A 288358-nucleotide genomic window follows, 5' to 3' on the forward strand; every position below is an offset into this window, starting at 1 on the left:
TTTACCATATGTGACATTCCGTCTTTGCTCAGGCTGTCCCCACTGCCCAGAACCTTTTCTCCCCACACCTTTGAGAACTCAAACACTGTCTCCTACATAGGTCTTTTTCAGACCTCATCTCAAAATTGCTTCGTATTTACTTTGTATATATAAGCATTCCCTCAGACATCTTGCCCCCAATGTGCATTGGCATTGATGTGGTGGGTCCCCAGAGGGGCAGCAGCTACATTAGGTCCTAGGAATTAGTAACCCTGTGGATGACTATTCCTAACACTCAAGAGTCCAAACAACAGTGTGCTTCTTATGAATAATCAGCTGGTAAACTCAATTAGCTAGCAGGAAAGACATTACCCAAATAGACTAGCAAACACGATAGTTACAAAGCATTTCCTCAAAAGTCTGTAGAGAGAAAGGTGGGCACAAAGTATGGCATTAGCAAGGCACATGTGTAGGGAACATGTGGCCAGATTCTGGGTGCAGTGCCTCTTCTTTCCCTGGAGAGTCCTTATGGAGTTTAATTCTGGGCGTGCTGGTCTGGCTCCTCACAAGGTGCAGTATCTGTGCTAAAACAGTTGTTTGCTGACCTCTCTGGGCTCTTTCCTCAATGGACAGCAGCAATCTCTGCCACCTCAGGATTGTGCTTTTTTTCCCCCAGCTGGGTCTTATGGAATTCTTTTTAACTGTAGCGCTGCCATACTCTTTCAAGAAGGGCAGACAATGGGCACCCTGAGCCTAGAGTGGGCAGCAGCCTTTCAGCTCCCAGTGGGCCACAGCTCTGAGATTTGGAACCTGGAGAAAGGACTGATAGTTATTTGTTGTTGCTCAGTCATTTCAGTCATGTTCAACTTTTCACTGTCTTGGCAGTGTTGTAATGAGATCTATAATTTCCATATTAATGGATATGATGTGTGTAATGATTATACTATTTAGATTTGTTGGAACTTCCCTACTTTCCAGGGGACCCTGACTTGGAATCTGAGATTGCTACTGACATGCTGCAGCCGAAAGTGATCAATCAAATCGCCTGACGTGCTAACAATCCCCACACTTGTAACCACCAAATGAATGGAATCAGGTGCCTCTTTCCTGTTCCCACCAAACTGTTTTACTAACCCAGCTAGCAGCTCCTGTGGGGGCGTAAGATCCCCCCCACAGCCAGCACCCAGGAGGCTGCCGGGACGCCGGGAAAACACAGGTTCTTTTTATCTGCTTAAACAAGGAAAGCACGGTGAAGGGGTTGACCAGCTTACTTTAATCCAGCATTCAGTTAGCATACAGACAACATTCATTTAGTTCAGGGGAAAAACGCCAGCATTCAGTTAGCATTCAGTTAGTTCAGGGAAGCAAAGAGACAAGCATCAAGAGATATACCAAATACAGATTCATTCACGTACTTCAGGGGAAAAAAACAGCACCCTGAGGTTCAGAACATTCATTTAGTTCGGGGGAAAACAAACCAGCACCCCGAACCTCAAAACCAAAATACATACAAATTACAAATATCAACAGACAAACCCAACACAATTCATAGTTACCAACATCTGGGCTCGGCCCGAGAGCAAGGGCTGGCCCAGAGTCACACTCCCCACTGCTCCCACACCAACCAGAAAAGGAAAGAGAGCTCTTCAAGCTGTCCTCTCCCCTCTTATAGAGTTTTTGACATCACCAAGTGCCGCCTGAATGACCAGGGCCAATTGGTTGATTGAATTGATTGAATTGGCCCCTCCCCCTAGCATAGCCTAGGTTAACACCCAACAGGGCTCTGGAGTTAACACCTCCTGTCAGCCAGCCCCATGACTCATCACACAGGAAGTTCTCTGTTCCCAGGTATGGCCCAGTGAGGCTCAATGAGGTAAGCTGAGTCACTCAAAGAAAACAAAGGCCATTCTGGTTACACAAACTAACTCTGGTTCTGTACCCCACTGAACAATTGCAAGGCTCAACAACCGTAATGACTTGGAGACTGTTCACACAAGACCCAAGAATTGCATTGTGGTGCAGCCATTTGCGGTTTTCATGCTTAAAAACCCTACCCCTGCCATGAGCAGGTGAGCTTCCCTTCTTAGAAAGGTGGACTTTACTTGCAAGTTGTTTCCCTCCCTTTGAAATTAAATTTCTGTTTGATTCCTGACTCTCCTGTCTCCAGCCTGCTCTGTTCAACTCCAGCTATCCACAGGTTAGAGGTTAGTTTGGTCCAGTTAACAGCAGAGATATTGGAGTAGTTTGCCATTTCCTTCTCCAGCTCATTTTACAGAAAAAGAAACTGAGGCAAACAGAGTGAAGTGACTTGCCCAGGGCACATAGCTAATAAGTATCTGAGGCCAGATTTAAACTCAGGAAGACATCTTCCTGATTGTAGGCCCACCACTCTATCCACTGCACCACCTTGCTGTCCATAGAGTTATAATTTCTCTTGTTTAAGAGTCCTTCCTGGTTCAGAGTTGAATTCCTTCAGTGAGGGATCTCATTCTAATTTATGGTGACCATACTTGTACATTTCTCAGCTTCCTGTCTGAGCTTGTGCAAATAAGAGCCTGCAGACAAAGTAATAAGGCAATCTATGCCTTTTCATGTTCAGTTGAGGTACTCCAAGCCTCAAAACACCTTCCAAGATGCTGTAAAATTGAAAATTGATTTTAATTATATTTTCAAGACTTAGTCAAGCTGGCATGGGTTTAATACTCTCCACACCATGTGAGGACTGCTAGGAGGTGCTATGGTGCACAGAGTGCTGGGCTTGCAGTGGAGAAGACTCATCTTCATGAGTTCAAATCTGGCCTCAGATACTAGCTGGGTGATCCTGGGCAAGTCACTTCACCTTGTTTGCCTCAGTTTCCTCATCTGAAAAATGAGCTGAAAAAGAAAATGGCAAACCACTACAGTATCTTTGCCAAGAAAACCCCAAGTGGGCCAGGAATAGTCAGACAAGACTGAAAAAAAACTACTAAACAACAAAGCCATGTGAGCCTAAACTCCTTACTCACATAACTCCACCCTTCCTCTACATTCCAGAGCACTTTTCCTAAAGGTCAAGCTTTTGTCCTGTAATTACCTCTAGCCTGTAGTCAGGTAGCCTCCAGCAGTTTGAGTCTCAATGCTATTTAGTGTGTATCTCCACTTTGGTTTTGTCCACCTTTGGAACCTCACCCACCACCCACAGGTCAAATTCAAGTTGATTCCATCAAAGCAGATTATAACTGGGGTGCAGACTAATCCTATCACCAGAGGATCACTCTCACGTCCCAAGGAGGAAATAATAAGGAGGAGCTGAGGTAACTTATAGCCCACCTCCTCCTCATTAAAATGGGGGAGGTCCAAATGATATACCCTCAGCCTCATCAGAAGGAAGACATACTCTTAAACAGACACACCAGTCTTCACTGGGGTCATTGAGAGGCAAAAGACCCAATTTGTTGGTCACTGCTAACCCAGCTAATAGACTGATCATACTTGGACCATTGTCTCTCAGTTCACCTTAATTTTCAAACATGACAATGTGGAATAATCACAACCATAACAGTGACAGCATTTATTTAGCACTTAGTGTACCAGGCATGTTACAATTATCATCTTATTTGATCCTCACAAAGTGAATGCAAAGACAGTGACTTGACCAAGGTCACACAGCTAGTGTGTGAAGCCCCATTAAAACTCAGGTCTTCCTAATTCTCCTTTGGCTGTACTTCATTTACATCTGAAAGGGTCTCACCTCTTTTTTTTTTTTTACCCTTTGAGACCTTCTTTACTCAAGCCTTACATATAAACCATACCTTTGCATATGTATTTCCACATTCACCTATCTGTGGTCTCCCCCCAGAGCAAGGATGTGCCTTTACATCCAGCCCAACAATTAGTAGGAGATTAATAAATCCTCGTTAAGTTAAATCTTTGAAGAAATGGTGCCACCAAGGAGGTGAAGCAGAATTGGAGAGATGCGAGTGCATTTCTATTCCAGAAAGGGTAGGGCGAATTCTTTAGGCTCCTGGCTGCTGAGCTCAATGTCGATCCCTGACAAAAATCTCAAATTAAAGAGGTAGTTTGTTGGTAGCCCTTAGAACAGGGAGAGTTGGTTGCTGTGAGCCAGCAGGAGCTCATTAAGAACAAGCCATGCCAGACTAACCTCGTTTCCCTTTTTGCTTTTTTGACAGGATTAATAGACAGATAGATTAGGGGGAGAGGGAGAGCAAGAGCAGAAATGCTATGAAACTCAGTGCCTGGATTTCAGCAAGACTTAGAAAAAGTCTCTTGTATTGTATCCGGTGACACCAGCCTCCCAGCTGTCCCACCAACAAGACCCTCCATCTCTGGGCTCTGGCCATTCTCTCTGGCCATCTCCCATGCCAGGGACACCCTCCCTCCTCCGCTCTGACCACTGAGCTCCCTGGCTTCCTTTAAAATCCCACCTTCAACAGGAAGCCTTCCCTGGCCTCTCTTTAGTCCAATGCCTTCCTGCTGTTAATTATCTCCTACTTATCCTGCATATGGCTTCTCTTTGTTGTTTAGTAATTTTTCAGTCATGTCCAACTCTTTATGACCCCTTTTGGGGTTTTCTTGGCAAAGATATTGGGGTAGTTCACCTTTTCCTTCTCCAGCTCTCTTGTTTTGCAGAGAAGGAAACTGAGGCCCCAAGTGGCAAAGCTAGGTTCAGAACCCAGAGCCTCCAAATCCAGGCTCCTTCCAGTATACTCATACTGGATGTCACTCGGGGATGAGGCACGGGCAGTGTTGTGTCCCCAGGATCTTTGAGCCCTTGGCTCACCCAGCATCGAGCCAGGCTTCCAAAAGCAGCTTGAAACAGGTCGTGGCATTTGCTACAGATGGACGTTTTCAGCAAAATCAGTCCTTAGTTTGAAAAAACACCAAGAAGGATCTTGTCATTGAGTAAAAGCAGCAGCCGGGGGGAAATGGAAAGACCACTGGACTTGGAGGAAGGAGAGAGCTATCCAAGCTTACACTCTGCCCTCCCAAGACCCTGAGCAAGTAGTTAATAACCCCTGACCCTAGTAAGTGGCTGAGTATTGAAGTTGGTAGAGCATTGGTCCTGGAGGCAGGAAAACCTGGGTTCAAATCCAGCATCAGACATTTACTATCTGTGTGACCTTGGACAAGTCATTTAACTGCTGCCTGCCTCAGTTTCCATGTCTGTAAGATGGGGATGATAATGGTAAAGTACCTATCTCCCAGGGTTGTTGTGAGGATCAAGTAAAATAATATTTGTGATCCCTTTTAGGGGTTTTCTTGGCAAAGATCCTGGGGTGGTTTTGCCATTTCTTTTTCCAGCTCATTTTACAGATGAGAAAACTGAGGCAAAAGAGATGAAGTGACTTGCCCAGGATCACACAGCAGCTAAGTGTCTGAGGCTGGATTTGAATTTCAGTCTTCCTTACTCCAGGACCAGTGCTCTATCCACTGTGCCACCTAGCTGTCCCACACCCAGCACACAGTAGGCATTTTAAAAATGATTGTTTCATTCCTTCTAGCAAACAAGCACTGTGAGGGTGGGGGCTGCTTCATTTTAATCCTTGTATCCCCAGGGTCTCTGGGATCTGGGCAGTTGATTGTTTTTTATACATATATGTATATGTATACACACACACACATATATAACAGAACTTCACTGGTGTCAGAATCTCCTTGCCTGGGACCCTGAGAGGTTGGTGCCCAGTGCAGGTCACTCAGTTAGGACATGTCTGAGGTGGAATTGGAATCCAGGTTTCTGGGCAAGTGATGATGTTTTTGTAGCTTTGCCATCTTAATTAATGCCTTTGCTAAGAGCCAATATGTACTCTGGCTGAATGTTGACAGGAAACACACTGATGGGGACCCATGAGTAATAGGAGTAGAATCCCAGATGGGGTCACCCTCTGAAGGCACAACTTACAAATACCAGTGCAGATTTGGGGAGCAGCAAAGAGGGGGTGCTATGCACATAAGGAGTGACCTATTTTAGGTACTCTTTGCAGAATACAGTGCTCTGAAAGCAGACCCTGGGGACCTGAATAATCAATGTCTATGGACTGTGAGAACCAATCTTGTTACAGCCTTCCCTCATCACCAAAGGCTCTAGATATGGAGACCTCTGAGGCATCCTAGTTCACCCACCCTCATTTTACCGAGGAGAAAAGTGATGACCAGGGTGGTCACAAAGGTAGTAAGCCTGACTAGATCATATCTGGCTCCAGGGTTCTGCCCGCTGTACCAGACTGCCCCCTCTCCTTGTCGTTTCTATGTCCATCAACCTCCCCTCCCCCCAACTGAGGACATTCTGCTTGCCACTTGCCCTGGGGGTGGTTTTTGGCATTTGTCCCAGGTCCTGAAGAACCCAGTAGTTAACTGCTCCTATTAGAAGTCCTATTACTTCTGGCCATCTGTTTCTTTTCAACACCACTTCTCTCTTTGTAATTTCCCTCCAAAATGGTGTCCAGTGGGTTTGACTGAGGAAGAGATAGACTATGAGTATGTGTGTGTGTAAACATGTGAGTGTGTATGTGTGAGTATGAAAGCATGTGTGCACACATGAGTGTGTGTGAGGGTGGCCAGCCCCTCCTCCCTTGGCTGTGCCCTGCTTTACTGTGTTTCTGCCTTGACAGGGAAGCATGATTTTTGTTCTGAGGATATCAGGGTGGTACTGGTTTCGTTCCAGTTCAATGTTTTTGAAAATTGGACAGACTCAGATCTGGCTTAAATGCAGCTGCTCGTTTGGGGCTAGGGTTCCCAGTGACTTTGTGGGTGCATCTCTGGCAGCATCAGAGAAGTGTCTGCCGATGAGGCCACTTCTTTTGTGTACCCCAGAAAAAGAAGTTGCAGATTTCCCTAGATTCAAGGGCTGACAAAGCATTTCCTTCATAGCTGCCTTGAGAGGTGGGTCCTCCAAACCCCCATTCCACAGAGGAACAGACTGAGACTCCAAGGGTTGAAGTGCTTTGCCCTAGGTCAAGGAATGAGCCAGTGACAGCAGCCTGGCACCGTGGAGCCAAGGCTGGAGCTGGGGCCAGAGTGGGCCTGGCTTCAAACTTCCTGACGATGGATCCGGTTGCTTCAAAGTGGATCCAACAATCTTGGGAGGCATCCTCCTCACTGGAGGCCCCTCCGGACTCAGAGCAGAGCTCTAAATCAGGGAGTGGGGTTGAGATTTTGGCTCCAGGTGCTGACATGTGGGGGTCATCTTCCTTTTGAGGGGCACTTGCTTTCTCTCTCCACAGTGCTCCAGAGCCCACTGTCCCCAGGCCTCACAATCTGCGTTGTGGAGTGTCTTAGTTCATGGTCCAGTCCACTCTCCAGAGTCCTACCATCATGGTGTCCCTCTCCCAGGGATGCCTTTCTCCCTGTCTGGGCCATTAGGTGGAGCAGAGGTTTGCACACTGGGCCAGGCATTAGGAAGACCCAAGTTCAAACTCAGCCTCAAACACTTACTAGCTGTATGACCCTGGGCAAGTCACTTAACCTCTGCTAGTCTCAGCTTCCTGGTCTGTAAAACAGGGATAAAAACAGCCCTTTCCTCCAGGGGTTGCTTCGAGTCTCAAATGAGATACTATTCGTGAAGTGCTTGGCACAGTGCCTGGGGCACAGTAGATGCTGTATAAATGCTGATTCCCTCCCTTTCTTCCTTCCCCAAAGGGGTACAGACCACCCTGCCTGGGAGATGCCTCACCTCTTCTGGCACGACTGTACGCACCATCAGATGCAGAAGGGTTAAGTGACTTGCCCAACGTCTCATAAGTAGAATGAAAATAAAGTGAAAATAAATACGTTAGAGGCAGAATTTAAACAGAGGGCTTGTCTCTCTCCTGCCCCTCCCCCACAGCCATCCCATCTATTTTTAAACGACAGGATTATCTCTTCTTCAAAGTTAGATAATTCATCCAGTGCTTATAAAATCAGGGGACTGGATGATAACTAATTTCCAAAATGCTTTACAAATATTACCTCATTTTTTTTAACCCTCACAACAACCCTCAGGGGTAGGAACTATCATTGTCCCCTAGAACACTGAGGCTAGCAGAGATTAAGTGACTTGCCCAGGGTCATGCAGCCAGTAAATGCCTGAGGTCTAATCTGAACGCAGGGCTCTTCCAGTTCTAATTACTACCTGTCAGACCTAGGGCAAGTCCCTTAAACTCTAAGCCTCCCGATATTCTTATCTCTAAAATGAGAACATTGGGTTCAGAGGCAGAAAACCTGGGGCCAACACCTCCCCCCACCCCCACCTCATCCCCCACTTACTTCCCCTCATGACCTGAGACAAAGCAGTTCCATCTCAGGCCTCTGATCTCCGGCTCCAAAACCGACACTCTTGTCAGGCCCAGACTAGTTTGAAGCCCAGCTCCTGCCCTTGACGCTTCTGGGATGTTTTCTCAGAAGGATGTTTAGAAGAGACTTTGAAGCTGGCCTCCCCAGAATCAGTAACTGAACAGTTCCTCTGGCACTGGAGGGTCTGGGGGCACTGTCCTGACCAACAGGGGAACAGTCAGGGTTAAGGGCTTGAAGAGAGGAAATAAAAACTGCACCTTCCTCCCAGGACTCTAGAGAATCCTGTCCTCAAATGAGATGATCTATGTAGAAAACACAGTAGGCACTCAATAAATGCTTCCTTCCTTCAAAGTCTGAGTGAGGGAGGGAGGAGGGAATCATGTAAATTTAGAGCTGGAAACAGCCTTAGAATCTGCTGAGTCCACACCCCCTTGAGGCCCAGAGAAAAGGGGAGAACAGGCTGTTGAGTCTGATCAATTGAGTTCCCCCAAATCAACCTCCCTTTGGGGAAACTTTGGGCAAGTCCTTTTCTTTCCCTGAGCCTCAGTTTCTCTTTTTGTTAGAAGGTCACCCTTGGTTCACTATGTGGAAAATATTATACTATTTTATATCATTTTTAATTTCAACCAGACCCAGAGCCTGAATTAATGAGTAACTGGATGAAGATCCACGACCTGGGCTTCTTTGTTCTCTAAAAGTTTGCTCAGGAAATACCCTTACCACTGTCAACAAGGCCAGATTAGACTGACCTAAGGACATTCTTTCCTCTGTTAGCCATTAAAGGATGAGACCCTAACCCCAAGAGAGATTACCTTGCTTAATATTCTACAGGTATATACTATGTTATGGAATGTAATGAAACACAGAGACGCTGGGCTGTAGTTTCAACTGACTTTTGTCAACATCCTTTACAACTCTATTCCATTAAGGAAAATCCTCTTCTTGTATCATGGTTAAACATACATGGGGGTCATAAAAATGAGGTCATACAGGCTTGCTAGCTCTGCTAAAATAACGTATATAAGTTTTCTCATTCCTTTGTTCAGGCAGCCAGAGTTTATACTCTGACTCCTTGTATGTACAAGTAAGCTAGCTCCGCTATGCTTTATGGGAAAATAATAAACAACATGGATTTTTCTATCACCTAGCTCTGTTGTTTCCTTCAACCAAATTTTCAGGTTTAACAATAGTAAGTCCCTGAGAATGGCTTTGAATTTTGAAATTTGAATTCAGGTCTTCATGACTCCAGGTCCAGTGTTTTATCCACTCCACCACCTAGCTGCTCAACTATTAGAATGGATACTCCTTGTCATTTTATTATATTGGCTCAACCTGCCCATGAACAATGAATATTTCTCCACTGATTTAGGTATGTTTATTTCTGTAAAGAGTGTTTTGTAGTTCTATGCACATAATTGCTATGTAGGGCTTGGTGGGTGGATTATAAAATATTTTATATGCTTTGTAGTTATTTTGAATGGAATTTATCTTTCTATCTCTTCCTATGGATTTTGTTGGTAATATACAGAAATCCTAATGATTTAGGTGGATCTATTTTATTTTCCCTAACTTTGCTAAGGTTATTGTTTCAATTAATTCCTAGTTGATCCTCTAAGGTTCTCCAAGTAAACTATTACATCACCCACAAACATCTATTATTTTGATTTCTCTTTGCATATGCTTATCTCCTCAATTTCTTTTTCTTTTTTTAACTTCTTTATCTATCATCATCAGACCTAAATCAATTAGTGATAGTGATCGTAAATAAATAAATAAGCAGTGGATAAATACTGGTGATAATTGTCTTGGAAGATAGTAACAGCTAACTTGTACATAGCTCTTTACATTGAATATCTCATTGGATCTTCATAATAATGCCTCAGGCTGATGCTTTTTTTGTCCCCATTTTACGGAGGAGGAAGCTGAGGTTACCCTGTGTCACAAAGATAGGAAGTGTCCGAGGAAGGCTGAATTTAAGTCTTCTTGACGCTTTGCTTTATCTCAGTCTTATTGGAAAGGCTTCTAATCTAACCCCATTATATAGAATCCTGACTCTTGCTTTTAGGTAGCTACTATTTGTCACATTAAGGAAAGGTCCATTGCTTCACTTCTATCTACTGTTTTTGACAAAGCTGGGCATTGAATTTTGTCAGAAGCCTTCTCTGAATCTATGAATCTAATTAAGTGATTTTTTACTGTTCATGTTAGTAAGGTGTTCTATTATATTTATAGTTTTCCTGTTATTGAAACAACCCTGCTAATAAAAACCCAACCTGGTAATAATGTGTAATCTTTTTCTTTGTTGCTGTAGACTCTTTGCTAATAATACATAAGTTAATTTATTTATTCAATGCTAGACCAATCAAATTATCAGAAGGTTAATATACAGAGCCATAAAAAATAATAATGAAATTTATCTGGGATAGTAAGAGGTCAAGAATCTCAAGGGAAATGGAGGAAAAGTGAGAAGGGAGGAACGGGGCCTAGGGGGACTAGGTCTCAAACAAAACCACAAAGCAGTAATCATCAAAATGATTTCGTATTGGTTAGAAAAAAAAAGGGAAGCTGATTAGTGGAACAGATTATGTAATAACATATGGAAGTCAACGAACCGAGCAGGTCGGAGATCGCTAACACCAACGACCATTTAATACTGACAGTAGTTACTTTGTGTTTAGAAAGAAAATCAAGCTCTGTAGAATATAGAGATTCACCATTGTATGTTCACTCCCCTCCTGTCCTACATTGCATTTGAAAATACTCAATTATTAATACTCATTTACATATTTCTATACACACACATACAAACACACAAAGGTACATAAACATGCACATGCGCACACACCCACACACCCCTCTGCAAAGCAACGAGAGGAAGTATCTTCCACCTCTTCTTGGAGCCAGCCTTGCTGTTTGTAATTTTACAACCTTTTTCAATTTTTTTTCTCCAGTTGTGGTTCCTTCTCTTCCGATGGCTGTAATTATTGTCAAACAAGTAATGAGAGGATACGATCACCGCAGGTTGAAAAGGTGTTTTCCATTGCTCGTGTTCTGCCTGTAGACAGCAATGTTTCCTGTGGGAAAGACAATTTCTCATAGTTCTTCAGGGTAGAAACATCTTAATTTATTCATAGGCCTTCTCAGTTTTGATTAAGCTCTAGAAGTACAACGAAATAAGAACTAGAATGTTTACACACACACACACACACACACACACTTTGCTACTTCCCATCAAGCCAATTGAGAAAATTATTGAAGGCAATAAAACAATGCTGGCAAGGTGGTCGAGAAACTGGTGTGTTCATACATTGTTGGTGAAATTGCAAACTGGTAGAATCTTTTTTGAAAGAAATGTGGCAGTACTTGGCAACAGAAAAAGTAATCACATCCTTTGGTGTGCTAATTCCATAGCTGGGAATATACTCTGAAAGGTTTTATCAAAAGAGGGTTATCAAAAAAGAAAAAAATACTCTTCAAAGATAGCTTAATATTATCTGGATTTGCAAAATAAAAACAATCTAAATGTCTAACAACAGGGGAATGATTAAATTAATTGTGGATAGTCAATGTGATGAAATGTTATCAAGCAATTATGACTCATACGTATGAGAAATAAAAGGACATTGGAAAAGCTCTGTTATCAAGAAATGAAAATGAAACAAAACAAAACAGGAGACCAGAAGGACTGACTGTGCACTGCAACCTTTGAAGATCTTTAAGCAAAGCCTTTCAGTTTCAGGGACAAGGGCATTTTGTAGAGAGCCTCCTTTTCAGGTTCTGAGTTAGACTGACATCCCTTGTATGATCTGTCTGTCCAAAGAAGAGAATGTAGGGTAAAAACAGGAAAGTTTAGTTACTGGATAATGGTCCTTCAGTGCAAGCACCACAGACTGAGTTCAGTTCTGGCTGTTTAAGGTATATCCCGTGTGACCTTGGACAAGTCTCTCTGTCTCTCTCTCTCTGTCTTCTCTCTGTCTCTGTCTGTCTCTCACTATCTCTCTCTCTGTCTCTGTCTCTTGCTGTCTCTCTCTCTCTGTCTTCATCTCTGTCTCTCTCAGTCTCTCTCTCTCGCTCTTTCTCTCTCTCTCTCTCTCTCCCCCCCCTCTCTCTCTGTCTCTCTCCTTCTCTCTCCCTCTTCCTTCCTTTCTCTAGGTCTCAGGTCATCTATTTGTATAACTAGGGCATTGGACAATTTGAACTCTGAGGTCCCTCCCAGCTCCAAAGCTATTATCTATGAGCTCCCTGGCCTCAGTTTCCTTCTCTGTAAAAGGAGGGGGTTTGGTCTAGATGGTCTCTAAGGTCCATTTGATCTATGACCCTGTGACATACGAAAGGCACCACTGATCCTAGAAGTCCAAGGAGTTTGATCCATTAGAGGAGTATCTGCTCCTTGTATCCTGGTAATAGCTAAATATGTAAATAATATTTTAAATAAATAAATATAAAGAAGCCCCCCACCCAAAGTCCCCCCTCCATCCTGCACTTCTCTAGTAGAGCCAGGAGTGGTTATAGCATTCATTGGCCTGGCCAGAGGTTAGAGTTGGTTGATGCTCCAGAATCTGAGAGCCAGGAGGCACCTCCAAGGCTGTCTAGATCGATGTCTACAAAGTGGAAGATGACAGAGGGCAAAGCGTGCTAGGTTTTGGAGCCAGACAATTCCCTAGGTGTCAAGGGATGGGACCTCGGAGGCCATATTGTCTGACCCCTTCATTTTACAGAGAAGGAAACAGGCCCAAGGAGCTCACTGGACCATGACTTTAAGGGTGGCAGATTCCTCTACAGACCCTCCCAGCCTTAGGCTCATGTGGTCCTAAAGGTCCCTTCCAGCTTGGGCCTTCTGCCCTCTAGGGCTGAGAAGAACAAGTCTGCTCTTCCTTCTTTGTGTCTAGTACTTGAAGAGGCCATCACATGTCCCTCCTCACTTCCCCAGTCTTCCGCTCCTGGGACTTCACCAGCCCTGGTGGAAAGTCCGGACCTTCTCAGAAATGCAGGATCTCAGGCAGAGTGGATGGTAGGAAACTGGGCCACTCTCCTAACTCCGGGACAGCCCAGTCCATCCACCAGTCACATGATGGCAGCTTGTTCAGCTTCAGGGGATTTCTACAGCAAATATTTTCCCCAAAGGATTTAAAACAAGAGCCTTGGCAGATCTCCAGCTGTTAGCTGAGGGGGAGGGGCTGAAGAGCCTCTTATTAATCCAGGGATTGTTATAATCTTTTATCTTTATCTCTCATGGCTATAAGCACATAGTAATAGCTCACATCTCCATAATGTTTTCATGTTTGTTTTTAAAAAAAGTTTTCTGAGCTCCTTGTGCTTTTACATCACAGTCATTTCTGGAAACATTGGGTGGGGGGAGTCATGGAGAATGAAGTTGATGCAGAGAAAGAAAAGGAAGAAAAGAGCATGAATGAAATGTTAAAAATAGAAGAGAAGATAAGGAAATTCAGAAGAGGGCACAGAGAAGTGGGAACATTTTGTTACTACCTTGCTAAATTTAATACATTCTTCAAAAGACAAGCTGTACAGAACAGAAGCGCACAGGTTCCTACACAATCCTCTGAATTAAGGGAATTGAGTGAACCCCACTGACTCAATTCTGGATCTAGCGCAGCTCCCTTCTATTCATTTATGGGTCTAGTCCAATTTCTGTCTTGTGAGAAAACTTTATTGCATTCTTTAAATCTAGCCCTACATGGCTGGGAAGCCGGACCACCTGTACCTGTTGCTTAGAGACCCTTAACTAAGGATGCAGGTTATGTTGACCAGAAACCCAGTCAGATCTAAAGATTGATGCAAGTTTTCTCACAATTATATATCTTAAGCAACAAGTCTTATGTGAAAACTGGCCCCATACTGGTCAATTACTATTTCTTTGTTCTTTTGATTGAATACAGACACCTGAGGTAGAATGGGACATCTATTTTTGAATTGCATCTGTTCACTCCCTTCCTCCCAACTTGAAAAGTCCCTAGTTTTTCCTCCAATTAGAAATCAGAAATTTTGTATCCTGGTTTATTTTCTGTTAATTGTTTTCTTTTAATGCATAAAACTCTGTCGTTCCCCACCCCCACCCCCATCTCCACCCTGCCCTGCATTTGGGGTCCAGTGCCAAGCTGAGGAGGCCAGGTCCTGATTTGTTATGCAATTGGCATGCATTGCTTCATAAATTGATATGCTCGGGAACTTTAACCTTTGTTTCCTCAGTCATTTCAGGTTTCACCCATCATAGTACAACTCTTCTATGTATCCTGAAATGCTCATGCTTGTTGGTGTCTATTAAGTTTCTGATAATTTTTTTTATATTTTGCTTGTTTAATAATATAACTTTTAAAATTCTAAACTCAACACCAAAAGAAGCATTTCCATATACAAAGAAAACCCCCAAAAGATCTTTGTTCACTGTAACAACAATGTGGCTAGCAACTGCTGTGGGAGTATAAGACCCAACAAGACCAGCACACAGAGGGCTGATAGCACAGATTCTTTTGATCTGCTTTACTAAGGAAAGTAGCTGTAAGGGGTTAACAATCTCACTTTAATCACACATAGAGATATAACTCGCTTAGTTCAGGAGGAAAAGCCAGCAACCTGAACTTCAGAACAAATACAAATAGAAATTACAAACATCAACAGACAGACCTTGTCTGATTCAACTCACAATTCATAGTTACCAGGAAAGCATCATCATTTGGATTTACAAGCCAGGGGGTTCTTAACAATGGCTGCCCAGAGTCTCTTCAAGTCACATGCCACTCTTCCAATGAGGGAGAGCCTCAAGGCAAAACAACAACCTCTGAGTTTATATATCCTGTGCAGGGTCAAAGTGTGTCACAACATGAGATTCAAACCCACATGACCTAAAAGCATCACAAACATGTGCCTCAAACCCATGTAAACTAGACTTTCCCTTGAGGCAAGCAAGCCATCAAAGACTCCTGATCTAATCAAAGAAACAAAGGCCAGACTCATCAAGGGCACTTGATTGAATAAGTGCTAAAAGAGAAAACAGTAAAAGAAAGTCCCACCTTAATTACTGATACAATCACATAGTTTGGTTTTTTTTAAAGGTACATAGTAAATTCTACATGTTATTTTCAAAACTGTTCTACTTGTCTGTGTTCCCTTCTGAACATCTGACTCCTTTTCTGTGCATATTCTTTTAAATGCTTCAATGACCTCTTTCTTTTTGGCCGTTATTGCTAGCCTCCCTAGAACTTTTTAAAAATGTTATCAATTTCCATTTATATGCTACAAAATGCCCCTCCCAAATTAAGCTCATCACCTCTAACCTCATGGCCATGGCTAACTCTAGCCTGGACTGAGACCACTTCCCTCAGCCTCGTTTTCACTCTGATTGGAGGGCTGGAGTGTAGACTACCCCCTAATGCCTTCCTTAAGAGAAAGCAGAAGCTGGACTCTCAGATCACCCCACCCTGCCTCTGCTGTCCTCCCTGGTCTCAATACCCCACCCCCATACCAAGGCCCCCCATGTTCCACCCCCCTCTTTGCCACCACTTTTTGTGTATTGTCTCCCCCTTTGGATTGTAAGATCCTTGAGGGCAAGAACTGCCTTTCCTTTTGATTCCTCGTATCCCCAGCATTTAGCGCAGAGCCTGGCATATTTGCTGTTGTTCAGTCATATCCAACTCCATGTGACCCCAGGGTCCATGGGTCTTCTTGGCAAAGATACTGGATACTGGAGTGGTTCGCCAATTCCCTCTCCAGTGCGTCCCCACTTTACAGATGAGGAACTGAGGCAAATAGGGGTTAAGTGACTTGGCCAGCCAGTGTCTGAGGCCAGATTTGAACTCAGATCTTCCTGACATAGAGTAGTTGTTGTTGTTCATTTGTTTCAGTCATGTTTGACTCTTCACAACCCCTTTTGTGGTCATCTTGGTAAAGACACTAGAGGGGTTTGCCATTTCCTTCTCCAGCCCATTTTACAGATGAAGAAACTGAGGCAAACAGGGTCAAATGACTTGCCCAGGGTCACACTGCTAGAGTGTCTGAGGCCAGATTTAAACACAGGAAAGTGAGTCTTGCTGACTCCAGTCACTGGGCAAGTCACTTCACTCTGCCTCAGTTTCCTCATCTGTCAAATGAGCTGGAGAAGGAAATGGCAAACCCCTCCAGTGTCTCTGCCAAGAAAACCCCACACAGGGTCACAAAGAGTCAGACCTGACTGAACATGTCCATTCTCCCCATCCTATAGATGAGGAAGCTGAGGCCCAGGGGGTGAAGAGCCTTGCTCAAAGTCCCATGAGCAGAAAGCATCAGAGGCAGAATTTGAACCCAGGTCCCTTGTGTTCAGGGTCTCCCTAGGGGCAGAAGTGTTTTCTTCAGTTGCTCAGAATTCCAGCTTCCCTAGCCAGCAGCAGCCATTGCTTAGTTTGCTTCTTTCCCGAGGTACCAGCCCAGACAAGTCTTCCCACATTTCTTGGGATTCCTCCTAGTCGACATTTCTAATGTCACGGGAGCGTTCCCTCCATACAGCCCGTGTGATTGAAGCTTTATAAGGCGCTCCCTCCCCTCCCTGTAACGACCCTATAAAGGTTGACAATGCAACTAGCATCATTCCCGTTTTACAGGGAAGGAAACTGAGGTTTCTCAGAGACTTTAAGCAATTTGTCCAAGATCGCAAAGGTCGCCAGGAGCAGAATGAGAACGAGAGCCCAGTCAGATCATCTGGCCGCCAAAACAAGCACTCTTTCTTCCCGCGCCTCGTCTTTCAAGGAAGGTGTCATTGGCCAAGCCAAAGGAGATGGAACCCTCCGCCATTCTAGTCCCGACTCCTACGTTCCAGTTCAAGAGCCGGGCTGACACTGAACTCGGCTCGAAAACTGTGGTTCCACCACTCTCCCCAACTCCACTGTCTCTCCAGCTCATAATATGAAGTAGGCCAGCCGGCTTTTAGGTGTGGCCAGGGATTCCAGTGAAATAGAGAACGCATTTGTCCCTTGGGTTAGTTTGTTCTGAACAGCCTGGTGAATGCATTAACAACCCGCCATCCTGGGATGCAGCAGCTGTCCTAGCAGACCACTGTAGCTGCACAGACTTGTTGGTGCTTTTTTTAGTCTAACCAAAACACGTGCTTTCAAAACAAGAGAAGCCCACCCTCCCCACCGGATGGGGTTCCTTCAGGTCAGCTCACATCATTTCTGGACGCTGGGGATAGAAAAGCAACAGCGAGATAACCCCTGACCTCAAATACACCCAGATGTTGGGGGATGCAGCAATACATAGACAAGCCTGTGGCACCCCCTCGGAAGCCTAGGGCACCAGGGACAAAGGTGTTTGTGATGAGGAGGGAGGGGTGCTCAGCCAGTGGAAAGGACCACATCGGAGGGTTGTGAGCGGCTGTGAGGTCTGCTGGGAGACTTTTTAAAGCTCTTCTTGGTATCTTTTGACATTACCTTCATTCCCACATACACAGCTTCTCCTTCCCTCCCCAGTGAGCCATCCTGGTAACTGACTGTAAAAACGATTTAAAAAGAGGAAGAAAAAATAGTTCAGCAAAACCGACAACAGATCAACCCCATTTGAGGCACGAGCAGTTTGCCACACTCATCGTCCCTCACTTCTGCAAAGGAGGGCAGGAGCATTTTCCTGAGCTCTTCTCCGGGGCCAGCCTCGGTCCCCAAAATTAAACCGCCTACAGTGCCCCTTTTCTGTTGCTGCTTTTGGCCATTTATATTGTTGGAGGCATGGTAAACACCACTGTCCTGTTTCTGTCTCCTTCACTTCGGTTCATTTCATCTGTCTTCTTCCCACCTTTCTCTGAATTCTCCAGACTCATCATTTCCACCACACCACCGTTAGTCATTTTCAGTGGGGTCCCACTCTTCGTGACCCCAAATGGGGTCTGAAGCTGAGAAGAGCTAAGTCATTCACAGTTCTTCGTGGAGCAGCGTTGGGGTTACCGCATACAACATTCCTCTGGTTCTATTCACTTCACTCAGCATCACTTCATGGAAGTCTTTCCAGGTTTTTTGGCAAAGATATTGGAGTGGTTTTCTATTTCCTTCTCCAGCTCATTTTATAGATAACGAAACTGACTTTCCCAGGGTCACACAGCTAGTTCGTGTCTGAGGCTAGCGTTGAACTTAGGAAAATGAGTCTTCCTCGCTCACTCCACCATTCTATCCATTGCATCACCTCCTGTACCACAATTGGTTTGTTGGTGGGAATTTTAAAAGGGGAGAGATGGGAAGAAATGGTTGTGGTATAAGAAAACAAAAGACATTAATGAAACTTAAAAAAAAGATTTTTTAAAAGGGCCCAAACAGCTCTCACTCCTCCACTGTGCAGAAGAGGTCAGAGATCTCTCATTACAAGGATCAGATCATGGTGGCAACTCAGTCATTTTACTGAGGGCCCATTTTACAGATGAGGAAACTGAGGCAGACAGGGATTGAGTGACTTGCCCAGGGCCACACAGCTAGCAAGTGTCTGAAGCCTGATTTGATCTCAGATCTTTCTGCCTCCAGCCCTGGCACTCTGGGCACTGGGCAATATTGAGTTGCCCTAAGGCAATTGCTTGAAAGCATTCACTCCACCAAGTTCATTTATTGGAGCAGAGCCAACAGATGAAGTTTCTTCCTTGTTTGCAGAAAATCAGTAGCTGCTTGGTCAAGCAGGTCTCTTCATCCCTGGGCTTAACTGTTGTCAACCCCTGGCATGGACCTCTGGTCCTCCAACCTTTCAAGTGCCCCAGGGCTGTTCTCTCTCTCAATACTCCTTCACCTGCCAGAAGCCAAGATCTTGGAGCCATCTACTCATTGCTTCCTGCCATCCCAGGTCAGGAGGGTAGTTGTGTAACTGTAGAAGTGCCACATACTTCATAGTGGCTCTGGGTGAAAGAAGCCCTCCCCAGAGGCCTATAGCAGCCCCTCCTCCTCACTCTCCACCATGGAAGGAAAGAGACTGAGTTGCCCCACGGACATTTATCATATGTGATCTGAATTCCAGTTCTGCAGCCAACCCATAGGCATTCCAGAAATGGACCAGAAACAGCCACAGAATACCAGCATATGCCCTGAACTGGGGGCAGGGTTGTTCCAGTACATGTTTCATGCATTTTCCCCCAATTTTTAAAAACATTTTTATTTAAAGTTTTGAGCTCCAAATACTATCCCTCCCTCCCTCCCTCCCCTCCCCTCTCCCTGAGATGGTAAGCAATCAGATATAGTTTATACATGTGCAATTATATAAAACATTTCCATATTAGTCATTTTGTACAAGAATCCTCAAATAAAAGAAAAAAAAGAAAGTGAAAAATAGCCTGCTTCAGTCCACATTCAGTGAGTTCTTTCTTTGGAGGTGGAGAGTGAGCTTCATCTTAGTTCTTTGGGAGGGATTGTCTTGGGTCATTGTATTGCTGAGAATAGCTAAGTCATTCACAGTTCTTCATGGAGCAGTGTCGCTGTTCCCATGCACAACGTTCTCCTGCTTCTATTCACCTCACTCAGCATCGCTTCATGGAAGCCTTTCCAGGTTTTTCTGAAATCGTCCTGTTTGTCATTTCTTATAGCACAAGAATATTCTGTTACAATCATATACCACAGCTTGTTTATCCATTCACCCAGTTGATGGGCATCCCTTTGATTTCCAATTCTTAGCCACCACAAAAAGAGATGCTACAAATATTTTTGTATAAATAGGTCCTTTTCCCTTTTTTTGGATGTCTTTGGGATACAGACCTAGCCGTGGAATTGCTGGATCAAAAGGCATGTAGTTTTATAACTCTTTGGGTATAATTCCAAATTGCTCTCCAGAATGGTTGGATCAGTTCACAACTCCACTAACAATGTTGTCAAGCATTTTTAGAAGCAGGGTCCCCAGTGGGGGGGGGGGGCAGCAGGTGGGGCATATAACCCATGTTCTGAGGACGGGGCTCCTTTTGGCCAGTCCCCACTATTTACGGTGATATCCCACACCCATAGTCCTTTACCTCTGTCATCTCTTCTCCAGGGCCAAGATTGGTCATTCCAGTCACACACTACCCACCTTCCTTTGCATAACAATGCTGTCATTATAGTGTGCTGTTCTTCTGGCCCTGCTTCCCTTTGCCCTGCACCCATCCATACTGGTCTTCTTGTGATTCCTTGACTCCTCCACATACATCGTTTCTTATGGCACAATTCTATATCACTGCATGTAGGTACCACGATGTGTTTAATCACGCCCCAACCAGTGGACACCCACTTTATTTCCAGTTCTTGGCTATCACAAAAAGTGCTGCTGTGAACATTTTGGTTTATATTATACCTTTGTTTCTGTGTTTGAAGAGGGGGAGGGGAAGGAACAAGCATTTATTAAGCCTCTACTATGTCCCCAGCACCATGCTAAGCGCTTTACAAATATTATCTCATTTGTTCTCCTTTGTTTGACTTCCTCCAGGCATATACATGTAGCAGAGAGATCTCGGGGTCAAAGGGTTTGACAATCTAAATGCTCTTCTCACATAATTCCGAACTGATTTCTACAAGGTTTAGATCAATTCTCAGCTCCACTTACAGTGCATTAGGGAGCGTGTGGCCGGCAAGCTTTTGCGGATCATTTTCTAGGGCAGGCCCCATCTTTGCAGTCATATAACTGACTGAGAATAGAATATCCTACTGGGCTGGTGCCGGTCAACTGTTTAAGAAGCATTTGACTCAAGAGAATAAAATACAGCTATCACCCTTGTCATAGGAAAAGCAGCAGGGACACTTCTGAGGCATTTTTCACTACCTTGGCAGAGGCCCCCACCTAGGAAACAGGATTCTGAGGTCAACTCGACCCCTCACAATATTATAGCAGGGAGTTTCATTAAAACAAGGAAGAAAAGAAAGTGGAAATCCTTGAGAGAACAACCACTGATGAGTGGGAAGAATTCAGAGAAGACTTGTATGAACTGATGCACAGTAAGTGGAAACAGGAGAAATTGTAGGGACTACAGTATTGTGAATAGAAAGAAAACTCCAGACTGAAGATTGAGTAATTATAATGAACATATTTGGCCCTAAAAAAGAAAGGAGAAAGTGCATCTTTCTCTCTTCTTTACAGAGGTGGGGGCCTGTGGTTGTGGAACACTGAATATACTGTCAAATGAACTGTTTCCTTCTCCTACCCCCCTTTCTTTTTTATTCTTTGTTACCAGAGACAGCTCACTGGGTAACAGGAGAGGGACCATCCAACCATTAGGCCTGAAGATGGCGGATGTGGCATGGAGTACAACACTTGTGGCTAATCCTGGCTCCACCCCTCAGCAGCTGTGGGATCTAGGGCAAGACAGAGACTCTTCTGGCTTTAATTTCTCTTCTGTAAAGGTCCCTTCTGGCTCCAGATCCATGACCTACGGTCCCTATCTTATACAACACCATAGCTGAATAATGAGGAGTAGGTCTTCTTGATGAGGCCTCCCCCTCAGTCTTAGCTTCTGCCCCTTAAAGAAGGGTAGGTTGAGTGGCATCTCTCTCTCCTCCTCTCTTCTTTCCTTCTCTCCCTTTGTCTTTCCCTCTTCCCTTCTCTCCTCCTTTTTTCTTTCCCCCTTCTCTCTCTCTCTTTACTCTCTCTCCCCTTCTCTCCCTCTCCCCTTCCCTCCCTCCTTTCCCTACCCTGTTTCTGTCACCCCCCCCCCCCACCCCCCATATTGCTCTATGGCAAATCCAGGATAAGCTTCTAAAACTCTACCATCTTTTTTTTTAAACATTTATTTTTTAAAAGGTACCTTTTGTTTCAACATTCACTTCATTTCCAAATATATTCCTCCCTCCAATGTGGCATTGAGGTGACTCTGGTTCTCCAAATCTGAGCAGAGTGTAAGCTCTGAAAGGTCCTACCCAGGGGGAGACCCAGTGATGTCTGTGAACCAAGGCCTTGCTGAAGTTGGAGGCTCATGGACAGCTGGGCCCCAGGGAATGACTCTGGAAGAAGCTCTGGCACTCCTGTCAGTGGAGAGAGGAATCCCACTGGCCCAGTCACAGACTCTCAAAGAATGCTTGGTTACATAAGGTGGGCGAGCTCCCACACTGACCCCCATGAGATTACAGGGCCCTGCCTTTGTTTAGAACAACTGGAATTGTGGCTGTTTTTCTGTTATGTCCAACTCTTCATGGCCCCACTTGGGGCCTTCATGGCAGAGTGGTTTGCCATGTTCTTCTCCAGCTCATTGGACAGATGAGTTCTGCCCTTTGGGACTGCATAGGAAACACAGGAAAATTACCTCGAGCCCATGCACTTCTGTTATTTGTAATTATGGCAACAGGCCCATTCTTCAGGTTCTGCTTAAGGAATGCATCACAACTCAGAACCCAGTGGTAGCAAAGTGGAGTCTGAAGCTGAGAATTAGGAAAGATGTCCAGGGTGCCCTGTCCCTCCTGCAGATGGCCATGGGAGGTATCTGTCACCTCAGCTCAGCATTCCTTCAGCAAACACTTATTGGGTGCTTACTGTGTGCAAGGCACTCCAATGAGGCTCTAAAGAAAGTTTTTGAACCCTTTGGTCCTTGTTTTTCTGTCCCTTTTGGCAGTCTGGTGAAGTCTGAGGCCTTCTCAGAATCATGTTTCTAAATGCATAACCAGTCAATCAATCAATAAACATTAAGTGCCTACTATGTGTCAGGCAATGTGCTAAGTGCTGGGGATACAAAAAAGAGGTAAAGGAACAGACACACAGGATTTCAAAGGAAACCAATGATATCGGAATACAGGAATCATGGTCGGGCTTTTGTTTTGTATTGTTTTTTAAAGTTCAAGGACCCCAGGTCAAGCTCCTCTGCTCTGAAAGATCCCAGTATTGATAAGGCAGAGTTGCTGCCCTTGGTATAATCAATACTACAAAAAGATCCCTCGGGGATCTTCATGGTGGGGGGTGGGATGGGGGGGGAGGGGCAGGGCATGATGGGAACCAAGTGGAGAGTCAGAGCCCAACAGGAAAATCTGAGATGGGAAATGGGCAAGATCAAAGTGTCAGAGCCAGAAAGGGCCTAGAAGCAATTTACTCCAAGCCCTTTAGTTTACAGGAAAGGAAACTGAAACCCAGAGAGGGTGAGTGGCTCATCTCGTCACTCAGGTAGTAAGGAACAAAGTCAAGAATCAAATCGACAGCCTCTGCCTTCAGATGGGATGCCCATCACACAGGACCACACTTTCACCTGGTGGGGAGGAACGAAGATGATGGGTGATAGAATGGGGGGTGGGTCGGGGGTGAGTCTTTGCTGAAGCAGTCAGCTAGTGTTTCCAAATGCTTTCTTGATGCTTCTAGAATATTATCAGGTGAGGTGGTAATATCTGTAAAAGCGCTTAGCACACTGCATGACACACAGTGGGTGCTTAATAAATGTAATTTATTAAGTAATTTTGGGAACCCAACCCCAGTCATAGGAGAAGAGAGGAGAATGTGAGGGGGAGTGGAAAGGGGCACAAGTGGTTTTTCCTAAGTCCCCTCCAATCAGGGATGGACCCCAACTCCCTGCCTGAGCACTGAGGAGGGGCAAAAATTGGGTGATAGGCTCACCTTGTTTGATAGTAAGAAAAGTCAAGTGACTCACACAAGGTCACCTGGCTAGTACCTAAGGCAAGATTAATGGATGGGTCTTCTTGACTCCACCTCCAGAACTCTACCAGTTACACAACAGACAGTGCCTCTAACAGTGGGTCTGATTCTAGGTAGAGAAGGATAAAGGCACAGGGGAGATAGAGGCAAAGTATTTTCTACTCCTCACCTTCTGGCCAGAATTCTGTTTAGTGGGTAACTCAGGGAAGCTAGGGGAAGCAGTTTTTTTTAAAAAAGCAATTTTTTAATCATTTTTTTTTTGGTTTTCTATCATCTAAATTTCTCTCAGTATTCTTCCCCTTCTCCCTCCCAGAGAGCCATACCAATAAAACAAAGAATATTCTTTTAGAGAAAAAAAGGAAAAAGGCAGAGAAGAGGGAAAAAAAAAAACATGCTGTGCCATAGGGGAAGTAATTTTGATGAGAATTGACCAGGTCAGGCAGGGTACGGGGAAGTTGGCAGCAGAAAGCCACCTGGGCTCTCCAGGCCCTCGCCACCTGGCACCACAAAGTCAGAGCCTTGCCATTTTCTTCACATCTCTTCCTGGCTCCCCCTGTCATCACGGCATAAACCAAAGGTCAGACAGCCAAGTGTGGAGTGGACCAAATTGTGCTGTGCCCAGGGATAGTTTTTTCCCAAGGGTGAGAGAGAAATAACCCAGAGAGACTTTTGCTTTGCCCGTGTGGACTTTGGACCTGAATGTTTTACCATCCGAGGCTCAAAAGACCTCACAGTAATGTTAATTTGAATAATAATTAATATCCATGTGGCACTTCACAGCATGCAAAGCACTTCCCATCTATTACTTCATTTGCTCCTGATAATGGGCTTCGGAAGCTCTGGGTCTCATTTTATAGTGACTCACCCAGGGCCACACATCTTCCTCACTCGGTGTTCTGTCCAATGGGTCACCTCACTGCCTCCCTGAGTGAGGAGCAGCCTGGATTGATGTATTATGAAGGCAGAATTTATGATTTCAAAGAGGATCTCATATATGTCTGAAAGGTTCGGAACCACAGGATATAAGGAATTCTCTAGGCAGAAGGCAGAAGGACTAAAGCATGTATTTACACTCCACAGGAACAGACCCACAAACCAGCGTCCCCATTTGGATATTTTGATCAAAAGCTTCCAGGCCCAATATGTCCGCCTCACAAGAGTAACCAGGAGGCCACAGAGAAGCATGATGGTATAAAGCAAAATCGTGTACATGCTTCCCCTCTATGGTAAGAAGATTACCCACTGGCCTCAAGTCCTTGCTCAGCACTCCTCACTCCACACGTAGGTCAGCTCTGCTACTGGCAGCTCCTGTGTCAGCTTCAGCTGTAGGTGTCTTTTCCCCTCTTATAGAGTTTTTAACATCATCAAGCGCCACTTGAATGACCAGGGCTGATTGGTTCTTGAGTTGGCCCCTTCCCCTAGGTTAACACCCAATAGGGCATGGCTCTGGGGTCAACACCTCCCCTCAGCCAGCCCCATGACTCATCACACAGGAAGTTCTCTGCTCCCAGGCATGGCCCAGCAAGGCTCAATGAGATAAACTGAGTCACTCAAAAAAAACAAAGGCCACTCTGGCCACAACTGACCATCATCCAAATCCAGATATTATTGAGTTACTTCTCAAAGTGTGGCCTTTGAATCCCCGGAGGACTTGAGACTCTTCCAGCAGGTTCTCAAGGTCAAAGCTACTTTCCTAATATTCCTCAATGTCATTTGCCTATTATTATACTCCCCCCCTTTCCCCAACTGCCCCCTGTATGATTCTTGTCACAGAACTGCAGATAGAGAGCTGGGGGAGGCACCAGAGGCCATCCAGTCCATTTCTTGGAGCAAGACACTGAGGTTCTGGGACCAGAAGTATTATAAGGTCACAGGGACAATAAGACAGAGGTCCTCTGATTCCTTCCATGGTACCATGGCAATTTCCTTTGGTTTATCTGTTTTTCTTCATCATGAGGGGGGCTCCTCCACACCTGGGTGAGAGTCTAGAAATGACAGGGATGTAGGATGTAATGGAAAGCAAAGTGGGACTCTTTGCTGTTTTTTCTTTTGGAGTGCTTCTCAGCTCTAAGGCAATCAAATCCCTTTGATTGAAAGTTCCCTTTGTTTGAATCAAGAATCTTTTGAATCACGAGTCATTGATGACCTGCTTAAGTCACAAGAAAGCCTAAGTCACATGAGTTTGAGTCACATGGTTGTGATGCCCCCTGACCCTGAAGAAGCGTGTATATATACTCTGGGGTTAGCATTTTGCTTTGGGGGTTCACTCATTGAAAGAGCGTTTACGTGATTTGGCCAGACGAGATTCTGGGTAGCCATTAAGTAACTGCCGGCTTTGAAAACCCAGATGTTGGTGTTTCTTTCTCTGGTAACTATGTATGTATGTATTGCTATGGACAGACAGATTTGTGTTATTTGCTGTGTTTATATAATTTCTGCTTATAATTCCTGTTTATGTTTTCTCTGAAGTTCAGGGTGCTGACTTTTTCCCCTGAACTAAGTGAATGATGTATGTATGTATGTTTAAAGTGAGATTGTAAACCCTTTAAAGTTGCTTTCCTTAGAAAAGCGGATCAAGGATCCTGTGCTAGCAGCCCTCCTGGGTTCTGGTGTTATTGGCCTTACACAGCCACAGTAGCCGCTAGCAACATTGTTGTTACCCAGGGGAAAAAAATCCAACAGTAAAATGTATCCGGCCAACAACAGTTGCTTCCATGATCTTAGGGCAGGTGTGCTAGTGCAAATTGCGACCGTCTGCACATTCTCGTCCTGTTCCTTTCTTGTCCCCTTCTTCCGGTAAATCCACCACAGCAGATCTATACCTCCTGATGGGATTTTCCTGCGCACAAGGACAGCCCTTGAGCCGGCCATCTGTCATCCTTACGTCCTCTCTGGCCATTCATATTCACTGGACTCCTTTCCTTATTGTCTCTCCTCTCAACAAATCATCCTCTTCGCAGCCAGAATCTTGGCTCCAGGGCACTTCCCAGGCTCCAAAGCATTCAATGGCTCCCTCCTGCCCCACGACTACGACCTCCTCAGTGGGACACTGAAGGCCCTGCAATGTCTGGCTTCCACCTTCCTTTCCAGGCTTATTTCGTATTTTGGCCCAGCTGGCCCACCAGCTCTTACCTCCATCCCTTCATGAAGTCTGTTCCTCATGAACGCCTTGATGCATGCAATGCCCTCCATGGTCACTTCTGCCTCTTATTATCCCTAAGCTTCTTCAAGGCTCAGATCTGGCCCCAACACCCACCAGGAGCTTTGGTTAATCCCAAAGCTTGTCAGTGCTGCTTCCTCCTCAAATTATCTTCTATTTACTCATCTGTGTAGACATTCCTTCATTCATTCATTTTATTTTTATAGATGCACTCTAATTTGAAAAAATATTAACAACAAATATGAACACATTTCCTAAAATAAACAGAAAAAGGGGCTTGTGTATGACACCATGGATTTCATACAGCTTGGCTTTTGGAAGTATTTAATACCACCATTCCAACACCAGAGTGCTTGTCTCTGTCCCCTTTTGAATCTCCTTTTGCTTGTTTTGTTTCACGGTTGTTTTTCTCTTTCTTTTTGTTATCACTTTCACCATCCCCACCTCCATAATAAACATGTAGCTTTCTTAGATTCCTGAAATTTTTATTTTTTTGGAGATGACACATTACAAGTATACTTGTGTTAAATTGGATGGAGAACAGTCCAGGGGAAAGAGGGCATGATTTGGAATTGAAGGTCCTGGGCTCAAACCCCGTTCTTCCACTTTATCTGGGTGATGTTGGATAAGGTGGTCCCTTTTCATGGGCTGCCTCAGCTTCTTCCCCTGTAAAATGAGGGGAGCGAACAGCTCTAAACCAATGATTCTATGAAAAATGTGGGCTTTTTCAACAGACCCAGGAAGGCCATCCAGTCTCCAGTGAGGAGGAGCCCACTTTCTCCCATTGGGAAGCCCATTCTCTTTAGGACAGCAACCATAATTAACGAGTTCTTCCTTACAAATCTGACTTTTTGGCTTCCTACAATCTTCCATGTCATCATCCAACCCTCTGGGGCCGGTACCTCTTTCCTGTGACAGTTCTATAAATGCTTGAGGAGAGCTAGCACACTCCACCTACAGCTTCTCCAGGCCCCTGACACTCACGCTTGACCTTCTCTGGGTTAGGCCCAGAGACTTAGCAAACCCAGAGATGAAAGCTTTGTTGGAGGCACACAAGGAGCCATCTGGAAAATCTTAAAGCAGGAGGGATGCTACAGAATGCTTTCTGAGACATCTAAAGTCATGATGAATTAGGGCCCTGCTCTGCTCTCTCCCAGCCCCAAGGAAGACAGTACCTGCCAACAAGAAGTGAATGGGCCTTGTAGTTCAGCATGCAGGTCACTAATGAAGCACCATCAGTTCTCACACGGATGTTCACTAAACCTCGCCAGGACACCCCTTCAGACAGAGTTGTTGTGATTAAGGGAGATTGCAGACATGAAGTGCTTTGTAGGTTGCAAAGCACCTTAAAATATTATCAGTTTATACGGTGACTTCAAATTTGCACAGTTCTTTATATATACCATCTTCTTTATATATACCATCTTCAAAGAGCCCAGTAAATTTGAATGGAGATCAAACCCTGACTCTGACACATCCTAGCACATGACTAGACCTCATCTGGGAACATTCTCAGGGATTTGTAGACTCTGTTCTGATCAGATTCCAACTAGAGCAGGGTTGGGGAACCTGTGGCCTCATGGCCACATGTGGCCTTCTAGGTTCTCAGGTGTAAAACTTGGATTCAGTCAAAGGCCATACTTGAGGAGCTAAAGGGTCACACCTGATCTGGAAGCCAAAGGTTCCCCACCCCTAAAGTTCAGTTCTGGGGTCATCATCAGGGAAGGGCAGTGATAGGCTGGCTGGCATCCATACAATCCTTTCAAGGTTACCCTGGTTGTCTGTTTCCTTCTCAGCTTCCTTTTGCTTGCTTGGTGTATTTCTAAAAATACTTTGATGGCTTTTTTGTTTTTTGCATCACCACTGCTAACTCCACCCCTCTCTTCCTTAGACCTTCACCAAGTTCAATAAAAAAGAGAGAAAAAATACTCTTGTAGTAAGTAAGCACAGTTTAGCCAAACAAATCCCCCCCAACAGCAGGTCCAAAGCGTCCGTCACCTAAGTCAGGATGCTGGGCTAACAACCGCACTGCATCCCAGGAAGACACCGGGGGTCATTGCTTTCAGCGGCTTTGCTTTACAATGTTGCTGTCATCATACAACGTTTTCCTGGTTCATTCTACATCAGTTCCTGCTTCCCAAAAACATCTTAAATCTTCTCTTTCACGATGTCTTAAGGCTCAATAATATTCCATTATGTGCACGTACCACAATCTGCTCAGCCGTTGCCCAGTTGATGGACACCCTCTCCTTAGCTTCCAGTTCTTAGACATTTCTTTTCTTCTCTCCTCTCCATTCTCCCTTCAGGATCAGGAAGTTTTAAACAGCATTTCATTATCCCTCTTAATTTCCCTTTCCCTCCCTAACCCCATTTGTTTTCCTGTTGATGGTGATGTATTTCAGCATGAAACCATTTGTGTTCAGCCTTCCTTTGCCTGTTTCAAATAAGCATAAAGTCCACCCGGATTTCAGAAAAACTTGGACTTATGTGAGCTGATGGTGAGAGAAGTGAGCAGAATCAGGAGAACGCTGTCCGCAGTAACAGCAACACTGTGCGACGATCAACTTTAACAGACCTAGCTCTTCTCAGCGATGCAATGACCTTAGACAATGTCACAAGCCTCACGATGGAAAACGCTAACCACATCTGAAGGAAGAACTATGGAGTCTCAATGCAGACAGAAGCAGACTATCTTCACTTTGCTTATTCTTCCTCATGGGTTTTCTCTTTTGTTCTGATTCTTCTTTTACAACGTGGCTAATATGGAAATATATTTAATATGATTGTACAGGTATAGCCTATACCAGATTGTTTTCCATCTTGGGGAGGGGGGAGGGAAGGAAGGGAGAAAAAAATTTGGAATTCAAAATCTAATGATTAGAGAAGTGCAAATTAAAACAATTCTGAGGTACTACATCATACCTATCAGATTGGCTAACATGACAAAATAGGAAAATGATAAATGTGGAAGATGTGGGAAAATTGGAACACTAATGCATTGTTGGTGGAGTTGTGAACTGACCCAACCATTCTGGAGAGCAATTTGGAATTATGCCCAAAGGGCTATAAAACTGTGCATATCCTTTGACTCAGCAATATCACTTGTAGGTCTTTATCCCAAAGAGATCATAAAAATGGGAAAAGAACCCACATGTACAAAAATATTTACAGCAACTCTTTTTGTGGTGGCCAAGAATTAGAAATTGAGGGGGATGTCCAACAACTAGAAAATGGCTGAGCAAGTTGTGGTATATGAATGTAATGGAATCTTATTGTTTACATATTCCTTACTTCATGACTAATGTGAAAATGTGTTTAAAATGAATGTACAAGTAGAGACTATATCATATTGCACGCAGTCTCGGGGAAAGGGAGGGGAGGGGGAGAAAAATTCAAAATATTGTGGAAGTGAATGTTGAAAAATAAAAATAAATTAATTATTTTTTTTAAAAAAAGATAAGAAGCCAGAGATCAGAAGAATGAGAAGACAGTAGTCACCTGAAGAGAAAATCAATCAATAAACATTAAGCAAAAAAAAAATTAAATGACCTCAGAACTTGAAAAAAAAGTGAATGCTGAAAATCATCTTTATATGTAATTAGAAAAAATAAAGTACTATTAAGTAGAAAAAAAAGAACAAAGTCCATCTGATGTTTTCCTATTCCCACCCCACCCCTCATGTTTGCACGACATTCTTGCATGTTCCAATTATGAGAAATTACAAGGTCTCCCCCATCAACTTTCTCATTTCTGCACTCAGTGGGTGCTCCTCCTTTCCCCCTCCCTTCTCTCTCCACTCTTCAGACCCTCAGAACAGAACCAATTCACCCCTTCCCTCCCAGGACCTCTGTTGCTCTTACTTAACTCCCCAAGTACCCCTGTCTCTCTATCAGAACGTTAGCACATCATCATCACAGAATCCCTTTTAACTGCTTGAATACATTTTACCTTTCTAGGTTTCTCTTGATTTTTGTGTTTGCATGTCAGCTTTCCTACCCAGCTCTGGTCTTCTCATGAGGAATTCTTGAAAGTCTCTCTGTTCCATTAAATGTGAACAAAATAAATACAAAGCTCTATGAGCACGGGGGGGGGGGGGGGGGGGGGGGGAGAAAGGAACTAACAACAGGGAGATTTGGGAAAGGGCTACACTGGGGAGTCTGGGAGGAGCTCTGGAGGAAGTTATGGAGTCTAAGACTCGGAGGGGAGGAGGAGGAGGAGGAGGAATTCCAGGCACAGGCAATGGGCAGTGCATAGGCACTGGGGAGGGATGGAATGGGGTTCCACTGGCTGGTATGGAGAGTCTGGTGGTGGTGGTGGGGGCAACATGAAGTAAGGCTGGGAAGGACTGCCTGGGGCCATAGTGTGAAGGCCTTTAAATGCCCAATGAGCATGTATTTCATCCTGGAGGCACTGGGAGCCACTGGAGCTTTTCACCACCATCAAGCCAGAAGCTCAGTCACTACTAGGATTCAGACTTGGCTCTTCCTCCATGTCCAGTGCTCCCAGCCCTGCCCTTCCCAATGTGTAGCCTGTTACCAATGAGCATGTGGCAAGCAAGTTAGCCTATGTGTGACATCATCAAGGAGGGCTGTGGCTGGCCAGAGGGCTGAAATTAGAGCCAGGGGAAGGTCTCAGGGTGTCAGCTTGATCCTCCCAAAGGGCTGGTGTGGGGACAGGCATGAAGGCCACTCAAAATGAGAAGGCATGGGTGAGTTGTAATCTTAGCAGTAGAAGGAGTAAAAATAAAACCACCACCCCCTTACAGGGCACTTTAGTGTCTGCAAAACAGGTGGATTCTTAAAATAATGCTGCAAGGTAAATGTTGCTCCAATCCCCATTTTATAGACAAAGAGCAGTAAAGTGACTTGCCTTTGGTGAACACATAGCTAAAGAGGGTCACAGCCTGGATCTGAATCCAGGCCTCCCACCTCCGTGGCCCCCCAGTGTTCTCTCAACTGGGAGGGTATGGGCTTTGGCATTTTTTTGGAGGGGCGAAAGGCAAGGCAAAAGTGACTTGCCCAAGGTCACACAGTGTGTCAAGCGTCTGAGGTCGGATTTGAACTCAGGTTCTCCTGACTCTAGGGCCGGGGCTCTACTTACTCACTGTGCCTCCTAGCTGCCCCAAGGCTATGGGTTTTTTAAATAATGTCCTGGCACCAAGTTGCTTGCCTACTTTCTGCTCTTTTCCTTAATCCTGCCTGTCTCCATAAAAAGAATCTATTGTCCTCAGTTTTTTTGTGTTCTTCTTCATGTTGGATTGCCTTTTGCTGGCGTTAGAACGAATTTCTATCTGTGAGTCTCAGGGCTTTCTGTCCCAGCTTTCTTATTCTGGGGGTTGTGAGTCTAAAATTATAACCTTCAGTTTCCTGAGGTGTGGGGGAGGGGTCTGGCTCCCTGGCGTCTCACTCCCTATGGGTGCTCTCCAGCACTTGCTTTTCAGCAATGGTCTCAGCTGTTTGTTGTTTGAGCTGATGACTGGCGCTTCCCCTGGGGGAGCAAGGTTACGTCTGGGCTCCTGGCTTGGCCCCCTGCCGACTCTTCCCCTCTGGGACTAATGAGCTTCTAGTATTTGTCCTGTGAAGCCCCGCTACTCTCTCCTCTGTTTCAGTTTTTTTTTTTTTTTTTCCCGAGGAATTCTCTGGGTGAGGGGGGGAGGGGTTAGAGCCGCTTACCTAGCCATTGAGTCTTCCGGAAGTTCAAGAGGCCGAGATCCTGGGTTTTGCAAGCGTCAGAACTGAGTGTTTTCGCGGCTGTTGGCGTTGCGCTGCCTCTCGTCGCTCCCAGAGACTGCCGTCCTGTGTTGGGAGGCCTGGGGATCTCTGCCGGTTTCGGGCGCCCAGCTTTCTCCCAGCCCGTCTCCCACGTGGATTTCCCAGCCGGCCGCTTCCGCCTTGGTCTGGAGCAGCCCCGCACTGAGCACTCTCCGCGCCTGCAGGTTCGTTCCTCTGGCCTTTCAGACTCTCCCGGCTCGGAAATTTGCCCCACGCAGACTGCTCGCGGTTTCTGACTCTCTCAAATCTGCTCAAATTCACTTTTTTATGGGAATCTGACAGACCTTGTGAGAGAGCTCCGGTAAGAGGCTGCCTTCATGCGGCCATCTTGGCTCCGCCCCCCTGCTCTTTTCCTTAAAACTGGAATATGGGAGGAGAAAATGAAACCACATTAATCTGGGCTTTGCCAGCACTGGGCGCTGCTGCCCTTTGTGAACAGGCCTCTTCTTTCCCTGGATTCCTGATACTGCTTGGCGTCCTGGAGAATGTAATGGAGATGGCCAGAATGTGCCCCAAATTTATTCACTCAGTAACCACTTACAATGTGCCTACTGTGTGTAGCTCATGTTCTGTTAAGGGGGAAACACTGACACTGACTCATCTAAGCCATGGAACAGGTCCGTCTACCACCTGCTCAAACTGGGCTGACCTTCAAGGCTCCCTTGTCCATGAGGAGGAGGTCACCCTGTGGAATTGCAGAAATGGGAGGCCACTCATTTTTACAGATGAGGAAACTGAGTCCCAGTAAGGTGAAGTTATGTGCTTGAGGTCATACAGCTGGTAAGTAACTGAGCCAGGATTCGAACCCATGTCCTTGGATTCCAAATCCAGTCCTCTATCCACTGTACCATCCTGTCTCCTCAAAGCCTTGTCCAGAATGTTGCAGTAAGGATTCATGCTTCAGTTAAAGGGTAATTGCCCGGCCACCAAGGACTGCCTGCAGCTTAATATTTTCTGATCAGTGGGTCAGGCCTGGCATGAGGTGAAGCTGGGCCTGGATTCTCAGTTGAAGACCAAGGGAAGGCAGGTTTGGGAAGTGGCAAACCCAGTTTTTCAGGCCCCACCCCTGCCAATGCTAGAGTATTTAAAGGGTCACTTAGGGGGTTCATTAGGACTCCATCAATTAAAAAGCCTTTAAACATTTATTAAGCACCTGCTACATATCAGGCAGGATACCTGGTGCTGAAGACCCAAAGACAAAGGCAGAATAGTGCTCACCCTCAAGGAGCTGAAGGGTGGATACAAAGTACACACAGTGCCAGCAGGAGGCCATTCTGAGGAGGCACAAGCAGCTGTGGAATCAGGAAAGGCCTCCCTGAGGAGGGAGCCCCTGGAGCTCAGCCTGGGCAGCAAGCCTTTCTAAGAGATGGGGAGGAAACAGACTGAAGGCCCAGAAGGAGATGGGGCATCGTGGACAGGAAAAGCAAGTTAGTGACTGTGGCTGGTCCATGGAGGGTGTGAAGGGGAGTGATGTGCAGTCCTTCCGGGTAAGGGAGTGATATGGTCAGAAGGTAGCTTCCAGAAAATCAATCTGACAGCCCAAGGCAACACAGACTGGAGAGGGGAGGGAGCCCGGGGCAGCCCTTGGGATGAGGAGCCAGTGGAAGGACGGGGAGGGATGGAAGGCCTCCAGTGGAGGCAGAACCCACAGGGCTTGATACCTGCTGGAATGTCTGGGGTGAAGGTGAGTCAGGATCCCGAGAGGGCCAAGCTCTTTTAGTAACAAGGGGGTAATTCTGGAACATCCTGTGTCAAAGCATACTTGTTCTCACCCTAGAATCATGTGAAGGATGATGATTTCTTCAAAGTCCACACTCACAAGGTCAGAAAAATGAAGCAACTCAGCCTGAGTCATGAGGGAGAGCTGGGGCCAGAGCCCAGACACTTAGCCCCAAGACCAGGCAGACTTCCCACCAGGTACAGCTCCTCTCCTCCTGGACTCCTGTCTCAGACCCCACCCTAAGGTATCTCCCCCTTGGGCAACTCCTCTCCCTCTCATCCAGATCAGGCACAGGGAAAGAGCATCTAAGGGTGGCCCTGGGGGCACTGGCCTCACCCGTTCCTGCCTGGAGGCACTGGCCTCATCCGTTTCTGCCTAGTTCCCCCGGGGCCCAGATTCCATCTGAGCTCTGCTGCCAGCAGCACAAGGGGATGTGATCCCAGATGATAAAAGTGAGTCACAAGAAAGGACCTCACAAACATGGCTCTCCATCTTCCTAACATACTGCCCAGGGCCAGAAGGCCTCCAAAGGACTCCATCATCTCCCCTCCTCTTGCCTCCAACCCAGGAGGCTCCCTTACTACTGAATCTCAAATGACAGAAGGATGACAGCTTCTTAAAAGGCCACAATGGAAGCCCGCATCACACCTTTTTGCATTCTGAGTCTTCAAAGGATGAACTAAATTTTTGTCAGGTTAGATAGAACCTGGTCTTTGGATTCAAAAAGTTTTACTTATGAGAAAAGAGAAAGGCTCTCTCTCTCTCTCTCCTAATAATAGAGTGCCTGCAAAGGACCTGGCAGTTTTACCCAGAAGATGTAAAAGCTCATCTCGCCGGGCATGTGATGAAGAACAGATTGATTCAGAGAACTACAAAACTGAGCTGAAAGAAACCTTGGAGAGCCTCTCGCTCAACTCCTCTCATTAAGGAAACTGAGGACTCGATAAGGACTTGGCTAAGTTAATAGAGACAGCAAGAGCCACAGCCTAGCACCATGGAGAGCAAACGCCTGCTGGGCCACTTTAGAACCTGGTGAGCAGCAGCCGTTTTTGGCTTCTGGGGTGGGGGGTGTCAGTGCCCTCACGCACAAAATGTGGGAGTAGAACAAGGTCAGTCAGGAAGGATTTATTAAGAAACTACTGTGTTCTAGGAATCATGCAAGGTACTAGACATGCAAAGACAAAAAAAGAGTCCTGGGTGTCTGAGAAGTTTACATTCTCAACACACGTGCATTAAGCACCTGGGGCAGTCCCTCATCACCTCACCCCTGGACTAGCTGCTGGGGGGGAGGGGTCCTCCTGCCTCGTTTACCCCCACTGCAGTCCATCCTCTATTCAGCCACCAAAGTGAGTTTCCTAAAAAAAAAAAAAAAAAAAGACTGACTGTGTCAACCCCTACTCAGTTCCAGTGGTCCCCTAGGGCCTCCAGGATCAAATACAAAATGCTCTTTTTGGCATTCAAAGCCCTTCAGAACACAGCCCTCCTCCTTTTGCGAAGCCCTACCATGTACTTGGATCCAGTGACACTGGCCTCCTGGCTGCTCCAGGAACAAGTCCTCCCCCTTCTGCCCCCCCCAACCTCCCCAGCCCCCTGCTCCACCCCCACCTCTCAGCTCCTGCCATTCTCTCTGGCTGTCTGCCTCGTCTGCTACACTCTCTCTTCTCATTTCTGCCTCCTGGCCTCCTCAGCTTCAAGTCCCAGCTTTTACCTCTGGAGCACCTTCCTTCCTTTTAATTACTTATTTACCCTGTATATAGAGTATACATATTTATTTGTTGTCTCCATTAGACTGAAGTCCCTCTTGAGAAAAGAGACTGTCTTCTTCCTCTCTTTCTTTGTATCCCCAGAATTTAGCATAATAACTAGTCCAGGGATGGGGAACCTGCGGCCTCCAGGCCACATGTGGCCCTCTAGGTCCTCAAGTCTGGCCCTCTGGCCGAATACAAACTTTACAGAACAAATCTCCTTAATAAAAGAATTTGTTCTGTAAAACTTGGACTCAGTCAAAAGGCCAAACCTGAGGACCTAGAGGGCCACATGTGGCCTGGAGGTTGCAGGTTCCCCATCCCTGGCCTAGCAAGTGGTAGGTACTTAATGTTTACTGTTTGAACTAACTAGTTCAGTTTGTCTGGAGCACAGAGTATGGAAAGGGAAGCCATACAGAACTAGGCTGGAAAGGTAGTTTGGATGGAGCCAGACTGTGGAGGGTTTTCATTCTAGAGTCATCAGGAAGATTTTTGAGGGGGTAAGCAACATCATTAGACCTGAGCGCTGAAAAGATGACTTTTGGTGGTTGTGTGGAGCCTGTATTAAAGAGGAGAAAGGGGGCAGCTAGGTGGTGCAGTGAGTAGAGCACCGGCACTGGAGTCAGGAGGATCTGAGTTCAAATCCGACCTCAGACACTTGACACACTAGCTGTGTGACCATGGGCAAGTCACTTAACCCCAATTGCCCTGCCTTCCCCCCTGCAATCAAAGAAAGGGGGAAAGGACCCATATGTACAAAAATATTTATAGCAGCTCTTTTTGTGGAAACATAGGTGTGTCCAGCAATTGGTGTCCATTCAACAAACTATGAATACAATGGAATATTATACCATAAGAAACAATGAAAGGAACGGTTTCAGAGAAAACTTGTACGGAATGATAACAGAGTGAAGTGAATGGAACCAGGGGAGAAACTTCCACAACAACTCTGAAAGACTTAAAATCTCTGACCAGAGCAATGACCAAACTAGACTCCAGAGTACTGGCCATGAAGCCTGCTACCATCATCTGACTGAGAAGGGAGGGACTCAAGATGCAAAACAAGAGGTACATTCCTAGACAGAGTCAATGCAAGAACACCTTTTGCTCGGTGATACATATTCATTACAAAGATTTCGTTTTTCTCTTCAATAAGGGAGGAGTGGATGAGGGAGAAAAAATAAATTCCTACTAAGTGAAAAATTAAAAAATAATAAAACAAGTATTTCCACAGTTTTTCTTTCTTAAACTTCATCTAATTTGAACATTTAAACTAGACTTACCTACTTGGCTAATCTGTTTCTCAAACTAGTCTCAACTTAATACTAAAAGTGACCTCAACAAGGCACTTCGGTAGAGCAAATTACTGGCTTAGCGGCTATCAAGTGGGCATGTCTTGCAGATGACCACCAATGGCAACACCAAGCTTTAAAAGGTGGCGACGGTGGTGAAAAGACTGTTGACTCTGGGTGATGTCAGGCGGGTCACTAGTCTTTTTGAGGCCTATAGAAAGAGGGAGTTGAAAACTAATGGGTCTCTAAGTGCCCCCCCCCCCCCCGCCAAATGTTCCACAACTTGAAGGCCTGGAAGAAACCCTAGCCTATGATCATAATACCTTCATAATCTAATATGTAAAAGATCTGGGGAACTTCAAATGTCCTAAGACAAACCCTCTCAGCTTCTTCGCATCCACACCAGCCTAGGTGTCAATAGCTGACAGGCAGCTGACTAGGTATTCAAGGAAACTGAATCCATACTAGTTGAGCAAAGCATTACCAGGAATTATTTTCCAGAGGTCAGGGTTTGGGGGCAGTAAGTTCTCATGACACAGTAAAAATAAATTTAAAGCAATCATTTAGCTACTTGTCATTTGGGGATCGGCCACCTCTGCAGCTTCCCCCTGGAAAATTGAAAGTAGCCTGCACACCTCAAAATCACCATGAAAACCTGCCTGGGATCACTGGTAGCCTTTAGTGCTTTGTTATGTGACTCTTCTCCCCTCAAAGCACAGGGCAAAGTTCTAATCTGCACCAATGAAGGGGAGTGAAATAAAACCAAGGCAAACCCAAAGTCAGGTGTGACCAGTTCCACAACCAATACTCCAGCTTGTCATTAGGAAAGCATCGGATTCTGCATTTCAGGTAATCAAATGGAATCATTTTTAAAAGTTTCCGATGAGCTCTATCATGCTACAAGTATATTATTAATAGTTATGTCTGAGGGCTAACTATTGCTTCATAGTAGAAGCTATATCCTATCGTGTTCACAGACTGAAAGAACAAGAGCAAAAAATGAAAACAAAAGGCCAGCCTCCAGAAAATATCTTACATAGTGGAAAATTCTCATCTGAGCCGCAAACCTCCTCAGTGCAGAAGGGAATCTTGTTCAAGCATAAATAGGCCCAAACCTGTGGAGAGAAACAGTAAGTTAACCCAAAAACCAATTTCCAAACATGTCTCATGTAAGAGATAAATTATCTATGAGATGGATAGAAGGTATCAAGGCCTGAACAATGAGGCTATTTTTAATTATACTTATCCTGATTGAGTCAGTACAGCTAGCCTCACATGCTCTTCAAATCAGTTTGTTTATATTTAAAGAAGATAACTCAGTAAAAGTGTTGTGTAAAAATCAAAGAAGCAGAAGCTGGGAAAGTCCTTAGATATCATTAAAATCTGACATTTAAGAGGTCAAGATACTATTAGGAGACACCCTGTTTTCCAGAGCTAAGGCCCAGCAAGCAAGCTGTGTCCCGGGTTTGGCATAACCTTTGTGCTCACTTCTGAACCAGATGGTCCCTGAGCTCTGGCAAGCACCAACAGGCCCAGACCTGAAGCCCTACTACAAAGAGACTTTGTCACTAGACAACCTTGTCTCACTACTGCTACTGTTGCTACGCCACCCTGTTTGACTCTTTGTCTAGCCACAAATAAAGGTTCAGCCCCACTAAAGTGGGTCCCCCAGTAGGGGCAGGGCTCTGCCACTTGTTTTATCCTCCTCTTTCCTTGCAAGCCACTTCTCTCCCTTTGAGAATAAACTTCTATTCAATTCCTGACTCTGCTGTCTCTAGCCTGTTGTTTGGCTCCGGCCATCTAGATTAGAGGCTGGTTTGGTCCAGTTGACAAAGATGACAGATGTGGCAAGTGAAGAAAACCCGAGCCCTCTGACTCAGGACCATGGTTCTTTGCACTGGGCCACATTTCCTCAACATGAAAGTATTTGAATTTCAGGAGCTCAAAGCACAGGAGGGCATGAACATGCTACTATGACTAGGCTTCTATCTTCAACGTAAGGTTGCCAGTTGCCAAGAGGCCGAGCCCCTTCTCTCAGAGGCGGCTTGGTATTCTGTCTAAGATGACAAGCTTGTGCTAGATGATTTCTCAGGTCCCTTCCAAGTCTAAGGACTAGATTTGTTAAACGACAACCTAGCTGTACCCCAATGCCAGGCAATGGAGTAGCACCTACCTACTCCAACCCAACTTTTAGGCCTTCCACTCTTCACAGGTAAGTCAGCATCATGACGACTTGCTGTGGTCGGGTCATTTTTGGAGAAACAAGAGATGAGAAAGTGCATTGAGCTTCTCGGAAGACACTTTGTAAACACAAGTCCTTGGCCTTGAGATGAAGAGCCTTTTTGTAGAAGTGGTGTGCCCCTTTCCCTTCTCTCCACTTCCTCTTGTGCATTCACCCAGAAAGTCTGCCTGCTTGTCTTCCTTGGGGATGCAGAAGAATGGCCCGGGCACCAATGGGTTTCTCATAGCCCCATCCAGAGTTCTTTTTGGCACTTCGGAATTCATTTTCATTTTTGTTTTCCTATAGCAAGATTCCTTCATTTCTAACAAGGCCTTTATTCTCAGGAGACTCAGAATTAAAAAGGACCTTAGAGATAACCTAGGCTGAGCCCGTCATGTCACACAGTAAATAATGGGGCCAAGGTTTGAACTGCTGGCACCTTTCCTGCTAGGTCACACTGGCCACCTCAGGTGAAAGCTCTGCACATATTTTGAAATGTCAACCATGATGCATTGTAGTCTTCCAAAAGGACATTATTAATAAGCATAAAAATGCCTATATCGGACACACAAGAGTGAGAAACAGATGACAATAGGTAGCAAAGAAGCATGCAGTGAAAATTAGCATTCTGTGTCTGTGAAACTCTGCTTTGAAATAGTTTGTCTCATTTCAGATGTGAACATTGGCTGTTTTTGTTACAGAAGATGGTATTTGCATATCACTTAATGAAAGTCAGTCACATTCATGAATCAGTATCTAAAAACACACTACAAAAACACACAATTTTGTTTCTTCAAAATTTTATTTCAATTTAAATTACAGGGCCAGCCAGATTTTCCAATATAAATGCATTTTCCTTGGGCAAAATGAAATGCTTTTATATGCAGTAGTTACAATTGTATACATCTCTACTTTTTTTTAAGGGTAAAAGTCCCATGAAATAACTGCTTTAGTCTATGCGAGCCTTCCTAACACTTGAGAAGAAACCACTTTCAGTACAAGTTTTCCATACTACAAACATGTCAAATGATCAGAACTCTAAAACACAACTTTTTCTCAACGTTCAATGTTTTCACATTCTGTTGTTTAAAAAAAAACAAAACCAAACAAACCCAAATAAAGAAAAAATACCACAGCAACTGCCGCCAGAACCTAATGGGATAGTCCCCAGCCCAGGCTCCATTTCACACACTCCCCGCTTCCCTTTTTGCTGCTCTATGGACAGAAAGCTTTAGTGCTAGGACACACTGCCAAAGTGGAAGCTTTGATGTTCTGAGAAGTATCTTGGCAAACAAACTCTGTTCCATTCAACTGTGATCAGGGTATCTGCACTAAAATCACAGATCATACAGTGCCAGGCAACACAAACAGTAATACTTACAATTCTTGTGGCCACTTGTGCCTTTCTAAAAAGAATGAAACTTTCCTTTTCCAGAAGTTAAGTCACTTCTCCTATTTCCAATAGGAAATGTGAATTATTTCGCACAGAGTAGTTTAAGATTGCTTTAAAAAGACCAATTATAATATTGAGCATCATTTCCATTAAAGAGAACCAAATGGACTCCCTTTTCTTAAGGGTCATGCTCTTATCTGGCTTCCTTTCATGAAGGCTTTAAAAATGAACAAAAATACAAATCAAGAGTCTCATTCTACCAGCAGAGAGTTAATTTAATTAGGAAGAGAGGCTCTGAAGGATGGATAATTCTACAAAGTCCTGAATCAGCTGCAGCCAGGTGGCATTTGAACTTTCAGAATCTGATCCAAAAGTTGTCAAGTTGTGATCCTGGCAACCCTGTTCCTGGCCACTTTGCTCAACTACATTCCAGTGGGAGTTGTTTCGTTGTGGTCACAGTAACAAAGTGATACAACATCAGTTCTCTGTAAATACTGGTAATCTGCAATATCTAGGGAGAGGAAATGAGGTGGGAGCCAGGGCGAGAGGGGGTGGGGGACCTTTCCTGCATGATGTCTATGACCAAGAACTTGTCACGGTCTACAAGAAGCCAGGGCTTCCATTCTTCAGTCCCCACCCCTCACCCAAAGAATCAGCAGGAATGGAGCATCATCTTTACCATTTATTTATAGATCTGGCCAATATTATATAGGAAGAATACAGTTTACTGGCTCCAGTTTCTAGTGAGCCTATTCTAATGGATGGCACCCAGTTAGAGAAGGGAATACAAAGAATTTGGTTGTTCTTCCCTTTAATGCTGCAGAAAGTACTCAGGAAAGTGTGAAATCAGCATTTCCACGGGATTGGAGAGATTCAATTACATAGGAGCATTCATTTTTGCAAAAACTCAATATTAGGTAATAGTTACAGACTAATACAATAACATTCTTCTGCTGTACAAATTAAATCATTTTCAAGAAATGAGTAGTCTAGTAGTTATATACAAAAGAAACCTGTAAGCACTGTTGAAATGAAATGTCACTGCTAGTTCTACTGTCTTAAAATACCTTCAAAAAAAGTAAAATGAACAAAAACCCTTGAACATCTCCAAGTTGACAAGTCTCAAGAAAATCAAATCAAATGTCAAAAAAAAATTTTTTTCTAGAAAGCACTGAAAAGCATATATACATTTTTCCTTATGAACTTTCTCAGGCTCCATTCACACTTTGGAAAAACTGCTAAGTTGCAATATCTATCAGCTTATTAGCATGACAACTATCCCCCAGAATGCACCTCTTTGATACATTTCCCCTCTGATTACAGATAAAGCACTGAACATTTTTGTTTTCTTTTTTTAAATCAAGGCATACAATTGGATACTAATGGGGCCAAGTGTGCACAGGTCATATTGTGCTCAGATCTCAAACAAATAAGTGCAAATGTATTGGACTGAATCAGAATGGCAAGCATGCAACCTGTCACTTAACCAAACTATAATCTCTATGTTGGCTTTTAGAAACCTCGCATTCCTAGGACCCCCCAAACAAGCAGTGTCTTTGAATTCTGAAATGACATAAAGATCAAGAAAAAGTCCACACGGTGCTCTAATGTGCAAGAAAGCAGCAGCTATGTTTTTCAACTTGGACTAAAAGAAAAAAAATGAAAAAAGGAAAATGAAAAACCGTTCACTGAACAGCAGATTAGCAGTAATGTTCCTCATGAATCGATACGAGTGCCTGATGCTGAATATCTAACAGCAAATGCTGACTTGGGGTTTAATATTTTAGATGTTTATTTATTGGAGATTAAGCTTCTTGCTGTGCTGGTCTCTTCAAATCCCTGATCTGTTTAACTAAATAGGTCTTCTCATCATTAAATTGTTCATCCTCGGTCCTGTCATTCTGAAACTTGCTGAGAAACTCAATCAGTTTCGTTTGGTTCTTGAGAAGGATGTCTAGGATTGGCTGTGTTTTGTTAGGGTTGGCTACAAACACCTGCAGGAAAGAAGAAGCAGAGATGTTAGCTTACTCTTGACTACGACAGGCCTGGGCTAGCTCAAACGCCGTGCTCTGAAACGCGATCATTTCAATCAGATTCCTGTTTTTTTCAGAGAATGTTTGGTGATAAGGGTCCACAACATGACGTTAATGGGAAGCCTAGCAGCTCTTTAAAAGCAATATGAGGAACTTCTCACTCCAGTGATTTTCTCTTTATTTTATTTCACCAAATTCAACCTGCTAAAGGATGAAATAAAATCAAGCCAATAGGAAACACACCCAGAAAACTAAAACCCATCCAAAAAATAAGCTGACATTAAGAGTACCCACATATAGATGCCCACCCCGAAATCCAAGTCAGATTAACTCCAAAAGGCAGTCCAGATTGCTGTGGTATGTGAGATATGGACCAGGGGAAAGAAATCTCTAAGATCTGTCCTAGCTCTTAATGTGTTTTTTTTAAGTTTCAGATAGAATCAAAAATTGCAACTAGGCTTACAAAAGCATTGACTAGAAAAGGCCCTGCTTTAATGACTATTTTTAAAAAGATTTGCAATTGGAATATCAAAGCAAACACTAGCTTGATTTAGCACCTGGAATTCAGTCATATAGAAATGGCTGCTCTTAAAACACCACTGAATCCTAGGGAGAGAATCTGTCCCTCTTGGGCTTTCTTCTCCATGAAGGGCAGAGGAGAAGTCACAGAATGTAGATAAGAGGTAGGGACGGGGCTAGCACTTAAGAATGGCCTGCAAGACTTCAGGAAGAAGGTGAGGAGGCAGCTGCTGTCAGCGTGGGAGGGGGCCATGAAGACTCGGGCTAAGGCACTGGCTGTTACTCAATAGGTAAGTGGGGTCCACGTGACTGGTATATACAGACTCTTGCCCTGTTTTCACAATGGAGATTCTTGGCCCAGGAGTATGAGTTCGGATTCTTAAAACCAGCAGCATTAAAAATAGGTATCACACATTTCGTGGTAACAAAGCGACTCCCAATAGCAAGGGGGTCTGTCGAGTTACTATTATAGAGGAGAAAAAGGTAAACTTTCTTCAGAGTGCAAACAATCACAGTCTCAGTCCTCCCGTCCTTCTGTTCTCTAGTATCAGAATTTTAATTGGGTCCACACCACATCTTGGTCTCACACACTGTACACAGGAGGAGAGGCTGCTGTGGGGCTGTGCCCAAGGCCCAGCTCTGACTGCTAGCAGCTGCCAATCCCCTTCCCTCTGATTCCCAGCTTAAAGTGAAGTTACTGAGAATGCTCGAGGCAGAGAGCCCTGGGCACAATGCCAAGAACCCAATGGTCCTACTGACTCATTTTACAGGTCCTCAGAGCAGCCCTCGAGAGCTGGCTGGCCCCTTGCCACCCCATTTTGCAGGTCAGGGAACTGAGGCCCACAAATGTAAACTGTTACTATTTTTATCAGAACCCAATGATCAGTCCTATTAACAGAAGCCCCAGGAAACAGTTTCGGCAGATACCTTAAAGACGTGAAAGGCTTCAAACTGTATGTTGCGGCTCTTGTCTCGCAGAAGGTTCATCATCAGTTTGAGGTTTTCAGGTTTACTGATGTATTTTGTCATAATTGTGAAGTTATGTCTGTCTAACAGGAGTTCCCCGAGAAGCTGAGAAGAGATGTTTAACAAGCGCTGTTAGGTTAGGGGCGAAGAGGCCGGAGCAGCAGGGAAAATCAGTTACAAGAACACTTCACTTAATTGGATTTGTTTGAAAACGAGGGGTGCCACCTAAATGCATTTCCTAGGAAACAGCTAGCCTTTCAAGAGCCCAAACGTGGGGGCTATTTTCATCACTTGGGATGGTGGAAACCTTTCCAAAGCTGATCTCATACTCTGCAGCCTTCTGCTCAGAGCACACCAAATGTCATTTCCTCTTTTCTCAATGACTCAGGATCATCACCACAAACATAATCTCAGTGCTTAACAAATGCCTGGTGAACGTTCAGACCCTAGAGATCCCAGAGGCATCCAGGGCCAGCCCCCTCCTCTCCAGAGGAGAGACTGCCTCTTCCATGACCCTGATGGCTGCTTAATTTCTGCTTGAATACCTCAAAAGGCGGCTCCTTCTCCTACTGGACATCTTGAATGGTGACAAAGCTTTTCCTGCCCTTGGCCTCCCTCCAGCCTCCCCGATTCCAGTTCTTGACTTTGACATTTCCACATGCCACCTTCAAATCGCTGAAAAAGGTTCAAGTCTGCTCCCCAGCTAGCCCTCCTCTGCCCTCCCCTCACAGACCCTCACTACCTGGGGGAGTAGTGACCCTGATGACTCAGAGCAGAACAGCCACTGGAGACTTCTTCAATAGGCCCACCACTAACACTGATGACAACCCCTTTGCCACTTCGAAGACAACCTTCAGGAACTGCTGATGCTGAAAAATGTGGCCGGTGGCCAACGTGAAGACTAGCTGGCCTTCTGGTGACAGATCTCAAGCCCTGGGGTGACCTCCTGAGTCCCACTGAGCAGGATGGGCCAGAGCCTGCTCTCGTGGTCCCCTCCAAGCCAGGCAGAGGCAGGAACCAGAATGGGATTCTGCGTTCTACACTACCTTCTTAAAAACATTTCCACATTAGTCATGTTGTGAAAGAAGACATAGAGCCAAAGGGGTAAAAAAAAAAAAAAAAGCCATGAAAAAAAATACAGAAAGCGAAAACTAGTCGACTTCCATGCGCACTCAGACTCCACCAGTTCTTTGTAGGCAGATGACACTTTTCATCACGAGTCCTTGGAATTATTTTAGATCCTTTTACACTACTACTAATGCCACCTGGCACTGCTCTGTACATACAGGTCACAATGAGTAGGGACCCCCCAACTTTTTTCCCAAATAAAATGCTAAAGCAGATCCTTCCCTTCTTCTTTCTTATACACATGCTTGATTTCTTTTAAACCTAATGCAGGACTTTATATTTCACCCAGAAACTTAATCTTGTCAGATAAAACTTGAGTTTTACTGTCTGTCTTTTGTATTTTCAGTGCCCAAGCACATAGTAGGTGCTTCATAAATGCTTGTTAACTGATTAAGGAGGCTCATGGCTCCACACCAATTCTACTTTGCTGTTTTTAAAGTTCAGGGCAAGGGTCTCAGGAGCACTGTATAAGTAGAGGGACTCTGTGATCTCAGCTTTGGCTGCTCAGAACTTTTCTATTTCCTATTTCTTCCTAGTTCTCCTTCTAGATTATGAAGGTTGCCACCAGGCAATCATTAAAGAAATGAGAGCCTGCCACAATTAAATTCAAGTGACTTTTGACATTTTCATTGGAATATAGGCCTCCTCTGTAGGGGTTCTGAAGGAGAACCTCAGCGTCTACTGATGCCTCCCCAAAAGCTTTTACGTGAGTTGCACTCACAAAGCCTCAAGTTTTCCACGGTAAGCAATGAGCAGTCTCCACTCAGGACCAGGCAGAAGCTTGTCCCCTCTTGAGGGCATCCTGGAGAACACAGCAGACACAGCAGGAGTCCCTGGAGCATGCCTCCTGCCCAGGTTTATGAGGCCTGAGGCTCCTGCCCTGCAAAAGGCCAGCTGCTTCTTGCTTGTCTTCATGAGCACAGTGAAAAGGCCTATGTCCTCAACCATCACATTCTACCCATGCCACTCTCCTCTCCCCACAATTCAACGGAGAAATAAAATAAGCCAATGACCATACCTTGAGCGACTGTCTTTTTGTCACATAATTTTCTGAATGAAGTAACTTTTCATATTCACTGAAGAACTAAGAAGAGAAGAAAACAAACACTGATGGGTTTCCCCCCAAATACTAGGCATGAACTAAGATTAATGCCACATAAAAATGAATAATGGCTACATATGCCCCTTTTCCAGCCCAGGTTTTGGCCTTCCAAGTCTCTCTTCCCCCAAGGGTTCCCAAACCCTCCTGGGGCTGGCCTCCACCTTCTGGCTTCCCTCATTAGAAATGCACTGCCTCCCCCCTGCCCCCCCCCCCCCCCCCCCCCCGTGGCTACTCTGAAATCCAATCTGGACACCAAGTCTTTCATCAGTCCTTTCGAAGGTTTCCTCCAGTCACCCTCATTCCTCTCCACTCTCAGGCCATGTCTTCATGAGACCTCCAGGTGATGACAATAACCACTCCCTGGCTAGCTTCAGCCCTCAGTTCACTCTCCCTTAATCTACTCAATGTCTAGTTTCCAAAAATAGAGATTTCATTATATTACTGCCCCTGTTTAAACCTCTATGATGATTCATTGTTACTTATAAATTCCAAACCTACTGTCTGGCCACCTTGTGCGTCCTAACCGAGACATCCACCCTCCAGGCAATGGGCAGGATACTGACACCACCACCCCTAAACCCCCGGCCACCTCCCCCTGTGAGATGGGTCTCCAGGGTCTCACCTCTAGCACCTTCCACCAGCCATGGGGTCTGATCTCTTCCCATCCACTCTGGACTCATTCCTCAATGGTTAGCACACCATCATCACCTTTTACTCTAATCATTACGGTGACACTGAACTCCCAGGTGCCCAAGAACAAGCCCCTTCTCTGATCCCTCTTCCCCATCGACCTCTTCCTGAGCCCCACAACATCCCACCCCAGATCTCCTTCCAGTGGACACCTGCCCTCATCTTAACTTTACCATTCTCACTCCCTAAGAACTGGCTTCCCCCTGACAACACCATTTCCCTGGCTGCCCTTTCCACCATCATGGACACCTTCTCTCCTACCCCACCAGCTCACTGGATGACCGACCTGCTTACCCGCTGCCATTCCAGATTCTCCCTACCATCACTCAGCAACAATTTCCTCTTTCGGAGCTCACGCTAACCAAATTCACCCCCCAATCCAGATCCTGGTACCAGGACGTTCTCTTTCCTTCCAGGTATGTGCCTGGATCAGTGTCCCTCCCTAAGCTTGGCCCTGTGCCAGGCACACAGAACACCCTTCATAAATGCTTTCTCTACCCATCTATCAACCCATGCCTGTTATCTGGAGGACTTCAACATATATACCAATGTCCCCCAATTTCCCAATTCCTCAATTTGTTCAATCCCCATAACTTCTCGCCTCTGGCTCAGCTGCAGATAGGATCAGTCATCTCCTTGATCTTGCTACCACTCACAAATGTGCCACTTCTATGTTCATGAACAATGGGATTCCTTTATCTGCTCATTGTCTTTGGCCATTTCATCTCTCCTGCCTTATGACTTCTGACCTTATTCTCCACCCTCCCCAGGCCATCATCTTGCCCTGGCCACATCTTCTCCCTCACCAATTCTAAGCCTGTGGTGAGACTTGCCAATGACTCCCAGATCTCTCCCAGTCCTCCATTAATCACCAACTGCCTACTTGACATTTGATCTCGATGTCCTAAAGAGAGCTCATTACCACCCCTCACAAACTCCTCTTCCAAACTTACCTATCTCTGTTGAAGGCACCACCATTCTTCTGGTCTCCCAGGTCCATAACCTCAAGGTTGTCCTCAATTCCTTACTCACCCTCACCCTGTAGATCTGATCAATTGCCAAATCTTGTCCTTTCTACCTGTACAACTTCTCTCATGTACAGCCCCTCCTTGCTGGGCACTCAGACCTCATCACCAGGACTATGACTGTTCCCTTCTAACTGACCTCCCTGCCCCAAAGCTCTCTCTGCTCCACTCCATCTTCCACAGAGTTAAAAATCATTTTCCTAAAGGGCAGGTCTGACCATGTCAGGCGCCTCATCGCCTCCACAATGACTCCACGGTCCTCAACAGCCTGGATCCTTTCTTACACTTCACTCTCCATCTCGATATATTGCTCCACCTGCCATCTCTCATACATAATACTCTATTTCCAGTCTCCATAACCTTGTACAGGGTGCTGTCCCCCATGCCTGGAATGCTGTCAATCCTCACTCCTGCCTCCTTCGTGTCCCTGGTTGCCTTCAAGACTTGGTGCCAGCACCCCTTTCCGGAGGCCTTTTCTGGTTCCTTCCCCTCCTAGGTGACTTCCCTACTATTTTTTATGGCTCTCCCAAGCACTTAGTGATGTATACATTGCCTCCTCCATTAGGCCATAAGCTCCTGGAGGGCAGGGACTCTTTTGGGTTTTGTTCTTTTTTTTTGTTTTTTGCCTTTCTTTGTATCCCCAGTCCTTAGTTCAGTATGTGGCACACAGCTCTTAATAAAAACAACGCTTGTTTCACTGGTTTATCAAGGGCCTAGATAACCTAACCCCGTGGTACCACGTCACCTTTATTTCCCAACGTTACCCACTAAAATCTAAAGAGTCCCTTGTCTCAATGTTCATCACACGAGATTTGTTCTCTCCTCCCTGTACACTTTTACTCCTTCTGTTTCCCACTTCTCCACTAACCCTCTCCAAACCCAACAAGCCTTAAACACCCATCACACAGCACTGGCCCAGACGCTGAATGAACTGGATCCTGATGCCAAGTCTTGATCAGCAACCTTCGGCTTCGGTTGGGAGCTCTAGATCTCACACTGAACGCTGACATTATTAATTTGTGGTTTAATACACAAACATTCAATACAAGGCAGTCTTCCTTAAGTAGATCCCAAAATGGGGAAAGCCCTCCCTCTGGTGGAAGCATTTGTCATTACACCAAAGCAACAAATTCTAATCTTTAGGATTGGGACAGAATCAAAGAGTAAGCATTGGAGCTGGAAGGGACCCCGGACAACACTAGTCCAACCCATTCATTTAACAAATGAAGAAACTGAGACCTAGGGAGTTCAAGTGACCCGCCTAAAGTCAAAGAGGCAGCCCCAGAGGCAGCATTTAAGCTGCCTCAAATACACTCTGCATTTTATAAATAAAGCAAAGTGATGACACCCTTTGGATGGCTGCTCTTCAAAGGACACAAAGGGTTTCTAGCACTGGTGTTTCAGACTACCTACACAGACAGCTTCTGGTGTATAAGGCATTGGTGAGGAGTGTGAGGGGACCCAGGCCTCACGAAACTGACATCCTACAGGGAGCTTACAACATGTACCCCACTAAATTCAACACCAGGAAAGAAAGCACTTGTAAGTGAAGGAATCAGGGAGGGCCCCAAAGAAGGCGGTGCCGGAAGGCTCATTCCAGGAATGAAGTGTGTGTACAGGGAAGAAATGGGAAACATCAGACAAGGTGCCTGTACTGGACAATTTAGCAGCAATAGGTAATCACCACCCGAGGGTTTTGAGAAGGGGAGAAACATGGCTAGACTAGGGCCTTACCGAAATCGTTCTGGCAGCCATGTAAAGCATGGCTTAGAGAAGATGAATGAGGAGACAATACTGTACTACAACAGTCCAGGCGAGGGCCCCTGGCGAACTCATACAGCATCCCTTGCACAAAGATATGCTGATTAACAACAAAAAGAAGGGGGCTTCCCCTAATTATCTCCCCCTTTCAAAAAGGGAGAGCGCTTCAGGTAAATCCATTTTATCTATGGTTTAATAGGGAGATGAAAATGATTTCTGGGCATGGTTTTTCCTCTGGTGTAGAAGTCAGGGGAGCGTCATACCCTGTGGGCCTCAGCTTCTTCATCTAAAAGAGAGGGTGTTACAGAGAGGAATAAAACAGTCCCAAATCTTAAGCACTTTTAAGGTTCCTTCCAATTCCAATTCTCTGATTCTATGCAGTATCGAATTTTAATATTTAATTCTTCCTTTCTAGTAGCTAGAAGAAATTAAGACTTATAATGCAGTTTTATAATCTTATATAGACTCACTCTATCATAATGCTGTTCCAAAAATTCGGCACTCAGCAACTTGTGTCTTGTAAGTAAATCCTAGAAAAGAAATGAGAATTACAGCTTTTCTCAGATATTTAAGGATTCTAAAGTTCTAGCACATTCTTCAACCAATGAAGAATTCTGATATGTTAAAAATGCCTCAGTTAAGGGGAAATTTAACTGAAAATGCAATGGTTTGACATGATCATCAGCAACATGAAATGGCCCATAATTTGAAAGAAGTTCCCCCCAAAAGACAACATGATGGTGATTCTTGACCCCACAAAGGTCCCACTGAAACATTAAAGCGAGCACGACCAAAAAAGGGGATATGGTTAGGTATGGGGTGGGGAAAAGGACAGAGGAAGAGCACATACAGTAAATGTAAGACTGGGAAGACTTAAAACAAGGTCAGGTATTGAGAGCTCAAGGCCACAAAAGCCCTCACTTTATCTCAAACAAACCATAAGCCACCAGTGGCTTTAGCTAATGGCACTAGCCACCAAACCAAACTACTAAAATGTACCTTAAAGTCCCCTGGAGCAAGTGAAGTGACTTTGTCTAAAGGGAATCTCTGGGAAGCATCTAACAGCTCAAAGGAGCTGAAAAGAAGAAAAGGAAGGAACTTCCAGGGAGAGAGACACATTATCAAAGAGAATGGAGGAATAGGGGAGACCCATGAAGAAGCCCCTAAAAGAGACAAGGAAAGGGCTCCAGCACAGGCCCAAGCTATAAACACAGGAAGCTTGGTCAGGCCGGGGTTTACTGGTACAGAAAGAAACAACCCGTGGTCTCAACGAGTTTGGAAAAATGTGTTATTTTTTCCATTTAATTCCAATTATATGTATCACAATGAAACTTACATTTCATTTCAGAAGTACAATCTCTTTTTTTAAAATCTCACTAACATCACATATCAAGAAAATGAGCTGGCAAGCTAACAGTGACAAGAGCCAGAAACGTGGGATGAAGGATTCCCTCGTCTGACCTGTGGCTTCAGACGCCTGCCTCACAGTCTCCTTCAGGGGAACCCAGGCTGCTCTTTGGGACCCAGTGGGGCTGTGACCTCAGGCATCCTGTTACATTTCATCTTGTGTAGAAGATAAGGGGAATTAGTTCCAATTAACAAATCTTTTCACCTGAAAATGGAGAGTTTGGCCTACTGCCCATTACCCAGGAACCCACAAGTGTCCCCTGAACTTCTAGGCATGGCCAGTGGCTTACACAGAAGCCTTTCTTATAAACTTTGTCTCTTTACCTCTCAGAGCCCTCTTTCAAGGTGCCTTTGCATGCGTCTATTTAAGAGATTTCACCATGAAACTTTTCCAAATCTACTTTCCTCTGTAGATTCAGGGGTTTTACTCAGTGTTAAAAGTTTTGGAAGTTGGAAGGGAGAAAGGAAATAAGCTGAGTCTTCAGGTCCTTTTTGGGGATGAGAGTGTTAAAGCAAGGTTCAAATTGTCTTCACATGTAATTGGGAAAAATAAAGTACTATTTACATTTTTTAAAAAAGCCAGGTTCCTTCTTCTCTGAACCAGATGCTTCAGTAGGAAGCTTTGCATTCCTTTGAAGCTACAGACTTTATCTAAAAACTACTTCTATCTGGTATGCCCATTTTCCCCAGCTCTTCAAAGACTAATAGCTTATACAAGAAACGTAATAGTCATTTTTAACTAGAGTAAAATAAAGCTAAACATTAACAGTAAAGATTTTTGTTCCCTATTGTAGCCAGAATGGACTTTGTTTTCTTTGAATGACTCAGTTTGCCTCGTTGAGCTTCCCTGGACGCTGGGGCTTGCTCTTCCGGGGCAGGACCAGAGCTTCCTGTGTGATGAGTCGTGGCGCTGGCTGAGGGGAGGTGTGTTAACGTGGTCTACGCTGGGGGAGGGGCCAAGTCAAGAACCAATCGGCCCTGGTCGTTCAGGTGGCGCTTGATGATGTCAAAAACTCTATAAGAGGGGAGAGGACAGCTTGAAGATCCTCCTTTCCTTTTCCGGTTGGAGCCAGAGACACCTACAGCCGAAGCTGAGCTGCCGGTAGCAGAGCTAACTAGAGGCTAGTGGGTAATCTTCTTACCGTAGAGGGGAAGCATGTATACGATTTTGCCTTATACCATCTCGCTTCTCTGTGGCCTCCTGGTTACCCTTATAAAGCGGACTTATTGGGCCTGGAAGCTTTTGATGAAAATATCAAAATGGGGACGCTGGTTTGTGGGCTTGTTATTGTGGAGTGTAAATACATGCTTTAGTTCTCCTGCCTTCTGCCTAGAGAATTCCTTATATCTTGCGGTTCTGGACCTTTTAGGCACATATGAGATTCTCTTTGAAATCATAAATTCTGCCTTCCTAATATACCTATACACTAATTTACATATGGGGAAAAAAAATACAAGCTCCAAAATTTCACCTATATATCTTGTGAGACTCAGATACATGAACTGAATTAATTTTTTTCAAATCTAACAATAAGGATTAAATAAAATAAATGAAAAAATGATGCAAATACTTAACTATCCAGCCAGCCCATCCCTCCAACTTGTCTCACTGGCTCAGACATCCCAACAGATATTGATAAGAAGGCATCTGGGTACAGGACAGCCCACAGGGAAACAAAGGCCATGGGCCTAGGCAATCACCTCAGGTGAATCCTTGCAAGATCCACGCGCACACGTGTGTGTGCGTGTGTGCATGTGCATGTGTGTGTGTGTGTGATCAGTTCCCTCATTTATACATTACCTTGAATGTGGCAAATGCATCTGAAGCTATGTCAAATGTCGACATTTCAACATATCTGAAGAAATCATAAAACTGCTCTGACCACAAAATGATTTTGGCAAGAGGTTCATGTCTGATGCACTCTCTTAGCATTATTCCACAATTAAGAGCAATTTCTGGAGATTCGTACCTGTAGAGAGAACATACATACAAATACTTTTTAAAACCCCCAACACTGCTGCAGTGTGGTCACATTCTGGACAGATCACCTTCTGAAATTGCTACTGACTTCACAAAAACAGAGAGGTCAGTCCAATGTTGTATCTTACCCACTGACCCCAGCCCTATCAATATTATTTCAGATGAGGAAACTGAGTCCTAGAGAGGCTCAATGACTTAGCTGAGGTCACAAAGGTAGGAACTAACCTAATGCAACTGATACCTTTATAAGTTAGAACACCTAACCAGGTAGTTTTTGCTGTTGTTAATTTCTTTTTTTTTTTATTAGATTTTTTTATTTTTAGTTTACAACACTCAGTTCTACATGTTAAGTTTCAAATTTTGTTCCCTTCCCTCTCCCCTCCCCTTAAGACGGCATGTAGTCTGATATACATTCTACGTAAACCTTTGCATTAAACTTATTTACACAACAGTAAAGTTGTAAAAAATAATTATGACCAATGGAATTAGTCATGAGAGAGAAGAAACAAAACCAAAAAAGACATCCAACAGTTTGCCTCAATCTGCATTCAGACTACACAGTTCTTTCTCTGGATATAGATAGCTTTTTCCATCATGAGTCCTTTGGAGCTGTCTTTGAGTCTTGTATTGCTGAGAAGAGCCAAGTCTTTTGAAGTTAAAGAGCCAAGTCTATCAAAGTTAATCATCACAGAATCAGTATGTCTGTGGTTGTGTACAATGTTTTCCTGGTTCTGCTCTGCTCACTCAGCATTACATTGTGTAGTTATTATGAAGTCCATATCTTCCCCATTTCTTACAGCACAGTAGTATTCCATTACATTCATATACCACAACTTGTTCAGTCATTCCCCAATTGATGTACATCGCCTTGATTTCCAATTCTTTGCCACCACAAAAAGAGCAGCTATAAATATTTTTGTACATACAGGTCCATTTTCCACTTGTGTGATCTCTTTGGGATATAGCCCTAGGAGTGATATTGCTGGGTCAAAGGGTATGTACATTTTTATAGCCCTTTGAGCTTAGTTCCAAATTGACGTCCAAAATGGCTGGATCTGTTCATAACTTCACCAACAATGTATTAATATTCCAATTTTCCCACATCCTCTCCAGCATTTATGATTTTCCTCTTTTGTCATGTTAGCCAATCTGACAGGAGAGATGTGGTACCTAAGAGTCGTTTTGATTTGCATTTCTCTAATCAATAGTGATTTAGAGCATTTTTTTCATATGCCTATAGATATCTTTAATTTATTCCTCTGAAAACTGCCTGTTCACATCCTTTGACCATTTCTCAATTGTGGAATGGCTTTTATTCCTATAAATTTGGTTCAGTTCCCTGTATATTTTAGCTAAGAGACCTTTATCAGAGACACTGATTGTAAAGATTTTCTCCCAATTTTCTGCTTCCCTCCTAAAATTTGTTGCATTGGCTTTGTTTATACAAAAACTTTTCAGTTTAACATAGTCAAAATTAGCCATTTTGCATTTTGTAAAGCTCTCCATCTCTTGTTAGGTCATGAACTCTTCCCTTTCCCATAGATCTAATAGGTAAACGATTCCATGCTCTCCCAAAATGTTTGTAGTATCAGCCTTTATTTCTAAATCAGGAACCCATTTTAACTTTGTTTTGGTATATGGTATAAGATATTGGTCTATGCCCAGTTTCTGCCATACCATTTTCCAATTTTCCCAGCAGTTTTTGTGGAATAGTGAATTCTTAGCCCAGAAGCTGGATTCTTTATCAAAGAATAGACTGCTATAGTTGTTGACTTCTGCGTCTTGTGTACCTAACCTATTCCACTGATTGACCACTCTGTTTCTTAGCCAGTACAAGGTAGTTTTGATGACTGCTGCTTTATAGTACAGTTTGATATCTGGTATGGCTAGGCCACCTTCCCTGGTGTTTCTTTTCATAAATTCCCCTGATATTCTGGACCTTTTGTTCTTTCAGATGAATTTTGTTATTATTTTATCCAGCTCTGTAAAATAATTTTTTAGTAGTTTGGTATGGCACTGAATAAGTATATTAATTTAGGTAAAATTGTCATTTTTATTGTATTAGCTCAGCCTAACCATAGCAACTAATGTTTTTCCTTTTATTTAGATCTGATTTTAATTGTGTGAGAAGCGTTTCTTAATTGTGTTCATATAGGCCCTAGGTTTGTCTTGGCAGGTAGACTCCCAAATATTTTAAAGTGTCTACAGTAACTTTGAATGGAATTTCTCTTTCTATCTCTTGCTGTTGGGCCTTGTTAGTAATGTATAGGAATGCTGAAGATTTATGTGGGTTTATTTTATATCCTGCAACTTTACTAAAGTTGTTTATTATTTCAAGTAGTTTTTTACTTGGTTCTCTAGGATTCTCTAAGTAAATCATCATATCATCTGCAAAGTGATAATTTAGCTTCTTCTTTGCCTATTCTAATTCCTTCAATTTCTTTTTCTTCTCTTATTGCTACAGCTAACATTTCTAGTACCAAATTGAATAGTAGGGGTGATAATGGACAACCCTGTTTCACCCCGGGTCTTACTGGGAATGCATCTAGCTTATTCCCATTACATATGATGCTTGCTGATGGTTTTAGGTAGATGCTATTTGTAATTTTAAGGAAGACTCTGTTTATTCCTATGTTTTCTAGTGTTTTTAATAGGAATGGGTATTGTATTTTGTCAAAAGCCTTTTCTGCATCTATCGAGATAAACATATGGTTTCTGCTATTTTTGTTACTGATATGATCAATTATGCTGATAGTTTTCCTAATATTGAACCAGCCTTGCATTCCTGGAATAAATCCTACCTGGTCATAGTGTATTATTCTCGTGATAAGTTGCTGCAACCTTTTTGCTAATATTTTATTTTAAATTTTTGCATCAATATTCATTAAGGAAATTGGTCTATAGTTTTCTTTCTCTGTTTTGACTGTTCCTGATTTAGGTATTAGTACCATATTTGTGTCATAAAAAGAATTTGATAGGACTCCTTCACCTATTTTCCCAAATAGTCTATAAAGTATGGGAATGAATTGTTCTTCAAATGTTTGATAGAAAACCATCTGGCTCTGGAGATTCTTTCCTGGGGAGTTCACTGATGACTTGCTCAATTTCTTTTTTCTGAGATGGGGTTATTTAGGTAATTTACTTCCTCTTCTGTTAACCTGGGCAATTTGTATTTTTGTAAATATTCATCCATTTCTCTAAGGTTATCAAATTTATAGGCACACAATTGGGCAAAATAATTACTAATTATTGTTTTAATTTCCTCTTCATTGGAGGTGAATTCACCCTTTTCATTTTTGATACTGGTAATTTGGTTTTCTTTTTTTTAATCAAACTGACCAAGAATTTATCAATTTTATTGGTTTTTTCCATAAAACCAGCTCTTGGTTTTATTTATTAATTCAATAGTTTTCTTCATTTCAATTTCATTAATCTCTCCTTTGATTTTCAGTATTTCTAATTTGGTATCTAATTGGGGATTTTCAATTTGTTCTTTTTCTAGCTTTTTCAGTTGCATGCCCATTTCATTGATCTCCTTTTTATCTATTTTATTCATGTAAGCATTTAGAGATATAAAACTTCCCCTAGGAACTGCTTTTGCTGTGTCTCGTAAGTTTTGGTATGTTGTCTCATTATTGTCATTCTCTTGAATGAAGTTATTAATTGTTTCTACGTTTTGTTCTTTGGCCCATTCATTCTTTAGGATTAGATCATTTGGTTCCCAATTAATTTTTAGTTTATCTTTCCATGGTCCTTTATTACAAATAATTTTTATTGCATCATGATCTGAGGAGGATGCATTGACTATTTCTGCCTTTCTGCACTGGATTGTGAGGTTTTTATGCCCAAGTACATGGTCAATTTTTTGAGTATGTGCCATGTACCACTGAGAAAAAAGTATATTCCTTTTTATCTCCATTCAGTTTTCTCCAGAGGTTTATCATATCTGTCTTTTCTAAAATTCTATTCACCTCTTTAACTTATTTCTTGTTTATTTTGAGGTTAGATTTATCAAGTTCAGAGTGGGGGAGGTTGCAGTCCCCAGCTAGTATGATTTTGCCATCTATTTCTTCCTGGAACTCCCTTAACTTCTCCTCTAAAAATCTGGATCCTATACCACTCGGTGCATATATGTTAAGTAATGATATTGCTTCATTGTCTATGGTGCCTTTTAGCAGGATATAGTGTCCTTTCTCATCTCTTTTAATTAGATCTATCTTTGCTTTTGCTTTGTCTGAGATTAGGATTGCTACTCCTGCTTTTTTTACTTTAGCTGAAGCTCAATATATTCTACTCCAGCCTTTTACTTTTACCCTGTGTGTATCCCCCTATTTCAAATGTGTTTCTTGTAAACAATATATTGTAGGATTATGGTTTTTAATCCATTCTGCTACCTGCCTCCTTTTTATGGGAGAGTTCATCCCATTCATATTCACAGTTATGATTACTATCTGTGTCCTTTTCTCCATCCTATCCCCCCCCCCATTTATGCTTTTATTTCTCCCTTCTCCCTTCTACTCCTCAAAAGAGTTTTGCTTTTGACCACTGCCTTCCTCAGTTTACCCTCCCTCTTGATTCCCCTACTTTATCTTACCCTTCCCTTCTGATCACCCTCCTTTTTCTTTTCCCTTTCCCCTCCCACTGCCTGTAGGACAAGTTTGATTCCTACACATATCAGAGTATGCTATTCTCTTCTTGAATCAAATCCGGTAAGAGCAGAGGTCATATACTACTCTTCTCTCTCCCTCCTTTCCCTCTACTATAATATGTTTTTGTGCCTTTTCATGTGATGTAATTTACCCTTTTCTACTACCTCCTTAGCTCTTCTCCCAGAACCATCCCTTTATATCTCTTAATTATGCTTTTTATCATTATACCAGTTATTTTATACTGACACCCACAGTCTGTGTGTATCCCTTTCCCTTGTCATAACTGTACTATTCTTAAGATTCACATATGTATATAACATGTATAAAACAATATAATCCTACATAAGGATGTAAACAATATGCCCTTATTAACAAGGTTTGTGGGGTTTTTCCCCCCCACAGATGACATCATTGTAATTGGGAGGGGGTGGGGGAAGGGGTATTCAGTTGTGTCCAACTCTCCATGACCACATTTGGGGTTTTCTTAGCACAAACACCGGAGTGGTTTGCCATTTCCTCCTCCAGCTCATTTTACAGATGAGGAAACTGAGGTACACAGAATTAGGTGACTTGCCCAGGGTCACACAGCTAGTGAATGTGTGAGGCTGGATTTGAAGTCAGGAAGATGAGTCTTCTTGTCTCCAGGCCCTACACTTTGTGTACACTATGGTGCCCCCTAGTGGCCCTGTGATAGTGATGCATGGCTCATCAAAGAAGATTTGTACAGAAGCATTTCCTATCAAACCATCACAGAACTGTGATTAGTTTTACATTTGGGGCTCTCAGCTTTTCAGATAAGGCCCCAAACTGAACCAAGAACTCTGTTTTGAAGTTGTTGAGAATAATCCTACTATGTGTGCAAACATTCTAGTCCAGGCCCTGTGCCTAGTCTCCTTGTGTCCAGTCTGTCCCTCACAGAAGTGGACAAATTAAACAGGTCTGCCGCATCAATGCCTGCTTAAAGAGCTGCAATGGCTTCCTACTGTCTCAAGGATGAAACAGAGACTTCCTAGCTTTCGCTCAAGCCGGCTCTCACCTACTTTGCCAGCCCCATTCCATCTTCCTCCTCCACTCCACATTCCAACCAAACTGGCCCCAAACTCCACGTCACATCCCATCTTTGTCTTGCCACACCAGCTATCCCTGTAACTGAAGTGTTCTCCCTAATTCCCTAAGAAATCATCCTTCCCATCTTCCTCAGTTCTCCTCCCTTTTCAAATTACCCTAAACTTATTTTTCCATGTATGTATATCACAAACCTCTCGGTCTGGTATCAGAAGTCTTTGACTCTCCAGCTCCAGGGTGACTCCCCATTACTTGCCCTCACCCCCTCCAGGCCTCAGGCAAACTGGCTTCACTCTGTCCCCGTGCAGAGGCTGCTCTCCACCCCCCGCCTTGCATTCATGTTGTCCATGCAATGCCCTGGCTCATCGGTGAACGAGTCAGATCCTCCTCCCAGTAGAATGGAAGGCCCTCAAGTGCAAGAACTGTCTCACTTTTTAATCTAGCCACTAGCATGATGTCAGCAACTCAGTATTCTACACCTGCTTGTTGACTGATTCTCCAAAATCTTGTGTCAAGAGAATTTACAATCCATGGACACCCCAACCAGGTCAAACAACCAGCATTCCCTCCGTCTTAGCACCTGCAAGAGGGATTTCCTCAGGCTTTCACTGTTGATGACCTCTGAAAGGAGGGAACCTTTACTGCTTCCCTTTCTCCCTGAGCAGTATAAGGGGAAAACTATAGAAAAAACTTTAAGTATTATGTGCACGTTTGCTAAGGAGTACTTAGCATCACATCCACAGAGCCCATTCTTACATGACCCAAGAGGCTTCGAGGGAAGAGAGCTCTTCTGCCGAGGCTGACGATGAGCCACTGGCTCTCATCTCTCTCACCTTCTGACCAAGCGTCCTGGGAGGAAGCAAAGCAGAGGAGTGAGAATCGGGAGACTCGGACCCCTCCCAGCCTCTGCCATGACCTGAGGCCTGTGACTGTTACCCAGGATGACCAATATTTGACAAACCAATCTTTAATTTCTTCCCTCTGACAGATTAGAAAAGCTTTCACCTTTCTGTCACTGCTTTCATGAATGGCCTACAAAGATTCTTCTATCTCCTCAAAGCTTCCTTCTTACCCTCTTACAATCTGAATTCCACCTCCTCACCTGCTACTCAAACAACACAAGCCTCACCTGGGTCCTTCTCATCTATTTTTGTTTTTAACATCTCAGATGCTCTTTGACTTTTCCTCCCATCCAACTCCCTCCGCAGTTTAATTCTATGATATGACTAGCCAAGTTCTCCTTCTGTTTCTTTTTTTTTTTTGGGGGGGGGGGAGGCAATCAGGGTTAAGTTTCTTGCCCAGGGTCACACAGCTAGTATGTGTCTGAGGCCAAATTTGAACTTAGGCCCGGCACTTTATCCACTGCATCACCTAGCTATTGTTCCTGCTTCACCAGCCATGGATTTCACAAAATTTCCACAAGAGCGAGGGGGGGGGGGGGAGGCAGAAGGCAATCTCCAAGAAGGAATCAAGTAATCAATAAGCATAAAGGTATTTTATTAAACAGGCCCCATGTTCAATCCTGGGCATACAAGGGCAAAGACGCATATGGACAATAAACACACAGGCATGAGAACCAGTGATAAAGCCCATGACCTAGACAACAGAGGCCTGGGTTACTAGAAATCCTTAGGTGAGGGGGCCAGTGAGACTTCCAAAGTAACACAAACTCAGTGGGATGAGCCTATGGCTCTGGAAAAGTCAACATGACTCAAAAGGAAGAGAAGAGTCTAAACAGACGTGGGGGAGAGGTGTGAAAAAGATCTACTTCCGTAAGGAGACAGAGGGATCCAAGAGGAGAGGTTGCTGGAGATCTCTGGAGACTGTGGAAATGCAGATCACAAGTCCAGCCCAGAGGCTTCAATTCTTCAGACATCTGCTGGAGCGCTTTAGGCCAAGAGCAGAGCCACTCAATACTTTACTAACTTGCTTTAAAGATAATTTCATCCTTTAAAAGGTGGAGCAACCAATAAGGGGAATTGTCCTTCTAGGTCTGATCCTAACAAACAAGGAAGAGCAGGCTAGGAACCCTGGGGAGCTAGGAAGAGAGGGCTGAGGCCAGCTTACAATCAGGATAAACATGGGAAGCTCTTCCAGAAGAAAAATATGAAGATCCAAAGCTAAAGAATCCTAACGAGGAGGGAAAGGGAGCACTTTCTAAAACCAGCACAAGGGATGGAGGAGGCAAGGTCTAATGGAGGAGGGGAGGTCCAAGCTGGGCACTGAAGAAAGCCTGGCCTCCTAGAAGCAGAGGCAAGGGAGGAAAGCAGCACAAAGCCTTGGAGAGGGAAGATGGATGCTGGCAGGAAGCATAAGAAGGCTAGTGTGGCTGGAAGGTAAAGCTGGTGTGGAGGAGCCATAGATACTTAGTGCACACAGAAAACTCACCACCAAAAAGTTTTGTAGATGTGGACAGAAGATGGATACAAAGGCAGGTAAGTGAAAGCATAGCACAATCCTTTAAGAATCCTATCAGGAATGTTCAATCTCAAAAGCAGTTAAATTTGGTGAAGATGGCTAAGGAATGAGGAAGACAAACATCTATTAAGCACCTACCGGATGCCAGGCACTGTGCTAAGCAATTTGTAAATATTATCTCATTTGCTCCCCACAACAACCCTGTGAGATAGGTATTATTAACTCCAATTTACAGTTAGAGAAATTGAGGAAGACTGAGGTTTAGTGAACCAACCAGGGTCAGATAGCTAGTGAGTGTCTGAGGCTGGATCTGGACTCGGGTATTCTTGACTGTAGGCCCACAGCTCTATACACTGCCAAAGTGCTGCTTTTTTGAGTTTTTAAATACAGCTAGGACTACTACTCAGGGCAGATAGGAAAAATGAAAGATGACAACACAGAAAAGGCAGAACTATTCAATTCTTTTGCTTCTATTTTCCTTTGGACTGTAAAAGATTAGAAAAAAAGGCTACTAAGAAGCTGACAGCCAAGGTAAGGAAAGGAGAGAGTGCCCAAGTGCCCTTGAAGACTCCAAATAAGCACATTCGGATGGACAACATCTCTGGTTACTACAGCTGTGACTTCAGAGCCCCGGCGGCTGTCCCTCCAAGACCAGGGGCTGGCAATGTAAGACTGGAGAAAGGCAGATATCTCTACATTCAAGAATGGGCATGGAGTCTTCCAAAGAGAAGCCAAGGACTTGACCTGCAATCTTGATAAAATGCTAAAACCTGATTAAAGAACTGTAGTGTGCATCTGATAAAGAAAGCAGTGGGAACAAAGAACGAATGTGGTGTCAGAAGAAATGGGTTACTAGAGAGGTGGATCAGGGAATACTGTATAGAATGTACCCTTTTCACTTGTGTTGACTCGTCATGACCCCTTGTGGGGTTTTCTTGGCAAAGATCCTGGAGCAGTTTGCCATTTCCTTCTCTAGCTCATCTTACAAATGAGGAAACTGAGGCCAATAGGGTTAATGACTTGCCCAGGGTCACATAGCTAGTAAGTATCTGAGGATGGATTTGAACTCTGGGAGATGAGTCCTGCTGATTCCAAGCCCAGCGCTCTGTGCACTCTGGCAACCTCTAGCGCCCGATAGAATGTACTGAGGTTTTACTAAAACATTTGACACAGCCCCTCAAGTTACTTGTGTGCAAATGACAGAAAGATCTAAGCATAATTAAGAGGATTCAGAAGTGCCTGAATGATCCCAAGAACAGTCATTAATGGTTCAAGGTATACTTGGAAGGTCTCTAGTGGAGTGCCTCAGGGATCTGCACCTGGACCTGACCTGTAGAACATTTTCATCGGTGACTGGGATAAAGATCTGGATGCTACATTCATCCAATTCCCAGTTGACACAAAGCTGGGAGAGATAAATAGTATACCAGATGACACAGTCAGGATCCAGAAAGATCTGACTGTAATGTGTTGCTGAATATTATAAAGTATGTAAAGTCTTACACCAGAGTTCAAAAAAGCCAACTTCACAAATAGAAGATGGGAGCAACTGCATGAGAAAAGACTTTATCCACCCCCCACTTGATGAGAGGCCTCAGAAGTAGATGGCAGACCAAAGGCGGGCATGATTATAGGCTTTATGAAAAAAAAAGAGAGAATCCCAAGTGAGATGAGGCTCTGACCACAGGTACTGCACTGTGCTCTGATCTAGACACAACGTAAAGAACCTCGAGACCAGGCCATACGAGGATCAGGTGAAGGAAGCGGGAAACCAGAGTCTAGGACCAAGATCCACATGACAGCTCTAAGTATTCAAAGGATTCCCCTGAGGAACACGCATCAGACTTGTTTTCCCTGGTTCAAGAAGACGTTTCATATCAGGAAAATCTACCTGACAATGAGAGCTGCCCCAAAGTAAAAAGGGCCACCTCAGAGGCTGTTCATCCTGGGAGGCAGAGGGTCAGCCCAGGCTGTTGAGGGCTTCAAACAAAAGCTTCACCAGGTGACCATTTGTCAGGTAGATAGTGCAGAGCAATGTGACTTGGAACTAGATGTTGGTGGGGGTTTTTCCTTTTATTTTGCAATTAAGTTTTTATTTTCTTCCCCTCCCTCCAACACACACACACACACACACACACACACACACAACCACAACCAAGTCTCATTTTGGACGAGCCTCAGTCTTCATCTCAAATCCCTTGTCAGAAGGTCAGTATCTCAGGGCCTGACTGCAACGGCTGCCACGATACTGCTGTGATTACATAAAATGCTCTTCTGCTTCTGCTCCCTTTGTGCGGCACCACTTCATACAAGTCTTCCCAAGCAGCTGTGAACCTAGCCTATTCATCCTTTCTCACGTCATAATAATGTCCATTACATGAACATAGCAATGGCTTGTTCAAACCTTTCCTGGCTGAGGGGCAGCCCCCCAGTTTCAGGATCTCAGCTACCACAAAAAGCTGCCATCAATATTTTTGTACATTCCTTGATCTCTTTAGGTTGTAGATCCCAGACAGGTATCGCTGAGTTAAGGGCTATGGACAATCTAGGGGCTTTTGGGGCTCAGTTCTAAAATGCTTTCCAGAATGGCTGAAGCAATTCAACACTGCCACAACAGTGCTTTAATATGCCTATTTTCCTGTAACCCCTCCAACATCCAGTCATCCTTACCAATCTGATGGGTGTGAGATGGAAACTCAGAGTTGTTTTAATTTGCATTTTTCTAATTATTGGTGATCTAAGGCATTTTTTCACATGGTTATAGATTGCTTGGATGTCTTCCTTTGAGAATTGCCCACTCATATCCTTTGCCGTTCAGTCATTTTTCAGTCATGTCTGACTCTTCGTAACCCCTTATGGGGTTTTCCTGACAAAGATAACGGAGTGGTGTGTCATGTCCTTCTCCAGCTTGTTTGACAAATGAGGCAAATGGGGTTAGGTGATTTGGTTAGGGTCACACAGCTAAGTAAGTGTCTGAGGCCAGATCTGAACTCAGGAAGATGAGTCTTCCTGACTCCAGGCTCAGTGTCACCGTGCCACCTAGCTGCCCCATATCCTTTGACCATTTTATCTTATATATGTCTTCCCCAACCCAGAGATCAGGAAGGGTGATTTCTTCCTCATTCCTATGTGTTGTCTGTTTGCCCTAATCCACTGGAGAAGGAAATGGCAAACCACTCCTGTGTATCTTTGCCAAGAAAATCCCATGGACAGTATTGTTGACAGGGTAATGAAGAATCAGACGTGACTGAATTAACTAAGCAACTGAACTGTCGATCTCAACAGACAACAAAATGTAAGGTCCTTGAGAGCAAGAGCTGTTTCTATTTCACGTTTGTTTCTCCAGTGTCTGGCACGTGGTAGGCACCGAATAAATGCTTGTAGATCTAACCCTTTGAGGATCCTTGCAACTCTGAGATTTGGGGATTTTTCTATTTCCTATCTATTTGGGTGGCAGTTGGGTGGTATAGTGCATAGCAGTTTGGGCCTGGAGTTGAGAAGACTTGATTTCAAATCTTGCCTCTGACACTTGGTAGCTGTATGACCCTAGCTGGGCATGACTCAAATGACTGAGCAGTACCACATCAATGACCTATCACTTCTTAGACCAAAGTGGTCTAAGTTGGCCTTCTTCTACCCTAGAGCACATTGCCATGTGCATCTTCTTCAAAGTGTCTAAAACTGAATTCCTTTTCCCCACAATTGATTCTCCTCAAACCAAGAGGTCTTTTTTTCCCCCAACTTCCATAATTCTATTAAGGGCATCAACAATTCTTCAGTGTCACATTTTAAACTCTTATCACCACTCAGTCCCTTGCGCCTTTGACTACTGTAAGCACTTCCCAGTTGGCTTTCCCACTTCCAGTAATGCCACCATCTAATGCCTTCCTACTTCCCATCCTCCCACCTCCTAACTCAAGAATCTTCACTACCTGCTCCCTGTACAATGAATCAGGAAAACGCTACAACAGTCTAAATGGAAATCGGACACTATGTAATTATACAAACCACGACCATGTGTCACTGCAGACACATGACTGTGGTATGCTACTGCTGCTGACAGACTTGGTTAGTTTCAATGAAATGCCTCTTCTTCATTTTAAATTTCTGTTCCAAGGATAAGGAAGAGGAAGAGGGATGTATTTGGAAATTAATGTAATATAAATACAAAAGGTATCTTTGAAAAAACTCAAAAGCCTTGCAAAATGAGTTTCCTTTCTTAAGTCTCCTCTGTTAGATGAATTTGTATGTTGATGCTCTGTTGCCCTTGGTGGTTCCCCCACCAGCAGGAATGCTTTGTACTCTTCCCTTTTTACTGAAAATCCACTTTTCAATGATGTTTATGGGATGTGTCAAAAATTGATTTTTTTTTTTGCTTTTGGTGGGAAACTATGCCAATTAATCCTTTCAGTTATCATAAGTAAAACACTATCACACAATTTGGCTGATCTTTCTTGGCACGTGAAGAGTTTCTTCACGGCTGCTTGTGAAGTCTATTGTTTTAAGCTGATAGTCTAGAATTGGTTGATATTTCTGAGTAAGCTGAGTTTGTAGTGTCTCTGTTGGACCTCTTTCTACCTATCTGAACTTTACATATTTTCCCAAGGCTTTTGGGTAATTTTCTTGCATGATTTTCTAAAATATGCTTTTTTTATTTCATCGTGTTTTTCTAAGAGACTAAAAGCTCTCGAGTTTCCTCACTGCCCTTCAACTCCAGGACTGGTTGTTTTCCCAGTACAGAGCTCTGTCTGTAACAGAGAAGCTCAGGTGTTCCCCTAATCTCAACGTCTTCTGATTTTATGCTGGTATTTTTCCAAACATCCTTTGTTTCAGTTCCAAATCTACTAATCTGGTTTTTTAGAGAATCTACTTGTCCAAAGAAATTCTCTACTATCTACATTCTAATTGGTCTATTTCTCTTGTTTGTCTCTGATTTGGGGGAAAGTTATTTCCTCCTCAATTTCCATTCTCACTTCCTCTTTTGATTCCTTTGCCGAGTTGTTAAACCGTATCTTAAGCAGTTCTAGCAGTTCTGAATGTTGTCTTATCATTTCTGGGTATCTTTTACTGTTGTACTATTTTTCTTCTGATGTAAGGTTTTCCTACAACTTAAAAAATATTACTTATTGTTTTGGAGTCTCGGTTTGGTGTCTCTCTCTCTCTCTCTGCCTCTGCTGATTTTTGGGTGAAGTATTCCTCTTGGTTGGTTTTTTCTACCCCTTCCTGGAAGCTTGCTCTTCTATGCTGGTAACACTCTTGCTATTTTGAGATGACAGAAGGGAGAGAGGCACCCCACTTCTCACACAGCCACCTTTCCCAGAAGTCCTAAACCTGTTCTGCACGTCTCTGGTGCACTTATCATGCATCACTTTTGTATCATAATTATCTGTGCATGTGTCATATCCTCCTACTACCTACAAAAGCAGGACCCTGGCTTATCTAAACCTTCTATCTCTCCTTGCACCTGCTCTGCACACAGGAGGGGCCTTTCCGGCAGCCCCGCCCTTCACCCATGGCCAACCGTCTCTGGACTGTTCTTTGAGCGTCTGCAGGTGTCTGCCAAAACACTAATTCATTCATACTTTTACGTCTCTAGCCCGGATTACTGCGACATCCTCTTACCTGTCTCCCTGAAATCCCTCCTGCACACGACCATGACACTCAACTTCCATAGCAGCTTCTTCTTTAGTTATTTCTCTTGTGCGCTCACCTCCCTGACAAGACTGCAAACTTCTTAGGGCAAGGGAACTAGCCTTCAACACTTCAACCATCTCCCATGGTGCTTACAGCCGGGCAGAGATCACTTCACATTGCTTACTCCATGTCTACTAATTAAATACATGCTCACACTGCTCTTCTTATAGCAGGCAGGGGAATCAAAGGACAAAGGGCCCCGTACAACAAGCTGGGTAAGTTTGGTTCGGGGGCTGCCTGCCTTGCCTTAGATGAGGTCACAGTCTGAGGAGCAAAAGGCAAACAGTTACGCTGTACAGCCTGTTAGCAGGAAAGCATACACTATCCTAACAACCAATGTTCCCGAATGCAAAGCAAAACCACTGGAAAAACTTCCCACTGCACATGAATACTATTAGTGTAACACAGGGCAACAAAAACAATGCCAGCTCCAATAAGGAAGCAACAAAAGCTCTACAACTTAAAACTTTATCATCAAATGATGCTTTTTCCAATAAAGCTGTTCAGATCAAAAGTATCAATCTGGCCTTAACTGATTTGTGTTCCTTTGTTTTCTAATCAACATGTTCTTGGGAAAGGCAATGTTCCCTATGTTAAAGCAAAAGCGTACTTTAGAAAATTCTCTAAAAGAAGCCCAGTTTCACTGCTGTCTGTTTCAGCACGCAATTCTGCTTTGCTATATAGTAAAAGAGACTTGAACACAGTTGTGCATCAGCCCAGTATCTGAGGTCTGAAAAAGAAGCAGCAAGTGTGAACTTGTGGGTAGGACACAATCACTGAATCACTACTGGGAAGCAGCCAGGTGAGGGGACAGGACGAGCTGGATTGTCAGGGTTACCAGTCCTCCCAATAACACGAGTACATGTATGCACCCACTAATTTAAAAAAAAACACCACAAAGCTAAGAACAAATAGAAGTGAACCATAGCCACAGCTCCACAGTTTGTAAATAACTATGGTACAGAACTAACAGGCAACCTTGACCATCAGCAGGGTTCAGTGAGGAGAGGAATTTTTTCTTAAGGTTTCAGGCTTTGTTTCGTTTTTTTATTAGGCTACCCAAATATAATAAAAGTCTGCCCGTCCAGTGGTAATTTCAGGGAGATGTTCTCTTAGTGGGTTAGTGAATACACATTGTTCATTACTTGGACTAAGAGAGTTCTGCTTTAGGCAGCCTACACTCTTCTTAGGAGATTCGATTTTCCAAAGCTTCAAGAACTCAGACAAAAGTACCTTTTCCAGGATGGAGGATTTCTGAATTTTAAAGTGAGGGCCATCCAGATTCACCTTTAAATTTCTGTTTGTAATACAGATTGTTTGCTCAAGACCCGGGGGAGGGCAGGGGCAATCCCTGACAAAACTAGAATGAAATAAGTTTTCAGCACATCTGTCACCTTGCTTTTGCCCAAGACAATCTTTTTAACCGAGAGTATAAAAGTTGTAATATTGTACATACCCTTTTAATAACATGAACAAAATATTCTGTTGCGTGCAGATATATTCGACAGTAGGAGTTCTTGTACCAATTTGTCTTCTGAGGATGTTGTTGAAAATTTGGGCCACATCTTTTTTGCCCTGTTAGAAATACAATTAATTACGCATTTACCTAACTAAACATATGTAATACAAAAAAGCATGAGAGATGTTTTTACAGCAGAGAATGACCACTTCTTAGCATTTCAAGGATCTGTGATTTTGCCCTCCACTGACACAGACCACGTAGTCGTCCTTCAATAACTAAGGTCTTGAGGTGCTGCTGTCAGCACCTTGGAGATGACCTTCTCCCCTCTCAATGAGGTCCATCTTCCCACAAAAGACACTGAATCTGCACTTGGTGGGGCCCAAGAGACCTTGTGATCTACTGGAGCAGCCTCTGAGAACTCAGGGTCCCTTCCAAACCACAAAAAGCACAATAAGGCATTGGAGTCCTAGTTACTCAGGTAAATCAATAGCTGGCTTTAAAATGTTCACAGCTATTTCTTAATTTCTTTCAATTATTTTATTTCCTTCCCCGAAATCCCATACCCCATCATGGAACAGAGCTAGCCTGGCTCTTGAAGGATCCTGTCAAGCCTAAAAAGCTAAAGCACTGGCCCAGCCTGCCTCTGCTCTCTGGAGACCAGCTTAAGTCCACAGAGGGTCTTTCCCATAGCTCTGCTATACAGGCCCATCAACTCAAATAAATAAAAACAAAAAATAATGCCTAAGGGATGGCAAAATGGGTGAAGGGAACTAAGAATCCTAGTTTTTAGATTACTGAACTGAACCACATATACACTGGTATCCTTGCTGTCAATGAAACCACTACAGGATCTCAAGAACTGTCACTAAATGGAAGGAGAGATTGAAGGTTCTGGAAGGGCTGAATAAATTTCATCACATGTCCAAAGGCAACAAGAACAATTTTATGGGATATTCCTTCATCTTGTCCGGCAGTATTCAAAGTGATCACCCACCAACATCTGCTGCAAAGGATTAAGGAGTGGGCAAAAAGAAAAATCTATGCAGAACTTACAGAGAATAAGCTCAGGCTGGTTACTTGTTATTGTACTGGAAGGTCAAAAGTGGTTAGAAATGTCTTTTGTGGTGGAGAGGAAAGAGGGCTATAACAGAAAGGAGAAAACAAAATGGCTCCTGGAAGGTTGATACAAGAGATGTAAGGAGACCTTAACAAAACAATCAGCCAACCTTCGCACATCCCAGGTGGGCCGAGAAGGGGGGGTCAAGATGAATTCCATCCTAGGGCACCAAAAGAACTGATGTGACCACTGAGTGACTTGAAATCATTAGTTTTTCACTTTCTCGGTGTCACAGAGCCCTTTTGGCAATCTGGTAAAGTCCAAAGATACCTTTTCAGAATGTTCTGAAATTCTTAAAATGAAATAATCAGGAATTATGAAGGAAGTCAATTACATTATAGAAATAATGTTTTTTAAAAAACCAGTTCTGGGACTCTAGCTTAACACCTCCTAATCTAAGCCATCCTTAAGAGCTCACAGAGATCAGTAAGAATAAGAAGGAAATGGAATCTTCCAACTAGAGTCCAAGGATCTGGGTTCTGATTTCTAGCAAAATTCTAGAATATATTATTAAAGAGATGGTGAATGGACTTCTAGAAAAGAAAGCAGTCATCACAGAGAGCTAGCTAGCTTCACCAAGAATGGCTCATGCCACACTGATGGGATTAGCAGGGAAATGCAGTAGATCGAGTCTAACCAGAATTTATTAGCATTTAGTAAATATCGAGGGTATCCCTGTGGAAAAGAAAGAGAAATTTAAACTAGAAAAGAGTAGAATTTGATGGATTTGGAACAGGTTGAATAAACAAACTCAAAAACCACTGGGAAAGTGCTCTCCAATGGAATATCCACACCTCTGGCTCTAGGGGGTTTAGCATCTTATCTATGGCTTGAAGGTACAAAGAGATTATCAAATGTATGTCCCAAAGGTGAGAGCAAGAGCTGGTTTGCTAGATGACAAAGGAGCAGATCCCTTCATCGAGAGATGTAGGGATTGAGTAGTCAGAAAACTCAATAGTGGGGACCTGGCAGCTAAAAAAAAGTGAAGGCAATGCTAACCTGCAGCTGAGGGGTACAGCACCAAGGAGAAGCTGTAATCTACCCGGTCAGACCACATCTAGAGTAGGGACCACATCTTAGGAAGAACATTGATAAGCTACAGAGTATCCAGAGGAAGGCAATTGGGATGCGATGGGGACTTGGGATCCCGCTGCATGACGATCGTTTGAAAGAACTCAGGATGTTTAAGCTGAAAAAGAGACTTCAGCTATTTGAAGGACTGTTATGTGGAAGAGAGAAAGAACTCTTCTTTGGGATCTTACAGGTCAAAATTAGGGGGGATTGGTAGAAAAGAGGTAACTTTAGGATTTGACAAAAGAACAAACCTCCTACCAGCGGTATTAAGAGTGGCATGGACTGCCTTGGGATGGAGTGAATTATCCTCCACCAGGGGACTTCCAGTAAAGACTGGATGGCCACTTTGCAGGGGATGGTGTAGCAGTAACTGGCGTCCTAGTATGGACTGGACTAGATCAAGGATCCTTCATGTATGTGTGTGTCAAGGATCCCTTTAGCAGTTTGGGAAAGCCTATGGATCCATTCTGAGAAAGATGTTTTTTAAATGCACAAAATAAAATACAGAGGATTACAAAGAAACCCAATTATATTGAAATACAGTTAACCAAACACTTAAAAAAAAAAAAGGTCACAGACTCTAGGTTCAGAATCCCTGGTCTAGACTGGTTTCCAAGGTTCGTTCCAACTGAGATTCTGCGACTCTGAACATTGGGCCAAACTTAATAAGATGAGACTCAAAAAAATCAACTCCACTTGCACAAAAGAGGGAAGGGCAATTTTTCTGAAAATAATCTTGAGGCTTGAGAGCTGCACACTAAGTGAGTCCACAGTGTGATATGACAACCAGAAAAGCTAACAGGATCTTAGGCTGCAGTAAGAGCAGGACTGATTGTACATAAGCAATCTCAAAGGAGAAGATTCCAAAAGAATGGAAAAGACCAACCAAGGGTGAGACCTTCATGAAAGCATCAGGAACTTCTGACATCTATGTCTTTCTCCTATCACCTTAATGAGAACAGTCTAAGCACACAATGAAGAGGTTTGCAATGAAAACACGAGAAGGAAGTAGGCAGACTTTCAGAGATGACTTCCTAGAGATTAAATGAAGTACAGAGAATACAAGCCCTTGCTGTGTCAACTATGTGCTAACTTTTAAAAATTCATTCAACTCAACAAACTCCTGCTCTGAAGGCTCTGTTGAAACAAGGCGTCTCCTATGCCTGTTAAGATTACACAAAATTCTATGACTGACATGACAATGGAGAGAACTGGCCAACTTTCCCACTGTGGCTTTGTACTCAACTGAAGGTCTTGCTGACTGTTCATCTGCCTTGCTGTTCCAAACAACACAGAAGGGGGGGGGGAGAGAAAGAGAGAGAGAGAGAAGGTTACAACATAAGAAAAATGATGAACTGTCTGTAAAGAGTTGGGACATCCATCACGAGGACAAGCATGGGGGGGGAGGGGGGAGAGGGAAAGAGGGAGAGGGAGAGAGAGAGAGAGAGAGAAAGAGAGAGAGAGTGTGTGTGTGTGTGTGTGGTGGGGGGTCATGTACTGAGAATGAGAAAAAACAGAGAGAGAGAAAGCAGCCTGAAGGAAGCACTGAGAGCCCCCAAACAGTCAATGAACCAGGAGAGTCATTCCAGTGCTCCAGAGGCATACCTCTTCCACAGAGAATATAGAAGACCCAGAGAAGAACTTGGGGGGAGAAGTTATGCACAGGTGGCAGTCTGTGTTGGTGGAGGGAGCACACACAGTACTGACTGAACGACAGATCCAGCTAAATCGTTTATTTTATCCTGCCTAGTAGTTTCAAAATTCTAGCTTCCAAAGCTTAATCATTTTCAATATATTAACAATAAAGGAACAACAAAAGTAACAATCTAAGACAATTCTGCAGGACATAGGCTGAAAAATGCTTTCCACCTCCAGGGAAAGAGCTGATGGAGTCTGTGTACAGACTGAAGGAGACTTTTCTTAAACTTTACTTTTCTTGGTTTTTATTGGGGGATGGGGGGAGGTGCCCTCTCTATTTTCTTTCACAGCATGCTTGACTGAACACGTATAAGCTATATCAAAGTGCTTGCCTTCTCAACGAGGGGGGAAGGCAGGAAGGGTGGGAGAGAATTTGGAACTTAACATTTTAAACAAACTAATGTTAAAAATTCTTTTTACATGTAACTGGGAAAAATAAAAGAGTAAACAAACGTTACTGTGGTCTCTCCCCCTCTGACCACGTTTCTAACTTTCCAGTTCAGTTTCAACAACTAAGATACTAAAACTATCCGTCTTTTCCCTGTTACATCTCTGTAGACATTGGGCCACTCTGGAGTAGGCCTCCTCCCTGGAGCCTGTGGGTCTAAGAGGCTGCTCAGTCTCTCACAGATTCACACAGCAATGTGACGGGCAGCACAGACTCCATATCAACCTTGACTCAGAAACAGATGAGAACTTTGTCCCTCTCAAATTGGAGGGGGAACAGAAGGAGTCCTGGAAAGGATGGACAAAGGAGGAGGGACGCTACAGCAAAGCTGCCACACGGCCAGTGGGGGCAGTCAGGAACGAGAAGCAAGGAGCTTCGGGGCTAGAGAAAACAGGAAGGACTAGACATCACAGGCAGTGGGGACCTTCTAAGGTTACAAAAATACAAAGGTAACCCAAAGTCTCCAACCTATGCTTGAGGATTCAGGGCAACCAAGTTTGTTTCTGAGATGAGCACATGCCTCAAGAATGTGCACTGACACCCACATGTCAAGGTTGATGGATGGATATTTTGCTCCTAGCAAAAGTATTCCTAGAGCAGAGGGCCAAAAGACAGGAGATTTAAGGGTAATCTTATCAGCCGCAGTGAAGGATTCAATTTAAGTGGCTGCTGTGTCTAATTCAATTCAGAGAAATTTAATTACCAATCTTTTACTAAGTACCAAAAACATTTAAGGCACTGGAGATACAAAGATTTTTTTTTTTAATGTCAGTCCCTGTCCTCAGGGATATAAGAAGGGGGTTGTGGGGGGAAAGAAAGACAGAAGGAAGGAAAGAGAGGGGGAGAGAGGGGTGGAAGAAGAGGATGGGGGAGAAAGGGGGGGAGAGGGAGGGAGGGAGAGAGATGGAGAGAGGGGTAGGGAGGGAGAAAGAGAGAAGGAGAAAAGGAGAGAGAGAGAGAAGAGGGAGTGGGAGGAAGAGAGAGAGAAAGAGAGAGAAAGAGAGAGAAGAGAGAGAGAGAGAGAGAGAGAGAGAGAGAGAGAGAATACGAGAATATCTGTGTGTGAGAAATAAGGCTAGAAGAACCAGAGCCTGATTTTGCACTTAGGGCCTTCAGATTCTTGGCTAGAAATCTTTTTAAACCTAGACAGGCCAACTAGGGAGACAATGACGGTTTTTCAGCCAGGGATGACACAGTCAGATTGGCACACTTATCATTCATCATTAGGATGATTCTAGAACTCTGTGAAAGATCATTTGTTGATGAGGGAGAAAACAGAAGGCAAAGAGACCAATTCAGAGGCCATGGCCAGAGCTGCAGGCCTGAATCAGCACAGTGGGAGCCGGAGCAGAGGACAGATTCAAGAGATGCTGCTGAAGTGGTAGGACTATAGAAGCCAGCAGCTGATTGGCTGGGGTGCAGAAAGGAGATAAAGATGGCATCAACAGTGAGCAGGAAGCTGGGAGGAAGGTCAGTGGGGCTTTGGCAGCCATGCAGAGCCAGAATTCAAGGGAGAGCCCCTGTGTAGAGGTGATGAGTGGGCACTGACTCCCCAAGAAAGTACCCTGGTGTTTGGGGTCTGAGCAGACCAGAGGCTCTTCCTGAGAAGGTCCTCCTCTCATGAAACTTCCCACTTCTCCCTGGCTTGAGCACTGTCTTCATTCCTGCTTGCCAGAATCTACTCAAGTCTTATTTTTTTCAGTTCAGCTCACTAAACACGTCTCAGAGTATTTTCTGTTCCTTTAGACTAAGTTTCCAAAATGAGGGCCACCATCTTCCTGTGGGCAACCTTGGGACCACATGGTTTCTAGTGATTCTGTGCAATATGCTGCACACACAAGTGGCTACTTCACCAATGAAATCTACACTACACTACAATCTATCTTAGAACACAGAACAATGAAGAAAAGCTCCTGTTCCCCAGGGGATGACAGACAGAGAGCAGTGGCCACAGGTTCCATACAGTCCTGGCTCTGCCACTAAAAAGTGCAGCATGAGCTTATCTATTTTAGCAAAGATGCAGAGGAATGAAAAACTCCCAACCTTACTCCTCTGGTATATCCTTGTGAGGAGTGATGAGAAAACGGAGTGAAGTCCATGGGAAGTGTTCTGTTCTTACCTCAAAGTCAATGAGCTGTAGATCAGCTACAAGCGTGCTGAGGAGGCCACTGTTGTACAGCTCCTGAGCGAGCTGGGCCACAGCCTCTGTCTGGGGCTCCTTCTCGTTGGTGCCATACAAGATCTCCTTCATAGCAACCAGGTTTTTGGAAACCTCTTCTGTAGCCTGAGGAAGCAGGAGATACAAACAGTAAGCATTCCCAGCACCAAAGCAACTTAACTTAGCTTTTGATGTATTTTTTTTTAACAGATAATGGAAAGTTTTGTAAAAACACCAAATTCTCCCACTAGCCTATGAATTTTAATTTTAACATGGTTTAATCTGTGGAAAGAGGCTAAATTTCTTTAAATAAACTCTAATCTAAATCAGACCAAAACTGACTGACAAGGAAAATACAATACCAGGAGTTTAAAGAGCAGACCCTCTTCTTTGAAATGCTGTTACTTCCTCTCAAAAATCACTGAATGACACAACAAATCTCTTTAAAGGACACCTTGATATAGCAGCCTGGCCCATCCCTCCCTAATGAATTGGCTTTCAAACTAGTAGAACATGGCAATCCCATCAGTGGGTTTCCTATACAGTATATTCATCTTTAAGTGGCTGTGACTTGAAGTAATAGCACCTTCTTTGAGCTTTTAGATACTACAAACAAATATTTGAACAGACACATCTAGAAATTCTTCTGACAGCTAAGTGTTTCTCTGCTAGCTAAGCTTTCTTAAAAGCAAAAATAGGCCCAATCTCTTCTGCACTCAGGTCTCTCCTCTCAGTAGTGTGTGAGGTAAATAAAATGTGAAGACTTCACAGGGAAGATATGTATAAATATATATCTATGCTAAGAAATGTTTAAAAAAATCAAGAAATAGGGAAGTGGAAAAATTTTGAGGCCACAAGAGTCTGATGGCTCAGCCTCTGGGAAAGTTTACTCTGAAACTTTTTGTTCTTTCTTCTGGTTCTGGTTTAAAGATTTGTTCAGGAGAGAGTCTCCCCCACCCCTTATCCTATTCTCCTTCTTTAGATTTATAGATGTCACCTCTGTTGTAATCATTAACTAAGGGAATGGGAATTGGAGTTTCTGTGCCTTGATTTCCTGGTTCTTTGTCTAGCTTTCATGCTCAGATTGTAAGCCTGCCTCCCAGTCAATGGTGAGAAGGGTCAGAGGTAGGCAGGAATTCTCTTGAGTTAGGTATAATTATTGATGTTTTGCCCCTTGTAAAGTGCCTCCCTTGCTAGATCTGTTCTGAAAGGGGATGCCCTATTCTCGAGAATTGAATAAAATTTATTTCTGTTCCCACCCTGAAATGGTTCCTTATTATAAATTTAATTGGTGAGGGTCTTTCATCCCACACAGTTTTGGGGGCTCGTCCGGGATCTGCCCATTTTGTAAGCAGGACTCCTGATTGGCTCCGAGACTGGTGCACATAGGAGATTTCTCCGATAGTCTCCAGAACTGTTCAGGTATTTTCAATTCAGCTGGGCAAAGTCCTGAGGAAGGAGAGACTCAGGGGAACAGAAACCAAAGAATTCCAATTCTAAAATTAAAATCCCGTAACTGAAACTCTGGCTGGTGGAGAGAGAAATCAGTCACATTGAGTTATATGCATATAACCCAGTGGGAGAGGGCAAGAGCTTGCAGGCCCAAGGGTCTTAATTAGATTGGGTGCCACCAAGTGACCCCCCCCCCCCGTGACCTGGAGAAGCTGGGTGACCAGCTTCTGTGGTTTTGGGAGTCACTGACTCGGAGGCTCTGGTGACAGACCTCATCTAAATTGGAATGGGGAAAAAAATCAATCAAAGTCTATTATTTCAGAGGAAGGGTTTCCAAGTATACCAGTAGACAGTTTTTTGGGGAAAAAGCTTTTGGATTTCTGTACCTACCTGTCTGTGTTTTTGTGTGTCTGTGTGAATGAGTGCAGCCTGTCAGAAGTAGCAGCAGCACCAGCAGCAGTGGTGCAGAAGGGTCAGTAAACTCCCCCTTGCCCCTCCCTATCCCACTGGCATTCCTGACAAGACAGGTTGGAGCAGCGGCAGTGGGAGGGAGTGAGGAGGAGCAGAGCAGGCAATTCAGTTTTGTTCTATGTGTCCATGGTCTGGTTAAAGTTTACCATTGTAAAGAGAAGTACCCACAAGTTAAAGTCTAGTTGCGGGGGTTGAGACTGATTTATATAGAAAACAGGGTATGTGAGAAGGAAAGCCTGAGAAAGGTTAGACTGAGTTCTTAGGGCTCTGGATGTTATTATAACCTCCACTCAAAAGGAAGAGTTATCTGAGCAGGAGGAAGACTTAAAGGTACATGGGAAAGTTTTTTTGAACTGTTTTGCACTAAAAAGCCTCAAGATAAGAAACAGGTATAGCTCCTATAGAGAAAAGGAAGAAAGAAGAGGGGAGAACTTTTCCCTCAGATCAAAGGGAGGCAGGCTAGACAAGCATTTTAACCCTTTTCCTGCTTACCTAAAAGAGAAAAAGTTTTTGTGTAATGGGACCCAACCAGAAAAGAACTGAACTAAATGTGAAAAGTGAAGATGTGTCATTCCTAATTTAATGCTTAAGATAAATTAGAGTTCATTTTACTGTTTGTCACTAAAGTTTATGGGAAAAAAGGCAAGGAGAGACTGAGATAAAAGTGGAAAATTAGTAAATTAAAATCTTGAGGAGGCAGCTTAGAGTAAAAGGCTTGATAGCCTGAGTTAAAAACCCAAAAAAGTGCAGTTATAGAGAGATGGAAGGGATTATGTCCACCCACCCTTTGGACTAGATCTGTGAGTGGGTTTTACTAAATTTAATATGAATATTGGTCCAGTATGTTACTTTACATTGACATGGTTATAACAGGTGATTCAAAGTTGTTTGTAAAACTTTCAGAAGAAAATGTGGACATGAGTGGGGAACTGAAAAAATTAAGGAAATATATGAAATTGTGGATAATAATTTTTTTAAGGGCCGGGGTACTAGAATTGTGTGGCCCTAAGAAAGTTAATTTGCTGTTCAGTGAGGGGATGAGGGTGGAATTCACTCCTAGAAATACTATGGGAATCACATAATTGTAAAAGTATTTGGCATAATGACTGGGGTTAAATATAACTGCTTCATATGTGGGTTTTCTCAGATGTGAAGTTTATGTCAATGGTGATAAGGAGAAGGTGGACACATATCCAGCCCAGATTGGTAATTAATTAATTATGGTTTTAAAATGTTTAAATACATGACATCTGTTTATGGTATTGTTGTATTTCTAAAAACTGTTATATTGTTTGGTAAACAACTGTATCATTTGTGTTGTTAAAGGGGCAATTTCTCTGTTGTTAGGTTGAAAATTGTACTGTTAATTAATGAAGGGATGGGGAAACTGTTAAGTCATTTTATTTGACCATGTCTTTTAAAGAAGTTTAATTTAAGAAATTATAAACTTCCACGTTTTGTAGCAGCAGTTACTGGGATCCCTATTTGTACAATAAGTTGGGAAAGCCTGGAAGTTTTACTGAAAGAGAGAGAACAGTGGGGTCAGAAACTAGCTGACCTCTGAACCTAGCTTGTAAAGTCAGTAGGACTAATTTTTAGTAATTGGCTTTTAGGACACTCTTTTAAAAACTAAAATTTGATTGTGAGGTCCTGGTAAAGCTTCAAAAGGAAAGGTATTTGTCAGAAAATGCTATTATTGTAAAGTTGTGATACCCAAAAACCTAGCAGGTTTTAGGGGGGAAATGAAAAATTTGATTAATGCAAATATGTGAAATCTTGTTGTTTGTAGTCAAATAATTGGGTAAATCGGTACTCTTGTACAGTCATGTGAAGGATAACATTTTTTTAAAATATTAATGGGAACAGCTAGATAAAAGGAGAAGGATACGAATGTAATGTTGAATTATTATCCTATAGATTAAGGCTGGGATTTTACATCGCATTGTATCTATGTAGGATAAGGTTAAATGTTTTAAAGTGGTATAAGAGCAATTAGGTATTACTACAAATGGTAATTAATTATCAGTAACTGATTACTGGAACTAAATCAGAGACTTTTTTTTTATTTTAGGAAAAAGAATTTCAATGTGAGTCTCTTTAAGAGAGATAAGTTGTAGAATATTTTTGTAGTCATGGGAAAAGTTAAATGTGGATTTGAATTCATTCCATTGTCTAAAACATACAGATAAAGTTATATGGTTCAATTCTTTCAGATCAGGCAAAATTAGACAAGAATAGAAAAATAGAGGAGAAACTGATGCAAATGTGTTAGAGCAATAACTTACGATCTTAATGGGAAGATTTTATGAACAAGGGAGGAAATGCATGCAAGCTACTTAGAGTTAGCTTTAAGGATGTTCCTTGAGCAATGTGAGATCATAGTCATATCCTAAACCGATTATTGGAACTTGCTATTCAAAGACTTAATGGGACTGTTAACTGACTGTTTTTCTGAGTCTAACTCCAGGTGTGAGTATCAAGGAAGGCTGACCCAGGATGCTACCAGCCCTGACATGAGCCAGCAGACATGAGCTGGAAGTATGATTTCTTGGCAAAGTTGAGAGGGCAACTGTTCAACATGTGCTGAGGTGGTACCCTCTTGACTTGATCCCCTTAACTGAAACCTGGCAGACTAGGCCTGGCTCAATGCAACTTGCAGTTTGACACAACCTTTGCCTGGAGTTGATAGGAAGCTGGGGAAAATATGGTCCCCTTACTCTAAGGCCCTACTCTCTTGGTGGCAAGTTTCTACAATCACAAGGTTTTGTAAGTATAGTAACAAATCTATTAAAATAATTGATTATGGAACATCTTAGGTTACTACAGGACTGGAACTAGCATTCTGTGTAAGTTAGGTATTTTTCTTGGTAATGCTATGAAGACAATTAGGTCAAGGGCTTGTGAGAATACTATTTTGTTATTTGGTTAATATCAAGCTTGTCTAAGGTTTTGTTACAAATAATAATACTAAAAGAACAATGGTTTGTGGCTTATTTTGTAATGCCATCAAAGAAACATGGCATGACTAAAAGGTTAAGATTTACATGTACTGTTTTAAAAAAAATAGTTATTTAATGTATTTATGTATGCATTGGAGTCTTATCCTCCTGGTGGGGAAATTAATAATGAGTCAATGTAAAGTATGAGAATTTGGGTTCTGATGTGAATTTCTTAAATACGGCAATTGGCCAAGGTTTCAATTTTGAATCCGTAAAAATGATCAGGGTATAATTATTAGAAATGGTAACTTAAAATTGTGCTAAGGTAACTTTTGTAGGAGAATGGACAGAAAGCTGGTTCCTACAAGAAGAAGCTGTGGAAGTGGCTGGAACAACCAAGGACCAGAAGACTTCATTGATGCTCCTTGCCAGACAGCTGTGTGAGAAAAGACTTTTGAAATTTAAAGGGACAATTGTATTATACTTGCTTTTGGGTCTCTGTATTTGTACTTATAAAGGGGACTGCCCCCTTTGATTTGTCAATATGTTGATCAATCCTTCCCATCTTTATAGGGTAATGGGGATACCAGCAGGATGGGAAAGAAAATGTGGTACAGAAGTGTGATGAACGAAGAAGATAGGTGGGTGGATAATCAATATCAAAAATGGTGTGTGAAGTCTTCAGAATAGTGTCAAGAAGAGGGAAGATTATATGAGGTAAATAAAATGTGAAGACTTCACAGGGAAGATATGTATAAATATATATCTATATCTATACTAAGAAATGTTTAAAAAAATCAAGAAATAGGGAAGTGGAAAAATTTTGAGGCCACAAGAGTCTGATGGCTCAGCCTCTGGGAAAGTTTACTCTGAAACTTTTTGTTCTTTCTTCTGGTTGTGGTTTTAAGATTTGCTCAGTAAGAATAGGGTCACTGTGACCTGCTTTCCTTTACTGTAAAAGTACTGTAGGAGAATGGAGAGGGTCTCCCCCGCCCCTTATCCTATTCTCCTTCTTTAGATTTATAGATGTCACCTCTGTTGTAATCATTAACTAAGGGAATGGGAATTGGAGTTTCTGTGCCTTGATTTCCCGGTTCTTTGTCTAGCTTTCATGCTCAGATTGTAAGCCTGCCTCCCAGTCAATGGTGAGAAGGGTCAGAGGTGGGCGGGAATTCTCTTGAGTTAGGTATAATTATTGACGCTTTGCCCCTTGTAAAGTGCCTCCCTTGCTAGATCTGTTCTGGAAGGGGATGCCCTATTCTCGAGAATTGAATAAAATTTATTTCTGTTCCCACCCTGAGATGGTTCCTTATTATAAATTTAATTGGTGAGGGTGTTTCATCCCACACAGTAGCAAACCCAAGCTCGGTTCTTCAGCAGCATACAGGCGGGCGGCTTCATTTTGTCTTGAGTTTCTTCTCCTTGGGATTCTATATTGCCCATTATTTCCACAGAATAGGTAGAGGCAAGGAAAGGAGACAGCTCTAAAATCAGTTTTGTTCTTTACTAGTAATTCAGGAAGGACTGGGTGGGAGAGAAATGTCAAACATTGTTCAAATGATGTTTGGGAGTGACTAGTGTCAACTCCCACCATTCAGGAGCCACAAGTGCAATTCCATGAAGTGCCTCTGGTCACAGGGCTAGCACTGCCAGAGGGGGTGCCTGGAGCCAGCTCCTTCCTTTCAATCTTCCTCCTATTTCTTTCCCCCACTACTATCACCCACTTAAAAGAATTACAAAACCATGGATAGGTAGAAACATTATTAAACGGAGTCATATTCCCATGATTTCCTACACAAAGCAGGACAAAACTATGACTAAGCTGTAATTTTCTACTTATAATGAGACGGGCAGTCATCTGTGGCTCTTCATCCGCTTATTCTTATTCTGCCGAGCATCTAGGTGGAGAGAGTGCTAGGCTTGGATCTGGAAGCCAAGTTTGAATACTTAGCTGAGTGACCCTAGGCAACTCATCTAACCTCTCTCAACCTCAGTTTCCCTATCTGTAATATGGGGATAATAACAGTGCCTTCCTCCCAGGGCTATTGTGGAGATCAAATGAGGGAACACAAGTCATCTTTGCAAACCTCACCGTGCTAGATTAAAGGCTGGCTATTGTTATTATTGCTACAATTATTTTTGGAACCAAACAAGTTTCTGCTCCTTATCTATGTTCTCTATCACCAAGTGACAAGGACTGCCACACTCTGGATCTTATCACAAGGCACCGTACTCTGTTCCACTTCCAAGGCCCATTATCTGTCCCTCTGTCCCTGCTCTCGCTGGGGCTGCCAAGCTTTGCAGCTTCTACCAGGCCCTTCTGGGTCAGTGGACTCACTGCCTGTCCTGGCCTGATGAGTGAGCAGCTTCAGTCACATCCTCACATCATACTTCCTCATGCTCCTAATTTCCTGGTCAGATCATCACTGTTTGTTTTTGATCTGCATAAAGTCATAGAATTGTGCTGGTCTGGCCCAATACAGATTTTTTTTTCAAATAATGCAACTTACTGGTAATTAATAAGCATTTATTTTTGTTCTCTTACCTTCCCATCCCTCCCTCCCAATTGAAGAAAAGAAAAAGAAAAATTCTTTTATAATAGATATGGACAGACAAGCAAAAAACCCTAAAATCCCTGCACTAGCCATGCCCCAAACCAGAGAGCTCATTCTACAGTTGCGATATTTCATCATCTGTCCTCTGGCATCACAGTTGTTCGCTGAACTGAGTACATGGTTCTTCAGTCTTTAAAGTTATTTGTCTTTATAATGTCCCTGTTCCCATATAAACTGTTTTCTGGCTTTGCTCACTTCGCTCTGCATCAGTGCATATCAGGCTTCCCCAGTTTCTCTGAAACTGTCCCCTTCACCATTTTCTACGGCACATTTGGGTGACTTTCCAGGCGTACCTCCAAACTGCTTTCCAGAAGGGCCAGACCTATTCACAGCTCTCCCAAGGTGCCTATTTTCCCACAGCCTCTCAACATTTGTCATTTTTCTTTTTAGTCATCTTTGCCAATCTGACTGATGTGGGACAAAAATGGAAACACAAAGGCCAATCCCTGCTCTCACAGAGTTAACAATCTAATAACATTACAGAAAATGCGTACATTGTGAGGGCCTACCCATCCGACAGGTTACTCTGTGTTGTTTCCCCACATTAAAATGTGAGCTCCTTGAAAGCAGGAACTGGAGTACTTCTCCATCTGTGTTCTCAATGCTTAATAAATGCCTTTTCATGCACACATCCAATCTTTATTGTCAAGGCCAACTAATGACCAAATAATCAACTAGGGCTTATTAAGCACCTGCTAGGTTCCAGGCACCCCTCTGGGCATCAGGGACACAAAGGCCGTGTGAAAGATTGCAGCTAAGCAGTGGGAAACAACACACATGCGTGAATTTTGTTGAGCTGTTTTTCAACTGTGTCCAGCTCTCCATGAGCCCATTTGAGGTTTTCTTGGCAAAGGTCCTAGAGTAATTTGCAATATCCTTCTCCAGCTCATTTACAGATGAGGAAACTGAGGCAAATAGAGTTAAGGGACTTGGCCAGGGCCACACAGCTAGGAAGTGTCTGAGGCCAGATTTGAACTCAGGAAGATGAGTCTTCCTGAGTCCAGGCCTGGAGCTCTGTGCACTATGGTGCCACCTAGACCCCCTACACAGAAACAGCTATGTATAAAATAGATACTAGATAACTGGGTGGTAGGGAAGGGCACCAGCAGCTAAGAGAGCAGGAAGGGACAGAGCCAAAAACTGTACTCAGGGTCCAGGGCAGGAATGAAAGAGATCAACAGTCATCTGAGAGATGACACATGTAAAGTAGCCATCCTTAAACTGCTATATAGGTAAGTGTTAGCAATTATGGAGAAGGGAAGGTGGGGGTGACAAAGGAGAGAAGTAGTCTACAATAAGTCTATGAAGGCCTGTCAGAGACAGGTTGTAGAGGGACAAGCAGAGGACTTGGCGCTGCTTTGGGAAATGGGGAAAGATGGATGAGAAGGCAGAGACAAGACCAGACTAATGAGGAGGCTATGAACCACTATTTACATTAAGCACCTGCTCGGCCCCTCCACTGAAGGCCAGCTTTCCCTCCTCCGGTCCCTCCTGCATCTACTGGAGCTCCTGCATGCACTGGTCCTAGCCAAGTCAATGCTCTAATTCCGTACACACTGTCAGGCCTGGGTCTTTCACCCTCAGATTTCTAGTGCCCAGCACAGTCCCTTGTTGAATCTGAGCACCAACCCCACCCCCACCCCCATTTTAGAAGCTCTAAAAGGGCCCACCTCCTAGCCTGGCCCTCTGTCCTCCACAATCTGCTCCCAAATCTACCTTCCCAAATTCACCATGTGTTTCTTCTCCTGAACCCCTGACCCGCTGTTAAAATGCAGCTTGTTAGCTTGGTGTAAGCTCCCTCCCTACATCTGTAGGGCCTCATCCCCCAACTTCGTCTACTCAAGTCCAGCCCCCTCCTTCTTCAAACCAAAGGGCTGTAGTCACCAAGCACTGAAGCTGATGCCCTTCAGTCTCCTTGGATGCTTCAAGAGGGGCCTCTTCCACCCCCAAGAGGAATGTCGGCCACTTACACAGGTCTTAAGGCACCTCTGTCATCGTGTCCTTTTCCCTTTGCTCTATTATCGGGTTTTCTTCACCCAACAAGGAAAATCTCTTTGGCTCCATGTGGCTGCATTGTCCCTTCCCAGACCTAGGTCACTGACTGTCACACTATTTCCTTCTCTTCATTTCAATTCCCCTCCCTGGGATACCTTCTCTCAGGAAGTTCTGAAGAGTTACTTCATCCATAACCTTGAATTTGGAAGCCATTCGAACAACTTCTGTCTTTCGGCGCCTGTTTTCTCTTTCAAAAAAATGGTTTCCATGGACAAGGTCTTCCCATGAACAATGATTATAAACAAACTGTTATCTACAAAGTAATCCTACATGCTAACCACCAAACTGTATTCAGAGGACAGCATTTCCATAAAGCCATCACAGCCCCTGAGCTCTAGAAGGAAGCTCCACAAGCCATCCAGCCCAGTGAGTTCCTAACAAGGAGTACCCTCTACAATAGTGGAGTCAAGTCACCTGCTCCCCAGTGCTCCCCAGTGTGGCACAGCCAGATTAAAATGGACCTGGGAAATGGACAACAAAATAGATAAAAGCCAGTAGACCACAGGTAACGTTAACATGGGGTCTTCTAACTCAGTAAGCAGCCAGCAGGGATCCTTAGGTACAGTTCATTGGCCCCACTGCTGTTCTATGGCACACCTCAGTGCTCACCAGCCTCTGCTCTGAAGACCTCCAGTGAGTCCACTCACTTCGGGAGTGACCCACTGGACTTGTGCACAGCTGTTGGGATGATTTCCCTTCTAACTAAAACCTGCCTCTCTGAAGACTTTTTCTCAGTGTTAAAACAATAAAGAATACAAGAACAGACACCAAACTAACTCAGGGATAGGGACTAAGCCTGTGATTTCATTTGTATAAGGAGAAAAGGAAATTCCACCTAGCAAGGCGAGAAAGTGGTATCAAAGTCAAATGACCCCTGCAGGCCACATAGTCACTCAAAAAACTACAAATTAACACTGCCTGTGTTGTATTTTTATTTATTTTGTTAAAATTTCCCAATTCCATGTTAGTCGTGAGTCTGATACCTCTGGCCTAGAACATTGGTGTCAACTCCAGGGTCACACAGCAGTATATCTGTGTGCCTATGTATGTATACGTAAAAAACCTTTGTAACAAATATGCCTAACCAAGCAAATAAAATTCCTGCATTGGCAGGAATATGTCTCCTTGTGCATCTAAGTACATCACCTACCCACCTACTGGATCATGGCACCTTGTCACTGCATTCCCCAACAGATGGACACTCTCTTGGTTTCCAGTTTTTGCTAATACAAAAAGGACTATCTATTTTATTTTTGTATGCATGTCTTTTTCATTTTTCCTTGACATCTTTGGGATGTAGACCTATCAGTAATAGACCTGGGTCAGAGTATGCATAGTTCAGTGACTTCTGCAGCACAGTTCCAAATTGCTTCCCAGAATGGACGGACCAAATCACAGCTCCATCAAGCATGCATTAGTGGAAGCAGTGACTTCTGCCAATGAAAGCACCCACCTTGGTACAAGAGATTTGCCCCTGCTAATCAACAGCTCTGTTACCATGCCCTTAGACTACCAAGGTTGAGTGTCTCACCTCCCAGAAGTCACCTCTGCAATGAATCAATGCCACCCTAGGATGGAAAAGGGCTCTATCCAACAGCTTCTCAGATCCAGATTCCAGGAAGGCTTACCAGATAAGGATGGACTGCTTTTAGACACAGCTCTAATTGACTCTATTTGGTTCTTCTTTATTCCATCTCCAAGCTTCAAGGTTCCTGTTCCCTCAGAGAGCTCAATACACCATGGAAAAACAGCTCAGAGCATCCTCAACTGGCACGTCTCCTTTATTTTTTTTTAAACAAGGGTAGATAAAACTGCTTCCGTATAACTGTGGTGAATGCGCATTTGCCCAGACTTCCCTAAATGATCTGGTAGTAATCTTGAGTCCTTGGATGAAGGTAAGAGAAGAGCCTTTTCCCAGTCCTTGGCAATGAATGGAGCAGCCTCTCAGAAAAGGCCTCTAGCGGAGCAGATACTGAGTATTAACTACTCAATGGTTTTCCCAGGGAAAGGGATGTCCTAGCTGGTGGGCTGAAAAAACACAAAGGGGATGATGGGTACACAGGGTAAGCCTTGGCACCAGGACAGCTGCACACGAAGCAGTATAACCTTATTGCTACTTTACTCCAGGTAACGGAAGCATGATGAAGAAACAGTGGCTGGCTCTGAAGCGCCACTATCTGGTCTATGGCTCTAATGCTCCTACTCATGCTCTTACTCACAGTCGACACTTTACAAATGGGAGACACACTGTGACCTGAAAAGTTTTGTCATGTTCCACCAAGTGGATTAGATCACTGAGATCTGGACTCGGCATCAGAGGCTGAGAATAGAAGAAGGCATTCTATTCCAGATTCAGTCAATCTAGGAAGTAGCCATCCCACTGACCTCCTTTGTTTTTTTTTTTCTCATTTTGTTACTGCTATCTTCCTGGCTAAGTTTGCCCCCCTGCTCCAGTGTTGCTCATGGTTAGGCTAGTCTCACAACGGTCCTAATGCCTTCTAAGCAGTGGAAGGTTCTCTAGAACAGCAGTGTTGAACTTAAATAGAAATGGGGGCCACTAAACTGTAGATAAGCATCCCTGTGGGCCACATAATGACTTTAAAAACCACATATGAACATCATCCATGTTCCAGTACATATTTATTTATTTTGTTGAATATTTCCCAATGATATTTTTATCTCTGCTCCAGAAGACTTCTATGACTGTGTCACTAAGGAGTGGGGAATGGCAGAAGCAACAGCCACCAAGGTCTCCTACCAAGCAGATTAGTCTAGCTCTTTAGCTAAAAGACAAGGAAGCCATCTCAGAGACATGGTGGGCATGGAAGAGGAGAGCCCACATAAAGCCAGCCCTTCAGATATGCAAGATAACTCCTGGTTCCATGAGTCACTCTAGAGACAAGGTGACTTATCTAACCAGGTCAAATGCTGTAGTCTCACTGAATATCCTTTCCACGTTATGGCTAAGTCAACTTCTTTTGGTGAAATGCTAAATATTCCATGAACATCTTACTTCTTAACAATCTACCAGACCAAGCTGTGTCAGGCCTGGAAATTACTGCCATAGTTCAGGCATAAGAAAAGGGAAGTTTGCTAAGAGAATTGAAAGATAAAGGAAGATGTGCCATTGCAAAGGAAAAAGATTTTGTGACTGAATACTGGTGGCAAGGGAGAGGGAGGATAAAAAAGGTGAATTCAACATTCAAGTGCAGGTAACAAGCATCAAAGAGCCAGGGAGATTCTCAGAGATCACCTGGTACAATTGCCTCATTTTACAGAGGAAAAACCTGAGGCCCAGAGTGGTTAAATGGTTTCCTAAAGCATGTCACAAGTACTAAGTAGCAGAGACAAGACCTGACTGGGCCCATGTCTGGGGACTGAGAGAGCTGACCTTAAGAGGTAAACAAAGACCCAGAGATCAGTGTTCTACAGTCATTCGGGCAGTAAGCAGCAGAGACAGGCCTCAAAGCCAGGCCTTCTGGTCTCCAGCCAGTGCTCTTTCCAGCATGTTACACAGACTGAGTACAACCATAAACAGAAATAGGAAAGTCAGGAGAAGAGTCAGACATTTCAGGGAGGAAAAGGTGAGGAATCTGATTTTCAGCAAAATGAATTTGGGGAGATAAAGAATCATCATGTCAGCACCACAAACTTGCTGTGGCTGGTAGCAGAGAAATGTCTTTAAGCTCAGGATGCAGAGGGAGAACAGGAAGTAAACAAATCTATATGTGGTGGGAAAGCCACACCAGCCTAGAATTACAGTTAGTGTAACTGGCTATAACCTGAAAAACACAAGGAACACCAAGGCCCAAGCACAAAGCAACGGGAAAGGTACTGATCTGTAAGAACCAGGTGACAGTGGTGATCGAATCTAGCTGTCTGCCTTGGCAAAGACAGGATGCCTTATTATTACACAGTGGAAAGGGTGTGTACCTAGGATACTTCTCTAAGACCAAATGAACGGAGGAATTCTCCTGTTTCAATGTGTTACAGATACCTCCCCACCAAGTGGTCAGCCCATTTAGGATTGGCACAAGGAAAACTTGTCCCATCTCTGTGTTCACAAGATGGCAGGGACTCTTAAGAAAGGGCTCAAGCCAGCAGGTGGTCAAAAATTACATGATGGTAAATGTTCAGCACTTGATCTGGTTGGACTGGAGGCCTGAGTTTGAATTTGGGCTCTGCCTGGGTGACTCAGGAACAGAGTCATCTCTACTTATCTCTTGGGCCATAGTTGGACTAGGTAACCCTTAAGGTCCCTCTCAGACTCTAAATCTATGATCCCAGAAAACAAAACAAGGAATTGGACTGAACTGGTCAGATTTCTAAATTAAAGTTGTTAATGATAACTGGTCCCCACATCAGGCTCATTAGTACTGGGCTGGGTATCAAGACACAAGTTCCACTCTCATATTTTATATTAATTGTGGGGAAGGGGGGAAAAGAGATGGAAGGGAGGGAGAAAAAGAGATGGGGAGGGAAGGGAGAGAGGGAGAGAGAGGAAGAGAGAGAGAACAAACACACATCCTACGCTTCTTTCTGAATCTCTAAAATGAAGGGACTGGAATACATCTAATAGTCCCTCTTCCAGATTTAAAATTCCATGAAAACCCTGACATTCTACACTGTGTATTTTCTTCAGCTGGCTAATGTACGCCTTCATTCCCAACAGAAGTGCTTTGACCACAATCAGTCATTTTGTCACCGTTTCATCTAAAAGGCAACTCTCTCCACTACTCAGTACACTATACCATAAATAGGTCCATAACCTCCCTGGTGAGGCCACTCCCACCACTCACAGGGGCTGAAATTCTGCTATGTCTTTCTCCAAAATACTTCACTGTGGTGTAGAGACAACACTAGTTTTGGGAGGTTATGCTAACAGAGCGCTCCTAGAGTCGACAGCACCAAGCTGAAAAGGCAAAAGGTTTTATCTGCTATCGAAGGCTCATCCCAAGTAAGACTGATTCAAATACCCAAAATATTGGTCACTAGGTGAGTAAGACTAGACTACAGGGAGAGATGAGAGGGGCTACTGAACAAAGGATAGAATTTATTAAATGACAGTAAATATTTGCTTCAAGAAACAAGAGATATTCCGTGAGAAAATTCTTTGTATCACCTCTAGAAGGCTCAAGTTTTCTTCTATTTCATACTATTTCATCTGAGCTAAAAGAGCAAAGCTCTTAATAATAAACATGTAGGTGCCTAAGATTATTCTAAACAAGTTTAGTATCATGAGTCATCGATGAATGTTCTGAAAGGCTCCTTCCTTCCTCCTCCCCACCCAAATCATCCTCTTTGTCAATGTACTATTTTTCTGGTATAAAGTGAGTGGATAAGCAAAAAGAACTTGGGAAGCAGACCCAAAAGCAAGAGTGTTGGTACTACAATCTTAAATTTAACATATCCTTTATAAAAAGGACTCAATGGATGACTCCTTTCACAGAGAATGCCTGTTCTCTGTTTTTTGTATATGGAAACATTCATATTTGTTAATGTTTATTAAGCTCATAATAAAAAAGAAAAATTTTAAATGCAATAAAAAAAGAAAGTGAATGAATAGGCACTATCCAAAACTGAAAAGCAATAAGAGAGGAAATAAAGAGTAGGCACAGAAAGTCACTGTCCTAGAATTTAATTGGCAATACTCAGATGGTATGGAGTAAACTGGAAAAGCCTATTAGGCACATTACCTAATACATCAGGGATGTTCATTCATTTAAAACGATAGTTAAGAAGCACAGGAACCATTATTTTACAAGAATAAGGAGGAAGGGGAAGAATGGTGTAGGCTGGAGCCTTTTGAAAAGTGTTTCAGAAACAGCTCTGGTCTGGTTTTGGTTTCCTCCACAAACTAAGCCAAGAGCTCTCAGGTGTTTCATCTGTTTGTACAATTTCTTCTATCACAACTATTCATAATAGAAAATACCAAGCATGAAGTATTTAAACATACTGTTTTGCACACACAAAGAGAAAATACTTATACAATCAATACAGTAAGAGCTTTTTCCAAATGATCTTAATTAAAAGTAAACAGTTCTCATTTTTGAGTTAATAAGATGTTATGGGAACGGCATTCTGGGGCTCTATGCTATCTCACCAGACGCAAGTTCAGCTGGTCAGTTGTTTCAGTCATGTAACTCCATTTGGGCCTGAGTTCACATTTGAACTCAGGACAATGAGTTTCCCTGATTCCAGGCCCAGCATTCTATCCACTACACCACCTAGCCGCCCTTCCTTTATAAGGCACCTACTAAGTGCCAGGACAGCTAGGTAGTGCAGTGGAGAGAATGCCAGGCTTGGAATTAATAAGACTTAAGTTCAAATCTGGGCTCAGGCACACAATTGTTTGACCCTGGGCAAGTCACTTAACCCTGTTTACCTCAGTTTCCTCATCTGTAAAGTGAGCTGGAACAGGAAATGGTAAACTATCCCAGCATCTTTGCCAAGAACATACTACAAATGAACAACAACAATAAATGCTGGCTGGCTGACTGATTCTCTAAGCCACTAAACCCCTCTGATCCTGCTTCTTCATCTATAACATAGAGATAACACTGTTTGCCCTACTAAGCACACAAGGTTCTCATGGGGCTCAAGATGCTGTACATGAAGACAGCTTTCAAAGGATTACATACCAGGTAAACTTAAAGATGAATGTTATCCAGAGATCATGCATTCTGCCTAATTCACACCTTTTTTACTTGACTTTACATCGTAAATTTTAGCATGTCTATATAACTACTCAAATTGCCTATTATCCTTGATCTGTTTTGAGTCAAAACTATGCCAAAAATTTGGGAAGAGAAATGAGTCGGTGATCACATTATTCTAACTTCTCTTTTTCTAGCAAAGTCATTCATAGATTCCATAAGAAAAACTTGCAAAAACAGGCTTTTGAGGGCAAATGTCCATCTATTCTTGGCATCAGCACATGACCTGAGCCCAAGGCACTGACTCCCCTGCCCTTCTTTTCTGTCCCTGTTACAAAGGGCTCCTCTCCACAGAGTAGTGACGATCACGTGGACTCAGAAAAACCCTCCACTTGCTGCCTTAACAACAAACCACAATGAAGAACTGTTGAATATATGCTGGTAGGAAACTATAGAAAACACGGACAGGTAAAAGGAAAAGCGTAAGAGCAAAGAATGCAGAAGGCTGTGAAAAGAGCAGGGAAGGAAGGAAGGACAAGTACAGAAGAAGGGCAGGTCCTATAAAAATAGCACGAGGAGCAGTAAGACTGAAATGAGCTGAAGCTGCAATCTAGTAATTGGCCCACAAGAGCTTTCACAGATGAACATTCAGGGACACAGGGAAGTCAAAGGACAAGCAAATAAGTAATCCTGTGAGTCAGCACGGAGCCCTGGCAAGAGCACTGAATCTCAAGTCAAAGGAGCCTGGATTCAAATTCTGCCTCTGACACTACTTGTATGGATTTGGGCAAGTCACCTCACCTCCTGGACCTGGAAGGCCAACAAGAAGGTTGGACTAAACAGCCTCTCAAATCCTTTCCACCCCCACCTCCACTGTGATAACAGAGAGAAGACTTCTGTATTGTTCTCACAAAGAGAAGAGATTCAGAGTGAGAAAGACAACGAAGATGGCTAACAGAGAGCTACAACTCAAGATAAGCCAAGTGATGATGGTCCTGTTACCAGGCCCTCCCTGCTCAGATGAATTAATTCTCGGGGTACTTAAAAAAAAAGAAAATCTGGTTATTACTCAGTCACCATCAGTGATACAGAAAAAGAGAGTCACTAAAAAGCCTGAAAAAGACCAAATTCCTAATTTTCAAAGAAAAAAGAGTGGATTATGCAAATGAAAAGCCAAGGAGTTTGGCTTGGACTCCTGGTTAGTGAATATTTAGAAAAGGAAACTACCAATCACAAACTACCAGCACAGCTTTGTCAAGAATGAGTCAGATCAGATGAACTCCATTTCCTTTTCTGGAAAATCAAGAAAGCCTAAGACATGTCAAGATTTACCAAAATATTTGATCAAACTTTTCATGCTCTTCTAAAAGACAAGATTAAAAAAGAGTAGGGCTTTATGAATCCACATTTAGGGAGAACTGGCAACCAGATGAATGACCAGACTCACGTTCGTCAGATCGATGTGAATGCCTCCAGTAGAATATCAAAGGGACCTTTCCTTGGGTCTGTGATGTTCAACTTTTGTATCAAACACATAGATGAAGGCAGAGATGGTAGACCTAGCCCATTTGTAGATGGCACAGAACTAGAGGGGGGAGCTAGCTGAATTGGAATCCGAAAAGATATTTCTTGACATTCTGTAGCAGAATGAAAGCCCAAAGATGAGATTTAATAGAAAAGAACCTAAATCCTACATTTGGGTTCAAAAAACTAATTTCATAATATAAGTGCAAGAGGAGGGAGGCCTTGCTAGACAAGAGTACCTGGTAAAGATCTGTGGATTTTGGCTTACTGCAAGTTTAGTGAGTCAAATGTGAAAAGGCTGCCAACAAAGTCAAAGCAATCTTTAGCTGCATTCAAAGAAGAATATTTAGAAAGGGGAAAATTATATTCTGCTTTGCACTGTGCTCTAGTTTGACATTGCGTGGGTCAAAAGACCACTGACTCAAATAAAAAAAAAAACAGACATGTCTCGGTTTCTCAAGGCAGAAAAAAAAAGCAAAAACAGAAGCTTTATTTGATCAAGTCTCGAGAAGTGGTTATCTCTCACTACCAGGGCAGAGAAAGCAGTGAAGAGAGGCAAGGGGGGGAAGGCAAGCAGGGAGGTATATACCCTTGTACAAAAAATTCTAAGAAATCCCACCCCAGAGGCTGGACCCCTGTCCCCATCTGCAGAGACGAGTGGCCTCACAATCTAACCAGGAATAAATTTTTACCCAACACAAGCACAGAAACTACAGAATTACCTTATAGGGAAACTTTTTTTTTATTTTATTTTTATTTTTTTTAATTTATTTAACATATTTAGTTTTCAGCACTGATTTTCACAAGAGTTTGGATTACAAATTTTCTCCCCATTTCTACCCTCCCCTCCACTCCTAGATGGCGTATATTCTGGTTGCCCTGTTCCCCAGTCAGCGCTCCCCTCTGTCACCCCGCTCCCCTCCCATCCCCTTTTCCCTTCCTTTCTTGTAGGGCAAGATAAATTTTTACGCCCCATTGCCTGTGTATCTTATTTTCTTGTTGCATGCAAAAACATTTTTGTTTGTTTTTGAACATCTGTTTTTAAAACTTTGAGTTCCAAATTCTCTCCCCTCTTCCCTTTCCACCCACCCTCCCTAAGAAGTCAAGCAATTCAACATAGGCCACATGTGTATCATTATGTATAACCCTTCCACAATACTCATGTTGTGAAAGACTAACTATATTTTGCTCCTTCCCAACCCATCCCCCTTTATTGAATTTTCTCCCTTGACCCTGTCCCCTTTCGAAAGTGTTTGTTTTTGACTACCTCCACCCCCATCTGCCCTCCCCTCCATCATCCCCCCCATTTTTTTTTAATCTTCTTCCCTCTTCTTTCCTGTGGGGTAAGATTCCCAATTGGGTATGTATGGTATTCCCCCCTTAGGCCAAATCTGATGAGAGCAATGTTCACTCATTCCCCCCTCATCCCACAGAACTGCTTCCTCTTGCCACCTTTATGGGAGATAATCCATCCCATTCCATCTCTCCTTATCTCCCTCTCTCAGTATGTTCCTCTCTCATCCCTTAATTTGATTTTATTTCTTTTAGATATCTTCCCTTCATCTTCAACTCACCCTGTGTCCTCTGTCTCTCTCTCTCTCTCTGTGTATATATATATATATATATATATATATATATATATATATATGGGTGAATGTGTATGTATGTATATATCTATGTGTGTGTGTGTGTATATATATGTGTATGTATGTATATATCTATGTGTGTGTGTGTGTGTATATATATATATATATACATATATATATATATATACACACATAAACATGTACGTATGCATATTCCCTTCAGCTACCCTAATACTGAGGTCTCATGAATCATACACATCATCTTTCCATGTAGGAATGTCAACAAAACAGTTCACCTTTAGCAAGTCCCTTGCAATTTCTTTTTCTTGTTCTTTTTCTTGATTACCTTTTCATGCTTCTCTTGATTCTTGTGTTTGAAAGTCAAATTTTCTATTCAGCTCTGGTCTTTTCACTGAGAAAGCTTGAAAGTCCTCTATTTTATTGAAAGTCCATATTTTGCCTTGGAGCATGATACTCAGTTTTGCTGGGTAGGTGATTCGAGGTTTTAATCCTAGCTCCATTGACCTCTGGAATATCGTATTCCAAGCCCTTCGATCTCTTAATGTAGAGGCTACAAGATCTTGGGTTATTCTGATTGGGTTTCCACAATACTCAAATTGTTTCTTTCTGGCTGCTTGCAGTATTTTCCCCTTGATCTGGGAGCTCTAGAATTTGGCAACAATATTCCTGGGAGATTTCTTTTTGGGATCTATTTGAGGAGGCAATGATGGATTCTTTCAACTTCCATTTCGCCCTGTGGCTCTAGAATATCAGGGCAGTTCTCCTTGATAATTTCTTGAAAGATGAGATCTAGGCTCTTTTTTTGATCATGGCTTTCAGGTAGTCCAATAATTTTTAAATTATCTCTCCTGGATCTATTTTCCAGGTCAGTGGTTTTTCCAATGAGATATTTCACATTATCTTCCATTTTTTCATTCCTTTGGTTCTGTTTTATAATATCTTGATTTCTCATAAAATCACTAGCTTCCACTTGCTCCAATCTAATTTTTAAAGTAGTATTTTCTTCAGTGGTCTTTTGGACCTCCTTTTCCATTTGGCTAATTCTGCCTTTCAAGGCATTCTTCTCCTCATTGGCTTTTTGGAGCTCTTTTGCCATTTGAGTTAGTCTATTTTTTAAGGTGTTGTTTTCTTCAGTGTATTTTTCGGTATTTTTTGGGGTCTCCTTTAGCAAGTCATTGACTTGTTTTTCATGGTTTTCTCGCATCCTTCTCATTTCTCTTCCCAATTTTTCCTCTACTTCTCTAACTTGCTTTTCCAAATCCTTTTTGAGCTCTTCCATGGCCTGGGACCAGTTCATGTTTTTCTTGGAAGCTGTTGGTGTAGGCTCTTGCACTTTATTGACTTCTTCAGGCTGTATGTTTTGGTCTTCTTTGTCAGCAAAGAAAGAATGCAAAGTCTGAGCCTGAATCTCGGTGTGTTTTCACTGCCTGGCCATATTCCCAGCCAACTAACTTGACCTTTGAGTTTTTCAGTGGGGTATGACTGCTTGTAGACTACAGAGTTCTATGTTCCACGTTTGGGGGGGAGGTGCCAGCTCTGCCGCACCAGCACTGCTCCTTCCCCAAGAACCCCCAACCCGGACTGGGCTTAGATCTTCAGCAGGCTGAGCACTCCTGCTCTGATCCGCCACTTAATTCCTCCCACCAGGTGGGCCTGGAGCTGGAAGTAACAACAGCTGTAGCTGCCCCACCTCCGCTGCCCCCCCCCCGGGGCTGGAAGCCAAACTGCAAACTCCTTCTACTCCCACAGCTTTTCCCCACTAACCTTCTCCGCAGTCTTTGGTGTTTGTGGGTTAAGGAGTCTGGTAACTGCCGCAGCTCACTAATTCAGGGCGCTAGGGCCCCCTCCGCCCGGCTTCTAGTCTGGATGGTCCACGCCGTTCAGGCTGGGTTCTGCTCCACTCCGTTCCCAGCTCCGTGTGGGATAGACCTCACCCAGAGACCATCCAGGCTGTCCTGGGCTGGAGCCCTGCTTCCCTCTGCTGTTTTGTGGGTTCTGCCGTTCTAGAATTGGTTCAGAGCCATTTTTTTATAGGTTTTTGGAGGGACTCGGTACGGAGCTCACACTAGTTCCTGCTTACCAGCTGCCATCTTGGCTCCCTTATAGGGAAACTTTAATGCTAAGATGGGCGTTTGTAAGTAGGCTAGGGAAGGGGGAGAAGGGAATATCATCTGGTTTCCCCAAAATCATATGATTTGCAGGAAAATGAAACTTAGGCCTGGTGAGGTTCACATTCTAACTAAATTTGTGCTATCTCTATTTGAATATTGCCTTGCATGAGTTATTCATAGGGAAGCTTTCACAATCTTGTATTCCATTCACAGCTGATATGACATCTATAAATCTAAAGAAGGGGGAGAAAGACATTCCTAAAGGCTAAATAATCAGATTCCCACAGACTCAAATTTATCCCATTTCCCTTTTCTCTAAATATTGATTCTCAAACATTTTAGATATAAATACATATATACATATTCCCTGTGAAGTCTTCACACTTTATTCTCTCACTACCTCACACAACACTTTTAACAGTAAACTTTGGATAGAGGAAAATTACATAAATCTGAGTGCACTGCAAAGTTTTTATAAATCTTAGCTCACCATTCTTTATATGAATTCTACAGAATTGTTTCTTTTAAATATTTAAATCTAATCCATGAATTAAATGTACTATTTAAGCATTTTTATAAAATACTGTTTGTTTTGCTTTACTATTATAATCATAAGGTACACATGCTAATCATGACCTTGAAACAACTGCTCCTTCTCCCATATTGTTTTATTTTTACTGATCATAAAAAAGGAAAGCTACTTGAGATTTAAGATTTTATCAACAGGTAAAGGCACACTAGAGATTAATGTCTGATTACTATAAAAGCCTAAAGGGTAAAAAAAAGTATTGTGGGCTAGGCCTGACTCAGGCTGATGGGGCATATCAGATCTGAGATCACAAGGAAATGAAACACTTATGGACCATTCAACAGCCAACAAAGGATGTTTACTTAGTCACAGCCTGAGAGACACTCAACAAATCAAGGAACAAGAATTTGGCTAAGGTGGGTGTGTTGTTCCACAGAGACAATACATTTGATCCCAAGGGAGGTCAGGGTTTGGCAACACTAGCACCCTGACACTTAGGGGGCTCTCCTATGCTGGTCCACAAGCAGAAAGCATTACTACCAATGAAGCTTGAACCTCCTAGGCCAGAGCTCTCTCTTTTGTTTTTTTTTTAAGAAAAGGACTGACCTACCCTACACAGCAGAGGATCCTGGGAGAAGGTATATTGTTGAATACAGCTAAAACAAATTTCCTCCCCGCCCTGGTCCTGGCACAACATACTGTAATATGTACAAATTATATTTTGAACTTAGATATCTGCCTACACAATTTCTGTTAGGTGATGGTAATTTTTTAAACCACGTCTCCAAGGTACTCAGGGTCGATTTTCAAGATATCTCAAAAAGAGGAAGACTCCCCCAAAGTAGGAAAGCTCACAGGTAGAATTCCTCTTCACTCCTCCAAAAAACTTTAGGGTTAATAATCAGCAATTAGTGACTTCCATGCCTACTTTCTCATCTCTAAAATACCTTTATGATAAAAATCTATGTAGATGCTAAGGGTATGATTGATAAAAAGTAAGAAGGCAAGACAGACCACATAATTGATGAGGGAGGAATTTGGATGAGGGGTTCTTAACCTGAGGTCCATGGACCCTACCCCCAAAGGGTTAGTGAGCCTGGATGGGAAATTACATTTTTATTTCCTTGGAAATTCAATGTATTATACTGTATGAATTGAAAACATAATTCTAAGAAGGGGTCCATAAACTTCACTTGGTTGCCAAAGGGATCTATGACAAAAAAGGTTAAGAACTCCTGGTGGAAAGAATATAAAACACTACTCTATTAATTTTTATTATTTGGTAGAGGAAAAGAAACACCTTAATTTTCCATAAAGATTGTATAAGATTCTTGGACTTATATATCAATCCACAGAACTAGAACGAGCTTTATTCAGTGATCCTCCGATGATCTAAATATCAAAGATGTAAAACTGGGAGACACAGGCTTGCCAAAGGTGCCTGCCAGTGTCATAGACAATGTCCTAAGTAGTATCTAATGAAAGAGAGATTATCTAAAGATTGGGACCATCTGGAAAATGGCACCATAGAGGCAGAGCCAAGATGGCTGAGTAATGGCACGGATTCACCTGAGTTCTCCCCCAAACCTCTCCAAATATATTTAAATAATGACTCTAAACAAATTTTAGAGCAGAACTCAGAAAAAGACAGAATGAAACAATTTTCCAGGTCAAGACAACTTGGAAGGCCAGTGGGAAAAGTCTGTCACACCTGGGTGACAGTGGAGCACAATCCAGCACAGACCAGGCCCCAGCAAACCAGGAGCAGGCCTTGGGAGCCACTGAATCTGCAGCAGCAGTAGCTGCTTCCGGAGTGTCTATCCCACAAATGGTAAGGGAGTCAGACAACAACTGGTCAGAAGGAAATCAAAGGAGTCTCTTTGTTGGCACTGAGGCAGGACTCTGTTGCTTTGCCCACACTCAGATCCAGATCACAGTCCTGGGAGGCAGTCCCAGGGTAAGGAGGAGCACTAGCACACCAGAGCTTGAGGCCACAGTGGAGTAGGGACCCTCCTCTCAGTTCCAGGGCAGAAAAGAATGCTTGCAGTTACTCACAGACCAGAAAAAGGGCCAGGAGAACAGTAAACACACCTCTCCTTAGACCATACCACCTCAGGAGAACTGAAAACTTACAGGTCCCTAGAAGCATCTCTGAAAACACCTGAAGCTTGGGACAGTGCCCCCTCTACCCTGGAAGCAGAGCTCTACCTTAACAAAGAGTTAAAAGTCAAGTTAACAGGCTATAAAAATGAGCACACAAAAGAAAAAAATTCTGACCACAGAAAGTTACTATGGTGACAAGGAAGATCAAAACAAACATTCAGAATAAGATAACAAAGTCAAAGCTCCTAGGTCTCTAAGGCCTCTAAGAAAAATATGAATTGGTCTCAGGCCATGGAAGACCTCAAAAAGGTTTTTGAAAATCAAATAAGTAGAAAATTTGTAACTCAAAATCTTGTGGAAACAAATGTTGAAAGCTAAAAATAAATTTTAAAAATTTAAAAAATAAAAGAAAACCAAGTAAGAGAAGGAGAGTAAAAAATTGGGAAGAGAAATGAGAGTGATGCAAGAAAATCACAAAAAACAAATCAATAGCTTGGTAAAGGAGACACACAAAAAATATTGAAGAAAATAACACCTTAAAAAACAGACTAGGCCAAATGGTAAAAGAGACACAAAAATCCAACGAGGAGAAGAATGCCTTAAAAAGCAGAATTGGCCAAATGGAAAAAGAGGCCCAAAAATTCACTGAAAAAAAAAAACTCCTTAAAAAGTTGAATTGGCCAAAGGGAAAGAAGGTACAAAAGCTCACTGAAGAAAATAATTCCTTAAAAATTAGAATTGAGTGAACAGAAGCTAATGACTTTATGAGAAATCAAGAAACAATGATACAAAACCAAAAGAATGGAAAAAAATGGAAGACAATGTGAAATATCTCAATGGAAAACAACTGACCTGGAAAACAGATCCAGGAGAGATCATTTAAAAGTTATTAGACTACTTGAAAGCCATGATTAAAAAAAAAGAATCTAGACATCATCTTTCAAGAAATTATTAAGGAAAACTGCCCTGTTATTCTAGAAAGAGAGGGTAAAACAGAAATGGAAAGAATCCACCAATCATCTCCTGAAAGAGATTCCAAAATGAAAACTCCCAGGAATATTATAGCCAAATTCCAGAGCACCCAAGTCAAGGAGAAGATACTGCAAGCAGCCAGAAAGAAACAATTCAAGTATCGTGGAGGCCCAGTCAGGGTAACACAAGATTTAGCAGCTTGTAAATTACTATTCAGCAAAACTGAGTATGATCCTTCAGAGGAAAAAACAGAGATTCGAGGAAATAGAGGACTTTCAAGGATTCTTGATGAAAAGACCAGAGCTGAATAGAAAATCTGACTTTCAAATACAAGACTCAAGAGAAGCATAAAAAGGTAAACAGGAAAGAGAAATCATAATGGACTTAATAAGGTCAAACTGTTTGCATTCCTACATGGGAAGATGATACTTGTAACTCATAAGAACTTTCTCATTAGGGCACAGACAGAGGGCACGGGTGAGTTGAATATGAAGGGATGATATCTAAAAAAATAAAATTAAGGGGTGAGAGTGATATATTAGGAGAAATGGAAAAAGAGAAGTAGAATAGGGTAAATTATCTCACATAAAAGAGGCAAGAAAAAGCTTTTATAGTGGAGAGGAAGATGGGGGAAGTGGAGTGGGCGGGGGGAGAACCTTATTCTCATCAGAATTGGCTCAGAGGTCAACAGATGCATTCAACTGGGTACAGAAATCTATATTACCCTACAGGAAAATAGAAGGAGAAGGGGATAACAGAAAGGTGGTGGTGGTGATAGAAGGGACGGCAGATCAGGGGAGGGAGCAGTCAGAAGCAAAACATTTTGTGGAGAGAGGGACAGGGTGAAAACAGAAAGAACAGAATAAACAATGGTGGGGGGAGGGATAAGATGGAGGGAAATACAGTTAGCAACAGTAACAGCGAAAAAAAATTTTGAAGCAAGTTTCTCTGATAAAGGCCTCACTCCTCAAACATACAGGGAACTGAATCAAATTTACAAAAATGAGAGCCATTCCCCAATTGATAAATGATCAAAAGATATGAAGAGTCTTCAGATGAAGTAATCAAAGCTATACATAGCCTTATGAAAAAATTCTCTAACTCACTATGAATTGGAGAAATGCAAATTAAAACAACTCTGAGGTACTACCTCATACCTATTAGATTGGCTGATAGGACAGAAAAGGAAAATGACAAATGTTGGAGGGGATTTGGGAAAAATGAGACATTAATGTACTGCTGGAGGAGTTGTGAACTGATTCAACCATTCTGTAGAGCAATTTGGAACTATGCCCATAGATCTATTAAACCATGCATACTCTTTGACCTAGCAATACCACTGCTGGGTCTATAACCCAAAAGAGGTTAAAAAAAAACGAAAAGGAAAAGTATCCACATGTACAAAAATATTTATAGCAGCTTTTTTCTGGTGGCAAAGAACTGGAAGTTGAGGGGATGCCTATCAATTGGGGAAAGGCTGAACAAATTGTGGTGTGTGATTAAGATGGAATACTACAGTGCTATAAGAAATGGTGAGCCCAGGGCAGCTTAGGTGGCACAGTGAGTAGAGCACCAGGCCTGGAGTCAGGAGGACCTGAGTTCAAATCTGACCTCAGACACTTGACACGCTTACTAGCTGTGAGACCTTGGACAAGTCACTTAACCCCAATTGCTTGGCCTTCTCCCCTCCCCCTCCCCCCCCAAAAAAAAAGAAAAAAAGAAAGAAATGATGAGCAGGATGCTCTCAGAAAAACCTGAAAAGACTTACATGAGCTGATGCAAAGTGAAATGCACTATGTACAAAGTAACAGCAGTACTGTAAGATAATCAGCTGTGAATGTCTTAGCTATTCTCAACAATGCAATAAGCCAGGGCAACTCTGGATTTATAATAAAAAATGCTATCCATCACCAAACAAAGAACTGATAGCATCTGATTACAGATTGAAGCATAATTTTTTTTACTTTCTTTATTTTTCTTGAGGGTTTTTTTTTGTTTTGGTTTGAGTCTATGTTTTCTTTCACAACATGACTATTATGAAAATGTTTTGCATGACTACACATGTATAACCTATATCAAATTGCTTGCCTTCTCAGTGAGGGGGAATAGGGAGGGAGGAAGGGAGAGAATATGGAACTCAAAGTTTTAAAAACGAATGGTAAAAATTGCTTTTACATGTAACTCGGAAAAAATAAAATACTAAATAAAAAATAATAAAGATGGCAAGATTCTCCAGAAGTTTCTGTAGGCTACATGAAATACTATTCTATACAGAACCCAGAGTTGTTGAGAATCTTTATAAATGGAATACATTGGGCCATAAGAAATGATAAAATGGATAGCTTCAGACATAATTAGACTATCTGAACTGATTTAGAGTGAGGTGAACAGAACCAGAAGAATATTCTATTTAATAACAACACCATAATAAAAAACAGCTTTATAACATTTACGATCTCTGATCGATGTAATTATGAACCACAATTCCAGAGAAGCCACACCCTCTGGCAGAAGGGAAAGGACTAAAGGACTCAAAATGCATCAGGAAGCACTCATTTTGGGACCTCACCAGAGAGAATTTACTTGACTTGATTATGCATATTTTTAATAAGGCTTTTTATTTTTTTTTTTGCAGGGGGCGGGGGGGGGATGTTGGGGCAATAAATGCTTGTTAGTTGAAAATGATGCTTTTTAAAAAAGCGACTCTCCAAGAAGAACAAAAATTTTAAATTAATCCCAGGAAAAAGTACTGCAGATCACCACAAATTATAGAATAAAATAGTAAAGAGATTTTAAATTCAAATCATTGAATGAGAATCTCTTCAAGAAAATACAGGCAAGACATAAACCACTATGGTTAGAAAGGACCACTATTTTCACTGAATGAAATATAGAATAAAATATACTGTAAAGCCCAATTTGACAACACAACTACCAAAAATGTTTAACTATGACATAAGAATATCCTGTGGTTATCATTTGAAAATAATTATGTCAGATTTAAAAGCCAGAATAAAGTCTAATTGGAATTTAAAGTTTCCGAATCACCACACAATTATATTTTTACATTTGTACACAACCAAAAGATATCCAACATAAAATCAAGCCAACTCCATACCTTTTCTGCTTTCTTGTCAGAGATATCTTGCTTCTCTAGAACTGCCATACTTTCCTTCAGATTCTTCACGATGTCTGCTGGAGACTTATGAGACTTTCCAAATGGGAATGGCATGACTGCAAGCTACACAGGGCTTCTGTCTCCTCTTCCTGTTTTATCTGGACAAAAAAAAAAAAAACCACCACCACAAACCAAAGTGAGAAAAAAGTGGGTTTTGAACTCCATTAAAAGCATTATGTTCGATAAACTCTAGAGTCTAGCCTAAGAGAACTAATACTTTGGAAACACTGACACTTAACTAAGGTCTGAAATCAGGAAAACCAGCACTGACCACCAATAAACTCTTCTACTAGAAATCATGCCACTGATCATAATACTCTCGATAAATATTACCTCCACAGTGCTTTCATTCTTTTGATTCAGAAAATGCCCATGGGCAGGGGGCTGCCCCCACCACCATGGTCCCACTTTCCTAGATGAGGAAGAACAACAGGCTCTGGGTCATTCAGGTTGTCTGGCACCATTCAGCAATGCTAGCTGAAACACACAAGGGGATCTCTAAAATGCCCCTGATCTTTGAGAGTTCTCTGAGAGGCTCAATGAGCCTCCAGTCTCCTATGATCTCCCACGTAGTGGGAATTCCATTGGTGCACATGGGTGAGCCCTTGTTTTAAACCTTAAAGTTTTAGAGAGTTGTCTGGGGCACTGTTCAATGACCTGGCCAGGATCAAAGAGCCAGTATGTGTCAGGGCTGGTAGAGGAAAAAAACATTCCATGACCTGAGGTTCCTTTTCAGCCCTGACATCCCATGTTCTAGGCTTCCTCCCAGACTTGACATTCTGACTTCCCTGACTTTAGGTTTCCTTCAGTCTTAACTGCTAATATTTATTGTTATGCTATATGCTATAAAGCATATGCTATGCTAAAAAGTGCCTCTACTCCCACTAAGCTAAGCAGCATCCAGCAGGCTCGTTTTCAATTTGTAATTAGTCCTAGGCCTATTCTATAAGGCATCCACCCACTCCCCAAACAATCAGGTTTTTCTACTGATCATCACTAAGTCCATCACACCTCGGCACTGGGAGGGGTCAGAAGGCAGGGCAGGAAGGCCACTACCTAGACTTCCTCCTCAGAACTCTGTACTTTGACTCAATCCTCTGGCTATCCAAAGTCTCCTGCAACAAGGCACCAAGGACTCTTCTCTTCTAATTAGCTTTCCTTTCTCCGCCCCCACATCTCCATCCTCCCATTTTCTAGGTAGATATGTGTTGGTATAGAGAAAAGGAATTTGATTAAACTAGTCCAGGTGAGGCCTCCTTTAATTCTCTCAAAGGTGCCTGGTTAGTAGCTCAAAGGAATCTCCAGGGGGTAGAATATAATATGGGGAGTTCAGGGCAAAGTGGCTTGCCTAAAGCAGGCAGGTGCCTCAGCTCACACATTTAAAAAAAAAAAGCCACTTTAAAAAGACAAGCCAAAAAAACTAGCCGCCCCTAGACCAAAGAATTATTGAGGAACTTCAATAAGTGACTTCTTCCAGCCCAGACCTACACCTCAAAAATCAGCCAGAAACCCGGGGCCACCAAAAAGCCAGCCACAGAGAGCGAGAGAGAGTGAGAGTGAGTGTGTGTGTGTGTTTTAATTTCAGAACAAAAACAAAGCCCCCAAAAAGCTTTAAGACAGAGTAGCCAAATGACCTTTTGGTGACAGACCTTGCCTTAAGTCATACTACTTGGATTCTTCTACCTAAGGTCAGTTGTAGGAAGAAGAAAAGGAAAGAAATGTGGCCCCCATTCTCCAAATACTGGGCAAAAGAGACTGAGGTTAATGACTCTGAAAGATACCAAGAGCTGCCTTTCGTAGGTCACCAGCCATCGACTGCACTGGCCCCCGCACTCCTATGTCCTCTCTGCTCTTCGCCAATGGGGAAGCAGAGAACGGGCCACTCAGAGGAAACACACTTATCTGGCTGCCTCCCTAGTTTGTGGCCCTACCTAGGAGCTCTACCACCTTCATACCAAGCACACATGTGCACATGTACTCCATATAAAAAATAAAAATTTTAGAGGGAAACAATACACATTTTTAAATTCATGTGCTGCAGCCTCCAAACCTATCCACAGGCTGACCCTTAGAAGGTTCTCTTCACTGTTCACTAACTCAATTCCTATCTCTCTTGTACTGTCCAACTCAAAGGCCACATCTTCCAGGAAGTTTTCCATGAGACATTTTTCCCTTGGACTTTACACGGTCCTTTTTATGGCGCATACCTGTAATGTGGGGTAATGCTGTTTATCAGAAATCTGTGCTGGGATTTTAGCCTCCTACTAAAAATGATAACAGCTCCTTCAAGGCAGGTCCGGTCTTATCTAAACTTTCTATCTCTCCCAACATGATGTCAACCTAGAATTATTCAAGAGGCAGCTAGCACAGAACTAGAGCTCCATGAAGAGATCAGGCTTGGATAAATAGATCTGAGAGTCATTTGTTTGCAAAGAACTGATAAATGAAATCATCATCATCATCAACAACTCGGCTAGCATGTATCTTATGCTTTAAGGTTTGAAAAGTACTTTACAAATAAATAATTAATGAAATCATTATTCCCACTTTACAGATGAGGAAACTGAGGCAGACGAAGGTTAAATAATGTATTTGAAATTAAATTTGAACTCAGGTCTTCCTAAGTGCAGGCCCAGCACTCTCTCTACTGTGCCACCTAACTTCCTCCAGGCAGCTGCTAGCTTTTCAAAGAGTATACAGAGAGAAAAGGGCTAGCAGAGAGCTTTGGGGTACACTTCTGGTAAGGGAACACGATGTGGAGGATAAGAAGTGGTTAAACATGTAGGAAGAGAAGCAAGGAGAAAACTCAAGAAGGATAAGAGTATTCAAGAGGAAGGGGTAGTCAGCACAGTGACAAGAGGCAGAGAGGTCACTGAGGAGGATGCATGAGAAAAGGGCACTGGATTTTCTGATTAAGAGATCACTGGTAACTTTGGAGAAAGCAGTTTCTGCTGGGTGATGGATGAGGTCATGAGTGACAGGACAGGAAGTGAAGATAACCAGCAGACAGCTTTTTCTAGGAGTTTGGCTAAGAAAGGGAAGAGAAATCAGCAATAGCCTGAAGAATCAAGCGCTCTCTGACAAGCTCCAGAGGTTCCCTACTAAGATCAAGTACAAACTCCAGCTTACATGGAAGCCCTTTCACAACCTGGCTCTAGCCACCCTTGCCTTCCCCTTCACTCGCTGGGTGGTTCAGCCAAATGCAACTTCTGGTTCCAACCCCACCCCACCCCCACCCCTGCCCCCGTGCCTGGAATGCCCTTCCCTGTCACCTTGAGAATCTTAATATTCCTCATTTCCTCAAGGACCACCTCTGTTATGGAGGCTTTCTTGACCTCTCCCCTCCCTAAATCTAGCACCTCCCTGCCAAAAAAATGACTTTGACTTTACTTAGTGGATAGTTACATGGGCCTGTGTTGTTTTACCTTCCAGAATGTAAGCTCCTGGAGGGTGGGGACTGGATCATGTTTTCCTCTGTATCCCTAGCTCAGCACAGTAAGAAAGGCTTTTTGACTGATCAACTGACCACAACCACACTACAACTCACTGGGTAATCTTACAAAGCTGCCTGGTTAAAAAATTCAACCCCCTGCAGCCAGCCTGGTCATGCCAGATGCATAACCCAGTGCCAGGCTCACCCCCAAAGCCTCTCCAGCTTGAGAGGACCTCTCAGGCCCTGGGCACTGCTAGGGCAGGATAGAGAGCATCTAACTTAACTGGCTCTCGGTGACCCAAAGCCATCATTATGAACATCAGGACTTGGTACAGTACTGTGTAAATGGGAATAAGGATTCCCAAAATATATTCTAGAACACAGCAGAGTCATTCTGTAGTGACACTGGCCTCCTTGCTGGCCATCACACACAACATTCCATAACTCCTAGCATTTTCCCTGGCTGTTCCAGGCATGGAATACTCATCTCAGCAGCCTTGTTTCCCTGGCTCCCTAGAAGTATGAGCTCAAATTCCTCCTTAATCTTAAAGCCCTCCCTCTGAGGGGAGCTGTTTCCACACGTGTTGTCTCTGCCATTAGAGAGGAGGAACTATTTGTGGCCTTTCTTTGTATCTCTAATTCTAAGCACACATCAGGCACTTAACAAATGTGCACTGAGTTAAGCTATTTTGGTACCTTACCAGGTATATGTCCCAGTGGTAAGCTCCTTGAGGAAAGAGTTCTATTTGTCTTGGTCTGTGTCTCCTTCAGCCCTAAGAGTGCCTCACATACAGCAGACTACAACAAATGTTTGTGGCTGACGTTAGTCATGGAGCCCAGTTTGTCCAAGCCCTTCCCTCTCCATCAGCTGTCCCTGCCACTGTGTTTGCTTCCAGCAGACTCTCCAGTTCCTCACTTCACTGTTGTTCAACGTAACTCAGGCTACAAGAGATGACATGACGACCAAGCTGGGAAATCAGTAATACTTGTTTCATGTATAATATTAAACCAAGCGGCTAGAACCTTCAATACAATACTGAAGTCCTGAAGCGTGTTTCCATCTAGATGGCTGAGCTTACTAGAAGCATGAGGGATCAGTTTAACATAAGCTTTAACACCAAGCCAGAAGCATACAGGGTCAGCATAACAGCTGCCATTTTAAAAGATATTTCATGAACCAACATTTTCTAGTCACACTAAACTTCTATATGAAGCCCCTGGTTTGATGTGGGCAGCGGGAAGCAACCTTCCAAAGATGGAACATTGCAATTATCAATCACCAGAAAACAGCCTCATCTACAAAACCAAAGATAATACAGTCTTCCTCCATGCCTCACTAGAACACGCACCCTCCCATCCTCACCAACTTTGTGTGCAGAATGATATGATCTTGTTGATTGATCACACACCCTGCTCCCACAGTGCCTATTACAAAATACCTTTCTCCTTCCCCTTCAGGAGAGGCCCCCAAATCTCCTACTGTACTGAGAAAACGCAATATTCGCCCTCAGTTGTCTTCTCCTCTGCTCTGGTCTCAGAGAAGAGGAGGTCCTTCTTGGCAAGACAAACCCCTCTAGTTGGGGCCTTGTTCCCAGCCTCTTCTTCCTTACTCTGGAATTTTAGCCCCTCAGTGATTCCCTCTCATCTTCACTGTCTCCTTATCCCCCAGATCCTCCCCTGCTGACTCCATCCTTCCAATGCCAAGCTCTCAGGATTTCCCTCTTTGTAAATTCTCCCCATCGCTCCTGGTTCTGCCTTCTCAAACCAAAGAGACCAGATATAATCCTCCTTTCACATGAAGGACTTCAGATGTTTGAAGTTAGCTCTCATGCCCCCTCCGATCTTCTCTTCCTCCTCAGCTCCTTCAATAGCTCATCCCACACCATGGACCCAAGGCCTTTCACAGGCTTGCTGCCCTCACTGCACCCACAGCTCACTGCTCAGAATAAGCAGACCTAGAGTCACAAAGAACTGGCTTCTCCTCAGAGACTTCCTACAGTTTCTGTGTGACCCCAAACAAGCCTCTTAACCCCCCCCCTCTCAGCCTCAGTGATCTCATCTGTAAAATGGAGATTATGTCGGCATAGGGTTACTTTGAGGATCCTGAGACAATATATGTAAAGCACTCTGTAAACCTTAAAGCACTACAAAGATGTCAGAAACTGTCCTCAACTATGGAATCCAGAATTGAAGAAAATACTTTAGCTGTGGTCTGACCAAAGCAGAATTCTGCTCTGGGTGCCACATTTTAGCAACAACACTACAATCGAGAAGAAGATTTTTAAAAGGAAATAGCTATATATGCCCTTTAAAGTGAGTTAGGCATGAAATTCCATGAAAATGAGGCAAGTCTTCATATGAAATATTAGAAGGCATATAATATGATAAAGATGGAAATATTTCTTTAGAGGAGCTATGAAACTGATGTTTTAAGTGAGACTACAATTTATAACATCATTTTAAAGAACTCATTCTTCAAACTTAAAACAATTTAAAACTAGATACCATAAATAAACTAAAATGAGTCCAACATAAAAATGTATGTGTTTAAAGTGCTTTTAAATTGGAACTAACAAGTCTTTCTTACACAGGGGTGCCGTAAACTTCAACTTTTAAGGGAGTTTCTTTCCAAAAGAAAGTCACTGCAAACAATTTCACAATCTAGCCTCTCGAACTCCAGTTGGATTCTTTCATTCTTGTCTTTCTTTGTACCCACTGTGCCTAGGGGGATGCCTGGCATGAAGTATGCACTTACAAAAACCTAAGTGATTCTAGAAAACATCCAAAATGCAAAGTAACTCTCCTCCATGAAATTTCTTTTTTTTTTTTTTTTGGAGGGGAGAAGGCAGGGCAATTGGGGTTAAGTGCCTTGCCCAAGGTCACACAGCTAGTAAGCGTATGAATTCTGAGGCCAGATTTGAACTCTGGTCCTCCTGACTCCAGGGCCAGCGCTCTACTCACTGCACCACCTAGCTGACCCCATGAAATTTCTAACTCAAATTTCAGAGTGTTTATTAGCTTGGCACAGGGTCTGAGGAATGGAGAAGGAGGCCACCTCTTCAGAAGTGCAGGTCCTTTAGAAATTTTTCAAGAGCTGGGAGCATCAGGTAGGCAGGGTGCCTCTGATTTAGAATCCTACTCTATGTAATGCATTTTTAGAAGTTTAAGACACAAAATTCATCAACAGAAAAGTTGCATTTAATGGGCAGAAGGCAGTGATAAACCATAAATACTCTGAAGTCCTATAAAGCAGATATTCTATCTCTGAATGGAAAAACAGAGGCTGTTTCTCCCACAGCATTTTCTGGATGAGACATGTTTGTTATTTTTGTTATTTATGTACCAGCCTAAATAATTTGGGAAACCACAGCTTGTCCCCTGGTTCAAGGTGAAGCATCTCAGGAACCACAATATTTCTTGGTCCTACTTGGTCCACCACTTCCCAAAGTGCTTTCACAGGTATAGCCTCCTCTGATCTAAACCTCACACATGGGCTAGGAGGTAGGCAGGATGGATATTATTAGCCACATTTTACAGTTAAGTCAACAGGAGTTCAGAAAGAAGAGACTTACTGACCCCAGGGTCACATAGCTGGTAAGTGGCAGGGCTGACTCTACACCCAGCCTTCTGAATCAGCCAAATGCTCTCAATGTTACTTGATATAAAAAAGGAGGGGACAGTCAAAGGATCACAGAATTTAGAACTAGAAAGGATCCTTAGAAATCATATAATCCAATACTTACATTTATTTCAAAACTCTCTGCAATTTGACTTCTGACCTCATCATTCCACCGAAACTGCTTTCTCCAAAGTCATGGCCTTTTCTACCCTCCTACTTCCTGATCTCTCTGAAAGCTCTCAGATATCATGGGTCACCTTCTCCTGGACGAAGGCTTCTTTTCAGGACACGGCTCTCTCTGAGTTCTCATCCTCCCACCAATCTGGGCAGTCCTCGGTCTCCGTGGGTAGATCTTCATTCAGGTCATGCCCATTAACCAGGGGTTTCCTCCAAGGCTCTCTCCCAGGCCCTCTTCTTCCGTACTATCTCATCATCACTGACGAGTTCAATGATCAACTCTAGGCAGGTGATTCCCAGATTTACATATGTCACCCTAGTCTATCTCCTGAGCCACAGTCACCCACCACCAACTGTTTTTCAGACATCTCTAACTGGATGTCCCACAGACCCTGCAAACACATATCGAAAACAGAACTCATTACGTTTCCCTCCCAAAATCCTCTCCTCTTCCCAACCTCCCAAGGGCAGCACTACCATCCTCCCAGTCACCCAGGCTCACAAGCTCAGTATCATCTTCATTCCCCACATGGCCAGTCCACTGCCATATTTTGCTGTTCCTACCTTTACATCCTCTCTCATCTAGGTCTTCTCAAAGTTTGGTAAAATCTACAGATACTTTATCAGATTTAACGTTTTTACATGCAGGAAAAAAAAAACGATTTAAAGGAAACCAATTACATTGAAATATAATTATTAAAAAATGTTTTTACATGCATGGGTATGGGGTTAAGAACCTCAGCTCTATACTATCTTGCTTAGTGACACGATCAACACCAAGGGGTTCAATCATCATCTCTAAACAGATGATTCCCAGATCTATAATATCTATCCCTAATCATTCTCCTGAGTTCCAGACTTCTAGACCAACTGCCTTTTGGACATACTGAAGTGGATGTCCCTTCTCTTCCAAAATTCCCCATCATTGTTGAGGGTAATTCCCATCCTTCTGGTATTACCCTCACCATTTCAATCTTAACTACCCCACCTATCCAACACATTGCCAAATCTCATTATTTCTATCTGTCCACCTCTCATGTAAGTCCCTTTCTTTCCACTTACACAGCACTGCCTCAATTCAGGTCATCATCTATGCTTACTACCACAACAACCTTCTAACTAGACTCCCGGCCTCAAGTCTCTTCCCACTTCAAATCCATTCTCCAATCAGCTCCCAAGTGATTTTCCTAAAGCTCAGGGCTGACTAGATCATTTTCCTATTCAATAGCCCTAGTGGTTATTACCTCCAAACCAACTCCTCTGCCCTCTACAGCTTTTCACAAACAGATCACTTCCTAACTTTCTAACCTTGTTCTATGCTTCCCTCCCTCAACACCAAAATCATGCAGTTCCCATGGCCTACCTGCAGCTCCTCAAACAGGACCTGCCATGTCCCTACAGCATGCCTTTGCACTCGCCATCCCCCATCTGTGGAATGCTCTGACTCTTCATTGAGGCCGCTTAGTTTCCCTGGCTTCCTTCCCCAGATCCCCAGCTGCTCGTGCCTTCCCCTCTATGATAATCTTCAACAGGCCTAGTTATTTACAAGTTGTCTCCCTGATTAGAATACAAGCTCCTTGAGGAGCTATTTCTCTGTATCCCCAGCTTTGTGCAGTGCCTGGCAAACAGTGTTTGATAAATGTCTACCGACCAAATGACTGGAATCATTATCACTACTATTATTTATTATTGCTAACAATTCAGGTCTTTTAAACCTGGGAAATCCCTTTACTTTCATAATCTCATTAAATTCTGTTAAGTAGGTATGACAGATAACAGGGACAGAAGGAAAAGAGCAAAGGAACCGGATGTATGACCTCACTGGCTTCAGAATTTCCAGGTAAAGAAGAAACTCCTAGCAATGCAGGCACCTCCTCTGCAACTTAGAGAGCTGCCTAGAGCAGAAGGAACAAACATTCAACCAACAACATTCCTGAGTATGGACTGAACCAAATTAAAATGCAATTGGGAAATATTTAACAAAATAAAAATAGAGCCTAGAGGATGTCAATGTGTGTTTTCTAAGTCCCTAAGTAGCAGGCAGGAATGCCTCTGAATGGCTTAGTGGGCTCATTTCTATCGGAGTTTCACACCACTAGCCCAGAGGCTGCCTCACCCTTCATACTACAGTTAATATTATCCCCATTTCACAAAGAAGAAAACTAAAGCTCAGCAAGATAAAGGACCTGTCCCAGCACAGAGCCAGGAAGAGTCAGTGGGACACTGGGCTCCAAGTTTGGTGCTTTTATCATGACATCAAATTATCCTATACCTAGAATGTTCGGCCAAGACCTGGTACCAAGAAAAGAGAGAAACCAAAGTTTATCAGTCTCTGATCAGAGGAAGCCAGAGTTAGAAACCAAGAGCTAGGAGAGTTAGTCAAGATCTATTCTCCACGAAGTTCCTGGTGATCCTAAACACAGGAGACGAGAGGCAAAATGACATTGATGAACTGAACATAACAAAACGTTTGGGTAACGTTAATCTATGCCTTCTCTGAAAATGTTATTAATAGAAAACTCACAACGCAACAGTCTTCCTGAAAACCTAGCATGTGTGTTCTTTGTGAAATGCTCTCTGGATCAGTTCCCATGGGTTCAATTATCATCTCTACACAGATGGGGCCTAGATCTATATGGCAGCTCTGGTCTCTCTAGTGACCTCCAATCCCACATCACCAGCTGCCCATCAGACATCTCCACCTGGACTTCCTGCAGGCATCTCCAACTCAACATGTCCAGAGCAGAACTCCTTCCCCTTCCTCACCCACGTACCCCACTCTCACTAAGTTCTCTTTCAAAATGATGCTTCTAGATACCCAGGTTCGCCATCTCAGTGTCTTCCCTGACTCTTCACTCCATACTCCACTGCCAATTCCTGTCCATTCTCCTTCCATAGTATCTCTTACCTTCATCCCCACCCCGTCCCCTTCTCTCAATTCACAGAGTCACCATCCTAGTTCAGTTCTTCATCAACTCTCCCCTGTACTATTGGAAGACCCTAACAACTGGACCCCTGTTTCCAGTTTCTCCCCTCCATCCCTCTCCACACAACTGCCAGGGACAATCCTAAAGTTTCTCTGGCCTTATCACTGCTCCCCTCAATTCCATTTACTCCCTTCTACCTCTAGGATCAAAGACAAACTACTCTTACTGACACAACAGCCACCATGACCTGCAGCCTTAGTACACATTACTCCACTTCATAAGTTCTATGGTCTAGCCAATGGGGCCAATGCCTCTCTTTGCCTTTGAACAGACTGTCCTCTATGGTTCAAATGTACTCACTTCTCATCTCAGAATCCTTCTCTCCTTCTCAAGGCCTTTTCTGATCCCCCAGTAGCAAGTACATCTCCCTCACCTCAAAATTACCTTGTTAAATTTACTTAGTATTTCATTTGTATATTCTCCTGTATCTTATGAGCTGTTTCCCTGAAAGAAATGTAAGCAGGTTAAGTGCAAGGGTTGTTTCCTTTCTGCCTCTGTATATTTCCAGTGCCAGCACAGGACCTGCCACATAAAAGACTTGACTAATAAATGCTTGACTGATTACTTAAAAATTTTTAAAAATGCCAGATGTCTGAGCTTAAGTGCTTGAAAAAAAAGACTTTCAAGGTGGCACCATGATAATAAAGAATGATCCAAGAAGCCTTAAGAATTCAGGCTCCTTGAATTTCCTTTGTTGGCCTGGAAATTTACTCCTACAAGCTCCTTCTCAATACAAAATTCCCAGCATAACAAGGCCATTTGCATCATATAATTTAAGAACTGGAAAAGCCTCTCCAGGCCAGCTAATCCAACTCAGAGTTGCCCAACCATCTCCTTGAAAAAGCTCACATCTTCAGATGAATAATTTGTGCCACAGTGAAAAGACCCCTGAATCTGAAGGAGTCAGAGGCCCTGGTTTCAAATCTTGACACTTACACTGACCACCCGTGGGCTTGATCTTCGGGTTTTATTTTCTTCATCTGTCAAATGAGGAAATTACACTAGGTGACTTCAGTCCTTTATAGTTCTAAATCTATGCTCCAAATAACCCTGATTGTAATGGCTGAGGAGTGAGTACCATCCCTGCTAAGTCTGATAAAAGACAGGACTGCGACTGGTATTTCTCTCACAGGCCTGAAAGGATTTCCAGGATTAACCAAGGTACTCTTACGGTGCCTTTAAATATGCAATATTAGCATCACTGACAGCAGACTGGGTAATATGAGGCTAATGTTGATAGTTCTAAACTTTTCCTAGAGAGAAGAATGATCCTGGCAAAAGATTTACTGGAGGACATGGACAAGAATCAGAAAAGCTAAGAAAGTATGGCTAAGTTACTATCTACACCACTGAAGGGACAGGTTAACACCACAGATATGAAGTACTCACTGGTTGCCCAAACGTGAGATTTTAGTCAGCATTAGATGTCGGCTGGGTTGTAAGAGAATAGTACCCGTTTCATCACAAATCCAATATACAAATTAAATTGTATTACAATTGAAAGACAGTGTTTCTTCATCTACTTTAGTAACAAAGGTAATATGTAATAATGTTTCATGTACAATAAAGGCAAGCCTTTCACACAGTATGGTGGACAGTACACTGCATTTGATGTCAAAGGACTAGCTTCAAATCTTGCCTGTATCCCTCAGTATTAGGTGATTTGGGGCAAGTTATTTACCTTCCCTGAGCCTCAGTTTACTCAAATGTAAAGTGAAGGAATTAGACTGGATGAACTACTTTATATAGTCTGTAGTTATTTCCTGCTGGAATAGTAAAAAACAGAAAGGCTAATGATTTGTGTAAGTTTGCAGCATATTCTGCCACTGGGCTGACATTATTACAATTAATTTTTAATTGAATCGCCGGGGATCTCTAAGTAGACAGTCATTGCATCTGCAAAAGATAATTTTGTTTTTCTTTACCTATGTTTAGTCTCTTGATTTTTTTCTTGTCTTATTATTCTACCCAAAATGTACAGAACAATTTAAAATGATAATGATAATAATGGGCATTCTTACATAATTTATCCTTGATCCTTTTGAATAGCCTCTAGTGTTTCTTCTTTACAGATAATGTTCATTCTGGACTTCAGATGGATATTATGGACATTCCTTCCAGTTCTAAATCAACACCCAATGAAATTGATCTGACAACCTCACCTATCCAGAATCAATCAATAAACATCTATTAAGCACCTATCATGTGCCAGATGCTGCGCTAAGCACTGGGGATACAAAAAGGGGCAAAAGAATCCCTCTCTTCAAGGAACTCAAAATATGATGACGGAAGACAACACGCAAAGAAATATATACAAACCATACAAGGAATAAATAGAAAACAATTAACAGAAGGAAGGAACTAGAATTAAGAGGGGTTAGGAAATGCTTCCTGTAGAAGATGGGATTTTAGCTGGGACCTAAAACATAGCAAATACTCAAGAATTCCATTCAACAAAAATTTATAAGGCACTGCCTTTGCGCATTAGAAGTATAAAGACAAAAGCAAAATATTCCCTGCCCTCAAAACCTTACATTCTAACACAGATAAGTACACGCAAGTAAACACACACTCTTTGATCCAATGACACTGCCTCCTTGCTGTTCCTTTAAACAAGACACTCCTCTCCTCTCCATCTCCCAATTTCCTAATATTTTCCCTAGCTCCCCCCATGTCTGAACTCTCTCCTGCCCCCTTCTCTGCCTTTCTTCAAGTCTCAGTAGAAATCTCATCTTCTGCAAGGTCTTTCCCGATCCCCTTCAATGTTAGCACTTTCCCTGCAGAGATGATCTCTAAGTGATCCTGCATACATCTTGCTTGTACATTGTTTTTGCATGTTATCTCCCCCATCAGATTGTGACTTCTTTGAAGGCAGACTTTTTGGCCCCTTTTTTTGTATCTCCAGTGCCTGGGACATGGTAGGTACTTAATAAATGCTCGTTGACTTGACTTAAGACAACCAGAGGGAAAGAGCACTTGCAACCAGGAAGATTAGGGAAGGCTTCCCTGAAGTAGTATCTGAGCAGCCAAGAAAGACACAATAATGAAGGCAGAAAAAGTCTCTGAAAGGCCAAAAATAGTGTCAAAATGCTTTACTTAAAAGAATCAAAGCGAGCTAGAATCCTTTCAGAGATGAGACCAGACTCCCAGATCCTATGAGGGAGAAAGCAGAGTATACAAACTATACACCATAACAGAATAAAATTAAATTAATAATATTTATAGTCAAAGTATCGAGTGCTCTCTATAATTCAGCTCTTGATAATGCAAGGCAAACCTGTCAGGAGTGATACGATGGGACGACCTCATTGAGACAGAAGTCTGGAGGCGTTTTCTTTTCTACTGCAGGTATGGCTCGCCACCATGACTCCTGCCTTTTTATATGAGAGAACTTTCCTCTTGTTAATTACTTTGCTATTCTGTAATAATTTAAAGCTTTGCTACTGGAGAAAAAAGAGAATGAGGCCAGTGCACTTTTATAGCTCCAAACTTGCTCCATAAGCTGCCAGCCACAAGGGTCTATTTCCTCCGTTCGTTTTTTAAGACCTAGTTGGTTCATCTTCCCATATTTGGCAGATGAAACAAAAAAAATTTTATCTTCCATGTCCAGTTGTAAATTTCAATTAAATATCAAAAGCTTCATTTTCATAGACTCCTATATTAAATATGTGAGACAAAATACGATCAAACAACCTTCTTTATGTGCCCCGATATGGGGGTTAAGGTAATCTATTTCTCTGTTTGCCAAATATTTACAGATTTCAAAGGGAATAGCCCAAGAACAGTCATCTTGTCCCCTCAGTGGCCATAACCAAAATGCCACTTAATATTTTTAGAGTGATTTTTTGATTTATAAAATGCTTTCGTATACATTCCTCATTGAAAAAAAACTCCATGAAAGCAAAGCAAGATTATTCCGTATTTTACAAATGAGGAAACGAGCTCTGAGAAATGCTGAGTGCTTTGCTCCAAGTCATACAGCTAACAGAGCCTAAACTCAAGCCTAACTTTTCTGATTCTTGGGAAGGAAGAGAGAACAATGACCTAAGAAAACAATTAAGGTCTAAATTACACAGCTAAATATTATTATCTTTTCATTACAAACCTATTATCTATAAACTTATTTAAAACTCCCTAGAAAATAGGGTTTTTTTTTCAGGTTCTACCACTTTGGGTGGGTAACATCCTACAACTTAGTTAACAATGTTGTATTTCTTTTCATTTGTTCTACAAATGAAGTTCAAACCCGTACAAACTAGTTCCCTAGTTCTGGCTCATAATGACAACCCCCGCCCCCAGACTATTTACATACCATATATAAAAATACAGTATAATATACAACCTACATTAGAAAAGTACTTTACAGCTTCCAAGAGCCCTGTATCTAAGCCAAATCAAAGGACTAAAGCAGCAAATACTAACGTAAGTCAGTGATTCAGCAATGTTTAAAATGTATGTTTCTATACACACAAAAATTTAAATATTACTCTATTATCTTGAAGACATAAAGAGCATAACATTACCTCTGTTTTTGATCCTGGCTCCCCTTACTCCCCTACTAGTTAAGCTCCCCAAAGCCCCAGGTTCATCATACATAGAACGCAAATAATCTTTTACTGCTGAGCTCACTCAGCTGCTGTGAAGAAAGCATTTTGTAAACGCTCAAGTACTATTCGTCTCTTTTTTCTTATCCCAACTCTAAGATCTAAATGTCAAGCTGGAAAGGACCTCGGGTCATCTGGTCCAATCCCTTCATTGCATACATGAGGAAACTCGAGGCCCAGGGGGGTGAGATGGTGTCATTTAGGCAAGTGCTCAAGGTCACTTCAATGGCATCACAGGCAGGATTGGAACCCAAGTCCTCTGACTCCAGAGCCAGTGCCCTTTGCCCTGTACCACGTCATGACGTTGAAGTAGATTTATGAAGATAACCAAAGGTGACCTTTCTGGACAGGAAGCTTTCTGATCCAAATTCAATGCAATCTGAAAGTGTATTCAGAGACGAATGGATCACCTAGAGCTAACCTGGACACAAGCTGGAGAATCACAGTCTTGCTAGTCATTCAAGTATCAGAAAGAGAACACTAAGCTGGAAGGATAACTGGTCTGAACGAACCTTTTATGTTCACCCGATCACGTCAAGAACCTTGGCTCGGCTCTGGTAATAATGATGATGATAACAAAAGCATTTATATGACTCAGGCACTGTGCTAAGAACTTCCCCTGCCTTAAAAATTAATCAACCAAAACGCATTTTATTAAGAACCTGCTATTTGCAGGGCACTGGGGAAGCAAAGAAAAAAGCAAAACAGACTGCCTTCAAGAAGCTTACCTTCTATCATGTACACACACACACACACACACACACGCATGCTCGCTCTCGCTCGCTCTCTCTCTGGATTTTTTTCCTCCAACTTTATAAAATCCAAGGGAGGTGGCAGACAAGGAAGGTCCCAGCAACTGGGAAGGAAAAGGAAGGTCTTTCTGTACAAAGTGGCACTTGAGGTGAACTTAAAAGAAAACAGCAAGCTAAAACGGGAGGGGCACTGCACTGAGGGCATGAGGTTCAGCCCATGTTAGAGGCACAAAAGCAGAAGAAGCTGGAGAGCTGTGTGAGGAACAGCCAGAGGCTGGTCTGGTGGGTTTCTGTGAAGGCTAGTTACGTATAATGAAGATGGAAAGACAGGTTACAGCACAGTTGTAAAGGGCTTTGAGCAGCGAAGAGAGGAGTTTGTATTCAAACCTAGAAGCAAAAGAGAGCCACCAGAGGCTATTGATTAGCAGAGTGACGTGGTCAGATCTGCGAGTTAGAAGAATTATTCTGGCATCGATGTAAAGGATTAATTGGAAAGGGAAGAGACTGGAGGCAGGAGAACTAATCCGAAGGCCACCTCCAGGATGGAGGTTAAAAAGAGCCTGAATTAGAGTGGAGGCTGAGAGGGTAAAGAAAAGAGGATGAAAATGAAAGATATTGTAGACAGTAACCATGATAAAATGTGGCAGCTGACTGGTAATCCTAAAATGAAAAGTCCAGTTGCATTTGCCCAGATGTCCCAGGACAGAGCAGGCTGTCAATCCAGGAATTGTGGGTGCTGAAACAGGAGTGTACCATTTCAGGTGCAATTTGGCCCAGCGGCTGAGTTCTGCTAGCAGTAGCCAACCACCCTGTGACTTGGTGACCTCAGGTGATGGAAGACCATTTCCACAGATCTGCTTTTCCTTAGTACAGAAGATCTTAGGAAACTGAGGCCTGAATTTGCCCTTTTGCAACTCCTAATATCACATGAGCCTTTCCAATACTTGGTCAAACATTCTCTTCTCAAGACTAAAGAGCCACAGTTCCTTCAAATGACCTCTTTGCCATCTGGCTGCCTTCCTCTACTTTATCTCCAGCTTATCCATGTCCTTACTAAAATTTGCCCCCAAAAATGATCACAATAATACAGAAGTGGCCTGACTGAGGCTAAGTTCCCTAAAACTCAAATATCTTTTCTCCATTTTTTAAACTTATGAACTTATTGGGTTTTTTTAACTCTACATTTATCCTTATTGAAATTTATGTTACTGGATTCAGCCTTTAACCCTGACAAGGGCCTTTTTAAATCCCAACTCTATCATTAAGTGGGTTAGTAGTCGACCACATAATAGTCCCAGTTCCATAACACATACAATTTGATAATTATGTCCTCCTTGCCTTTATACAAGTCATTGATAAAAATGTTAAATGCACAAAGACATGTCCAGATTCCAGGGCACACCACTGAAAACCTCCTCCTGAGCTGACTTCAAATCATTAATTGCTACTTTTTTTCATCCAGCCAACAAAGAGGTGACCACACCATTTTGTACTGTCATCTAGCACACCTCTCCCCAACTTTTCTAGAACATAGCATGTGAGGATTTGTCAAATGCTTGGTTGAAATCTAGGCAAACCAAATCTAAAGTATTTCCTTTTTCTATCTATCTTACGTAATCCTATTTAAAAAGGAAATGAAGGGAGTGTGGTATGACCTGTTCTTGATAAGGTCATGCAGACACTCTCTGATCACCTCTTTCTTTTCTAGTCAGTTCCCTAGCCATCAGTCTCATCATACATTCTACACTCTGACCAAGACTGTAAGCCAAGCTCCTTGGCCAGATCTAGAAAAACTTGTTTTCTGCTTGAGTTATTCACCTTCTGAAAGACAAAACTATCAAGACAAGTCAAGAAATTATTGCCGCTTTGCTTCTGGCAGAAAGAGAGCTCCGACATATTTCCTGATAGGGATGTCTCCCACTACTACAATATCCCTCAGCGTCAGGTTTATGATGTGTATTCCAAACTCATCCTTTCTGTCCTGTTGGTCCACAGCATACTCTAATGATAATCTGACTTTGGATGCTGCTTCCTATTAACCTTTCCCCAATTATTTCTGCCCTTGGATTCCCCCAACTCTCACTCCCTGCCACATACACCTTCGTAAATGTTCCTGTTTGTCTGAATAAAGTATTATATCCTCATCCATATTTCAATCCAGGGGCTCCTTCCCACCACGATAACTATGAAGCCAATTTTTTCTCCTCACCTAAGACCTCTCATTCATGGCTATTATTCACATTTGCTCATTTGTGTATAAATCATGGGCTTCATACCAGATCCTTTCTTGGATTTGGCCTCCTGCAAACTGGGTGTCTCAACTCTCGTGCCTACGTTACACACACTCTCTATGGTATATGTCTTGGTGGAAATACATAAAACACTTTGATCCCTTCCCTCTTCAGTTTAAAAGGTTTTGATTAGACATGCAAGAGTACAGGTAAATCTAAAACTATTATATCTCTGGCCAGGAGACAGAAATTCCGACATTTTAAGGTCATGGGGAGATTTTCCGTCACCATATTCTTAACCAGCTGTTCACCTATGTCTGCCCTTCACTTCTGAATCCCTTGTCTTCTACAGACAGCAGTTATGAGAATACCACTTCTGCCCCTTGGGCCTGGAGTCTCTTTCCCAAATCTCAGTTATCTTTATTAATGCTTTCTACTTTCTTTCTGGCAACTGCAGCTGTGGAGCATTCTGAGGTGTCCAGAGGTTCTCTTCTGTCACATCTTACAGATTCCTGCATAACCCCAAGAAAGGCAGCAGCCCATCTACTGTGGTGGTATGATGAATGATTGCCTCTGCAGGAGAACATAACCACCACTGCTCTTCTCATTTCTTCTTCCTGAAAGGACCTTCTTCCTCTTTGGCATGGACAGCTCCCTCCGTTGAGGAAAAGCATTTTATTTTGTTCTTAGATCCAAGCAGGCAGAGAATGATCTTTCTCCTTTTCCCTTTTTCTTCTGTAACATTCTCCCATTGGACGGGGAAATCCTATGCCTCCTCAGAACCTTCCCCCACCTCACCACTCCACCTAAAATGCAGTCTTCTTCAAAAAGGGAATTCTTTTTCCCTGACAACCTGGAGAATACAGGAGGCCTCCCCCAAATTACTTTGACTTTTCTTTAAGGAGGAAGAACAACTTGAATCGGTCAACTATCAAAATACTCATTCTTAATGTCTCAACTCAAGTCCTTTGTCTTCAATGAAGCCTTCCCAGACTTCTCCAGCCCACAGTACTCTTTTCCACCATGAACTCAGAACACTTATTGCCTCCTCATACCAACTGTCACAAAATTAATCCAAGAAGTTGGTGGATAACCAATAAAGATAAAAAAAGAAAAGGAAAGATGAAAGGAAAGAAAAGGACATCAATAAAAAATTTATTTTTTTAAAATACCCCAGAGAGTAAAATGAAGTTAGGAAAATAAGCAGGTCAGTTTTTTCTACATCATCATTTAAATTTTAATATACAATTTAAGAAACAATGATTTTTTAAAAAACTAATCATCTTCTGGCTTTCAACATTTGGATAGTGTAGCCTTATTTATTTCTTGTATTATTTGACCAAATGTATCTTTTAACATTCTTTATACCCCACCCCTACCATACCATGTGGGGCACAGCAAGACCAGCAGCTTTGCTGCTTCTAATGTTTGTTTCCTTATTCTTTTGCCATTTCCTGACTCATGTTTTCCCTTCCCATAAGACAAGGGAACAAATTTTGTTCCTCCTGGCTATTCTACTCATTTGAGAAACTTGGTTGCAATGTTTCCTTTGAAATTATGAAGCTTTCCGAAGACAACCTAAGTAAGTCATTTGGAAGATGCCTCATAACCACAGTTTCTCTACACACCAATGTTGAGAGGCAAAGCTGGGAGCGGGGAATGGGCAGAGGTGGCAGAGTGGAGTTGTCAGAGAAACAGTGATAGGAAAAGAGCAGTTCCAGCCAGTATGTGGTTGAATGCTGTCCTATATCCTTTCAGGGGTCTACAGCCCTTCTTCCCAATTATGGCAGCTCAACTTAGATTGGTCTTTTGGTTTGGTTGTGGTTTTTTGGGCATTAGACCAAAGAGGAAAATAGGAAGTTCTGGACTTTGGACCAGTATAATTTTTGTGCCTGCTTCTAATATCACAGAAATAAGTTGCCAATCTGTTAACTTTCCGGGAATTCTATTTTCTTTAAAATATAATTTTAATCACCTAAGAGAAAGAGGCAGGAATCTTCCTTATAACAAAAAATGACATGTATTAAAGACTCCTTTAAGGAGTATATTTCCATGATAGCCACAATCTTTTAAAATTTTCTATGGTCTATTCAAGTTTCATTTAATCTCTGCCTTTTAAAAGCTTTTAAAAATATATTTGCATTTACATTTCAATGCTTCTACAAGCATCAGTTATAACTACAAACATCAGTCATAATGTATTCTTCTCCAAGAAGTTCTATTTTTGTGTAGTAGAACTATTTACTTTTGATATTTTCCAAAGAGTAGGTGAAGCCATTTAACTGCTTGTCCACAGACCATGTACAATATGTTATAGAATCCTGTGAAAAGATGAATTGGTAGAGAATTTCAACCAGAAGAAAAACTGAGTCTAAACCCAAGGTATATTCCATGAATGATTAAAGAGTTTGGATTTGGCTCAAAATGTACAAAATTACTAATTAACATGTCTTAGGTTATTAAAATATATCCTTAATACAATAAAGAAATTTGAAGTTTAGATTTCTTGAAAATTATTCTTAAAATTTAGTGATAGATCTATGTATGACTCCAACAGAGAATGATTCTGTGGCAGAAGCAGAAGGCTCCTGACACACACACACCAGTTGTATGACAAAATTGAAGTTGCTTGATCTCTCAATGCCCCAAGCAACTAAGCTTGTTAAGTTAAAGAAAAGGTGAAGATCTATACTAGTGGAAGGAATTTCCACACCAAAAGTTTCCTACCAGCAGCGTCAAACCCAAGAAAAAACAGGGGTCACTGAGCATATAATACATAAGGATCCCTGCCTGCACATATCAATTTAGAAAACCACATACTAACATTATGTCTGTTCAACAGTATTTTATTTTGTTAAATGTTTCCCAATTCCATTTTCATCTGGATCTGGCATACTCTGGGAGTGTTATATGGTTTGACACTTCTGTCCTACACCAATGAATTTAGGAGTCAGGAGGGCAAAAAAAAGGACTTGGTTAATAGCTATGTGGTGTCGTTGATTCGTTTCAGTCGTGTCTGACGCTCTGTGACCCCATTTGGGGTTTTCTTGGCAAAGATACTGGAGTGATTTGCCATTTCCTTCTCCAGATCATTTGATAGATGAGGAATTGAGGCCAACAAGATCACACAGCTAGGGAGTTTGAATAAAATACATTTTATCATAGTTTTCAAATCCATGCTCTTCAAGAGGTGGCATTAGCTACGTGACCCTGGGCAATTCACAACCTGAGTTTCAATTTCCTCATTTGTAAAACAGGAATTATATTTGCACAATCTTCCTTCCAGAACTGTAAGGAAAACATTTTTTAACTCTTAGGAAAAGCTCTATATAAATATAAGTTTTTATCATTATTTACTCCTCGGTGTATATAAGGACAAGAGAATAAACCCATAATCCCAATTAATATATTTTATACAAATCCATGATCAAGAGATACTGTATATCAGGGAATGGTCAAACAAGTAGTGTTTATATAATTGTAATGGAATAATACTGTGCTATAAGATGTGATGGGGAATGGTTTCAGAAAAACCTGGAAAGACCTTTATGAACTGATACAAAGTGAAGCAAGTAGAATCAGAAGATTATTGTACACAGTAAGCAATACTGTAATGATGATCAACTATGAGACGGCTATTCTAATGAAATACAATGACCCAAGAGAATTCTGAAGGGCTCATGATGAAAAATGCTCTCTACCTCCAAAAAATGAACCGATAAACTCTGAGTGCAAGCCTACGAGGATTTGCATACTTTAGCGGGAGGTTGGGGAGTAAAGAAATAGGACAGGAGTAGGATCACAGAATTAAAGATTAAAGATCACTAAAGACATTTAAGGGATAAGGAAATAATTGCAGAGAGGATAAGGGAAATACACAACTCTGGGACCTGAACTCAGGTCATTTGACCCCAAATCCAATGCCCTTGCCACTAAGCCCATCTAGGCAGCCCCAGAGACATGACCTTAATCTTCTGATAGTGGTAGATACTACTAAGTCTGACACTTCTTTCTAAAGGGGTAGTGGGATTTGGGCTCAGCAGATACAACATCATACCAAGAGCTGGGAAACCTAGGTTCCAATCCTTCGGATATTTACTAGCTGCATTATCTCAGAGCTTCCTTATCTGTCAAATGTGGATCATGATACTTACGCATCATACCTATCTCACAGTGTGCTGTGAAGAAAGCCCTTTCCAAACCTTAAAATGCCATATAAATGAGTTAATATTATTATATGAGATGACTTCTAAGATCTCCCCTGGCTCTAGAATTTCAGGCTTCTGTAAAATTTAAAAGGCAAGGTTGAGTCAGGTCATGGAGGATCTCTGAATCTGAACTTCACCCCATAGGCAAGGTTTTTGAGGAAGAGAGATACAAGTTGTCTTCCATCTAGGACAAAGGGTGGCATGTGGAAGAGATGGATGAGAAGGGAACAGTCAAGGAAGGAAGATTACATTAGAATGCTACTTCAGGAGAACATGCAAAGATAAGAAAAAGGGAATCTGGGAAGGAGAACAAATGGACTTATCAATTTACTGGATGACCGGATGCTGAAATTCAACATCACCAAGAAAAGTGAGACCACAGTTAGAAGATCCTCTTTGTGATATCAAAACCTGCATGGAATCTTATTTTTTTTAAGTTCTGCAAACTTGTCTGACATATATTATGATGTAGCTCCACAGTAAGCGAAGAGGTGCAAAGAACCTAGTAGGAAACATCCATGTTCCACATAATCCTTGTCTCAGAGGTGCTTGTGACACAAAAAGGCTGGGGTTATTGACTCGAAAGGTTATCACATTTTTCTTGGGCGGCCTATTCCCAAAGTCCAGAAAATGTTCCCTGCCCAACAGTCAGATTCCCTTTATTTGCGAGTGCTCACTAGTCAAGTAAATAAATCATTTTTAACATAAGGACAATATTCCTTCCTTCACTTCATTTCTCCCTTTTAAAGAAATCAGTCAACAATTACTTATTAAGCACCTACTACGTGCCAAGCCATCCCCAAGACCTCTTACTAGTGCCTTCCTCTTAATTACTTCTTATTTATCTGACGTCCATAGCTTGTTTGTACATTTGTTTCCACCATCATACTGTGAACTCCTTGAGGACCGGAATTGACATCTTTCGCCTCTTTTTGTATCCCCAGGACTTAGCACAGAACATGGCACACAGTAGGTATTTGATCAATGGTGACTGATTGACAGATACAAAGAAAGGTAAAAAACAGTCCCTATTCTCAAGGAATTCACAGTCTAATGAAGGAGAAAAACATGCAAACAACTATGTACAAACAATATACATATGGAATACATTGGAAATAATCTCAAGGTTTAAGGCACTAAGATTAAGAATATCACATGGTCACTCATGGTCCAGACCAAGTTTCCCTGCTAACAATCCAGAGCACCTCACCACCAAAGGCCCCTTTTGCTTTGGTGGGGGAAGTGGGAGGCATCAGCAGATGTTACACCTTGCTTCCCTTCAAAAGGTCATTTTATTTGAGAAGACTGGGCCACAAATCATGCAATTGTCCTTCACTGTTTTCCTAACTATGGTGCTCTGATATGGTCTTCTGATTTCTCAGAGCCTTCTGATCAGCACTGGGACATACCAAACCAACTCAATGTGAGAGAAAGAAAAGAGGGAGGGAAGGAGGAAAGGAAAGAAGTATAGGGAGCATGAGGGAGGTAAGAAGGGAGAGAGATGCAAATATAAAGATTTGTGATTTCAACCTAGGGAACTTCCACTACGTGGCTTTTTTCCATGGAGCAGATGACAAGTTATCCTTGAGACTTCCCAAGGTACACAGGCCCAGGGTAACACAGTTAATAAAGATGTAAATGGCAATTATTTAAACTAAGGTCTTCCTGACTCTAATCCCAGTATTCTAGCTGTTGATACGCTGCCTCTTATTCACCTAAAGATGTTTTGCTAATACGGCCTCTTCAAGAACATCAATTTTAAAATGGTGATAAAATGTGTTTACTCAAACTTTTAAAACTTTCAATGGCCATCTAAGAAAACCTTTCACAAATACTGAAAGTCAGGCCCTGACAGGCTCCCTTCCCCAGGCTTTTTCACTGCTGACAGAGATCTGTTACTGCCAGCACTACAGAAGACAAAGTGGCATCTCTCCCACTTCACTGTTTTCCATTGTCCCCAGGGGCTAGCTTGACACTGAACTTCCTCTCTGAAGGCCCTCATGTCTGAATATCTACAGTAATGGGTACAGTCCCACACCTCCAAAGACTGTCATGTAGCAACAATTGAAACAAATTACAAGATGAGTTGCTTCCGTAGGAAGTGGTATAAATGGTCAAGCAGCCCTATGGAGGAAGATTCTGTTTAGATCTGACTAGGAGATAGCAGCTGGGTTTTTTATTTGATCGGCATAAGGAATTCCCAGGTGAAGATACTCCCTCTGTCAACACAGGTTGGCAATTTACAGTGTTAGGAGAATTGCCAAGAGTAGGGCTGTCCAAAATGCAGCCTACCACATGCAGCCCGCAGTGCCAGCCCTACAAGCAAAGAAATTTACATAAATGCTCTTTTAGTAAACGAAGCCAAGCTACAGCAGAGCTCTCACCAAAATGGCAAATCAAAATATACTGTCTACTGTTTCGATAAAAACCTAAGGTTGGATAGCCCTGGCCTAGAGCACTGAGAAATAGTGGTTTATCCACTCAACCAACGTGTTAAGAGTCAGAACTTGAACCCAGGACTAAGTGGCTCTGAGGCCAACTCTTTATCCATTAGGCCACAGTGATAACTTGGTTATAATATACTAATTAATGGCACTAACACACGATACTTGTGTGCCAAACAACAGAAAATCTAAATTATAGAATCTGGTTATAAAATAATATGTATGATAGTTTAAAGAGCATACCAGACCAAATGTTCTCCTAAGTGTCATAAGCTGGAACTGTGAAGTTCCCTTAACAGCTTTCTTATTTTCAACTCCACTCAACAAACATTCATACATGCCTGGGGAGAGAAACAATGTTAGCTACTGAATGATATCCAAAGTTTAGATAAGACGAGGTCTGTGGCCTCATCAAAGTCTGTACAACACAAATACTTCTAACTCTAATATACAATATTATTTAAGTGTCTCAAAGAGAAACCAAGTGCTTTGTAGCACCGGTAGAAATTCAGCAAAGAAAGGAGGAAAGACATTCATTCTAGAACCACACCTCGAACTGTGCTATGCAATGCCTTTAAGAAGCAGGGTCTAGTGAGGGAGACAATATGAAAACATCTAGGTACAAACTATACACAGAATAAATTGGACATCACATCAGAGTGCAGGTACATGTATTAAGGAAGATGAAGAAAGGCTTCTTGCAGAAGGCAGGATTTTAGCTGAGACTTGAGGAAAGCCCTAAAAGGAGAGAGGAGGAAGATAAGCTAAGGAAAAGCTCAGAGCAGGGAGCAACAGAACAAGGAGGAGGCAGTGTGAGAGAAAGCTCCCTCTCCCCTTTTCTTCTCCAAACTTTCTCATCCACTTCCATGGGTTGACTTACACATGATTCCCAGACGTACACAGATCCAGCACTAGTCTCTCCCAAACTCCAACCCTGTATCACCAAGTTCCTAAAGCACCTTTCTCCCTGGATGTTCTCAAGGCGCCTCCAATTCAACATGTCCAAAACAGAACTCCTCTTTCCCCTAGAGCCCATCATTCCTCTGAACTTTCCTCTTCCTGCTGAGTCACCCAGGCTCCCAACTTTGGTGTGTCTACTCCTCACCCTCACTCACACTTACCCCACACGGTCAATCAAGTGCCACATCTGGCTGATTCTATCTCCAGACCATCTCTTTCATTTGTTCTTTTCCTTCCATTCACACAGCTGTCATCCTAGGTCAGGACACGCCATCATTTCTTACATGGACTACTGCAACCACCTTCTATTTCATCTGTCTCCTTTGAGTCTCTTCCCCATTCCAATCTATCCTGAACACAACTGCCTAAAGAGTTTTCCTTCAAGAGCAGGTCTGACTACATAACACACACACACTCTCTCTCACACACACACTCTCACACACACACACTCTCACTCAGACAAATTCAATAAACTCTAATGAATCCCTATTATAGACAAAAATATAATTCCCCTGACGCCTTCCCAGCCTTCACACGACTCCCTTGCAAACAGTCTAAGTCCCTCACACAGGGCACTCCTGTTCCTGGTCTATGCTTTCCCTCCTCACTTTACTTCTTGGAGTACCTGGCTTCCTTGAAGATTCAGTTCAAGGGCTACCTCTAACCCAGGGCTAACCCCATGTCTGCTAATGTCATCCCCTCCCGAGTTCCCCTGTATCTGTTCTGTATAAACATATGCATGTCTTCCCTGTTCAAATTTAAGCTCCTGAAGACAGCCTGGCACACAGCAGGAACTTAATAAATGTCTGACTGATGAGTCTACATGATTTCCCAACAGTGCCAGCTTTGAAATCTTTCTGCTCTTCACCCAACTTGCCTCTCCCTCCCTAATCTCGGCAGGTGACCGACCACTCCACTCCTCTCCATCCTCAGATCTATCTCCTTCTCTTGTTTCTTGATCCTCAAACCCAGAGCTCCTTGAAACTCTTGCTCAATCCCCAGCTCTTACGGATTTCAATCTTTCCACTTCATCCTCTGACTACAAATGGGCACAGGTCTTCTCTAGTTTTTAAAACTGACAAAGAATAAAATCTCTGCCAGACCCAACCTTCCCACCTCCCTTACCACATGGAAAAGTGAACAGACTTGTTCTGATTTGGCCTTAAGGGGGCAGAACAAGGGAAATTACGGAAATACCAGTGTTAAGCAACAGCTTTCTAATATTTAGCGCTATCTAAAACTAAAAAAACCAAACCCTGCCTGAGATTGTATCAGATGAGATGCTCGCTTCGGATAGGAGTCCAAGCAAATATTCCAGCTTGTAGGAAGTTGCTGCCTCAACTTCATTCCTCCTCCCATCACTTTAAGGAAACTGGTTTCTAATCTCAGCAACAGTGAGCCTACACTCTGGAGAGTCCCGAATGACTTCCTAATTACCGAATCCAAATGTCTCATAGGATTCCTGATTTGGAGCTGGAAGGGAAAACATCACCTAATCCAACTGCTTCATGTTACAGACAGAGAACCGAGGCCCAGAGAGATTGTCTTGCTCCAGGGCACACAGGTAGCAAACAGAAGAATCAAAATCTGAACCCAGGCCTGCTGATTCCAAATCTAGCTCTCTCCCAACGTGTGGCCTTTCATCCGTGTTCACCATGCTGAATTTTTCAAAAGCATGGCCCTTCTGATCACTTTTTTCTGAAATTCAGTTTACATACCCTAACTAGACTGGATTTCCTACTTCTCTGACTATTCGTCTCTGCTGTATGAGTTTCTTTTTGAACCTAGGCACACCCCTCCCCCCATGAAGGGATTCTACTTAATTTGCTTTTCATACTTTCTCAACTGCATCATCTACTATCAGGGCTTCAACTACCATGTCAAAACAGGCAGAGAAAGCCCAGATCTTTTCTTCAGTCCCACACACTAAAATAATGAACATCTAATGATTATTTTGTACAACAAAGACAAATGCAAAAAAAAAAAAACAAGACTCAATCAATCAATAAGCATCTACTGTGTGCCAGAGACTGTGCTAAGAATATCTAGGAAAAAAATTATATGTTGGAAATGGGAGCCTGTGACATGACAGCAACTCAACTGTACCATTTTGGAAACTTAAGCATCTTCTGAAATCAAGAAGCTCTTCCCTCTCCCTCCTTCAGGCATTTCAGTACCCTTTGACCCCACCCTTTCCCTCAGACCATTCCCCCTTAGAAATGTCTCTCATACTTACACTCTCCTTTGCATTGCAATCATCAACCTTAGGTCAGGCCCTATTACTTTACATCCAGACACATGTGCAGTTTTTTAACTTCTCTTTCTCATTCTCCTGCCCCCAAAACCACCCTCTTGTCATAGTAAACAGGGTGGGACTTTTTGCCTTTGTTTTTTTTTAGGAGTGCTTCTCAGCACTAAGGCAATCGGGTTCCTTTGACTGAGTCTTGCCTTTGTTTCCATCAAGAGTCTTTGATGACCAGATTAAGTCACAAGAAAGCCTAGTTCATATGGGTTGAAGTCGCATAGTTGTGACACCCTCTGACCCTGAAGAAGTGTATATATACTTGGAGGTTAGTGTTTTTTTCTGGGAGCTCACTCATTGGAAGACTGTTCCTGTGATTTGGCCAGACGATACTTTGACTCTGGGTAGTAGCCATTGGAGCCTCCCTCCCCCGCCCCCTCCCCCCCCAGGCTTTGAAAACCCAGGCGTTGGTGTTTCTCTCTCTGGTAACTATGCATGCATTGCTATGGTCAGACAAAAGCCTGTCTGTTGATCTGTTTATATTTTCTCTGTTTGTAATTTCTTTTTATATTTGCTCTGAAGTTCAGGGTGCTGACTTTTCCTCCTGAATTAAGTGAGTGATATGTTTATGTTTAATTAAAGTAAGATTGTTGAAGATTTTGGTTCTGGAGCCAAGATGGCAGCTGGAAAGCAGGGACTTACTTAAGCTCTCCCCCAAATCCCTCCAAAACACCTGTAAAAAATGGCTCTGAACAAATTCTAGAGCTGTGGAACCCACGAAATAGCAGAGGGAAACAGATCTTCAGCCCAGGAAAGCCTGCCTGGGTGGTCGCCGGGAAGGATCTATCGCACGGTGCTGAGAGCGGAGGGCAGCCCAGCGTGGGACGTGCAGGGACAGACCAGACCTGGACTCAGTAGCCGGAACAGGTCATGGGGCCATGAAACAGTGAGCTGTGGCAGTTACCAGACTTTTCAACCCACAAACGCCAAAGAGCAGGTTGGGGGAAACTGCAGGATTGAGTTCAGAGCAGTCTGGCCACCAGCCCTGGGGGTGGTGGAGGTAGTGCAGTGGTGGCAGTGGCAACAGCAGGAAGTTCCTGAGGCTGCTTCCAGAGCTCCAGCGTCAGCTGCTTCCTGATTCCCTGGCTCACACGGTGGGAGGAATCTAGCAGTGGATCAGAGCGGGAGTGCAAGGAGCACTTTGTGGGCACAAAGGCAGATTTTCTTGCTGTGCCCTGCTTGGATCTGTACTGTGGTCCTGGTTGGTGGTTCTTGGGGGAGGAGGAGAGCTGCTGGGACAGAGCCTGGGGTGATGGTGGAGTAGAAGTAGCTCTGAAAACAGCAGTGCTTGGACCCTAAAGCTTGGGACAAAGTACTCTCTACTCTACAAGCAGTCATATCCTGACAAAAAGCTCAAGGGTCAAGCAGTTGGCTGGGAACATGAACAGGCAGCGAAAACGAACTCAGACTCAAACTCAAACTCTAGATTCCTTTTCTGGTGACAAAGAGGAGCAAAACATACAGCCATAAGAAGTCAACAAAGTCAAAGAGCCTACATCAAAAGCCACCAAGAAAAATATGAATTGGGCTCAGGCCATGGAGAGCTCAAAAAGGATTTGGAAAAGCAAGTAAGAGAAGTAGAGGCAAGTCACTTAGCCCCAATGCCCTGACCCCCCTCCCAAAAAAAAAAAAGAGAGAGAAAAGTAGAGGAAAAATTGGGACAAGAAATGAGAGTGATACAAGAAAACCATGAAAAACAAGTCAACAACTTGCTAAAGGAGACCCAAAGAAATACTGAAGAAAATAACACCTTAAAAAATAGACTAACCCAAATGTCAAAAGAGCTTGAAAAAGCCAATGAGGAGAAGAATGCCTTGAAAGATGGAATTAGCCAAATGGAAAAGGAGGTCCAAAAGACCACTGAATAAAGGAAGATTGTTAACCCCTTAAAGTTGCTTTCCTTAGAAAAGCAGATCAAAGAACCTGTGCTAGCAGCCTTTCTGTGTGCTGGTGTTACTGGTCTTACATAGCTATAGTAGCTGTGGGATGTAACATCTCCACAATGATCACCGAGTCTCTTCCCACAGTATAGCTCTTTCTCACCATATCATTCCATGGTTCCCCAATGCTATAGACTACCCCATGTGATGATCTCACCAGTTTCCATGGTTCTAATTATCTCTATGCACCTGACTGATTCCCAAATCTAGACAATCGGCCCTAACCTCTCTCCTGAGCGGCAGTCTCTCATCACCAACTGCCTTTTGGATGTCCCACAGATTAATCTTAAACTTAGTATGACCAAAACAGAATTCAGTATCAACACCATTTCCCCCATTCTCCAGCCCTCCCATCTTCCCAAGGTTCTTCGTCCTATCCGAGGCATTACCACCCTCTCACTTAACCTCAGCACCATCCTTGATTCCTCATTCTCACTGCTGTTGCTTGTTCTTTGTTCTCAAAGACGACTCGTTGACTCTATATATTCATTGCTAAATCTGGTCATTTCTACATTCATGGTATCAGCAGGGTGGGTGATGTAAAAACAAAAGATATCAATTTTTAAAATTCATTAGGAAAAAAAAAATAAGTTACCCGAGGGCAGGGAATTTTTTTTTGGGGGGGGGAGGTCTCCTCTGTTTCCCCAGCAATGAGCATTGTGCCTGGCACATTAATAAATGTATGTTAATTGTTCAAAGCCCCTATCATGGTATTTAGGGTGCTTCATGATCTGGCCCTATCTTTCCAACCAAGTCTACATGCAGATATCTTACTAACCAAACTAAAATATGCATCACCCCCAACACATCCCACAATCTTAAGCCTTTGCTCCTCAGCTTCCCTTCTCTCTTCCTCTCGCCTTCCCATCCTCTATCTACAGAAATTACTCATGGTCCAGCTAAAATGCTGACTTCATTTATGAAGCTTCCTCCTGCTCCCCACAATGGAAGCGAATTCTCTCTCCTGTACACTGCTTGCCACTACCTGCTTTCTATTTCACTTGCCACATATTAGAGGTACATGTGTGAGCATGTCCTACATGACAAAGTAGAATGGAAGCTTCCTGATTTGTTAACTTCTTCATCTATGTACCTCCTGTAACGCCTAATACAGAAAAAGCCTCACACATCGTATGTGTTCATTTAATAGCTGCGGAATGAATGGAAAGCTCCACATTTTTCCTAGTCTTCCAAAACTAGGGGAGTTATGGATTTAGAAGACTTAGAAATTTGAGAAAACATTTTAACACCAAAGACAAAACATTTAAAAAGAAAACCAACTCTACCCAGCTTCCTAAATACCCAAATGTTGCTTACATAATTATCACATTCCTACTTAAAGTACTTTCTACATTTTATGGAATGGTACCTTCTAGTGGACATCACTATATGGTTAGGTTGAAAAATTTGCATTTTCATGGAAAATAAGCAAGTGTTATACCTAGGGAGAGAACAACTATTAGTGGCTTTATATCAATTTTGTATGGCAAAAGAAAATGCATTATTAGCTAGTAGAAAATTAATTCTAGCAGTAAGAATTACTGAATAAGTTTTAGCAAACAAGTTTTATACTTTGGATTATGATATTGTGGTTATATTTTTTTCACAACAGTTTTGGCCACATGCTGTTTCTTCTGACCTAAAAATTCATCTTCTCCTTGGTCTGCTCTTTGATCTCCATTATATGTTCCAGTGAAACCATTAGCCATCTATATATAACAATCTCAATTTCTCTCTCTCCTCTTCCACACACATATATATGTGCATATATATCATATATGTGCATATATACATGCACACACATAGCTATTTGTGATAATATGTAACACATGAGTATTCAGGGAGTAGGGTTTTTTTTTAATCTTTTGCCTTTGGTGTTAAAAAAAAATTCTGAAAATATTAAGTCTTTTCTCCTAAATCCACAAATCCCCCAGTTTTGGAAGACAAGGAAAAATACATGTACAGACACACATCCACGCATACACATATACCAACGTACATATGTGCACGTGTGTGTAAGATTCCAGGCAGCTGGGCAGCACCTTGGGGGTCAGGAAGCCCAAGTTCAAATGCTGCCTCGCTTGTCTCCTCATGTGGAGCTAACAACAGTAATTGGGTTTTTTGTGAGAATCAAATGAAGTAACATGGAAAGAACTTTGCAAACTTTAAAGGGCTAGAAAAATACTATTTAACATAATTATCATTCTTTGACAACAGCAAGTTCCCATTCTTTAGGTAAGCTTGTCACTTTTTTTTTCTTACACAGACCATTCTTTCCTGGTGGGTCTTAATGTCAACAGCAGAAAGTTCTCTGAGTCTCTATTTCATCCTGATACTTGACTGCTTCATTAAATAACACTTTATACATTTTGGAGAAAAATGTTCATCATAAGTTTCTTCCAAAGTATCAATAAATGACTAATGAACCCAAGTGGGAAGGCTGTTCCAGGTCAATATGTGTTAACAAAATAAACGGTGGGTAACAAAATATGATCTTTATTTCTCTCGATGACTTCAGCCAAATCATCTGTATTTATAGACACGCCCACCCATCTCTTTGGTAGGACAGACGGACACCAGAGTACAGCAGCTAAAGGTCCAATCTGTGCCACTGTGATCCCCTCCCCATCCCCCTAAAACCTTCACCCCTCATCTATTCAAGAGGGAAGAAAGGTAAAGCTGTTTCAAAGTAGCATAAAACCCTGGAAGTTTATGACCTTACATCCAAACAACTGCCTTTGCAACAAATTAATCTTAATAATGCCTTCTCCTGACATCACCCATTTCCTGTCAACTCATGGAGAGATTAAAAACAAACAACAAAACAACAGCAAAAACCCACCTTGATCCAAAGCACTGAAGACTGTCTGATTTCATTAATCTGTTGGTTAGTTTGCTTGAACTGCTTTTTTCCCTTTCTTTTTTATTCTGTCATAAGGGAAGGGAGGAAGAATCTATTTGAAAATTAAAGTGATGTAAAAACAATAGTAAAACCTAATTTTTTTTTTAAAAGGATGCACAAAACTTGTTCTATCCAGCTGATGTGGAAAAGAATAATCTACCCTTTGGGATGAAGAAGCATCAACAAATGGTTGACGGGTGTGTGTGTGTGTGTGTGTGTGTGTGTGTTTACTTTGAAGTTGCATGAAAAGCTACCTCTGATTTAGAACAAGAGGAACAGCACATATGTGTGTAAACTCTCTCAGAGAGAGCTTTTCATGCAACTTCAAAGTAAAAATCACAGTGTCAAAGATTCAAAGCTAGAAGGAATCTCAGAAATCACCTAGTCCAATCTCCTGGTTTTACAGATGAGGAAAATGAGTCCCAGAGAGGCTCTTCCCAGAGCCAGAGTCACTTGACTTCAAACAGCCCTAGCTCGTCACCACGCTGCACTGGCTCAGATCTGATCAAAGAGCCTGGAACTTGAGGATATAGATATTTCATCATCAAAGGCCTCAGTGGTCATCTAATCCAATCCCTCTTATTTTACATCTAAGGAAACTGAGGCTAGAGAGGAGAGGTGATTTCATTCCATAGGCAAAAGGAAAACACTAGCGATTTTTAAGCAAAGGAGTGACACAATCAAAATGTTTAGTTGGGGAAATTGTTCTGGAGACATGACCTAAAAAAGAGGTGTGGGGGGGCACATAGAAAAAACAAGGGATGACAAATGAACAGTCCAACTGATGCACTGGTATCAGCATAACATCAGAAGACCTAGAAAAGGTCTCCAGTATTGGGTGGGAAAACCACTCCCCAGAGAGCTGAGGAGCAGCTCGCTCTGTAGCTCGATCTCTCTCTCTCTCTCTCTCTCTCTCTCTCTCTCTCTCTCTCTCTCTCACACACACACACACACACACACACACACACACACAAACAGGTGCTAGGTCAAGAGAACTCAAAACTAAGGACAGCATCACTGTTGATTGACTCTGCCCTCCTGGGACCCTTAGCTCCCCAATGCCCTATGTTACACAGGCCCACCTTCCCAGTAAATGGTATACACAGAGTTCCCCGACAGCAACTGAACGGACACTGAAGAAAAGAACTCTCAACAGCAACCAAACAAAGTTCTGGATAATCTTTGTCCCTGAAAGGTAGAATGGGCCAAATCGAAATGAATGATTCCATGAAACAATAAATATTTGAAATCAAAGGAATGGGAGGAAAAAAGGAGAAAATGTAAGGCATTTCTTATCAAAAACAATTGACCTGGAGGAAAAAAGATCAAGGAGAGACTATCTAAGCATCATTACTAACAATAGAAAACTACTACCATCACCACCGACAACAAAAAACCTGTATACCATATTCCAAGAAATCATTAATGAAATCTCCCAACTCTATTAGAACCAGAGGGAAAAGTGAAAATAAAATCTACCAGTCACCTCTGGCAAAAAAATCTTAAAATGGAATCTCCCTGGAATATAAAAGCCCAAATATAGAGCTCCTATAGCAGAGAAAAAAAATACTGTAAGCATTGGGGGGGGGGGGAATTCTAATATTAAGGAATCATAATCAGGATCACACACGATTTGGCAGCTGCCACAATAAAGGACAGGAGAACCTGGAATATGATATTCCAAAATATAAAATAAAATAAAGACATAACTAAGAATTTACTATATGAAACTAAATATAATTCTGAAGGAGATAGAGGAAAGGACTTTTAACAGGAATTGCAAGCATTTGGCAGGGAAGAAACTAGGGCTAAATAAAATATTTTTGAAATGTAAACACAAGAATAAAGAGAAACTTAGAAAGGCAAATACACTGGGGCAGCTGGAAGGGAATATAGGATAAGGAGATATTTATATTTCAAATGGGAGAGAAGAAACAAATGTCTCCCTTAGTACCCCAATGTCTTCAGGGATCTCAGGCTTAAATGAGACAAAAGTCTGAGGGGTGGTTTTGTTCTTTTTTGATTTTTTAAAATCACTAAAAATGGTTTTGATCAAGATTTGATGACTGGGGCAGCTAGGTAGTGATAGAGGACTAAGCCTTGTGTCAGAAACTAAGTTCAAATTCAGCCTCAGACATCTGTTAGCTGTGTGACCCTTAGCAAGTCACTTAACCTGTTTGCCTCAGTTTCCTCAACTGTAAAATGGGGAAAATAATAGCATCTACCTTGCAGGGTTGTTGTGAGGATCAAATGAAATATTTGTAAAACTCTTCTTAGCACAGTACCTGGAACATAGCAAGCACTATACTATATAACATACTCTCTAAGAGTTTGCTATAAAAATAATCAAACTCAATGAGGAAACAGGAAGGAAAAGGAGACTAGAAGAGGGAAATAAGTAGAATAAAGGGAGTCAAAAGCAACATAAATGCCAACTTGGGATGGAATTAAAAGAGAAAGAAAGGGTAAAAAACTATGACAGGACAGAAGAAAGAAGGAGGAAAAGGGCAGTCAAGAAGTAATAGATCCCTTACTAGTGTTGAGCACACTCTTTCTCCCTCTTTTTGTAAAGAGCTGATGGGCAGGGAGAAGAAAAAAGTATAAGGGGTAGGGAAGATACATAACTAACAGTCACGATCACAAACATGAATGGAATGAACTCACACATAAAACCAAAGAGGAGAGAAAGGATGACAAAGCGGAATCCAATAATATGTTGTTTACAAAAAAAAACACACTTGAAAAATAAAAACTCACACCAAGTTAAAAGAAACTGAAACAAGACATAAATGAACTCACAAAGGAAAAACCCCCAGGATCAGATAGATTTATAAGTGAATACTATCAAAATTTCAAAGAACAGTTAATTCAAATATTACATAAATTGTTTGCAAAAATTTTAGAGAAAGAAATTATTTTACTGAGCTGGACAAAATTATAACAAAATTCATCTGGAAAAACAAGAGGTCTAGAATATCCAGGGTATTAATGAAAAGAAATGCTAGAGAAGGTGGCCTGGCCATACCACATATTAAACTGTACTACAGAGCAGCAGTCATCAAAACTACCTGGTACTGGCTAAGAAACAGAGGTGTGGATCAGTGGAATAGGATAGGTACACAAGATGGAGAAGTCAACAACTATAGCAATCTACTCTTTGATAAACCCAAAGAGGCCAGCTTCTGGGCTAATAATTCACTATTTCACAAAAACTGTTGGGAAAATTGGAAGATGGTAGGGCAGAAACTGGGCATAGACCAACATCTTACACCATATACCAAAATAAAGTCAAAATGGGTTCATGATTTAGGAGTAAAGGCTGATACTATAAGTAATTTGGGAGAGCAAGGAATAGTTTACTTATCAGATTTATGAAAAAGAAAAGAATTCATGACCCAACAAGAGATAGAGAGCATTACAAAATGCAAAATGGATAATTTTGATTATGTTAAATTGAAATGTTTTTGTACAAAAAAAGCCAATGCAACAAAAATTAGGAGGGAAGCAGAAAATTGGGAGAAAATCTTTACAACTAGTATCTCTGATAAAGGCCTCATTTCTAAAATATACAGGGAACTGAGCCAAATATATAGGAATACAAGCCATTCCCCAATTGAGAAATGGTCAAAGGATATGAACAGGCAGTTTTCAGAGGAAGAAATTAAAGCTATTTATAGGCATATGAAAAAATGCTCTGAATCACTACTGATTAGAGAAATGCAAATCAAAACAACTCTTAGATACCACATCTCTCCTGTCAGATTGGCTAAAATAACAAAGCAGGAGGATGATAAATGCTGGAGAGGATGTGGGAAAATTGGAACATTGCTACATTGCTGGTGGAGTTGTGAGATGATCCAGCCATTTTGGAGAGTAACTTGGAACTACACCCAAAGGGCCACGGGAATGTTCATACCCTTTGACCCAGCAATAGCACTTCTAGGGTTGTATCCCAAAGAAATCACACAAGAGGGAAAGGGACCCATATGTACAAAGATAGTTATAGCGGCTCTCTTTGTGGTAGCCAAGAATTGGAAATTAAAGGGATGCCCATCAATTGGGGAATGGCTGAACAAGCTGTGGTATATGAAGGTAATGGAATACTATTGTGCCATAAGAAATGGGGATGATATAGACTTCGTAACAACCTGGAAAAACCTACACGACATAATGCTGAGTGAGCGTAGCAGAGCCAGGAGAACATTGTACACAACCACAGATATATGGACTCCGTGAGGACCAACTCTGACAGACTTCGCTCTTCTCAGCAACACAAGGTGCAAGGACAACTCCAAGGAACTCACGATGGAGAATGCTATCTACATCCAGAGAAAGAACTATGAAGTATGAACGCAGATTGAGGCACACTTCATGCTCGCCTTTTTTTCTTCTCTTTTGTTTTTGTTTTTAGGTTGTTTTTTTTTTGGTTCTGTTTCTTCTTTCTCATGATTCATTCCATTGGTCATAATTCTTCTCCACAACTTGACTAGTGTATAAATTAATTCAATGCGAAGTTATACATGGTAGTTACATGAGATTTCATGCCGTCTTGGGGAGGGACGGGGGAGGGAGGGGAGAAAATCTGGAACTCAAAATTATGTAGAACCGTGTGTTGTAAACTAAAGATAAAAAAAATTAAAAAAAATTTTAGAGAAAGAAATTTTCTCTGTGATATAAATTTGGCCTTGATACCTAAAACTAGGGAGAGAAAGAAAACTATAGATCAATATCCCTAATAAATACTGACACAAATATAGTAAGTAAAACATCAGAAAAGAGGCTACAACAACAGATAAGGATTGTACATTATGACCAGGTAGAATTTACATCATGAATGTCAACTTGGTTCAGTATTAGGAAGACTATAAACAAAAATGGCCATATTAATAACAAGATACAGTAAAAGTAGAAGATTGTATCAATAAAGAAAAGGCTTTTGACAAACTATAACCAATTCTGCTAGGTAAACAAAAAATACAGGAATGAATAAACCTTTCTTTAATATAGTAAATAATATCTCTCCAAAACCCAAGATTCAATGCTATATATAATGAAGATAAACTGGAGTCCTTTTAGGGATAAAGCAAAGATGTCTATTGTCACTACTATTACGTAACAGAGCGTTAGAAGTGCTAACACAGCAACAAAAGAAGAAAAAGAAAACAAAGGAACAGCACATGCAAAGAAGAAACAAATTTTTTTATTTTTATTTTTGCAGATGACATGATGGTCTCATAGAGAACCATAGCTAACTTCAACAAAGTACCAAGACTTTAACATCCCAAAGTAATTGACTTTTCTGAACATTACCAACAAAACCCAGCAGGAAGAGACAGAAAAGTCAGTCTATCAAAAAAAAAAACCCTTACATAATGTATAAAATCATTAGGAATGTACCTACCAAGACACATGGAGTTATATGAATACAATTATAAAATACTCTTTACAGAAATACTGACCCAGAAAACTGAATCAATATTAATCGCTCATGGATAGGCTGAACCAACATAATAAAGCAATGATACTTCTAAAATAATTTACTTAGTGCTGTAACAAGCTGCCGCAGGAATCCTTTACAGAGTAGGTAAAAAAAATAATAAAATGCATCTGGAGGAACAAAAGGTAAAGACTCTCAAGGGAAATGATGGAGGAAAACAACTGAGAAGGAATGGGTCTAGAAGTACTAAGTTCCTCTCTTAGGCTGCTCTCTAACATGTCATAGAAACCTATTTACCCTGGAAATTCATGCTACTGCTAGACTTCACACACTGGAATTACCCTCTGACCCTGCAGCTCTATCTTCCAATTGGCTAGTGCCTCCCAGAACCTCTATCTTAAGGAGGAAACCCAGACATCTTCATTTCTCTCCAGACAGCACTCCTGACCTCCCTCATTTCTCTCCTGTCACACATACTTTTCAGCTTCTTTTTATGTGTTGTCTTCCTCCATTAGAATGCAAACTCTTTAGGGGCAAGCGCTGTCCTTCCCCTGGTAAAGCACTTAGCACAGTACTTGGTACAGGCAGCTGGTAGCAGCAGCTAGGTGGCATAGTGGATAGAGTGCTAGGCCTGCAGCCAGGAAGACTTGAGTTCAAACCTGGCCTTAGATACTGCCTGCTGTGACCCCAGGCAAGTCACTTAACCTGTTTGCCTCAGTTTCCTCACCTGTAAAAGGAGAATAATAACAGCACCTACCTCCTCCCAGAGTTGTTTTAAGGATAAAATGAGATAATTGTAAAGCACTTTGCACAGTGTCTGGCATATAGTAAGTACTATAAATGTTGGCTATTATCATTATGTAATAGTGCTTAATAAATGCTTACTGATGACTTACAAAAACACAATCCTCAAAATCATTTGGTACTGGTTAAAAAAAAATAGAACAAAATCTGTTGATAGGTTTGCTTCTGTAAATCAACATAGTATTTGATAAACCCAAAAACCACCACTACGGGGTAAGAGCTCACCATTTGACAGAAGCTGCTGAGAAAACTGAAAAACAGTCTGGCAAAAATTAATTAACATTCACAATAAGGTCCAAATGCCTATGTGACCTAGATATAAAAGTGCCATAAAGCAAACTGAAGAATCAGAGAAATTACCTTTTCAACCCATGGATAGGGAAAGAGTTCATAACCAGACAAAGATCAGAGAGGATCACAGAAGACAAAACTTACCATTTTGATTACAAAAACCTGAAAAGGTTTTGCATAAACAAACTCAATACCAGAGTTAAAAGGAATCCATTAACAGGAAAAATATTTTTGCAGCAAATTTCTCTGAAAAAAGGTCTCTTTTCCATGATGTATAAGGAACTGATTCAAATACATAGAACAAAAGCCATTCCTTAATAGTTATCAGTCAAAGGACAGGAAAAGGCAGTTCTCAAAAGAAGATATCAAAACTATCAACAGCCACTCAGGAAAAGTGGAGAAATGAAGACGAAAGCAATTCCGTGGTTCCACCTGATACGCATCAGACAGGCAAAAATGACAAAAAGGAAACATGACAATGGTCGGAAAGACCTCAAGAAGATAGCTCCAGTGGTGCATTCTGGGGAAGCTGTGACTCTGGAAAGCAATTTGGAACTCTGCCCCAGCAATACCACTACTAGATCACTACCACAAAAAGACCAAAGAAAGAGGAAAAAGACCCATGTGCACAAAATTATTTATAGCAGCTCTTTTTTGCTAAAGCAAAGAATACAAAAAAAGCAAGTTGTCTGTCAGAGAATGGCTAAATATTATTATAGCTCATAAATACAACTGAACATTACTGCTCTGAAAGAAATTATGAAAATGATGGATTCATAGAAATCTGGGAAGCCTTGCATGAGCTGATGCAGAGTGGAGAGAGGAAACCAGAAGAACAATTTAGACAAAAACAATATTGCAAAGAAAAACAACTCCAAAAGACTTAAAAAGGCAACAACCACCATGACTTCCAGAGAACTGATAATGAAGCATGCTATCTACTGCTGAAAGAAGCTTGATGAACTCAAGGTATAAAATGAGTCATAGTCAATAAACATTTATTAAGTACTTGTATACCAAACACTCTGCTAAGTAGTGGGGATACCAATGAAAAAGATGGAGAAGTCTAAAAAAATGCAATGGTGGGGATGAAGAGATGGCTGGCTGGCCTGGGTGTCCTCCCTAAACAGAAGCTTGGGGAGGGGGGTCTCTGACCTGCTCTCCAATCAGAGGCATCCAGAGGCAAAGCACACTGATGAAGGATGAGTACCAAGGCAACTGGAATCTTGCAGGATGATTATACTGATCCTACTTCTTACAAGCATTATGTCTTTCTTTTTGTATTTGGGAGAAGAGACTGGAGGGGAAAAGAGTTAAAAAATAATTTAAAAAAAAGATGATGGGACAAAACACACCTAAGCAAAAGTCATCCTAAAGGCATTTAAAAATCAAAATGGAAGGAGGGCAGCAAACGGAAAGGAAAAAAAAAAGGAAAAGATCAGCAAAAATTTTTATAATTTTTTTTTTAAAACCATCAGGGACAGCTGAGCCATCCCAACTGGACTCTAACATCACTGTCATGGACATAACTTGAGAATGTAAACAACTACCAAACTATATGTCCACTTTTCCATTTAGATAAAATCTTTATGACAGTCATGTACACATACACACATCAAGGTCCACTTTGACCTTTGGCAACCTTAAAAGTCTCATCCAACTGTGCTGAAGAAAAACTTTATATCATTAGATAGCTATAAGTGACCAAGTTAACTGGAATGCAAAACATGTCTCTCTTTAGCAATTTCTGTAATTGTGAGAGAGCAGAAAAAGGCGTTGACTTAGAGAAAGGATTACTTCAAGGAGAGCTCCCAGTCTCTAGAACCATGGAATTTTAACATCAGAAAAGGCCTCTGGGGTTACCCAGCCCAACACTCTCCCTGACAAGTGGCCATGCGGTGGCTGATGTGATTGTTGTTGTTGTGTTTGTCCTTCATTCTCGAAGAGGACCATGACACCAGGGAGATGATGACACTTGCAGTTGACTTTGATTTGAGTGAGCGAGGGCTGAGCAAGGTCACCAGCCTCGCTTTCTCCTCTAGAGCCATCTGGGTCTAGTGGCCAGATATTCATCAGGATGACTGGCAGCTAATGTGTCACTCACAAGGACGAGTCCCGAGCCGGCCCATCCCAGGAGACAGTGGGCAGCAGTGGGCAGCGTACTCCCTTAAGAGTCCGAAGACATTCAAATCTTGCTTAAATATAACCATGGGCAACTTACTCTCCAGGGCCTCAGTTTCCTTATCCTTGGCCTCTTTCCCTCATTGAGTTGGACGGAAAATCCTTTTTAAAAGCTTTATACAAGTGAGTTACAAATTGTAAGAAAACTTCCTCTCATACTGAGAGTACTTCAACCTACTACCCTGAGGCTCTGCCCAGGACTCGGCACAGAGCTGACACTAAATAAATGCTTGTACACCGCCTACCCTGAGGATTGTGGTTTAGCCATGATCCCATTTGGGGTTTTTTGGGCAGAGATGCTGGAATGATTTACCATTTCCTTCTCCAGCTCATTTTACAGATGAGGAAACTAAGGTAAACAGGGTAAAGTGATTTGCCCAGGGTCACACAGCTAGTAAGTGTCTGAGGCCAATTTTGAACTCACCAAGATGAGTCTTTCTGATTCCAAGCACAGTATTCTATCCGCTGGGCCACCTAGCTGCCGTTACATGTGGTAAACTTAATCTTCCTTCTCTATGACAGCTTAGTGGTGCTTAAATTTAGATTCTCCTTTCTCTTCCAGTTTAAAAAGTTTGTGGCTTAAAAGCAACTTTGTGCCACAGCAAGAGCCCAGCCACCATGCTACCACCCTCTCTCCTACAAGGTGCCTGCCGTGCCTAAATTTAGCCACAGGATCTGCTCAATGAGCTGCAGTGTTTCCCTCTTCCCTCCTGGACCAAAAAGAAACTCCCATGCTCAGCTGTTAAAGCTCTTCACAAATGGCCCTTCCTCCCTCCTGCAGTCTTCTTACACCTTCTTCTTCCACCTGCCCCTACCACATCCCAACTACAAGAACCTTCTTAAGGTTCTTTGAACTCAATACTGCCCCTCCCCGTCTCTGGGCCTTACCATTGCTCTCCCCAAGCCAGGAAAGATCTGTCCACTGGCAGAAGCCTCTCAATTTGCCAGGCCTCAAGACCCAGCACAAAGCCCGCTGCAAAGGCTCTTCCCGGCCCTCCTTTACCCCAGATGCTAAGGCCCACCCTTCCTCGGCACTTCCTTACATTCAAGTGAGTAGTCTCCCCCAGGAAACCTTAGCTCCTTGAGGGCAGCCTTTCCTGGCATGCTCAGAAGTCTGTACAGTCCCTGCCATGCTTAATAAATGCTTGCAGGCCAAAGTACTCAGGGGTCAAGCCAAAGGGTAGTGAGAAAGAACCAGAATGGGAAAAAGCTGAGAATTGGTGCTAAGAGACCACAGACCAGAGCGTCCCTTGACCCAGTGAGGCTTTTTCCTTCAGCCCTGTGTTTGCCCTGGCAAGGCCAAAGTCCAACAAACTTCAAGTAAGGGGCTAATACATTTCTGCTGATAAAGCAAAATGCCAAATGAAAAACACCACCATTTGCTATTTTTAAAAAATGATTAGTATAGTGGGAAAAAACCGCTAGATTTAGAGTCTGAGGATCTGGACTTAAATCCCACCTCCATTACCCGTGTGACCTTGCGCAAACTACTTGTTAGCTTTACTTTCCTTACTTGCAAAATCCCCACACACACCCCACCCCCAGCAAGGTCCCTTCCATCTCTAAAGCTTCAAGCCTGTGATTTGCTGAAAGCCTACAGTAACCTGCCCTAAAATGAGAGCTATTTTGTATCAGAACTGGACACAAAAGGCACGTTCCTTGAGTTTCTTTACAATCTGTCAACAGGACATCTTTTGGTATCCAAGATGCTTTTACATATATTATTCAATATTTGCTTGTTACTATTCAAGGCAGAAATTTTGTCTTGGTTCTTCTATATGGGATGCAAAGTGAAGTGCTGTGCAAATTTTGATAACCAACAAATGCAATTAGGAAAGAGAGCCTCATCACTATGTCTGTACAAAGATGGCAGCAGTCACATCAAACAAAACTATCAGGTCACTTCTGATTACTTTAGATGACTCAGTACAAAGCTGCCAGCTAAAGCTAGGTGGGGGAAGTGCACAGAGCACTGGGCCTGGAGTCAGGAAGACTTCCCAAGTTCAAATCTGGCCTTGGACACTTACCAGCTGGGCAAGTCACTTCACCCCATTTGCTTCAGTTTCCTTGTCTGTAAAATGAGCTGGACAAGGAACGGCAAACCATTCCAGTATCTCCACTAAGGACACCCCCGATGGGGTCACAGAGAGTCAGTCAGACACAACTGAAAGGAAACAGTTGGGGACAAGATGAGGAGAGCCAGGCCTGAGGCAGGCTCGGAGGAGAGAGATGTTGCAGAGATGAAGTCAACAGCTCTTGGTAACAGACTGGAAGTGAGGGGAAGAAGGAGGACTCCAGAGGTTGCACAGTTTATAAAAAGAACTTTCCTGCCTAGGAAGGCAGCTCCAATCATTACTGGTATTCTACAACCCCGGAAAGTGGTTCTGAAACGACTTTCGGATTCATTCCCACAGTTAATAAGGATAAAAACCAGGGCTCTAGCGTCAGATCTTTTCCGATCTGGACCACATGAGGACCAAGGGCCCTGCTGTTCTGTTCCATTAACTGGGGAAGGGGCCTAGTACAAGGGAACTTTCGAGCTCTCATTCGGCTTTAGATGACCCAGTGACATCAAACATGATATAATCATGTCAGGATGCCAAAACAAGTCTTTGCCTCAGAGTTAACAGTACACACAGAGAAGTAAATATGAAGTAAGACAGAGTAATTGTAAGAGGGAGAGTGTGGTAATAACCGGACAGATGAGTAGAAGTGTGCTCTGAGCTGCACCTTAAAGGAAAAGGAGAGATTCTAAGAATGGACTGGGAGGAGAGAGGGCATCCAGAGATGAAAACGGCACAGAGATGGAAGAGGGAATATCATATACCAGAAAACAACCAGAGGACAGTTTGAGTGGGCCAAAAAAAGGGGGTGTGAAAGGGAGGAATGGAAAATAATATAAGGGTACTACCTAGGGGCCCAACAATGGAAGGTGTGAAATTCCAGACAGGAGACTTTATATTTCATCCTCGAGGCAATACACAGCCATTTAAGATCGAGTTCTGTTTTAAGAATATTAATATGGCAGCTATGTGGAGGATGGGTTGGAAAAGAGAGAGAATGGAGGCAGGAGAGCCAATCAAGAGGCTCCTACAGTAATCCAGGCAGACTCAACTTTGAGGTACCATTTAAAAGAGGCCAAGTTCTCCCCCAGAAAACTCTGTGGTTAAGCCCTAAAGTTTCAGAACTCAAAAAAAAAATTAGCAACATTATCTGTAGAGTTAGAAGCAAGCAATTCTTATCAGTGGAAATAACTATGACTAGGTTCCATGTGACTACTTACTCACTTGCTTTAAATACATATCAAATGCAAGGTGTGAAGATATCATATAATCTAATCATAGACAGGGGAGTTATAAATAAACCAAGGCCATAAATTAAACCTGCGATTTTGTAAATGAGTTCCACAACAACCCAAATATCACACACCCTATGGAAAAATACTCAATGCACAACTCCAAACCTAGGAATCAAATTAGATGATTCAATGATTGCCTTTAAAAAGCAATACCGAAAGCATCCCGGGTTCAAGTTCTCTGTGCTGTGCTTGAACAGCTAAGTAAAAAGATCTAAAATGCCAGGATCCAAGAGTTATAAATCCAACCTACACAGGAACAGGAATTCCCCCTACAACACCGTCCCTAATGTGGTCAATCAGCTTCCCTTTGATGACCTCCAGTGAGAGGACAGGCAACTCATTCCATTTGTGAACAATCCTATTACTAAGACTCTCCTTACATAACCTGCCTCAACTTACCTTTACAGCCTTTCTTCCCAGTTCTGTGCTCTGGTGACTAGAAGAATAAGTCAAGTCCTTCGATTACATGACCACCATGAAAAATTATTCTCCCACTAAGTTGTCTCTCTTCAAGCTCAGCATCCCCAGTCCCCTCAACTGTTCTTTGTACAGCATAACAACTGATACATACTGGCTGTCCTCCCCAACATGCTTCCTCCTATGCATCCCACAATCATCCATAAAGAGCCATTAGACCTAAATTCATAAATTTCAGAAAGACTATGAGTGTCTCTTTCCCTTCCCAACCTGACTGTCCCTGTCTAAATTCACACTGGAAATCAAGCTCAAGCTCGCTCTTCCCCTTCTGCTCCATGGATGGTTTCTGTCCTCTCGGAGTTTGACTCAGGGCAGGTAGGTACGTTACAGTTTGATGAGGGCAACATTCTAAACTTCTCCACCTGATACTGTCTCTGGAATGGGGAGCACCCAGTACCAGTCCAGCAGCTTAATGCAATGTTGGCCTCCCCCTATCAGGACTTAAGTGAAAAAAAGATGAAATCTCTTACTGATAAAACTATTATCTACAGCAAAAACTAGTTTTCCTAGCACTCTGTCAACCAGAATGCTCTGTTAACTGGTACTTCAACCCATTCATTCTTCAATAATGACAGCTCTGCTTCATTTTACTCTGAAGCACTACAAGACCATTAAGTGATTTCTAAACCATACAAAAAAATAAATGACATCGTTTTCCACAGTGGACAATGGAGAGGTGTGAGGCAGACAGGAGGAGGCTGCAACATACAAAGAATGAGGAACCATGGAGAAAAGAAGCACAGAATGGCATCAAAGAAACACTGAATCAAAAAAGACGGGACTGGCTATGTGACAAGAGAGATAGCCAATGCAAAGGTCTCCCGGACTCCACCAGCACCCTCAAGAGAAGTATAAGAAACTCAACACACACACACACACACACACACACCCCTAGAGAGAAACATGTTGAGCAGACATCAAGTCCAATTTCTAGAAGGACGTGGACAGCAGTCGCACAGGATGATGGGCAGGCTTAGATGAACTGTGACTTGCATCATTGCGATCTGGTGGGAATGTCCACGTTAATGAGAACACAAATCGATGTGTAGGTTTATGTACTTTATTGTAATCAAATTGTTTTAAAACTGGCAATCCACTTATGGTAAATCTCTGCTGAAATATTGGTTAATGATCAGAATACCCCATTCTGCAATTATACCTAATAACAAGGGCATGCCGCAGAAAACTCAGTAACCAATTTTTCCCTGAGATAAATTAGAGCAGGCCTAAAGAAGCTGGGGAACAGGTAAAATACTGCTGGTTTTAAAGTCATTGGGCTTGAATTTAAATCCTGGCACCACCTGAATGACTTCAGGCAAATTGCCGGACCTCAACACTAAATGAGGGAACTGGCCTAGGTGACTTCGGAGTTCTCTTCCAAATGTGAATCTATAGTCCTGTGGTCTTACCACTGTACTTCCCTATTACAGGCCTCTAACTGTTTAATGACAGGCATGTCTTTGCTATGATGCTAGTAAAGATTTTACCTTAACTAGAGGGATATGAGCTATGACATTTCAATATAATACAATTACATCTTAACAGAAAAAAAGCAGCTTGTCAGAGCACTGGCCTTTTGCTGAGAACGCTGCCTTGGACATAAATAAAAGTTTGCAGAGTTGAGTCAAAGGGGCAGAGTTCACGTGACCACAACCATTTAAGAGACACAGTCCTAGCCAGATCTACAGAAAGATCCTACAGATCTACTGCTGTAAAAAATGAGCAGTCTATGGAAGAACACCAAGAAGAGATGAGGAAAGAATGATTCAACTCAATAAATAACGCAGGCATCCTTAAGAAGATATCAGAAATCTCTGTCACTCCCCTGCTCAAAAATCTTCAGTGGCTCCCAGTTCCTCTAGGGCAAATCATAAACTCCTCAGTTTGGTTGCAACATCTCTCTCCAGCCTGTCCTTCAAACCTCCTCGGTTCAAATGACTCCCCCCTCACATACTCTACATTCCAGACAAACTGCTCTACTGACTGTTCCCAGGTCTTGAAATTCCATGGTCCCTCTCTGTCTTTCTACAAGTTGACTCCCATACCTGGAATGTACCCCCTCACCTTTGCCTCTCTTCATCTGAGCCTCAGCTTGACGCCATCTTCCCTTCCCCACAGCCGGCAGGGCTCTCGGCCTCTCAAATTACCTTGGATTTAGTCATCTGTGTACCTGTAGTACCCCTCACTTTAGGATGCAAATGCCTTAAGGTCAGGGACTGCCCCCGCCCCCGCCCCCACCCCCACCCCATTTCTGTTTCCCCAGAGCCTAGCTGGCAGGATGCTTTGAATCTAGCTCTATTGGAGGAAAACAACAGGTACACAGGGAAGTGAATGCAAAATGTATATAAAGCAGGCACAAAATCTTCGGGAGGGCAGATACTAAAAAGAGACTGGGCAAGGAGGCCCCAATATAAGAAGGGCCCTTGAGCTGAGCTTGGAAGGAAACCAAGAATTCTAAAGGAAGCAATGAGGGAGTGAATTTCAGACAAAGAGGACATCCAGTACGAAGGTGGTGGGGAAATAAAACGGCATGGCCCACACCAAGTAGGTCAATTAGGGCCAAATGTGAGAGGGAAAGTAGTGTGATCAGAAACCCAAAAAGGCAGGACGGACTCTCAGACGAGGGCTTTTAGTGTCGCAGATTTACGGACAACCAACAGAGACATCTAAGGTCGAAAGCCGGCGGGGGCAGGGATGGAGACGTTAACACTATACTACATATATATTATATATAGACATAATGCGTGTACACACACACACACACACACACACACACACAATACTGTATTTTATATACACTATGTGCCAGGCACTTTACAAATATTATCTCATTTGATCTTCAGGACAAACCCCTGGGAGGCGAATACTACTGTTACCATCATCCTACAGCTGAGGAAACTACGACAGAGAGTAAGCGACCTATCCAGGGACACGCCGCAAGCGTCCGAAGCTGGATTTGAGCTCCCTGCCTCTAGGCCCAGCACTCTGTCCACCATGCCACCTAGCAGGCTGAAACAAACAAAAAGACTCAGAGGCAATAACCGAAACAACTCTGAGGACTCATCCCATACTCAGCCAATCGGCAGAGATGACAAAGGATAGCAACAGTCAATGTTTGAGGTTTTATGGAAAGACAGGCACATTAACACACAGCCGATGGAGCTGTGAATGTACGTAACCTTTCTGGAAAGCAATTTGACACTCTGAAAAGAAAGCAGCCATACTCTTTGACCCATAGATAAACCAAATACTCATTGTTTAAGAAAAAACTGTTAAGGTCAGATCTACCAAAAACGGTTAGAGAAGTGCCTTTTGAAGCAGCAAAGGACTAGAAACAAAAGAGACCCCCAGAGATTGGGAGGATGGCTAAATTGTGGTATGTGAATGTCATGAAATATTACTGTGCTATAATAAAAGTGTGGAAGTGATGCATAAATACAGAGAAGCAAGGACAAACTAATGAACTGATGCAAAACGCAGGAAGTAGAGCCAAAAAAACCCAAAGAAACAATGGTAAGCAAAAGGAACTACAACAGGGGCGGAGCCAAGATGGCGGCTGGAAAGCAGGGACCAGCCTGAGCTCCCTGCCGAGCCCCTCCAAAAACCTATAAAAAATGGCTCTGAACCAATTCTAGAACGGCAGAACCCACAGAACAGCAGAGGGAAGCAGGGCTCCAGCCCAGGACAGCCTGGATGGTCTCTGGGTGAGGTCTATCCCACACGGAGCTGGGAGCTGGGAACGGAGTGGAGTAGAGCCCAGCCTGAGCGACTTGGACCATCCAGACCAGAAGCCGGGCGGAGGGGGCCCTAGCGCCCTGATTCAGTGAGCTGTGGCAGTTACGAGACTTCTCAACCCACAAACACCAAAGACTGCTGAGAAGGTTAGTGGGAAAAGCTGCGGGAGTGGAAGGAGTTCGTGGTTCGGCTTCCAGCCCCGGGGGCAGCGGAGGTGGGGCAGCTACAGCTGTTGTTACTTCCGGCTCCAGGCCCACCTGGTGGGAGGAATTAAGTGGCAGATCAGAGCAGGGGTGCACAACCTGCCGAAGATCTGAGCCCAGTTCGGGTTGGGGGTCCTTGAGGAAGGAGCAGTGCTGGTGCGGCAGAGCTGGCACCTCCCCCCCAAACGTGGAACATAGAACTCTGTAGTCTACAAGCAGTCATACCCCACTGAAAAACTCAAAGGTCAAGTTAGTTGGCTGGGATTATGGCCAGGCAGAGAAAACGCACCGAGATTCAGTCTCAGACTCTGCATTCTATCTTTGCTGACAAAGAAGACCAAAACATACAGACAGAAGAAATTAATAAAGTCAAAGAGCCTACAACAGAAACCTCCAAGAAAAACATGAACTGGTCCCAGGCCATGGAAGAGCTCAAAAAGGATTTGGAAAGGCAAGTTAGAGAAGTAGAGGAAAAATTGGGAAGAGAAATAAGAAGGATGCGAGAAAACCATGAAAAACAAGTCAATGACTTGCTAAAGGAGACCCAAAAAAATACTGAAAAATACACTGAAGAAAACAACACCTTAAAAAACAGATTAACTCAAATGGCAAAAGAGCTCCAAAAAGCCAATGAGGAGAAGAATGCCTTGAAAGGCAGAATTAGCCAAATGGAAAAGGAGGTCCAAAAGACCACTGAAGAAAATACTACTTTAAAAATTAGATTGGAGCAAGTGGAAGCTAGTGACTTGATGAGAAACCAGGATATTATAAAACAGAACCAAAGGAATGAAAAAGTGGAAGATAATGTGAAATATCTCCTTGGAAAAACCACTGACCTGGAAAATAGATCCAGGAGAGAGAATTTTAAAATAATTGGACTACCTGAAAGCCATGATCAAAAAAAGAGCCTAGATATCATCTTTCAAGAAATTATGAAGGAGAACTGCCCTGATATTCTAGAGCCACAGGGCAAAATAGAAATTGAAAGAATCCACCGATTGCCTCCTCAAATAGGTCCAAAAAAGAAATCTCCTAGGAATATTGTCGCCAAATTCCAGAGCTCCCAGATCAAGGAGAAAATACTGCAAGCAGCCAGAAAGAAACGATTTGAGTATTGTGGAAACCCAATCAGAATAACCCAGGATCTGGCAGCTTCTACATTAAGAGATCGAAGGGCTTGGAATGCGATATTCCGGAGGTCAATGGAGCTAGGATTAAAACCTCGAATCACCTACCCAGCAAAACTGAGTATCATGCTCCAAGGCAAAATATGGATTTTCAATAAAATAGAGGACTTTCAAGCTTTCTCAGTGAAAAGACCAGAACTGAATAGAAAATTTGACTTTCAAACATAAGAATCAAGAGAAGCATGAAAAGGTAATCAAGAAACAGAAATTGCAAGGGACTTACTAAAGTTGAACTGTTTTGTTTACATTCCTACATGGAAAGAGGACATGGATGATTCATGAGACCTCAGTATTAGGGTAGCTGAAAGGAATATGCATATATATATGTTTATGTATATATATATATATATATATAAGTGAATGTGTATGTATGTATATATCTATCTATGTGTATATATATATGTGTGACACAGGGTGAGTTGAAGATGAAGGGAAGATATCTAAAAGAAATAAAATGAAATTAAGGGATGAGAGAGCATCACACTGAGAGAGGGAGATAGGGAGAGATAGAATGGGGTGGATTATCTCACATAAAGGTGGCAAGAGGAAGCAGTTCTGTGGGAGGAGGGGAGAGGGCAGGTGAGGGGGGAATGAGTGAACCTTGCTCTCATCAGATTTGGCCTGAGGAGGGAATACCATACATACTCAGTTGTGTATCTTACCCCACAGGAAAGAAGAGGGAGGAAGAAAAAAAAAATAAAAGGGGGGGGGATGATGGAGGGGAGGGCAGATGGGGGTGAAGGTAATCAAAAACAAACACTTTGGAAAGGGGACAGGGTCAAGGGAGAAAACTCAATAAAGCGGGATGGGTTGAGAAGGAGCAAAATGTAGTTAGTCTTTCACAACATGAGTATTATGGAAGGGTTATACATAATGATACACATGTGGCCTATGTTGAATTGCTCGACTTCTTAGGGAGGGTGGGTGGGAAGAGAAGAGGGGAGAGAATTTGGAACTCAAAGTTTTAAAATCAGATGTTCAAAAACAAACAAAAAAACGTTTTTGCATGCAATTAAAAAATAAGATACACAGGCAATGGGGCGCAGAAATTTATCTTGCCCTACAAGAAAGGAAGGGAAAAGGAGATGAGAGGGGAGGGGGGTGATAGAGGGGAGGGCTGACTGGGGAACAGGGCAACCAGAATATACGCCATCTTGGAGTGGGGGGGGAGGGTAGAAATGGGGAGAAAATTTGTAATTCAAACTATTGTGAAAATCAATGCTGAAAACTAAATATGTCAAATAAATAAATTTAAATTAAAAAAAGAAAAAAAAAAGAAATACATGTGTTCTAACTTCAAAAAAAAAAAAGGAACTACAACACAATTAAAAACGAATGTTGCAAAATTACAAAAAGTACAACATGCACATTAAATTCCAACATGAGGAGGAGGTTGGAGTGGAGAGAAAGCTCAGTATTGAACTCCGAGGAACATAGGCATGACTGGGTGTCAATTTGGTCATCTGCAAAATAAAGATCTCCAAAACCTGTTCCAACTAGACTATATGAAGGGAAAGCCCAAACACATACAGTAGTAATATCATAGGACAGTTTACATTTCTATAGTCCTTCATATCCAGTTTCTCATCTGATCATATCCAAGCTTTATAAGGCAGGCTTTTTAGCTTTTTAAGTGCAGGTCCTTGTCTCCACCATCTAGATATAGATACAAAATTCAAAGGACATCGATGACAGAATGCTTTAAATTACTTAGAAGAAAAATGCAAATCGAAACAACCTTGAGTTTTCACCTCATACTAAAGGAACTGATGGGAAGATGGGAACAGTCAACGAGGGAGGCAACGTGGAAAGATAGGCACACTAGTGAACTTCAAATTGGTGTAACCATTCTGAAAAGCAATTTGTAATTATGTAAATAAAGTGACTAAAATATCTATATCTTTTGACCCAGAGATTCCACTGCGACAACGGAAGCCACTGTCAAGAAAGTCCAAACCAATACACCAAAATATTTACAGCAGCATTTTTTGTGATAGGAAGGAAATGGAAACAAAGTAGATGCCCATCAATAGGGGAATGGCTGAACAAACTATGACATGTGAAATGTCATGGAATATTACTGCACTTTAAGAAAAGAAGTATATGATGAATACATGGAGAGATCTACATTAGCTGATGCAAGGTCAAGAAACTAATACATAAAATGACTACAACAATGTAAATGGAAAGTACCACAAAAAAGAAATAAATAAAAGTGATAGTTTTTACAAAGAACAAACACAGCTCAAGACAGATATAAGAAGACATCCCTACCCCATCCCTCTGCCGAGGGAGGAGGCACAAATACACTGCACATGTTCTCAGACTTTTTTGAGGTATTGACCAATTATACGGATTTCTTTTACCTCCTCTTTTTTTTTGGGGGGGGGGGGTTAAAAATATTATTTTATATATGGGAAAGTTCTCTGGGATAGAAAGGGGAGGTGGGCATACACTGGATGAAATTACGGTGATGTAAAAAACCAAAAGATAGCAATAAAAACCTATTTTTTTTAAATGGATGATTTGTCCAAGATCACAAAGTCCTTAAGTCAGGACTGAAGTCCAGGCCTTTGTAGACCTCATCTAGCTGATGCTGTGCTACAGCAGGTCCTTTTCTAAGGATACTATGATCTTTCTTTGCACACAGCAATAGAATCCAAATATATTCTAAATGTGAAGGCTGTGCACTAAGTACCTAAAATAAAACATGTGGACACACAAAAAAAGTTTACTTTTCTACTTAGGGCAACAAGATTCAATCTGAATATAGTGATTGTCCATTATAGGGTTTGCCAAACTCGAGTGAACAGATCATGGAGCAGTGTCAAACTGAGGGCAGGGAGGGGTTACTGGCACAGTCAGATAAAGTCCTTCTTAGTCAACAAGTTGGAACCAGGAAGGCCTGCAGTCCGTGGTCAGTCAAGTCAGCACTTCCTGCTTCTATCTAGGCCAGCTGGTGAAATATGGCAGAAAGAAGCAATCCTTTCTCCACCTGCCCTCTACTATGGCAGAACTCTCCATAAGAACAGACTCTTTCATTCAAATCTCCAGAACTCAACTATCTATAGCAACCTCACCTATCACGTACACTAACCTAGAATGTAAAGGAAAAAAAACAAATCGAGGTAGTCAAAATAGCAGTAACACCCCAGCTGGATATTTCCTACTCCTTGGGGTCCTCACTAAGAACCTACTTACTATTATTTTGCACACAAACCAAACAAACTGTGGTCTGTTTTCCAAATGCACAGCAAATTAAAAGCAGCAACTTAGATGTGGAATAGAGGACTGCTACCAGCAGACATGCCAGCAACAGTGAGAAGTGACTCAAAGCTCCTTGAGGATAAGGTCTATGTCTCCTCCCCATTTCTAATAGTACCCAGCAGTGTCTTGCCCATGGTAGGTGCTCAATTGTTGAATGGATGAATGTGCTAACACCTGGCAGTGATGTTTCCTATTTGCCCTGCCCCTTGGCAGGAGGAAGCCAGAAAGATGATTTTAAAAAACCAACATGATCTCAAAAAGCACAGAAGTTTGGGACCACTTAGCGAAGGAGCAAAAAGATCTGCATTCTTCCAACAGGCCTTCAACAACCATGAATTACATGTAGTGTACTATAATAGTAATTCCATTAAAGATGATAATCATTAAGAAAAGATTAAATCATTTCCTGAATGTTCTATAGTATATTTAAAAGTTAGAAAAGCAGAGAATACAGTCTTTCAAAAAGGTCTACACAAAATAGCCCAAATTTTCAAGTGTAGTACTTAAAGGAGGAAGCCCTCAATTATTTGGAAAGCTAAGCTCTCAAAAATGATTCATTACCCAAGGTCTCGGGCTAGAATGAAAGCTGGCTTGGACGCCTCTTCCATGCTAGCAGCTCCTGCCCACCCAAAAAGAAAAATTAATAAACCAACTATAAAACACTAACCCAGGAAGAAGGTGGAAGATATTTAACCAGTCTACTTTCCTTCACTTGCTATTCTCTTGGGTGGTATGGGGTGTTCAAGGAGACTAGCATCTCTGGTGGGAGGGCTTGCCAAGCCATTTTCAGGCCTGTTCATCCACAGAGATGGTGTCCACCTTCTACTCAACTCTCACTTGTGGTTCCAAGAAGCTGTAGCATGTGTAGCAGCTACAGCCCAATAAAATTTTCCAAGATGGGCTAAATCAGGTTGAGGGTAACCAACAAGCCTCAAACCCACTGGTAAGTTGGCGGGGGTGTCTACCCCAAGCATGTCAAGACTGCCCCCAGCGGAACGGGCAGATATTGAAGACGTCAAAGTCATCCACTGCATCCAGAACCATAGGCAGTCATCTTCACTTCTGTCTAGCCAGTGGACTTCAATAACTCTGGAAGAGAAAGTCAGGCTGATGACCTTGCGCAACTCTGCCTCACTTAAATCTAACTCATTCAGAAGTCAAGCCATCAACCCACGATTGTCACTTGTCCTTTTCGAAAATGAAGAACAAACAACAATTTCTTTTCTCAAAAAAAGAGAGGCAAGTATAAAATATTTGGCAAGAGATAATCCTGGAATATTGGGACAAGAAGAGATTATGAAAACATGGGCTTTACAGTCATAAAGGACCCTATTAGAGCTCATCTATAACCCAACCTTTCCCCCACCCTCTCATTTCCATCAGAGGAAACTGAAGCCCAGAGAAGGAAATGATTTGTCCAAGACCACACACGTAATAAATGCCAAAGCTAGGACTGAAATACAGGTCCACACACACTGTACACCACACGCACTGCTTTCCCACCTTAAAGTGGTTCTTCTTTCAATGAAAACCTGAAATCCTAAGATCACAGAAATCAGATACGATTGTGTAAAATACATTAATTTTCCCTTATGCTGGTTTGTTTAATGGCTCAAAGTTTGTATTCTGACTACTCCAGAAACAGAACCATCATATGCCACTATTTAAATATTCAGTTTGAATTCCAGATTCAATTAAAATAGCCACAAGTTTGTTTTTTAAAATAGGAATAATGACTGAATTTCCTCAGAAACCATTACAAATCCATTCTAATACCAAAGTAATGCAAACAAATTCACTACTTCAACTACAGAAATTCAGCTTCTTTTTCTTTTCTTTATGCCACATTCAAACTGGTAAAGCAAGAAAACAAAAGAACTACAACTATGCCACAGAGAGATGACAGGAAAGGTGAAGTTTCTTGGAGAAGGCTTCAAGGGGGTGGTAAATGAAACTAAGGCTTGACTGACTTGAGTTGTATCTCAATGAAATGGCACTTAATAGGGAACAGATGAAAAGGAAACAGGATAACACAATAAAATACATAACAGTAAATTCAATTCCACAACACTCATTACTAACCTCACATTTATATTGGGCACAGGGAACACAAGAATGAAATAAGACACAGATCCTACTCTCAGGAAACTTAAGGTTATCGATGTTAATGGAGAACAAATGTCAAACAAACAAAAAAAGGTTTCCATGTGGGAAAGGATATATTGTCAAAAAAAAAAAAAAGATCCATTTGAATGTACAGGAAACATGTTCCTAACCTAGATTTTTAACAGACATGAAAGCAGACTTCAGCTCTCCCTATACAAGCTGAAACTGCCTCCCAATGAGACTATCTACAAGCAGAATGTATTTTCAGGATGGAATGAATCCTCCATCACTGAAAGGCAAGAAGTGGAAGCTGATGACCACTTTTCAGGGTCACTGTTGTGGGAACTCCTGTTCAGAGAAGGGTTGAATTAAATGACCATTGAGGTCCCTTCCAACTTAGGGTCTATGACTATGTTCTCAAAACAAATCTCCTTAAGTGACCCGACATTTCTTATCTATGGAGGGATCTGGATGGAATAATGGGCTCACTTATATATTTTATCTCTTCAACTTATCATCTTCTCCCTCAATCACCTTGTTTCCTTTCACTTTTAAAATATTTTCTTTCTTCTGACTGACTCCCATGCTTTCCCTGACAACAGAATCCTCTTCATTCCACTTCATTTGCATCACCCTTATGTGTGGGTGGACTCTAAGGCTCAGATCTGGCTCCTCTTCTTTCTTTCCACACTTGCGATTTCATCAACGACAGCTCTGTACAGATGACACCCAATTCTGCAGAGCCAGTCCTTCTCTCTCACCTGCCACACATAACCAGCTGGCTGCCCACCTCATAAAGTAGTTCAAATTCACCCTACTCAAAACACAACTCAGTGTCTTTCCTCTACCCAAACTTCCCAACATCCCTATTTCTGGAGAGGGCTTCACCGTCAATCACCCAGGATCAAAACCTAAGTCATCTTCACTGAGCTCTTCACTCTTCTTTGCTTCCACATCATCTTGCCACATCCTGTCAAGTCTGCCTCCGAAACATTTCTCTGAAGGTCCCTCCTTCTCACTCACACTCACCTCTGGCCCAGGCAGCTGCCACAGCCTCCAACCCCTCTCTTCTCCAAACTATCCTTCACCAGGCTGCCAAGCTGATGTCCCTAAAGCATACGTCTAACCATGTTACTCTCTTTAAGAAGATTCAGAGACTCCTATTACCTCTAGAACAAAACACAAATCCCTCGTCTGCATTTCCAGCCCTTCACAGAGCTGGCTGTGGCCAATGGCTCCAGACTGACTTCACCTGACGGCTCCCCTACACACACATCAATTTCCAGGCAATCTGGCCTCTCGAGGACATTCCTTCTCCCTCTCTCTCTCCCCATTCCTGTTCTCCTTCTATACCTCCACCTTCTACAAGAGGCTTTTCAGGACTCAGCTGGAGACTCTCAGCCCACAAGTTACTTTGTATCAACTTTACAAATATTTTGTATTTACTTATCTGTTTGCATATCGTTTCTCCATCTCCACTGCCATTCCAGGAGAAATAGGAACTCCTTGAGAGGCAGAATTGTTTCTTTCTTTTCTTGACTTTCTTCCTCTCTAACAGCTCCAGGACAGTGGCACATAGTAGGGCCTAGAGTTGGCTGAACTGAAACCCTTCCTACCTCCCATCCTTCTTCCTCCTGCTGTTCTAATCAAGGACTGTTCTAATCCCAACTCGGATCCTAAAATTTCAGTCCTTTCTTTTCAATTCTCACTGAATTTGGTTTGATTGTTCTGAATCAAATACAACATGCAGCTCTAAAGTACACAATGGTAAAGAAAGTAGAGACAACAGGGAAACACAAGCAATCGTGAACATTAAGAACTGCCCTGGTAGCTAGCTAAGCACGTGCTTCCCAAAACTATAATAATCTGCCAAGAGCAGAAATGAAAACTAACATTCATTCACTCTCTCTCTCTCTCCCATCTCTCTGTCTCACACACACACACATATATACACACACACACACACTCTCTCTCTCTCTCTCTTTCATTTTATTCACATTACCAAAAATAAAGTAACACTATGAAGTAATATAATCTCCAGCCACCTGTCAATCTAGGAGAAAACAAAATTTCACCCAGTCATACACCATAAGAGGAGCCTTCTTCATTCACTGTGTGCCTCCTCATGGAAGTCACACTTCCGAAGAGAGAGGAAGTGCACAACCAAGGATAACAGGGAAGCAAGAATTCCTATCTTCTCTTTTCAAGGGGAACACCATCATTATTAAATAGCAGAGAAATAAAACTACTCAAAAATAAGGTTTTTCATGTGTGACAAAAGTACAAAGATTGATCTGACTTTTACTTATTGTTATGAAAATGATCAAAAATCAGATTCTAATTATAATTCTTCTTCCTCAGACACCAAATTTAAAATGTCCATTAAACGGCCTGGAACCTAAGGAAGAAACTAAAATCATGCCACGCTTTCCCACCACTGTGAAACCTTGGGCGAATCACTCCTACTTTCTGAATCTCAGTATCCTCATCTGGAAGTCTCCAGGGGTGAATATGATATCTTTGAGGTCCCTACCAGCTCTAAAATACAATAATTCTCCATGATTACAAAGTCTCTGGAATGGTACCTTAACTGTCATCTAGAGTGGAGTTATACTCATAATTTACTTGTACTGTTTATTCCAATTCTCAACATAAATAACCAAAAAGCTTTGTTTACAAGATTCAATACCTCATAAACTATAGTGACTCTGAGTGTACCAAACAGGATGAATTCTTAAGTGAAATACTATATTATGCCTATCCCGCCCCAGCAGAATGTAAGCTATATAAGGGCAAGAACGTTTTTTTTTTTCCTTAACTTTTACCTTTTATCCATAGTATAGGAAAGGATAAGGCCTGGACCCTGTGATTCTGGGAAAGACCCAGAAGAGGAAACTTGCCCCCATCAATGTCATCGGTACCTTTTCCGATCTCTAAAGCCTTAGAGAACTGAAAGGTTCACTCAGGGTCACAGAGGTAACATGTGCCAAATTTAAGCCTTGAATTCAGGTCTCTCTGGCTCTCTGTCCACTGCCCACTGCTTGACCGACTTGTTTCAAAGAACCCTCAGCACAATGCCAACGCGCTTTAAATCATCACTGTAAACAGTGCATGGAAAGATTCAAGAAATTATCTTCAAAAATTAATGAGAAGCTGTAAATTAAATCATCAAGAATGAACTGAGGATGTTGGAAAAGGGAGTGATTCTCCCATCTGGAACATGAAGGGATCAAACATCTAGCTCAATGATCCTACTACTGTTAACTGAATGCCTGCATCCACAAAGACCAATACACTAATAGTTATGACATATGCTATAATAAAAAAATCAAATGAGGAGCAAATTCTGGAGGCTTTATTCACATTTCTTTTGTGAAGGCTAAGCACTGCTATATTTGAGATGCGATGCCTCGTTCAAAGGAGGGAGCCCAGAGGGTTGCACCTGGGACAGCGCCGATGACAAAAGCCTTGGGAACAGTGCCCCCACACACCACAACGTCCTATGTAGGACTTCAATGGCACAGCCTGAGTCATAGGGAAACGCAAGGTGTGGAGATTCAAACATGTCACAACTCACTCACGGTCACTAATGAATTTAATCAAGGCAGAATATTTTTTGTAGAACGGCCAAAATAGTGCTCAAGTGGGAATCAGGAAACATAAGAACTGCTCCCTGCTTCCTCTGCCACTGTCTCTGTGGCTTGATAACCACCGACAGACAGGCGCTTAACTTCTGGGCCTGCTTCGTCATATGTAAAGTGAAGGAGTTGGATGGACTAGATTATCTAGTTCTAAGGTCCCTGCTAGCTCTATCATTGGATAATCCTACAGACTAGCCTTAACAAGAGAAAGTGAAATAGAACACTTCTAGTGAACCAGCTAATTTGACTTCTCTGCATCTCTCTATTAACTGATCTTTGGCACAGCCTTTGTTTTTTGGGAAGGGGAGGGGAGAAAAGTTAAGGAGGAAGTGAATACTACATAGCAAAGTTAATGCTACACTGTAAAGAGCAAGCAACAGTTGAAAATGCACTGAAGATTTTTAGAGTTGCAACTTAACTAAGATCACACTGAGAATCAGATGTATAATTTGAAGTATTTTATCAAAAGAATGAAGAAATTCTAAGCTTTTGGAATTTTTTTTGACATAATCACATATCAATATAGTCCATGAAATCATCTAACAACATGAAATAATAGGTCTGGTTCCTATCCCAGATCACATTTTACTGGTCTTCAGTACATCTGTCCATGCTTTTTACTGCCCCCTCCCAAGAAATGATAATTAAAACCTGAAAGATAAAAATTACATGTTCAAATTCTTCCCAATGAATCAATGAATGAATGAAAAGGTATCTATTATGTGCAGGCACACTGGGGATACAAACGAAAAAGGAAATCACTTGTCTGAAAATGCTTAAGTATAGCCATACAAATCTACCATTTGAAAAATTGTGTCAATGTCTACAATTCAATATTATCTTAGATTCTCTGGTTTCCTTAAGGACAGTTAGACAGCAACCCCACCCCCACCCCACCCCCACCCCACCCCCGCCCCCCGGAGGCTTTCACTGCTGGTCAGCTGCCACTGCCATCCTATCGAAGGTCAGCTTCCGTCCACCCTTCACGTTCTGATTTATATCTGTTGGCTCTTCCATTAGAATGAAAGCTCCATGAGGGCAGGGAACATTTTTGCTTTTTCACGGGATCCCCAGTGTTTAGCAGTTTAAGTCTTTAATAAACGTGTGGTGGTTAGTTGACATCAACAGTTAGCTGACATAACTATGCAGACATCACCTCCTGCTGCGTGTCAATCTGAAATGTGGTGTCACACAGAAAACTCCCTCTTATAGAGAACACTCCACAGTGGACTCAATCCCTTACTGTCTTGATCTCCTCAACTGGCTCACTGCTACAGCAACCTCCCTGTCATCCCCTCAAACCTCCCCCTAAGACAAAGAGAAAAGAAAGCTCAGTGGGGGAGGAAGTGACACACGTAGGGAGCTCAGTAAATGCCAGAATGAGTTATTATGGCAAGCTGACAAGCCTTCCCATCCCCCACCCCAAGATATGTATACCCTCCTATCCATATATCCATCTGGTTCGAAAAAAATGTTCGCTTCCATTTCTCCAACATCTGCTACCAAGGGCTCTTCAATCAATCACTGATGGGTCTTGAGGAACAAGACTGGGAAAAGCATGCTCTTGGCCCCTTGTATCATTCCAAATTCTGAATGCAGAAATTCACAATTCACTCTACTCTGCTCCCAGGCTAAGAAAACTGGCAAAAAACAGTGACCAGGCAGTAAGTGAAATAATTATTAGTGGTGGAGTTATTAGCTCTTTGTAGCATTGGCAGCAGGAACACCTGGGGCTCAAGTGCTGTTTCTGGCACATGCCAGCTATATGACCACAGGCAAGTCACTTAGCCTAGAGATGTCCCAGACAGCTCTCTTAAAACTTTAGATTAAGGACAAGTTGCCTGATGGGAGTTCCCACACCAGGCATTCCCTACACTGATGAAATCACAGGTTAAAAGGGAAAGAGAACAAGAACCAATCTGTAGTTGGTTTACTCAAAGGAAGTCCCCCAACATCAGCCTTACTCTCTTCTGTGAAAGTCAAAAGTGAGGAAGATAACTGAATTACTACACATGTGCACACAATGCACATGCACAAACATAAGTCAGTCCTTGCTCAAAGAGATCTAGCTGCACCACTCCCCAGGAAACAAAATGAGTCATAAGCAATTTAATACACGGGTTTAAAAAGTTGTACCTCTCCCAGCCCCGACCATTTTATCAGCTCACCAATGTTTAACCAGCTCCACCCACCTTTGCCAAAGTGTCACATTCTTATTTCTGCAAGGCAGTTCATCCACAAAGTCAAATTCACAAAAAAAAAGTAACAAAAAGAAAGGAGCTACAGAAGAGATTTTTTTTTTTAAATATCTTCAGTAGCATAGAAAAGAGGAATTCGAATATGGAAAAAGTGAAGAACAAGAAAAAGACTCAAAAGGGTAGCTAGAAATAGAAACAAAGTTATTTATCCCATCTCTAGGTTTGTTTTAGGGTTTGACAATATGAATTAGAACTAATTTGTATTGGTTGGGCATCAGAACATGAGTACTGTGAGTATATCTGGGGCGAAGAGGGAAAAACGCTCAGTTTTCTACTAGTGAGAGCACCTCTCATAAACCTACCCAAAAAGAAGTTACGAGGAAAAATATTTAGAAAATATCCTCAAGCAATATAGGCTATTTTTGAACTAAATATCAATTTTTACAGCAAGCTTACAGTTAAATAAAACTAAATTACAATACTAAGTCAAGTTTTAATCAATGAATTTCTTCAAGTTTTAAAGTAGTGTAAATTTTAAACTAAGTTTTCAAAACCTTACCTCTAAATTGTATTTGCTACACTCTCCTTTTATATTAACAATTTATCCATTTAAATACATGAGTTCAGCTTCCCAGTTTAGAAATACTGATAAAAATTAGTCAGTTAAACTGGTCAGTTTATAATTTAACATCAATAATGATACTGCAGTTTGATATGATAATGTATATAATGAACTCAAATGAACTACCTCAAAATTAAACTACAAACCTGCTTCATTGTCCAGGTAATTATCATTTAATTTTCACCAGAAATACTAAAATATTTAAATTTCTAAATGTGTTTAGTTTCACAATTCTCTAAACATTTTAGTTCTAAAATTTCATGTATGGCACAAAAACTATATGGCCATAATTTTAATATGACTTTAATCCATATGGATGGCCCTATTTATAGGGATCTTTAAAAAGGAAAAAGTTGCAACACGCAGTCGACAAATATACAACACTGGCCCAGAAAGCTATGTTTTTATAGCCGCACTGGTGTCTTACACTCCAACGAGGTCCATTCCTCTAGCTGTTAACTTGCACCCTGTAAACTGATATAATCATGTTCCTTGATTATGTTGTCAAAATTAAAAAAAAAAAATAGGTCCTGAATCTAAATCTTTGCAGATAAGCAAAATGGGAAGCTACTCCCAAGCCACATGTGCATGTGCGTGTCAACATTGGTCTGGCTTCATAAACATCACAATCCAAAGAATTTCAGGGAGCTTTTAAGGGCATTTCCCCTTGGACCTGTCAAAAAATAATTTTTTCACTTACTAATCATTACTAAACAACCCAAAGACAACCTACTAACATGAATTTGTAAAACCAAAGGAAATCAAACTCCCCTTTCAAGAGGCTCACAGTCTACAAGCTAAGTACATTTGTTAAAGTTATCTACTAAATGCTCTGGAAAAAGCTAAATACTAACTTTACTAACTTTCACTTTTAACCTGAAACTACAAAATAGCACCTCACAGTAAAAGCCAATTTAAAATGTTATCTTCTTTGTACAAAAATTATATTCATATACAAAATTTTATCCCAGGATAAAACATCCCTAATAATAACACATCAATTAATAAAAATGCTTCCACACAATAGCCCAAGTAGCTCACTAATCAAAAACATAGAGGCCAATTCTTGTGTGAAAAATTGTATCTTTTAGTAAAAACAGGAACAGAAATGGGGATCTAGCAAATGAGTATATTTATACATAAACTTTCCTGCAATTCCACAAGAGCTTGACATCTTCAGTAAACACTTTCAAACGGCTTAGTTTGGGCAAAGTTCCTTGTATGTAGCAGTAAACCAACAAGGTGATTAACACCATCAAAAGTGGGCTCTACCTTCATTTCATTCCAGGTAGAGGCATTCCTTCTACATTTAAATGAGAAAACGTCAACACCAAGCTTGGCCATTCTTTCACAGATCCACCCTTAATTTAACAAACACGGTATTAAATTACTTTAATAAGTAATAAGGACAATACAGAAATACCAGTCTCTGCCCTCAAGCAGCTTACTTTCTCCTGGGGGGTCACATCAGGCACATCCAAGGAAGCACAGAACTAGATGAGCTAAGCTCGAAGACAGCATTGACCCAAACTGAGCTGTATGGGCCACCTGGGCCAAGATCTCTATGACATCCCTGACAAGACCTCCAATACCCAGCCCACCTCTTTTACTGCCCGTTGGTGGCTGTGAAATGAAACTACATAGACTGTCATGCACAATTACTCCCTGCACCCAACAGTTCATTGTTCAATCCAGAGCCCTTAAATAAGAAAGAAAAGAGAGAAAAGAACGGCTTCCTGCCACAAAGATCACACAGGGAGCTCCCAGCTCAGCTAACAGGAAGCTTGCCCAAGGCCCCAGGGTGGGGTGAAAAAGGAGTGGTAAAATGGGGGAGAAGACCCCGGACTCGGGCAAGGCCACTCACCCAGACCCCAGCTCTAGACCTATCAGCCCATGATCTTCCCACCAGCTAGTTGGGAGGTCTGTGTCCCCGTCGGTCAGTGCCCGGGTCTGTCTCGGTGTCCCTGTCACCGCGTGTCACTGTGTGTCGGTGTGTCCGTGTCCCTGTCACCGTGTGTCGGTGTCTCTGTGTCCCTATCACCGTGTGTCGCCCTGCTGCCCCGCCTGCAGTGTGAGGGGGTCTCCCCACCGGCCCCAACCCCAAGCTCTGGGGTCCGCCCCTGACCTCCCCGGTCGGAGCCCAGGCCGCAGGCCCCCTGCGCGGCCGGGCCGGAGCGGGCCGGGCATCTCAGCGGGGGGTCGGGGCAGCCCAGTCACGGCGGGAGCGGTCGGGCCGGGCCGGGCCGGGCCGGGCGGTCACTCACCGGGCTAAGGCCGGGCCGGGCCGGGCGGCTCCTTCGTGGCGGCCTCTCCGGGCTGCTCGGACTCCTCCTTTTCCTCCTCCTCCTCGTCCCCGCCGCCGTCCCCGGCCCCGTCCGCGGCCCCGGCTCCGGCTCCGGCTCCGGCCTGGGCGAAGCGCTGCGGCGACGGCGGCCCGTCCGGTGCCCGCGGCGCGGCTCGGGGCCCCTCCGTCGTCGGCCTCCCGCGGGCTCGCGGGCGCGGGCTCGGGCTCGGGCTGGGCTCGGGCGGCCCCGGAGGCTCCGGCTCGCGGGCTCGGGCGGCGCTGGGGGGCCTCGGGCTCGCGACTGGGCTTCGACTCCGGCTCCGGCTCCGTCTCTCAGGCCTCGCCGCTCCCCGCGCCCCGCCCCCAGCCCGGCCCGGCGCACGCTCTGCGCAGCCGCAGTGCGCAGCCGCCGTGCGCTTCGACGTCCGCTCACAGCGCCGCGCGCCCGGCCGATGGGCGGGGAGCCCCGGGAGCCTCGGACGCCCCCACAGGCTTGGCGGACCCACCGATCCCGAGCCGGAGCCCGAGCCTGGCGTGGGGGTGGATGGAGGGGGCACGAACGAGCGAGCGAGGGAGAGCGCGTGCGCGGAGTGCTTTCCCGGCTCTTCCCGAAGCTGGGGCAAAGGCCAGCTGTGATGCACGAGGGCACGAGTGTTTACCAAGCAAGTTCTGTGTGCAAGCGGGGGCCGGGCGCTGAGCAGACAGAAGTGAAGCAGGCCCTCCCCTCAAGCAGCTTCCATTCCATTTGTCCAGTATGAAGCCCTTCTATATTCCCAGCTCTACTCTGGGAGTCGAGGAGACCCAGCTTTCAAGCAGCTGACGTTTCACTGGTTCATTAGGAAGCCCTTGGCGGGGGGGGGTGGGGCAGCCAAGTGGCACAGCGGACAGAGCGCCCCACCGGCCTGGAGTCGGGAAGGCTCATCTGAACGAGTTCAAATCTGGCCTGAGACGCTTTCGAGCTGGGTGACCCTGGACAAGTCACTTGACCCTGTTTGCCTCAGTTTCCTCGTCTGTCAAATGAGCTGGAGAAGGAAATGGCAAACCACACCAATATCTTCAGAGCTCTAGGCTAGGGGCTCAGCGACAAAGAGGCAACAGTTCCTACCCTGGAGGAGTCTGGGTCCACAAGCAGAACTTCCATGATGCTGGACTTAGTGCCAGCTTTGAAGGCAACCCCTAGATACACAGCCCCTGGGGCCCCCAGCTCCTCATCTGCAAAACGAGGGGACCAGCTTCTGACTAAGGCGCCAACGTTTGATTATGCAAGGCACAGCAACCCTAGAATGCAACCTCAACCATGGACATTGGAAGAAACTCTGGGAAGACTGTGATTGGTTCAGAAGCCAGAAGACATGGGAGGCAGAGCTGCCTCTTCCATCTTCTGAAAGAACAGGTGAAGGAGATGATTCCCTCCTGGCTCTTTCATTCAGAGAGACGGTGAGAGCAATCGCTTACTGTTGTTCTGGGTTTTCAGTGGTGTCCGACTCTTCCTGACCCCATTTGGGGTTTTCTTGGCAGAGATACTGGAATGGTTTGCCATTTCCTTCACCAGCTCATTTTACAGATGAGGAAACTGAGGCAAGCTGGATTAAGTGACTTCCCCAGGGTCACACAGCTAGTGTGGCTACTGTAGGGCTACTGCCCTACCAACTGATGGCTGCTGTGGTGATAAACCAACCTACCAGGAGACTGCCCCACTTGGAGACACTTAACTTTTTAAAATATTTATATTTCCACATTAGTCATGTTGTGAAGAAGAATTAGAACAAAAGGGGAAAACCACAAGAAAGAAAAAAAAAAGGAAAAATAGAATGCTGTGATCGGCATTCAGACTCAGTAGTTCTTTCTCTAGATGGAAACTCTTGACTTCTATTCCTCAGTTCTTCAAATCTTCCTAGCTATGAAGGAAGCCAAGTGGGGGGAGGGGATGCCCTGGTCTCAGTCCCAGCCTTGAGTCCAGTCTCCTTCTTCCCTTGCACGTACACATACCTAGACCAGAGGAGAATCATTGAACTTCAAAGGGTCCAGAAGATTTTGGATTTCCTATCAGCATCCTAGGAGCCTCATCCCCAGAGCAGCTGATGGCAGTGTCTCCATCAGGAATGGAAGATGGTTGGGACATGATGAGCAAAGGCAGATTTAAGACTCTACTAAATCTGAATGCAGATCAAAGCATACTTTTTATACTTTATTATTCTTGGGGGTTTTTTTGGCCTGCCTTTTCTTTTGCAAAGTGGCTAATATAAAAATGGTTTGCGTGACTGAACATGTATAATCTGTATCAGATTGCTCTCCTTCTCAAGGAGCGGGGTAGGGGAGAGGATGGACAGAGGAAGGGAAAGAATACTCAAAGTTTAAAAAAAAATGAATGTCAAAAATTTTTGGTTTACACCTGAGATTTTTAAAAAATTAAATGTAAAACAGACTTTCCTAGGAGCTTCTCAGAAAAACTCTACCGTACCTAAGGGGAACATTTTGAGGGCTCTAAGCAAAAGGACTTCCACTTTGCAATCTGTGCACTCTAAGCTTGAGCCCACCTTGCCCTGGACTCTGTACATCCCAGTGGGAGAGTATGAAACAGACTTTTGGAGAGGAGACAAGGATGTTTTCTACTCCTTCTTCCTATACCACCTTAGTAAATACCTCTTTCTAAAAACTAATTAAGCCTAGACGGATAATTAATATCAACTGATCTTGAAGGAAAGCATACTAGTGGGGGGTCATAAGCTATAGTACTATATAAGACCCTTCATAACCTCTTAGGCTGTCCCTAGAACTGGAAGGGAAGCTAGAGCAGCTAGGCTGCCGGTGGGAATGGGAGCTGGGAGAGGAAGTCCGGCACATTTACTTGTGTATATAGAGGTGTGTGGGTGTGTGTGTGTGTGTCTATGTATGTCTGTGTATGTGTCTGTGTATCTGTGGGGGGTGTGAGTGTGTATGGGTATGGTGTGTGTAGATGTGGTGTGTGTGTGTGTGTGTGTGTGTGTGTGTGTGGTGTGGGGAGAGGTGTGTAGCTGGGTGTTTCTGTGTGTGCATGTCTATGTGTGTGTGTCTGTGTCTGTGTGTGTAGTCTTCTAGCACTGGCAGATGAGCTTTTGGTACATGTAGGGCACTTCAGCCACCACATTGGCAACATGTTCAAAATGCTTCGTGTTTACAAATGGGTAAATGCAAAACTGTTTTGAACCAAGCCTGTGATCTTACTGGTGAGTTTGCCCAGACAGATCAGTGCCTTCGGGACTTCGAGTCTCAGAGAGTTTCCTGACCTTCTAGCCACTACTCCATGAAAATTCAAAAGCAAAGCATCCACAAAGAGAATACAGGACATACAGCATTTTAAGACTTTCAAAGCATTTTCCTCGTCATTTCCTTCAGCATTTTCCCTGTGAGACAGGGAGTTTGAGTCACACTCATCCTGTTTTACAATAAAGCAGCCTAACTTGGTGCAGAGAGCACTAGACTTGGAGCTTGGAAGGTCGGTCTTCAAGTCTTGCCTATGATCCTGAATAGCCATGTGACCATGGAAAGCAATCTCTCTCTGAGTCACAATTTGCTCATCTGTAAAATGGGTCTAATGTCTTTAACCCTTCTCCCACAGGGTTGTTGAGAGAGAGAGAGAGAGAGAGAGAGAGAGAGAGAGAGAGAGAGAGAATGAGCCTCTGGGAACACAAATACAGTGTAAACAAAAAACAAAACAAAACCCAGTCCCTACTTTCAAGAGGGAGCTTATACTGGAATGGAAGAAGAGAAAGCATAAGGGGAGCTGGAAAGCTGGGGGAGAAAACCCCATGGGGGCAAGGCTACTGGAAAGGAGGTAAAGTCTGAAGAGTAAGGAAGGGAGGGGGAATGAAGTGAACATGGGCTGAGTACCTCATGAAATGGAGGTCCAAAGGGACTCTCAAGACAGAGGTCTTCAGGAACTCTTCAGGATGAGAAGGCTGCTGGTGATGGAGCAGAGAAGTCAAGAAAGTGAGATCTAGATCTGGGAATGAAACCAGTCAAGACTCCAAATGACTAAGATGAAGCATGGCTCCCACCTCTCAGGAGAGAAGCAATGAACTAAAGGTAGAGAATCATCACGTGTACATTTTCACATCTAGTCAATTGGTGGTTGTGTTTTCCTTAAATATTTTATTTGTTACGAGTCTAACTAGTAGAACCTGCTGTTGAGCCCAGGAGGTGAGCATGCTGCACTATCCTCCACACCATTAAGGAGGTTGGTGCTCTGGACCCAGGTCCAATCTTGGGGACTATGGCCTCCCATATGAGAGATTAAGATCCTTTTCTCACACTCTTTGTACCTCCACCTGGATCCCTGTTTCAACAATGCAGCTAGCAGCTGTTGTGGGGGTGAAAGCCCAACAACAAGAACCCTACCAGCACACCACAAAAGCACAGGTTCTTTTGATCTGCTTAACTAAGGAAAACTACGTGAATGTGGTTGACAAGCTTACTTTAATTCAGCATACAAATATCATTCACGTAGTTCAGGGGAAAGAGCCAGCACCCTGAACTTCAGAACAAATACAAACAAATTACAAACATCAACAGACAGACCTTGTCTGATTCAAACCCCAATACATAGTTACCAGAGTTTAACAAAGTCCCAGCATCCGGGTTACAAGCTAGAGGGCCCTTAGCTACAGCTGCCCGGAGTCTCTGCATCAACACACCAGCACAAGTGAGAGCCCTGCGCAAATGGCTCTGTCCTCTCTTCTTATAGGGCTTCAGACATCATCAAACGTCGTCTGAATGACCAGAACTTAGGCTGCTATGATTGGCTCTTGAGTTAGCCCCTCCCCCACATCCACATAGGTTGGGTTAACACCTAATAGTTGTTAGAGCCTGGGGCTTAGCACTTAGTAAGACTCAATGAAATACACTGAGTTACTAAAAAAAAAAAAAAAAAAAAACAAAGCCAAACTCTTCAAGGGTACTTGTTGAACTAAGTGCTAAGTGCCCATTTTGCTTACCAACACAATCCCCCAGAGGAAAAGTTACTTAAAGTTGGATTGGGTTCACGTATAGGGTCTGCCCAAAGGGTGCGGAAAAGAAAAGCGGTCAACATGCAACGTACAAAGTAAATCTGGTATGTGGTAGATATTTATTTCCTACACACAGAAGAAATGCTAAAAGATCCAAAAGACTCTGTGTATATTGACAAGGCAAGCAAATAATTAGTTACAATTTATAACTACTGTTACCGAGAGCTTGAATCACAAAGGTTGGAACGCAGAGCAGCTGGAGGAACTGCAGAATAGACATTGTTACATTTCACCTTGATTTTGCACTGTCCAATTAATTCCTTGTCCTTGTCTTTTGGCAAATCAGTACAGGGCTTGAGCTCAGCCGCTCATCAGCAGTCATCTCTCACACAGAAAATCTCCTTGCTCCAGTCAGCTCCAATCAACAGACTCCAGAACCCTCAACCTCTTACATACAACGTCTGTCTACCAAACTGTACATGTTCAGTACATCTCAGGAACATTATTCAGTCACATATGATCAGGTTACGAAAACAAAAAACAAAAATCCACAAAGCAGAAGAAAGAGCCAGTGGTTCAGCTAGGTGAACCCAAGCTCTAGCTGCCACGTGGCTCTCCCAAGGTAGAAGTGGTACTGCAGTTTTGGGGGAAAGGATCTATGCCTCTCCTCTACCCCTCACACGAGAGGACAGCAGTTAACATTTCCATGATGGTTTAAGGTTTGTAAAGTACTTTAAAGACTTTATCTCATGTGAGCCTCACAACAACCCCTGGGAGAACTGTCTTTATTCACACACACTTAAGGCACTGAGAAACCAAATGACTTGTAAGGTCACACAGTTCACAAGTGTAAGAAGTGGGTGGAATGCCTACCCAGGTCTTCCTGACTCCGTATCCAGAATATCCTTGTTCTCCCAGTTCTGTTCACTTCACCCCACATCAGTTCATAATAGTCTTTTTTTTTTACACTACAATAATATTCAATCGTGTTTATTTACCATGGTTTGTTCAGCTGTTCTTCAATCAATGGGCACTCGCCTTCCCAGGTTCTTTGCTACAACTTACTCTCTTTAGATACAGACAAGCTGTCAAACATTTTTTCTCCCTTTCTCTGCTTGGGGTAAAGTGGGAATGGGGGAGAGGAGGATTTCATTTTGGGGTCAGCATTTTTCTGAAGGCCCTCACAGCTGTTTCTAGAGTTGCCATGGCCATGGGTTTCTGCTGTAAGTCTTTTTCTCCATCTCCTATTTCTGATCTTTCTCTGTGGTGTATGTCTCTTTCTAATTCTATGTCCCTTTTTCCCTTTAGTCCTATCTTTCTTACCTACCTACAGATCTTTCTAATGTTGTCTCTCTGTCTCTGTCTCTCTGTTTGCTTCTGTCTCTGTCTCTCTTTCTTTGCCCCCCTAACCCATAAACCAACCCCCTCCAAATGGCCCTAGATAGATCCTGTCCAGTCAGCCTTGGCCCCCAGGGGAGCAGTCCGTATCAAGAGCAGTCCGTATCAAAGGTGTTCCATCCATTCACACTGGCTTCTCTCCCTTGTAACAGATGCACCAGAGAAACAGTGCCCAAGGGGCCTGTGGGAATACTTCCAGTTTTCTCTGAGTCAGCCTTGGGCACTAGCCCACACTAGTTTTGTGCCCTTTGTTGGCTCATCCTTGGTCTTCCTTGCTATTATCCCTTTAGCCATCCCCATGACTTGTATCTCCACCCTGCCCTCAAGTATTTAGGCTCTTTATACCTCCAAGTCTTCCTACCTGGTCTCCCAAATAATAAATCAATCAAAAACGTTTATTAAGTCCCTAATAGGCACCAGGCACTATGCTAGGTCCTGATGGGGGGAAACAGACACAAAAAGCAAATAGCACCTGCCCTCAGGCCACTTCTCTATCGAGGGAGGCAGTATGTACATATACAGGCATTAAATTGATATGAAGGGATTGGGGGGGGGACAGAACTAGATGGGGAGGTATAGATCTGGAAGGAGTGAGCTTAAACCACTTGACCTCCGTGACCAGCCAGTGCCACCTCTGTATTTTACAGATAAAGAAACTGAGGCTCAGGGAGGTGAAGTAGCTCACCTTCTGTACCATTCTGCCTCTCACTTTGTTCTCCTTGGCTTAAAGGACAGGACTGGAACACGGGTGGGAGTTGCTGGGAGGTACCAAGAGTTCCCACTAACTGGGCTGCCTGGGAGGTGAGAGAGCCAGCCACTGGAGGCAAGCAGCAGCTGGACAGCTCCCATTCCATGATGGGAAAGGGGGGTTTCTGGCTCAGGAATGGGTCTGCCCCCTGGCCTCAGGTCCCTTCTCTGTCTGAGGTTCCAGGATTCTGGGAATCCACCCTTTCCCAGACCCTACGCACCTGGCAGCTCACACATTCTACCAGCCTCTGAGATGGACTGGCAGGGTCAAGGAAAGCCCCCTTCAGGAATCAGGGTTTGAGATAACCCTGACAAACCCTGACAAGGATGGCAGGAGGTTAAGAACAGGCCCTGGGGGAGGGGCAGGAGCTAACCAAGGGAAGGCACAAGTCCGCACTCTGGGAGCTCTCCGGGATGATTAGAGGAGCTCGGGGAAGCCTTAAATTAGACTGGGCAGCTGTGCTGGAGCCCCTGGGCCCCTGGATCTCTTGTCTCACTGCTCTGGTTTCAGAGAACACAAGCCTGTGCCAGGAGCAACGAGACCCAGTGAGCTAGTGCAGACTGATTGGGAAGGAGGGTGAGCGGCTTTGGGTCTGGCCTTTGGACCAGAACCACCCAAAGGGACTCCAGCCCAGGGTGGGGGCTGGGCCTCAGCCTCCTCTCCCCACACTTCCCCTCCCCCCTTTCATTTCCTCCTTACTCCTCTCCTGGGCAGAGGCTGTGGGTACTGGCAGGGTGTGGGCAGAATGAGGACATCCTGTAGAAGGGGAACAGCTCTGGCAAGCCAGCTTCTGGGAGGCCCTGGCTAAACTGTCAAGTTTTCCATCTGAGAAGCATTCATGAGGTCCACTACTCTCCCTCTGCAAAACAAACCAAAACAAACCAAACCAACTCAGCCCATAGCCCCTCCAGCAGCTGGCCATTGGGCTGTCCTCTTTTACCTGCCCTGAAATTCCCAACATTAAACCTACTGAGGCATCAGCCAAGGAAGGCAGGGATGTTGTCTCCAGAAGTTCCTTAGGGAAAATATAATTCAGGTTCTTAGATTAGTTAAGTGCTATAACCTAACAGCTGCCCCTAAAGGAATGGGTGAGGAAGTATAGTAGAAAGAGGGATGCAAAGGGGTAATGGAGGCAGAGAGGATTAGCCCTGAAGCCACAGGTCAGGGGTTCCTGCTGCTTAGACTTTTAACAGGTCAGCCTCCAGCTGCTTAGACTTTTAACAGGACTGAGCTGAGCCCAGCCTGAGAGCCAGGCTGACAGCAGCCAAGCTCAGGAATAGGAAGGGTTCTCATTAGGGAGGGAATAGGGAGGGGTGAGGAGCTGGGGAAGAGCTACTGATCTCCCACAGCTCCTTCCTTTGGGGATCCAAATCTGGCAGTGCCTACATGGGGAACCTTGGGCAAGTTATAAAACCTTCCTGGGCCTCCGTGTCCTTGTACAGAACAAGGGGTGGGACTAGACGGCTTTTCCAGTCCCTTTTAGCTCTGGATCTATGATCCTGTGGATCTGTGATCCTGTGGATCTGTGATCCTGTGGGTCTGTGATCCTGTGGATCTGTGACCCTGTGGGTCTATGACCCTGTGGGTCTGTGGTCCTGTGGATCTGTGACCCTGTGGATCTGTGATCCTGTGGCTCTGTGACCCTGTGGGTCTGTGATCCTGTGGGTCTATAGTCCTGTGGATCTGTGACCCTGTGGATCTATGATCTGTACCCCCCCTCCCCCTGTGTGGGTCCAGACTGTTTCTGAAGCTCACAGTTGAGGGAGGCTGCTGCAGAAGTGGAGCCCAGAGTAGAAGGATCCTCAGCTTCAGGGACACCCCCTTTGGAAATGTCCTGTCTAAGGAGATGGCACCACCCTCAGAATTTGACCTCAGCTTTGCCCTAGGACCCAGCCCAGGACCCCTGCCTAGCAAGGAGCAGAGCTGGGACAGAGGGACTTCAACCAAAGCCAGGAATTTACAGGAGACTCGTTGTCCTCGAGTCATTTTACAATTGCATCTGACTCTTTGAGGAGGAGACTCACAGGGATGGAATCTGGAGCTGGGGAGCAGCTGGCCTGGGTCAAAGGCCAGGCAGCTGGCACAGGACATGGGCTGGGATCTGAGGCCTCTCTGGACTCTGCCTCCCTCTCTCACGACATTAGTGTGGGTGGGGATGGGAATCTAGTTCAGGGACTAGATCCAGACAGCAAGTTACTAAGGCAAAAACATTTAGTCCTGGCTGCTCCGGGTCAGGGACGGGAGAACAGGCGACTGTAGCACTATCTCTGGGATCATAAACTTGAACTTGTATAGTAGAAGGTTGTTGCTGCCTTGAATTCTAGAGGCAACCCAGTCAGTGACTCCTTCTACAACTCTAGACCCTGAGCCCTCTCTAGTGTGCTTTCTATTAATAATCAGTCTGTAGACTCAGTTAGATTTTAGTAAGGGCATTTTCTAAGATGCAAGAGTGGCTGGTACCAAATATTCTCTCCCAAGGCCTGAGGCTCACTTTCTCACCATGACACACAGCAGCCTTGGGAAGAGCGGGCCCCCTAGTACGATGGCAGTGAAGCCCACACATAGGGTACACATGTGGCAAAGGGGTCACTCTAAACTCCTGGTGCTTCTGGAAATCCTTTCCCCCTTCAGAGAATCTTCTTGCAGCTCCCCTCAAGGGTGTATCCACAGCTCTCCTCTCAGGCACAAGAGGTTACCTGTCCTAAAACTGCCAGCTTCCTCAGGACCATCCTTCTCCATCTAGCTTTTCTCTGTATCTCTTTCTCCATGGGGCCTGGTCCCAACCTCCTGCCATTCTGACTAGGGCCATCTCAAGTCCTGCTTCCTGTAGGGGGCCTTCTTTGACCCCTCTAGCCCAGGGCCTCCCAGACACTGGCTTGCTGGAGCTGTTACCCTTCTACAGGTTGAACTCAGTAGAGATCTGCACTTCCATCATTCTTTTCCTTACTACCATAAGCCATTGTCACTTCAGGAACACCAAAAGCACTACTTAGCAGCCTTCCCAAGATCTTTGGATTTTTCAGAACTTACAAGGTTCTTGGACTCTTCCAACTCAGTATATTTGTTTGCCCAAAATCAGGAAAGAAAAAAAAACCCACAAAGAAACAGCGGTGGCCATGTGCTCAAGGCCACCAGGACTGGGTAAGGGAATGAAGACAGCCGCCATTCTCTGATCTAGCTGTCAGGAGGAGGATCAGACCAATTGCCACCAGGAAGGAGAGAGAGTGAGTGAGTGGCAATCTCCCCTCCTTTGTATACTAACTGAATTCTGGCTCTATAGCCACTCAGGGAACTCCTCATTATCTCTCACTGCAAACCCCTGAGTCATCAGCTCTTCCACTCGAGTGATCAATTAGGAGACTTAATTATCTCCTAGTACAAGCCCCGCAGTCCTGCACAGCTGAAAGCAGGTCCCAAATTCCACATGGTGGACTGGAGCCAAGTAGGCAATATCAGCTAATGCTCCAAGGAATGGTCCCTAGAAGATGATTCACCCACATGACACCTGTAATACCATTGGGGTCAAAAGAGCCTCCTTGGATTAGACTCTCCAGACCACTACTTGTCCTCCATACTTTGTGCATTTGTCTAGAGACGTCTGAGAGCAAGGGTCAATGAGTCCAGATGAAACACAATCCAGGGCATTGAATGAACTCTCAGAGGTGGTCATTGAGCCACATCCTTGATCTTTGAAAAGTTACAGAAAATGGGTGAGGTGCTAATGGGTTGGAGAAGAGCAGGTATCATCCCTGTTTTCACAGAAAGGGAGCAGGATAGGATTGGCAAACTATTGATTAGGAGGGGTGATTTCAGTTCCTGGCAAAATTCTGTGGTTAAACTGATGGTTTGTGAGAGTGGCACTCAGCCTCCTTCTCATAATCCACAGATTATGGGTCCCCATTTCCACTGAATCTCCCCAAACAAGCAAGAAGAAAACAGAGGAAAGCAAAGGATGTTACTTAAAATTGAATACAAGGTAAATAACCAGGAAAGCTCCCCCTTGCCCCCCACCCTCCCACGCCCTGCCACACATACACACAAACATACACTCACACATACACACACACACACACACCCCACCACCACCACCACCACCACCACCATAAGCACAGGAGCACGCTACCTCACAGATTGCCTAGACCCTCAGGACAGAGGGGGTGCTTGCTGAAGCAGCTTATGCTCCCAAGAGTGTATCCCTGGTGTGGCTTTCCCTATGGAATTGGGTTTTCATCTGCAGGGCTAACTTCTCCCCAGATTTGCTGTTGAGTTACTGTTACCTTCTACTTCTCTGGTGTATAACCATTGCTAAGTGACTTCTTGCCTATCAGAGTGTTTATAGCTCTTTTGTGAGTTAAACACAGCAACACCCAGCTAGCACACAGCAAATGCTCTCAGGTTCACTATTCCTTCTTCCTTCCCCTCAGTGGGAACCTCCCCAGGCCCACTTGATGGTCAGGTTGAGTTGGGTAAGTTCATTGGAACTTCCATCATACCCCCAATGTCTATCACGCAAATTGCTAAAACTTCACTTAGCAACCCAGAAGGGGTAGGGTGGGGCTGGAGACTTTTGTTCTGCTCCCTACAGCTGCGCCCAGATTACTTCCCTGCTTACTAGAGGATTTAGAAAGAGAAGTCTTTATCATAAGGTGCCAGCATGACTTCATCAAAAGCTGGCCAGGCTGTGCTAACCTTGCTTCCTTTTTTGTCAAGCTCCCTGGGCTAGCAAAGCAGGAGCGAGTGATAAACCCAGTATATCTGAGGCAGACATTTTACAAAGTCTTTCTTGTTACGCTCTGGCCAAAATAGAGAGATGTGGGCTACAGGGCACAATAGACAGTTACATTCAGAATTGTTTGAATCACTATTACCAAAGACGAGTCATTAATAGATATTTGAGGAGTTGGAGGGAGGTCTGTGTTATTGTGTCCCAGTGATCTGTGTCCCCAGGGGTGAGGAACCTGTGGCCTTGAAGCCACATGTGGCCCTCTAGGTCCTCAAGTGCGGCCCTTTGGCTGAATCTTGTTTGACCTTGTGCTATCTTAATATTTTTTTGTAATGACTTGAATGAAGGCAAAGATCAGTCAGCCAGTCAAGAAACATTAATTAAGCACCTACTATGCATGCCATGTGCACCTATCACGTGGTGACAGTCTCAATTCTGGGAAAGATAGCCGAGCTCCCAAAAGACCGTACAGGGCAAAACGAGTAAGATTAAACACAATAGATGTAAGTCTACAATTCTCCATTTAGGTCCACAAATTGAGCTTCACGTGTACACAATGTGAGAGGCATGACTGGGCAGCTCAGTGGTCTGGAAGCCCATGATAAGTCAACAGTGTGATATGGAAGACAAAAGGAATAATGATGTCTTTGGCTGCATTAAGGGAGGGGGAGGGCCAGAATGAGGGAAGCAATAGTCTCTGTGCAACAGCCATGTGTGGTTGGGAGCAGGGTAGCCCAGTGGATAGAGTCACAGGCCTGGAATTACCAAGTTTTGTTGTTGTTGCTGTTCAGCTATTTTCAGTCATTTCCAGTTCTTTGTGACCCCATTAGGAGTTTTCTTGGCAAAGATACTGGAGTATCTTTTCTTCTCCCATTCACTTGACAGATGAGGAAACTGAGGCAAACAGGATTAAATGCCTGGGGTTACATAGCCAGTGTCTAAGGCCAGGTTTGAATTTAGGAAGATGAGGCGTCAGCATGACTTCACTTTCTTACCCCAGCTTCGGCACTCTATCCACTACTTATGGAGTTAGGAAAACCTGAGTTCAAATCTGGACTCAAGACATTTACAAATTTTGTGACCCTGGGCAAGTCAATTAACCCTGCTTGCCTCAGTTTCCTCATCTGTCAAATGAGCTAGAGAAGGAAATGTCAAACCATTCTAGCATCTTTGCCAAGAAAGACACAAAAGGGGTCACGAAGAATTGGACCTAAATGACTAAACAACAAATAACAAAGCCATTGGCCTCAGCCTCAACTAGACCCATCTGTCATCTCTTCAAGGACACCACTTTGTAACTCAAGCTATAACATCCTTGGGAAGTCATTCCATGAGAAACAATGAGAAATTAGAGCTTTATCTTGATAGTGCCTCTAAAGTGGGAAGAATTCATTTGCTTACATGGATAGGTTGCCGCTCTGGTAAACAATATGGAACTATGCTTAAAAAAAAAAAGGGTGGGGGATGGTGCAGGATGCACTCTAGTGTATAGATCCTTTGGCCAGAGATTCCTTCAAGGCTCAGAACCCAAGGAGGTTAGTGATGGACAGAATGGCCCCACATCCCTCAAACTGTCCACAGCATCACTTTTTGTAACCAAGAGCCAGAAACAAAGCAAACACCTGTTGATTGGAGATTGGCTGCATGCATTGTGTTACATGAACGTGATGGAATGTGACCGCACTGTAAGAAACAATGGGTATGAAAAACGCAAAGAAGCATCATGGGAAAACTTGTATGGATCAATGCAAGGTGAAGTAGGCAGAAAAACAGGAAAACAGTCTACACAATGACTCCAGCACTGCGGGGCATAGGGACTGGCTCCCCTCCCCCGATGAGGAAGCTCCCTCAGTCAACGCAGCCCAGAACCTTCTCTCCAACTTCAGTTATTAGAGCATTGCCTGGAGAGGATTGAGGGGTTAAGGAACACACCCAGGGTCACCCAGCCAGTACCTGTCAGAAGGAACACTTGAACCCAAGGATTGCTATATAATTATAATGACCTCTATAATCCCTACCCCCTAGGTTGTTGTGGTCCTTGTATATAGTGCTTTCCTGGCTCTTCCTACTTCACTTTGCATTGGTCTTCCCACAATGCTTCTTTGACCCTGGAGATTTGAAAACAAGATGCCTCTCTCTCTCCTTTGCAGAGGTGGGGGGTCTATGGGTGTGGAATACTGAGTAAGCTATCAGACACTGTTGACATGTGGGTTGGTTTTGGTAAACTGTCTTTTTTCCCTTCCTATTTTATTCTCTGTTATAAGAATCTGGGAGCAGGGGGTGGAGAGAAATGTAATCAGAAATGAAGGTGATATAAAAACAAAAAACATCCATAAAAATGGATTGGGTTTTGATATCAAAGGGAGCAGGGAAATATCATTTAGATATAAGTTTTGAAAATTGAGCTTTAAAGGCTATATTTGAAACTTGAAGGAATTCAGTGGTTAATGATATTCGACCATACTGAAATTTGACTTTTTTTGATTCTTAGAGTCTCCTCTTGAAGCATACCACAAATACAGATGTTTAGTACAAAGAATCACCTCTGTGAAATTGTGCATGCCCTTTGACCCAGCAACACCACTTCTTTGATCAAAGAGATCAAAGGAAAAGGACCAAGGGACCTATACATACAAAACTATTTATAGCAGCTCTTTTTGTGGTGGCAAAGAATTCGAAATTGAGAGGATGCCCATCAATTGGGGAATGGCCGAACAAGTGGTATTATGATTGTGATGGAATGCTATTATTCCATAAGAAATAACTGGTGGGGTGGTTTCAGAAAAACCTGGGAAGACTTATAAGAATTGATGCAAAGTGAAGAGAGCAGGAACCAGGAGAACATTGTACACAGTAACAGCAACATTGTAACAGTGATCACCCATGAAAGACATGGCTACACTGATCAGTACAATCATCCAAGACAATTCCAGAGGACTCATGATGAAAAATGCTATTCACCTCTAAAGAGAAAACTGATGGAGTCAAGTGCAGATTGAAGCATAGTCTTTTTACTTTCTTTTTTTTTTTTTACAACATGGCTAACATAGAAATTGTTTTGCATGATTTCACATGTGTAATTAATATCACATTTCTTGCCTTCTCAATGGGTGGGGCAGAGATGGGAGGGAGGAAGAGAATTCAGAACTTGAATTTAGAAAATGAACAATAAAAGTAAATAAATAATACTTAAAAAACAAATAGCCTCTACTATATTGAATATTTTCTAGAAATTGTTCATTGTATTAACCTCTTTTTCACATGCTTAGAAGAGATGATTTTCTCAGTAGTACAGAACTATAGAAATCTAGACCAACTGTCAATTTCCTCTCCCTCTCGAGATGCTCTGACCCTTTGGGGCTTCATGCTCAACCATACACATTAACCCTAATCCACATTCCCAGGTCCTGGAAGAAACCTGATGATAGAGGAAATGACATTTATTGTCTTCTCTTCCTTTAGAGTCTTCTTTTCCCCCCTGTCCTTGTGTTTCATATCTTCCTTCATCTCTGTGACTCTGAAGGAAGGATTTTCTCTCTCTTTTCCTCTCTGCCTTTCCTCTCTTCCCCTCCCCTTCTCCCCTTCTCTCTCTCTCTCTCTCTCTCTCTCTCTCTCTCTCTCTCTCTCTCTCTCTCTCTCTCTCTCTCTCCTTTCTCTCATTTCAGTGCATTTGACCTTGTGCATGAACCCCTGAGTGTGTTTTGCAGAAATAAGAGTATGTCACATTGGTAAAGGTGGGTGGAGTTGGTTAAACATTGCTGAGCTGATAAAATGAGGGTGGGGGAGGAACGACTTTTCACGCCCATGTGAAAGCTGCTCATGACTCTGTTCTGTTTGCTGAGGAATAGTGTGACCAGGTCTCCCCAAGGTGTGGGCTTGGTGTTTCTATGTACACACCACAGACCCATGTGACCTGGAAAGGGCCTTGATAGGTTGTAGGGTCACAGCTTTAGGGACCTTAGAAGGGACCTGGAAAAGACCTCAGAGGACGTCTAATCCAGCCTCCAGGAGGAAAATGAAGCCCACAGAGGGGACTTGCCTCAGGCCATAACAGGTGATAAGTAGCAGAGCGGGATTTTTAACTCACTTTAAAAGGATCTTGGGGTTATCTGGGCAGCTAGGTGGTGCCATAGTGCATAGAGTGCCAAGGGATGGGGAGTGGGGCAGAAATGGGGTCTGGAATCAGGAAAACTCATCTTCCAGAGCTCAAATCCAGCCTCAGACACTTGCTGGCTTGGTGACCCTGGACAAGTCACTTCACCCTGTTTGCCTCAATTTCCTCATCTGTAAAATGAGCTGGAGAAGGAAATGGCAAACCCCTCCAGTATCTGTGCCAAGAAAACCCAAACGGGGTCACGGAGAGTCAGACAAAACAGAACAACAATGAAGGGATTTTCTTGTCTAGTTCATTTTACAGCTAAAGAAACCGAGGCCCAGAATGTGTTAGTGACTTCCCAAGAAACTCCAGGTAGTGAGTGACAGAGCTGGAATTTGAACATAGATTAAAAGAGGCTTTAGAGATCATAGAGTCCAGTCCATTTTAAAGATGAGCAAACTGAGACCCAAAGAGACTTACTCGAGGTCAAACAGGCAGTAAGTGTCAGAGCTGGGATTTGAACCCAGGTCCCCTGGCTCCAGATCCAGCCTCTTCCTACTGCCTAACCTGCCTCTCTCACTCATCTGAAAGAGGAGGGCTGGTGGAAGGCCTGAGGCCCCAAGGAAGCTTAGCCTTGACCTCTCTCGAAGGATATTGAAGAATTGTGGGGGAGTCTGCCTCTGAATAGAGCCTGTGGGCCAAGTATGGCAGCCTGGGGCCCAGTAACTGTGTTGTAAGCCTTCACCCACACTCTCCCACACAGGCTGCCCTCCCTTCATCTTCCTCTCAGATTTCTGGGGGTCTGAAGGGCCTCTCTGCGTACACTTGGAAAAACTGGGGGTGCCTCTGTTCCCCTTCCCCCAGCCTCCCCTGTGTTCCAGGAGCTATGGGTGCCCTTCCTGAGGCCTCACCTTTGGCAATGGCACTTCAGCTGGAGATGGTCACCTGGTGGGTGACTCACTGGGATGACGTTGAGCAATCAGGAGCCCATTTCCACTCCTTCTCCCAGAGGGTGAGAGGAGCCAGCAGCCAGTGAGTCACTGTGCAGGAGTGGGTGCATGCCAGCTTGGGTGGGAACCTCTGTGCTGATGAATGTAAGTCTGAGTGTGCAGCTAGCTTCCGCCAGGCCCTTGGGAGTGCCCAGACAAGAAGGAGGAGGCTGGGGTGCTGGGTCTCACAGCAGATGCCACATGGGTGCACTGATCCAAAGGGAAGGGGCTGGCAAGGCTGGCAGAGGGGGTGCCCTGATGCCCACTTCTCTCCCTGGAAGCTAATGGGGCCCCCATGAGGAGCTAAGAGCTTCACCATGGCTTGGGCTTCACAGAGGAAGCCTCTGAAGCTCCAAACAGGGCAGCTTCTTATCTGATCACGGCTGCCTCCACAGAGGCTCTTTCCATTTTTCAGGGACATGGGAAAGGTAGGGAGGAGACTGAGGCCAAAGGGAAGGCTAGCAGGAAACAGGAGAGCCAAAGTTAACCTTGGAGTGGGGCAAGTATGGAGGTGCTAATACAGAACCCCAGGATTTGGGGACTAGAATGTTCCCCAGAGGCCACCCGGTTAAAAATTCCCCCTACACCATCCCCCGCTTTGGCTTGAAGACCTTCAGCGACAGGGAGCTCACTACTGGACCACAGGCTTCTCCGCTCCCCTCCTATCATTGTCAAGCAGTCCTTTCCATTCTTGGACATTGAAATATTTCCTGACCTCAAGCCCAGATTCACCTCTTTGCAAATTCACCCCCTTGCTCCCACCCCAAGTTCTCTCTTTAAAAAAGTCATCTGATTCAGCCACTTCTTCCATTTTACAGATAAGGAAAATTGAGATCCCAGGGCTTAACACTCACATCTTTGGGGGAAGCAAAGAGGGCCCTGTCTTCTGGAAGCCACCAAAGTAGTTGGTAAGGACATCCACAGGAAAAATGTAATTTAAATGGAAAGTTAATGCAAAACGAGACAGATGAGTCACATTCACTTTCCGTCTGATCGCTGTTTTCAACACTGGGGTAGAATGTTTGACAAATGTATTCACGTCTGAGGTGTCAGTGGCTGATAACTGGTTTGGCAGGTTAGTCTGGGTGTTTGCATTTTAACAGATGATGCCTCAGTCCAAAAGCAAATGAATCTCTAAAAGTGAAATGCCGGACTGTGAAGAAGCTACTTAGAGGCAGGGCTCTTTCTTGGGTTCCACAAACCCGCCCAGGCCCCTCTCCCCCAAACCCCAATCCCCCACCCTGGTCTAGGCTACAGCTGAGAAAGAGAAGAAAAGCAGAGCAACCACCATTTCAGATTCAACCACCAGAGGGCAGTGTAGACACGGCAGTGACAGCCTCAACTGTAGCTGTAGGCAGAAAGCCAGGCTTGTCAGACCCTCAGTAGGTCAGTCAACAAGTATTTATTCAGCTCTCCTATGCCCATGGTGCCAGGTACTGTGCTAAGCACAAAAGAAAAGCAAAAAACACAGTCCCTGCTCTCAAAAATCTCATTTCATTTTTCAAAACAATTTTAAAATGTCATTTATATGCATAAAACCCTCTATGCAACTTGAAAGTCTCATTTTAGAGGATTCATTTGCTTTAAAATTGAGTTCAAAATTCAAAAATATTTCATTGATAAACTTTAATATAATAAAATACAATTTTATTTTTAAAATGAAATAAATAAAGTGATACATTTTATTTGAAAAATAAAGTAATACATTCCTAACATAAACTTAATACCCTGAAAATAAGCAAATAAAGTGAGGAAAACAAAACCTGACAGTCTGATTGCAAATATGCATATATGCATACATATATATGATAAATATGTGTATATATACTCCTAACAAAGACAGTCACTGATTATATACATGCATGGATTGCCCATGTGCAGTGAGAACGGTAGCTATTTGTTGGGAATCATGTGCCCTTTCTATCCCTTTACCCCTTAAATATTTCCTCACTGGGATAGAAAGTAAAGAAAAGAGAATTAGAACAGCAAACTTATTGGTTACAACCGCATAATAACAAAATTGATATGCTATGAGAACTATGGGGAGGAATGGAGAAACAGAGGGAAGGGGAAGGGAGTGAGCCTTCATATAGCACCTACTATGTGCTAGGCACTGTGTCTTTATCTCATTTTATCCTCACAACATCTCTGGAAGGTAGAATGCCATCATTATTCTAGTTTTTCAGTTTTGGAAACTGAGGCAGATAGAGGTCAAGTGACTTACCCAGACTCACATGGCTACTAAGTATCTAAGGCTGGATTTATTGACTCCAGGCTCAGTGCTCTACACATGGTGTCACTTAGCCACTTAACGACAGACATAAAGTTTTAAAAATGAACATTAAAAATTGTTTTTATATGTAACTGGGGAAAGATAAAATACTAACTTAAAAAAATAAATTAGAAAAAAGAGAGAGAGTCAGGGAGATACACACAAGGCTACTGATGAGTCAGGTCCCTAGAAACCTAGATATAAAGGATCTCTAATCTGTGTTGGAATATTTTCCTAGACAAACTCTGGAGCACGCAGAAAATGACTCTTTGGGATTCATTTCCCAAAATCTGACCTAGTTTATATGGGTTCAAAGGCTGTGGGGAACCCTGAGTCCAGGGTTAAATTAATATTTTTCTGACAGAGCCAGATGACCGAGTAAAGGCAGGGACTAGCCTGAGCTCTCCCCCAAACTCTTCCAAATACCTTTAAATAATGACTCTAAAAAAATTCTAGATCGGCAAAACCCACAAAAAGATGGAGTGAAACAATTTTCTAGCCCAAGACAACTTAGAAGGTTAGCAGGAGAAGTCTGTTGTACCTGAGTGAGAGTGGAGTACAGGGGACCATGCCAGTGCAGACCAGGCCCCAGCAAACCAGGAGCAGACCTTGGGAGCCACTGAATCAGCAACGGCTGCTTCCAGAGCTTTTAGTTCACAGATAGTAAGGGGGTCAGACAACAACTGGTCAGAAGGAGATCAAAGGGGTCTCTTTGCTGACACTGAAGCACCACTCTATTGCTTTGCCCATACTCAGATCCAGATCACAGTCCTGGGAGGCAGTCCCAGGGTGAGAAGGAGCACCAGCACACCAGAGCTTGAGGCCACACTGGAGCAGGGACCCTCCTCACAGTTCCAGGGCAGAAAAGAGTGCTTGTGGTTGATTACAGACCAGAAAAAGGGCCAGGAGAGTAGGAAACACACCTGTTCTTAAATCATACCACCTTGGGAGAACTGAAAACTTAAAGGTCCCTAGAAGCATCTCTGAAAACAGCTGCACAAACCCCTTGAAGCTTGGGATAGTGCCCCCTCCATCCTGGAAGCAGAACCCTACTTTAACAAAGAGTTAAAAGTCAAGTAATAGGCTAGAAAAATGAGCAAACAACAGAAAAAAATTCTGACCACAGAAAGTTACTATGGTGACAAGGAAGATCAAAACAAACACTCAGAGTTAGATAACAAAGTCACAGCTCCTATATCCAAAGCCTCCAAGAAAAATATGACTTGGTCTCAGGCCATGAAAGACCTCAAAAAGGTTTTTGAAAATCAAATAAGAGAGGTAGAGGAAAAATTGGGAAGAGAAATGAAAGTAATGCAAGAAAATCATGAAAAACAAATCAATAGCTTGGTAAAGGAGACACAACAAAATACTGAAGAAAGTAACACCTTAGAAAACAGACTAGGCCAATGAGGAGAAGAATGCCTTAAAAAGTAGAATTGGCCAAATGGAAAAAGAGGCCCAAAAATTCACTGAAGAAAAAACTCCTTAATAAGTTTAATTGGCCAATTGGAAAGAAGGTACAAAAGCTCACTAAAGAAAGTAATTCCTTAAAAATTAGAATTGAGTGAATTGAAGCTAATGACTTTATGAGAAATCAAGAAATAATAAAACAAAACCAAAAGGATGAAAAAAATAGAAGACAATGTGAAATATTTCATTGGAGAACAACTGACCTGGAAAACAGATCCAGGAGAGATCATTTAAAATTATTGGATTACCTGAAAGCCATGATAAAAAAAGAGCCTAACCATCCTCTTTCAAGAAATTATCAAGGAAAACTGCCCTGTTATTCTAGAAAGAGAGGGTAAAATAGAAATTAAAAGAATCCACCAATCACTTCCTGGAAGAGATCCCAAAATGAAAATTCCCAGGAATATTATAGCCAAATTCCAGAGCTCCCAAGTCAAGGAGAAAATATTGCAAGCAGCCAGAAAGAAACAATTCAAGTATCATGGAGCCACAGCCAAGGTAACACAAGATTTAGCAGCTTGTAAATTAAGGAACTGGAGAGCTTGGAATATGATATTCCCAGAAGGCAAAGGCTAGGATTACAACCAAGAATCACCTACTCAGCAAAACTGAGTATAATCCTTCAGAGGAAAAAACAGAGATTCGAGGAAATAGAGGACTTTCAAGGATTCTTGATGAAAAGACTAGAGCTGAATAGAAAATCTGACTTTCAAATACAAGACTCAAGAGAAGCATAAAAAGGTAAACAGGAAAGGGAAATCATAATGAACTCAATAAGGTCAAACTGTTTTCATTCCTACATGGGAAGATGATACTTGTAACTCATAAGAACTTTCTCATTAGGGCAGTTAAAAGGAGTACATATACATGGAGGGCATGGGTGAGCTGAATATGAAGGGATGATATCTAAAAAATAAAATTAAGGTGTGAGAGAGTAATATACTAGGAGAAATGGAAAGAGAGAGGTAGAATGGGGTAAATTATCTCACATAAAAGAGGTAAGAAAAAGATTTTACAGTGAAGGGGAAGGGGGAGAGGTGACGGGGAGTTGGTGAACCTTACTCTCATCAGAATTGGATCAAAGAAAGAATAACATATCCACTCAATTGGATATAGAAATCTAGCTTACTCTACAGGAAGGTAGGAGGTGAAGAAGATAAGAGAAGTGGGATGGTGATGATAGAAGGGAGAGCAGGCTGGGGGAGGGGGTAGTCAGAAGCAAAACACTTTTGTGGAGGGAGGGACAAGGTGAAAAGAGAGAGAGAGAATAGAATAAGCAGTGAGGGGTATAGGATGGAGAGAAATACAGTTAGCAACAGTAGCTGTGAAAAAATTTTGAAGCAAGTTTCTCTGATAAAGGCCTCATTTCTCAAACATATAGAGAACTGAGTCAAATTTATAAAAATAAGAGACATTCCCCCCAATTGATAAATGGTCAAAAGATATGAACAGTTTTCAGATGAAGTAATCAAAGCTATCTACAGTCATATGAAAAGATGTTCTAACACACTATGGATTGAAGAAAGGCAAATTAAAACAATTCTGAGGTACTACCTCATATGTATTAGATTGGCTAATAGAACAGAAAAGGAAAATGACAAATATTGGAGGGGGTGTGGGAAAAATGAGACAATGCATTGTTGGTGGAGTTGTGAACTGATTCAGCTGTTTTGTAGAGCAATTTGGAACTCTGCCCAAAGGGCTATAAAAGCAGGCATACTTTTTGACCTGGCAATAACACTACTAGGTCTGTATCCCAAAAGAGATAAAAAACAAAAAGGAAAAGAACCTATATGTACAAAGGTATTTATAGCTGCTCTTTTCTTGTGGCAAAGAATTAGAAATTTAGGGGATGCCCACCAATTGGGAAATGACTGAACAAACTGTGGTGTGTGATTATGATGGAATACTATTATGCTATAAGAAATGATGAGCAGGACGCCCTCAGAAAAACCTGGGAAGACTTACATGAGCTGATGCAGTGAAATGTACTACGTACAAAGTAACAGCAACACTGTAAAATGATCAGCTGTGAATGACTTAGCTGTTCTCAGCAATACAGCGATCCAAGACAGCTCTGAAGGATGTATGACGAAGAATGCTGTCCATCCCCAGAGAAGGAACTCATGGTGCCTGAACACAGATTGAAACATAGTTATTTTTGCCTTTTTAATTTTTCTTGAGGGTTTTTTGGTCCCTGTTGTCTTTCACAACATGACTCTTATGGAAATGTTTTGCATGACTACACATGTATAACCTATATCAAATTGCTTGTCTTCTCAATGAGGGGGATGGGAAAGGAAGGAGAGAATTTGGAACTCGAAGCTTTAAAAATAAAAGTTAATTTTTTACATGTAACTGAGGAAAAATAAAATACTAAATAACAATTCATATTTGTTATTTTATGGGAAAATAGTATTCAATATAGATTATATGCTACAATTTATTCAGTTGTGGGCCATTGTTGAATAAATGGAGTGGTTTCAGTTTTTGCTATTAAAAAGAAAGCCATGAATATTTTTGTTCATCTTCAGGATATAGTACTTGGGATTATGAGAGAGAGAGAGAGAGAGAGAGAGAGAGAGAGAGAGAGAGAGAGAGAGAGAAGGAGGGAGGGAGGGAGTCAGAGACAGAGATAGAGAGATAGAGAGACTGAGAGACAGACAGATAGGGAAACATGAGAATTTTTGTGACCTTTATTTTGTTACCAGATTACTTTCTAAAAACATTATGCCAATTCTCAGCTCCACCAATAATGTAAAAGTATTCCTGTTTCTCCACATTCCAATACTGGATGTTATGGATTAGAATGTAAAATCCTTGAGAGTAGTGATTGTTTCATTTTTAAAAGAATTTTTTAATTCCACACTTAACAAACATCTAAAAGTTAGCATTCGCATATCCAAAGTAGAATGCCAAGTGTTACCCATGAAACAGCCAATCCCCATTACTTAAAGTCTGCCTTCTTCTAAAGTACATCACCAGCTCAGCATGTCACTTGCCTAGTTCTCCTCTTGTGTTTCCCTCTGGCGTTCCTCTTGTTCTCCTCCGCCCATTTTCTCTTAAACACTTTAATGACATCTTTTTTTTTTTTTTTGCAGCACTATCATAGCTTCCCCGTTTCTCCTCTACTTTAAAAAGAACAGGAAGACCATTTCAACAAAGAAGCATGGCTAACCAAAGGAGAGCGCATGTGGTCATGTCTAGAATGCACATCTTCTTCACCCTTCTCTGTCCCCAGGGAGGTAGCTTGGTCGTCACCTGTATGGAGTTGTGGACCAGCAATCATTTGTGTGGATCAGTCTTAAGTCTTTCAGGAGGGTCTTTCCTTACAAGGTTGGTGTTGTATCATATCAGCTGTTCTCCTGCTCACTTTATTCCATAGCAGTTCATTCAAGTCTTCCAGGCTTAACTGAAAATGTCTCTTTCATCCTTTCTTATGGACCAATAACATTTCATAAAATCCATGTGCCATGGTTTGTTCAGCCATTTTGCAATTGATGGGCATCCCCTCTGTCTCCAGTTCTTTGCTACGATGAAAGGAGTGCCTCTAGACATTTTTTGTGTACATTGGCCCTTTTCTGTGTTCTTGGATCCCCTTGGGGTATAAACCAAGTAGTGGTATCACTGGGTCAAAGCCGATGTACAATTCCAAATGATTTTCCACAGTAACTGGACTAATTCACAACTCCACTGAGAGTATGTTAATTTGTCTGCCTTCCCATTGCCTCGCCTCACCAACAATGGCCATTTTTCCTTTCCTTGTCACCTTTCCCCATCTGATGGGCATCATATAGAAAGCAGAGTATTTTTAATTTTTGTTTTTCTGATAATTTGTCATTTGCAACATTTTTAGATAGCTGTTGATAGTTCTTTTGGGAACTGCCTATTCATATTATCTGACCATTTATCCATTACAGGGGTTGGGATCCTGTGGCCTCGAGGCCACATGTGGCCCTCTAGGTCCTCAAGTGTGGCCTTTTAACTAAATTCAAACTTCATTCAGTCAAAGGGCCACACTTGAGGACCTAGGGGGACCACATGTGGCCTTGGGGCCACAGGTTCCCCACTCCTGTAGGGATTGGTTTTTCTTCTTATAGATTTTAATTAGTTCCTTACATATCTCGGAAACATCTGGGGGAGATGGTGGGCTCCCCATCCCTCCCCCAGTCCCACTGCCAGTCTTCCAAAAGAGACTGAAGGACCACTTGTCTGATGGGCTATGGAGGGGATTCTGGTTCAGGCCCCTCCCAGGTCCCAGCATCCCCCTGTGCTTCTGGGAAAATGGTCAACATTATAAAACTATTTTATTTTTTATTATTCTGAGCTTGACCAATAGCAGCAAATACATTTTCATATACAAAGTACAAGAAAAGAGGAATGGACATGAAATCACAACTCTCCATCAGGTACTGCTTCTGACAAGCATTTATTATGAGCGTCCTAAGGCCTGGGCACAGTGCTAGGCACTGAGGGCACAAAGACAAAAACAGAAAGATTGGGTTAATACCCAGAGATGGAGAAGGCCCGAGGCCAAATTGTTGACGTATCCTGTCCTGTTTCTCCTTATTCACTGTGTGTCCCTGTGGCCGTATGGTCCCTGTCCCAGTATGGGAACTGGCTTTTCCCCTTTAAATCAGGAAAAGGAAAACAAAAGCCTCCCCTCCTTTGGGGTGGATTGGTGCCCCAAACAGGGAAGTAAGGAACAGAGGGCGAGGAAGAGGGCAGGGTATTGAGAGTGGGAAGGTAGTGACAGTGAAGGTCACCAAGCTGTCCCTACACAGGGCCTTTAGTAAACTGACATTTCCCATATATAACAAGAGAAAAGAACTAGAAATCTCTCCCGACCCCCTCTTTTCCTTTCTCCTATCTGTCTCTTTCTCTCTCTCCTCTATCCTTTCTCCTCTCTATCTGTTTCTGCCTCTCTCTCACACTCTTCTCTGTCTCTTCTCTCTCTCCTTTCTCCTGTCTCTACCTCCCTCTCACTTTTCACTCTGTCTCTCTGTTTCTCTCTGTCTCTCTCTCTCTCTCTCCTTTCTCCCTTTCTCCTGTCTCTGTCTCTGTCTCTGCCCCCTCTCACTTTTCTCTCTCTCCTTTTCTCCTGTCCCTCTGTCTCTATATCTGCCCATCTCTCCCACTTTTCCCTCTATTTCTCTTTCCTTTCTCCCTTTCTCCCGTCTCTGTCTCTCTCACTTTTCTCTCTATCTCTCACTTTTCTCTGCCTCTTTCTCCTCTCTCCATTTTTTCTATCTCTGTCTATCTCTGCTTCTGTCTCTCTCATTCTTTCTTTGTCTCTTCTCTCTCCTATCTGTCTTTGTCTCTGTCTCTGCCTCTCTCTCACTTTTCTCTCTATTTCTCTCTGCCTGTCTCTGTCTCTCTCTCTCTGTCTCTCTCTCTCTCTCTCTCTCTCTCTCTCTCTCTCTCTCACACACACACACACACACACACACACACACACACACACACACACTCACTTACTCAGCTTTCCTCCCTATCCTCTGTCCCCCTCCAATTTCCAACCTACCCTTCCCCCAGCTGCATCTCCTGCCCCCCCCCCCCCAAGCCGGCCCTCCCAAGCTCCCAGCCTGTTTCTCCTGGTGAGGAGATTGTTCATGGCTATTAGGTTTGTTTGACTAAGCTCTTTTGTCCTGGGGAGCTTTCCCAGCGCGGGTGCTCGGCTTGCGGTTGTGTGGCCTCAGCCAGTGAGGGCCGGAGGTTGGGGGAGCCCGAAAGGGACTTTGTCTGAGAGGGCCATCTGCCCTCGAGGCAGTCGGCCAACAGCTGCCACACTGGCCCTCCCTTTCAAGAACCCTTTATTTCTGGCTTTAAAAAAGGTAGGAGCAGATGCTAAAAGTTATTTTCTTCCTAAGGGGTGCTAAATATGGACAAATAAGGAGGGGGAGAGGAAGAGAGAAAGGAAGAAAAGAAAGAAGCAGAAAAGAGAAAAAAAGAAGGAAAGAGAGAGATAGATAAATGAGAAAGATAGCTATCTGAAAGAAAGAAGAAAATAAAAGAAATGAAGAAATATAGAAATACAGAAAAATAAAAACAAAAAGAAAGAAAGGAAAGGAGGGAGAGAGGGAGGGAGGAAGAAAAAGGAAATGAAGAAAGATGTCTAGATAGTAGAAAATAGAAAGGAAAATAAAGGAGGGTGGAAGGGAGGAAGGAAGGAAGGAAGGAAGGAAGGAAGGAAGGAAGGAAGGCCGGAAGGAGGGAGGGAGGGAGGGAAGGAAGAAGGGAGGGAGGGAGTTCGAGGTGATGGAGACACAAAAACAAAATAAAACAAAACAAGCATAAGTTCCTGCCCTCAAGAAGTTTGTGTTCCATGGGGTGGTGGTGGAGTGACAACAGGGGAAAAGGTGACTCTCCACGTGATCATTTGAGAAGGAAGAGGGCACTACCAAGCAGTGGCTCTGGCTTGGAGCCTGCGTAGAAGCAGAGCCTAGAAGGAATCCAGGGGCCAATGTAGAGAGAGCCAGCCCCATCTGAGGGCAGCTTAAGCAAAAACCCAGAGACAGGAGCTGCCTTCGGGGAGATCAGGGCAGCCCAGAGTGCAGTAAGACGAGAGAAGCCTGGAATACTGGGGGAGGAGTTTTATGTTAAGTTGAAGATTTTTCATTTTTATCATTTTGCTGTTTGTTATTTAGTCATTTTTCAGTTGTATCCAACTCTTCATGACCCTTTTGGGGTTTTCTTGACAAAAATACTGGAGTGGTTTGCCATTTTCTTCAGCAGCTCATTTGACAGATAAGGAAACTGAGTCAAATAGAATTAAATGACTTGCCTAGTGTCACACAGCTAGTAAGTGCCTGAGGTTGAATTTGAACTCAGATCTTTCTGTCTCCAGGCCCAGCACTCTATCCACCGTGCCACCTAGCTGCCTTCATTTTTAAAATGTGGTAAGTAATCAGGAGCCACTGAAGTTTCTTGGGCAGGGGAGTGTTGAGTCAGCCCTATACTTTAGGAAGCTTATTTTGCTGCTGTGTGGAGGAAGCATTGGAAGGTGGGGATACAGCTGGAAAGTTAATGCAATGGTCTGGGGAACAATGAGCACTCAGACTAAGGTGGTGATGGGGGGAGTGGTGGGAGGAGGCCAGACGCCCCATCCCAGGGCCTTCCCTTCAGTGTCAGAAGGGACCTTGGAAGCCAGGCCACTGTGGCATTTATTATGTCAGGCACTGCCCTCAGTGTTGGCACACCAGAAAGTGTGCTAGGTTTAGAGTTGGAGGACTTACCTTTAAATTCTAGCTCTGACACTCACTAGCTGGGTGACCTTGGGCAAGTTACTCAATCTTTTCAGCCTCATTTTGCTCGTCTGTAAAATGGGTCTCATTTTATTCACATGTGAAATGAGGGAGTTGCACTAGATCACCTCTACGGGCAGCTAGGTGGTGCCATAGGGCACAAAGCAAAGGGACTGGAGTCTCCTTGAGTTCAAATCTGGCCTCAGACACTAGATGTGTGACCCTGGGCAAGTCACTTCACCCTCTTTGCTTCAGTTTCCTCATCTGTAAAAAGAGCTGAAACAGGAAATGGCAAACCAGCATCTATGCCAGAAAAAAAAAAAAACCCACACAGGGTCACGAAGGGTCAGATACAACTGAAACAAGTGAACCAGAAAAAGTCCTCTCAGTTCTAAGGCTAGGATTCCATAATCCACTTCGATTCCCACATTTTTTTAAACATATGTGGAAAATGAGATCCAGGGAAGTTAAGGGACTTGCTAAGGTCACACAGGACTTAAAAAAGAGAGCTGGGATTTGAACCCAGGACCTCTGACACTAAAGCCAGTGCTTTTCACCCTGGACCTTTCCCTCTAACTCCAGAACAGTAGAAGTCACAAGATCTGGTGCCTTGTGGAAGAGGGAGGTATCCCAGCTGACTCTGAGGCCGCCAGTGTGGGAGCTGGAGGGACGTTTGGGGGAGTGTTAATTTTATTTTCCATCTGTGGAATCTGAGGTGCAGAAGGGCCCAGCCGCTGGAGGTATCCACAGGAAGTTCAGGGAGGGCACCGTGACTGGTCCTGTCCATTAGGGGCAAAGGTCTAAGAGAAGAGCAAGTTTACTAACATTAGGGCTCATACCCCGAGGCTACCATAGAGGAGCAGGACAAGCCAGAGAGGCTCTCAAGGACGAGTGGGCAGAATCAATCCCCCATGGAATGTAAGCCCCTTGAAGGCAGGCATAGGGAATTGACCAAGAAGAGCTGCTTCTACCAGAGGTAGCAGAGCAGAAACTGTTTTATAGTTTAGAGTCTGGGGCCCAGAGGAGAGGTTAAGTGACCTGGCCAAGGTCACAGCCAGGATGTGTTGGAGGTAGGGCTCCAATTTGGGCCTTCCAGACTCCAAGGCCATTTCTCCCTCCACCACAGACTCTAACTGGAGAGAAATGTGCTGCCTCTGTACGCTGTGAGCTTCCCAACCATAGAAGTATGTTGGGCTAGATGGCCCATGGAGTCACTTTGATGCTGGGAGTCTAGAATTCCTTCTCTCTCTCCTCTGCCTGAACATACACACTCAAAAGATGCCAGTCCTGTCTGATGATATCACACAATCAAAACATGTGCCCAAAGCAGCAGTCAGAATCTCAGACGCAGCCACCTGGGACAGCTCTCACCATTTCTAGGAAACTGGGGGAAGGAAGGTGGTTCCTGGCTTTTCTGAAAAGAAGGCAAAAGGAAAAAAAGGTCTAGCCTCATTTAAAAACATAAAACAATTCAGCAGAATTGGGCAGGTTTTCAAAAATTGTCTGAGGTAGGTTTTGAACTCAGAGCCTCCTGACTCCAGGTCCAATACTCTCTCTATCCATTTTACTTCCTAGGAAGGAATGTGGGAATGTGTCTGGAGAGGACAGGGAGGAACAGTATAAGCCAAGGGCCTTTCCTCTTTAGAGGGAAGGCCCCCCCAGACTTGGCAGGCAGTCCTGACTCCCTTAGCCGACACAGGCAAGCTGTCTCACTGCCGCCACCTGCTGGCCCAGGAAGAGATTTGCCCCCACTGTTTCCAAGTAGCGAGTACCAGAATCAACGAGGTGTTCGCCGGGACTGGAGACCTGAGCCTTTAATGTTGCCCAGGGACCTCTGGCGCTTCCTAGATCCTAGCTCTGATACTTTCCACCTGCCTGACTAATTGAGGAAGTTGCATCCCATTTCCTCCTCGGTAAACGAGGGGGTTGGACTGCATGATCTCTAGGGAAACTTCCCGCTCCAAATCTCTGGCCTCTGTTTCCCCAGTTGCCAAAACGGAGATTTTACGGGCCCAGCTCCCATCCAGGGCTTTGTGAAGATTAGAATTCTGCCTCCAGTGGCCCTCTCGGCAAGCTGCACGCAGAGAGCCCCAGACACGCACAGAATACATCTCCGCCCCTACCCCCACCCCACCCCACTTAGTGGGAAGCGGAGGTTTCCTGGGGGCGGGGGGCAGCGGCAGCGGGGACAGGGTTTGTGGATGGAAAGGGGGAGAGGGAGGGGAAAGCAGGAGGGGAGGAAGAGGGAAACAGAAGAGAGAGGAATGGAGACAGAGGGTGGAGGTAGGGAGAGGAGGAGGGGGAAGGGGAGGTAGGGAACGAAGAGGAGGGGAAGGAGGGGAGAGACAGGGAGGAGGGCGGCTGGCTGCCAGACCCGTCCTCGGTTGGGAGTTGGCGGGGGGTCCGGCGGGCAGCTGCGCCAGAGGGCAGGGGCTGCCGGCGCGCCCCGGCCGGCCCTCTCCATTGTAGCCACACAAAAGGCCCCTGTCGCGGCGCAGCCTCCGCCGGCGGGACATCTGTCGCGGTTTGTGACTGGGGAGTGGGGGTGGGGGTGGGGGTGCGCCTGCCTGGGTGGACGGCCACGAGCCCCAACCCGGCAGTGCGCCTGGGAAAGGGGCCGGGCGGCCTGCCTTTGTTCGCATGCTAATTTCAGGCTCTGAATGGGGCGGAGTGAGGGTGGGGGACGCGGGGAGAGTGTTGGCTGGGATGGAGGAGGGATAGGAGCAAGAGATTCCCCGAGGCCGCTAGGCGCTCCCGGTGTGCAGCCTGCCTCCCCATCCATCCCCTGTCCCCATGGTGCGGGACAGGGCTAGAGGGAGAGCCATGCCAGCTAGGCTGGGCAGCCCTGGACCGCAGTGGGCACGGACTTCCCAGTACCAAGGAGGAGAGGAACTGTGTACCTGGATGGGAAGGCGGGGCAGCTCCCCAGGGTCACTCAGGATTGGACCCCGGTGTGTGACCTAGCCTATCACCGCCTCTGGGCCTTTGGCCAGCAGAGAAGGCGATCGGGGCGTCCGCCCCTGGGAGGACACCAGAGGAAGGGCAGAAAGCTGTTAGAAGTAAAGCCGGGCTCTAGGTGCCCTCCCAGCACTACGGTTCTGGATTCTAAGGCCCCTCCTAGCATTGCCATTCTGAGTTCTAAGACCCCTCCTCCTACCATTCTGAGCTCTAAGGCCCCTCCCAGCATTGCCGTTCTGAGTTCTAAGACCCCTCCTCCTACCATTCTGGGTTCTAAGGCCCCTTCTCCTGCCATTCTGAGTTCTAAGACCCCTCCTCCTACCATTCTGGGTTCTAAGGCCCCTTCTCCTGCCATTCTGAGTTCTAAGGTCCCTCCTCTCAACCATTCCGGATTCTAAGGCCCCTCCTCTCAGCCCTTCTGGGTTCTAAGGCCCCTCCTCCGGCCTTTCTGGGTTCTAGGGCCCCTCTCAGCACTGCCATTCTGGGCTCAGGTCCTTTCTGGTGCTATGGTCCCAAATTTAGCTGTGCTCCTGTGAATCTATGGGTAAGAGTTGCCTTTGGGAGCTATAAAGACTTAGCCAGCAGCTCTTGATGCTCACCTAGCATCTGGGATCAGTGTTTGAGCAGGGGCGGGGCTGGGGTGAGCTGGTGACTGGTAAACAACCTAGTGCATAGCACCATACACTTTCTACATTTAATTTACTTCATTACCATTTTCTTCTTTATTTTCTTAAGTCTAGACAATCCACAAAATGAAAAACCAAGCCCTGATCTGTAGGTTTGCCACTTTCGGAGGTGTAAATATAACACTGAAAATTTAACAATCGGCTCTCTAGAGCTCATAGAAGCTGGCTGCAGCCTACCACCGGCTCCCTATATCTCCCTCCCCTTCCCTTGTGAGAAGGGAGGACACAGCTGATGTTTGCCCTGCATGCCCACCGCTCTCCTCCGAACCTGCCTCGATTTCCAAGAGTTGAGAAAGTCACTATTGTGTCAGAGGAAGTGAGGATCCAAGGAATAGAGTAGAAAACCTCCTTGGGGGGTTTTGCCTTGTGGAAGACTCCTTGGCTCTAGAGTCTCTTTCAGCTCTTGATCTACGATTCCATGACCTGGGTTCAAATCCTGACTCTGAAGCTTACTGCTAGTGTTATCTCAAGTAAGTCACTAGACTTTATTGGGCCTCAGTTTCTTCATCTGTAGATTGAAGGGTCCAGACTAGCCTTTCTATCTCTAAATCCTAAGACTGTAGATCAAAGGTTGGAAAGACTTCAGAGGTCACCTAATCCAGCCCCCTCATTTTACAGTTGAGGAAACTGAGGCCCAGGAGGGAAATGGCTTGCCCAAGATCATAGAGGTAGCAAGTGACAAAGGTGGGATTTGAACCCGGACCTCTGACTTCAAATCCAGTGCCCTCATCCCTTTTTTGATGAGCTAGTAGCAGCACAAAATTTACGTGGGCTACTAGGTGGTACAGTGGATAGAATGCCAGCCTGGAGTCAGGAAGACTCATCTTCCTCAGTTCAAATCCGACCTCAGACACTTACTAGCTGTGTGACCCTGGGCAACTCACTAACCCAGTTTGCCTCAGTTTCCTCATCCGTAAAATGAGCTGGAGAAGGAAATGGCAAACCACTCCAGTATCTCCGCCAAGAAAGCCTCAAAAGGGGTCACAGAGAGTCAGACATGCCTGAACAACCACCGGCAGCACCATATTTAAATATCACTTATTTCCACACAAAATATGAAATGGAACCTTAGAGAAGTAACCTGAGGAACTGGTTTCTCATATTGTAAGTTACCATTTTCAACACTACTATCCCCCCAGCACAGTCTCTGTAATATCTGTGCGATGCAGTTGATGTAGGAATACTAGATATTTCTATACTTTGAAAGTACGCTATTTTGACAACATTTTATATTGACCAATTTTTTCATTCTGAAAATCTCAAAGCTTCCCAAATTTTCACTCTTCTTTTCCACAGTTTCCAAAAACTCAAAGTCGGGATCTATGCCCCAGCAAGCAGCAAATATCAAAAGAGAAGAAATATCGCATCAACCATGTGGACTGTAATTTTAAATTTAAGTAAAACTCTTGCTTAATTTCATTTGAGGAAATGGTTTCTTTCTTTCAAGTTCTGTATCAAGAGGCCATTTGGTAATTTGTCCATAATTTAAAGACTAAGGAGAAAATGTTTTCTATTGAATAACAAAGGTGGCCCATAAAATGATTGCTGCACAGTGGAGTTGTTGTAATTGGTTGAATTGAATCTGACAAATAAGAGCCGTTTTCTTCTGTCCTGAAAATCTTTGCTCTGTAACAGCCGGTGGAGAGGAAATTTCTAATGTCCTTAACAGGACTCCCAAAATGCAACTCCGGGTAATTGAAAACGTTTTCCCACCTTTTCAGGTTCTCAAAGCCTGCTCTTGATCTGACTGACGTGTTTGCTGTTCAGTCATTTTCAGTTGTATCTGACTCTCTGTGACCCCGTTTTGGGGTTTTCTTGTCAAAGATACCAGAGTGGTTTGCCATTTCCTTTTCCAGTTCATTTGACAGATGAGAAAACTAAAGCAAAAGGTGTGAAGTGCCCTGCCCAGGGTCACACAGCTAGGAAGTGTTTGAGTTCAGATTTTAACTTAAGAAGATGAGTCTTCCTGACTCCAGGCCCAGCACTCTATCCACTTACTGTCTAGCTGACCTGATGTATATCCTTCACTGGAAGTTAAAAAAAAAGTCTTTATAAAAATTACATTACTTTTTCCCTGATATTTTAGGTCCTCCATTCAGCTCTTTTCATATCTGATATAATAGAAAATGTTCCAACCCAAACAGTAAAACTTATTAAAGTGAAAACAAAATCTACATCTAAAAAAAGGGACTTGGATGGTGTAAATGCCTTCCTTCCTACAGAATTAAACAGCAAAATACAATTTTGTTCCTTATAAATGAGACCTTCCTACAATAGTATCTTTTAAAATGTTTATTTTAGCAACTAAGCACTTGCTACTAGGAAATAAATGTTGCTGATCTCTCTTTTCTTTGTGCCTTATTTATTTTATGGAGTTGTAGTATTCCATTCCAAGAAAACCCCAAATAGGGTCACCAAGAGTCGGACGTAACTGAAAGGCCTGAACAACAATATTCCCTTAGTTTAAGATGCAGCCACCCTGCATCTTAACAATTAATTCTTTGACTTTGGTATTAAGTAGTAAGTTTGAAAATTTTAGCTACTATTTTAAATTCTGAAGTCTATAACCACATATATCACTGAAGAGCACAGATGTTAAAAGTAAGGGGGTTTGTGCTAGAGAGAAGCTTAGACACTGCAAAAAGTATCATCCAATTTCTCCGATTAAATATAGTCTGATGAGTACGGGGCCCCCCTCACTGCCCGTTGGTCCTGTCTCAGATACAGACTGGCCTTCCAAGTACGTATGTGAAGCAGGAGCTTTTTATCCATTTCCCTTTTCCTTCCTTTTTAGTAGGTTGGTCTCCTTTGTTTATTTATGGATCACATTGAGTGTGGCCTGTGATGTTCTGGGCCTCGACGCTGCACGGTATCATCCGCAGATGTGAACATCTGGAGGACTATTGATTACAAATAATCCCTCTTCCACTTGTATATTACACTGCATTATCCTGGATAGATTTGAATTGACCCTGTGCTTGAGTATGATATTTCCATATGCTTAGGTATACACAGAGAAAGAGACTTGAACTTTGCAGGGGGAAAAAAAGCCAAGTTTTAATGGCAACGCTAATCCCTGTTAAGGGAACCAAACTCCAGGTGTGCCTGACAAAGTGTTTTCCAAACAGGACTTTGCTCTGTGATCTGGGCTTTGGTCATGATCATTCTACAAGGACTCTTCTCCGTTTGGGGTTTGCAAATGCTTTGAGCTCTGTGGTCACGTTTAACAGTGTTTGACGGGTTGTGAACTGGAATTATGGGTAAATTATCACCTAGGAAACTCAGCTGAATTTTGAATCCCATTCTCCAGGGCTGTGGAGGAGAGCCGATATAACCAAGCCAGTATTTTGGAGCATCCAGGTAAACTTCTCTGTTTGGGACAGAAATGGTTCTTCAGTTTTCATAAAACAGTCCTGGGTATTTATTAATAAAAATGGAGAGAGACCGAGAGAGACAGACAGAGAAAGAGAGAGAGTCAGAGAGAGACAGAGAGAGACAGAAACAGAGAAAATAATGGGTTCAAGTTATATTGAATTTGAATAACCAGTTCTGTGGCTCTCCTTTTTAAAACGGTTCTAACTTCCCAGCTCTGAAGAATTAAGCTCCTAACAACAGCTGTAATCCCCCTAACTTTTTCCTTTCCGTCACTTTCCGTTATCTTATCAGCAGTAGATCCAAAGACACAATTCTCTGGGTTGAGTGGGTGGTCCCCTGTGAACCTCAGTTTCCTCTTCTGCTGAGGAGCCTCCAGCTGTAGCCCAAGCTTCTAGAAGGGCCACTCTACACTGCCTCTTATGACCTTCTCTCTCTCCAGCCCCATATGAGCTCATAAAGAGTCAGACACGACTGAACAACCACACCTGACCCTGGCAGGCAGCGGACTTCCTCCTCTTTCTCTTTTTCCTCCTCTTCCTTGGGCTCTGCAGGGACAAAGACAATGGGGCTGGGGGCAGGCTCACACTGGTCTCCACCCTGGGCTACCTCAGAGTCCTGGGTAATGACACTGTTTCAGACTGTTTGTAACCCAACTTTACAGTTTCACATACAATGCTCCTTTCTCTATTTGTGTATCGAAATTTTCCAATTTGTTAAATTCATAATAGAAAAAAATCTTTTTTAAAAAATCCTGTTTCTGCCAGCAGTTGAGAAAGGCTAGGAAAGGATTAACAACTGTTTGGACCAACCGAAAGAGGCAGAGAGGCCTTTTGGCTGGCACATAGTAGGCACAATAGTAAGCGCATAGTGAGTACTTGATAAATGTTGGTGGAGTAATTGACTGATTGGATGACTCCCCAGCCCTCAGCTACCCTTCTGCCTAATCATGCCCTCCCAGGTCTGGCGGGACATTTTCCTCTGTTTTCCCTGGAGCAATGGAGATTGGCTCACTTCTTAGCAAGGCCTGTGAGAAAAGCCTTCAAAAGAGGGAGTGAGGCCTCCATGGTGAGTGGGGAGGGTCTTATTAGGCATGAGGACTGTCCTGGGTCCGGGCTGATGGGAGATGCTGGAACTGTGACACCTGGGGCTGTAGAGACGCTGACATACGAGATCTGGCACGAGATCTGGCACGAGACCTGGCTTTATTCTTGTAATTCAGCTGAATCTAGAGTGGCCACAGCGATGCATGTATAGTGAGAAAGACTCCAGTCCTGCCATTGATTCTCAGTGTGACCTTGGGTAAGTTACTTCTCCTCTGGGCCTCAGTTTCCTTATCTGTAAAATGAGGGGAACAGACTTGTTAGCCCTTAAGCCTCCTTCTAGCTGTTATGATCCCAAGTCACTGCCTTTCTAGGGGACTCAGTTTGCTCATCTGTCAAAGGACGGGATTGGTCTAAATCAGGGGTGGGGAACCTGAGGCCTGGAGGCCACATACGGCCCTCTAGGTCCTCAAGGGCAACCTTCTGACAGAATCCAAACTTCCCAGAACAAATCCCCTTTATAAAAGGGTTTGTTCCGTAAAAGTTGGACTCAGTCCAAAGGAGGCACCCGAGGACCTAGAAGGCTGCATGTGGCCTCCAGGCCGCAGGTTCCCCACCCATGGTCTAAATGTTGGCCCCCCTTAGCGCTAGAGCAATCTGTGAACCCCAGGGCCTGACTGGGACTGGGCAAGGAGCAACCTGCTGGGCTTCCCTTCTCTGGCCTATGCTCCTTGAATGGTTACCTCATTCAGCCTTTGAGCACTAGGTGGCGGTAGAGAGCCAGTATAGACCAACTCACGGGGCACCTCCTTTTCTTCTGGTTTTCCCCTGTCATCCGGCCAGTCTACAAGCACCTACTGTGTGCCAGGGACTGTACACAGTTATGGTCCCAAGAATTCAGATTTAAAGCTGGAAAGAACCTCTCATTTTACAGCCCACAGTCCCACGGATAGGCCGGGTCTTCATGAATCCACGCCCTGCCCTCTATCCATGCTTACACACCGGATTCATCTGGGTTGTAAACACAGGGCTCTGCATTTCTTACAGCTGCATTGCTTTTTTTTAAAGCAGTTTCACCCTCGTTATCTCCTTAGATGCTTATAGCCTCCTTAGCTAGGTTGGTAGTGAAGGTATCATGAACCCCACTTATCAGATGAGGAAACTGAGGTCCCATTTATGGCAGAGCCAGGGCTATAGCCTTGGCAGAGGCATCTGGGTCTGTTCCTCTCAGGGCCACCCTGCCTTTGTCTTCAATTTTCTCCCTTTATGTCCTCTGGTGGCAAAGACCCTGGAGTGGGGGTGGGGGGAGGGGAGGTGGGGGGTCTGAAGGCTGGGCTAAATCCAGTCTATGCACGAGGTTCACAGCCTACTGCTCCTCTCAGAATGGATGGAAAAGGTGCTGGGGACCTATTTCCTTAATCATCTCCATCAGTCCTTACAGGGATCCAGCTGGAGAGACTCCTGGCCTGGAGCCTCCCTCTGCTTTGGGCAAGATGCTTCGCCCCACAAGGGCCTGGGCCTGCCTGAGGACACTTCAACCAGCCCAGCCCTAGCCCCTGGCTTCCTTTTCCCTCACTCTGATCCCCCTCCCCAGCTCAACCCGGCCTTGGAGCTTGTTCTGAAAGCCCAGGAACCCAGCCTCACTAGACATGGTAGAGAAGCCCTGGTAGATAGAGGGTGGTCCTGACCAAGCCTTCTAGAAAGTACTAGATCTTTCTCTATATATCTGAGAGACAGGATTTCCTTCCATCACTCTTGAAGACAATCTCTTCCACTGAGCAAGAGGTCTGCAGGTCAGGGTAATTTGTGGCAGAAGAAAAAAATCAACATAACCTCCATCTTCGAAGGCTGTTCTCCTGTGTGTGTATTTCATGCCTCTAAATGATTGTAAGCAAATCCCTCTCCTGGGACTTTGGGGTGCAGGTCTTTTGGAAATGGCTTCCCCATCTACACTCTTTAAGCAATGAAGGAAACTCACAACTGTTTAATAAAAGCCTTGTGTTGGAGAAATGGAGTAATCCAGACAGAGCTTCTCCCCTTGGCACACATGTGGCCACTGCCCTGCTCCTCCCTCCCTCCCTCTCCGAGTGGCTCAGAGAAGAAAACTTCAATTTAATCCTAATTATTCCAAGAGCTTTGCTGAGTTTCTCAAAGGAGAGGCCTGGGCCTCAGCCAGTGGGAAGCTAGTTCTGTGGTCAGGGGATGGGTTCAAATCCTGACTGTCACTTACTAACTGTGTAACATTGGCCAAGTCAGTTCTTTTCCCACCTCATCTGCAAAACTAGGGGAGTTGCCTGGGTTACCTCTGACCTCCTCGGGCTTGTGGGACAACCAAACCATGGAGGTATAAACTTGGAAGGGGGAACCTCATCCTCCTCCTCCTCCTCTTCCTCCTCTTCCTCCTCCTCCTCCTCCGTTCCACTTTCAGCAGCTGTCATTGGCAGGAAGGGTGGTTCTTGTTTGAGGTTTTTTTTTTTTTTTTGGTAAAATCCAGCCTCAATGGACCGCTTTGCAGCTTCTCTTGTTGCCCCTGGCTGTTGTGAGTTGTAAGGGCCCCAGCCCACTGGGGTCCTGGCACACTGGTAGTGCTAGTCAGAGGTGGCATTTGAAGCCAGGTCCTCTTACTCAGCAGCCAATGATCTTTTTGAACGTAGAATACCTGCCTCACAGATGCTGAGGGTGGGGGAGCTGAAGGAAGGAAGGTAGAAAATAAACATTCATCAAGCGCTTTACCAATAGTATCTCATTTGATCCACACAACCCTGGGAGGTAGGTGCTATTACTATCCTCATTTTACAGTCAAGGAAACTGAGGCAGACAGAGGTGGAGTGCCTTCTCCAGGCTCACAGAGCAAATGTCTTAGTAAAGTGTCGTAGGTGTCTAGTAAGACAGCCTGAAGTCTATAAGTTCCCTAACTTGGCCTTCGAAGCCTTCTGAACCATCTCTGAGCCAGCATGGCAAAAGGGCAGAATGGGGTCAGAAAACCTGCCTCTGACACTGTCTGTCTCTTTGACCTCTAGCAAGTTACTTCTGTGCCACTCAGGTCTCAGTTTCCTCTTCTGTCAAGTGCGAGGGTTGGGCTGGAGGCTGGTCAGCTCCCTTCCCGGTCAGCATAGAGGATCCCCCACGATTCCCAGCGCCAGGCTCAGCCTCTGGGCCACATCAAAGAGCATGACAGGCTGGAGGGAAGGGCTCCAGGACAGCTGGCTTGGCCAAGCTAGGGGCTTCCTGCCCTTAGCAACCCCTTGTCAGAACTGACACCTCCTTGCTCGGCCTCAGTGACTGAGGCCCAGATGCCTCCATCAAAGGAGGCTCTTGTTTGGGGAAGGAACAAGGCCACACATGCACACACCTGGGCAGACTACAAAGCATGGAGGCTGGGGGTGGGGGCCCGGAAAGGCAAAAGAAGGGCTGCTGCTTCTTCCTTTTTAAGATTTCTGCAAGTCCAGGGAATTCTGTGTCCCCTTCGCAGTCCACACAGCTGGATGACACCTTAGTGGCCACCTTGTCCAAGGCCTTCATTTACAGAGATGGAAACTGAGGCCCTGGTGGGTGAGACTTGTCCAAGGTCACACAGGTGGAACACGGTGAGCTTAAGCTAATAACTTGGGTTCGGAGAGGGAGCTCTTCCGGGGGCTGGGCTCAGAGATGGTGTTAGGAATCCCACTCCCACAGCCCACCAGGGAAAGGTGGAATCCAGACTTCAGGGTAAGTCCTTGTTTGTTTCAAAATAGGGTTTTCATATCACAGTTCTGCCAGTTTCCTCTTATAAAACCCCAAGAACTGAATCACTTCTTTGATGATGAGACAGCCACCCCATCCCCCACCTGCTTGTAACAAAGAAAAGTGTTACCTCCATGCCCTTTTTGATACATTGTTGTCACTTCCCAGCCCATCCCCCTTCCTTCCTCAGGGGCCATAAAACCATCTCTTGTAACAAAGTAGTTCAGTGAGTGAAACTGACCACCCCCAGGCCCTCTCTGACAAAGTATACCACATTTCCCACCTATGGGCCACCACCTCTCAGCTTCACCATTGGACACTACGGTGACCAGTGGTCAGTTGCCTTTCTGTATCATGTTAAAGAAAAAACTGTTAAGGGCCAACAGCCACATGGCGATCCAACACTGTATCTTTCCCCTTCTTTCCCTGTAGGCTCTCCCACTTCTGGGCTGAGGGGAGGGACCGCTATATCATTACCTGTTCATTAGAACCAAAACGGCGGGGGAACAATCCACCCCATCGTTATTCCAACTTTGTCTTCTCTGTAGGGGCTTTCTTTTGGCTTACGTTGGTTTAGTCATTGCTTTTACTTGTCTGTTATTTCTTATAAATTGTATTTATATTAAAATGTTGGACATATTAATGACAATAATAGCTGATGCTAACATAGGAATTTTAACGTTGCCGACTGTGTTATTTACACGGTAGCTCATTTGCTCCTTCCGATCACCCGGAGAGCTAAGTGTTCTTATCATCCCTCTTCTACAAGACTGAGTTCAAAGAAGCAAGTGACCTCCCAGGATCGTATAAGCAGCAAGTACATAAGGCTGCATTCGAACCTTCAGTCAGGCCTTCCTGACTCCAAGCCCACCGCTCTAGCCACGGAAATACACCGTAAGCTTCACCCACGTTCTCACAATCAGACTTGGTTCCAAATGACTTCTTTTCAAAAATCAAACACTCTCAAAGGACTCAGTGTGGTTCCTTGGAAGGAGGTCTGAATGAGGACTCAGAGGCACTGGGTTCAAATTTGCCCTTTGGTATTTACTATCTTAATGATCCTCCCACTCTCTGAACCTCAGGCTCCCCTTCCAGCTCGAAATCTGCAAAGCTAAATCTACATGAGTTAGAAGGGACCATATATACATACATACACACACATCTATATATATAGTCATCTAATAAAGTAGTTCTTAAGCTTTTTGGTCTTACGTCCCCTTTACCCTCTAAAAATTATTAAGGATCCCCAGGAGTTTCTATTTATGTGGGTTATATCTATTCATATTTACCGTATCAGAAATTAAAACACCTACATTTTAAAATATTGATTTAACATTACAATAATGAAACCATTGCATGTTAACATAAATAACTTATTTTTATGAGAACTAACTAGATTTTCTGAAACAACAACTTCATGAGGAGAGAGGAAATGTTTTATGCAACACTGCAAATCCCTTTAATGGCTGGCTATTTTTAATAGGAGAGAGTTGGATTCTCTGATCTGCTTCTGCGTTCATTCTCTTCTGATTTGGCGTTTTGGTCGAAGTCTGTGAAGAAGCTATGGCCTTCCACAGAAATGCAGTTGGAAAGAGAAGAGGATTTTAATGGGCAAATGCTTAGTATTGTTAATGAGAAGAGTTTTGACATCAAGAACCCTTTGAAAGGTCTCAGGGATGCCCAGGGGTCCATGGACCACATTTTGGGAACTGATGCTCTGGACCAACTCTCTCAGTTTAGAGGGGGGAAACTGAGGCTTAGGAAAGGGAAAGGATTTGACCAAGGTCACATAGTAAGAAAGGAAAAGCTGGATCTGAACCCAGGTCCTTTGAGTCAAAGTTCATCACTCTTTCCCTTACTCCACACTACATTCTTCCCCTATCAAGGAAAGTGAAAACAGGAGACCCAGAAAAAGAAAAGACCGTGAGGGACCCAGGACTCCATCCTCAGTGTTTTAGGCAATGGCCACCTCTTCCTCTCCATCGAATCCCCATTCACCTTTCCCCTCCCCCACCTCACAGGCCAGCCTTGGGACAGGATCTCACATACCCCCACCCCCACCCTCTCCCGCTGGGCCGCCCTCAAGGTGGGGGACAGCCAAGGATCTGACAGTCCCTAGGGCAGCCAGGAAGAGGAGGGAAGTCCAAATTCTGGGAAGCAGCCACCCTCCCCCCTTCCACACTCCCAGGGGCCCAACAGCTGCACCCCCAGCCCTCTACTGGATTTTAAGGAAGGCCCAATCACATTCAAGAAAGGGCCCCTTTTGGCGGCTTAAGGTCCACCTTGCCCTTGAGTCTGCATTACAAAGGAGCGTCCGGCTGAGTTGGGGTGAGGATCTTTTCGGGCCACTGCTGGGATGCAGCAGGAGGTTAAATAACTCTCCTAAGGTAATGCTTCTAAGTGGCAGCGCTGGCATTTGAACCTGGGACCTCAGAGTCCAGAGGCAACGTTCACCCCATTGCACCAAATCATGTTCCACGGCAGGGGGACCCAGAGAAGCTTTCTGTTCTTGAGGCCATTAGGGTCTAGTAGAGGAGGAAAAGACTGGACAGCAAGAAGCTCCCCCACTCGCTCCCCTGAAGTCCTGCCCACGCTTGAAAGCCCAGCAGCCCCTCGGCTGCCTCCCCAGGGAAATCTCCTGCATCTTCCCCGAATCCAACCCCTTTGTTTTTACCTCTGGGGACAGTGAGTTCCCAAGGCTGCAGACACCCAAGGACCGTACAGTTAGAGCTGGGAGGGACCATAGTGCCCCACTCCCTCATTTTACGGATTAAAAACCTGAAGGTGAGAGAAGGGAGAGCGATTTGGCCGAGGTCACAGTGGGAGGAAGTGGTAAAAATCTGACAGAGCTGGCAGCTAGGTGTCAAAATGGATAGAGCCCTGAGCCTGGGGTCAGGAAGGCCCAGGCTCAAATCTGGCCTCGGATGCTTCCTGGCTGTGTGATCCTGGGCCAGTCATTTACCTCTGCCTCAGTTTCCTCATCCATAAAATGGGCTTAATAAAGAGAATCTGCCTCCTACGGTTGTTGTGAGACTCAGACAAGATAATATTTGTCAATCACTTAACTCGATCCCTGGCACATAGTAGGCACAATATGAATATTAGCTTTAATCATCATTATCACAGATTTGTAATTCCATAGGCATGAACACACGTACACCCACGTCCAACCCCACCCTCAAATTCAAAGTGTTTCATTCTTTCAACTAGAAATGGTTGGCCAAGCAGTGGCCATCAGAGCTGCAGGGCCAGAAACCTGAGCTGGGGCTGGGAGCCAGGGATTAAAGGGGATTGGATATTGTTCTGTGGGTCCCTGGGCTGGAGACAGGGGAAGGGCCCGGGAAGGAAGAGGAGAAGGATCATCAGTGGGTTTGCTCCTGGGGCCCAGACGGCCCCAGGAAAGGCCTTCCAGACCCCATCCCCCGCTGCTCCCCCAATCCCCTCCTCCTCTCTTCCCCCCCTCCCACCCCGCCATATCATGAGAGCAGCCTGCCGGGTAAAATTTCTATTTATCCTTTAAAAGGAGATGATCAACTCAACCACCCCAAGACAGACATTTCAGTATACAATGAATCGAAAAGGTTGGACTTGAAACTCAACTTTCTCTTGGTTTGTAGAAAGTGTCTATAAAATTTCAGATAAGAGTGATCCAATTGCCCTGTTTGGGCCCACTTCTGAACTTATTTTTGTTTCCTTCTGCGTTTGTTTTTTGTTTTGTAGATCCCTTATGTGTGTATCAGTTGCTCTGCCCCTCTCCCAGGGAAGCTTTACCTTGGAACAAATACAAATTAGGTTCTTTGACCTCACTGTAAACCTCGCCGCCCCCCCCCCCCCAACCTGAGGTCACAGGGCCACCAGACTTGGAACTAGATGTGGTCTTCTTGGTCATCTAATCCAACGCCTTCATTCGGCAGATGACACCACCAAGGCCCAGAGGCCAAGTGACTTGGCCAAGGTCACTTCAAACAGCAAGAAAGGGGCAGAGCCAAGTCACTGGGAGGGGATGACTATGCCCCCACCTCATTTTTGAGCCAATGAACAAGACCCACTTAAGACCAGACGCCATCAATTTAGCGCAGGTATCCTTAGATTTGTCTGTCTTGGATCCCTTGGGTAGTCTGACCACTCTATATCGTGATTCTAGTCATACACCCCCCCACCCCACCCCCATTTCCCAGCCTTCCTTCATCTTAGTACTTTACCTCGGACTGTTTCCAAATGATCCAGTCTATAGCTTATTTACGTAGTTGTTGGTATGTTGTCTCCCATTGTTTTTGGCCTTTCTTTATATCCCTAATGCCTTGCACATAGTAGGTACTTAATAAATGCCTGTTGATCAGATATCTGGGGAAGCCTACACACCCCTTCTCAGAACCATGTTTTTGAATAATTGAAGAAAATGCACAATTTCAAGTGAACTTTAGTGAAAATAATTTTTCCCATCCCAGTTCACAGATTCCCTAAGGGCTCCATGGACCCCAGGTTCGATTCTTTGATTTAGAATTAGAAGGACCTTAGGGGTCATTGAGGGCAACTCCCTATCCCCCATTTTACAGAAGAGACTGAGCAGATCACAGAAGCACTGAAGTCAGAACCCAAGCCTCCCCCTCCCTCTCATGGCCCTTTCTCGGAGTATTAGAAAGAATGCTGGGCATGGGGTCAGAAGACCTGGGTTCTTCTATCTCTACATCTGTGAAGTTGCACAGGTCACCTCCCTCCTGAGGTCTCAGTTTCTTAATGTGTAAATCAAAGGGTGGGACAGGAGGATCCCTAAAGATCAAAAGGTAGAAGGGGGTCAGATATCCATGGGTCCTATAGGCTTGAATTCTGGCCAGGGGCAGGAAACCTTCAAAGTCCCACTTAATTTGCACATCAAACCCCACATCCTCTCTAAAGTAAAAGGGTTCTCCACCAAATCTTACTTGTCTAAGGGGAGCCTGGCCCCTGTCCATCCCCCATGGCCTTCCTTAAAAGAATTCTGCACAACTGGACCATCATCTGGGCAACCACATGGTACGGGGAGGGGGAATGGGGAGGGCCCAAGATCGACCTTTATTTAAAGAAGATTTCAAACCCAAAAGGTTTAATAAATTTCATATTCATTTTATTATTCCAAAGTCTCTTTCACAATACCAACTCATGGCCCATAAGACAGTTGTCCCAGAGCTGGAGATGTTGGGTAACAACTAGGATCCTCCTAGATGTGCCCCTAGATGTCTCCGGTCCTCCATGTTGGAACCCTGGTCAGGGTTCAAACCCTTTTTTGGAGAGGTTTGCAATGGCAGGACTTCACTGAATCTTCAGAACCTCCCCTCTTAGAGTTAGCCCATCTCTACTCCCTACCTGTGTCCTAGTGGGCAAACTCCCAGAATCCTTGCACAAAGAAACACACATACTGTCCTCTGGGCCTCTACGGTCATTTGGGAAGAGTATAGAGATAGCCACGAAATACAGTAAGTTTCAAGGCAGAGGCTGGGCTTTCCTGGGCATCCCAAAACGAAGGTGGAAGTGCTGGACCCTGCTACTAAGTAAGGTTGAGGCCCTATGAACCCCTCCTCCCAAGGGTTTGCCTCCAGCAAGACATTGTTTTCTCTGAGCTAACTCTGAGCATTAAAATTTCAAAAAGATAACATTTGGTTCCAACATATTCACAACATCCCTTGTGTAGGAAATAAGTGCTGAGTCTCTCAGTGTTTCCTCAACAAAAGACGCATATCCAATAATGAATCTAGGAACTTCTTAAAAGGAGGAACCACTCTCTGAAAGCCTATGAGCTCCAGTTTTTTTTTATTAAAAGAAAAATGTTTTAAAGTTGGTAGTACCCTAAGATATAGGACTTCAAAGTCTGCCAGAGGCAAACCACTCCAAAGGCTCTTTTCTCACCCAGCCCCCTGCCCTGGGGGCATGTGGCATTGTGTGTCTCCTTTCCTTTTCTGCTTTCTCTAGCCCTCCCCTTCACTAATGGCAGGAAAAAAGAACATAGGACCCTATCCATCATTAAACTATAAGTGCCTAGAGGGCAAGGCCTTTGCCATTACCCTCTACCATCCTCAACTCAGCACAGAATAGGTACTGTTTGTTGACCGACTAAATGAGGAACTAGTAAGTAAATACCAAGCCCTGGCTGGGATTTTGTGTGCTTCCTTCTCTAGGACACTTGGGTGATGTGTAAAATTAAGTCAGTTCACAGGTTCCTAAGTTTCCCCAACCACCCCAGACCATAGCCCCTTGCCTGACACCCTACCACAAGCAGAAGAAGGTAGCAGACTCCTAGACCTTGGCTTTGGGGTGGTGGTGGTGGTAAGAACTAACTTTAAACCAGGCCCTTTTCTGGGCTGCTACTGGTCCCCTATTCCCCACCCCCCAAGAAAAAGGTGGAACCAAGAAAAGCTAAAGAAAAAATATACAAAATGAAATCTCCCCCAACACACAAAGGGCATAGGGGAAGTTCAACTGTATGGGCCTATCAGCCCTCCGACCACCTACTCTGCATGTCTGCAATCTCAGCCCCTGGACAGACAGACAGAGAGATACACAGATCTGGGATCCAGCCAATGTGTCCAGCCCAGACCTGTAGCAGGAGGCCAGGGAAAGGAAGGAGGAGTGGGAGGGAGAGAAGAGGGAAGGGGAGCCAGCCAGGTGCGTCCCATCCCCCTTGCACCCATGAGGCAGCTTGGGGCGCTCCCCTTCCTCAGCTCATCACCAAGGTCTCCACATGCACTTGGAAACAGCAGAGGAAGCCAGGCCTCTGGGGATGCAGAGGAACTGGGCCACCTGGCTCAGTTCCACCTCAGAGGCCTCTTCTAGGTCAGAGCAAATGTCCTCACTAGGTGACAAGGACAGAGGGCTGGGTAGTGGGGACAAGGGGCCCCCAGGGGAGCCCAGGCCATCTCCCCCGGACCACAGGCTGCTCCCAGGTCCGGTTGCCGCAGCCTCCCCCAGAACATCTCCGAGCAGGGCTTGGAAGCTGGCACCTTCGTTGAGGGGCATGGACTCCAGCAGGTGGTTGAGGAGCTCAGCAGCAATGGCGGCATCGATGCCCGGGCAGGTGGAGACGAAGGTATGCACCTCATGCATGCACTGAATGTATCCAGCCGTAAAGCGTTCACTGGCCTCCCGGTGGAGTTTGTCCGATTCTGCAGCCAGGCACAGGAGAAAGGCAGGCTCAGAAAGTGAGAAAGACAGAGGGGGAGCCTCCCTCCACCGGCAAGGAAAGGAGACAGAAAATCAACCCAGATCTATCCCCCACAAGGGCCTGGGTCCCACCAAGGGCCATGGTGGAAGGAAAGCAGGGTAGAAGCTTCCAGACTCAGTCAGCTAACAAGTATCCATTAAGCACCCCCCTACACTATGTGCAAGGCACTGTACTAGGCTCTGGGGGTGCAAAGACAGAAGTAAAACTGTCCCTTGTATTCAAGGAGCACCATCCTACCCAACAAAGTCTTGGGGTTTTCTCTAGCAGTGCCCAACAGAATCAATCAACAGGCTTTTTTTAAGCACCTACTCCAGGCCAGATCCTGGGTTTACAAGGTCAAAAGCAATAGGATGCCAACCTGCCTGCTCTCAGGGAGTTTACAGTCTGTCAAAAACACGATATGCATATAAAAATAGATTTGAACAAAACACCCACAAAAGAAATGTACAAGGGTGGGGCTGGGGGAGGGGGGTGGAACACCAGACACTAGCAGCAGATGGCCCCTGAGCTCAGCCTTGAGGGAGCCTGGAGTTCTAAGGTGCTGAGTGAGGAGGGCCAGCAAAGGGGGCTCGCCAGAAGCCACACCCCAAAAAGCTTGCCTGCCATACCATCCCTAACAAGTAGTCCTTCAGCTTTTGCGTGGAGACCGCTACTGAGCAACACCTCACTACTCTCTAAAACCTTGGGGATAGGGGCTCAGAGGGAAAGGAGGGTTAGCCATTGGAAGGAGAAAGAAGCCAGGAAGGTCTGTTTATATTCCAGTGGAAAGAGAGTTAGAGTCAGATGACCTAGGTCCACATCTGGATTCTGCCCCTCACCAGCTATGCAATTTTGGATGTCACTTCTCTCTGGGTTTCTGAAGATGGAGGTGAGAAGTGTGGACCAAGCAGCCTCTGAGGTCCCTTCCACATCTAGATCTGGGACCCTATAACCTCTAGCAAGTAGCTTAACCTTCCTGGGACCATTTTCTCATCTGCAAAATGAGGGAGGGGGTGGGCTAGGTCAGAGGTTCTTTGCTTGGGGTCTGTCAACGTCTTTTTTAAAAAAATACCTATTTCATCATCATTGTAGTCATATGCACTTAAACATTTGAGGTGGGGTCTCCAAGGCTTCCCCAGACTGCCAACGGAGGCCGTGGCACTAGAGGGTCTCCGGTTCCAAATCTATGATCTGATGAAGGGACTGAACTAAGTAACCGAGAAACCTGCCAATCGATGGATCGATCAGTCAATCGATCAACGGACAAGCATTTCTTGAGCGCTAAGAGTTGAGGATGTAAAGAAAAAGCAAAACCCGTCCCTGTCCCCCAAGAACTTATGTTTTAAAATGTACATTTGACTAGAAGTCTGAATACACACATCGGAAGGGAGGGCAAAGTAGTCTGAGCTGGAAATCCAGGACCCCGGGATCCCAGCGCCTAGAACTGAGCCTGGCGCACAAGTTCCTCCACTGACCGTGGAACAGGTGGATCAGGGGGAGGTGAGGGTCGTGGCCAGGGGGCCTGGGCGCCCCTGGGCACCAGATTCCTGGGCTCTAAGGAGTAGGTGAGCTCACACTCTGGGGCAGAGATGAACTGGAGGCTGAGGGGTGCGGGGTGTGGAGAAAGACGGAAAGGCGGCAGAGGGAGGAGAGGAGAGGCTGGGGGCTCACTCACCCAGCGACCGGCTCTGAAGGACGCCTTGCACCCGCTTCACGGTGAGCTCGAGCACCTCGGCGTTCTCCATCTTCATCTGAAACTAACCGGGGCCAGAGGAAAGGGAGGGAACCAGGTAAGGAGATGGGGGCGGAAATGGGGTCGGAGTCTCGGCCTCTCCCCCCTCTCCCTAGGCCATCCGCCCCTCCTCGGGGCTCCTCTGGGCCACCCCCGGGCTGGTTACCTCGGCGTCAGCCAGGATCAAGCGCAGCTCTTGTAGACTCTCGTTTATCCGGGCTCTCCGCTTCTTCTCTACCAGCGGCTTCCTGGCCTGGAGGGGAAGAGGGAGAGGGAGACGCAGTGAAGCCCCCCAGGGCCCCGAGGTCAGGGTGGAGGAACCACCGCTCCCACTCCCGGCTGTTTCTGGGCCAGAGGGCCTGGGTTCTAATCCCGCCTCTGCGGTGTGCCCCGAGCAGGCTCCAGGACCACCCTGGAGGATCTCCAAGCTCCCTTCCAGTCTGGCGGGGTGGGGGGGTGGAGGGGGGCTCTCACCTTTCGGTCTCCCTTCGCCTCCCAGAAATCATCCTCCTCCCGCCCGGAGCGGATTCGGCTGGGCCGGAAAGACGGAGCCATGACTGGCAGCCGGGCGGCGGGCGAGACGGACGGAACGAAGCGGAACAGAAAGACCGGAACCCTCCCCGAGCCCAGGAGGCTTTTGTGGCGAGAGCCAGAGCTCTGCTCGCGGGCGCCTGGGGCAGTGGGGATGGGCCTGGGGGTGGGGCGGAGACCTGGGCGGGGAGAGGGGGGTCCGGGGGGGAATCCAGGGAGGGGCAGGGGGAAAGGAGGAGCGAGAGGAGGAAAGGAAGAGGGGAAAGGGGCGAGGAGGAGAGGGGCGGGAGGCAGTGGGGGGCGGGGTGGGACCAGAAAGGGGAGTGGGTAAGCAGAGGAGAGGAGGAGGGAGAAGGGAAAGGGGGAGGAGCAAAAGGTGGAGAGGAAGGGGAGAGAGGAAGGGGAGGTGGGACAGAGGGAATTGAAGGAGGAGCCAGAGGCGAAGGGGGAAAGAGGAAGGAGGGATGGGCAAGAGAGAGAAGGGGTGGGGGGCGGGGCGGGCAGCTGTGACTTGGAAAGAAGGAGCGAGGGAGGGAAAGCTAGAATGCGCCCCCCTAACCACCAGCACTCCCTTCCCCCCACGCCGACAGCTCCTGGGCCCTGCTGCCCCCCTCCCCGGTTTTTATATGCTCTTAGTTGCATCTCAATGGGCTGCGGGAACCTGGGGAGGCCTCGAGGACCAATGGGCACCAAAGCTTTTCTTTGTTTGGTCCTGCGGCCGCGACCGCGGAGCGGCTGGCCGGGGCGGGGGCTAGGGGCCTGGAGCTGGTCCTCGCCCTGCTCTGTGCCCTCATACTGAGGCAGTTTGGGGGAAAACTGGGAGGGCTCTGGCTCTGGAGTCAGAGGCCCTGGGTTCAGGTCTCCATGACCAAGTAACTGTTGGGTTGACTAGACAAGTCGCTTGCTGTGTGAGGGAGGAACGCTCGATCCCTCATCTATGTGTAAAATGCCGCCGGGCTTGGGCTCCCTGCACGCCCGGGATCCAGGATCCTGCTTGATATGCCCCCAAGTCCCCTCCTCTTCCTCCTTCCTGGATAGAAACATTTCTCTCGAGCTGGGGCAGGGACCCCAAAACTACCTAGTCCAACTTCCACATTTCGCAGGTCCAGCTGAAATGGTTTCTCCAAGGTCACTGTGGTACAAGTTACCCAACTGGGATTGGATCCCAGGTGCTCTAACTCGGAAGGTAGCCTGGAAGCTCCTGGAGCATAAACAAAGTGTTTCCTTTTTACCCCACCAGCCAGCATGTAGACATGGAGAAGAGGGTGGACCTCAGGTGGCTGCTGAGTCTCCCTAGATTTGGAAATTACCTCCTCCAGGCAGATGAGGGCCCAAACTCTTCCCTCCTGTCTTGGGGTTCTGGGCAGGGGTGGTGGGGCCCAGCCTGAATGCTGAGGAGAGCACTTCCAGATGTGCTGAAGGGGTTGGTGACAGCTAACAAGCTGGGTTTAATTTTTTTTAACTTTTTTTTTGGAGGGGGGAAGGCAATTGGGGTTGTGACTTGCCCAAGGTCACACAGCTAGTGTGTCAAATGTCTGAGGGCAGATTTGAACTCAGGTCCCCCTGACTCCAGGACAGGTGCTTTACTCACTGCGCTACCTAGCTGCCCCTAAACTGGGTTTTAAATGGCTCCTCTGCCCACTCTGTATGATTCATAGTTACCAACATCTGAGTTCACCCAGGGAGCTCATAACAATGGATGGCCCAGAATCACATGCCACCATTGCTGTGGGTCAGAGCTCTGAAAAAGGAAAGCCTACCCCTGGTTTTATATCTTTTTCAGGGTCAAGACCTAAAATCGTCACAAAAAATGCTACTTAAACCCACGTGATCTAAAAGCCTCTAATGTCACAAACATGTCACTCAAATCCATGTAGACTAGGCTTTCCCTTGAGGCAAGGAGGTCATCAAAGACTCCTAATTTAATCAAGGAAATAAAGGCCAAACTCTTCAAGGGCACTTGGTTGAATTAAGTGCTAAGAGCCCATTTTTATTGCCAATACACCATTTCCTCCAACAGTCGGCACTGAGGAGGGAAGACTGTTTAGTCCACATGATCCGGGCCCCCAAAACTTACCCTAGGTTTAAGGGATTCTTTAGATCAGCCTACATTCAAAATCACAGCTCATACAGGGCCCCAATCAATGTTTCTGTCCCTAAATCTATTAAAAGACAGCTAAGTTCAAAGCAAAAGACATTTAATTAACAGCCTGACGAAAGGCAAAGAAAATAAACACTCGGCTGTAGATCGATACTCTCATAGTATTGGCAGGTGAGGGAGCACAGAGCTGAGGACACTTGTGAGAGGGATCACACACCTAGGGAACAGAAAACCAAGACAAATCAAGCTCCCAGGGATCCATCTCCAGTGGAGCGCTTTTCTGAGTGAATGTATGCATGAATGAAAAGCACCCATTAAGTGCTTATTATTATATGCTAAGCACTGGGGATCCAGTTACAAAGACTAGATGTCTGCCCTCTAGAAGCTTATACGCTAATGGATAGAGGTGGTGACCAGGGAAGTGAATTATGGTGTCAGACATCTCAGGGATTCTGAGTAGAACAGGAGAGCAGCCAAGCTCTAGAAAAGAGAGTGCTGAGTTGCTTACAAAAGAGAAGCAGAGGAAGTCCCACACTGCTGAGCCAAGTGGCTTCACTTTTCCAGGCTCCCGGACTGGTTTTGGAGGGTGGAGCTGCAGCCTCCTGTGTTGACATTTGCTGTTCTCCTCAAGTAGCCACCAGATTGCTATGGTGATAAGTGATGGTTCAGTGAGAAAAGAAAAAAAAAAAACCCAACCCAGCAACTTTGGATCTAAAGTGAGAAGACTTGGATTCAAATCCTGCACCTGCTATTTATCAACCCGAATAACTTTGGAGACGTCACTTGGCTTTTGTAAATGAAGAATTCAGATTATCTGACCTCCAAAGTCCCTTTCAGGGATAAAGCTATGGTCCTATGTCTGAGCTGTGGATGACAAACATGATCATGACTGGGCAATTCTGCCATCTTCTGGTTCATCACTGCATTTTGATCTATCTAGATTGCTCTCTGCTTCCTCCTGTGGCTCCACTGAATAATACCTGCTATGCCATCTCTTCCCTGTCAGGGCAGAGTATTTCAGCTCTTTTCAGGGATATCAGCTTCCACTGGGGAGAGGTATATCGACTCTTTTAGCCCATAGCCAGAGCAGCTATCTTGGCTCTTTTGTGATCCAGACCCTGCCAGCCAGCCAGGTGCACCTAAGGCATTGCCTATCTTTTGAACTGTTTGTTTCTTACAATGGCTCCTTGAGTTCAGTCTAGTCTTTAAATTAGGCTAAGAAAATCCCTTTCAATTATTGTCAATCACCATGATTCCAATTGTGGTCCAAGTAAGTCACCCCAGGAGGGACATCACCTAGAAAGACAAAAAGGATGAGGTGGGGCTTTCATTTTTTCATGGTGTAGTTTCTTATACTTTGATCCTTTATCCACTTGGAGTTTATTGTAGTGTGTGGTATCACATGATAATCTAAACCCCTTTAATGTCAGACTGCTGCTCTTTAAAGACCTCTTTTCCCCAGTGCTCTTGAGTTTATCAGAAACTAGCTTGCCCTACACTTCTCCGATGTCCTGTCTCCCAAATAAGGAAACCGAAGTCCAGAGAAGGGGAATGTCTTGTCCAATGTTACACAGTTAGTAAGTAGCAGAGCCAAGCTCTGAATTGGATCCCTTGGCTCCAAGGCCAGTGCTTTCCGCTACATCATGCCTATGGCTTAGACTCAATTCCATTTAACTAGCATTTATTAAAGACTCTGGCAAAGTCCAGTGGGCAGGGGCTGGTCCACTCCTGGAAGGGAGGGAAAGCATGTTGTCCTGGTGGCATTCCTTTCTCTAGCGGAGGTACCCAGCCCCATTTCCGCCAGCCTGCATTCCTGGGCACATCACCGGGTGGAGAAGAGGATGTTTTGCTTTGGATTGACTGAAGGAGGATGCTCTGGATGGGGAGAGGGTGTTCTGGGCTGAGAGGAGATGTCCGGGATTGCAGGGATGCATGGTATTCAGAGGGCGCATCGGGCTGGAAATGATGAGCTGGCGAGAGAGAATATCCACACCAGGCTGAGAGAAGATGCTTAAGACTCTGGGCTGAGGCTGCCTTGAACAGGCTGGGGGAGGCACCAGCCGAAGGCATCGCTGGTCCTGCCCCAGCCTCCCTCCCTCCTCCTCCCCACGCTGGGCACTCTCCTGCCCCAGGGGAACCCGAGGCCAGTAATTTGATGCAGCTGACAGTTGGCAGCTGCAGGCGCCCCAACAGTGTGGCGGGGGGAAGTAAGGGGGGCTGCCCGGGGAGAGCAGAGTGAGCCAGAGCTAGCGACAGGTGTTCCCTGCCTCAGCCCCTTTGTCTGGGCCTGGGGCCTTTGTGTAGGGAGGGGCACCCAAGCACTTTTGTTGTCCTCCGGGGCAGTAGGGGTGGGATGGAGAGGGTGAGGAGGGAGGGGAAGCCAATCCAGCAAGCCCAGCCCAGCCCTGCCCGGCCCAGCCATTCTGTAGGTCAGTCGCCAGCGGCCCATCTGCTCCTTTTCTGTGGTGAACCAAAGAGGGGAGGGAGCACCAGGTGGATTCATTGTCTCAGACCCGACATAGGACCTGGCCTTCAGCTGGCCTCCCTCCTCCCTCCTTCCCCGGAGCACTTAACCCACTGGGCTGGGACATCTCTAAGGCAGGGAGGGCCCCCAACACACAGATTCCTCATCTTCATTAAATAATCCATTCCTTTTATTTTACAGATGAAGAAAGCAGGTAGTGATGAGCCCTCAGCTCAGTGGAGCAGTGCGGGGCCTGGAGTCTGGAAAACCTGAGTTCAAATCTTGCTTCAGACACTTACTCACCATGCGACTCTGGCCTTAGCCACTGTCTACCTCAGTTTCCTCGCTGTTAAAAGGGGATAACAATAACATCTACCTCCCACGGTTGTTGCCGGGAATCCAGTGAGATAAGATTTGTAGAGTGCTTAGCACGGTGCCTCTCACATAGCAGATGCTTAACGAATGCGTGGTCCTCTCCCTCTCTTCCTCCATAAGTGCAAATGATATTTTGAGACATGTGTAACAGCTGTAATAGAATACGAAAAGATCCGTGATTTCTATTAGCGACCAGGTCCCAGGTACTGCTCCTGTTTGTGGTCCAGGGCCTGGATTCCTAATTGAAGGAATTCCTAACATTTCAATTAGAGGCTAGTGAAAAGCAATTGTCATTTTCCTCCATCCAAGTTCACAGTCCCTTTGAAATCTACGATCCGAGGACCCCTCGCCTCCTGTTAAGAAGCATTTCAGGGGACAGTAAAAAGCCTTTGAGAACTGACTGAACCCCTGTGAAGGACCCTGAGCTCCCCCATCTCCCCCTCTCCTCCCCGTACCACAAAGCCTGCTCTTCACCTCCAGCCCCAATGTAGCCATGGGACTCTGCACAAGTCCCACAACCTCTACGAACCTCGGTTCCCTCACCTGGAGAATGGGGATAATACAGGCACTATTTATTCGACAGGGTCGTTGTAGTCAGGGAAGGTGTGTATTCGGGGTGGGTGTGACTGATGCTATTTGGGGTCCAGACTTGCATTTTCATCGGCCTAAGGCACTTCTCTTATGGAGACTCTCCTACCAATGCAGGCAAGGAATCTCAGGTTTTACCTGAGAGCCCAAGAGCTTACATGACTTGCCCAGGGTCACATGGTGATTATATGTCTCTACAATGAGAGAGATGAACTAGATGACCCTTTTCTGCTCCAAATCCATGATCTTGTGATCCTGAGGCCCAGACAGTTAAGTAACTGGTCCAGGGTCATACAGCCAGGATGTGTCGAAGGAGGACCTGATCTTATATCTTGCTGGTTCCCTATTCACTATGCCGCACTGCTTCTTGAGATTTCATTATTCCCACTTTACAGTTGGGGAAACTGAGACTGATAGGGGTAAATCAATTAGCCTAGTGTCTCTTAACTCTTACGTTTTTGCTACCAAAGTCCTTGGTTCTGTCAACTCTTTAAGCCTCAGAAACAGACAGACTTTTACCAATGGAAATGCCATGAAAGAAGAGGCATTCGTACTGTACCCTGGGGACCATGGGACCTTTCCATGTGACTGGCAGCTGAGACTTGGCTTGTGTGTTGTCTTTCCCATTAGAATGTGAGCCCCCTGAGGGCAGGCATTGTTTTACCTTCTTATTTGAATCCCCAGCACTTAGCACAGTGTTTGGCACACAGTAAGCACTTAATATAAATGCTTCATTCATTCATTCATTCACTCACTCACTCATTTGTTCATTCATTCATATGTCTACAGTAGGATTCAAACCTATATCTTCTTGGCTCCAGGTCCGGCACCCAATTCATCAGATGAGCCCTGAGTTCTCTTTCAAATCTAATCATCTATGCAGTTCTGGCACCATCCTTGCCCTTTGGCAGGTTAGAGTCTAGCTGGAGAGAAAAGTGGGGATTACAAACCCCCATAATACAAAGTAAAACATAGTAGGTGCAAGGGGAGAAACAACCAGAACTCTGATGGAGCCTGGGGGAGCAGAACTCTTCTGGCTCTGGGCTTCAGGAAAGGTTCCCTGGAGGAGATGAGCTGAGCCTTGATGGTGGGCAGGATCTGAGGAAGCTGGTATGTGAACATTCCGAGAGGAGAGAGTGAGTGTGATGAGCAAAGGCAAGGAGGTAGGAAATCCCAAGATGAGTTAAGCAATGAGTGAGTGAATGAAAACTGTTTATCGAGTGCTTACTATGTGCCAAGCATTGTGCTAGGTACTGGAGATACATACGTAACATCAAAGAAATTCCCTGCCCTCAATGAGATTGTATTCTTTTAAAAAATTGTTTTTTTTATTTTAACCTAAGCAACTGAATAAAATGAGCATTTTCTTTTTTTAAATTTTTTTATTAATTGTTCTTTTTAAAAAAATTTAATTTATTTAATATATTTAGTTCTCAGCATTTTCACAAGAGTTTGAATTACAAATTTTCTCCCCATTTCTACCCTCCCCCCCACTCCAAGATGGCGTAGACACTGGTTGCCCTGTTCCCCAGTCAGCCTTCCCTTCTGTCACCCCACTCCCCTTCCATCCCCTTTTCCCTTCCTTTTTTGTAGGGCAAAATAAATTTCTATGCCCCATTGCCTGCGTATCTTATTTTGTAGTTGCATGCAAAAACTTTTTTTTTTGTTTTTGAACATCTGTTTTTAAAACTTTGAGTTCCACATTGTCTCCTCTCTTCCCTTCCCACCCACCCTCCCTAAGAAGTCAAGCAGTTCAACACAGGCCACATGCGTATCATTATGTATAACCCTTCCACAATACTCATGTTGTGAAAGACTAACTATATTTTGCTCCTTCCTAACCTATCCCCCTTTATTGAATTTTCTACCTTGACCTGTCCCTTTTCAAAAGTGTTTGTTTTTGGTTACCTCCTCCCCTATCTGCCCTCCCTTCTATCATCCCCCCTTTTTTATCTTCTTCCTCCTTCTTTCCTGTGGGGTAAGATACCCAATTGAGTGTGTATGGTATTCCCTCCTCAGGTCAAATCTGATGAGAGCAAGCAAGATTCACTCATTCCCCCTCACCTGCCTTCTCTTCTCTTCCTACAGAACTGCTTTTTCTTGCCACTTTAATGTGAGATAATTTACCCCATTCTATCTCTCCCTTTCTCTCTCTCTCAATATATTCCTCTCTCATCCCTTAATTTGGTTTTATTTCTTTTAGATATCATCCCTTCATCTTCAACTCACCCTGTGCCCTCTCTCTCTCTCTCTTCATATATATATACACATACACATACATATATACATACATACACACATATACATACATATACATACACACACATATATATATGTATGTATATGTATGCATATTCCCTTCAGCTACCCTAATACTGAGGTCTCATGAATCATACACATAATCTTTCCATGTAGGAATGTAAACAAAACAGTTCATCTTTAGTAAGTCCCTTATGATTTCTCTTTCTTGTTTACCTTTTCATGCTTCTCTTGATTCTTGTGTTTGAAAGTCAAATTTTCTATTCAGCTCTGGTCTTTTCACTGAGAAAGCTTGAAAGTCCTCTATTTTATTGAAAAACCCATATTTTGCCTTGGAGCATGATACTCAGTTTTGCTGGGTAGGTGATTCCAGGTTTTAATCCTAGCTCCATTGACCTTCAGAATATCGTATTCTAAGCCCTTCGATCTCTTAATGTAGAAGCTGCTAGATCTTGGATTTTCCTGATTGTGTTTTCACAATACTCAAATCGTTTCTTTCTGGCTACTTGCAGTATTTTCTCCTTGATCTGGGAGCTCTGGAATTTGGCGACAATATTCCTAGGAGATTTCTTTTTGGGATCTATTTGAGGAGGCAATCGGTGGATTCTTTCAATTTCTATTTTGCCCTGTGGCTCTAGAATATCAGGGCAGTTCTCCTTGATAATTTCTTGAAAGATGATATCTAGGCTCTTTTTTTGATCATGGCTTTCAGGTAGTCCAATAATTTTAAAATTCTCTCTCCTGGATCTATTTTCCAGGTCAGTAGTTTTTCCAATGAGATGTTTCACATTGTCTTCCACTTTTTCATTCCTTTGGTTCTGTTTTATAATATCTTGATTTCTCGTAAAGTCATTAGCTTCCAATTTAATTTTTAAGGTAGTATTTTCTTCAGTGGTCTTTTGGACCTCCTTTTGCATTTGGCTAATTCTGCCTTTCAAGGCATTCTTCTCCTCATTGGCTTTTGGGGCTCTTTTGCCATTTGAGTTAGTCTGTTTTTTAAGGTGTTGTTTCCTTCAGTATATTTTTCAGTATTTTTTTGGGTCTCGTTTAGCAAGTCATTGACTTGTTTTTCATGGTTTTCTCACATCCTTCTCATTTCTCTTCCCAATTTTTCCTCTCCTTCTCTAACTTGCTTTTCCAAATCCTTTTTGAGCTCTTCCATGGCCTGAGACCAGTTCATGTTTTTCTTGGAGGCTTTTGTTGTAGGCTCTTTGACTTTGTTGACTTCTTCTGTCTGTATGTTTTGGTCTTCTTTGTCACCAAAGAAAGATTCCAAAGTCTGAGACTGAATCTGGGTGTGTTTTCGCTGCCTGGCCATGTTCCCAGCCAACTAACTTGACCCTTGAGTTTTTCAGTATGACTGCTTGTAGAGTAAAGAGTACTATGTTCCAAGCTTGGGGGGATGCATTGTTGATTTCAGAGCTATTACAGCCAGCTCTGCCACACCAGCACTCCTCCTTCTCCAAGAACCCCCAACCCAGACTGGACTTAGATTTTCAGCAGGCTCTTCACTCCTGCTCTGATCTGCCACTTAATTCCTCCCACCAGGTGGGCCTGGGGCCAGAAGCAACTGCAGCTGCCCCACCTCCACTGCCCCCGGGGCAGTGGCTGAACTGTGAACTCTATCCCCCTGTCTCCAGCAGCTTTTCCCACTAACCTTCTCTGTTGTCTTTGGTGTTTGTGGGTTGAGAAGTCTGGTAAGTGCTGCAGCTCACTGATTCAGGGTGCTAGGGCCCGTTCTGCCCGGCTCCTGGTCTGGTTGGTCCATGCAGCCCACGCTGGGCTCTGCTCTGCTCCACTCCCAGCTCCGTGCGGGGCAGACCTCACCCAGAGACCATCCAGGCTGTCCTTCCCTCTGCTATTTTGTGGGTTCTGCAGTTCTAGAACTGGTTCATTTTTTGTAGGTTTTTGGAGGGACTTGGCGGGGAGCTCACACTAGTCCCTGCTTTCCAGCTGTCATCTTGGCTCCGCCCCCAAATGAGCATTTTCTTATACAAAGTAAAGTAGAAAAAGAGATCGTACCTGAAATTTCAATCTCTATACATACAACTTTCTTTTCCTTTAAATGTGTAATAAATTCAGCATGTAACTTTCAAAGCTGTCCTGCTTCCCTGTGCTTCCTTCTTCCCTTCCTTCTTTTCTATGCCTTAACGATCTTTTTTTCTCTATTTCTTTTTTTCTGGGCTGTGGAGCACGTTTTGAGTGGGATGCTTGGAGAATCTCACCTGACACCCGGCCTTAAAGAAGAATTCTCTCTGGAGGGACTTGTTTCTTTCATGAAGTTCCCCTCAGCCGTTTTGCCGGCTAACCTGAATGCCTCAATCACCTTGCTGTGAGCAGGGTCCTGAAAGTCAGCTCTGTTGAGCCCCCCTCTTTCGGGCCATTTCCAGGGCCTGCTTGGTCAGCTGCCAGTCCTCTGAAGGCACCGCTACTGAGGATGGGAATTTGACCGCTTTGGCCCTTTTGATGCTGCCGCCCTGTCCTCAGAGCTACTTCAGCCCTTTCATTTTGGCTTCTGGTTGGAGCTGGATTTGGATACTTGGTTGGACGGCTCAGTGAAGGCAAAGCATGTGGGATCACAGACACCTTTGCCACCTGAAAGTAGGGGAAAGTCCGGGACACAGCTGTCATTCCTGTCACTGCCTGGGCCCGCTCTCCTCACCCTTGAAGCAATGTGCCATGGAAAGAAATGACCATTATGTATATGTCAGGCACTGTGCCAACCACTTGATAAATATTATCTTGTTTGAAACTCACAGAAACTCTGGGAGGCAAGTGCTATTATTTATAGTCAAGGAAACTGAGGCAGATAGAGGTTAAGTATCTTGCCCAGGGTCACAGAGTTAGTAAGTATTTGAGGATAGATTTGAACTCAAGTCTTCCTGCCTCCAGGTCTGGAACAATTCTTTGGCTAAAGAGCCTGAGGCTCATCCTACAAAGACTGAATTAATTAATTTCTCTCCACTTTTTCTTCTTTTTCATGGAAAGAGAGGAAAGACAGACCTTGGAGGAGTCAGGCAGGTGCTGAGGAGTTGGTCCTTCAGCCCAAAGAGACTCAGGAATAGGGAGATGCCCCAGGACATCTTGTTTGTCTCTTAACTGGTGCTTGGTCTCACCGACTCTCATTGGTTTGAAGTTGTCCTTAAGGCAACTCACAATTCGAACCACTCTGGACAGCAACAGCAGCCCACCCCTATCTCAGGAGGAGGGAAATACAGAAGGCAGGCACACTGCTCACCCTAGCCAACCTGCATGGCACCACATGGACAAAGAACTCTTCTTCTGGTTTCTCTCTCCCAGAATTCTCCCTCCAACACACACATAGTCCCAGAAAGCCAAGTTCAGATGATGTCATCAACTGGTGAACTCTGGGATGGTGGATGGTGTCTGCTTGGATCTCTAATCTCCATAGCAACACTATCTGGGCTGAGAGCCCAGGAACCCAGGGCTACACAAGAAAGAGGTTGTGTTATTGGATTACAAAGTGGAAAGTGGAAAAATCATAACCCTCTGGAACACAGTGGAGTCCATACACAGAAGGGCTAGCCCACAAACTAAGAAAGAAGCAGAGGTAGACAGAAGGGTAGATAGATGGATATAGATAGATATTCAGAAGAACAGACAGATGAATAGAGATAGAGATGGATAGATAGAAGGATAGATAGAAGGATGGCTAGATAGATATTGATAGATAACAGGAGAGATGGATAGATAGAAGGATGGATAGAAGAATGGATAGACTTATGGATAGCTATAGATAGATAACAGAAGGATAGATGGATAGATAGAGATGGATGGATAGAGACAGATGGATAGAGATAGACAGACAGAGATGGATAGATTGAAGGTTGGATAGAGATAGAAGGATAGATAGATGGATGTAGATAGATAGTAGAAGGATAAATGGATAGAGATGGGTAGAAGGATAGATGGATATGGATGGACAGACAGAGAAAGCCAGCTTTTACATGGTGCTATAAGGTTTACAGAGTGTTTGGCATCCATTCTCTCATGCAATCCTAATGATGACCTTGTGAGGTATTTAGTCATTAACAGGAATAATGGTCACTATTTGTCATTCAAAAAGAATAGACACAACCACAGAAATATTCTATAACAGCTCATTTCAGCATACAGAACACTTCCACCTCCTAAAGTCTCATACTCTTTTAACCACAGTGAGGGTAGGAAAGGAGTCTAGAGATAACATTTTGCAAGGCTTATCTTTTTAACTGGCAAAGGAGGTAGAGACACACTAGGTCAGTCTCCTTCAGCAGTAGTAGCAGCTAGAGAATCATTGCTCCCTTAGCTCGGGGGCTCTGAAGAGGTGGCAGAGGGCAGAGACAACAAATTACCATGAGGAAGCCCTATCAGAGAAGCAGCTGATCACTCTGCCTTCATCAAATCACCTTTAGAGGGGAGTTTCTACACTTGTCATTTGTGTTGACCCATCTGCTTTCCGGACCTTGCTTGACTTGACATAGGCTCTCTGACCTCAAACATAGGTGCAAGGGTCCTCATTGGTTCAGCTCCAAAGCTCCTAGCAAAGGCTAACACTTGTAGAAATAATAAATAGTATGGAAGGACAAACGTATATTATTGTTCATCTTGTAAGTCCTCAGATCTGTCTGGATGGACAAGGTAAGACAAGCCTTGGGATATTTTCCCCTCAGAAGGTCAGCAGGACAGATTATTGGAGATAAACACAGAATGACATACTGAGCAGTGAGTGAATTTCCTTGGTCAGTATCTTCTGACAGCCCCCCTCCTTTTAATCTGGCAAGTTTCTTGAAGGTGATGGAGTGAGATGATCCCAGAACAAATTATGGTCCTGTCTTTAAATTCCTTCAATTCAACTAAGGCAAATGCAGCTTCATCACAATAAACTGGTCTGTCTGGTAATTGGCATAGAGCTGTGCTTGTGGCATCAGGGGTTGAAAATGGAACTAGGAGCAAGCCCCTGCATCCTGCACCAGACTCTGCACCAGAACCCAGGAGCTCTTCCTCTGGAGTGGTCCTGAAAAGTCACTATCAATTCTTGATGAAAGCGTTCATGGAAAAGCAGATGCGTCTGGTGCCTTACATTGTGTAGACTGGAGTGTGCCATACTCCTTTACCAACTTTTTAAAAAATGATACTTATAGGAAATAGTTTCAATATACAGAAAAAGAAGGAGATAAAAATTAAGAGGTTGGTTTGTCATACAAAAAGTTAAAAGAAAGTAGAAGCAGCAATAAAAGAGAATAACATCCAGATTAGAAAAAAGCAGAGACAGACAAGCACAGTATGTAATGGTAAAAAGATAAATCAACAAACATTTAACCTTTCTTAATGTCTATCAAGCAATTTGACAGTTAATAAAAAAAGAGATTAAGAAGAATAAAGAAAAACAAAATGAAGCAGGAAACCATTCTATTACCAGAATGCTTATCTTTTCAATAGTAGAATCAATTTCTGGCCACCAGATGTAACTGCCAGCCAGTACTTCCAGGTTACTTACAGAATATTCAAGAAAATACCGTGACTACATTCTGGATTAACAAAGCGATTTCCCTAAAAGACATCATTTGGAGGGAGAGTGTCTGTAAAGGCTTGCATGTCTCTCTAGGATAACCCTTTACACCCAGTTCAAGACGGGGATGAGTGTAGGATCTTGGACATTAAGCATACAAATGGGTCATCTTTCAGTCATGGCTGAGCAGGGCAGGTCTAATGACACCTATGTTTCCCGTGGACGTGGTGAAATACATTTTGTGACCTACGACTCAAGGACTTAGGATTCAATATTGCTATTCCAGGGCTGCCATTTTGTTGCGAACAAGGGTGCTGTCATAAGCAGGACTCCAGTCTTTCACACATAATGACATATTAAAGGATTATTGAACTTAAAAGTTGGAAGAAACCTCAGAGGCCATCAAGTCCAACCCTTTCATATTACAGATGAAGAAACTGAGGCTCAGACAGATGAAGGGACTTGCCTCAAGTCACATGTATAAGCAGAGGAGCCAGGCTTAAACCAAGGTCCTTTGATTCCAAATCTAACACGCTCTCTGGAGTCCCAGAGGTCATCATGATTATCACAGATTGCAATCTGGCCCAGCTGCCAGAGCTATAGCAAATATGGGGCAATCAGAGGTTTGCCATAGGGTTAGAAATTTAGAGGGTGCTCATATAGTAGGTGCTTAATAACCATCTGTTGATAGCTAGATTGACAGGTGGAGAGAAAGGGAGGGGGACCCCAAATTCCTACAAGGCGGGTCCCCTCCAACTCTGGGAAGTCACCTTAAGCCTTCAACCACTAGAATAAGTAATTCCCTTTCCCACTGCTTTGTTGGTGCCTTTGCTTTCACATTGCAGTCATTTCCAGGAATAGCTTCCTTACCTCCTTTACCCCACTACAGTTCTCCAGGAATTCAATGGTCTCTTGTAACAAAGAAAAATACATAAGCAAAGATGACCAATAGTCATTCCATCTGATGGAGTATTCCTCATTCTGCCTCCTAGACTCCTGCCTTTCTGTGAGAGCATGGGGACATCTGTCACTCTCTTCTCTTTCTATAATTTTTCCACTTCTGAAGGACAGAGATGAGTGGATGATGCTTTTCATGCTGCTTGCCTCAGGCCCTGGTGATTGTCCTGCTGGTGGAGAAGGTGACTCCCGCGAGAGTGACTGGTGGCTTTGGCCAACTGCTGAGCTACTCTGATCTGCAGGGGAGAGTGTTCTTGAGTTGGGAGGGCAATTTACCCAGAATATATTTTGTATGCACTTCAAGGTTTGCGTGTTGTCTTCCCATTAGAATGGGAGCTCCTTGAGGGTAGGGACTGTTTTTGCCTTTATTTGAATCCTTAGTGTTTAGTACACTGCCTGGCACATAGCAGGTGCTTAATATATGCTTGTTGACTTGGGCATCTGACTTCTCTTTTCTGAGCCTCGGTTCCCATATCTGTCAAAGGGGGGATTGGCCTATGTGATCTCTTCTGTTGGTGTTGATCATTTTTCAGTCACGTCTAGCTGTTCATGACCTTATTTTCTTGACAGAGATACTGGAGTGGTTTGCCATTTCCTTCTCCAGTTCATTTGACAGATGAAGGAATTGAGGCAAACGGGGGTAAGTGACTTGCCCAGGGTCACACGGCTAGGAAGTGTCCTCAAGAAGATGAGTCTTCCTGACTCCAGGCTTGGTATCTATAATGCACATGAATCTCTGAATAAGCCATAATCCAGGGTTCTTTCCAATGGACCTATAGCTGTCCAAGGTGTAGGGTGAGATCAAGCACTGGGCCTGGAGTCAAAAGACCTGCAGCCTGTGACATTAACTAGTTGAGGAATCCTGAACGAATGACTGCCTATGTAGGCCTCAGTTTCTCTTTTGGCAAAATGAGGAGGGGCACTTCTATTTCCCCATCCTGTCTTTGGATGGGAAGTTGGATGGGAAAATTACACCTTAGTTCCTTTGGAATCTCATGTACTTTAATTTATGCAGTTAAATACGTGATTCTGGCAAGGGGTCCACGGGCTTCACCAGGTGGCTGCCAAAGGGGCCCAGGACATGTGCATAAAAGGTCAAGACAATCGATCTCCAAGGAGCAGGGTGGGTGGGGTAAGTGTGGGGTAGTGGGAAGGGCATTAGACATGAAACCAGAAACAGTTAGAATGCTGCCTCAAATAATTTTCTAGCTGTGTGGTCTTGGGCAAATCATCTCACCATTGTGTGGCTCAGTTGGCCCAGCTGTAAAGTGGTGGAGGCTGCACTGAATGACCTCGAAGGTCCCTTTCAGCTCCAAATAGGTGATGCTATGATTTAGGAGCTCACAACTCTTCTGGCTCTGACATTCTGATTGGATCCAAACGTTCTCTGTGGCCACAGACAGTTTCCTGTGGCTGCCTTCCCCTCCCCTAGCCTCAGCCTCCAGGGACTTTCTGCCATTTGTCCCTGAAGTCCAACAGCCCTGTTCAAAGGGCCCTGGGGTAAGTGGATTGTCTTGCAGTCTCCTAAGCTTTGATCTTGCCAGGAACTCTTCAGAGGGGCCTCGACCCGGAAACACACAGCTCTCAGTCCTAATGGGTACACGTAAACACCATAAACCCCGGCAGGCCCCTCCATCTGTGCTGAGGAGGTGACAGAGACGGTCCGGCGGCCACCTATTATCTAGTGAAGACACTGAGGGAAGGTCCCCTGGGAGGGTGTTTGTTTGCTTTGAGGCATAATTGTGCCCTTTGGGCCTAGGCCCTGGTCTAATCAAGACTTCAAGGAGAGAGAGGGATGCAGTGGGAAGAGGGTGGATTTGCTGTGTGTGTTTGTGGGGGGGGTGGAGGGGCAGGCTCAGATCTGTACATCCTACCTGGGTGATCTGAGCCAAGCCTTGGGCCCTTCCTGCTCTAGGCCTATGATCCTCTGACATCCTGAGCCTCGGTTATCAAGTTGGTAGATTGGACCAGGGGGTTTCTATCATCCTTTCCAGAAAGTTCTTGCATCTTGCCTATGTGGATGTTTCTCCCACTGACCCAGTTCCCAACCCCCCTCTCTAAGGCTGAACAGGCAGACTTTAGACTTTGGCCAAAATATGCAGCCCCATCGGCCTCCCACCCTGCTCCCCAGGGATGGGCCTTTGTGAGCTGAGCTGGCCCTTGGATGAGAGGCACCCAGTCCACCTCCAGGCCCCTCCTGGAAGCCCATCCCAGTCCTACCTGGAGCTCACGCCCTGAGGCCAAGCCCAACAAGATCTAATCTTTCCTTTCCAGGACAGCCTTTGAGGTACTTGAAGCCTTCCCTCCTGCAGCCCAAGCACCCCCAGTTCCTTCAGCTGATTCTCAGGCCCTTCCTCTCTCATCATTATCGCTGCCTTCCTCTTTAGCTTCTCAAAATCCTTTCTAAAATGCATTGACAATAATATTCCGGGGATGTGGTGTACTGAGGACAGAATATGCAGGGACTGTCTCCTCTTTATTCCTAGAATCAGCACAGCCTCCTCCTAATAATCTAGTCTCCAATCACCCTGCTTTCCGTATTGCAGTATGTGCAGGCCACTAGTACCCCAGGCTCTTTTCCCAGACGAACTGTTAAGCAGCCCCAGCTCCCCAGGCTTAGGGTTGAGGTTGGGTCCCTGATTCCTCATCTCCACTGAATTCCATCTTGGCCAATGCAGCCCCAAAATCTTTTTGGAATTCTGACTGGCATCTAGCTCGTTAGCTTTGCTGCCCAGCCTGGCGCCCCTGGGGCCTTTATCCAAATGACTGAATGCTCATTCAGCACAGGGCCAGGCAGAGAGCCTGGGGGTACTCACCATCAAACTGGTTCCCAATCCACCTTGCCACGCCATCTTTCCCTCGAGGATGACAAGACACCTCTTATTGGGTGTGGCTAAATGACCGGGTGAAAGAGCTGTATGAGAAGTTCCAAACTGCTGCTTTCCCAGGCTTTCCTACGGGGCCGGTGCCAGGGGATTTTTTAAAACTAAGAGTTACCTTTAAGAACATTCCCAATCCTGTTTGCATGGGAATAATGGTTTTTTTTTTATCCTCAATTCTAGCTCCTGCGTGGTTGTCCATTTAATTTGTTCCTTTCTGGGCTGCTCTGTGGTGGACGTGGTGTCACAGACCCAAGAAAATGAGACAAACAAAAATATATTTATTTTATTTAGCCAATTTTCTAAAAGGCAAAAAAGTCATAAAAAGTAGCCACGAACAGTGAACTCAGAATCCTTGTGGGTGAACAAGCTGCTTGTCCACGAAGACTCCGAAACAAGGCATCACACGGAGTTTAAATAATGACCAACACACACTTAGAAACCTCAAACAAAGGCTCAGCTTTCAAACGGTGGCGGACATTTCCCGACAGCCGGGTCTGCGCGTACATCTGGCTGTCTGTCCACTTCACAGAAAAAGAGGCCAGGCTTAGTTATTGACACTGTGGAAAGACAGCCACAAAATGACCTGAAGACTTTGTTAAAGCAGATAGGCAAAAACATTCACTGTCTGGAGAAAATGATACAAAAACACAGATGAGAAACAAACCCCTAACAGTGAGGTTGGGGAAACCCTCTGGAAAGCACACGTGCATGTGTGTGTGTGTGCGTGTATGTTTGTGTGTGCATGTACTGCATGTGTGCATGCATTGTGTGTGTGTGTGTGTGCGCATGTATTGCATGTGTGCATGCATTGTGTATGTATGTGTGCACATGTGTGTGTGTGTGTGTGTGTGTGTGCGCGCCTGCGCATGTGCATGTGCACGGTGTAGTCTTGGAGCACTATCTGACATCCAACTTGAGAGGGAGACCCCGAAAGCTGCTGAAATCCCAAGGCAAGCCCTGCCTCAGGCATGAAAAGATGGGAATATTTCTTAGATTCATTTAGAACCACAGTTTTCTACGTCTGATCCGGCAGCTTATGGGTTTTTTTTAAGACTAAAGTGAATTTACTATAAAGATGACCTTCAATATGAGATTTAAAAAAAACAAAACAACTCTATAATCATGAAGGTAGTTGGGCTTTTTTTTAAATTAAAGGCCATTGAGGAGAAAAACAACCCGAAACTCCTTCCTCATCTATTTCTCCGCACCAGAGTCCAAATTAAAGTTCATTTCTTAATGAACCGTTTTATCAATGACAATTTCCCACCAAACACAGGCCGATAGTATTGTCTGGAGAATTTTGGTTCCACAGTATTTCAGTGATTAATTCTCGATGTCAGCAGGTTCTGCAGGGCCAAGTACATGAAGAGAATGGCTGACTGACAAGAACGAGAGGCTGAAGTATGACAACCACACTCTTGAAGCAAAGTGATAGAGCAGCGACACCACCGCCACCAACAACTGATATTGGGGAATCGGGATGGGGGACACCAGTCAGCATAAAGAGCCTGTCCCTGGCTGCAGGGTCCTTCCTCTGCCTCCTGTATCCCACCATAACTGTTGACCCTGCCAGAGCTGGATCAAGAATAATTCCACATGTGTTCATGGCAGGGTGAGGCCACTTGTGACTTTTTCTCATGTAATATATCATACACCATCACTTTCACTAAAAGCATGAATAAGCATCTCACCAGACTCATCACAAAATCTCATCTTTTTTTTCTATCACAATGCTTTCTCTAGCAGGAGCAGAGCCCAGAGCTGCCACCTCACCCCTGGCCACTCCCAGGTCCTCTATTAAGCTGTCAGAAAGATGAGGAGAGGCCTGGCTTCCTTATTTTTTAAAACCTTTTTTTTTTTTTTACTATGACTAAATTGTAGTTTAGATAGAAAGAAGCTCAATAAATAAAGAAGACAGAACTGGGGGCTGGACGTTTTGACAGCCCGTAACAATCTTCTTGAATATTAACAACTTAATAATTTTTACATAGCAAGCTTTGAATGACCTCCCACTGGGTCTTCAACATGTCCTCTGAGGGATGTCAAATCATCATCACAAACAGGGAAAGAGGGCAGTCCCCAGAAACTCACCCCGGATACAGGGGTTACACATTCAACTGGGAAAAGACGGCTGTGTGAGATGAGCCCGTGGGAGCAGTGCCACTCACTCTGCAGCTACTGTACATCTGCTGGATTAAAGATGGAAAACCTGAAGGCCCTCCCTTCCCTTAGACTGCAGACAGCACGGTTAATCTCACCAGTTTTTACCTTGATTCCTTCAGACAAATGTCCTTTTTTCTAAAACAAAAAAGTTGACATGAATAGGTTATTTCACTCGAACCAAGTTTCAAGCTGTCTTAACAGTCTCTCAAGCACCTTCAACCGTAGCCCGCTGGCCAGCAGGTGCCCGGGGGTGCTGACGTTGGGCTAGGTCTCCTCTTTGGTCCCTCGGGGTGCAGGCTCGACACCCTTCTCACCCTGGATTTCCATCATTTCGCTGAGTTCCATCGCTGGAAGATCCTCGTCATACGGCTCATCGACACGCTCTCTCTGGCTGTCCTCACAGTCAGGGCACATCTGGAAAGGAAAGGAAGGGGACAGGGCCGGTGAGCAGATGGATGGATATTCACTAAGTTCATGTGGGTGTCAGCCCAGGAAAGGTCACACGGTACCTCAGAGGCCACGTGTCTCCCGGAGCTCCTGGTCCAGACCCGCAGGATTCACCCTGGGCCCTTGAATCTAGGCCAGACCTGCACATGCTGCACCGGCTCAGTCATTGGTCTAGCTGGGCTCCTGGCCTTCTCCCTCCACATTCTGACCTTGGCTTTGCCCTGGAGGGGTTGCAGCACCCACCCTGGCCCCATACTTCATCTGGCTCTAACTTCTTGTCAGTGCAGTAGGAGACAGTCTGACCTCATTAGCCCAGATTGAGTGTAGTCCTGGGGACTCTGGGCTTCACCCTACCCACCCCGGCCCTGACCCACTGTAAATGGCTTTGCAAAAGGAAAGACTGCACACCCCACAAATGTATGATCACAATGTGTGGAAGGCTTCAAAGACCCAGGCTCTGCCCTCAGAGAGCCCCCCTGAACAGACACAAGTGTCTCCAACACGAGGCTGGATGTAACTGTCTTATGTACACACACACACACACACACACACACACACACACACACATATGCACATATACACAGACACGCACATGCACACAGTAGGAAGAGGAAAGGCAGATGACTGGGTTGCCTGAGCCAGGCCTAGCAGAAGCAAAGGCCAGCACTGGACACAAAGATCTCCCGGCACCAGGGACACTAAATGGGCCAGCTGGCCTTTCCTGGCCCCTGCTGAGGGCCCAGTCCTGAGGGAGGTGCACTCAGGGCAGGAACAGGGGGCAGAGTCCACCTTTGAGGGCCTGAGAATCAAGGCAGCTGGAGAGAGGCTCTGTCTGGCCTGGTCCAGTGCCACAGTCTGGCCAGGCCTGGGTAAAGTCCTGTCTTCTGAACCTTGTTATTTTCTGGGTGAGTCTTATCCCCCGTCTTGTAAGATGGGTTCTCAGGGCCTGGGACTCAGCCCTGCATTTGTCCTCTGCCTGCTCTGACCTCATGTGGTTCTGTGGGCCCCACTTTAGGAAGGACACAGACACACTGGAGCATGTCCAGAGAAGTGACCAGGATCATAAAGGGCCTGGAAAAAATGCCACACAAAGTCAGGCTGGACAAATGGGGTGAATCCTTTGAGGGACATCAAAGGACCTTCATGGAGAAGAGCCTAGATTCCCAATGTCACCTGGAAGAGGAATCAGACACATGTCCTGCATGGCCCCTGGGGGCCAGGAGCAACAGGGGAAGTTGTCTAGAGCAAAGCTGTGGCTCCTAACAGCTGGGATTACCCCATAAGGTGATGAGCTCCCCATCACTGGAGGTATTTAAGAGGAGGCTGGATGCCTCTTGTCAGGGATGGGGCGGGGGGGATTCCTGCTGAGGTCTAGGGGTGACTGGAGGACTGTGATGGGCCTTTCTTAGACTGTGATTTTCTTAATTAGCCCAGTCCCTCATTTTCCTTGCACTGGATATGAAAAGGGACAGGAGAAAATGCTACCTAAAGTCAAATGTGGGCTCCGGTGCTTGCTGTCACAGGACAGCTGTGGAACGTGTGGGGCTGAGGAAAGATGGCATCTCAAGCCCTCCGGGTGCTTGTGCTTGGTGCAGGGCCCAGCTTGGGCTGGAGGCAGAGAGGAAGGCCCTGGCCACCCCATGGCTCCATCTACAGAGGATGCAGTGAATAAAGACCTGGGCTTGGGATCAGGGAAACCTGGGTTCCAATCCTGCTCCTGACACACACTAGCAGTGTGATCCTGGGTGAGTGGCCTGAGGGCCTCAGCAGCTCTCTAAGGCTGGAAGTCACAAAGGAGCCACTTGCCTGCATCAGAGGAGGGACCTTCCACTGAGGAGGTCCCTCCATGCCAGACATGACACAGAGCCAGACCAAAAAAGAGAGGACAGAAATAAGGGAAAAATTTCTAGCGGCTTCCTGTTGTCTCAGTCTTTATTTGGCATTCAAGGCTTCCCAGAGAGCTCCTCCCTGTGTCTCTGGCTGCAGACCTTGCCAGCCCCCCAGGAGGATGGCAGGTCGTCCCCAGGACCAGCCCACTTTGGTCCCACTTTGGTGACTGGCCCATCATCACTCGATACATACTCCCCATCCAGTAAAATCTCCCCTCCTTTGTGGTCTGGTCAGGAGCCACAAAAGGTTCCTGTGTCCCCACCCTTTGAGCCTTCCTTCAGTCATCATGCTCTGCTGACCCTCCCCCCACCTCACCATGGGTGAGCTCCAACAAGGCAGGCACTTACACCATGGGGCAAGAGTAACCAGCATTTACATAGTGCCTACTGTGTGCCCTGGGTAAGCCACTGAACCCTGTCTGCCTCAGTTTCCTCATCTGTCAAGTGAGTTAGAGCAGGAAATGGCAAAGCTCCAGTCTCTCTGCCAAGAAAACCCCAAATGGGGTCATGGAGAGTTGGACACAACTGAACATGACAAAACAACCACCATGTGCCAAGCACCATGCTGGCGCAAAGTGCTTTACAAATCGTGCCCCCTTTGAGCCCCACAACAACCCTGGGAGGCAGGCTCTCATCCCCATTAAGATGACGAAACAGAGACAGACTGAGATGGTCCTGCAGCTAGATGTCTCGGGCCGCTCTGCGGCGGCCCCCACAGCCGAGGAGAGGCTGGACGCGGCCCACTCACCCCCAGGTCGAGTGCTCTGGGCAGGCCCCCCCTGGGCATCCACGCATGGACTGCGTGCAGCTCTCGCTTCTGCTCGTCTGTAAACCTGGGCTGGAATTTCTGCATCAGCTTCAGCTTCTCCCGATCCTCCTTCAAAACAGCTTCAGGATTTCTTAACAAAAGATTTAGACACAACTCAGTCACCACAGCCCTGCCTGGCCCTCCCCTCCAGGCCCGTTGTTGTCTGGGGCATGGTCAGTTTAGACGTGCCTTCCTCCAGCTTCCCAAGACATCCAAGGTCTCCCCAACGATCCACCCGGAAGATCATGACAAGCGGGAGAGTGGCGACTTTCAGTTTTGTCTTTAATAAATAATAAATTATAAATAAACCAATAAAAGCTCACTGAGAAGGGATGGGGAAGGAGAGTCTGGGGAGCTTTTCATTTCCTAGCAGACAAATGACATTATTCTCCCCTTGAAAAGTATCAAATCCCACAGTGTTTTTCTGTAGCAAGAGCTCTCAACCATGGGGTCCAAGAACTTGCTTTTTAAAAAAATGGTGACTGCTGTATTTCCAGAGGGGGTTCCCTTGGTAAGGCCACATCTGTCACGTGCACATTTACAAACACAGTTCTGGGCCGGGACCCTCCCCTCCTCAGGCTCCCAGCCCGCCCAGGAAACTCAGCTCTGGACTCAGTTTCCGTTGGAGGCTCAAGCCCAGCACACAGAGATCACCTCTGACCCAAACTCCTGCACAGACAGACTGACTGACTAACCAACCGGCAGACACTGTCCCTGCCATAGCTCAGCTCCTGGCCCCTCCCCCTCTCCACATCCCTTGTTTCTCAACAAGATGAAGCTCATTCCTTTAAGGACAAGGAAAGGAGACAAAAAGGGTGAGGCCCAATTTTCTGGTCACTCACCATTCCTCTCTCTAAGTTTGGGACAAAGGGTTTGGAATCCTGCAAAGATAACACTGGACTTGAGGTCAAGCACTTGAAAGTGACCCTGGGGAAGTGCGCTGCCCACCTCACAGAGTCACTGCTTGGGAGGAGGCCATGGGCTGACCATTTATGCAAAGCTCTCTGGGAGCACAGGCCAAAGCAAATGTTCTAACACAACAGCACCAGCCGACCAAGGGAGTGGCACCCCATGAGGGAGACCATTCAGAAGTGTGCACACAAAACAGAGAGAAGGTGGGCAGAAGGGACAGGAAGGGTCTGATGCAGAAGGAGAACCTGAGGGGTCAGGGAGTCTAAAAGGCAGAGTCGAGGTAGCACAGCTAGAGATGGGCATCGAGGGGCCTATGGAAAGAATGGTGAGAAGACCAGGGGAGATGCTGAAGCTGGAAAGGGAGGCTGGAGCCAGGCTGGGGAGGGAGGATCTCTCTGGTAGCGGAATGGAGGACAAGCTGGCTGGGGAGAGCCTCAAGGCAGGAAGGCCTATGAGGAGGCCCCTGCAAGAACTCATGGGAGGCATAGAGGGAGCTGAGTAAGGTTAGGGCTAAAACTTGCAGGGAAAACCAAACATGGTTGGAATCTGGTTCATCTTTCTGAAAGACGGCTTAATTCTAAGAGTCTGGATATTGGTGTAGGGAGTCTGTGACTTCATGTGGACAGGAAGTGTCCAGGTCCTCCGGTGCAGCCGTGGGTTGACACCTTCCAATCTTGAGGGTGGGGCGCACCCAGGGTCGCTCAGCCAGCCGCGTGTCAGAGGCAGAAGCTGGGGCCTGCTCTTCCCAGCTTTGTGGCTGGCTCTCTGGACACTTACTGCTCCACCTACTGAAGCCCTAAACTAATGGCCCAATGCTCACCGGGAAGGCAGCTGATAGGTCATCATGACGTCAGTGTCGGTGTTTGCCATCAGCAGCCAGACGGGGTCCTGCAGGACGCACTTGAGGAAGTGCTCACTGCCAGGGAGGCCAGCATTGACTTTGACCCGATGACTGTTCTCTGAGGAGTCGACGCTTCCAAAGTATTTGCTCGTGTGGCTTGTCTCGCTGCTGCCTGCAGAACCAGAGAAAACCACATGTCACAAAACCCAGTGTGTCTGGGTGCCCGTGCTCCACATCTCTTAGGACGGGAGAAGGAAAAAGGAAGCGAAAAGGCAGCTGTTTGGAGCAACGCCTGAAGTAGTGGAGATGACTTTTGTTTGTCTTCAGTTCTTCAATTACCTGGATGATCCAAAGGTAAGATTTCTACAGGATAACTCTCGATCCCCCTCCCCGCTTCCCTCTGCATTTTGCTGCTATTTTCTAAGGATTCTGAAGGCAACAAAATGGCCGCCACGAACAAGCCTCCCCTCTAGCCCCTTGTCCCTAGCCCACCTTGTAGGTGAGCCCAAGAACACACTCAGTCCCATGAGGACTTCCCTGCTATCTCCCCAGGGCTCCTCGGCTGCCCTGAACTGTTTGCCCTGCCAGGTGCCAGCACTAGTGTGGGCACAGGAGGAGGAGGGATGGCACCTCAAGGGAGGCTCCATTGGGCAGCGAGCATTTATTAGGCACCTCTGGGTGCCAAGGCAATGCAAAGACAACCCTGAACCAGGCCCTGCCCTCCAGGAGCTGCACATTCTAAAGGGCATCCATGGCATATACAGACAGAAGCCTGTTGAGGACTAGGTGGAGGGCACCTCAACCCAAGGTGGGGAAAGAGGGGGATTGGGAAAGGCTGAGTGCACAAGGTGGTCCTTCTCCTGCTCTTCCTCCTCCTCCTCCTCCTCTTCCTCTTCCTATGTCTTTTAAAGCCTAGGCTTCTCCATCTCACCCAGTGGCCACTCACAGGCCCAATACTGCTGCTGATCAGCCCTCAAGTTCTGACCTGGTCCCCATCCCCAGGGGCTCAGCGTGTTGGTGTGGCCTGGTCAGCCTTCACCCTGCTGCTGCTCAGTATTCCTGAACTTGAGATCCCTGCCAGCCTCTGCCTACCCCCTGGAAGGGATGCCAGGTGTGAGCTACCAGGCCCAAGCTGTGAGGAGAGGGGAGAAGGGAGCAGCCGGAAGCATGGTCAGTGCAAAGGCATGGAGGCAGAGATGGCGGGTTAGGCTGGATCTCAGAGTGTGCTAAGCAGACCCTTTTTTCCTTTCCATTAAGAAATGGAAAACCACAAGGGAAGAAAGCCCTAAGTGTTGCTCACCTTAATCACTGCATGCACTGCCTTTACTCCCCTGGTTTTTAGCACAAGGTTTGCTGGGGTTGTTAAGCAGGAAGCAAGTGTTGTGTCAAAACAAAATAGATCCATCTCAAAAAACCCTAAGAATTGCTAGCTGGAGTAGGGTTAAAACCAGACCAGCAGAGAGCGCGAAGCTGGACAGAGAACAGACGACGGCTGAAATAAGGGCAGCTCTGACAGATTCTGTGCCTTTATAAAATGATAGCATCTCAAAGTCAGCACGACTCACCGGTGCCAGTTCTGGACGTGCCACAGCCAAGAGATCCAGACCCCAGAGACTCGGAGGCAGCCGATACGCCGCTCCCAGAGGAGGCCGACCCAGTGGCGGAGCCTCCATCCTCTGCCAGCAAAATCTCAAGGAAGTCACTGGACATGGAAAGGGCATCACTGTTGTGGGCATCCATTGGCGAGTCAATCTTGGGAAAGAGAGAAGAAGATTGTTTATGTGAAGGGAAACAGCCACATTTCATTTACCTCCTCAGCACCATCCCCCTTCCTCAGAAATGGTAAAGGCCTCAAGCTGGAGGCAGCTCCTTGGCACTATTTCCTAAGACCAAGCAGAAAGAAGTCAAGTCAGTACAGACCTGATTTCATTTGTACTTATTCTGTATTGACTTCTCTGTGTCTATGGAACATAAACTCCTCGAGGGAAGCCTACAATCTTTGTGTCCCTAGTGGCCAGCATGTGCCTAGCACGTGGGACTCAACAAAAGCTTTAAATGCTTAGAATATTCTAATTTGCCGGAATGAAATCCAAAAACAGGGTTTATTTCCAAGCTTTATCTCTGACCTCACTGACGGGTTTGTAAAGAGCTGCTAAAAGCGGAGTGGACAGGCCACTGCTCAGGAAGTTTGGGTCTGGTTGAAAAGCTCCTGGAGACGCTGCCCTGCAGACCTGCTCCCAGCTCTGTGGCGGACACAGACTCATTGCTTACCCCATGAGGAGCCGGCCTTTTGCCATCGTCAAGCTCCACTGCTTTATTATTTGATCCCTTGCTCGGCAGGCCGCGTCCTGCCAGCGATGCAGAAACAGCCGCCATTGTGCTTTCCACGGCCTTGGGGGTTTCCTCTAGTTGAAGCAGATTAAGCTGTAAGGGGGAACTACATCGTGACTGGAACAGTGGTGGTGATGCCTGGTCCTGCCTTCCCGTTGACTGGGGTGTTGTGGATCTCGATGGCCCCTCGGGGCCTCCGGGGGCAGGAGGCCTTTCCCTTTCACCCTGCTGGTAATTAAAGGACTGGGCTGGGCAGAATGTCTGAGATGAGAAGGAAGCCTGAACAGGGAAGTCGGGTTGGGCTGCAAACACCATCTGGGAAGAGCACGCGGGATGCTGGGGACAGCTGCTTTGGCCAGGGTAGAATGGCGGGTGCCCAGCAGGGTTCACTGGAGGGAATGTGTAATTGGGTAACACGACGGCCATGACTGGAGTCAGGGGGGTGGTGAATGCTGGCGGCTGCAGGGAAATGTAATGCTGGGAGGTCCCCGAATCATTCCCATGAGCCTGGGAGGCCCGAGAAGCTGATGATACATCTCCGGAGGTTGGGACAATTCCTGGTGATGGAAAAACAGGCAAAGAGTATGTGGGTACCACCCCAGGAAATGAGGCTGGTGCACAGCTGGCCTGGGAAGTATCTGACGGTGACCACGCCGTAGAATTCAGGCCGACCAGTGGAGACCGAGGAGGGATGTTTGTGCCCGAAGCCGTGCTATCCGATGACTCATGCGGCTTAATTCGCTTGGACTTCTGCTTTCGGTTCTTTCCATTTTTTTTCCAAGATGAATCCATTCCAGAAATACTATTTCTTAGTCCTCGAACAACTAAAATAATGCAAAAATGACCTGAATTAGATTTTTTAGTGACCCACCTTGCATAATGAGTCCCTCCCACTCAGCCCTTTGAGAGTCAGTAGGAGGCTGGTACAAGAGGCACCAGACTTGGAGGCTTCCCAGCCTTTGGGGGCAGTTGGTGCGGGCAGGAGTCTGTGAACAGCTTTCAACTTGTACATCAAGTCAAGGGTTTCTGTAAGTGGCCACTGATCTGAAGGAGAAGGTAAGAGGGTGAGAAGGGAGCCCTGGGGGCCACCTTCATTCCAGCACACCACAGAACCTGCCCAGCAAAGGAACAGGATTTGAGTTACTCAGGAAAAGGACCAGAGACACGGACACAGAGCATTAGAGGACAGGCTGGACTCTTAACTAACATGGGACAATAACGCACACACACACACACACACACACACACACACACACAGTCCACCAGCCAATTCACTGCTGGGGGCAGGGGCAGCAGGATGGGAGGGAATCACCTTCTGCCTCCAACACCCGAGTGTGTACAGAGCTGAAGGGACATAGAGCCCACTCCAGGAAAGGCAGACCCAGCTCCTTGCTCCCTTTCCTGGGGCCTTCAGAGGCGAACCTTCCCCTTGGCCCTTGGGACTGTCCCTTAAATACCTGGTGCAAGCCCTCCCCCTTAGCTGAGAGCACCGACAGATGGGACATTGGGAAGATGATGGATATGAGGAGAGGTCTGTCCTCTGGAGCTGGAGAAGGGAAAACACCTCAATTGTCAAACAAGGGGAGAAGATGAAGTGTGCAGCCCACAGGCCAGTGAGAAGAGGGCATGGCTACCTTCAGGCACCCACAGGAGTGGCTGAGCCAATGACCTAGAAGCGGAGGCATGGGGCGCTGTTGCTGCCACCACGTGGACAGACCTCCACGATCTCAGAAAAGTGTCCAACACCTTCTCTCCCAGGATTCTAATGGGAAAGATGAGGGGAGGTGGGCTCGAGGACCAGTAATCACACGTTTTGGAACTAGGAGAGCACTGCTTGGGACTGGGATGTTTTACGTTTCACCAATGACTCAGGCAAAGGCACAAGCAGTTTTATCCAATGAGGGGCAGCAGGGGTAGAAAACTGGGCTAAATCCAACGAGATGAAGTTCAATAGAAATACGTGTAAAGTCTCATATGTATATTGGAGAAATTGACTTTAGAAGTCTAGGATGAGGGAAGGAGGCAGAACTGGAGAGCAGTTTGTCTGAAAAAGATCTAAGGGGTGCAGTGGGCTACAAGCTCACTGTGAGTCTGCAGTGTGATACAGTGGCCAAAACCACTAGTGCAACCGTGGGCTGTGTTAAAATGGGCAGAATTCTCAAGCCTAAGAAGGTGACATCTCTCTATCCTGGACAGATCCCCTCTAAGCACCCTGGGCTCCCCTGTGGGCACCAGAGCCCAGGGGCAGCTGGAGGACTGCCCCCCACCCCCAAGGGGTAGAGGGCCTCAAGGCCATGCCAGATGAGGACCAGGGACAAAACAGAGGATGTCTAGCTTGGAGAAGAAAAGACTTGGTGGAAAAGACAGTGCTGGCCTCTTGGATGTCTCCCTGGTTTTCAGTCTTTGTTGCAGGCCACTGTTCTTTGGCAGAGGGAGAAGGGAGGTAAACAGTGGGAAAGGCAGATGAAACAGCCTTTCCTTTGAACGCCCCTGGAGGTCTGGCACTCACCGCGCTCCCCGGGGCGTCCCTTGGATCTCTCCTGTAGATAAGAGTGGCAGCGAGACTGAAATGTGCTGAGTCTTCTTGTTTCTTTAAATCTGTGCAGGAAGCTCTGCTCTTCCTTCTGCGTGTGGACCGCGAGCACCTCTTTGGTAAGACCCACCTTCTTGGGGGGCCCCTTCTCTGGGCTGGAGTCGCAGTGAGAGGATGGGGCAGCTGCACTGTCCAGGGACTCCAGGCCACTCGTGGGGTCTTCTATCATCTCTGGGAGAACAGGGAAAGAAACACAGGGCTCAAGTGCCAATGGCATGACGCCACAGGGAGCTAGGCCATTCTGTCATTCTTTCCTGGGACGTTGGCTCATGAGGCCCATGGCAGATAAGGACATTTATGCTCACACCTTTGACTTTTTAAATGACTCGGTAAATGCTAAATCAGAGCAAAACCTTGATGAGCTGGAAGACTCTGGTCTGTTTTAAACTTGGTGGTGGAAAAATCTTCTTCAAATGCATTTACCTTATTATCCATCACACCGAGCACAGTTTAATCTTTGCTGGTGATTCAGGACCCCAGAGACAGTGATTTTAAGATCTATCACCCAACAGAATGGTAGCGACAGTCAGTTAGTGGAATGGGACCCAACCTGGAATTGTCCTGGGGACTCTTCTGGGGGAAACCAAAGCCCTCGCATTGGCCTGTTTTCCATCATTTGTTTTTAAATGGAATAAAAATGCTGCTCACATTAACTAAAGTCATGCAGTACATTCAGACAGTCGAGGGAACTGTCGAATGGACATCCCTCTTAGCTTCGAGACGGGGACCGCAGCAGAGGCAAACCCACCTGACTCAGGCTGCAGCTTCTTGTCGCCAACGTGGACCAGGGTGCTGCTATAGCTGCACTGACTGGTGAAGGAAACCACACTCTCAGCCTTGCCAGGGAGAGCCAAGGAGGTCAAGTGAGCACCAACAACTGGATGGCCGTTTGCTCTGGATGGCTTCAGGACGGTGACAGCAGGATTCAAGGGAACTTTCACCATCGATGTCTCCTCTTTAGAAGGGACATAAAAAGGTACAAAAATGGAAGGTGGGTGACAAGGAAATGCAAGATAGTCAGCATGTTCTGCTTGGCCCTACGTCTCAGGACCCAATGGCTGATCCACATGGCAGCCGTGGAGCTGGGCCCCTTCTTGCTCTGCAGAGGCGGCCGCGTGGCCCCACACACGCGACGTTCCACTGAGGGAAGAGGAGAGGAAGCACTTGGCCAGCGGACTCCTCATGGGGCATGCAGCTACTCGGAGGACATTCCATAATTACTAACTCATGCCTATTGGGCTGGAAGAGTCTGGTCAGTGTTCGAAAAGGAGCAGTTTTTTCTTTCCTTATCCACAAGGAAAGGCCCCATCGTACACTGTTTCCCCCTCCTTTCCATAACGTGCCGTTTGCTAATGCTGGCGATGGCCTCACAGCAGATAACCAGCACGCTGCAACCCTTGTAGTCTGGTTTGTGCCAAATTTAAATGTCATAACTGCGTCCCTCGATGGCATGGAAACGTCAACTCTGTAAGACCCCTAGGGCACTTCAAAACGTGGACTTTATCAACAAGTAAGCATTTCTTAACCACCTACTGTGCGCCAGGCACAAAGCTGAGTAATTCCCGCCTTCCTCAAGTTTGCATTTTACCGGAGGAGAAGGCACATTTGTATCTAAGAAGACACAAAATCAGTACAAGGTGATGGGAGGGAAGGATGGGGGAGTGAGGAGGCACCGGCTGTTGGCAGTGGCATCTGAGGGGGATTTTAAGAGGCAGAGATGAGGAGGGGAGTCTGTGAAATGGCAGGGAGATGCGGTAGGAATAGACCTCCACATACTTTGGGGAGCCGGGCACAGCATGCACAGCTGGTGGTTATCTGAGCTTCTGGGAGCTCCCCAAGTCAGTGAGGCCTCATGTCACTAGGCCCAAATGCACGTCTCTGTGCCCGCTCTAGGGAAGAAGCGTGGAAGAGCAGAAATAGAGCTGGAACTGACGTGAGCAGACCCGGGTTCGAGTTTCATTTGTCGCATTTAAGCAGATGACTACTTCTCTCCATGTGTCCAAATGAGGGGCCTGGACCATCAGGTCTCCACAGTCCTGTCCAGCTCTGAGTCTGAGTCTCCTATTTGCTCTGAGGAAGTTAATTTCAAGCCTGTTTCAGATTTTTAAGAGGCTGACTAGGACCTCTCTATAACAAAGGGAAAGGTACATTTTTAGGATTGTAATGGGGCACTCAGTTCTCTTGCCAAGAATTTCAAACCAAGTAGTTACTTGGCCAAACACAAAAAAGGCCCAGCTAAACGCCACACCAGGATCACCTGCTGCCGGCGGTGGTCCTGGCTCTGCCGGGGGCTTCTGCTCATCCTCCAGGGGCGAAGCCGCCACACTGGGCAGGGACTCACACTTCCTCTTCAGTGGCCCAGCCACACTGCAGCTCTCCAAGTACCTGTGGGGGGCAAAGGTTGGAAAGTCTTAAATGAAGAGTCACCTGTCACATAAGGACTGATGAGAAATGACATAAAAGCAGCTGCGTACCTAATGACACTGTCCAAGCAGCTTATCTGTTGGTAGGAGTATGCAGACTGGTTCCTACAGGCCAGCTCCTCGGTCGTCACATTCTTTGGCAAGCTGGGGCCTCCACTGGCCTTCTCAGGAGCCAACACAGCTTTGGTTTGAGTGATAGAATTAGTCCGACTTTCTGTAAAAATAGCAAAATGGTTGCTCCATTTGTCACTTTCCCCCAAAAGAATAACGCCCAGCTAAATTAATAAGATGCCAGTGTTTTAATTCTGCGTGAAGACGACAGTTGGGAGGCTTTTCTCCACCCACTTCAGGCTACAGACTGCGGCTGCACCCCTTCCCTGACTCTCCTCCTCCTGACCCCTCCACATAACCAGGTGCTCTATAAACTCTGGCCTTGACCTGCCCCTGGACTCTCATCCCCTTCTGCGGCATTAAGTACGAGCTTCATGCAGTGTTCCAGAAGCTCTGACAGCTGACCTGACCCTTTCTCTGAGCTCTGAGTTCCAGAGGGCACCTCCAGTTACCTCTCAGAGCTCCCCACTATATACCCCACAATGGTGGAGCTCCTGATGCCCTCACGAGTCTTTTCCCCATTTCTCCCATTTCAGATGCAGTGCTCTAAGTCCTGGGGCCACCAGACACTAGGATGGGAAGGAGGAGCAGAAAGAAGGGGTGCCAGGTCTAAGAAGTCACTGACAGCAGCTGCGTTGGCCTCCAGAGGCTGACAGCAAGAACAGAGACCAGAGACCTTTCGAAACCCAGCAATCTCAACAAGCCAAAGCATCTCGGTCCTCAGAGCAGCAGTGGCAGCAAAGCACTATGTTTGAGGCGGTCAATTTAACCAACAACCATCAAAGTGAGAATCCCTCCATACCCCAGCCCCCAGCCCTTCTAAAGGTGGGGTGGATGACATTTCCGAATGGTTTCTACCCCTAACGTCTGGCTGCCTCAGACAAACAGTGCTAAGAGTTATCCCTCTGGCCAACCCCTCGCCATGGCAGGAGACTTTCTACCTGATGCCGGCTTCCTCATTTCTTCACTCTCGAACAGAATGCTGCTTCTGCCTGTGACCTTCTGGGCATCTTTACAAATCCCTTTTCGGATATTCTTGTAGAAAACAACAAAAGTTGCATTCATTTGATACTGCCCCCTCTGTGCCACCGAAACTTGATGGCATCACATCACAAAGGCAGAAAAACACTGGGGGGAAAACTGCCCCAGCATGAAACTGGACCCAAAATTCTGGGGGCTCCTGTCTCAGAGAAGCTTTGGGTGACCTTTGGCACTTCTGGAATGCTGTGACTGAGGGGACCCTGGACACGGTCACCAGGCCCCCAGCCCCACTCATTCTGCAGAAAGCCAGAGGACGTGCTCCACATCCCCCAGTTAGGAGCCATTGGCAGAGCTCGTGTGAGAAGGCAGCCGCCTGAGGCTGGTGTGTGCTGGCTCCATCCTATGCTGCTTCTTTCTTGTAAGTCATGTACATGCTCAAGCCCCTCCCTTGTACTGGAATCGCCTGTTTTTAAAGAATTTTTATCAATACCTTTACATAACATTAGTTTTTAGTTGCTTTAACTCTGAATCGATTTTAAAGAAGTCTCAAATGAAGAATTTAGAGAGCAGCCAAACAGAGTAGGGGTTGTAGCAGCTTGAAACAGTGAAGGAATATCTGTAGGCCTTCATCCTCTATCAGTACACCTGATTTCTTAGGAACAAAAGGGATAAATAAAAACCCAACCTACAGGCCTCCTCTTCCGCAAGTCCTCATGGAGGTGGCCGTTGCTGTCACTGGAAGATGTCTGACTCATGAGATGCTCATGGGAGCCATTACTGCCCAGGCTGCCATAGCCGCTGGAACCACTGTTGTGGACGGGCTGAAAAGAAGCACACATGCTCACTTGACTCATTTTTTAAAACCGTATTCACAGATCCCATTTGGATAACACACTCTCCTACAAAGGACACGCCCCTACAGCTGTTCAGTTACCAACGGTTTGCAAAAAGAGGAATGTTTTATCTCAAACCCTTTAACTTTTGGAAACAGAATTTGAGTTTGAGTTGGAACCTCAGGAAGAGCAACCTGATATATCAAGTCTACATTTTCCTCTTTCCCACTTCACCCGCCGTTCCTTGTTCTGCCCTATGGGGCCAAACAGAACACAGCGGCCCTTCAAATACCTAAAGGCAGATCTCATGGCCCCTGCTGAGTCTTCTCTTCCCCACTTCTCCCAACTGATCCTCATCTGACATGGGCTCCAGAACCCTCCCCACGCTGGCTGCTCTCCTTAGGGGCTGTCCAGCCAATCAATGTCCCTCTTAAAGCTCGGTGCTGGGAGCTGAACCCAGGACTACGGGATCCCAGGACCATTGATTTAAAGACAGGCAAGGCCTCCGAGCTCACGTAGTTCAGTGTCCAGATTTTACAGGTGAGGAACTGAGCTTAGCCCGGAAAGTTGAAGGAGTGACAGAGACAGGATTTAAACCTAGTCTTCTGACTCCAAATCCAGTGCCCTCTGTGTTACATTATCAAACTGATGTGTACCCACTAACTCTTGCAGTTAGCTCTTCTACCATTTTGGAATCCATCTCCCTGAGGTGCCCTCTAGCCCCCGTGTCTCTAGGGACTCTTGGGGCAGAGATAGAGAGCTGTGCAGTATAATCATCATGACCGCTGAGGCTGGGCAGAGAGTGGCCATCTCTCTGGGTTGACTTTCTTTACATTACAGTAGTCAACGTACCCACTATTCTTCCTGCTCTGCTTTCTTCACTCAGAGCCTCTTCCTACACAGGCTCCACTTCACCTCAGTCATGACTTAGCACACAGCACTGTTCGATCACATTCATAGAACGCAGCACCTTAAGCTACTGCCCAATCCTTGGGTATACGCTGGGCCAATTCTGCTGGGATTCCTTTTGTCTTGCTGTCAAGAGCCTCCTGGGGCACTGGGCCTCAGCAGCAGAGCCTCTGAGTCTAAGGACACGCATAAGTTTGGGTCCTTCATGCCTAATTACAGACTGTTTCTCCAGAACAGTTGTATCAGTTTTAACCAAAAAAGGAACCCGAGACAAGTGAAAACACACTGGCCAAAGAACAGTCACTTACACGGCCTGTAAACTGAAACCAGAGTCTTGGTTTCGGAAACAAAATAACAGACCATTTAAAGACTGATTGCTTAACAATCTGGATAATGTCTATGTAGTGACAAGGCAAAAGCTGCTGAGTCATCAAAATAATATAAAAAAGGAGTATGGCCGTCAGAAAGCACATCTTAAAACTCCTTTTGTAAACTAGATGTAGACCAACACCTCACGTCTTATACTGAAACACCCCCCCCCCCAAAGGACTTATGACCTAGTGGACAAAAAGGGAGATATCATGAACAAATTAGAGGGACAGGGAAAAAATTACCTTTCGGATCTATGGCTAGGAAAGAGTTCATGCCCAATCCAGGGAGAGAAGACCATTTAAGATCAGATAGAGAATTTTGACTACATAAAATTAAAAAGTTTTTCTACAAACAAATCCATTACAGTTAGACTTAGAAGGGAAACAGGTAACTGGGGAAAACAAATCTTTGCAGCAAGAAAAGACACATAAGGAAATGACTTAAATTTATAAGAGTAAGAGGCAATCCTCCAATTGAAAATGGTCCAAGAATATGAATAGGCAGCTTTCTAAGGGTGGAATACAAGTTATGAACAGACATATGAGGAAACTCTAAATCACTAATAACTAGAGAGATGCTAATTAAAACAACTCTCAGGTTCCATCTCACACCCTCAGATTCGCAGAGCGGACAACAAAAGATACTGAGAATGTTAGAAGGGCTGCAGGAAAAAGGCCACACTGGGTACATGGTTGGTAGAGAGAACTGGCCTAGCTATTCTTGGGAAGCATTTTAAAACACCTATGATGCTCAAATGACTAAACTGTGTAAGACCTTTAAAGCCGGTGATAAGACCACCAGGCCTGATCCCCACAAAGGTCAAAGAATGAGAAGGACCCAGATGTACAAAAACAGTGCAGCCCTTTGTTGTGGGAACTGAGGAGGTGCTCATCAGTTAGAATCCTGCTCTATCGATGGAATGGATTATGACCATGCTATAGCCAAGGAAGGGGCAGTGTGAGAGAAACATGGCAAGGCCTGTCCCACGTGATGGCGAGTGAAGGGAGAAGAACCAGGAAAACAATTCATACAACAATAAAATGGTACAGACAAACAACTGGGAAAGCCTTCTGAACTCTCAGCATCCCGATGGCCAACCACATTTCCACAGGACCCATGACCACATATGGTGCCCCCCTCCTGCCAGTGAGGTGAGGGCTGGTAGGGATTGAGCCATTTTTTCAGACATGGCCAATGCAGGTGTTTGTTCTGCTCAAGTGTACAGGTCTGTAATAGGGGTTTGGTTTTTCTTTTTTTTCAAGTGGGGGAGGAGGACAGAAAGATTTTTGTGGATTGAAAGTACAAAATTTAATTTAAAAGTCTTTTTAAAGGTGCAGATAAAAAGGGAAGCTAAGCTAGAAAGATGAATAAGCTGAAGAAGATACTAACACAAAAACTGTTGCATGTATGTTTTATATGTGGCCAATATGTAAACTTGCTTTGCTTAATTATGCATATTGGTTACATGGGTTTTCTTTCTTTTTTTTCCCCCAATGGATAGAGGGAGAAGGAAAAGAAAATGGATTTTTATTAAAAAAATGAAATTCAATTTTGAAAAGTCTCATTCCGCTTAGGTGTAGGATGTCAGACCACACAACAAACTTATATCCGGATTTAGAGACAGAAAATTTAATTGAAAAACTCATGTCATATTGTTAATATGAACTTACTCTGTAGAAAGGGATAAAAAGGGCCTAGCTCCCAAATGCCAGTCCAGCACTTGGCACAGCTCCTGGCCATGGTGAACACTTAATAAATGCTTGCTGACCAACTGAAGGAGGGACAGAGATGGCATGAGTGTCCATTTGCAGTTGGTACAATCACCAGAGTAGAACTTAGAAAGGATCTTTTAGAGGCATCCTCAAGAGCTCAGATTTCCCATTCAAGAGCCCCAGGATTTAAGGCTGCACTGCCCAGGTCTGGGACAATTTCCAAGTGTCTCCTGCTGGTCCGTTGGGCTGACCACTCATGTGGTCTGCATTATTAGAAGGCAATTTTCATGAATGTGTCTTAAACCATTGATTTTTTATACTAAAAGGACACTCTGCTGCTCCTGTTTCATAATCTGCAGACCTCATTGCCCACCATGACAAATGCACAAAGTCAACAGGAAAGAAACCTACCTGCAGTAACAACCTGTATATCTGCTCTGTGATCTCCTGAATACTGGGATGAGGAGTTTTCTCTTCTGTGCAGGAATGAGCAGCAAAGACATCTTCATTCAAAGGCCCCCTGAACAAATTCATTGAGATCGACTGTCAGAAGACCAGCATTCCTCGGTTCATAAACAGTAGGCTCACAAACAGTCTGAGCAAAAGAGTGAGTGCTGGCTGGTGCTGCCCAAGGTCCAACCCCTGCAGAAGGTCTGGCCTGCTTGTCAGCACTGGAGCTTCCCCCTCCTCCCCTCCCTGCTTCCTTCACCCCTCCCCCAACACTCCCCAGTCAAAGGAGAGCCTTCCCTGGCTTCTTCTATTTGGGCAGCTCAAGGGGGCTCTTAGAGTATCTTCAATGCAACAGGCACTAAGTAAGTGCCTATTGTGTACATTGCACTGTGCTCAGGATTGGAGATACAAAGACAGATATGGTGACACAGACTTTGTTTTTTAAGAAGCCTACAATCTACTGGGGGATTTATTTTTTAATGAAAAAACTTTTCTGGCTAGTTCAGAGGCCTAGCAATGATTCCATTGTTTTTAGGCAAAAATGTATTCCAAATAGCAAGTGTGAACATGAACAAGTGTGCCTCCCAATGGGTGCCATCCCCACTGCCTTCTTCAGCACCCATCTGATAGTAGGGCTTTATCTAATTTCAGCAGGATTCTCTCAAACATGCCTCACTTTCCACTCTGCTGGCATCCGCTACCTCAGCGAAGTCTGGTTTGGGTTACTCATTGGCCTCTGCCCCAGCTCCTCATAATGGGGGTATGCTTGGAAGTGCCAACATAAAAGGCAGCCTAGCACCTTGGGAAGTGCCAGGGTCAGAAAGTGCACTATAATAAAGGACTGTTCGACTGGGTTTAAAGCAGGCTGCAACTATATGTACCTCTATCTCCAATCCTAAACTAAGAGAATTTGAAAACAATAAGATTAGGAAATGGGCGGGGGGGGAGTAAATTACCTAGTTCTCACTCTATAAGGTCAAAGAACCCAAGCATCATCCCTGTGTCATCAACCTGTGTGATCCCTGCTCTTCCTTTCCTCACTCTGGAGTGTTCACCACTTCACAAGTCTTGTGCTCTCACACCCCCAGACCCAAGACTATCCAGGGCCCCCCTCCTGCCACTCTGACACCTGTCCTCTGTGCCCATCTGTTATTCCTGCCATACGGCTAAGTCAGAGCATGGGGACAACAGGAGCTCAAGGCCAGGGGATGATGTAGGTGATATGGGTGTGGTTCACTTACGTCCTCACTTTATGTCTTCCAATTATAAAGGAAACTTTTCTGTTCCAAGGATTGATGAAACTGGACCAGCTGGTGTCCATTGTTATGTACTCTCCATTTCGAGTACAGAATCTGATTGGTGAGTAGTCAAAAGGCTGTCCACCATACTGTAGGACTGTAAGATTTAAAAACATCTATTAATTCTACATTTGAATAAAGATTAACCAATGTTAACAGTAACAAAGCAAAACGAAAACAAAAAAGCCCCATCAGACCTGCAAGGTATATTTAAAGATTCATTCTTAAATATTTCAGATGCACAGAAAAAATTGTTAGCATTTTAATAATGATTTGAGAAAGCCTTAATGCTACTTTTTTACCCTACTTTCAAAGCCTACTGTTTTAAAATCCCCCAATTTTTACTTTAATAAAATAAGTGAAAAAATCTGCTTCAGTATGCCCTTACGGCCCATCACTTCTCTCTCTGGAGGTAGACAGCCTTTTTCATCAAGACTCCTTTGGAATTGTGGTGGGTCCCTGGACTGATCAGAGCAGCTAAGTCTTTCTGTGGGTGGCTTTCATGGAATGGTTAGCGTGTTCATCTCAGTGTTTCTCCTTCCACAGTCTTGGCTTTGCTGTCCCCTAGGAGTAGAAGGCATGCTCCCTGATACAGCTCAGTAGTTACATAATCAGCTACTGATTACTTGTGATAAGGAATGAAGGCATTTGCTTGGAAAAAGGAAACTGTTCTGAAAGTCCAATTTTAACAAAGCTTTCAACAACTTTAATAAGTGAATAAATACAAAGGTGCAAATGATTGTTATAAAGGTGTTGTGCAAAGTGGAAAAATGGGCTTGTTCTTTAATATTCCCACAGGATAAGAGCCCAAGGCCCACCATGCCCAGCTTTTCTAACATTCTACCCGTATCTCTGATTGCAATCTTGCTTTTCTGGTAGATGTGTGTCACCAACATTCCCAAGTTACCAACAGTGACCATTTCACTCTCTAGATGTTCCTATCATTTTGTTAACTTTTCCTTTAAGTACTTCTATGCTCTGCCATGTGGTACAGGCATATTTAACTTGGATGGTTTCATTATGTCTGGTCCCTTTCAGGATGGTGTTATCATTTTTTTTTGCTCGTCTCTCCCAATTATTGTCTTTTGTTGCCTTGTCAGAAGATGTGATGGCTCTAATGGGCTTTCTAGATTCAGCTACAGCAGAGTAAGTTATCCTGCAGTCCCTCCTTCTAACAGTGGCTGGATCTTTCCCTTCTCAATGTGTCTTGTATACAGCAAGTTGGCAGATTTTGCTTTCTTGGCCACTCTATAGCATAGTTTCATAGTTCTGACTGGTAAACTTGCTTCTTCCTCTATTAAATTCTGCTATAAAATCTCTTTCCTTTAAAACAACTCACTGGTTTTGCTAAGAAACACTTTCTTCTTGCCTCTTCCCCCTGCTCTGCGATGTTCGTCTTCTGGCCAGCTAAGTCTACGTAATGCCAAGAGAGACTCCAGAAGAACAGTCTTTCCTCGGACCCAAGGCAGGACCCAAGCCCAGGGTGCTCAGCCTTCCCAGACACTCGTCTGTTTCCCTTTCTTACATTCTTTTTGTGCACCTCACTGACACACTAACAACTCTACCCAAGGCTGGTTTTCTCAAAAGCACTTCTAAGTCATCAAACCTCCCAATGCCTTAAAGTCACTTCAGTTACATTAAAAAGGATGACTTGCTTTTTTTGTGAATAGACAGCATGAGAGGTCTGTCACGTGGGTGAAGATGCAGCAGAAGGGGAGTGCCAATCAGGTCCTGAGGTAGGTAGCCCAAGAGAGGAACCGCTCTGAAAGTCAAATGTAGAGATTGGGAGGAGTGAACAAGTCCTGCTCACAACATCGAGTGGGCAGGCATCCTCTAAAGTCTTACTTAGCTCATTCTACTGTAGGTTACATTCCTCCTGCCTACATCAATACATTCTACTTAACACACAGGAGGGTCATTTTATTTAATGCAAACACAACATTTTCCAAAGTATTTCTATAGGAATTAAGTTACAAATTCTATAGGAATTAAATTACAAACACATACATTTATCTATGCATGTATATATGTAACAGTAATAATAGCTAATATTTATACAATGCTGCCTATGTGCCCGGCACCATGAGAAGCACTTTACAAATGTTCTTTCATTCAATCCTCACACACACTGGAAGACAGGTGCTGTTTAGTCTTTTCAGTTGTGACCCCAGTTGGGGTTTTCTTGACAGATGAGGAAACTAAGGTAAGCAGGGTGAAATGAAATTTGCCCAGGTTCTAAGTCAGATTTGAACTCATGAAGAGGAGTCTCTCTGACTCTAGGCTCAGCACTCTGTCCATTGTGCCACCTAGCTGCCCTAGGTTTATCCCTTTTTATTATAAGGTCCCCCATTATCCCTGTTTTACGGATGAGGACCCTTAGGCAAATGGTGGTTAAGTGATTTGTCACACAACTATTAAGTGTCTGAGACCAGATTTGAACTCAGGTCTTCCAGACTCCAAGACCACTGCTCTATCCACTGTGCCACCTAGCTGTCTATGTATAAACACATATATGTGTACATAGACATATGTGTATATGGATGAAGGGACATTTTATGTGTATGTACATCTGTGTATAAAATCTCTCTTCACACAGAGACAAATACAAGTACACGTGACATTCCTTGGGTTTCAGTTTCTTCATCTGTCAGAGGAAGGAGTTAGATTTAATGAGCTCACCTTTCACAAGGCTACAACGCCACGGCTAGGGTGCTCCATTTGAGCCTGTGACATGCATCCTCAGGCAGTCTTTAGCCTAAGGACGCTCTGGCCCAGCATAGATTCAGATTTTTGTCTGTCATATTTTTGCTAAGATGGGCATGAACAGTGAGGTTAGAGGCAAGACAGAGAGGAGTTATTTTAAAAGCTCACCTTTCATCTACATCTTGAAACAAACAATTTGGGGTGTGCGTTGTTGTAAATATTCTCTTATCTGGCGGAATCCTGGGCGCTGAAAGAACAGTTTATATGAAAGCCTTGTACATGTGCCAGATGAATTTAGTGCAGACAAATTACAACTACTGCAAAATCTCATTTAAGTTTGGTGGGATGGGTAAGTAGCCAAAGAAAAAACCAGTCCTGGATGTTTTAGGCAACAGCCTTGTTTCTGGACTAGCTCTCTGACTTCCCTGGAGAACTGGCAGCAAGGAGCTCCCTGTGCCCAACCAAACTGATGGGCACCTTCCTGGCACCTTCAGGCTTAGGGAGCTGCCTGGGGGAAGGTGTGGTAAGTGACCTGCCCAGGCCCACACAGTCACTGTGTAGCAGAGATGGGACTTGAACCCCACTACACCACCCTTCCTCCCTAACAAGGAATAAGTGAAACCTGCATCAACATGTCTGGTAAATTTCTCTTTGGTTGTTTCTATAAATTTGTCAATAAATTGTGCCTGACTTTAATAATCCTAAGCCTGCAATGTTAAAAAAATGCCCCAACAATAAATAGCCAAACATCGCTCCACAAAACTATTCTGGAAGCTTAGTAATCTTGCAGGTCAGAACAATACCGCTTTCAGCAAATGACTTGGAAAACTTAGGGAATTACAGCTCTGGAAGAGGCCAGAAACCTCATGGCTGCCACAGAGGGGAAAGCTGTTAGCGAGCAATCAGATTGCAAAAGAGAGTTCTCGTCACCGAGGAAGGTCCCCCAGGTCCTCCAAACAACTGAAAAGGATATTCAAAGCTAGCTGAGTCTGCCAGTCTCTATGAAAAGGCCGACTGATGACCTGGAAGTTGGGAGAAAACTCTCCATCTTTACTGACTAGAAGACCACGCGTTTTGGTGGCAGGAATGGGTGACATTTTTACACATTTGTACACCCCAACACAAGAGGCCTCTAAAGACCATGGGCTAGAGCAACATAAAACACTTGCTTTATCACTTCAGAGTGCAGCTAACCCCAAAGGAAAAAAAAAACAAAAATAAAAACGAATAAATATGGTTTGAACTAGAAACCCACGGCAAACTGGTGACAAGCAGTATTTGCTGGGATCACAAAAGACAAATTCCCAGTATTTTTAAGTCAATTACCTTCATAACCAGAGTGCACCTTCTCTGCAAGCAAAACGCAGCAAAGTTGAGCTTCTGCATTGTGTTTCTCTTGTATTCTGACAAGGTAAGGAGTCATACGGAATGGATGATAGCGGATTACGTTTTCGTGATCTTTGCCACCACTATAAATCCAAAATAACAAAAGGATTGTGAAATAAGAGATTTTACAGGTCTGGAATAAATAATAACAATGACATTTTAAAACGACAGCCCTCTTCATTTCTCAGACCCCTCTTCTGAAGAGCTGATCACTTCAGCCCCTGATATGTGACAGAACATGTGACCTCTGGTTGCCATCCAGGTAAACATCCCAGGTTTAGGTGGCAGATTCTTCAGCTGGCACTGGGCCCTGTATCACTCCATCTTGTGTCTCTCTTGTCCTCAAGCCCTTCACTTCTATCAGGTCTACATCTTCTCTGACACTTCAAGGCCCAGGGATTTCATCGGTAGCATGAAATGTCCACTGATGCAGATCACAAGCAACTGGACCATTAACAAGGTGACAGCCCAGAGGGTTTCGGTGGTCCTAAACCCATTCCATTATGCCTCACCTTAGTGAGACTGGTTCTGAGAGAAGCCTCCAGCCTAGCACTGGGCCCAACTGAAAGCCTCTTTGGCTTGGCAGACTCTACCAGAGATCAGGCTTTGGAGAACTCAGGGACATCTCCATGCCATCCTAAAGAATTAGGGGCGTTTTGGTGAAGGCACTGATTACAGAATCCCACTATTTTCATGCTGGAGGGGAGCTTGGGGCATTATCCCTCCTGAAAACATTTGTACTAAAACAGGAACTCAAAGGGAGAACATGGGAGAGGTGACGCTGGCCCCTCCTAGCTCCACTGAGACGATTCTCTGCTCCCTTAGCTATTGAAGGTGTTCCAGAGTGATACATCTCAATACTGATGATGTGACAATTCACACGCCTTCAATTATCCAGGGAATTCTGAAGAAACCAGCCCATGGCTCTCTATCCTGCAGCCTGCCAGAGTCCTCACACTAGGAGGGAGCTCTGGACCTTGTATGCTCGAGACGTGGCAAGAAAGCATCTGGGAGCATCTCCCCATGAGCACAGCCACAGGGAGCTCAAGCTCCAATGAGAAAGAGACAGGGGAGAACAGCGTCACTCCTTCTTTGGTCTCTTCATTGCTGGCGCTTAATCCCTCAAGACCCTGCTCAGTGGGCCTCAGCCATTACAAGTATGTCATAAACAGAGGCTGAAGAGAAGCCAGACAGACCCTGCCCTCCTCCCCACTCATCAGCTTTCCTTCCATAAAGGAAAGGAAGCCACAGAAAACTCTGGATGCTGCAGGTTCCCCAACCCCAAAGAGGGCATGGTTGTATCTGGGGTTTTAACAAAGGCAAGTCTAGCATCAGCCCATGAGACACATCTTCATCCACATTAGGCCCAGGGAAATTGATGTGATAGTACCTGGTGGAGTGTCAGGACAAGGAGTGACAAGGGTTACAAAAGCAGAGTAACTTTCTTAGGCCCAGAGACTGCTAAAAAGACAAAAATTCTAGCATCATGATGTACTGGTGCTTTTCACCAGCCGGGTGTCACGATAATTTAGAATTCTAAAGCTACCTTTCTGAAAGCAGGTCTGACTCAGTCAATCAATTTTTGCTTTTTAATTGGGCACTAGGGCCAGAGATTGGGGGCCTAAAACAGTTCCAATCTCTGGTGAAAAGGCCAAATATTTTTTATGGAAAAATATCAATCGGCCGAGTCGTGTCTATTTTCAGAAGGACAGCTTTAGAATTTCAACATGACGCCAGATCAGAAATCTCCATGTAACAGATGAGAGCCATTCACTAAGCATGATGCTAGAAGAATTTGTGGCTTTTAAATATTTTCTCCAACATTTTTCAGTGCTATGAAAGCTGCTGTATTTGGAACTCACTGTCAATGTACAAATCAAACCATGTCAACCCTAGGAGGAAGCCAAGGCCTAACTGCCTGGTATGGTCTGTGCTAATGTCACAGGCTTCCATGAAATAACATACACACACACACACACACACCCATATGCATGCACACATACACGCATACCCCACACTGGCATACGCATGCACACACACATGCACTCCCACACACACACATGCACACACCCACACACATGCATACACACACACACAATCCAGCCACACAACTTCTGACAACTGAAAAAGCTCATCTTGCTAAAGGTCTAGAAGCCATCTAAAGGTATCCATTCTTTCACCTGCCATCAGAGATGCTATTTTAGCCACATTTGTCCAGTATCTACTATGTAAGAGGTGGACCCTGAACAGGCTCCTGAAGGAAAGGACTATAATGAGCCTCTAGGGATGTGGAGAGAGTCCATTTCAGGTAAAGCAAATGCCCTGAGTTGGCCGAGGGTGGTCCAATTCGGCTTAACAGGTAGGAGCATGAAATACGGCTGGGAAGATAGTCTGAAGCCAGATGGCAGAAAAAGGCCTTGAATGCCAGAATAAAGAGGTTCTACGGGGCAGGCAGTGGGGAACCACTGATGGTCTGCGAGCTGGGGGACAATCCATTGGAAAGATGACTTTGATGATGTAGTGAATCTGGAGAGAGGCTGCAGGCAGGGAGCCCGGTTACCAGGCATTGGTCCAGGGGGGAGGCAGGAGAGCCAGAGGCAGAGGGGACGCAGTGAGACAGAAGGAAGAGACAAAGTGGTATCCACAGAGGAGAGAGAGAGAGCAGGGAAAGAAGACGCAGATGACAGAGGTGGATAATGGGCAGAAAGATACTGCCACCAACCGAGGCAAGAGGGAGGGTGGTTGTGGACATTTGTGTTCTAAGTCCAAGAGGTAACTCTCAGAGCTGAGCTGCTGCTCAAGGGGGAGGCAGGGACTGAGATGGCTGCATCCAACCGAGGGAGAAGGAGAGCTCAGAGGAGAGGATTCTGGGGTCCTGGGAACACTGGTTTAGAGCTGGCAGGAATCTCAGAAGTAGCTGAATCCAACCCTCTCATTTTACAGAGAGGGAAACTGAGGCCCCAGGAAGAGCCTCAGGGAGATGCCTAAGGTCACAGAGATAGCAAAGGTCAGAGGGGACTCCAGGCCACTTCCACACTGACCCAACCTCTAGATGAGGGCACTATCAGAAAAGTGCAAAGTTACTATGGAATACACTTCCTGAGAGTCAGTCTGTGAAGCAGCATGGGCAGTGCTCCTAGCCTGGTACAACCCTAACAGCTGGACGGCTCGTTCTTAGGACTGGTTCAACAGGATGGCTGCAGTTCAGTGAAACATGGGAAACCACCAAGCCACCTTGTGTGAGTTTCTGTGTTCCTGGCTCCCTCCTCATAGCCTCTCCTTACCTCTCAGGGTCTGGGAGCTGAGTCTGGCTGGAGAGCAGGAGGGAAGGAAGGGCCGACAGGCTGGCAGCCATGAGCTCTGGGGGATGAAGATGGAATCAAGCCTGTTCCAAAATGTCTTAGGACTAAGTCTTGGAACAGCAGGTAATACTTTATGACTAGCCCTCCTGGGAGTGACAGACAGATGTGGGTTTGGCCTGCCATCTTGTGATGATGCGGAGATGGTGCTGAGCATAAGGGTACAGAAAACCAAAGGGAGGTAGACAGTCATTACCTCTGGTGGAGAAGCCCCCAGGCCATGGCTCTCTCTGCTCCCAGCATCATTACAGAGAAAAGCAGCCAGGGGCACAGCAGAGATGCTTGCTCAGACTGCCCCACCAGGGCCTCCATCCACCTTTGTGAAGAGTGGCACATAAGCCCACATCAGGCCACCAAGCCTTACCTTATAAGATAGTAAAGCCCAGGGTCTCTGAATGGGTGCTCCCCACTTCTGGCACACGCTGCCTCCAAGAAGGCAGCCAATGATGCTCGGGAGGATGGCCTGGTCTTCATAAAAAGGACTTAAATCATACTCAATCTGCTCTAAGGTGGAGAAGGCAATGCACAAAGAAAGCCCATGAACGTGATGATGGTCCAGCACCTGGAGCTGTTTGGGACGCTGACCTGTTAAGTCATACTCTTCTGCCTCCCCCAGCCAGGACTGACTCTGGAAATCTCCAAGACAAGTCATGACCTTGAAGCCAGAGTGACTCAAGCCATGCTAGGGACTCCTTCCTCCATCAACCACCTGCTAGAACCCAAGCAAATGTGCCTGCATTTATTAAGTGCTGACTGTGAGCCAGGCACTGGGCCGGGTGCTGTGGAACAGGGACAAAACCCCCACAATCCCACCTTTCGAGGAGCTCACATTCCATCCAAATTCACTGAGAAAAGATCAAATCGAGACCAAGTCATTGCCATACAGGAAGATGCGTCATGGGCTTTCTTTACATAGAACTTTAAATGCACTCACCTCAAGCATTTAAAAGATGATCTGATTTGTAAAAATGTCACTAACTTTACAGTAGAGCATATGTCCAGAAAGCAAATCTGCGAGTCTACAGCTACCTGAGAGGCGACTTCCTGTGTTGAAAAGGCCAAGACTTTTACAAATAATGACTCTTTTCCCCAGTACAAATTGTTAGTTTTCCCACACTAGGTGGCTCATGACACGGAGAGGGGCTTTGTGAGAAAAAGTTCAGTGACAACACTCATTTATTAACTAAAACGGTGAACAAGAAATCTAGGTACCCCAAACCCTTTCTACATGTGGCTATTGGGGCAGCAATACGGGAACCGAGGCAGGATTTATGCTTTCTCCAGTCCAGGGAATCTAGAGAAAGCAGGCGCCCTCTGCTGATGCATCTGGCCACCTCTTGGACATTAGCACATGGTCTGAGGTGCTGCCTGAGGCCTTGGGCACAAACATAGGCTTCCCCTAGCCCCCAAGGCCTTTCCTTCTCAGAGGTATATTTCCCTTGGTTCTGCCCCTCCTACTCCCCAGCTCAGAGCACATTTTAAAATAATCTGTCAATTATTTTAAACCCCAAAATATTCTATGTTTGGACATCACACCTATTTGGGGGAACTTTCAGAACCAGCTGGTTCCTGAGAGGAACTGGGATATAAAGAAGGCTTTCTTCTGACCCAGGGGTGGGGAACCTGCGGCCTCGAGGTCACATGTGGCCTTCTAGATACTCAAGGGCTGCTTTCTGAGATGAATCCAAATTTTCCAAAACAACTAAAACTTGGATTCTGTCAAAAGGCCACCGCTTAAGGATCTGGAAGGCCACATGTGACCTCGAGGCCGCAGGTTCCCCACCCGTTCTGACCCTTGACTGTGAAATGTTCTTATGAAGTTTGAGTAACTTCATTTTCATCTTTTTTGGTCTCAGAAACTACATTCAATCTTACCTGATACGACAGAAGAAAGATTTCTCTTCCATGTAATCCTGAGTGGAAGAATCTATAAATGTTAAAAAAAAATTCTTAAGTCACACACTTAGTTAAAAACAAATGAAGAATCTGGGTTTGAAAAACAGTTTTCACTGATCTTCTCCTGTCTAAAAAAAAGGTTCCCTAAATGTGGCCTAACAAAGTGCCCATTGGCCAGGTGTCACACTAAGGCCTCCTGTCATTCTGGGTAGTGACAAGCAGAGCCTTCTGAGGAGGGCACACAGTTGTGGCAGATGCACTAACAGATGCTCCGGGTTTTTTTAGACGTTCACAACTCACATCTTTATGTTCTCTCCCAAGCTCAGTCCTCTGAGTCCTCTCAGTCTCTCAGTGACTTGGACCTAACACTGGCTTGTTGTGTTGCCCTGGGACAGTACCATTCCCTCAGGTACACCTGCCTCCCAGGCCTGCTGGGAGGAAAGCACCACGGATTGGGCTTCTCCTGAGCAACCTCATCACTGCTTCTGTCTGGCCTTGGGCTGCTCCCTTAGACTATGATCACTGTCTAATAGCAGCGCCATACATATGGGGACAGAAGCTGAGGCCACCTACAACAGAGCCCTGCAGGAGGGACCATGAAGCCTCAAGTTCGAATTCAGGCCTCCCCTCTGGTTCCCTGGGAAACCTAAACTCAAATCACTTCACTTCAGGCCTCAGTTTCCTTCACCGTCAAATGAGGGAACTGGCTCCTTTCCAGCTCCTGTGTTCTAAGTCTGTATTTGCAGCGAGGGAATGAGCCTCTTACGTGTCCCTCTGCCATGAAGCCCTCACGCCATTCTGAGGGGTGGTCGAGGGTCAGCCTGGGCTGCTGCTGTCACGTCTGCTTTGCTGCCTTCCTCCCAGGCCTCACCATCACCTCCTCAGAGGCAGACCTAAGCCCCAGGCTCACCTTCAGCTGCCACTCAACTTATATCCAGTCATGAGTCAAACAACAATTACAGTCTCATTCGGTGATGTAAAATCGACGCACATTAAAAGGACACTTTTCAGGTTAGTTTTGGGCACAGGGGGATGAGGAGATATTCTCTCGGGAAGATGAGGGGAAATGGGCTCTGCCACCTTGGGCCTTCTGCCCATCGGGCCCTGACAGGTACGGGATCAGACTCTGGGCTGTCCCTTCTGTGGACTGGGCTGTCTGCACGTTGGCGCAGGAGTGGCCTACGGCCTTCAGACAGTGCCATTCTCCACATCAATTCCACAAACATGGATCAAGGCCAATGTGCCTGGCAAAGCGCTGGGGGCGCCAACACTTATGTTCTCCTGGGGATGAGTCCTGTACACAGATAATTAAATACAAGACACTCTGGGAAGGAGGAAGCTCTGAGAGCGTAGGCACCCAGGAAGGATTTCCAGAGAAGGAGATTCCCAAACTAGGGACCTGAAGACAAGGAGTCTGAGGAAGGGGCATACGTGGGGGTAGGAGATGCCAGGTCCAATTCAGCAAAGTGCTGGGAGGCCGGCTGGGCCAGCCTGGATCGAGTCCATAAAAGAGAGTAACAAGAAACAAGCTGGGAAAGCGAGGGTGGCTCCAGAGGGTAGGGGGCCCTGAATGCCAGGCTAAGGAGGGGGCATTTTATCTTGAAGGCAACAGGAAGCAATGCAGCCGTACAGCAGGGAAATGAGGGAAAACCCCTGCTTCCACCTCCCAGGAGTAAATAAATATTTATTTATAAAATAGTCACACAGCCTCAGAAAGTCTGCGTATTGGGCAGAAGGGGGCCTTGAATGCCACACAAAGGAAATGGGGAGCCAGCAAAGGTTTCAGAGAAGGAGTGAAGCAACATTCTGAGATTCAAATCTCACAGCGCCTTCTAGGATAAGCCGGTAACCCAAACGCACGCTCACAGCTGAATCTGAGGAGGGGAGGAGACTCTTCCCATTGAGAAGGGGAAGCCGCAGCCCTTCAGGCCAGACCCAGGCTTCCCAAGAGGGAAGAGGGAAGGCACATCCGCCTGCTACCACCACCTTTCACCTCAACGCGATCTGACCTGCTGACTTTTCGGGGCCCCTGACTGCATGTCTAAAGGGACTTAATCTTGACACCCTCGAACCCTGGTTCTCGTGACCTTGTGTGGCTTGTTGACTACTGGAGTGAAATCTGGCAAAACGACTCATCCGCTCTTCCCTCCCTCAGCTTCTTTTTCTTAGTTAAGATCACCCAAGATAACCTTAGCTTCCTATCTCAGTCACCTTCTCTCAAATGGAACTCTGATCCGCCAGCTCTGATCCAACGACTAGATTAAGAGGCCAAGTCAAGGCTCGTGGGGAGAGTCTGAAGCATCCCCAGGTGCCCTAAGCAGCGCTACCAGAAATAGTGAACTAACCGCTCCACGACTCCCAACTCTTCAGTGTGGCATTTGAGGCCCTCTAAAGTCTGTTCCCATCTTTCCACCAGTCGGGCTTTCTACGGCTCCCCTTCATTTCCCTCTCTCCCCACCAACCTTGCTGCCAAAGCCTCCTGCCTCTTTCCCGCCAGACACTGAGGACCAAAGGGAACCCAGAACCCCAAGATGCCATGTCAGAACTCTCCCTGCTTTGGGGTCTTCCCTAATCAGACTGTAAGCTCCCTGCGGGCAGGGCCTATCTCACTTTGCTGTGTCCCCCAGCAAGTTAGCACTAGGCTCAGCACATAGTGGGTGCTTCAAAAATGCTATTCATTCATCCCTCCTCTCCACAGGTGAGTCCGTGGGGCCGACAGCTGTTCTTTCTTCCTGTCTCCCACTAGGTCCACCCCCACATCTTCAGCCCAGATCCTCATCAATGAACCTCGGAGATTCCTCCTTCCCGCTTCACTCCCTGGTGGTGTACCCCACGAAGTGTTCCCCAACCTTGCCTCATGCTTTCACGCCTCTTCCTCCTCATGTTTTTGGGGAACACTTTGCCTTCATCTCGTTCTACCCTGGGTCATCTGTACTTGGGTACACGCCATTCCCTGTGCCTGCCTGCCCCCTCCCCAGCATCTCTGGGCTGTGACACTCACTGTCTAAGGTAGGACTTGGCTTTTCTTTCCTTAGAGTACCAATCTTCGCATATCATTTCTGTTAGAGGAGTGACTTGTGCCAGCAGTCTGTCTCCCCTGTGACCCCTGACCCGAGCTGCCTAAGGAGTCATTGGACCACTGGCTTCCCTCACAACTTTCAAAGATTCAGGAAGAAATGCCTCCTACTCAAGGCAGGCACAGCAGAGGGTCCGCAGGAGCAACTCAGGTCAACTCCCTGGTGATCGGCTACTACAGCGACAGAGCCAGGACTTACCAGCTCTGCGGCAAACACGCCAGGCTGGGAGTCGGGACGGAGCTGTGGAGCTGTGGAACACGCTCACATCGTGGGGCGCCAGGAACTCCACAAACTTGGCATCGTGAAACGTGTCTTTTTTACAGGGAAGAATTGATGTGGCCTGATCGGAGATGTACACGATCTTTCCAGTAACCAAGGAAACAGCCATAGCAAACATATCCTAAAAGGAAACAAGATGAGCATGGCGCTATGTTCAGAACAAGGAATCAGCCAAGTGATTCTCAGAACTCTGTGGGCCCGCTGGGATGTGGCAGTCAGGGCCGGCCCCTATAAGTGCATTCAGAGGTCTCACCTCCAGCAGCCTTTTAAAGCAGCACTGTGACTGTTCCCTACAGAGGTGATGAAGCAATGTCATGCTAAACAAACTGTCTGGGAGGCTGCGGGATCTCGGGCCAGAGAAGTCCCGCCTCCCTCTAGGCGAGCTGAGCTTCCTTGATCTCAGTTGGACCAGATGGCCTCTAAGGCCCTTCTCTGCTCTAGATCCTGTGATGTCACTAAAAATTAGGGGCAATGTCAGAAATGTGCTGCTTCACCAACTGACGTTAGTTATGAGAGCCCCAAGTTAGTGCTGGTGAAGGGGCAAAGATGCCTCAGGAGGACCCTGAGAACTGGCTCCATCCTGAGCTGTGCGATGACCCTGGGTCACCCACTTTCCTCCCTCCAGGGATCTGGCTTCTCCGTGGCTGTGTGCTGATGACTCCCTCAGGGACATCTTTTGTATGTGACACCTCTAGGATCTGTCCTTTACTCAGCAGGTACTCCCCAGAGGATCTAGGCTGCAGCCCTCTCCCCTTCTTCCTCAGCAGGTCTCCACAAGATGCTCTGGCCAAGAGATTATCACCTGGCCACACACCCCTGGGGAGGGGCTCCTCCGGTCCTCTGAGGACACACTCATGCTTAGTTTTTCACTTGGAGGCTTTCCAGCTTGCTAGGACCTTCCAGAGCTGGAAGCCATGTTCCCCTTCTCACCACCATGAGACACTCACTGGTGGGGGTCTGGGGGACACTCTGGTGCATGTTTTATTCTTTCACTTTAATTTGGGTAAAATCTTGAAGTCAAACTGGACAGACTTAACTTCCCCCAATTTATTACTATTGTGTCACAAAGTAGGCTGGGCTCAGGGGACCACCCGATCCCCCAAGTCAAACAAAGCATCCAAATTCCCAGCGATGCTGACATAAAACGAGCATCCCTGTTGTTGGGTAACACTCACCACATTCTTCATGATGTATTCTGAAGCCAGAGTCTCGATTTCCTTGACTGTGTAAGAAGGCACGTCCAGATCGGCTGGATGGTTGTCACTGGTCAGTAAGATCTGATAATACTCTTCGTTAGCTGGAAGGAAAAGGTGTACTTAAAAAAAGCCAAAACATGACAAGCAAAGGTCCTCACTGAAAAACGTCATTAGGTAGTAAGTTTTGGGGGAGCGCAACATTCCGAAGAGAAGAGAGAGCGCCGGGGGCTCCTGACTGTCACGGTACAGGGCAGACCAAGAACATCCCAGCTAGAAAGGATGACGCAAGTGCTTTGTAAGCAACATGTTCTATTTTGCTGTTTTTCTAAAACACTTCTTAAAAAAACCAGAATATTTTCAAATGGTCCAACGGCCAGGCTCCTGCCACGCTCTCCAGCGTCGGTCCCCAGTTCTGACGCCTGCTGGCCAACCAGGCAAGGCCATCACTGCCTTCTGTCTACACAGGGCACTCAGGGGAGACCTTCCTTCCTCGGGGACCTGGCCCAGCCACTTCTCAAGCTAAATATGTACTTCCAAGCACAGAAGGAAGTGAAGCTTTACTGAGAAATGGAAATAAGTTCATTACTTCACATGGTTATGGAATTCCTGGACACAAGACCGAGGCCAATTTCAAAGGGCGCTAGCCATGCGGCTGCAGGACAATGTGGCCTGTCCACTCAGGGCGGGTTTCAGAGAAGCATTTCCAATGACCACAGACCAGAATGAGCTTAGATGTTAGGTGACCGTGGCATGGAGCCCGTCCGAGCACAGCCTTTGTATAACACGGAGCAGCTTTCCCGGTAAGACACAGACTCTGCTCCCCTGGTTCTAGCTTTCCTTCCTCGTAAGTGTTCCCATCAGCACATCTCCTCCCCACACTGGCCTGCTTCTGCCAAGGGCCCTGCCATCTTCTCAGTTCCCCACCTGCAGCTCACATGGGCCATGTGATGACAACTAGCTTTACTTCCCTGGGCCTTGGTTTCCTCATCTGTTAAGCGAGGATGGTAATATTGGTGGCATTGACTTTGAGGGGTGGCTCTTAGGATCAAAGGAGATAACTTATGTAAAAAGCTTCACAAACGACACAAGTGCCAGCTATCACTGCTTCTGTTTTCAGGCCTTCTTCCTTTTCATAAACTGGCAAAAACAGAGAGATCTCAGACTTACACTTCAAGTTCAAGAGCTTCTAGTTTGGAACAAAAACGAAAACAGCAGAACAAACGAGTTTAATTAGAAAATCCTCATTCCTATCTGCTAAGCTCCACTTTTAAACTGACTACAGCAAACATGCTAACTACGTGAGTAAGATCGGCTCTGATGTACCACACTTCCTGTGCTTTTTAAGCTGAAAATAAATGACTATTGCTTATTTCTAGTATTTGATTTTTTTCTTTCCCCCAAATTTTGGGGGATGTTAAAGCACTTTTACTTCAGTCAGAGACTGAAGAAACAGCTAAGTGGGCCTTTTCAAAAGCCAATGTCCCAAGCAAAAAAAAAAAATGAAAAATGAAAACACCACCTGGGAACTGGGCCAAGGGGCAGTGGGGACACCAAGGCGGGGAGTCCGCAGGGATTGACGCCATGCTCCAACCCTTTCCGTTTGGTGGGGGCATTCACCCCATCAAAGACTCTGAGAGCTGGAAAGGCTATTCCAGGTCACCTGGCCCAGTGGTAGACGGCAGAAATTTGGGGAGCGCCCTGAGGCTTGATGCTCCCAAGAGTCCCGGTTTGGGAGCTGGGAAATTGAGGCTGGGTGGCCTTGGGTGGGGCATCTCCCCTGCTGCAGCCTCTTTCCTCATGTGCAAGATGAGGGGGGTACCCTAGATTCAAGGTCCTTTCTAGAATACTATGATCCTATTGGATATTCAAGGCCAGCAGAAAAGATTCCTGGGTTCTATTCTGGCCTCAGCCAGCAGCCATATGGTCTTGGAGGGGCCACTCACTGCTCTGCCCTCCAGGCCCCGGGCTCCCAACTGCAGATACAAGACAAAGCGATCCCTGCCCTCAGGGGTGGAATAGCACACACAAAGCTGGGCCTAAGGCAAGGAGACTGAGGGGGTAGAGCACGGCAAGGAGAGGGGGAAGGACCAGGGAAGGCTTCAAGGCCCAGGTGGCCCCAGGGGGCCTGAAGGAAGACAAGGCTCGAGGTTAGATGGAAACAGAAACAGAAGGTGAGGGAGGGAAAGCCCAGCCCAGGGACAGGATGCAAGTATGCAGAAGGCAAAGGAAGGAATCCTGGGTCTAGGGCAGAGAGGAGCTAGCAGCTGGCTTGGATGCCCTGGCAAAGTGGAGAAGACGAGTAGTGTATAAACAATAAGGCTGGAAAGGTTGATGGAAGCCAGGCTGGGATGAGCCTGAAGTGTTGCCTGGGCAGACGGCCTCTGATCCAGAGGCACCAGGAAGTCCTCAAAGGGCTATAAGCAGGGCAGTGATGCGGCCAGATCTGACCTCAGCAGATTGTGAAAGGTGAACTGGAAAGGGAAATGGAGTCTGGGAGACTAATGAACAGGCTGTCATCTGAGTCAGAACCAGAGGGGCTCCCAGTAGTCCTGGACTAGGCCGACTCTTACCAGTGGGGGAAAGGAGCAGAGACCTGAGGGATGCTGGGGAGGGAGAACTGATCCTGAGGTGGCAGCAAAGGAGGAGGACCTAGAAGCTGGGACTCAGGTAAGTGATGGAGGCAGCAGTGTACGTAGAATGCACAGGTTACAGGGGCCTGGGGGCCAGGAGACCCGCACAGTATTACCATCCACAGAGGTACAAATCAGGAAGAACCGTCATCTGTCCTCAGAGTGGCTGGGTCCAAATTGGGAGGAAGCTCCCTCTAGACAAGGAGACCCTCTGAATACTCTGGCTGGCAGATGACCTTGTCCTAACTGCAGCCAGGCCCAGAACACGGCTGAGCTGCCTAAAGCAGACCCACAGCCACTCAAAAGCGCCACCTAATGAAACCCTCCAGTTGTAGAGAGGGAATGCCTGGGGTCCAGACTATGAGAGGCAGATCAACAGACAGATGCTGAAGATAGAGAGGCGGGCCCAGAGACAACTAAGGAGGAAAAGAGGAGTGTATGGACAGCACTTTCAAGGGCCCCAAGCTTTTCCCAAAAGATGGGAGCAGTACAGAGAGAACCGGTGTCCAAGCCAGGGAGATGTGGGTTCGAGTGCTGCCTGGGCACCTTCATGCCATGTGACCAAGCTAACCCAGGGCAGGGATGGGCAGAGGGAGCTTCTCACACCAGGCCGGAGCCACGGCCCTTCCCCCAACCCTGTCCCTAATGACAGGCAGCTACAAATCATAGGACACTAAGATTGTTGTCGATCCACACGGCAGGGGAGGCAGAGTCATGGTGGGCTAAGAGATGCACATCAATTGGCTGCCTTGTGTTATAAATTACAAACTTCCTGCAGGAAACATCACAAATGACACCAAAGTGAGTCTGACAAGACAGCGCCTGCCTGGTCCCCTGGCAAGAGGGCAGGAGGAGGGGCAGGCAGCTGCCACCCTGCTCTGGGGTCCTCCCGGGATGACACAAAACAGAAGGCAGAAGGGCTGAGATCTGCACCATCAGAGAGACTGCCCGATTGTGGAGATCGCCAATCCAGAAAAGTTGTGAAGTAGGAAGCGAGGGGACCGATGGCACTCAGAGTGACGAGATGGCTGAGACAGGAGAGAGAGAAAACCCTGGAGAATGTCTACATTTAGTGGGTTCAAGGAAGACAAAGAGAAAGAGAACCGTCTGAGAAGGAGGTGACAAACTTGCCCCAGGCTCTGCTAGGGAGCCCCAGAGAGAGGGTCTCCAGAAGGCTGGTGAGGGTCAGCAGCCTCTGAGACCACCTTGGGGGAGGGTGGAAGAGGAGGCCCACAGAGTCAGCAGTGACCCTAGAAGAGAGACTGGGGAACAAGGGCAGGAATCAAGGGAGAAGGGCAAGTGTTAAATGCTTTTAAAGAAACGAGGGTGCAAAGGAGAGATGAGAAGGTGGCCGGAAAGGGCTGTGTTCTAAGGTCAAGAGAGAGGAGTCTGGGTGAGCGGCAGGCAAGACTGGGGGAGGTGGCCTCTGTAGTCTGGGCACTTCTTCCTCAGAAAAAAGAATCAAAAGAGGAAGAGAAGGAAGAGGAGGAAGAAGGGGAGGAGGGGAGGGGGAGGGGGAGTAGGAGGGGAGGGGGAGGAGGAGGAGGAGGGGGGAGAGAAGGAGTAAAGAGCCTGAGAGCATCTGAGGTGCCGAGGAGGGAGGCCAAGGGCCTGGCTTTGGATCCCACAAGCCACGAGAGCCAGGCCCTCCCAGGCCATGGCAAGGCTTTCTGGTCCTCAGCTGGGCCCCAGGAGGGGCTTTTAGGGTTAGGAAGCTGCAAATGAGTGACCAGAGAAGCCCTTCAGCCAAGCCCGGGATCCCTTTAGTGCATGTACATGGGGAAGGACCTGCCTCACCGGGCCTAAGCAGCATCAGGGTGTGCGCACAGATTCTCCCATCAAAGACATCTGCCACCACTGATTCAGCTTAAGAGGTCCTGCTGACCTCTGACCTCAGGAAACAAAAATCAACAACAAGGAACACCCAAAGAGCCCTAACTGCAAATTGAAAATAGAAGAATCCTGTGGGGAGGAGGGGTATTTTATGCTCGGTTCCTTCAATTGTCCTGAGACTCTGACGAGATAACGTACCTAAATGCCCTAAATTTTAAAGTTTTCATTTAAAACTTGGGCTTTTTCTGGTTGAAATTTTGACCTTAATTAATTACTTAATACTCATCCGCTTTTAAACGGAAAGAAAGGAGAAGTACTAGCCAAGGGGCAGAAGGGTGATCTGACGGCCACCAAGGAGCCCCCAAGGGCCACAAGCACGCTCTCCTTCACCCTAAGAACGATGCTCGGCAGATCGTATTAAAGGGGACGGAGCGCTCTGCCAAACTCTCTTTTTTGACCAATGACGTTATTCTGAAATTCTCTTTGAAGATCTAAAAAACAGCAAGAAGCGAAGGCCCAGCACCAGCACCACATTTCCATGATACTGGTAAAGTTTACCACGTGACGGCTCCCTCCCCCAGCCCTGGGAGGTGGGGAGCCAGGAAAGGCCTCTCCATTTACACTTTATACAGGAGAACACTCCACCATATTAATGAAATGAGTGCGAAAAGCCAAAGGCCAATGTATCTTTCTTCAATAATTCTGGGTCTCACGCCACCCGAGGGGCATCATCCCGGGCACCAATTCCCATTCTCAGTACTAACTACTCAGTACTAACAGCCCTCCGAAGGCTGAGGGGACAGGACTGAGGGGACAGGCCTTTGTGTGCTTCTAAAAAGTCTTGTTGTCTGATTGTTTTCTAAGCATGGATTTAAGAGTCAGTTATCCGAGATCTCTTCACTTTTGTTTCAGAAACAGATCCGAACTCTCATTCTGGAGATATTCCCCCTGCCAGGGAGGGCCCGCGTGTGGGGCGCGCGCACACACACGCACCCCCCCCCCACACACACACACCACACACACACCCCCCAACCAACCAAACAAATCCTAAAGAATGCAAATACCTTTGATCTGTTTAATGCTCCGAAGGGCGTACTTCAAGGTCGCCAACATGCTGGGCTTGCCTTTGGTCTTTCTGTCCGGAGGCAGGTGGCCTTTCAGTTCCTTCAATGTTCTGATCAGTTCTTTCTGAGTCTTGGCTTTGGCTGATTGCTCACTGCTATGAAAATTAAATAAAGAGGTAATCAGAGACTCGTTTCTTTCCATTTCACTCAACCCTGAGCCCAGAGAGCGATGGAAGCTCTCTCACTGGGTCTTGGCTCAGGTCTTGTGGCCCCACTCCCCGCGAAAACTCTGTGGGAAGCCACCCCAACTGGAGGATGTTTTCCTGCTGTGGCCCCCAGGGAAGCCAGGGGACTTTCTGACTGCAGTTCAATTCAACTGGCTCAGTTAGGAAGAACCTCTCAATAGGGGTGGCATCTGGAAACTCAAAGAGCACAGGAAGGAGGGAGGAGGAGGCAGCTGCTGAGTCTAGCTGTAAGAGAGGACTGTGGGAAGTCCAAGCTGATGAATTCTCCTGCCGCTCAAGATTAAGAACCCAGTCTTGTGTGGGGATGTGAAGGGGCAATGGCATGAAGAACAGGGCTCAGTCAATTATACAAAGTGGCCACAGGCCTCCAATGACCGTAGCAGAACCAGCAGCTGGACAAGGGCAGAAGGGGCAGGGGCCACATCTGGAACATGCTCAGAAAGAACAACTTCCTGTAGTGGCTGGCTCCCTAGGAAACCCCCCAGTGGAAGTCAGTGTGGAGAAAAGCCCCGCACCTGACAGGCTGCCATGTTAGAACTCCATCTAGGGGAAGATGAATGGCCAAGAGCACCCTCCCAAACCAAACCCCAAACAGCTCCCGGGACAATCTTCTGCTTCGAGATATTTTAGAGATCTAAGTGGAGAACAATTGAATAATTAGATTTACCTGCATCCACTGGTGGATGGATTGTGGTCTGAGTTTACAATCATCAGGCTAAAAGCATTGGAACTGCTGGGACAAGAAACAGGAATTCAGACTTCAGACCAATCCTGGGCTTTCCCCATACTTCCCCCTCCCCAAACAGGTTAACAACTCTCATCAGAGAAACATTCAGAAACTCAGTAACTAGTAGGGGTGAGGCGGTCTCTGGGTAAGCCTGTCAGCTTCTGGGCCACGGCCCTCCCCTTTGTAAAACGAGGTGAATGAACTATCTGATCTTCAGTGGAATGGAAAAGCATTTATTAAGCACCTAGTATGTGCTAAGCACTGGGCTGAAAGGCTAGACAGGAAACTCCCAGTCTATTTGGGGAAATAAGACGTAAGGGAGTGTTTACAGTAGAGAGAAAAATGAAGTGGTTCTTAGAGCCTATGGCAGGGCTGGCACGTGGCAATGGCCCACGTGGCCTGCGGGAGCAACGGCAGGGCAGATGTTCTCTGACCAATGACCACTGGGAAGGGAGCATTTAGGGTCAGAGCAGATGGGGCGTACCCAAGGGCCAGGGAAGGGGGAAGAAGGGCATGACTCTGGACTCCAACACCTGGGGGAATGGGGTGTTGGTGGCTGGAGAGGAGGACAGGGAGTGGGGCCTCCTCCTCCTCCTGCTGCCGCCGCCTGGGGGCCAAGAAGCAGACCTCTTGTGGCTCTCCGAGCTCTCCACCAACATGGCAGAATCTTTTCCATTTTCGTCATAGTCGTTGCCAGGCGACTCCCGCCCACTGAAGTCATTCTCATTAGCTTCACTTCCGCTGGATCCGCTGGTCATCTCAATGTCTTCTTGAAGGGTGGCCGTGTTCGGCCTTGGCTCACTCTGATCTTCAGGTCTACTATGATGGTCAGAAGCCAGTTCAGAGCACTCATTCATTCTGTCCTCCTGAAGTAAGCCAGCTGAAAAGGAAAACATGTTTCTTCAAGGAATGAATGAATGAATAAATTAATGAATATCTAACTACTGTTGAGTGATAAAGTGGAACCTGCTTAAAATACTTTTTATTTCATAATATAAAAATATGTAATATAATAATATATAATGAAATATAAACATATAAAATAAGTAAATATAAATGTATAGTAAAAATAAAATAATAAAGTTATATTTAAATACATAAATATGAATATAATATAAATATGGAATATAGAAATAAAATAATATATAATATAATAATATATATACATGTTAACCATTTATAAATACATATTTAAATTATACATAAATTTTATATATAAATATATTTCATTAAAGGAAACTAATCATAGCTCAGTCACAAGGCTGTAGTCATTCTCTTATTTGTATAAGATCTAGTTCTACTAAAGAATATGAATCCTAATCCTTTACAATCTGGCTAATTAGCACATCACTGACACCAAAAGTATCTGCCTGGGGGGGGGCAGGGAGGGTTATAATCTTTATTCACAAAAACAATGGTGCCTGAGATCTAATAATGCTGCCCGGATTCCTATTTTCATCCAATGAGATGAGTGCAGAAACTCTGAACTGCAACTGGCTAAAGATGAAAATGAAAGAGAGGTAAAAAGAAAACTTAAACAGAGGAAGAGTAAATTATTCAACAAAAACTGTAAAAACGTAAAGCTCTGAATGAAACTTGTGGGACAAACAGTATCAATTAAATATATTCTCAAAAAAGAGAATACGATCTATAATCGGAAATGCTGCCAAGACCGAAACTTTCAGGTCATGGGAAAAAGCGGGGAAAATAAACTTTTAAATTCAAAATTGAAATTTAAAGCACATACACTATATTCTCAATAAACTAATGAAAAATGTCGGCCACATCTAGCTAAGCAGCTGATGCTCCAATCATCCCCTTTTTCAATTTTGTTCCCAAACTGGTTGGTCGCCTTGTAGGTGCACACCACGTGTTTTTAAAAAGTCAGTTTCTTGGCAGCAACAGGTTGTCTCCTTACATTTAGCCACAAAAGCCAGCAAAGACAATCTGTGAAAAAGCTGGCAAGCAAAAGAATGTAATCCTCAACAGCAGCTCCTTGGCCACCAGAACAGCAACAGCGGAAATCAAATCAACTTTAAGGGAAGGAAAATGGGAGTATTTTAAATGAAAAGCACTCTATTCTTACCTAGAAATTAGATTCATTGCTATAGGTGACCCTGAACTCTTTATTAAAATATCCATTAATAATAATGATGATGATGATGATGATGATAACTAACACTTCCAGAGTGCTCCCTAGGCGCCAGGCACTGTGCTGGTCGCTTCACAAACACCCCTGAGACGGCACAATTAGTAGTCTTATTTAATTAAGAAGACTGAGGCACACAGAGGTCCAGTGACTTGTCTAGGGTCACTCGGGCCCAGGGGTCTATCCACTGCACCCCCCTTTATAAGTCTACTCTGAGGCAGACTAAATGAGTCTCACCCCAGCAGAGGGACCCCCGGCCCCGCCAAGGACTCTTCCCATTATGAGGTGTCGTCACCAGGGCAGAGCTGACCCCAGCGACCCCTGTGAAAGGCCAGCCTTGGGGAGCTAATGCAGGCACCTCCATGTCCCCTTCCTTCAGCCCTCCCGCTGAGGGTGCCCCTGGTCGCTGACAAGTGAAGGCCTCTCCATAGCTGCTGGGGCTCTGGCGGTCCCACTGCAGGAAGGGCCTCCTGGGACCAAGCTTTGCTGTGTAACAGAGAATCCTCGTGGGCTTCAGTCCTTTGGAAAGAGCATTGGGGCTAAAGCCAGGAACGTAACCTCGGACAACTGGCTGTGTGACTCCAGACAAGCCTGGTGAATTCTGCACCTGTCACAACCCAAAGCAACTGAAACCCCCAACCCAATAGACATGGAGCCCTCAGATACTAATCTACCAGCACCAAACACTACCCTGGCACGGTATTAGTGTCCTTAATAGAGGTAAAAGTATTGGAAATGCAAGCCTGTAAAAGAACCATTCTATTAATCATTCAATGGATAATCTGTAGGGGTAAAACAAATTCCATTTTAATTCAACAAGCCTTCACTAAGTACCCAGTATATGCTCTTGCTCTCTCTGGTCTTTAAGGAGCTCATACTCAGTGAATAAGTTCTGACCCAGGCTGAGACAGAGTATTTACCAGCTACCACTTAAGGAGATGCAAAAATATGACACCCCTAATTTAGGCCAACCAGTGGTTTCAGCTGGAGACACAAGTCAATTTGTGCCATGGCTTTGCTGAGGCTATGACCAGTTGGAGCGGAGTGCCACTGAGGCTAAGGTGAGTCACAGCCACCCACCGCTCTCTGAGCCAGAGCTGGCCCTCTCCCGGATGTGAGCACTGAGGAAAGGGATCCTCTGTGAAAGTCTTTGAATGGACTGGTACTACCACCATTACTGGAAGAGCGAGTCAATGCAACTAAACAAGCATCTGCTAAGCCTCCATACTGAACAAGGCCCAGTGTTGGGCGCAGGAGACAGAGAGGCCGACGTAACAGCCCCAGACCTCGAGAAGCTGAAGGGATACAAGGTGTATGCGGGGAAACCCAAGAGAGTGTTAATAACTCAGGAGGCACCAGGAGGAAAGGCTTCCTGCGTGTAGTGGTGCCTCCACTGCGCAGAAGGAAGCTCTGGATCCTACAAGGTACACAGGAGGAGGGGATGTCTTCCAGACATGGGAGAACCACTTAATCTAAGGTTCTAAGGTGTCCAAGTGACACTGAGGAGATTAATTTGAATGGAGCTGTTTGTGCAGAAATGGGAAACATGTCTAGGTGGGAGCCAGACCGTGGAGAATTGTTTTAAAGCTGAGGGCTTTGTATTTCATTCTAAAGGCAACATGGGACAACTGAATGTTTTATTAATGGGCCGACATGGTCAGCTTTGGGTTGTTGGTGTCCCTTTGACCATCGTGTGGCAGATGGGAGGGATGGCACTAGAGGCCACAGGTGACAGGTGGTAAGAGGGACAGATGGCGAGAGAGACACTGCGAAAGCAGAGTTAACAGCATGGTGACTGATTGGACACAGCGGACGTCTGACTCTAAGGCTGTGAATCTGGGAAGGATGGTGGTACCACCAATAGAAGCTGGGAAGCTGGAGGGCAGAGAGAACTGGGGAGAAATACAGTGAATTCTGTTGTGGACATGCTAGCCTGAGATGCCTGTGAGATCCAGAGGAGATGTCCCACAAGGCAGTTAGCTGTTCATTTGGGACTGTAGTTCAGAAGAGAGGTTTGGGACAGAGATATACTTTGGGAGGCATCTTCAAAGAGATGATGACTAAACCCGTGGGAAAGACCAGAGAGGGAGGAGAAGAGGGTCATGATAGAACCCTGGGTGTGTTCTGGACAGTCAGGTCAGCTGGCTAAGGACACGTCTTGTCTCCTCATCTGTAAAAAGGGCACACAGACCCTTCCAGAGGCATGATCAAACAGACTCCACTGAAAACACAAAAACGCCGGAGTGCCCAGCATCGCTGACTCCCACTTCCACGGAGATGGCCCAAATCTGGCCTTGGTGCTGCTGATCCAATCGTCACGACGACTCTCCGATCTGATTCCTCTTGTCTACTTAGGCTGCCGCCATCTCACACTGGGCAAAACAACTGGTTCTTCCAGGAAGGAAGGCCACTTTTAGCTCATGTCTATGTTGCATAAAAAGTCCAAGAGACATAGTTTCTGGGTAATTAATCATTTTATTAATTGTGCTAGTGAATAATTAATAAAAGAACAGTCATTTGGTTGTCTCTCCTTAACCAAAGACCTCCTCATGGAATCTACTCAAGGGCAGAAATCAGTTCTGATTGGTTAATGAGTAATAAGAGAACAAATATTATAATGAAAAGTGGGCTTATTCTAATGAGGGTCTAGGGAACGTGACTCTGATCACTCAGTCTTATCAAGGAACTTACTATTGGCCCACACCACCCTGTCAAGGGTAATCTAGAAAAAGGCGGAATCCACTTTCACCCAGACCTGTCTGACTCAAACACAACGGGCCAGAATCCACTGATTCACCTAAACCAGAATTTCTTTACCTTGTGATCAGATCTAAATTTTCCATCTCATTATCAGCCCTGCACTTCAAAGGCTGCCTGAATAACCTACAGGGGCTGATTTCTGAACGAGGAAACAGAAAAGGGGAAAAACTTTAGTCTTGTTTCAATAATTGGTTGTCCTTCTGACAAGGATGGTATAATGGAAAACCCAATCAACCTGCAGTCAGGAGGCCTGGATTTGTACCCAGGCTATGCAGTTAATGATTAGCTTTGTGGTCTTCTTAGAGCTTCAGGTTCCTCTTCTGCAAAATGGAGACTGAGCTTTTGAAAAGAACATTATGAGAAGTGATTGTGTCCTTTATTAACTTATATACAATGTATCAAAATGTTTTTGTGATCTCTTTAATAACTGAATTGCACCATATGTAACATTTACTCCTTTAGATTTTATTGAACTTTAATATTAACAGGTATTTAATTATTGATCCCCATAAAATGTAACATGTGATCAATACTACCTGTAAGTCTATTCGCTTAAACATTAGTTAAATAAAGTAAACATCCATCCAAGACATATGCTGTACACACGCATGCTATAGTTCGTCCATGCAACAGCTTGTCATGGTCTGTACGACGTCATTCTTCAGCCTCAATCTCTCCCATGTAGCTGGGCCAAAGTCTTTAGTGTGATGCTGGATCTCATTGAGGAGTCCAGGCAGGTTGTAGGGCTCAGTGCCATCAGTGCAGTGGCCCCGATGGCCTCAGCCCCTGTGAGAAATCTCTCCTCCTCAATCAAACAACATTTACTGAAATCTTCCTGGATGCTAGGCACTGGGCTGGGAGGCAGAAATACAAAGACAAACATGAAATGCTTTCTCTCTATAAATGAAAAGTGACCAGACCTCTGATAAGATCTTCACATACAAGTTTATAGAAAATACATACCAAATAACAGTAATTTTGGGGAGGCAGACACTGTGGGGGAAGGGGGTGAGCTGGGCATGGGAGGCAAAAGTCAGGAGAGAAAACATTCCAGATCTGAGAAGTTAAAATCGGTGTCAAGGTCCTTTCCTTCATTCACTTCCCACTTTTTGGCATCAATAATTTGTTCAAATAGGTCAAGCCAGACCCACTTTCATTGCACGCCCTCATTCTTTTTTGTAGCTCTGTATAAATGTTGATCTTTGCCCTAACAAAGTCTGTTCCTTGTGGGTTAGGATACACTTGCACTTGCTGGTGATCTTGCCTATGCTCACCATCCCCAGGGACTGCCTGCCTTCCGATTCTTGGACCAGAGGCAGGCTTCATGGTGGACTGGGCTGAGGCTTCTGGCTAGCCTACATGTCTTGGAACTTGCAGATTCATTCCTCTTGCACCGTATTTTCCAGGCTACTTTCCCTTTCCCTACTTTCCCTTTTTCCCTGACATCCACCTCCATGTTGATTTAATTTGCAGGGTCTTATCAAGTTCTTCAAAGGATTTCTCTGTCTGTCTCTCTGTCTGTCTCTTTCTCTTCATTCTCTACAACAGAAGACGGTATAGATGCTGGGCTTATTTTCAAGGGGGTCTTTCTGTAGAGACTTCTATAGCACACCACTCCGTGAGATGCTCCAGCATCCCACAAAGTCACATTTCTTTGCCTTGGGATATATCTTGACTTCTCCTCCACCTCTAGCCTGGGGGCATCTATTTCCATCTCCATCACCTGGTCCAGGCTCATTTATGCCAAAATGTCCTGACTGCACCAATTCACTTCCTCCAGGAGTATGTACTGGATCACAGGCCAGAAGACCAGGCTCGCTCACTGCGTGTGCCCAGAGCCAAGTTCATGCTGAGAGATGGTCTAAACACTGGGTGGTTCTCAGTCTCTTCTTCCCTGGTTTCTACTCCTGGTAACTCTAGTAGTGAAGGGCTGCCCGCCAAGGTCACCAGCTGCCAGCTCCACAGATGACAATGACTCTTGGCAGATCGAGAAGAATTGGCCTTGTATTGGCAGCGCCTTCCAGTGCCTTGGGAACACGTTTACGATGCTGAGGCCTCCCAAGGAGAGTTGTCTTGGTAAACTGGCTCCTTGAATACAGAAGATGCCTTATAGATATTTGTGGAATTGATAAGTGAGGTGTCACTATGTAGCATGGAAACTGACTTCTGGAGCTTTTTTCCTACATGTCAAAACTTTTGAAAGTTGCTTTTCTCCAATTAGAAATCTGTGTGTAATCTTGGCAACAGGCCGCTTGTTTTCTAAAACTAAATCCAGCTAACTACAGAGATATTCATCCCTGTCAGCCTGCCTGAGAAAAACTCTACTGATGACATCTGAAAGAGTCACCATCCCTAAAAGCAAGTTTAAGGACACAAAACATTTCTTAATAAATTAAAGCCTTGTTTATATTCTCACAGTCCCACTGTGTGGTGCTCAAGCTTTGTCTGTTTTAACTTGCCAGGACTTTTCCTGACATGGCCCCAGTACCTGGGACTCTTCTGTCTGGATCTTCATGCAGGCAGGCCATGATTTAGTCAGGAACAGTCTCCTTAGTGTTGATTTCTTCCTTATCAAAATGCTACAATCAAGGCCTGTCGAGCAGGGGATCATTTGAACGGTCCAACACAACGAGGAATCCCTCCGCACCAACTCCAGTGAAAAGCCAAACACTGGAATACCAGAAGTGACCTGATCAAGTAGCCGTGGCCTCAGCCAACTCTTCCAGGGGCCAGCGCACACACAAGCAACATGAGCGTCTAAAGGCACAGACAAAATTAGAAGAAGATTCTAGGCACAAACTTTTAGTCTGGTAATTCCGGAAGATGGGGCACAGCAGAAAAACCAATGGATTTAGGTTTGAATTTCAGCTCTTTCCCACATTAGCCATGTGATGGTGGGCAAGCCAAGTGTCCTTTCTCAGCCACACAATGGAAATGGCTGCCCAGGACCACAGCGGAGAATATGTAGGAAGCACTTTTGATACAAAACGGTTCATGCACATGTCAAAGCACCTCCCTTTGGTCTTCAGCCCCATTCCAGTCCCATCAGTCCTTCTGCTCACCGGCCTCACCCCCTCACTGAGTCGTGTCTGGTTTTATACTTTTCTGTGGCCCTTCTACCTTGTTGTGTACGTTGAAGAGGGATTTGTGTGCCACAGCTCCCTGTAACTCCATGAGGGCACAGACTGGGTCTTACTAAGCTTTCTCCTTCTGCCAGCACTGTGTTTGGCCCAAAGCAAGCACCCTGCAAGGGCTAGCCTGGGGTGACTTGGCAGCCCTCCAGCCACCTAGGAGTGGCACCACTTTCCCCAAGGAGTCTCTCTCCATCCTCCTCTGAATTCCTCCCACTGCCCTTCAAAGAGGTCGGGGAAACTGGACTTCACCCCATGAGGAAGGAGCCTTCCTAAAACTAAGGTCCCAAATTGTGTGCCTGGAAATTTGTGGCAGCTTCTTGATGAAGAACAAAGGCCAGGAGGAAGGGTGGAGGAGAAAGCGCTCAGACTGGAGCCAGAAGACCTGGATTTGGGTCCCAACCCTGCTATTTACCAGCTGCAGGGACTTAGGCAAGGCACACAGCTGAGTCCCCGTTTTGTCACCTGTTTGGCCCCCATGTTCTCATCCATGATAACACTTCTACTACTGACCTCTGAGGGCTGTTCTGAGGCTCAATGAGAGAATGGGAAGGAAGCAGAGCTTTGTCCGCTGCGCAGGACACGTTGCCTGCTGCTTCCTGGATCTGTTGTTGGCTTCTCAACTGAAACTTCTGTTTGCTGCACTAAAAGGGCAAGAGTCAGAGTGAGTGGGGCTGACCTTCCTCCTCCTCCACCACTCTCTACAATCCTCCTCCAGGACTGTCTGGCAAGCAATGCTCTGGGGAAGGCAGAGAAAGCCCTGAGGAAGAGGAGCTGCAGACGTGAAGAAAGGAGCTCTGAGGGCAAACTTAGAAACTCAGCCATCACTACTGTTAACTGTTCTTAATCTAAGATGAGAGCAGCAGGCCTGGTGACGTGGGACGAGTGATTTAGCCTTTCAGTGGCTCCCTGGCATCTGCTAAGCCTCTACCTACACTCCGCAGGGAGTCCCCGACACGGACGACACCCCAGGCCCAAAGAGAGCCGAGTAAGTAAAGAGATGAAAGCAAAAGGTCATTATCAGTTTGAAGATAACAGGGGTGTTCCCCTTAAAGTTTACATAAAGGAAAATTTAAAAAACTTATGACTAATGAACAATGGAAAAATAAACTTACCACTTCAGAGAAAATGGACAAGGAACGTCTTAATAAGTCACCAGTACAATTCTGTATTTGAAGCTCCAAAGGCCAAAACCAATACAGATCCACCTAGGAGAAAAATGTTAACCTTCAATGAGCATTTTTTCCTTTAACAAGCTTTTACGGACCCTTGTGTCAGAGACGTTCTGGGAGATGCCAAACAGAGACAAGACACAGCTTCTGCCACTGCCCCGGAAGGCCAGGTGCTACAGTGATGGGAGCCTGGGCCTGGTGGCCCAGTCCCATGTTGGTTCTGACCTCTAACCTCTGGGGACCTCAGTTTTCCTATATGTCAAATGAAAAGGTCGGGCTGCCTGATCTCCAAGGCTCCTCCTAACATCATGATCTGATTCTTTTCATTTTTGCTCCGCCCATTCACAAAGCAACACAAACCAGTTTGTGGTGATTCAGCTGAACCTGTCAATCCTTGGGAGCTATGATGGAGTCAACTCTCCATCTTGTCCATGAGAACAGCAAGAGATGTTATCAAAAGCTCTGCTCCAAACTAGGGGAGCGAGCTAACTCATTCCCCTCACCACCAGTTCAGTAACTCTGTCCAAAAGGGAAAGGTAACAGTGGTTCTTGAGGAAGCCATGCCAGCTCTATAGGAACACTGAGATTTACTGAGGAAGAGAGCAATGTGGTCTGATGTGTGCTTCACAAACCGCCCCTGGGCAGCTCCATGGAGGATGGGTTGGAGAAGGGAGCTTGGAGGCCACTGAGACACAGACCAGACAAAGGACGGTATCTGTGTGAGGGGAGCGAAGGGGACAGGTATGAGAGACAGAGATGACCTGATACTAAGAGGGAGAGGATATGGGGAGGGAAGCAGGGGGAGAGAGAAGGGAAGAGGAAGAGGGGAGAGAGGAGAAGGGAGGGAGGAAGAGGGATGTCAATGATTGTCAATGGTGGGTCACGTGAAGATTCAAACTGAACCAAAGAAGGGGCTGATTCCAAAGCCAGGAGTCTGCTTTGCACCCTACCCTGCTGCTTCTTTCCTGAAAAGTGGCCACAAGTAACTTCAGGGCTGTTTCAGATTAGGTAGTTCCCTCTCCAAGCACTAAGCCCTGAAATCACATCTTGGGTTTTGAATGGCTTTTCTGCATTTGGGGGCTCTCCTGGTGTCTTCTAGACAGCAGTTTCAGTTTCCAGCCTCTGCTTAAAATCATTCTTTTTTCCCTAACAAGTCAGAATACTCATCCAGGAGAAAACATCTTTATTCTTCCAGAAGTAATTAAAGACTGCTTTATGTGGAAACATTTAGCACAGTTAACATCAGATTGGAAGACAAGCCATGTTCCTTCCTTTCCTAAGATCTGCTGGCAACTGCTTCACCCACAGATGTTCTTAAAATCCTAGGCCTAAACACAGAATGTCAGAAGGTTGAAGAAGGGCAAATGGAACGGCTCGGTGGAAGTCACCCATCATCTCAGGGGTGGGGTGGGAGGGTCACATAGGTGTTCATGGTACCTTTAACCTGGAGCAATGGCCCTGATGTTATTAAATTGTGATTTCAGTAGAATTGGTTGCCTTGGCAATCCTGTGTATTTTATTTTATGAACTTAAAGATCTGATTCTGAGAAGTGGCCCCAAGGCTTCTGTTAAGAATCCTGCCAGCTCTGCTCTAGGGAGCACATCCAAAGCTGCCCAGACCAATTTCCTATGGTTCCAGACACTCCCCCTCCTCCATATAACCTTCTGATAGTTCCACAATGAAAAAGAAAAAAAGTATCAGCTTCTTCCTCTACCATAGCACCTGGAGGCTACTGCATACACACGAGGCAGAAACGGGAAAATGAAAGAGACCCCCTTGAAAGTCCGCTTCCGTAGAATAACTGATCCAATCTGTATCCTGCCCTGTCACCATCGGCACCCAGAATGTTGGCAGAGAAACAGCAGCCTGTCCTCAGGTCTTCCAGAGACTGCCTCGGTCCCAGGCCAGTCAACTCTAAGCCAACAAGGAGGATGCATTTCAGATTTGGAACCAAAGCCGCTTTGGGGCTCACTGGGAACCAGCGCTCTCTTCTCCCTTTTCCCAACCCAAGGGAAAATAGTTTTTTTGTTCATCCTCTCTCCTCCCCAAGTTCTTAAAAGGACTTTGCCACATTCACCCTCCTGACCTCTCTCAGGCCTATTCAAATGTTCCCTCCCCTTCAAATTCTACCTGCCAACTCCTAGGATTCAATAACCCTTTCTGAAGTTTAAAGGATCTAGCAAAGGTCCAAAAGAGAAATTTAAAATTATAAATTTAAATTTATATATACATATATATATACATATATATATATAAATTTAAATTTAAATTAAATTAAATTAAAATTTAAAATTATAAAAGTAAGTCCAATTAGTAAGTGTACAATCTGTGTACAAGTACAAGTAAAGAGCATTTAAATTTTATATACCTAATGTGATAACTGTATGTCCAAATCCATGTATACAGAATATTTTTATGTTGCTAAATTAACGAGGTGAGTTTAAAATGAGACCATCCTACAGTAAGTCTGACCTCCCCACGAATGCCCGAATAATAACATTGATGAAGATAACATTAGCAAACACTGGGCTTTCGGGCTTGTAAAGTACTCTTTGATTCCCACGACTGTCCCAGGAGACAGGGAGGGAGCCATTATTTGGAACCCCTGACTGCTACCTAAGAGTCCCTTAGATACTCAAAGAGAGTCATTGTCTGCTTTTAGCAGGCTAAGCAATAATAATGATGGGAGAGGGGGAAGGGAAGAGAAGAAGCATTTATTAAGTGCCTACTGTGTGCCAGGCACACAAATATCATCTCGTTTGATCCTCACAAACACGTTGGGAGTTCGGTGCTTTTATCCCCATTTTAGAGATGTGGAATCTAAGGCTGAGAGACGTTAAATGATGTGCCCAGAGTCCCAAAGTTACTAAGTGTCTGAAGCTAGATTTGAATGCAGTTCTTGTTGACTCTGAGCCCAGAACTCTAGGCACCACACCACTGAGTTGCTCAGTCATTACAAGGCAAATTTCCTGGTCCCTCAGCATTCTGGGTTTACTCCAACAGTTTGTCGACATCTCTTGAAAAATGGGGTGGCCAGATGTGCACCGTCTCCAGCTACTATTCCCCGCCCCCACCCCGACTTGTTCTGGACCCTTTACTTCTATGCATGAAGCATAAAGCTTTAGAAGCTGCCCTGTGGCTCGTTAATAAAAACCGCAGCAGTATCTCATACCTAGACAGCACTTGACAGTTTTAAATGATTTCACAAATGTCAGCGGTAAAATGGTGATTGTCCAGGTCCCTTTGGCTCCAAGAATGCAGGATTCACAAACCACAGTCAAGCTTATCATCTCATTGGGGACCCAAGACTAACACAAATGAACCAATCAGAAAATCTATGAAGATG

At 44.7% G+C, this 288358-nt stretch overlaps 3 protein-coding genes across 3 annotated transcripts; all 3 read right to left on the bottom strand.

Moving 5' to 3' along the window:
• Positions 1 to 40482: 40482 nt before the first annotated feature.
• CAB39 (calcium binding protein 39) lies at positions 40483 to 168123 on the bottom strand. Its single transcript, XM_036767208.1, has 9 exons — positions 168030 to 168123; positions 103640 to 103797; positions 75449 to 75613; positions 68987 to 69105; positions 53525 to 53693; positions 50787 to 50846; positions 46757 to 46822; positions 44572 to 44715; positions 40483 to 43086 (listed from the first exon to the last, which is right to left on the bottom strand). The coding sequence occupies exons 2-9, from the start codon at positions 103751 to 103753 to the stop codon at positions 42898 to 42900; spliced, it is 1026 nt and encodes a 341-aa protein (XP_036623103.1). The 5' UTR covers positions 103754 to 103797; positions 168030 to 168123; the 3' UTR covers positions 40483 to 42897.
• A 44717-nt stretch (positions 168124 to 212840) lies between these two features.
• Positions 212841 to 217355, bottom strand: HES6 (hes family bHLH transcription factor 6). Its single transcript, XM_036766108.1, has 4 exons — positions 217137 to 217355; positions 216829 to 216915; positions 216606 to 216687; positions 212841 to 214892 (listed from the first exon to the last, which is right to left on the bottom strand). The coding sequence occupies exons 1-4, from the start codon at positions 217215 to 217217 to the stop codon at positions 214456 to 214458; spliced, it is 687 nt and encodes a 228-aa protein (XP_036622003.1). The 5' UTR covers positions 217218 to 217355; the 3' UTR covers positions 212841 to 214455.
• An 18907-nt stretch (positions 217356 to 236262) lies between these two features.
• Positions 236263 to 285016, bottom strand: PER2 (period circadian regulator 2). Its single transcript, XM_036769033.1, has 23 exons — positions 284955 to 285016; positions 276427 to 276679; positions 275740 to 275802; positions 274828 to 274982; positions 269280 to 269401; positions 268024 to 268225; positions 264728 to 264779; positions 259434 to 259576; positions 258276 to 258354; positions 257060 to 257166; positions 255348 to 255501; positions 254068 to 254176; positions 250520 to 250651; positions 249791 to 249884; positions 248790 to 248952; positions 248573 to 248700; positions 247064 to 247270; positions 246232 to 246486; positions 243663 to 244546; positions 242957 to 243143; positions 241371 to 241563; positions 239579 to 239729; positions 236263 to 236908 (listed from the first exon to the last, which is right to left on the bottom strand). Exons 2-23 carry the CDS (start codon positions 276654 to 276656, stop codon positions 236759 to 236761), a joined length of 3960 nt encoding a protein of 1319 aa, XP_036624928.1. The 5' UTR covers positions 276657 to 276679; positions 284955 to 285016; the 3' UTR covers positions 236263 to 236758.
• Positions 285017 to 288358: the final 3342 nt, after the last annotated feature.

The sequence above is a fragment of the Trichosurus vulpecula genome, chromosome 7, assembly GCF_011100635.1.
Source record: "Trichosurus vulpecula isolate mTriVul1 chromosome 7, mTriVul1.pri, whole genome shotgun sequence".
Lineage (NCBI taxonomy): Eukaryota > Metazoa > Chordata > Mammalia > Diprotodontia > Phalangeridae > Trichosurus > Trichosurus vulpecula.

What these genes read in the sequence shown, in the direction of transcription:
- CAB39 (XM_036767208.1), bottom strand. Translation starts at nt 103,753, where the DNA reads ATGCCATTCCCATTTGGAAAGTCTCATAAGTCTCCAGCAGACATCGTG. An exon ending in ATGCATTTGCCACATTCAAG is followed by an intron (nt 50,847 to 53,524) that starts GTAATGTATAAA and finishes TTTCTTTTCTAG; the next exon opens with GATTTACTTACAAGACACAA. An exon ending in AAGCCTTTCACGTCTTTAAG is followed by an intron (nt 43,087 to 44,571) that starts GTATCTGCCGAA and finishes TCTTTCCTGCAG; the next exon opens with GTGTTTGTAGCCAACCCTAA.
- HES6 (XM_036766108.1), bottom strand. Translation starts at nt 217,217, where the DNA reads ATGGCTCCGTCTTTCCGGCCCAGCCGAATCCGCTCCGGGCGGGAGGAG. An exon ending in AGGCGAAGGGAGACCGAAAG is followed by an intron (nt 216,916 to 217,136) that starts GTGAGAGCCCCC and finishes CTTCCCCTCCAG; the next exon opens with GCCAGGAAGCCGCTGGTAGA. An exon ending in TGATCCTGGCTGACGCCGAG is followed by an intron (nt 216,688 to 216,828) that starts GTAACCAGCCCG and finishes GGCCCCGGTTAG; the next exon opens with TTTCAGATGAAGATGGAGAA.
- PER2 (XM_036769033.1), bottom strand. Translation starts at nt 276,656, where the DNA reads ATGAATGAGTGCTCTGAACTGGCTTCTGACCATCATAGTAGACCTGAA. An exon ending in CCATCCACCAGTGGATGCAG is followed by an intron (nt 274,983 to 275,739) that starts GTAAATCTAATT and finishes TAATTTTCATAG; the next exon opens with CAGTGAGCAATCAGCCAAAG. An exon ending in CCAGAGCACTCGACCTGGGG is followed by an intron (nt 236,909 to 239,578) that starts GTGAGTGGGCCG and finishes TTTCCTTTCCAG; the next exon opens with ATGTGCCCTGACTGTGAGGA.